Below are 224,155 nucleotides of genomic sequence, written 5' to 3'. Positions count from 1 at the left end.
CCTCAGAGTTCAAAGCAGTCCATTGTGAAAATGTGGGAAAAATACAAAATCACAGCCACACTGCCTAGGTTAGGCTGCACCTCTAAAGTTAGTAGCTGAAGAATGGCACTTGTAAGAGAGGGTACCGTGATGCGAACTGTGACTGAGTGAGTAACAGAAGTCAGTGGCTGCAACTGCAGATGAAATTCATGGTTTCACAATCTCTAAGGCCTTGAACAAAAAGGGTATTAATGGAAGAGTGGGAAGGAAGAAGCCCTAGCTGAAAAAAGAACACAACTCGCCCATAAAGGCTTTGTAAAGCATCACTGAGAAGATGCTGTAAAAATGTGGAAGAAAGTCATGAGATAGAATGTGGAACGTCTTGGCTTCAACACTAAACTGTACGTGTGGTGTAAATCTCATACTGCGCATCAGCCAGGTAACACCTCCCTACTGTAAAGTATGGTGGAGGTAGCATCATGCTATGGGGATGTATTTCAGCAGCAGAGACTGGAAATCTGGTCAGAACTGATGGGAAGATGAATACTGCTAACTACGGAGGTCCTCAATATTTGAGGGTGGAGCTCAGGATGATGGCACCGAACTGCAACTCCTCTGCTTGCATCATTGGAAACAGCTCTATTTCTATCTTTAATATCTCTATTTTTCCTTTTCAGGGTTTTTTTGAAGACCCTAACCTGGAGTTACATGCTGACTTTGGTTCTTTGCAGGAATGAGACCCACTCTCAGGGCCTCATGACCGGCCATTTTTCGATATGCCAAGGACGCAGCCTAAAAGACTAGCGCGCCTTCAGGATGCCGGATTTTCATGGCTCGGGAGGCGAGCAGGTTTGAGGTCAGTGAATCAGTAGTCTTTAGAGTACTGCAGGTCTGTGTCTTTACTGAAGCTTTGCTGCACACTTGAGTGCTTGGTGGAGGGTGCAGATGGGGGAGGGAGGGTTGCCGCTTTGCTGCTGTTTATTTGTGTGGGGGGAGCTGGGTGGTTCTAACATTTAACTGTCATTCATTGCTTGGGGCACTCCTCTGTTTTCATGGATGTTTGTGAAGAAAAAGAATTTCAGGATGTATATTGTTTACATTTCTCTGACATTAAATTGAACCTATTGAATAAAACCCTGCTGGCCTCTGCCAGAAGGCTCAAACTGAGGAGGAAGTGCATTTTTCAGAAGGACTGCCAGAGCAACCATAGAGTGGCTTCAAATGAAGAAATCTGATGTGCTTTGAGTGGCCCAGTCAGAGTGCTGACCTCAACCCAATCGATCATCTCTGCCCAGCCCCACTCCCCATCAAAACTTGAGCAATTTAGCAAAGAAGAATAAGCAAATCTTCTCCATCATAGTGTGCAAAGCTAATAGAGACTTATCCAAAAATACAACTGGCTGCAATAGCTGTGAGAAGTGGTTCGACTAAGTACTGAGCAAAGTGGGATGAATAATTTTGAAATGCTGACATTTCAGTTTTTAAAGTTTTACTTTTTCATGCTTTACAATTTTTCCTTTTTTGTGGCCCTACTGTGAAAAAAGAAGCATGTGATTCACATATAAAAATTCTCAGTTAAATTGATCAAAGTTGTAATACTCATTTATGTGAACATATGATTGGGGGCTGATTACGTTTTCAAGGTATGGTATGTAAGGCAGGAGCTAGGCTGCTACTGAAGTCAAACATCCAGTTTTAATTGGTGATCTAGCAAAGGTCAAAAGAATGCGGAGGTGTTAGCAGGGGGATTTGTTAGCCATAAAGGTAAAATGGAAAAGCAAAGAGTTGACAAATTTTGATGGAAACTTATGAGATCATGGCTGGTTTAGATAAAGAGTGGGAAGTTGCTCCCGAGCAGATGTTTCAGAACCAAATGGTGCAGATTTAAAATTGTGGGCAGTGGATATAAGGAGATAACGTATAAACATAGACATAACCTGGAGATCACGGTCAGGACACAGAATCAAACAGGAATTTCAAAAAAACGTAATGATATGCACCTGAGAGAAAATATTTTTAAAGATGCTTAAAAAACATGGAAATGGGATGAACGGGTTATTCATCAAAGTCTCGACAGGCTAACAACAGCTAATCAGGACACAGCATTTTTTGCGTGTTCTAAGTTTCCAGCATCTGCGGAATCTCTTGTGTTTATACTCTGAGCAATCTGTGGGCAAAACATCCAAAATTAACAAAAAAAAAATCCAGGGACAGAATCTGGCTACAAGGATGATGCTGATAATTCAATCACAGGGGATCAGATTGTACGATTTATCCCTCTGTTTCTACAGGTGCAATCACTGATGTTCCACGATATTTATCGCCGTGACAGATCTCAGTACTTTAATCTCCACAGTAAACAGCAGTTCTCGGCTCCGATTGATTGGGGCTGCGGCCTAAAAGAGTGACAAGCAATCGTCAGTGAGTGTACATTTCAAAGAGGGATGCCTCTCTAGCACAGAAAGGGGCTGCTGCGGGCCCCCTGCAGACAGTGCGGACAATCCCCCCTCTCCCTTTCCCACCCCACATCAGACTGCCACTCGCCTGCGCCATTCCCCAACTTCGCGAAGATTCCTCCCAACCACCACTGATTCAATTCCCATCGCTCGTCGCCCGGCAGCACCCGCCGTGACGTCGTGCCCGGGGCGGGCCCTAGAGACGGGCCATCCAATCACGAAGAGGAGGAGGGAGAGGTGGGTCGGTTTCCAGTGGGAGGTCTGTTGGTGAGTGTTGCCCGGAGAGGGGCTGGCTTCTGCTATCATAGGTTAATACAGCGCAGTGGAACAATAGCGATCTGTTTCTTAGTTTAAAAAACATCTGAGCAACGCACAAAATACTGGAGGAATGCAGCGGGTTAGCTAACATCTATGGAGGTAAACGCACAGTCGACGTTAGAGGTCGAGAACCTTTGTCTGGATCGGGATGACAGGCTGAGTTCCTCCAGCGACTGTGGTGGGTGTTGCTCCAGATTTCATGATCCACAGAATGGACAATATCCTCAGAATGGACTGCCTAGCCCCTTTTTTCCCCTTTTCTCATATAGTGTAGTGGGTTTTTTTTCCGCATCTGCAGATTTTCTCGTGTTTGCATTTTTTTCCTCTCTTTTAAAAAACTTAAACTTTTTTTCTCTCTCTATGAATTGATGAGGAGAATTAGCTGTCTACTTTTTTTATCATATAATATATATTAGCTTAATACTACGTATGATTTTGATAATGTCTATTTCACTTTCAGTTTGTATTATATATTTAAGATAATTCTCTTGTTTGTATATATGCTCTTTTCAAATCAATAAAAAGATGAATAAAAAAAGAAGAAAAGATGAGGAGTCAGAGCAAGAAGGTGGGGGAGGGGAGGAAGAAGTACAATGTTGTAGGTGATAGGTGAAATCAGGAGAGGGGGAGGGTTGAAGCAAAAAGCTCGGAAATTGATTGGTCAAAGAGAGCTAGAGAAAGGGGAATCTGATAGGAGAGAACAGAATGCCATGGAAGAAAAGGAAGTGGGAAGAGCACCAGAGGGAGGAGATAAGGAGATGGGGAATTGGTGAAGAGAGTGGGGGGTGATTACTGGAAGTTTGAGAAATCGAAGTTCATGCCATCAGGTTGGAGGCTACTCAGACGGAATATAGGGTGTTGCTCCTCCGACCAGAGCGTGGCTTCATCGTGACAATAGAGGAGGCAATGGCTGGACATGTTGGAATGGGAAATGGATGTAGAATTGAAACGGATTGCCGCTGGGAAATCCTGCTGTTTTTGGCGAACGGAGTGTAGGTGCTCGTCAAAGTGGTCTTCCAATCTACGTCGGATCTCATAGATGTACAGGAGGCCACACGGGGAGCATCGAAGACAGTAGGTAACCCAAACAGACTCACAGGCGAAATGTCACATCACCTGGAAGGTCTGTTTAGGGCCCTGAATGGTAGTGAGGGAGGAGGTGTAGGGGCAGGTATTACATCTGAGTAGCCTGCAACCTGATGGCAAGAACATCATTTTCTCAAATTTCTAGTATTTGCCCCCACCTCCATCATTACCCCATTCCTGTTTCTCTCTCTCACCTTATCTCCTTACCTGCCCAACACCTCCCTCTGGTACTCCTCCCCCTTCCCTTTCTTCCATGGTCTTCTACCCTCTCCTATCAGATTCTCCCCTATCTAGCCTTTTTATCTCTTTCACCAATCAATTTCCCAGCTCTTTGCTTCACCCCTCCCTTTCTCCTGATTTCACTTATCACCTACCACCTTGTACTTCTTCCTCCTATCCCCCCCACCTTCTTGCTCTGACTTCTCATTTTTTTCCAGTGCTGATTAGAGGTCTTGGCTCAAAACATTGACTGTTTACTCTTTTCCTTCTGAGTTCGTCCAGCATTTTGTGTGTGCTGCTCATCGAGTCCTTTTACAGTATGGGAAACCCAGTCAATATGTGGAATGTTAAAATCACCTTCTATAACAACATTATGTTTCTCGCATCTGTCTGCAATCTCTCTGCAAATTTGTTTCTCTAATTCTCTCAGACTGTTAAGTGATCTGTAAGATAACCCCTTAATGAGGTCATACCTTTCTTATTACTCATTTCTGCCCATAATGCCTCACTAGGTGAGTTCTTCAGTCTGTCCTGACTGAACACTGCTGTGACATTTTACTTGACCAGTAATGCCACCCCTCCTCCTTCAATTCCTCCCGCTGAAACAATGGAAACCCAGAATACTGGGGACCAGTTGTGCCCCTCCTGCAACCAAGTCTCACTAATGACTACAATATCATAAATCCAGGTGTTGATCCACATCCTGAGCGTATCCACCTTTCCTACGAAATGTCTTACATTGAAATATAATTCCAGCATCTGCAGAATTCCTGTTGTTTGCGTTTAAATTCACTACTGCGAAGCCTCTTCTGGTGATGCCTACACCAAAGAAGTTTAGATCCTCTCTTCGACGGGAGTTCAGTGAAACCATCTCTCACTGCTCCCCATCTGTAATTTCTTCGGCTCTTCAACTTTTCGACCACACTTTGACTCAAACTCGCTATCACAGCCATGTATCCTTTCTTGGAACGTGCCTCTCGTATCCCCTTTTGCCTATCACCTGTCCAGCTCTCGGCTCTATCCCTCCCCCTCCTGTCTTCTCCTATCATTTTGCATCTCCCCCTCCCCCTCCAGCTTTCAAATCCCTTACTCACTCTTCCTTCAGTTAGTCCTGACGAAGGGTCTCGGCCTGAAACGTCGACTGCGCCTCTTCCTATAGATGCTGCTTGGCCTGCTGCGTTCACCAGCAACTTTGATGTATGTTGCTTGAATTTCCAGCATCTGCAGAATTCCTGTTGTTTCTGTTCTGGCACTCTAGTTCCTAGCCCCCTGCAACTCCAGTTTCAATCGTTGTCCAAATCATTCATATAAATTGTTGTCACGGTCCGGTCCGTGATGTCCGCATTCCGGTTCACGGTCCGGTCAGTGAACTCAGGACTCCAGGTCTTCCAGCTGTCCCTCATTTGGTTGAGCTAATCATAGCCACCAGATTCCCATCTTTGAGCTTGGAATAGAGGTAGCCTTGGGATTGAGTGTGGGCTGCTGGTTTGTCTTGTCAGTCCCCCTTGGAGCAACTTGTCAGTTCCCAGTCTGTCTCTGAGCTCCAAGAACCCAAGATCCCGCAGCCAAGCTCCAAGAATCCTAGCCTCGACGATCCTGCAGCCAAGCTCCAAGAACCCTAGCCTCAACCATCCCGCAGCCAATCTCCAAGAACCCTAGCCTCGACGATCCTGCAGCCAAGCTCCAAGAATCCTAGCCTCGACAATCCGGCAGCCAAGCTCCAAGAACCCTAGCCTCAAGGATCCCAAGCCAAGCTCAGGACCCAAGACACCAGCCTGAAGCCAAGCTCAGGACCCAAGACCCCAGACCCCAGACCCCAGACCCCAGCCTGAAGCCAAGCTCAAGACCCAAGACCCCAGCCTGAAGCCAAGCTCAAGACCCAAGACCCCATCCTCAAGCCAAGCTCAAGACCCAAGACCCCAGCCTCAAGCCAAGCTCAGACCTCTAGACTCGGGCCATGTCCTGTCTTGATGCCACGTCATGTCCTTGACTGGTTCTGGGGTCCGAGCCCGAGGCAAGACCCAGGTTCTGGGTCCTTGTCCAGTCTCGGGCTCGGTGTCCAAGCCTTGTCTCCTAGTCCATGATTCTAGTCCTGGTCCTGCTTTCCCTAGCCCAAGTCTGTTGTCTTGTCCCTGCTTCTGGCCTCTATCCTGTCACATCCTCACTCCAGTCAAGTCCTGTTCCTTGTACCTCATTATCTGTGTCTCGCATTTGGGTCCATTCCCAGCACTCCATTGTGACAATTGTAGGAAGTTGAAACTAGCACAATACCTGTAGAACAGCGTTTATTAAAATTTAGCCAGTTAATATTATATTAACTGCAGCATCGTGAAATTTAATTTTTGGAAAGCAAACTTGATGTAACACTTAATCAAATGACTTCTGGAATCTGAAGTGTGATAAGTCCACCAGTTCCACATTACCTAAAGCACATATTATTTCTTCAAAACACTCCAATAAATTGACCAAATGTAATTTCATTTTCATAAAACTATGTTGACTTTATCTGATTATCTTGTTTTTTTTTCTAAGGGCCTTGATATAATATCTTCAATAATACCTTCTAACATTTTCCCTATGCCAGATGTTAAATTAACTGACCTGTAGTTCCTTGCATTGTCTTCCTCCCTTTCTGAGTAAAACAATTACATTTATTTTATTCCAATCAAACGGAATATTTCCTGAATCAAGGGAATTTTGGGAAATTAAAACCAATGAACCATCTACTCACTAGATGTTTCTTTTAGAGGTCCAGAAAGAAGTTCATCAGGACCTGGGTACCAATTGGCTGGCAGCTTCAAGAATTTGCTCAGTACTACTTCTCTAGTGCTTGTACTTTTCCAGAATCCCTCCCTTCCTTCCAAAAAAAAAGGGGAATTGCTGGGCAGCTTGGCTCAAAGGGCTGGAAAAGCCTATTCCACTCTATCTCAATAAATAGATAAATAAAATAAATGTCCAATGTCTGCTACTTCTGGGATATCACTTGTATCCTGTAGGACTAATGTAAAACACACATTTAATTCATCTGCTTTCTCATTGTTTTCTAGTTGTTATTAGTCTCCTGATTCATCATTTACCAAACAACCTTAACTTTATACACACACACACACACACACACACACACACACACACACACACACACACCCCCACACATATATATATTAAAGTGGAAAAGCCTTGCACAGGGACGATCCCAGTCTCTCGGCCTCAGAAGTCAGGATCCAGTGGCATGAAGAATCGTTACGTCTGGCAACTTCCTTGGATGCATTGAATGGCTGCGTCTTCTCAAGTGCTCTACCGCTCCCTACACACTCCACAATGTGCTGCTGCAACGCCTTCTCGGCCGTTGAACCAGCGGGGTTTCCTCCGCCTGATCCACTGAAGCAGTCTTCGCATGCTGGGATGAGCAAGTTTGTATCTCACCAAGGGTTTGAGACCCGTCGGCTACCCTCACCTGGTTTAGCCGGCTTGTGGAAGCCATTGCCTGGGGTGTGGCCGCTGTCCCATGCAAACAGCTACGAGAAGCCACAGGTGAGAGCTGGGCATTGGTGGGGACCAATAGATGACAAGCCACTCCAATTATATTATATTATGTCAAATTATCATGGAGCCGTCTTTTTTATTCTGTTACAACTTTAAGCAAGTCCACAGGGAGTTTGGCCTCATCACGTAGGACATCAGTAGAGTAGCTCCTTAGCAGCTCGCCAGCTAGTTTAAATAACGTTAGCTATGCTAATGATGGAATGACACCTGTTAAACTCAGCTCAACATGTCTTTTACAGTCATTTAACCCACCATGGGCAATAGAAAAGTCACAGTTGCAGTCTGGGGTGAAGTACGTTTTATATTTTCTGTTTTTGGAACACTTTACCATGGCACTGCAGGACACTAAACTGAACTGATGACAATGAAAGAGAGAGAGAGAGATCTACTGTAAAACCCGCCCCCAGAGAAAACTGATAGGTCTACTTACCACAAAGAGAGCCCAATCAGGATGCTCTCTCTGTCACTCTCTCGCTACATCTGTCAATTGCTCTCTCTGTCTCTCTCCCTCTCGCTTGCTCGCTCTCAAAAAAATTGATTTCTGGATTATTGTATATAATTTGCAGGTGTCAGGGAGCCGCTATCAATATGCAGGAGACTTCCAGAACTTCCGGGAGAAGTGGGATGTCTGCATTTGTGTCATCAGCAAATTTGCTAAGCCATCCCTCCACTTCCTCATCCAGGTCATTTATTAAAATCACGAACGGGTCCCAGAACAGATCCCTGATCACAGGGTAACAACCTCAATTTGACATGCAGAGTTGGTTCTCAGCTAAATGAGTATTACCCAGGAGACACACAAGAGAAGTAATGACAGCACTGGGTAACAATCCCCGCCGAGTGCTTACCAGCTTGTTCTTCTATGTTTGCCTCCCAACCTATCTTATTTTTGCATGCTGGCACTTGACAACCGAGGATACATGGACAGAGAGGCTCCAGAGGTTTGTGCCTAATTGAGAGATTGCCCAGCCATCATAGCGATCTCAGGGAGTTGTGAGTCCGGGACTGTGGAATGAGGGGGTCTGGACGAAACTCTTCACTGTGACCCGAGGCGCAGGACCTTGATCCCAGCTGGCGGGGGAGGCGCCAACCTCATGCCCCGAGGGAAAGGAGCAGTCGATGAGCTATTAACCGAGCCTGACGGAGCGTCGTCTCGGCCGGGCTCGGCTCTCGGCTGTTCAGGTCTGTTTACCCGGCAGGCCCGGCGGCGCCTCAGTGAGCGGGCTCGGCACCAGTATGACTTCGGCTCTGGAGAACTACATTAACCGTATCCTTATTCAGGGCCGGCCTGGTCTGCTCCGTCCCGGCGGGGAGGAGAGAAAGCAGGCAGCTTTACATGGTCGGACTCAGACTGACGTTCTGCATTCAGGATCTTGCACATCAGGGTCACAGTGAGAAGGTTGGGGTCAGGATTATGTACATTGGGGTGATGTTGACGGGCTGGAGTCAGGATTCTGTACCCTCAAGTCACAGTGAGGGGGTCGAGAGTTTGTGCCATCTCTTGAACACAGGTCAGGACCCTTCTTAATGGGGTAGCAGGATTTGAGAATGGGAAATGAATACATTGCGGGCTGTGGTAGTTTGAAGAGACGCATGTGTGAGATGTTGCACTTTGGGAGGACCAACCAGTGCAGGTCTTACACAGTGAACGGGAGGGTACTGAGGAATGCGGTAGGGCAAAGTGATCTGGGAATACAGGCAACACACATAAAAGTTGCTGGTGAACGCAGCAGGCCAGGCGGCATCGCTAGGAAGAGGTACAGTCGACGTTTCGGGCCGAGACTGTACCTCTTTCTAGAGATGCTGCCTGGCCTGCTGCGTTCACCAGCAACTTTTATGTGTGTTGCGTAAATTTCCAACATCTGCAGATTTCCTCGTGTTTGGGAATACAGGTCCATAATTCATTGAACGTGGCGTCATGGGTAGATAGGGTTTTTTTAAAAAAGGCTTTTGGCACATTGGCCTTCAGAAATCAAAGTATTGACTACAGGAGTTGGGATATTATGTTGAAATTATATAAGATGTCGGTGAGGCCTAATTTGGTCCATTGTGTGCAGTTTTGGTCACCTACCTACAGGACGGATGTAAACAATGTTGAAAGAGTACAGCTAAAATTTAAAAGCATGTTGCTGGGTCTGGAGGATCTGAGTTACAAAGAAAAATTGTATAGGTTAGGACTTTATTTCTTGGAATGTAGGTTGAGAGGGCATTTGATAGAGGTATACAGAATTATTAAGTGTATAGATAGGGTAAATGCAAGCAGGCTTTTTCCACTGAGGTTGGGCAGGATTATAAATAGAGGTCATGGGTTAAGGGTGAAAGGTGAAAAGTTTAAGGGGAACATGATGGGAAATTTCTTTGCTCAGAGGGTTGTAAGAGTGGAACGAGCTGCCAGCACAAGTGGTGCATTCACACTCAATTTCAACGTTTAAGAAAAGTTTGGATATGTACATGGAAGGTAGGGGCATGGAGGACTATGGTTCCGGTGCAGATCGATGGGGGTAGAGAGATTAAATGGTTCAGCATGGACTAGATGGGCTAAAGGATCTGTTTCTGTGCTCTACTTTCCTATGAGTATGTTAACAAGATAAGTTATGACTACAGCTGTGTACGTTCTGAAAAGTCTTGATGCACTTGCATATGAATGCAAAGATATTTAATTGTGTGAGGAAGTTGTGAATTCCAGCTATTGGGGATAGGTCAGTGGAGAAATATGTAGATTTTGTTAGAGGTTCATAAAACCTATTTTCCCTTTCTGGTGCAAAGTATAAACTGATTATTGAGGTAAAGTGTGAAATTGAGGTTAGTGAAAAAGCTTGATGTTGGCAAAAGCATGGCAGTGTGTCTATGCTAACTGTTAATATTTGGTTTAATGTTGATTGTGCAGAAGAGACAAATGGATTTACCTTAACTTGAGTTTTTAGGTACAGTTGCAGTGGTCACAGCAGATGGAAGAATGATTGTGGTAAGTTAACCTTCATGTTGGAATTCTTACAAATGAAGTACATATTTATACTTACGTTTTCTGAGAGAACTTGCTGTCAGAATGAACGCAATTTTCCTCGTTTGTATACGGGATTTGGTAATGGCAGTTTAGGTCAATGCTGCCAAATATAAATAAAAACATTTTTAATCACACTGCTAAATAAAGTGCAAGTATTATTGATAGTTTGGAGTGTTCTCAGTAGAATTAAAAGATTTGAGGGAATGAAATATATTCAGGATTGAGGCTTTTAATAAGGCAAAGGACAACTTCTACAGTCAATAATCCAGAAAATACCAAAAAAAATTACCCTCACAGCAAATGTTCTGGAAGTAAGACTCAGATTCTGGACAAAAGTTAATAATTACTTAAAGAAGAAGGGAATCCAGTAGGTCTTACATTGCTGCCATAGGTATGCAAGGGAAATTTGCACTATAAATTCTGTGAGCATGGAAGAAGAGGCCCTGAGTTGTCCTTGGTAAGGTGAGATGCAAGCCATCTAATTCATACTACTCAGAAATACATTCGTTCTGATGTAAGCGTAAAGGACTCCCCACCCCGCATCCCCCACCCCCCATCCCCCACCCCCACCCCCCATCCCCAACCACCCACCCCCCATCCCCAACCACCCATCCCCCATCCCCAACCACCCATCCCCCAATCCCCATCCCCCAAACCCCATCCCCACCCTCCACCCCCACCCTCCACCCCCATCCCCCACCCCCCATCCCCCACCACCCAATCCCCCGTCCCCCACCCCCCAATCCCCCGTCCCCCACCCCCCAATCCCCCGTCCCCCAATCCCCCACCCCCCAATCCCCCACCCCCCAATCCCCCGTCCCCCAATCCCCCGTCCCCCAATCCCCCGTCCCCCAATCCCCCAATCCCCCGTCCCCCAATCCCCCAATCCCCCAATCCCCCAATCCCCCGTCCCCCAATCCCCCGTCCCCCAATCCCCCAATCCCCCGTCCCCCAATCCCCCCGTCCCCCAATCCCCCGTCCCCCAATCCCCCGTCCCCATCCCCCAATCCCCCGTCCCCATCCCCCAATCCCCCGTCCCCCAATCCCCCGTCCCCCAATCCCCCGTCCCCCAATCCCCCAATCCCCCGTCCCCCACTCCCCCACTCCCCCGTCCCCCCGTCCCCCACTCCCCCATCCCCCGTCCCCCACTCCCCAGTCCCCCGTCCCCCACTCCCCAGTCCCCCGTCCCCCAGTCCCCCGTCCCCCACTCCCCCACTCCCCCACTCCCCCGTCCCCCCGTCCCCCACCCCCAATCCCCCAGTCCCCCACCCCCAATCCCCCAATCACCCACCCCCAATCCCCCAATCACCCACCCCCAATCCCCAATCCCCCATCCCCCAATCCCCAATCCCCCATCCCCCACCCCCAATCCCCCACCCCCAATCCCCAATCCCCAATCCCCAATCATTTAATCGAGTTTTGTGCAGTTAAAAAATCTGTTTTATTGGTGCTGGCTGATTAAAAATCAAATTTAGTTGCCAGAATCTATTATGTTCCCCTTTAGTTTTATTTCTTCCTTAACATTCTGGAAATTGTAGATATAAATTGATTTGCTATTGAGCTAAGTATGCTTTACATTGGATAGTTAATTATTCCTGAACTTAAGATAATTATATTAATTTGTACTGTGAAAGTAGTTTTTGTGACTGCTTAAATCACAAGGTTCTCAGAAAGCTGCTCTATCACCAGTCTCCACCCTCTCCCAGTCTTGACACCTAATGATTTCTCTGGCTAAACACCAGTTGGTCCAGTCTCTTAAAATAGTTACCTAATGATTGTTGGTGGTGTCACAGTGGCCCAGTATTCAATTCCCTTTGATCAGTGGCTGGTTTTCAGGTGTCTGTCATTTGATGTAATTGGTCCCCAAAATACAGAATGGATTGGACCCTTTCAGTAAGCTCCATCACTGTACATAGATATCTGTGCCTTTTGTTTTCAAGCCTGTGTCTCGGAAAATCTTTGCTTCCTATTTTTCCACTTTGGCTTTTGCTGATGTCCTTGCTTGGAATGTATTTGCAAAAGTGTTGAACTATTTCGTAGCTTAATGCAAGGTGTGATGCCACAAACCTTCCACCCTCTCATTCCCCACCTCCTTCCCTTTATTCCATGGTCCACTCTCCTCATCTATCAGATTTCATCTTGTTTAGTCCTTTGTCTCTTGCACTTATCATCTCCTAGCTGCTCAGATCACTCCTACTCTCCACCCATCCACCTACCTTCCTCATCTCGCCTGGATTCACCTATAACCTGCCTCCCCAATGCTTTTATTTTGGCACCTGCCCACTTTTTTTCCCAGCACGATGAAGAGTCTTGGTGCAAAATGTCATCAGTTTACTTCCCCCGCTATAGATGCTACCTGACCTGCTGAGTTCCTCCAGTAGTTGGTGCGTATTTGTTCAGATTTCCAGAAGTTACAGATTTTCATGTGATTGCATTGGGGTCAGGGTTGTCTTCAAGGTTGTTGGGAAATGCAAATAAAACCATACCAACTAACAGAAGTTTAACTGTAGCACATGCATGTTGAGAAATTTGAACTGCTTTCACTTGTTTCATTTTAAAGGCAGGGTACACTAAAAGGATTTGATCAGACCATCAACCTAATCCTAGACGAAAGTCACGAGCGAGTATTTAGTTCACAACAAGGTGTGGAACAAGTAGTACTCAGCTTATACATAGTGAGAGAAGACAATGTGTAAGTATTTGGGGATTTACTTAACTTTCTACCGAAGAAAGATTTGAGAGCACAAGAAAATAGGAGTATGAATAGGCCATGTAGCCTTACATACCCTCTCACCACTCAACATAATACTGCTGATCTTTGTTGGCCTTAGTTTCTCTTCTGTGCCAGTTCCTCATAGGCCTCTGGTCCCCAGTCTTTAAAAACTATCTGTTTCCACCTTAAAATACCTCCAATAATCTAGCCCCTACAATTCTCTGGGTGGAGAATTCCAGAGATTCACCATTCGTTGTGAAAAGAAATTTCTGGCATTGGAGAGGGTCCAGAGACCCTCTTCAGCCACCTCTTTCAGAACTGTGGGGTGTATACCTTCTGGTCCAGGTGATGTATCTACCTTCAGACCGTTCAATTTCTCAAGAACTTTCTTTCTAGTTATAGTAACTTAACACACTTCATGACCCCTGTCACCTGGAACTTCCACTATATTGTTAGTGTCTTTCACCGTTAAGAGTGATGCAAAATACTTATTCAGTTCATCTGCCATTTTGTTGTCCCCCATTACTACCTCTCCACATCGTTTTCCAGTGGTCTGATATCCACTCTCGTCTCTCTTTTACATTTTATGTATCTGAAGAATCTTCTGGTATCCTCTTTAATATTATTGGCCAGCTAACTTTAGTATTCCGTCTTTACCTTAGTAACTTCTTAGTTTCCTTCTATTGGTTTTTAAAAGCTTCCGAATCCCCTCATTTCCACTAATTTATGATGTATTATATGCCCTCACTTTGGCTTTGACTTCTCGTTAGCCACAGTTGTGTCACTTTACTCTAGAATACTTTTTCTTCTTTGGGATGTATATATCCCGTGCCTTCCGAATTGCTTCCAGAAATTCCAGCCATTCTGCTCTGCCGTCATTCCTGTCAGTGTTCTTTTCCAATCCATTCTGGCCAACTCCTCTGTAATTCCCTTTTCTCCATTGTAATACTGAAACATCTGTCTTTAGCTTCTCCTTTTCATATTTCAGGGTGAATTTGATCATATTCACTTGTCCCCTAAGGGTTCTTTTACCGTAAGCTCTCTAATTGATTCTGGTTCATTGTACAATACCCAATCCCAAATAGCTGATTCTCTAGTGGGCTCAACTACGAGCTGCTCTAAAAAGTCATCTCGTAGGCACTCTAGAAATTCCTCTTCCTGTAATCCAGCACCAACCTGATTTTCCCAATCTACCTGCATATTGAAATCCCCCTTTTCTACCTCCTGTTGTAATTTGTAGACCATATCCTTACTACTTTTTGGAGGTCTTTATACAATTCCCATCAATCTTTTTACCCATGCAGTTCCTTAGCTCTATCCACAAGGATTCAACACCTTCCGACCCTATGTCACCTCTTTCTAATGATTTGATTTCACTTTTTACCAACAGAGTAACGCTGCCTCCTCTGCCTTCCTGCCTGTCCTTTCGATACAGTGTATATTCTTGGACATTAAGCTCCCAGCTGTAATTTTCTTTCAGCCATGATTCAGTGATGCCTACAACATCATCCCTGCCAATCTGCAACTGTGTTGCAAGTTCATCTACCTTGTTCTGTATACCGCGTGCATTCAAATACAATATCTTCAGTCCTGTATTCACCCTTTTCGATTTTGTCCGCCTTTTATGTTGTAACTCATCCTGTTGACTACAGTTTTGCCCCATCAACAGCCTCTCCTCACTTCACATTGCCTCTGTTTGTAAACCAGCTATCTCATCTTCAGCAGCACTAATATCTGCCTTTTGTACGATGCTTGTTGCATTGATAGGCAGCTCAGGACACTAGTTGCACCACGCTCAACCTTTTGATTCCTGACTGTGTCTGAGGTCTTCATTCCACAACCTCTCCACTAACTGTTCTGGCAGTCTGGTTCCCATTCCCCTGAAACTCTAGTTTAACCCCCACCGTGCAGTATTAACAAACCTTCCCACTAGAATTAGTCCCCCTCCAGTTCAGGTGCAAACTGTCCTTTCTGTACCAGTCCTAGCTGTCCTGGGAGTCAATGATCCAAGAATCTTTTACCCTCCCTCCTACGCCAACTCCCAAGCCATGTATCCTGAGATCACAAAGCCTTTTGTTTCTTTACTGTTTTTGAGATACTCTCACTGTTCATTTGCTGCTAACTTTGAAAATTCTCAAACACCCAGCAGATGGGAGAGCTTCCACGAACAGAGAAGCAGTTAAAAGTTGTAGGTTGAACTTTATCAGATTTTTCAGTTTCCTCTTTCAAATATCTGATATTTATGAATGATTCCTGATGTGTGCTGCTTTGATTTAAATTCTGTCAGTCAAATTGATTTCAAATTAGCCGCAGTTTAATACTAGCAGTGCAGTGAATTGCTTTAGGAAATCAGTAAATTGTTAATGATTATTTTCTCTGTAATATTTTGGCAGATTTGTGACTAAAATGGACCAAATTTGCCCTTGTAAGCTTAAGTCTGGTGGTGAAACTATTTGTTTTGCAACTTTGAATTTGTGGTGGGAAATTTGATAGTCCAGAGAAAATCTTTTTTGAGATAAATCCTCTTATTCACTTAGCAATTTATATTTACTTGGCAATCAGAAAATCTCCCAAAACCCTGTAGGTATCAGGACAAGAAAGTGGTTTACTAGGTAAGGACAACAAGAGCTATGATGCTCACATAGGTCATAAACTCCACTACTCTTTAGTGGGTTGAATAGCCCATTTCTGATTGTACTTTAAGAAACCGAGAAAGGAAGGTAAAATTAAAGCTGTCATTTAGGTTGAAGGGCTTGTCTGTGAACTGGACTTCCATACGTGCCCGGTATGAATGATAAGAGTGCATCAGCTCTGAAGTTTTACACTTTTGTGTCCCATTAAATATCTTCTGCTCCATTTGTGGTAGAGTTTGTGGGTCCCATAATTACATTGTCTAGCTTAGAATCTACAGGAGTAGAAGTGGAAGGAAATAATTTCTGACCTTGAGGTGCCACAGAAGAGGGACAGATACTCTTATCTGCAGCCATGAATGATTGTGAATCCCAAAAGCTATGTTACTTGCATATCTGTTTAGAGCTTGGCAGGGGAGAGAACCAACCATCTTAAGTCATGCAGAAACCAGAGCAAATGTGGTTTTGCTGAAGGAATATGAGCAGATAAAGTTAGAAAACAGAACTGTATAAAAAAAAAAGCAACATACATCAAAGTTGCTGGTGAACGCAGCAGGCCAAGCAGCATCTATAGGAAGAGGCAGGGTCTCGGCCTGAAACGTCGACTGCGCCTCTTCCTATAGATGCTGCTTGGCCTGCTGCGTTCACCAGCAACTTTGATGTATGTTGCTTGAATTTCCAGCATCTGCAGAATTCCTGTTGTTTGTGTATTAAAAAAAATATGGATTGCTGTGTAAGTTGTGTGAAAATGGGTCAATACAATCAGCTGAATTCAAGTCACAAAGTTTGGAGTGGGTGACATAGGTTTCTGTTGAAGGCATAGGGATGTCACAGTTAGTGCCAAGGACCCAAGTTCATTGCTGACCTGCTGTGTGAAGTTTACATGTTCCACAACCATGTAGCTGTGCTCCCATTCCCTAAATGTGTCGCTGCAGGAATCAATGCTGTATCCATGCAGAAACACAAAGGTCTCAGCAAATGATTTTGACAAGAGGATCACTTGTAACACAAACAGAATGCTGATACTAAAAAGTTGGATGCGTGACTTGAAAGTATATAGAGAGTGTTGTTACGAGAATACACATAAAATTAAGATGTTTGCTGGCCTGGGCTAGCATCAGTGGCATCAGCAGTTGGTCTGCCACCTGCCCTCAGGGGAAGGAGAGATAAGGAACAATGGAGCAGCGTCTGGAGATGTGTAATGAAGGGATGTGGGAGAGAGAGCTGTCTGGAGCGGCTCCCCCCTTTGAACCCTGAACTGTTTGAAGTGATGGACAGGCGATACCCCAGCAGGGGGATAAAAAGGGACAGGTTCGCTAAGACAGGGACACACGCCACCCGAGGTAACGAGACCCTGGAAGCGGTGCGCCTCTCACGAGTGGGTGAGAAGTATCAGACAACGACAAGGGTGGAAAGGTACGATCAGCGGGAACCCGGTGTGTGTCCGCCCTTGCCTGGGTGCGGGGTTCACTGCAGAGGATCGACCGCATCTGGAGGAGGGGTCACAGTCGGTGACCCTAGGTGACATCACCAAGGACCCGCCCAAAAGCTGTTTGTGAACCATCTCGCTGGTCTGTGAGCCATCTCGCTGGTCTGTGAGTGAAGCAGTGTTCTGAATGATCAGTTGTTCCTATTCTATCTCTCTCTCCCCCCACGTTGTCCCTCGCCATGGCAACGATTACTGCGAACTGAACTGGACTGAACTTTGAGTCATTTTGAAATTTGGTCATTTACCCCCTAGACAATGATAGAGCTTGATTGATGCTGTTATCTTAATTCTGTGCACATGTGTGGTTATCATTGTTGAACTGTTGCATTTATTATCCTTTCGATTACTGTGTTGCTTGTTTCTTTAATAAAACTTTCTTAGTTCTAGTACTCCAGACTCCAACTGAGTGATCCATTTCTGCTGGTTTGGCAACCCAGTTACGGGGTACGTAACAGTGTATATAGACTCAAGTCACACAGGTGGACTAATGGTGTGAAATGAGAGAAGGAATAATATGGAAAAATGTGAAGTCAATCACTTTAGTTGAAAAAAGTGGAAAAGCAAATAAAGTTCTAAACTGCACACAGAACCAAATGACAGTCGTTCTCCCTTGAAAGCACAAGGGAAAATAAACAAATGCAGGAAAATGTGGCATTTTAATTCGCCAATGGTAGAAAGTAAGCTTGTAATGGAAAAATTGAGAATGTGGCAGCAACAAGACATGAATTTGTTTATAATTTTAAAGGAAATGCATCATATTTAAATATTCATGAAATTAAGATTCTATACTTTAAATATACCCAGAGAATTTTATAAATATTTTATTTATTCAGACAAGAGTGAATAATAAACTGAGTCTCCAGTTCACATTGTACCAATTGTATATATTTAATTTGCTTTGTGAATCCACCAACATGAACACTCAATGCAAGTATAAGTATAGTTTTAATCACTTGTAAAGATTTTTTTTGTTAACATAAACCTCATTTCAACATTATTGCAAAAGGTTAAGGAGGATGTTGTATTGGGTATTTACACAATTCAGTGTCACCATTTTCAGGACATTGGAAATACCAGGGGTGATATTGGTATGGATGGGTTAAAGGAGAGAAGGGAGACACACTTGCTGGTGGTTGTGCTTGATCAACTTTTACAAATTAACACTTTTATAATGGGGGTCATCACTTCTGAGGTAGATAGGTCCGCTGCAGCCAGTGGCATTTTGAAAGCACCAGTTTACTAGACGCAGGTATTCCAGTAGATGGCACCATCTCAATAATGCTGCCTCTATGTTGGACTCAGTGGATGGATGTAAACAAAAACAATGAATTTAAAAACTGTCAATAAAATGGAAATGCTACTTACATGGAATTAAATGTTTTTCAATAGGATCCATTTATATAAGAACCGGTGAATTTTATTAAACTTGTTTAATTTTGATAACTGAGCCAATTCTGTGAGCAATTTTTTTCCACCAAAATATATTGCATGAGGTTCAGAAATAATGGAATGAGGTTTTTTGAATGGAATAATCAAACCATCACATGAGTATAGAAAATGTTAATTAAAATTCTTAGGTCCATTTGATGATACTTATTTTACTTGACTGATTAGAGGCTGCATTTAAAGACAAAGTTATAAGCAGATGGGTTTAAAAATAACTGGCTTGTTTGTAGTATTATTGTGATCATACATTCTCAAAATATTAAACTTCCTATACTAGATAAATTCTTGTATGATATAACAAAACATTCATATTTACTTTGAAAACTTGTACAGTGCAATGCCTTTGCACCATGTACGAAAGCAAGTTCTTAAAATCTTGGCACTATTTCACAAGGTAAACTAGTGTAGAATAAATACAGTGTGACAATGGAATAAACACCAAGCATATGGCAATTTTACCAAGGTATTATTTACAAACTCCGTTTTGGAACAGTTTGTGATTAAAATGCACTTTGATGAGATGTTTCTTATTCAGATAATGAATGTTAATAGTTATAAGAAACAGTTCTGTCAGTATTGGCATTACATTATCTGCAACAATAAAAATAAGTCCTGTAGAGTAGTTTACATAAAAATATTCCTGAGCAAAAATTTGCAGAAGTATAAAATTTAATATTTTAATCAATTAACTAATGTACTGATATTACTAACAAACTTACTGGATGAATACATACAATATGTAATTCTGACCTGCTTTATACAGGATCTTAATATTAAATATATGGTGCAATTCAAATCTGGTGATTGTCCTTTAAAACTTTCCGGTACTGTGCTATGCTTGTAGTTAGAGGATCCTGAATTTGGTCTGATTTTGTCAGGGAGGAACTAGTAGATCCCATGGGTGAGATATGTGAACACACATCATCCAAGTCGGCATAGGCTGGAACACAGATTTTAGACATTAGTTTAACTGAAACTGCTTTCTAAATATGCCACCTATATTCTCAAAGCAACTTTTGATTAAGTGGTATGAATGCATTTCATGTTGCCTCGCCTTTCCATTTTAGCACACGTTGTTCTACATGCTCTGTTACATCCATTCTTTAAAAATTCTAAAACATTGTTTCTGTACCTTGACCCTTAAAATTAAAAGTTTTGATCCTGCCCATAGCCCCAGCACACTTTCATGAACACAAAGTATTTTGGTTATTCGTCTGGTATTTTTGAAAATACGCAGTTTGGTTTGTGAAATTCCATGTTCAATCAGAGAAGGAGAAACAGGCATTAAGAAAGGCAAATCAATGAAGGTTATTTCCAAACACAATTTATAAACAGGTTACCTGATGGTAAAGGAAAAATGGGGAGAGAGCAGAAAGGGAGTATGGAGCTAAAAGGCTGCTTTTATACAGTAATTACAGAAATTTATAATTGATATAAATTATGCAACAAAAACATTTTTCTGAAACTAGAATTTCCATAGTTACACCTACTAATTCAAATACTTTAATTCAATATTAAGAGCTTAGAATTACCAGCAGGTTGTGTTTAAAATTAGTCCAGTAATTAAATATCATATGTTCTACATTCCTTTTTATTACCTTGAGCAAGTTCTCTGTTAATACCTTTCCTCAATTCATCCCGCATCTGAAATAATAAATAGATGAATGCAATTTATTTTGCTTTTTGGAAACTGAAAATAATGAATTAGACAAAAAACGAAAAGTGGAAATATTCTTGTGGGTTTATAAGGAATGAAGTAAAATCAGTAATGTTTCTTTCTTAAGATGTGTTAAGTTATTTTTAAGTTTCTTCCTGATGATCTTTTTTTCCTTTCTGGCACAGCTGTGGTTGCTCACCTTCAAACTTGGCGGAGATTTCACAAAACTACAAAACAAAAATAATGAAAATTATTTGTAAAAGATATGCAACAGAATGGATTGAGATTTGACAGAGAAAAAAATAAAAATGCACCAATATCAAGTCTTGAGCTAATTCACATTGTGAATGTGATCAAGCACTTTGTCATGGGCTGCAAAATTATGTGGGACTGAGTTTTTACCTATTTTTATTATAACATTAAATCAAGGAAGTACAATGTTCCTTCAGTTTCTATGAGAGATAGTGTCCTACTATTCAGCACATCACATGGGAAGAATGTAATGAAGTGGGCAGTTTAGTCTGAAGAACGTTTGAAAAGCATTCTGAAGTTTGCACTTTCAAGATTTGGTCCAATACTTCCTTTCCATTAAATTTATTCTCCTCTCTTTTACAATGCCATTTTCTTGCTTCCGGAGTTGCTATTGGTAATTCACTATGAAAGAGGAGATGCTTGGGACGATAAACAAATTTAATTTTCTCAGTGAATACTACCCCTTTGGTACCCGAATCCTCTTGTCTGGAGAGCTCGTGAAACAGCTGTAAACTAAGCCCAAATCAGTTCTATTTGCTAAAGGACAGTGGATTCTGTATTGAAATACAAAATGTAATTATATTGAATGCTTCTTCAGAAAGACGTTGATAATACAGGTTAATGCGTTTTCGATTGACGATGATAATGATGACAGGGCTTAGTGTTATCTGCAACTGTAACGTGTAGTCTAGCAGGGACGTAGCCTGTCTGTATCAGATGTAAAAAAACGTACAACTAAAATGCAGTGATGGATGTGGTACTGCCTAATGCTTAATCATATCAGAAGATTTCAACAATTCTAATCACATTTATAATGTTGTTAACAATATTTGCATCGGAGGAGTTAAAGGCAATTTATAGTAGCAACACATTGCTACAATGAGCACTAATGTCAAGCACGGTCCATTGTCCATGCTAATTTCTCGACACACTATGCATTGTCAAAAAGACCGATAGTTAAAGGTGAGAGTTTGATTGATTGATTGAGAAACATTACTTTATGGGTCTGACGGTAGGATCAACAATGACTATCATGGGTGTCTACAAGAGTATTTGAAAGCAATAACAGCACTAGACAAAGGGTAAATTTATGAAAAGGAGATTTTTGAGTATGCTGGTAGTTGTGTGTACTGAAAGCTCTTTGAAGGTGTAAAGTACTAATAAGGGATTAATACATAAAATTAAAACATGGAATTTTGTTGAATGTACTGTAGTGGATATGGAATGGCAGGCAGAAAACAAAGAACAAGAATAAATAAGTTACTCTCTTGAGAGACTGGCGGTGTACAGCATGGTTCAGTGTTTGGACACATATTACTGGGCTGGCTCATGGTCCTCATCTTCCTCTTCCTGAAGTCGATAATCAGCTCCTTGGTCTTGCTGAGATTGAGTGAGAGATTGCAGTTGTGACACCACTCAACACTCAGTTAACTAAAATATTATACAAATTTTATTTCTTTTCTTGGAATTCGTTGAATGTGATTGGCTATTCAGCAGCAGGTTTTACTTCTGACTCTTAATGTGAAAGTCTGTGCCGTGTAAATAGATCGTTTATTGTTGTTTTGAATTACAGAAAAAAATAGGGTATCTAACACTGCAGAGAAAAGTTCTTACCAAGTTACTGGTATAAATGTTACCATTAGTGACAAATGTAGAATCTATTGCAATAAAAATTGAATCATATAAAGTATATTTTGGTAACGACTGACCTCAGAAAGGTATGACTCTACTTTTCTGCTGGGAAGCAGTTCATCCTCTTCTCGATTTAAGTTACTTCCTATATCTCTATGGGAAATTCTCAAGCCACTGCCATTACCCAATCTACTTTGCAGATGGCTCCCATTCTGAGCCCATGTGGTTAAACTTTCAATTCTAAAGCTATTATCAATCAATGATTTCGAACAAGTGTTCTTTAAGCAGCTCAGTTGTGCCTTCTGCTAACCTTTCATTGGATCTGCAGAAAGAAAATAAAAACAACAGTGATTAGTCTATAAACTTCTAATAAACTACTTAACTCAAAGGCTCCATGTGTAAGTTGGCTTTGACAAAAATGTACAATAATTGATTTAATATTGTTTAAAATCTCTGAATTTGTCTCATATTAATAGCTGAAAGTCAGTACAGTGGATTCTGATTTAATGGGGCAGCCACTTATTTTGGATAATTCTTAAAGAATTGAGAAATTAGCCAGGATTCCCTTTGTTTATTTTGGACACTTCCACTTAATTGGGACAGGAGATTGTTGCCAAACAATTTCTAAGTAGCTCCACTCACATGCACTTAAGTGGTTGTTAAATACTACTACACCTTGCTTAGAGTGAACAGTTGAGTGTTTGTGTTCAAAAAGTAGTGATTTTTGTTGCCTGGAATAAGGCAATTCAGAATTGCTTTACTTACTGCAGTTTCATGCTTTCTGGCTTGGGATGCCAGAAATGGCCAGGAGTGAAAATGAAACAATGTCACGACTTCAACAAGTTAGGAACCACGAGGAATTTGAACATTCATCTTGAACGTTACAATAGAAATGGAGGTCTGGAAGATGCAATCTCCGAAAGCATTACATGTAGGCAGTCCATTATCTGCACTAGGTGTCTTTGCTGATTTTTGTTCATTTACAATCAAAAGAACATGGCAGCATACACTGGATGCATTCCGCCACCGATAACTAAAAGGAACTAATACACAGTTTTATAGTATTGGTAGTGTTCTAATCTATTTTGTATTTTATTTAAATCCATAAATTGTTACTCATTTAAATGATAGTTTGTCTTTTTTCAAATAACTTTTTAACAATTTCCATGCATCTTTGGATAATTGGGGCAGCCACTTAATTAGGCCAAAATGTGTCCCAATTAACCAGAATCCACTGTATTTGTAATCATTATGGAAATAATGAACATGTATGGACGGTCAGTAGACTTCCTCATTTCTGTGCTGTAAAGTTCAACAAGGGAACTTGTTACTACTTGGAACAGACTGCACTAGTTTTTCTTGTGTTAGTTTGGAATGAATTTCAAACTTTAATTTTATCTTCCTTAAACACTGTAGGGAATATTGGAGACACAGTTGAACTAGGTCATCCAAATGTGCTGTGCTGTATTAAATTTTGTAAAAATATTACAAGAACAATTCCAAAAACACTTCGGCTCTTTGTAAACTCGCAGCATGCAAGGTGCCTGTACACGTTTATAACCGTAGATTAGTTAAATGTTTGTTAATAGCAGTTATATTCTTACACCTCAGATTTGTTAAGTTTTTATTAATAGGCTCAGGATTTGTTCTTGGTTTCAGGCACTTGGTAGCATCAGAACAAAGGACCAAAGAATTAATCTGTCTCTGCGTGTCTCTCAATGCTTCAGATTAAATCCCTATTTAAGGAAGTAGCCCAAGAAATAGTGGATGCATTAGTGATAATTTTTCAAAACTTGTTAGATTCTGGACTAGTTGCTGAGGATTGGAGGGTGGCTAATGTAACCCCACTTTTTAAAAAAGGAGGGAGAGAGAAACCGCGGAATTATAGACCGGTTAGCCTAACGTCAGTGGTGGGGAAACTGCTGGAGTCAGTTATCAAGGATGTGATAACAGCACATTTGGAAAGCGGTGAAATCATCGGACAAAGTCAGCACGGATTTGTGAAAGGAAAATCATGTCTGACGAATCTCATAGAATTTTTTGAGGATGTAACTAGTAGAGTGGATAGGGGAGAACCAGTGGATGTGGTATATTTGGATTTTCAAAAGGCTTTTGACAAGGTCCCATACAGGAGATTAGTGTGCAAACTTAAAGCACACTGTATTGGGGGTAAGGTATTGATGTGGATAGAGAATTGGTTAACAGACAGGAAGCAAAGAGTGGGAATAAACGGGACCTTTTCAGAATGGCAGGCAGTGACTAGTGGGGTACCGCAAGGCTCAGTGCTGGGACCCCAGTTGTTTACAATATATATTAATGACTTGGATGAGGGAATTAAATACAGCATCTCCAAGTTTGCGGAAAACACGAAGCTGGGCAGCAGTGTTAGCTGTGAGGAGGATGCTAAGAGGATGCAGGGTGACTTGGATAGGTTGGGTGAGTGGGCAAATTCATGGCAGATGCAATTTAATGTGGATAAATGTGAAGTTATCCACTTTGGTGGCAAAAATAGGAAAACAGATTATTATCTGAATGGTGGCCGATTAGGAAAAGGAGAGGTGCAACGAGACCTGGGTGTCATTATACACCAGTCATTGAAAGTGGGCATGCAGGTACAGCAGGCGGTGAAAAATGCGAATGGTATGCTGGCATTTATAGCAAGAGGATTCGAATACAGGAGCAGGGAGGTATTACTGCAGTTGTACAAGGCCTTGGTGAGACCACACCTGGAGTATTGTGTGCAGTTTTGGTCCCCTAATCTGAGGAAAGACATCCTTGCCATAGAGGGAGTACAAAGAAGGTTCACCAGATTGATTCCTGGGATGGCAGGACTTTCATATGCAGAAAGACTGGATGAACTGGGCTTGTACTCGTTGGAATTTAGAAGATTGAGGGGGGATCTGATTGAATCGTATAAAATCCTAAAGGGACTGGACAGGCTAGATGCAGGAAGATTGTTCCCGATGTTGGGGAAGTCCAGAACGAGGGGTCACGGTTTGAGGATAAAGGGGAAGCCTTTTAGGACTGAGATTAGGAAAAACTTCTCCACACAGAGAGTGGTGAATCTGTGGAATTCTCTGCCACAGGAAACAGTTGAGGCCAGTTCATTGGCTATATTTAAGAGGGAGTTAGATATGGCCTTTGTGGCTAGGGGGATCAGGGGGTCTGGAGGGAAGGCTGGTGCAAGGTTCTGAGTTGGATGATCAGCCATGGTCATAATAAATGGCGGTGCAGGCTCGAAGGGCCGAATGGCCTACTCCTGCACCTATTTTCTATGTTTCTATTTAAGGCCAATTTATACTTCTGCATCGAATCTACACCATAGGTACGGCGCAGCCGCGTACCCTACGACGTAGCCTGACACGCACCTCCCCAAAAATGTAACTACGTGTTGCGGCGACACAGACCGCAACAACTGTGATTGGTCCGCTTGGTAGCATTGCATTTCCTTCTACGCATTTCCGATTGCTTCTTCTTGACAAGTTGTCATATCTGCCTGCCGACATCCAAAAATATTTGAAACGCATTTCCTCGTCCATATCTCTCAGTGGCCGGACAAGCACAGAAAATTCACCCTCCTGCCTCAATCCATTCAATGGTTGTACACACCATCTCCTCCGACATCTTCTCTCTTTTCTGCCTTGCAGTAATTTCAATAAAAGTAACACTTGTTCAACATTTATTAGCTCCAAGTCCAACGTGATGCGCTCAGTTTCATTTGCCATTGGTTGAAATACACAAAGAAACTCAACGCTGTGGCATAGAAACCCCACCGCCAACTAGCGTTTTGGCGGTGAGTTGCAGAGCGACGCAGACACACCAACGCACAAACATAAATGCTTACAACGACGTGGGTTACGGCGTAGAGCCTATTCAGAAGTATAAATCAGCCATTATTGAGGCACCTATCGCTCAGTTCTTGGGCCTTCCCCCTAGACCGAGGATCGTGTAGGATGGACACAAGGTGATTTGACCAGTCAGAGTTTGGAGCTCCCCCAACAACGGCGACAATCAAATGGCAGCTGAGAATTGTAAGCCATGAAATCTTTGAAACTTACTACCTAGTATTTAGAGGTTTATTTGTGCTTTCTGTTTTATGATAGTAAATTAGGCTTAAGTTATTTTGGTATGCTTATACCCTTATTACTACATTTCCTGGATATTCAAATTGGTTTGGGTCTTTTTTTTCCCAAAAATACTTTATTCAGAAATATTACAAAATAAAGTTATTTACATAATAAAAAGCATTCATTGACTCAGTCCATATTCAAATGAAAGATGTTTACAATAAATCATTTGTTGACTCTCAAACCTTAGTCAAGAATTAAGACTTATTTACAATAAAATTATTAACAATAAACAATTGACCAACGCAACCTACTACACAAACCTAGCGTTGAGAGTGTAGAACCCAAAGTGTAAAATTTCACTTGTGACCTTGCAGCTTTTCAGCTGAAATCACTTTCAGTTAACAATTAAAGTTCTAGAATTCATTTATATTCACAAATAAAAGAAATATAGGAAGGTCTATTCTACTACCGGGAAGATGTGGAAACGATATGGGTAGAGCTGCGTAACACTGAGGGGCAGAAGACGCTGGTGGGAGTTGTGTACAGGGCACCTAACAGTAGTAGTGAGGTTGGAGATGGTATTAAACAGGAAATTAGAAATGTGTGCAATAAAGGAACAGCAGTTATAATGGGTGACTTCAATCTACATGTAGATTGGGTGAACTAAATTGGTAAAGGTGCTGAGGAAGAGGATTTCTTGGAATGTATGCGGGATGGTTTTTTGAACCACACATGTCGAGGAACCAACTAGAGAGCAGGCTATTCTGGACTGGGTTTTGAGCAATGAGGAAGGGTTAATTAGCAATCTTGTTGTGAGAGGCCCCTTGGGTAAGAGTCACCATAATATGGTGGAATTTTTCATTAAGATGGAGAGTGACATAGTGAATTCAGAAACAAAGGTTCTGAACTTAAAGAGGGGTAACTTTGAAGGTATGAGACGTGAATTAGCTAAGATAGACTGGCAAATGACACTTAAAGGATTGACGGTGGATATGCAATGGCAAGCATTTAAAGATTGCATGGATGAACTACAACAATTGTTCATCCCAGTTTGGCAAAATAATAAATCAAGGAAGGTAGTGCACCCGTGGCTGACAAGAGAAATTAAGGATAGTATCAATTCCAAAGAAGAAGCATACAAATTAGCCAGAGAAAGTGGCTCACCTGAGGACTGGGAGAAATTCGGAGTTCAGCAGAGGAGGACAAAGGGCTTAATTAGGAAGGGGAAAAAAGATTATGGGAGAAAACTGGCAGGGAACATAAAAACAGACTGTAAAAGCTTTTATAGATATGTAAAAAGGAAAAGACTGGTAAACACAAATGTAGGTCTCCTACAGACAGAAAAAGGTGAATTGATTATGGGGAGCAAGGACATGGCAGACCAATTGAATAATTACTTTGGTTCTGTCTTCACTAAGGAGGACATAATTAATCTTCCAGAAATAGTAGGGGACAGAGGGTCCAGTGAGATGGAGGAACTGAGCGAAATAATTGTTAGGAGGGAAGTGGTGTTAGGTAAATTGAAGGGATTGAAGGCAGATAAATCCCCAGGGCCAGATGGTCTGCATCCTAGAGTGCCTAAGGAAGTAGCCCAAGAAATAGTGGATGCATCATTAGTGATAATTTTTCAAAACTCGTTAGATTCTGGACTAGTTGCTGAGGATTGGAGGGTGGCTAATGTAACCCCACTTTTTAAAAAAGGAGTGAGAGAGAAACCGGGGAATTATAGACCAGTTAGCCTAACGTCGGTGGTGGGGAAACTGCTGGAGTCAGTTATCAAAGATGTGATAACAGCACATTTGGAAAGCGGTGAAATCATCGGACAAAGTCAGCATGGACTTGTGAAAGGAAAATCATGTCTGACGAATCTCATAGAATTTTTTGAGGATGTAACCAGTAGAGTGGATAGGGGAGAACCAGTGGATGTGGTATATTTGGATTTTCAAAAGGCTTTTGACAAGGTCCCACACAGGAGATTAGTGTGCAAACTTAAAGCACATGGTATTGGGGGTAAGGTATTGATGTGGATGGAGAATTGGTTAGCAGACAGGAAGCAAAGAGTGGGAATAAACGGGACCTTTTCAGAATGGCAGGCGGTGACCAGTGGGGTACCGCAAGGCTCAGTGCTGGGACCCCAGTTGTTTACAATATATATTAATGACTTGGATGAGGGAATTAAATGCAGCATCTCCAAGTTTGCGGATGACACGAAGCTGGGTGGCAGTGTTAGCTGTGAGGAGGATGCAGAGTGACTTGGATAGGTTGGGTGAGTGGGCAAATTCATGGCAGATGCAATTTAATGTGGATAAATGTGAAGTTATCCACTTTGGTGGCAAAAATAGGAAAACAGATTATTATCTGAATGGTGGCCGATTAGGAAAAGGGGAGGTGCAACGAGACCTGGGTATCATTATACACCAGTCATTGAAAGTGGGCATGCAGGTACAGCAGGCGGTGAAAAATGAGAATGGTATGCTGGCATTTATAGCGAGAGAATTCGAGTACAGGAGCAGGGAGGTACTACTGCAGTTGTACAAGGCCTTGGTGAGACCACACCTGGAGTATTGTGTGCAGTTTTGGTCCCCTAATCTGAGGAAAGACATCCTTGCCATAGAGGGAGTACAAAGAAGGTTCACCAGATTGATTCCTGGGATGGCAGGACTTTCATATGAAGAAAGACTGGATGAACTGGGCTTGTACTCGTTGGAATTTAGAAGATTGAGGGGGGATCTGATTGAAACGTATAAAATCCTAAAGGGATTGGACAGGCTAGATGCAGGAAGATTGTTCCCGATGTTGGGGAAGTCCAGAACAAGGGGTCACAGTTTGAGGATAAAGGGGAAGCCTTTTAGGACTGAGATTAGGAAAAACTTCACACAGAGAGTGGTGAATCTGTGGAATTCTCTGCCACAGGAAACAGTTGAGGCCAGTTCATTGGCTATATTTAAGAGGGAGTTAGATATGGCCCTTGTGGCTAGGGGGATCAGGGGGTCTGGAGGGAAGGCTGGTGCAAGGTTCTGAGTTGGATGATCAGCCATGGTCATAATAAATGGCGGTGCAGGCTCGAAGGGCCGAATGGCCTACTCCTGCACCTATTTTCTATGTTTCTACTACAGTTCGCAATTACAGAATATGTTAATTGCATAAACACTGCTGCAGAACATCTCAGGGTACTTTTTTAAAATCAAAGAATGCCTGCTTCCCCTCTTTGAGGGTGAACGAGCAGTCTTTGGGGTATTGCAAGTCTGTGTCTTTGCTGTTGCTTTGCTGCAGGTTTAAGTGCTCGGTGGTGGGTGCCAATGCTTTTTTTCTGCTGGTCGGGGGATGGGGGATCGTTGCTTTGCTGCTGCTTACACGCGGGAGGGAGGGGAGCTGGGGGGGGAGGACTTTGGGGTTCTAACATTTAACTGTCATTCATTCTTTGGGGGTGCTGGTCAGGGGACATGGGATCGTTGCTTTGCTGCTGCTTACACGCAGGAGGGAGGGGAGCTGGGGGGGGAGGACTTTGGGGTTCTAACATTTAACTGTCATTCATTCTTTGGGGGCACTCCTCTGTTTTCATGGATGGTTGTGAAGAAAAAGCATTTCAGGATGTATATTGTATACATTTCTCTGATATTAAATATACATTTGAAACCTTTGTTTCCTTTTATCATCTTGTTAATTTTCATAACCCTTTTGTATAGCAGCATCTGCTAATAATCATGATCAAAGTTATCCAATTAATTCAATACCATTTGTGGATGTTATGTGATCAAACCAGAAGGAGTATATCAAACCACAATAAGCAACTAGTAACCATGGCTACTCAAGTATATTTTTGATATTTAGCAAAGACTGGAATACTAGATAATAGGGCATTGTGCATATTAACACAGAGGGGGATTTCATTATCCAGTTAGCTATACAAACCGTAGTTTTACTTGGATTTCTGTTTAAAAACAAAAAAACATATAATCCATGTTTTCAATCCCTGAATAATTTGCTCAAGATAGTTCAACATCATATATTGAATATTTACCTATTTGAACCATTGAGGTCTCGGGAAAACAATCTTTCAAAAATCTTACCCATGAAGCTGTGCTGCAATGGATTCACATGGGTCAGATTGCTGTGAATGCAACTCTTTGTTTCTTTCAATTTCAAAGGATGGACAAGCAATCAAGTTGCAAAAGACAACAAACTGCAAGTACAAAAAAAGAAAAAAATAAATAATAAACCTTTCCCAGGGTGTTACATAGGAAATAAATAAATAAGCAATAAATACCAAAAACATGACACTAAGAGTCCCTGAGAGTTATTCCTTAGGTTGTGGGAATAGTTTAGTGATTTTGAGGTTGAGTGAAGTTGTTCCAGTGGTTGAGGGGTAATAACTGTTGCTGAACCTGGTGGTGTGACTCCTGAGGCTCACTTACCTTCTTCCTGATGGCAACAGTGAGAAGAGAGCATGACCTGGGTGGTAGGGACCCCCGATGATGAATGATACTTTCCTGCAATAGCGCTCTGTGTAGAATGTGCTCAATGGGAGAGCTTTACCTATGTTGGACAGGGCTATATCCAGTAATTTTTATGGATTTTCCATTCAAGGGTATTAGTATTTCCATACCAGGCTGTGATGCAGCCTGTCAATATACTCTCCATTACACATCTATGGAAGTTTGTCAACGTTTTCCATGTCATACTGAATCTTTGCAAACTTCTAAGGAAGTAGGGGTGCTACTGTGCTTTTTCGTAATTGCAGTTATGTGCTGGGCCCAGGACAGATACTTTGAAATGATAACATAGAGGAATTCAAAGTTGATGACTATCTCCACCTCTGATCCCCCGATGAGGACTTGCTCAAGGACCTCCAGTTTCCTCTTCCTGAAGTCCATAATTAGCTCCATGATCAAGACCATAAGATATAGGAGCAGAATTAGGCCCATTGAGTCTGCTCCACCATTTTATCATGGCTGATCCAATTTTCCTCTCAGCCCCGATCTCCTGCCTTCTCCCTATATCCCTTCATGCCCTGACCAATTAAGCTTACTAACATTGAGCAAGAGATTATTGTTTTGGCACCACTCATGCAGCTAACCAAAATATTACAGAAATTTTATATCTTTTCTTGGAATTTGTTTAATGTGATTGATTATTGAGCAGTAGGCTCTAGTTCTGACCATTAGTGCGAAAATCTGTGCCTTGGAATAACTTTGTGTCATAGAAAGAAATAGGGTATCTAACACTGCAGGGAAAAAATCTTACCAAGTTATAGGTATAAATGTTCCCATTAGTGACAAATGTAGAACTAGTGTATAAAATTTGAATTATATCAGGATAGTGTGTTCAGGAAGGAAACAACATTTGAACATATAAAGTATATTTTGGTAACTACTGACCTTAGAGGGATGTGACTCTACTTTTCTGTAAGGAGGCAGTTCATCCACTCCTGGATTTAAGTTACTTCCTCTATCTTTGTGGGAAATTTCCAAGTCACTGCCATTACCCAATCTACTTTGCAGATGGCTCCCATTCTGAGTGCATGTTGTGGTTAAACTTTTATTTTCATTGCTATCACTAATCAACGATTTTGAATGAAAACGTTCTTTAACCAGCTCACCTGTGGCTTCTGCCAAACTTTCATTTGATCTGCAGAAAGAAAATAAAGGAAACAGTGACTAATATATACATTTCTAATAAGCTACTTAACTCAAAGGCTCCATGTGTACGTTGGCTTTGACATAAGCTGTTCATTAATAAATATAAAATCTCTCATTTTGACAGCTAGATAGAAGTCAGTACAGTAGATTCCGGCTAATTGGGGCAGCCACTTATTTTGGACAATTCTTAAAGAACAAAAACAAGTCAAGAAATTAGCAGGATTCCCTTCGTTTATTTGGGACACTACTTAATTGGTACCAGAAATTGCTGCCAAACTGTTTCTAATTTGCGTCATCCAGGTGCACCCGCATGGCCGTTAAGACACTACACTGTGCTTAAGAGTGAACTGTTGTGCGTTTGTATTAAAAAGCAGTGATTTTTGTCACAGAAATATGTAGTAGGACAATTCAGAACTGTTTTGCTCACTGCAGTTTCATGTATTCCAGTTTAGAGATGCTAGGATCGGCCAGGAATGAAAATGAAACGATTTCACTACTTCAAGTTAGAAAATTCAGAGATTTTAATCAATATTAAATTAATTACAAAGAATTTGAAGGTATCAACATTCATCTTGAAAGTTACAATAAAAATGAAGATTTGGAAGATGCAATCACCAAAAGTATTTTATGAAGGTAGTCCATTTCTAGACTGGGTGTTTTTGATTTAGTTCAGTCAATCCAAAGAACATGGCAGTGTACACTGAATGAATTCCTCCGTCGATAACTATTAGAAACTAATACAGTTTTGTAGTACTCTAGTAGTATTGGTAGTGTTGTAGTTTGTTCTGTATTTCATTTCAATACATATCCAGACCTGCCTCTCGGTTTTTTTGCACTACCTTACTTTCCATTTTTCTATTTTCTAGTTATGATTTATAATTAAAAATTTTAATATTTACTATTTTTAATATTTAAAATTTGTAATCCAGGGAGCGGGAAGCGCAGAATCAAATATCGCTGTGATGATTGTACGTTCTAGTATCAATTGTTTGGCGACAATAAAGTATAAAGTTTAAATTATTACTCAGTTAAGTGGTAGTTTGTCTTCTTTTATACCTTTTTAACTATTTCCATGTATCTTTAGATAATTGGGACAGCCACTTAATGAGGCCAAAATGTACTTGTCCCAATGTGTCCCAATTGACCAGAAGCCGCTGTATTTGTAATAATCACGGAAATAATGAGCATGCATGGATGGTGAGTATACCTCATCATTGCTATGCTGAGGCACTTAATTAAAGTTAAATAAGAAAATTTGTTGACATTTAGAACAGCCTGCACTAGTTTTTCTTTCCGTGTTGGATACGAATGAGTTTCAAACTTTAATTCTGATCTTCCTTAAACACTGCAGGGAATATTGAAGATACAGCTGAACTAGGTCATCCAACCTACTTTTTAAGACTTTAGAGTCCAAAATGTAAAAATTCACTCATGACCTGGCAGCTTTTAGTCTGAAATCACTTTCAGTAAACATTAAAGTTCTAGAATTCATTTATAGTCACAAATAAAAGAAACATAGGAAGGTCTATTCTACTAGTTTGCAATTACAGAATATGTTAATTGCATAAACACTGCTGCAGAGCATCTCAGGATATATATTTTTTTAAATCAAAGAATGCCTACTTCCCCTCTTTCTGACTTCATTTCTTTTTATCATCTTGCTGATAAATGCTTAGCTTTCATAGGCTTTTTGTTCAGCAGCTGCTGTTAATAATCATGATCAAAGTTATCCAATTAATTCAAGCAACACACATAAAAGTTGCTGGTGAATGCAGCAGGGCAGGCAGCATCTCTAGGAAGAGGTACAGTCGACGTTTCGGGCCAAGACCCTTCGTCAGGACTAACTGAAAGAAGAGCTAGTAAGAGATCTGAAAGGGGGAGGGGGAGGTCTGAAATGATAGGAGAAGACAGGAGGGGAGGGATGGAGCCAAGAACTGGACAGGTGATTGGCAAAAGGGATATGAGAGGCCTAGGGAGAAAGAAAAGGGGGAGGGGGGGAAAGCCCAGAGGATGGGCAAGGGATATAGTGAGAGGGACAGAGGAAGAAAAAGGAGGGAGAGAGAGTGAAAGTGAAAAATAAATAAATAATGGATGGGGTATGAGGGGGAGGTGGGGCATTAGGGAAACTTGAGAAGTCAATGTTCATGCCATCAGGTTGGAGGCTACCCAGACGGAATATAAGGTGTTGTTCCTCCAACCTGAGTGTGGGTTCATCTTTAGTCATTGTCATACTTTATTGATCCCGGGGGAAATTGGTTTTCGTTACAGCTGCACCATAAATAATAAATAGTAATAGAACCATAAATAGTTAAATAGTAATATGTATATTATGCTAGTGAATTATGAAATAAGTCCAGGACCAGCCTATTGGCTCAAGGCGTCTGACCCTCCAAGGGAGGAGTTGTAAAGTTTGATGGCCATAGGCAGGAATGACTTCCTATGATGCTCTGTGCTGCATCTCGGTGGAATGAGTCTCTGGCTGAATGTAGTCCTGTGCCCAACCAGTACATTCTGTAGTGGATGGGAGACATTGACCAAGATGGCATGCAACTTAGACAGCATCCTCTTTTCAGACACCACCGTGAGAGAGTCCAGTTCCAACCCCACAACATCACTGGCCTTACGAATGAGTTTGTTGATTCTGTTGGTGTATGCTATGAACCATTGAGGTCTAGGGAAAACAATCTTTCAAAATTCTTACCCATTAAGCTGTGCTGCAGTGGATTTACATGGTTTAGATTGTAGTGAATGCAACTCTTTGTTTTTTTCAATTTCCTTCTCTGCAGGTCCTTTAAGTTTCAGAGTCCCTTGTTGTGAAGTTCTGAACTTATTCAGCTCCCATTCTAGGTCTCGGTGTTTCTCTGTTCCAGTTCATATCTAGATGAAAGCTCATTTGAAGCTTTAATTTCCTCCAAAGTTTCACTGGAGACTTGATGGATCTTAACAGAGGAGTGAACAATTAAATATTACATCATAACAAAGTTTCTGGAAATGATTGGTTATTTAACATTAAAATATAAGACACTGAGTGCTAAAGTTATCAGTAATTAGATTCTGAGGCTACTTTACACCAGTGGATCACTTGTTTGTGGCAAAAATATACATTTGTATTTAGGTAGCTCTAGTGACATCAAATATTGCTTTGCAGTCCTTCTGTCTTATTTTACTATGTGTTTTGCACAGGAGGTATTGTTTGTGAATTGCACTCATGCTTTTTATAGTTTAAGCTTCAACAGTGTTCATGTTTACCATGAATAGTATTAACTCTCAGATCTAGAAATTATTCTTTCACTGGACCTTTGAGTTAAATACCGTGCAAAATAAACAATAATTTAAGACACATAAATCAAGAAACATCTTTTCCATAATGTTTTATATCGGAAAAGCAGCACTAATCTGACAACTTGCATTTTGACCAACACCATTGCAGGTGGGTGGCAAATTTGAGTCCATGGAATGTCAAACACAAGACAATTATTTTTCCATGCTACTGAGCTCAATAAACTAACGTAACCAACACTGAATTCGAAGTTAAGGGTGATATGTTTGGCATAGACTTCCGCCTTTGACGTTTAAAAGAGAAAGAAAAAGTAAAGCAAGCTGTCATAAAAATGTCTCCAATGTTAATAGTCAAAGATATTAAATGTCAAAGGTATGAAATTCCATATCTGGAAAAGCTAATACTTGGTACTAAAGTAATTTAACACTATTAATACTTATTGCATAGAACACAGTACAGGCCCTTTGGCCCATGATGTTGTCTTGGCCTTTTAACTTACTCTAAGATCAAAGTGGGGTTTTAAACAATGGTACTACTTCTACCATCACCCTGGCATTCTCTGTGTAAAAAATTTTCTTCTGACTCCCCGCCCGCAACACTTTCCTCCAATTACCTTAAAACTACTCCCATTCATATTAGCCATTTCTGCCCTTGGCTATTCACTTGATCTATGCCTCTTAATATTCTGTACACCTCCATCAAGTTACCTCTCAAACTCCACTCCAAAAACAAAAGCCCTAGTTTGCTCAACTTACCCTCATAAGACTTGTTCTCTAAATCAAGTCCGTAAATCAACTCTGCACCCTCTCTAAAGTTTCCATATCCTTCTTATAATGAGGTGACTAGAACTGAACGTTGTTCAATACACTTAATGAAAAAGCATTTGTGATGTATATACCATGGAACAATTCATGCAGAAGCAATTATGCTCACTAGAGTTTGCTGCCCAACTTATTAGCCTCAGCATTTACAAATTCCAGTCTATAAATATATTTAAGTGTTTATAGTAACACTAAAATTCAATTTTCATATGTCACGAAGATTTTCCAATCAGCTGTATTATAATTATCCATTGCAGATTTTCATATTTTTTTTAATAATTGGACGAGTTAAACATTAGATACTAGGAACCTGTTCATTTCCCATGAGTTATTTATGTTCAGACTTAAATTGTAAGGTATCTTACTTTCAAAAATGTATTAACTTCTTCCATTTTCTGTATTACTTTCTTCCGAGCTTGTTTCTTCATTTTCTTCTTGTAGCTCTTCAAGTAACTGCTTTGAGTTTCAGCCTGAGTTTTCATGTGCAATATTTCCTCCTCTAGCTGCTGTTACCTTTGCTCTAGATGATCATGACTCTTTTGTAGAAAATGCATTGCCTTGATTTGTTCTTCATTTGTTGATTCCAGATGCTTGCATTTTGCAGATCCTCCTTCAAGTTGGTGGGACAATTCATGAATCTTCGTAAAACAGACAGATAAATTAAAATATTAAAGTTCAAAACAGCTTTAGTAATTGTAATAAACTACACTGATTTACATTTCTGGATTATCAGCATATAAATTGCATCCTGATTCTTTTTTGTATTCGAAATGTAAGCTATTTTACTGACAAATTGAGATTTTATTTGGTAATACTTAACAAGCGTACATTTTTGGAAAGGGAAAGCTTGTTTCTCCACACCCCTCCCCTCCCCCGGGTAATCTTCCTTCTCACTGGGAATAGAAACAGGCATCATTTATGTGAAAAAGCATCTTAATGTCTAAATTTCTAGGCACACCAAACCACAAGGATGGTTAATAATTCAAAGGTACGCTTGCAACAAAATAATATTGATATTATGGTACAGTGAAAAAGAAAGGCAGAATAGAAGTTTGGAGAGCATATTTCAACACTGGAAAAAATGAATAATGATAATAATGTGTGTGGGGAAGAAAACACTGTAAGAACAGAAAGTTTCAGGTTAATCAAACATTTTAAAAAATCAAAAATCTTAAAAATAGTGGCAAGAGATTATTGATGTTACATCTATACTTTGGGTTTCCAAATTACAGAAATCATTCAATAGCAGTAGAAAAGTTGCAGTACACATCACTACCATGCTTGCAAAAATACAGAAGCAATGTAGAATAACAAGTGTGGTTTTGTTCATGAAAACAGATTAGAACTCTTTGTTCCTCTGGGAAATTAATGGTTGCATCAAATAGATGGCCTGTCATTTCCATTAACAGTTTAAAAAACAACCACTTCTTTTAGAACCAGAACGAGCAAGATTTTGAAAGCAGTATTGATGTCCTCAGCTTGTTGTTTTATTCTGACAGTAAAATGCGCCACATGCTTGTAGGGCTTTGTCAATCCACATTTGATTTTATTGGTAAAAAGGACAATTTGGAGTGATTCATATTTATGTTCAATTTCATGTGAAAAACGGCACTGCTTCCTCCTGGCCTGGGACTCACTGGAGGAATTGTGGGCAATAAAGTGCTGGTCTTCCCAGTGAGGAAACATAAGAAGGGCATGGGAAAATAATAAGGTCATTTGACCTATTCCATCACGGCTGATTTGTTATCCCTCTGAGCCCCATTCTCACGCCTTCTTCCCGTAACTTTTGACGTTGTGATTAATCAAGATCGCATCAACCTCTGCCTTAAGTTGCATAGCAGTCTTTGGCAACGAATTCTACAGATTCACCATCCTTTGGCTGAAGAATTTTTTCCTTATCTCTGTTCGAAATGGATGCCCATCAATTCTGGGCTGTAACCTCTGCTCTTAGTCTCCCCAAATACAGGAAACATCCTCTCCACGTCCACTCTATCTAGGCCTTTCAATATTCAATGAGATCCTCCCTAATTTTTATAAACAACAAGTACAGTCCCAGATCCATCAAATGCTCCTTATATGTTAACCCTTTCTTTGTTTGGATCATTCTCATGAACCTCCTGTGGACCCTCTCCAATGCCAGCGTATCATTTCTTCAATAAGGGGCCAAAAACTGCTCACAATACTCCCAAGTGCGGTCTCACCAATGCCTTATAAAGCATCAGCATTACATCCTTACTTTTGTATTCTCGTCCTCTTAAAATGAATGTGAACGTTGCATTTCCCTTCCTTACCACCAACTAAACTTGCAAGTTAACTCTTTGGGAATCTTATGTGGGAACTCCCAAGTCCATTTGCACACCTCTGATTTTTTAGTTTTCTCCCCATTTAAAAAATAGTCCATACCTTTACTGCTTGTGTCAAAGCGCATGATCATGCACTTCCATACGCTATGTTTTATCTGTTGCTATTTTGTCATATCCACCAAGTCCTTCTGCAAACACCCTTCTTCTTCAACACTGCTTGCCCTTCCATCTATCCTTGTATCATCTGTAAACTTCACCACATAGCCATCAATTCCTTCATCCAAGTCATTGACAGTTATCATGTAAAGAAGTGGTCCCGACACTGACCCCTGTAGCCACCACTAGCCACAGTCAGGCAACTAGAATAGGCCTGCTTTATTCCCACTCTTTGCTGCCAATCAGCCAATCTTCTATCCATGTTAGTACCTTTCCTGTAATACCATGGCTTTAACTTGTTAAAATAGCCTCACGTACAGCACGTTGTCAAAGACCTTCTGAAAATCTGCATAAACATCCACCAACTCCTTTGTCTATCATGCCTATTATTTCTTCAAGGAATTCCAACAGATTTGTCAGAAAAGATTTCCCTTTAGAAAATCATGCATTGGCCTACTTTATTGTATGCCTCCAAGTACACCAAAACTTCTTCCTTAATAATAAACTCCAACATCTTTCTAACCACTGAAGTTAGGCTAAATGGCCTATAATTTTATCTTTCTTCTGCCTCCCTCCCTTCTTAAAGAGTAGAGTGACATTTGCAATTTCCTGTCCTCAGGAACCATTCCAGAATTTAGTGATCCTGGAAAGATTACTGTGATGCCTCCACAAACCACAAACTCCTCAGCCAGCTCTTTCAAAACCCTGGGGTGTAGTCCAGCTGGTCAAAGCGACTTATCTACATTCAGATCTTTCAGCTACCCAAGCACCTTCTCCTTGGTAATCACAACTACACTCACTTCTGCCCTCCTGACAAGTTTCACATTTCTGGTATTCTTCTCAGTTATTTATTAAGCCCGTCTACAAGTTCTTTGTCTCTCATTACCACCTCTCCAGTATCATTTTCAAGAATCGTTGGTCTCTGGCATAATTCCGGAGAACTGAAAAATTGCAAATGTCACTCCACTGTTTAAGAAAGGAGGAATGCAGAAGAAAGGAGGAATGCAGAAGAAAGGAAATTATAGACTGGTTAGCCTGATCTCAGTGGTTGGAAGATGCTGGCGTCAATTGTTAAGGATGAGGTTATGGAGTACTTGGTGACATAGAACAAGTTAGGACAAAGTCAGCATGGTTTCCTTAAGGGAAAATCTTGCCCAATGAACCTGTTGGAATTCTTTGAGGATATTACAAGGATGGATAAAGGGGATTCAGTTGATGTTGTATGTTTGGATCTTCAGAAGGCCTTTAACAAGGTGCCACACTTGAGGTTGCTTACCAAGTTAAGAGCCCATGGTATTATAGTAAAGTTACTGGCATGGTTAGAACATTGACCTATCGGTAGGAGGCAGCAAGTGGGAATAAAAGGATCCTCTTTTGGTTGGCTGCCAGTTGACGAGTGGTGTTCTACAGGGGTTGATGTTGAGACTGCTTCTTTTTATGCTGTAAATCAATGATTTAGATGATTGAATAGATGGCTTTGTTGCCAAGTTTGCAGATTAAATGAAGATTGGTGGAGAGGCAGGTAGTATTGAGGAAACAGGAAGGCTGCAGAAGGACTCAAGACAGATTAGGAGAATGGGCAAGAAAGTGGCAAATGAAATACAATGTTGGAAAATACACGGTCATGCACTTTGGTAGCAGAAATAAATGTGCAGACTAGTTTCTAAATGGGGAGAAAATCCAAAAATTTGAGATGAAAAGGGACTTGGGAGTCCTTGTGCAGAACAGCCTAAAGGTTAACTTGCAGATTGAGTTAGTGGTGAGGAAGGCATATGCCATGTTAGTATCCATTTCAAGGGGTCTAGAATACAAGAGCAAGGATGTGATGCTGAGGCCTCACCTTGAGGTACTGTGAATAGTTTTGGGCTCCTCATCTAAGAAAAGATGTGCTGGCATTGGACAGCGTTCACAGGAGGTTCACAAGGATGATTCCGGGATTATCATATGAGGAATGTTAAATGGCTCTGGGCCTGTACTCACTGGAATTTAAAGGATGAGGGGGAAAATCTCATTAAAGCCTTTTTAGATGTGGAAAGGATGTTTCCCATGGTGGGGGAGCCTAGGACAAGAGGGCACAGCCTCAGGACAGAGGAGCGTCCATTTAAAACAGAGATGTGGAGAAATTTCTTTAGTCAGAGGGTGGTGAATTTGTGGAGTTTGTTACCACAGGCAGCTGTGGAGGTCAGGTCATCGGGTGTATTTAAGGCAGAGATTGATAGGTTCTTGATTGGCCATGACATCAAAGGTTACAGAGAGAAGGCAGGGGAGTGGAGCTGATCAGGGAAAAAAATGATCAGATATGATTGAATGGTGGAGAAGACTTGATGGGCCAAATGGCTTAATTCTGCTCCTACGTCTAATGGTCTTTCCAGTGGTCTGATACCCACCCTCACCTCTCTCTGTATTTCAGATAAAAACTTTTGTATCAACTTTTGTATCATCGAACTTACCTTCACATTCCATCTTTTCTCTCCTTATGGCTTTCTTTAGTTGCCTTCTATTGGTTTTTAAAGCTTCCCAATCCTCTACATTCCCACTAATTTTTGCTGTATTATATGCCCTCTCTTTCACTTTTATGCTGTCTTTGACTTTGTCAGCCATGCTTTCCTTTACTGCCCCTTTAGAATACTTCTTCATCTTTGGAATGTATCTTTCCTGCACCATCCTAATCTCCCCCAGAAACACCACGCATTGTTGTTCTGCCAACATCCCTGCTAGTGCTCCCTTCCAATCAACTTTGGCCAGCTTCTCTCTCATGCCTCTGTAATTCCCTTTACTCCACTGATAAATCCAACTTTAGCTTCTCCTTCTCAAACTGCAGGGTGAAGTCTATCATAATATGGTCACTAGCCCCCACGGGTTCTTTTACCTTAAGCTCATTAATCAAACCTGGGTTATTACATAATATTCAATCCCAAATTGCTGTTCTCCTAGTGGGCTCAACCAAAAGCACCTCTAAAAAGCCATCTCCTGGGCATTTTACCAAACCCCTCTCTTGGAATTGAGCACTGACCTACCTGCCTATTGAAATACACCCCTTTTGACATGTCTTTTCTATCTCCTGTCATAATTTGTAGCCCACATCTTGGCTACTGTTTGGAGGCCTGTATACAACTCCTATTAGGGTCTTTTTACCCTTGCTATTTCTTAACTCTTCCCACAAGCATTCTTTTGATCCTATGTCACCTCTTTCTAAGGATTTGATTTCATTTTTTACCAACAGAGCCACCCCACCTTCTCTGCCTACTTACCCACCTTGTCCTTTCAATACAACGTGTATCCTTGAATGTTATCCTCCCAATTATGATCTTGTTTCAGACACGACTCAGATGCCCACAATGATCTTGCCGATCTCCAGCCTTATTCCGTATACTGAGTGCGTTCAAATATAACACCTTCAATCCTGTATTCATCACCCTTTTTGATTTTAGCCAACTGTTCACACTTCAACTCACCCCACTAACTGCAATTTTACCCTATTATCTGTCTTTCCTTCCTCACAGTCTCATTACACACTGTATCTAGTTGTATGCCAACTGCCCCTTACTCAGCTTTGTCACCCCGTTTCCCATCCCGCTGCCAAAGCCAAATTAGTTTAATCCATTCCCAACAGCTTTAGCAAACCTGTTTGCAAGGATATTGGTCTCTGTTGGGTTCAGGGGTAACCCATCTTCTTTGTTCAGGTCATACCTTCCCCAGAAGAGACACAAGGATCCAGAAATCTGAGACCCTGTCCCTGCACCAATTCATCACCAGATTATCCTATTTTTACTTTCACTGGCACATGGCACAGGCTGCAATTCAGAGGTAACTACCCTGGAGGTCGTGCTTTTCGGCTTTCTGCCCAAGTCCCTTTATTCTCTCTTTAAAACTCCCTCCCTTTTCGTATCTATGTCATTGGTACCAATATGTAACATGGATTCTGGCTGTTCACCATTCCCTTTAGAATGCACTAAACCCAATCTGAGACATCCCTGACTGACCCTTGCACCTGGGAGGCAACAAACCATCTTTAATGTCCACAGAATCTGCTTTCTGCTCCTCCAATTATGGAATCTCTTATGATTACTGCATTTCTCTTCATCCCCCTTGTTTTGAGCCACAGAGACAGACTCAGTGCCAGAGACCTGGTTGCTACAGCTTTCTCCAGGTAAGTTCCGCTGCCTACCCCAACAGCATCGAAAGTGGTATATTTGTTATTGATGGGAACAGCCACGGGGGATCTCTGCATTGGCTGCTGATTCCATTTCCCTCTCCTGTCACTCACCCAGGTACCTGCCTCCTGCAACTTAGGGGTAACTACCTCCCTGTAGCTTCTATTTATTACCTAATTTTCTGCTAAGAATCTTAAGATCATCCAACTGCAGTTCCAGTTGTTAGTGTCTCTATGATGCTGGAGCTCAGTGCACATCATGCAGATGTGGTTATCATGGAGACAGGTGGTCTCCCAGACTTCCTACAGCTCACACAAAGAACATACCACTACCTCTGGACCCATTCTCAGTGCACTAGTTATGTACTAACAGGAAAACATACTTACTATAAAATTACTTAGAACCTGCACCTATGCTTGTCCAAGCCTGTTGAGCGAAGCCTGAACACCAACACTGGCCCACCCACTGCTGCACTGCTTACATCTCTCGTCTTTTCATTGGCCCAGCTCTGTTTGCAGTCTCAAGGAGCGTTAAGCATCCAAGCTCCTTTGAAACCGCACACTGTATCACCAACAAATGACCGCCCGCGCTGACTGCAGCCCGTCAAAAAGCCGAACTATTTTTAAACCTTGCGCTGCGTCACCAATGAAATGACCTCTCATGTTGATTGCCGCCCGCTGATGGATAAGCAAAAGTGTGACTGCGCTATGACTCAAAGCTACAGTGATTTACAGAATTGAAGTGATGCATTATGTCTAGGAAAGACATCATCAATACACCCGACATGCAAACCAATCTCACCTTCCTCTTTAGTGTGCTAACAGCGTCTGCTGTTTCATTTTGCTCATGGTCCGGTTCTTCATTTCCGTTGATATGGGAGTTGATCAGTCTAACTTCATTTTGTTTCAGCTTCTTTTTGGTAGTCTTCAAGAGTGTTCTCATTCTGTATAGTAAATATAATCAAGCACTGAAATCTGCCTGTAGTTGCAAGCTTAATCTGATTTTACATTCTCTTAACATATCCTTCACTAGTATGATCTCTGCCTTCAAGGCAGAAATAATCTGCCAAAAGAAAAAAATTAATTAGATTTCATGGATATAAAAATGGATGCAGAGAACAATCACAAAGAAGTACAACAGGAAGTAAGTAGGAAGAAAAAGACAGCTGTTAAGAGACATTTTCACTTCCATACCAAAATAATATTTTTTTTAATTTTAGGTGATTTTTACCATTTAATTAATGGTACCATCGATGAAGAAAAACTCACTTAAAAGATTTGGTTTAGCATCTAAAAGCCAATTAATATCTTGAAAACAACTTAGTTGGGAAAGCATTTTTAGTACTTTTGAAAGCTCTTAACCAACTTTGATATACATTAAGTCTAACTGTCTTTTAATATATGGATCTCAAAATTTTGGAAGTTCATTTCCGCAAAGTCCGTTTTCCATGGAAACTTAAAAGGCTGATCATAGATTCGTATATTAAACTAGCTAATTGTTATTTACTTTTGTCAGGGCATTAATGGAGATAAGTTTACGTTTAACTAATGACGGATACAAGATATCAGGAGAATTGGGGATGGAGTGGAGGTGGATAGAAGGAATATCAACATCTGTAGAAAGTTTGGCAGGGGGCAAATCTGGAGTTTGATATAGAAAGGATGATTACAATGTAAATTGATTCAGTGGGTGATTCCTGTTCTTTGTTTGTCGCAAAGTTGTGTATCCTTTGCTTCCAAACACAGCCAGAAGTGAAGATTAAAAGGATGTTGATGTTGTCCAATAGACGAAAATACTGAATGAACAGATTGCATACATAAGTCAGCAGTTGTGACACAGAAACAACAGTTGAAAATCCTCCATAGAAAGCTGGGGAATTAATTGAGCTCATTAATTTAAAAATTCATCAAAATCTGCAGATGCTGGAAATATTCAACAGGACAGGATGCATCATTTGGAAGAGAAACAGGTAACATTTCAGGTTGAAGACCCTGGTTAGATCTGGGATGGAGACAGAAATCCATTAAGTTGCAGGGGGCATGAGGTAGGCTTAATAAGGTTCATAACTTTATATTTATGAGCTAATTTACTTAATGTTATTCATTTATGGCTAATACTTTCCATAATATTCCTGTTTAATAAATGAATCTCCCTTTTGATCTTTCTCACAATTTTGTTTTGCTCTCCTTGACCTTTTAATTGGAAAATATTGAATGATGCTGCAGGGCTTCAGACTTCAGTTATGATGTGAAAGGATTTGAAAATGTATACCTATTGTGGCTGCTGGGCATTGCCAGTCTGCCTAGGATCAATAATGGTCTAAGATGATCAGCGTCAAAATGGTAACCAAGAGATTTGCGATGTTGGATGCCATGAAAGTGGACAGGGATTTCATACTGGTTGTAGTGGGTTGAGTAGTGGCATTGAGTGAGTGATTTGGACTTCAGGGTCTGGTAATTATGGACTGAGTGAGTAGGTCCATGGTTATAGGGGAAAGGATGTTAGCCAGATATCAAGAGTTGGAGTAAAGTTTTGGCTATTTATGAGATCAAACCAGGATAAAAAGTTAGGGTCGGAAATCACTTCCAGTGTAGTGTCAGCTAAGAATGCAAATCTGTCTGAAAGAGATCATCAAAAATAAATTAATCCTAGAGAAAAAAAAGAATAGCATGCTAAATGTTAGCCAAGTACAGTAATCAGTGCAAAGACTGAATGGACCTGGTTGAACTAACGGTTAATTAAGTGTTGCAATGGCTAGTCTGAGGTTTATTGATCCACACTGGATTTCAGTGTGCTGCAAAATATTATGATGTGATATAATATAAAGGCCCCTATCTTTTGCCTTTGGAACAATGTATCAGTTTCTACATGAATTCTTTTTTCCCCAGATGACTTCCATTACTTTGTACTAACTCACTCTGCAAACCATCTATTCTGAATCTTTGTCTAAATTACACTAGTTCAATTGCTTTACCTTTAGTATTTTCTAACGTCTTCACCCCTGGTTGGGGTTCAATTCTTGCTGCTGTCTCTAAGGTGTAGTTCTTCCCGTGACAGCATGGATTTCCTCCCCATTCCAAAACATTTAAGTTAAGGTCAGTAAGTTGTGGGCATGCTACGTTGGTGCTTTAAGATTCAAGATTGTTTTATATCACTTTCAGTACACAAGTGTAAAGGAGAATGAAATAATTATTACTTTGGATCTGATGCAGCAGAAATAAAAACAGTAAGGTAACGGACACAATAATAATTAAAATACAATAAATATAAATACATAAGATAGCTTATATACATAGATTGATTGTACATCTAAAGTGATGCTAGGTACAGGAGTGTCTGTACATAAGGTGACTAGCAGAAAATGATAAAGTAGTGGGTGGTTGGGTGGTGTGGAGGTGTTGATCGGCCTTACTGCTGAGGGAAAGTAACAGTTTTTGAGTTTGCTGGTCCTGGTGTGGATGCTATGTAGCCTCTTCCCTGATGCAAGAGAGGAAAACAGTTCGTGAGCAAGGTGAGTGGGGATCTTCATGATGATACTTGCAGGCTGCCCAGCACACCCTCAGACTGTGTTGACTGTTAATGCAAAAGGTGCATTTCACTGTATGTTTCGATATACATGACACATAGACATAGCTAGGGTGCCTAAGACTTTTGCACAATACTATATTTGTCGAAGTGGGGCAGTGAGCGAGTTTGTAAACCTAGCGGGAGCACAGGATATGGGGAATGGCAAGGGTGGAGCATGGCCGGAAGGATGTAGGATAGGTGGCAGAGAAGGAGTGCCAGTGATTGGGGGGGATGGGGATGGGGTGGCGCGGGTGCCCACACACCCAGTCCTGAGACACTAGACAAGGTAATTTGATTCCAAAACAATTGGCTTATTGATCATTACAGAACATCTCTCTGGTGCTTCCTGCTCCCTCCACTCTACCTTCGCCTTTTCACAAACATAATTCCCCTTTTCATGACTCCTTCCCACAACAGAGACCTTTATCAGAATCAGTGGGTGGTGGAGTGGAGATACGTGTCTACTAAAGGTGCACCTTCCCTCTGCTAGTCCGCAGGTTACTCTTTTGGAAAGGTGTAGCGTCTGCTTAGCTGCATCCACCCCCACCCCTCCCCAATCAGGGTCAAGTGAAGCCATGACAGCAAGTGTGGATGGTTGTATAAGCAGCTGGTGCATATCACAAGTTCTGGTTATACGACCACTGATGCCAGCCAGACAATCTCTGAAGAGTATTGACAAAGTCTGGGGTCATCCATCTTGTAAAGACACCGCCCAGAAGAAGACAATGACAAAGTTCTTCTGTAGAAAAGTTCGGCAAGAATGATCGTGGTTATGAGACCATGTTCCTCTCTGTCACAATAACACAGCACGTAATAATGATGATGATCAGAGTCAGGATCATCATAACTCACATGTCATGAAATCTGTTTTTTTTTAAAACGGCAGTAGTACAATGCAATACATAAAATATACTGCAGTGTTGTGCTAATGTCTTAGGTATATACATGTCTAAGACTTTTGCACAGTACTGTACATGTAACAAATTAAGCCAATCTTTAACCTTTATTTTTGTAAACTGAATTACACTGTTACCTGGATGTTATTTAGATGGTGTCCTATGGTCTATTTAATTTCTTATTTCTTATATCCATGTCCAACACCGACTTGTTCCTTGTGGACTGGATCCTTGGAGACATAATTGATTGAAATGATTTTTGGGAAGATTCAAGTAGCTGGTTAAATATCATCCACTTTGGAAATCAAGCTGAGGAACTTGAGTAGAGATACGGGAAAAAATAACCATTTCTTGAAAGCATGAGAATATATGATAGAAACCAATAATACTGGAATGCGATGTTATGTGCAAGCTTAATAGCCTAGATGAGAGAGATTTAGTACAAAAGTTAATATCCTACTGGTATAATTCTCTTTGGAGTTCATTGTTCGTTTGTATTTCTTGTTTCAGTCTAGTTTTTACTGACTGGTTAATCTTTACAAGCTTCTTTTCTCTTTTCTTTTCAAGTTCAACCTTTTTGTTTAAAATAAGTATTTTTTAGACTCAAGAACTAATATAAAGATACACACGAACAGTCAATTAGACAATAAAGATATGTAAATGGTATAAATACCACAAATACTATAAATAGTGATGGGGACCCCCAGATTCCCCGGATTACTGCCGGGCGAGGCCCTGCTAGTAGACGCCCCTGACGACCTGGAAAGGGAGTCCTGGTTCCCGGCTGGAGCGCCGGTGAGACCTGAATTGCAGAGGCCCTCAGCTGTACAGGCACGGCGGATGGGGTTGATGGTAAGGAACATAACGGAGCGGGAGATCACCTTTAAGCGCGGGATGCCCCTCGCGCACTTGTTCCCGGTGACGGTGATGTCCAGCGCCCCTGTGAAGCCCACTGGAGGAGAACCATTGGGAAACGGGGGGCGGCTGACCGAGGAGGCCTTTAATTTTGAAAACTCCCCTGTACCGCCGGCGTATAAGAGCAGGCTGGTGGAGAAGATGCTGAAGTTAGGGGATGTCTTTTCTCAGGGCGAGTTTGATGTAGGATGTTCCAAGAGCACTCGGCACACTATCCGGGTGACAAATGACACCCCGTTTAGAGAAAGGTCGCGGCGGTTGGCCCCAGCAGCTGTGGAAGATGTGCGGCAGTTGAAGGATGCAGGGATTATCGCGGAGTCCTGAAGCCCCTATGCGTCCCCCATGGTGGCGGCAAGGAAGAAAAATGGGAAGGTACGCATGTGCGTGGACTACAGGACCCTGAACCGCCGCACTGTTCCCGACCAATATACGGTCCCGAGGGTGGAAGACGCATTGGCCTGTTGGAGTGGGGCGCAGTGGTTTAGCGTATTGGATTTGCAGAGTGGGTATTACCAGATTCCGATGAGTGAGACCGATAAAGAGAAGATGGCCTTTATCTGCCCCCTGGGATTCTTCCAGTTTGAACGAATGCCCTAAGGCATATCAGGGGCTCCAGCCACCTTCCAGCTGCTCATGAAGCGGACAGTGGGGGACATGAACCTGCTGGAGGTATTGGTGTACCTGGACGACCTGATAGTGTTTAGATCTACGTTGGAGGAACATGAGGAGCGGCTGCTGAAGGTGCTGAGTCGGCTGAAGGAGGAAGGGTTAAAACTTTCCCTGGATAAATGTCAGTTCTGTAAGACGTCGGTCAGTTATGTCGGGCACATAATCTCGCAAAATGGAGGGGCCACAGATCCGGGTAAGATAGCCGCAGTAACCACCCGGCCGAGACCCCAGAAGGTGAATGCCTTACGCTCGTTTCTGGGGTTTTGCGGATATTACCAGTGATTCGTGAAAGGATATGCGAAAATGAGTCATCCATTGAACCAGCTGTTGTGTGGTTATCCACCTGTGGGGAGGAGGAGGAAGGGAGACCGAGGGCCGGAGGTAGAAGGATACTTGAACCCGGGGGAGCCTTTTGGATCGAGGTGGGATGCTCAATGTGAGGAGGCGTTCCAATCTCTAAAAAGGGCGCTGACTCAGGCGCAGTGTTGGTTTTTGCTGATCCCCGGAAGCCGTATGTTCTACACACCGATGCCAGTCACGAGGGTCTGGGGGCTGTCCTGTACCAGGAACAGGGCAATGGATTGAGGCCGGTGGCGTTTGCCAGCCGGAGCTTGTCGCCATCTGAGAGAAACTATCCCACTCACAAGCTGGAGTTCTTGGCATTGAAATGGGCGGTGGTGGACAAGTTGAGTGACTTACCTATACGGGGCCCAGTTTGAGGTGAGAACTGACAACAACCCCCTCACTTATATCCTGACCTCGGCGAAGCTGGACACTACTGGGCACCGGTGGTTAGCAGCCTTGTCTGCCTATGAGTTCAGCCTGAAGTACCGCCCGGGGAGTCGGAACATCGATGCAGATGCCCTGTCTTGGCAGGCGCACGAGTCGGGCACGGCTGAGGAGTGGAAGAGTGTCCCTGCCCCAGGAGTAAAGGCCATGTGTCAAGTTGGGAGCGACAGGGAAGTAGAAGCACAGATGGGAACGGATTGGGCAGTAGATCAATTGGGGGTTGACGATGACGCGCTACCCACTGTTTACTGTAATTTGACTGCTCTGAGGAACAGGCAGCTGCCGGAGTTGAGCCCCCAGGAAGTGGAGGCGGCTCAGGGTGATGACCCGAGCATTGGCACTATCTGGTACGCGGTTAGCCAGGGTGATATGGGGCAGGTGGAGAAGGCGAAACATGCCTCTGTTCCTCTACTACTGAAGGAGTGGCCCCGGTTGAAGCTGAAGAACCACGTCCCGTACCGGGTCACGTCGCCTCCGGACCACCGGAGCTGGTCATGCCTGAGAAGTATCGGAAGACTGTGCTCCAGGCACTACATGATGATTCCGGGCACTTAGGGGTAGAGAAGACCTATAGACTACTCAAGAACCGGTTTTACTGGCCCCGGATGAGGGGGGAGGTGGAAGAATACTGTAAGACCTGTAGTCGTTACATCAGGAGGAAGACCTTGCCTGCGCAGGCGGCTCCTTTGTCCCATATTTGCAGAGTGTGGGACCCATGGACCTGGTGTGTATGGATTTCCTGTCTATTGAACCAGACACCAGCAACACCGCGAATGTCTTAGTCCTCACGGATCACTACACTAGATATGCACAGGCTTTTCCTACTAAGGACCAGAAAGCGACTACAGTGGCGAAGGTGTTATGGGAGAAGTACTTTGTTCATTATGGCCTTCCCCGGCGGATCCACAGTGATCAGGGACGGGACTTCGAGAGCAGGCTTATCCATGAATTACTGGGTATGCTTGGGGTTGAGAAATCCAGAACCACCCCCTATCACCCGCAGGGTGATCCTCAGCCCGAGAGGTTTAACCGGACCCTGCTGGACATGCTCGGCACCTTGGAGATTGGACAGAAGAGTAAGTGGAGTCAGCACAGCGCCCATTTGGTTCACTGTTACAATTGCACGCGCAATGATGCTACAGGGTACTCGCCCTACTATCTGATGTTTGGACGGGAAGCGAGGTTGCCCATTGATCTGTGTTTTGGGACTGAAGCAGGTGAAATACCTTCGAAGCCATGTCTGAAGTACGTGTCCGATATGAGGAGAGAGTTGAAAAGGGCGTACGAGTTAGCTGAGGCGGCAGCCACCAAGCAGAACCAGCAGAATAAAAGGTATGATCAGAAAGTAAAGTTCGTTCAGCTATTGCCGGGAGACCGAGTCCTTATCTGGAATTTAGGACTACCTGGTAAGCACAAGTTGACGGACTGTTGGGCAGCCACCCCCTATGTGGTGGAGAGTCAGATGCCGAATCTCCCTGTTTACTGGGTGAGACCCGAGGACGGGAAGGGACCTGTCAAAGTACTCCATCGGAACCACCTGTTGCCTCTGGGTCGCAAGGTAAAGGTAGACCCAGAGCCCGAATGGGAGTTTACGGCTAGTACGAGGACTCTGCAAGGGCGCGGGGCAAGAGAAGAGCCCGCTGCGAAGGGGACGGGGCTGGTCCCCACCTCGAAAAGGGATACGTCATCGGAAGACGATGATTCGGACGTGTGGTACCTGTTTCCGTTCGATGATTCCCTGGTGCCGAGAGAAGAGACTCCTGGCCCTTCCATCACTGAGTTAGGGGAACTGAGGGAGGGTGTTGCAGAGCCGCCTGTATTACAGCCGGAATTGGGGGAGGAGAGAGTGGAGCCAGAACCTGAGGCAGAGGGCTCACAGGGGCTGAGGGGGCCCGGTGAGGGGGGAGGGTCCGACAGATAGGCCTGGGGGGGTCACCTGGTGTGTCTGAACAGAGAGAGTCAGCAGAGGAAGTACAGAGGCCTCAGAGGAGTAGGCATCCCCCGGAGAGACTAACTGAAACAGCACTGGGAGAACAGGGTGTGATCTCTACTGCCCTGGAAAGTTATGTCACTGCTTTATGCACCTGGGTTGGGTTTTGTGTTCTACAAGGAGCACTGGTGAACTCTGTTAACGTCATGAGGGCATAACTTTTATTGGTGGGGGGAGAGTGTACGGGGTCTTTCTTTTTTTGTTAAAATTAAAATGGCTTCTTATGTTATACTGGGGAATGCAGAGAAAGGTTCTAACTAGACAGTTGCTTGGGTTATTATAGATAGCAGGGTGCTATTAACCAATGGGTGGTCATGTATTGTTTTGTTTTCGGATGATAATGCTGTATCATATGACTGTGGACGGGGTTTTTGGCGGGGAGTTGGAGGAGAGACGAGGACGGCGGACGTGCGGAGAGGCTCCGGTCAATCACTCCGGGTGATCCCGAGCCGTGAGTCGACAGGATCCGGGTGGTCGTCTGGATTCGATTGAGCTCCAACGGTTGTGTGCGAAGAACTTGGACTTTGATAAGTGTTGGTCCCTTTTTTTTCCCACATTACTTCCCTTTCTGTATTTGAATTTATATTAATGTCATAGAATTAGCAATATCTATAAAGTGTACTTGTTAAAATTTACTGGGTGTGCTGGCTGATGATTGATGTTTGGGCTTGATTCAGGCGGCAACCGACCCTGTGGGGAGCGTTGAGGCAGGTGCTGGGTGGGATTTCCCCTAGACATATATGAGTCAATATAACGGAACGTTACATTTGTTTTGTGACTGTAAGGAAGACGAATTTCAGGGTTGTATACTGCATACATACTTTGATAATAAATGTACTTTCAATCTTCAAAACAAAAAAAAAATTAGGATGTATCCAAAGTAATTAAATGACACAGGCATCTACTGAAAACTATACTGGATCATTTGTTTTACTTTTTTATTACATAGTCTGATGGCTCTTTTTTTACTTTTTCCAACTGAGCGTGTTGAAGGGAAAGTTTAGATCGAGGTTTTAGTTCTTCCTCCAACTGAGATGTGAATCTTTCGCATTTTGTTGCTAATCAAAAATATAAAAGTTGTTTAATACTACATTGGTTTCTATCTACAGCTGTATCTTTGGTTTAATAAATGTAATTGATGCCACACATTGTCTGCGATTAAATAGTTATCAAAATGGATATTGTTAAAGCAGCTGTATTCTAAAATTTAAATGCAAGTTGAAACTCTAGTCCAGCACCCTGAGGACCTAATTAGTGCCAGATCATAGAAACTGCCCAAGATCATACTTTTTTGAGCAGGAGAACTATACAGAACACTCCATGCGTTATGCAAGGGTTCTGTTCTTAAGAACTATCAGTAACCTGAAGTTTCAGGCAGCTCAAAATGCTGTTGTCCGAGATCATTGTCAGCCATGAGTTCAAAAGTTGCACTGGTAAGTTAAATACGGACAGATAGTACATATCTGGGTTAATTTTAAGAATCTTCAATTAAAAAATCTTAATTAAATCTTTGTTAGAATTAGTTAATAAATGGGGATTCGAATCACAGATGCAAAATATATTACATTTGTCAACAAAATGCAGGACCAGAGTGATTCAAAAAATATTTCAATGGGCACGTTTCTCTTTGTAGAAATAATTTTACAGTATATTTTTGGAGCATAAGAATATAATATTTAATATTTCAACCTATTTGTCAGTTGTAGTATTTATTATGTTATTTCAATAAAGAGAAAATAACATGCACAGCTGTTTTGGTTTTCAGAATAAAAGCACCACATGCATTCAGCTTAATTAGCTAAAACATCAAACCTCTTGACTGAGATATCTTCCAAGTTAACCCTTAACCCTTGCAAATTTGTTATTAAGTCTTCCAGACGAGCATGAACCTGTATAAGTAACATCATAATAACTATTATGATTTTCTGCATGATGATTTCAATGTGAGGAATGACATAAAAACCATCTCATGGGATAACAAGGGTCTAAATTAAGGAATGCATACTCAACATCGCCTGAGGGGCAAACTTCTGGTACTGAAAGAAAAACTGAAGAAAAGAAATTTTCAGGCAAGAAATAAGCAAGAAAAACTGTATGTTCAGACACATTAAATATTATGTATCTCTCAAATTGTTATTTTTGAGAAAAAGCACTTCCATGAATTTCTGGTGATAAACTTACTGGATATCAAGCTCAAGTTTAATGATCATTCAACCATATACGAGTATAGCCAAACGAAACAGCATTCCTCTGGGAGCAAGGTGCAAACATTACCAACAGCACACATGGTCACAATTTCAGAAAACCAGACAGTAACTGTCACAAAGAAAAAAAATATAAAGACCAAGTCCCTGAGTGGCATCACTATAGATTGTCCTAATCCAGCTTGTTCTTCCACTGAGTGAACACTGAAAAGCAGCACTGACAGGAGGGGCTATCACCCAACCCAGTTCGGATTTCGGTGCACCCAATAGAAGCCCCTGCTCTCTCCCACACAACCTCGAGTCTCTTCTCCTAGGCGGCTGTAATAGGCAACCCTGCAGCATAAGCCCAGTTCTTGTCACTACTGAGGTAAAGCAGCTCCTCTGCTGTCAGTCTCTCCAGTAAACCGGAATTGCAGTATTCTTGGAGGCACCTGTTAGTCTTGCGAGACCATGGATCTGCGCCTGGAAAGCCTTCACTCTCCAGGGCGCAGGCCTGGGCAAGATTGTATGGAAGACCAGCAGTTGCCCATGCTGCAAGTCTCCCCTCTCCACGACACCAATGTTGTCCAAGGGAAGGGCATTAGGACCCATACAGCTTGGCACCAGTATCGTCGCAGAGCAATGTGTGATTAAGTGCCTTGCTCAAGGACACAACACGTTCCCTCAGCTGGAGCTCGAACTCACAACCTTCAGGTAGCTAGTCCAATGCCTTAACCACTTGGCCACGTGCCACCTAAGACAATCATTCAGTCCGTTTTTTTGGATCGCACCATCTCAGCACAACGATATGCAACAAGTCCAGGCGACAACTCAACAACAGTACGCAGTAGGTCTGGCTGAATATCTGATGTTGACAGGAAGGCATACAGGAGCAAGACAGATCAGCTGGTTAAGTGCTGTTTCAGCAACAGCCTTGCACTTAATGTCATTAAGACCAAAGAACTAACTGTGGACTTAAAGGATAAGATGAAGGGACATACACTAGTCCACATCGAGGGATCAGAAGTGGAAAGGGTAAGCAATTGCAAATTCCTGGGTGTTGATATCTTTTATTTATTTATTGATTTGTTGGTTTCTGTATTTATTGATTGAGATACAGTGTGGAATAGGCCCTTCGGGTCCTTCAAACCACGCCCAGCAATCCCCCAATTTAATTGCTAATCATAGGACAATTTGCAATGACCAATTAACATACCAGCAGAACAGATAATTGTTTGGATGGTGAGCAGGACCCGGTGCATCTGGAGAAAAGCCACACAGTCACGAGAAGAATGTACAAATTCCTTACAGGCAATGGCAGGAATTGTATCAGGGCTGCTTGTACTGTAAAATGTTGTGCTAACCACTACGTTATTGAGCTGCCCCTGAGGACCTATCCTGGGTCGAACATATTGATGCAGTTACAAAGAAGGCACAGCAGCGGCTGTATTTCATTTGGAGTTTGAGGGCATTTGACATGGCAACAAAGATGCTGACGAATTTCTACAGATGTACCTTTTCTACTTTTTCTCTTTTTGCACTACTTATTTTAAACTTCATATATTCTTATTGTAATTCAGTTTTTATTATTATATATTGCAATGTACTGCTGCCACAAAACAACAAATTTCAGGACATATGGCAGTAATACGAAACTGATTCTGATTTGTGCACTGTCTTGGCAAAATGATGAGCAACAAATTCAGGTGACAACTCAAAAACAGTTTGCAATAATCCGGCTCAATCGCTATCCAGCAAATCGCTGACGGGATAGGCCTCTGCTGTACTTAATGTTCTTAGCATCCAGTAGTGATTGCGATTATAAGAAAGATGTAGAAAACGAACAAATGCACCTCTGATTGGACCCAGAGTGGCTATTGTGTCCCAGTGCCCCACTATTTTACAGGAAGGATATTTCATATGTTTATCAAGGTGTTGTTACTTTTTTATATTTCTGTATCATTATATATTGTCAACAATCAAGCAATTATGATGGTCAGGGTCCGAAAGAGTGACTAGACTGGTTTCCGACACCGTGTCCATTCCACAAAATCTTCCTTTTGTAATATTATCTACCCTTACTTGAACAACCTTCCCCTGCTCCCAAAAAACTGTTTATGACTTCCAGTAGAATGTTTATATTCTTATACAAGCTCCACAAAAACAAATTAAAATAGAGACCTGATTTAGTTCTGAAAGGCTGAAAAATGAAATTGATTTTCAACCCTATGAGAACACATGCATTAGATAACCAAGTATAGACTTAAATATTTCTCCAAAAATTGAAGTCCAAATTCTAAATTCTGTGTTAATAATAATAGTTAATTTGATCCCAATAGGTCTACAAACAACGCCATACAACATGCATAACCTGCTTTAGAATCAACTATTTTCAGAATTTATCATCGGAAAAATGTCACTGGTAAAAGATTTCCAGCATTCAGATGAGATAAAAATATACAATTAATGGATAAAAAAATGATAAAGCATTCTACATTTGAAATTCTATATTTGGCAATGTAGGTGGGCTTTCAGCTCTTCTCTGCTGCCCAGTCAAATCGAGAGAGGAGGCTACACACAGGCCACGGTGAAAGATTTAAATAGTATCATTCACAGCCTTTCAGCTTTTCCTGGCGGTCCAATCAAATCTGATAGTGGGGGAGTCTAGGACCAGAGGTCACAGCTTCAGAATAGAGATACGTCCATTTAGAATGGAAATGAGGAGGAATTCCTTTAGCCAGAGGCTGATGAATATATGGAATTTGTTGCCACAGGTGGCTGCGGAGGCCAAGTCACTGGGTATATTTAAGGTGGAGGTTGACAGGTTCTTGATTTGTCAGGACATGGAAGTTTATGGGCGAAGGCAGGAGAATGAAATTGAGAGTGAAAATGGATCAGTTAGGGTGAAATGGTGGAGCAGACTTGATGGGCCGAATGACCTACTTCTGCTCCAATCTCTTATAGTCTTAAGTATACTATAATCAATTGCTTTGCTTCTCGAAATGTGTGTGAAGACCTTTTAAATTGTGATTAAGATGGCTTCACCTACTTAGTATTCTCGGGATTGAATTTTAATCAAGATTTAAATTTTCCTAATGTATCTTCTCAACAGTGTACATTTTCTCATCTGCAACACTGCTATAACAGCTTAGATGTGTCACTGTAGCCATCTGTCCAACAGCCTTCCACAATCAATTCTCTATAACAATATTCTACAACAATAACCCATATATTAGCCATCAGGAAACATGCTTGATGTTGACTTGATAAAGCAATTTCCCAGGTTATAGTTTAAACTTATGCATTCTAATTTACATGAGTTTTAGCAGGGCTAACCAAGTACATTTCTGAAATGGACTACCTTGTATCTCCTTTTCTCAAAAATACTTGGCCTTCTTCCAAAGGTGAGCAGATTCAATATCATACATCATTATAAGTAGTTAGCATTAACTGGGATGAAATAGTACTGCAAGAATGGGAAATTTCACGACGAGGCTTAAAGAGAGTCGTAATTTAAATTTAACAAGGTGTTGGAGTTGTATGGGGTTGGCATTTTACAGAATTGACTGGCATTTTATTTTGACTGGCACCATTTCAATGGATAGTAGATGGCATTACAAGCTGTGGCTCTAAGAGGCAAACTGAGTCTTGCCTATGATACTTAAGTGAAGCTGATATTATGAGATCATAAACTTAAAATGAATACGGTATCTTAGAAGGAAATGCTGGTTTTCTTAATCTGAACACTGACAGAATGGAACTACACATTCATAACCTGCAACTCCTTAGAATTCAGGAATCCTAAAGCTGAAAATCTATCTCATTGAGTAAACAGTCATTTGCGTGACATTTCCAGAGGCAACTCAATAACATTACGGAAAAGAAGTTCATTTTTAAGAATGAGTAGTTTGGAAAATCTGCAGTTTTCAGTAGTAGAAAGTATGAGCTGGGATACTTCATAGATGATTGTGCTTTTCTTGCATCCCAATACTGTAAATTTAGAAAGAAAAACTGGTAGAAACTTAAATAGGAAATAATAGTTCTATGTTGAGGAAATGTACACTTTTGGATAATAACTTACTGTGATTTTGGAAATTTGCAAGAACCAAAAAAGCATTAAAAAGTTGAACATAAAACAAGGAATATACCCTCCTATTTCTGAATTATACAGTCCGTCCTTTGGGGAAGTCTTCATTGTGTTAGATCTGTGGGATGATGACACACAGTGGCCACTTTACTAAGTACACCCATTTGTAAATGCAAATATCTGATCAATCATATGGCAGCAACTCAATGCATAAAAACATGCATTGGTCAAGAGGTTCGGTTGTTGCTTATACCAACTGTGGGTGAAAACTCCTTGCTAATGAGAGAGGTCAAAGGAAAATGGCGAGACTGGATCTAGTTGAGGAACGACCATGTATTACAACAGCGGTGTGCAGAACAGCATCTCTGAATGCACAACATGTCAGACCTTGAAGTGGTTGCCTACAGCAGCAGAAGACCACCAACATACACTCAGTGGTATGAGGTACTGTGGTACAGATGGTACCTAATAAAGTGGCCACTGAGTTTAAGAGAACGTTCAATCAGTTGGTTTCCTCTCAGACCTGCCTGAGGATTAGTCTCAAAACACAAAATTCTTTAGCCCTCACTAATTTCTCAATGCTTTCATTATGGTTTCCGATTTTATAGAACCTTCACTTAGGAAGGCCAATACTATAGATAAAATACTTTTATAATGGATATCAGAGAATGCTCATGACACATGCACTCAAAGGATAACAGAGGATGCAGAAAGGAAATACAAGTACAGCCAAGGTCCATTTCACTGCATGCTGCATGTACAATAGTCAACAAAACTCAGATGATGTGCAACCTGAGCTTTTCAGAAACAGACTAAAATTATAGTGTAACAAAGCTTAGATGTTTTCCATACCCAATAGCTGTATCTAAATGCTTCCACTGTGACATCAATACAACATTACATAGTTGCAAAAGACTATTCTTGAAAAATGCATTCAAAATAAACTGAAATGGTATTGAGTTTACACTTACTGACTGGGACTCTTTAATTTCCATCTCTAATAACTCAGATGTGTTTGCTCTTTTGCAGCAGCTTTTAATTGTGCATTCTCTATTTCTAACCTGGAACAATAATAGGGCATGATAGAAGCTCACAGAAATTAAGTTAATGATAATAAATTGATATATTCACCAAGTTTAAAGAAGCATAAATGTGGGTAAATTCAAGGTTCAAGAGTATTACACCCTTATTTTTCATTTAGCATGATTCACCCACATCCAGTCTAAATTATCAAAAGGCCAAGTAATTTTAATTTAAATTATATTCACCACAAATCATTTGCTTCATTTTTAGGGCTAATTTTAAAACTTCTGCACTATAAGCTGGCCCAAACAATAAATGATAACAATCCACATTAAATAAATGAAAATTTCTGCAACTAGTTCTCATGTACAAAGTGTCAAAGAGTTACTTTCATAATGGCACTTGAAAGGCACATTTTAAAGCTTTACGTTTACTAAGAAATTAGTTAAAAGTATTCCTTGCTTTAAAGGAAAATTGTACAGTTACTTAATGTCAATCTACTAGAGTTTGCATAAAACAGATTAAAATGATTCCTTTTTTATGATATGAAACACTTTCAGGAGGCTATTAATAAATATTCATGGATTAATGCTGCATGATATATCTTTTCAAACTGTGCTCTAAAACAGTACCTTGACAGGTGAGTTCATGAAAGATTTTACAACCGCTAGCATTCTGAAATTTAATGCACATTTGCAACAGATTACCTACTATGCTCAAAGTGGAAACACTTGACAAAGCCATTTATTAGATTATAACAGTGCAATGACAAGCAGAACCTTTCATTAATCTTTGCTGATGTTAATTACAATGTTCTATGTATTATTACCTACCTCTGAATCTGATCTTTGAGATGATTTTTAGTCTCATTTCTTTGTGAGGAGGTTGAAAAGGCTTCTTGAATTTTCTGGGAAGCTGCAATCTCATATTCTTTCTCTTTCAAAGCATTCTCCAATTGCTGAATTTTCCTTTTTGATTGCATGTTTTTGTTTTTGTTCTCCTGTAACTATAAGGAAAATATGTTCTATTTAATGCTCATAATCTAAATAAGTTTTTTAAACAAGAAAAATACTGTTTAAAAACTATATTTATAGAAAAGCCATCCCATCACTCGGCATGCTTGGAGAAGCCCTGAGGTATTTCACCTAGAAAATGCTGCAACCAAGTTTTGTCTCAATTGTTATTCTAATGATAATTCAGAATTTACAAGTGGCAGTATTAGGCAAATTATTATTTTGGTGCTAAATTCAATCTTTTTTTTTTAGAAGAAATTATTCTTTACACTTTGTGCTGTAATCCATCAGTAATTCAGTTGTTTGTGATATACAGAAATGACCTGGTTGAAAACTGGAGAATGGTCAAATAATAATGAATTATTACAATCTTGTAGTTTTAATCAGGGAATGTATCCAGTGGGAGTAACATTGAAGATGAGAAAATTCAAGATTTACAATTATTTGATTTCATTCCCAGTACACAAATGTAAAGAAGAATGAAATAATTGTTACTTGGCTCTGATGCAGCATAAATAGAAAACAAACACAATAATAATAATAAAAACACAATCAATATAAATATATAAGGTAGCTTATATACATAGATTGGCTACAAAGTGATGCTAGGCACAATTTTTCTGTCTGTACACAAAATGTATTGTTTTTGAGTCTAGTGGTCCTGGTCCCCAAATATTACAATTGAAATAAGATGATAACACCTGTCAGAGATTGAACATTTCCAAGTGCCAATGGACATTTGAGCTTAAGAATGAAACAAACAAAAAAATCAAACCCCTACTTAAAAAAATACATCTGGAAATCAAAAACATTGATTAGTCAATCTTAGGTTTTAAAAAGAGAAGTGCTGGTTGAAATAACAGCAATCCATATGAGTTAAAGTGTCAAAGGATCTGGATGACTAAATACTTCAGATAAAATACTTTTTATCATAAAGGGACTTTATAATAAAGTAAAGAAAGGCAGAAGATGCAGAATCAGGAGAGCATCAGATATAGATTGTGTGTATCATGAACACAGTCACTGCAGAGACACTGAAGCTGCTGGATGTAGAAGTGTCTCACTCAACAAAAGCAAGCAACAGGCATCATATTTCAGAATGTCTAGAGGAAGAGGCCTCCTGGCCCAATATTATACATTTTTATATGCCAAAGACTAAGGTAACAGCAGACAATTCTATAGTTACAATCTATCCACAATGCTTCTTTTATAGTTTTCACACCTTCCAGACACACAAAATGAATGTTAATCAGCATTGTCTGATTTGCAATGGGCTCCAGTCTACAGCTCCAGGAAAACGATCGTTCAGGACTGCATTTTAAATTCAATCTACAATCCATATTCATATCTAAAGATTGGTTGCTGGTGAAGTTGTTATTTACTGTATATCCTGACTCCAGAATACACCCTAACAGATTGCCAGTTACACGTATTAGGAAAAGATGAACAATATGCTGCTGGATCTCACTTCTTGAGGCTTCTAAGAAATAAAATCAATTAGGTAATTGAAAAAAACTTATTTATTCAGATAGAGATGAGAACATGCATCTCAAACTAACTAAGACAAATACAAGAATGCAGAGACATACAAGGATAGAATAGGAGGATAGGAGTGAATTTGTGCTATGCAAAAGCAGCACTTGTTTCTGCACTATACAGTGTTAAGTATAATAATAATTAGTTACAAATGATCCTTCTTTGCTACGTTGGGCATTTTTATGTATTTGCTGTTCTTAAGAGCATATCAATTCCTCTATTACAGAAATAATATTTTTATATTTAATTTTATATCACCCCTTCACAGTGTTCATACTCACCTTAATTTTCAATCTATACAATTGCTGCTGTAAATGATTTTTCTCACCCTCTATTTCATTGCGAGAACGTGTGACCACTTCCAAAGAGGCCTCTGACATAGCAAGTTTTTTCAGCGAATCAGCGAGATCCTGTTGAAGCTGTCTGAACAAAACCTAAAAGAGAATATCTCAATATTATTATGCACTCATGTTTTACCTTTAATATTAAAAACCATTTCAACAATGCATCACAGAGATTTCATCAGATAAAATTGAATACTGAAATAATATTGTCCAAATGTTCAGGTAAAATCTGAGTTATGAAGAGCTTTAAAGGAAAGGAAGAGGAGAAAGTTAGAGATGATGGAAGAAAATGTAAGAAGTAAATGGTAGTACTCTCACTGCTGAGTCATAAAAGCTCATGCTCAGGTTTGGTATTAACACAAACGACCAGTGCCACCTGCATCCCAAGATGGTGATTCTGGCCGGTGAACTGGATCACATGGCACCATTTGAAAAACAGCAATTATCATCTCCATGGTCTAAAAATATAAAAAATCATTAAATGTCAATTGTATAGTTTATTAGCTACTGTTTATATAAAAAATGTGAAAACTGGCCCTTGCTTGCATATGACAATTATTTGCTGCACAGTCCTTCCTTAGCACCCTTAGCTATTAAATGTTTTGGGACATGAAGGTAGTCCTAAATCATTTTTACTTTACATTTTTAGTTTCAGTTACTCAAACCGTTACGGAACAAAGGTTCCATATTGTGAGAGAAAATCATTTTGCCGATCTTTTTTCTTCTATCACTTAATGAACATGACAGCATAGTAATCCATCAAAAGACAAAACACTTTCAAAAGTAGATTGATGACTATTCTATCTAAAGTTTACTGGAGAAAGCTTTTAGTTCCAATCTAATCAAACAGGGAAGCAGAAAGGAAAGCTGAATTACAGAAATAAGATTTAATTACCTCTTGAAATATTAACATTACCTCTTTTACACCTATTTCATTTTCATATTTGCTTTGTTCCATGTTCTTGTTCAACAACTCCTCATTTCTTTTCTCCAACAAACTGATCCTCTGCTCACTATCTTTTTGCAGTTTAGCAAGTGTATTATTGAATTTGTCGTGAACATCAGTAACCACCTTTTCCTTCATTATAACTTTGTTTTGTGCATCTTTGAGCTGTTGACGTAACAGTGTAATTTCACTATGAGCTTGGGCTAGTCTCTCTTGTAAAGATACCAGAGAAACTTCATATTTGCTTAACTGTCCTTTTTCCACTTTATTTGTTTGTTCTGGATCAGTTACATGCTCCTGAAACTGCTTCAGCTCTTTCTGAACACTTTCAAGCATACTGTTTTTCTCAGCAAGAGAAAGTTTAGCATGATGAAGTTTCTTGTCTAAATCATTGGCTTTTCTTTCCTCTTTAGTTAATTTATGTGACATTTCCTTACTGATTGCACGAAGATTAGATATTTCATTATTTCTTTTTTCATCTAAATGAACCCATTCATCACATTCCCTTTGAAGAATTTGTCTAAATTCACAGTTGGCCTTCTGACTACGTTCCAATTCTTGAATTGTTGCATTCAAACGTGAAAGAATAGATTCCTTCTCATTCTGTTGATCTGTTCTTTGTGTCTCAAGTTTGGAAGTCAGCAATAAAACTTCACTTTTCATGGCATTCAGCTGACTATTATCCTGTAAGTTTGTTTGAGTTAGGTTATTTTGACTACTTCTTAAACCCTTCTTTGTATCTTCAAGCTCTACTTTTAAAGTCTCAATCTGTTCCATATACTTTTCCCGTTCCTCTTGATGGTGTTCACACAAATATTTCAATTCACGCTTGAGCACAGTAACTTCCTGCTGTAGTGTACAATTGTGTTCCATCAGTGCTTCTTCATTGTGGTGATTGTCGCATTGAGCAAGAGGCTTCAAAACAAAGATTTGTTCAATGAGAAAAATAAACAATAAACCAAGAGATAATACCTATTACACATAGAAATAAGCACATTTTTATTACTAAGCATCAAAGAATCATTGACCAATTTAGTCCATCCACAGATCTGCTCCATGATCTCAATTAGTATTCTTTTGCAAATGACCTCTAAAATGGTCTAACAATTAAAAATGCATACCCACAGATTTATTATTACTTTATAGGATCTGTATGTTCAATGCCAGGATAACTTGGAGCTTGAGAGGTTTTGACATAGAAATGATGAATTATTCTAGATATTCTATAAATATTATAGTGGTTGAACTGAACTACAGAGAGACATAAACAGAGCAACAGGCCCTTCTGCCCAGTTTGCATTGACCTTAAATGCTAATTTTTCTCTAATCCTACATTAATATAATTTTTCTTCCCTTCGTATTCCCATAACCTTACCCCAGATTCTACCACTCACTTATACAGGGGGCAATTTATAGTGAATGCTTAACCTTCTCCTCCAAAAGGGTTGGGTTTGGAGGCTTGCGTGCCTCAATGACTCAGAAATCTATGTTAGTTGGAGTCAGGGTTTTATACTTTGACTCTTGGGAGGGTCACCCATGCCAAACAGGTCAAAGGGTCCACTGGTCCTCCTGGTTCGGGGGTATAGCCTAGGGCTAAGAACTCCGACTGGTAAAGCAAAATTGTTACGGAACAGCAATCAAGAATCTTTCTACATCTGTATGCAATGGTATTCCTGAGCCTCTACCTGGAACTTTAGTAGTGAAAACCAAAAGGAAGCTACTGAAGAATGCCCTGGGTTCTCTCGCAGATGCAGATCCATGTTCATAAAAGTACATTGCACAATGTTCAGCAAAGTATGTTAACTATTCTCAAGTTTTGTGCTCGCTGTTTACATACCTCTATTTCCTGTACAGTCGTATTATTTTCTTCAGCAATCTTTTGCTGATTGTGCAGATGCCTGTTCAGAATCTCTTCACATTTTGCTTTCTCCTGGTTTAATTGGATTTGCAACTCTTTGTTTTCTTCACTCAGCTGAAGATATTTAAGAGTAACATTTTATTTTTAAAAATCTAGATTAACTTCACACTTACAAATAAGTACAAGATCTACTCATTCATTTTATTAACAGTCTTAGAACAGACCTTCACACCTTGATAACTCCGTAATTATGGATAAAAAGATGGCTCAAGGTTGTCTTCTATCTGTAATGTCCAAATGAGTACTTTCAACTCACCAGAGTAAGTATAAGAAGCACTGATGGGCCATGGGTATTCTTGCCAACTTATTCTTCATAGAAGTCCATTCATGGCAGTGATTAGGTACAGGGAAATAAGAATAACTTCATCATCCAAATTGGAGTGCTTTCTCTTGTTTTATTTTAAAACAAGAAAAGTGGGTTGATGCTAGCTCACAAGGGGCTCGACTTGTAGATTTTGGAACACATATTTAACTGTGAGGGTGTAACTTAGCTGATTCTCCTGACTTTTTAAACAAAGTTCTTTCATGTGAATTAAATTACCCTGGTGAGGTCCAGACTTATTCCACTTTTTTAAATGCAATTGAGAAACTAGAGCTGAGTTGCCTCCATGAATGATGAATACTGTTTAAAGTACTCCCATTATGCTGGCAGTCATGCACTTCCAGAGTTTTGAGCCAGCAGTGGTGCGTGTTGGATGGCATATTTCCAAATCAGCATAAGTAGAAGGGGAACTTCAAGTTGGCCACATTTCCTATGTTCCTGTTGAAATGTCAACAGGTGGTTGAAATGCTGAGGTGTTGTCAAAAAGATTGTATAGGCTACAATCAGTCTGTCTGTGGAGAGAAAGGTTTAAATTGGTGGATAGAATTCTTCTGTTTTGGATGGGATCAAGTTTCACCTGTTGTTGGCATTTCAAACATTTATATTAGAGATGCTGGAAAATAAATAAATACATCAGATGCTGAATATTCTCAGCCAAAGCTGTGTATCTCAATTTCCTATTTCTATTTTGCACTTGTGGCTTGTAAATAACGGAAAGCCTCTTAGTATCCAAAGATGTTTCATACTCTTCAATACCCAGCCTTTTGTATCTGTAATTATCATGGACATTGTGAGCACGTGGCCAAGTGGTTAAGGCATTGGACTAGCTACCTGAAGGTCATGAGTTCAAGCCCCAGCCGAGGGAACGTGTTGTGTCCTTGAGCAAGGCACTTAATCACAAATTGCTCTGCGACGACACTGGTGCCAAGCTGTATGGGTCCTAATGCCCTTCCCTTGGACAACATTGGTGTCGTCGAGAGGGGAGACTTGCAGCATGGGCATCTGCTGGTCTTCCATACAACCTTGCCCAGGCCTGCACCCTGGAGAGTGAAGACTTTCCAGGCACAGATCCATGGTCTCGCAAGACTAACGGATGCCTTTATCTATCTATCTATCTATCATGGACAACAAAGATTTTGCTTTCTGAATACTTTTGGGAGTTCTTATGAAATAGTATCAGTGAGAAGATAATATAGGCATTATTGTTTCATTTTTTAAACACTCTCTTGCACCCTTCTATATTTAAATTGACTTAATATACTTGACAATTATTAAAATAGATAGTGATTATTAATTGTGTCAACCTTTTTCACATTGATCATCACTGTGCCCCTTTCTATCTCCAGGTTTCTTAACATTTGTTCAAACTTATGTTTTGCTTGGATTTCTTCACAATACTGGGATTCCTTTCTCTGAAGATGTTCACAGCTTTTTTCTAACAACATTTCTGCAGTTATCCATTTCTCCTTTTCTTGTTTCATTCTGAAACATTATTTTGAACAAAAAAACATCTGATAAGGTATTTTTCATGCTGTGATGTAGAATATTTATATGCATTGTAACTCCTGCAAATACCATCACAAATTTTGTGTTTATCTTTAATATGAGTATCAGCAGATACATTTCAAATGTAAGTATAGATGTACAAATGTCAAAACTGAAAAACTGCAAAAATCAAGATGCAGAGCTGATAGCTTTAGAGGCATGAGCATGTTACGAAATTTGAAAGTAAGGAAGAGATCTTTATCCTCAGGCCTGGAGCTACAGAAGTCAGTGGGCATTCTTGTAGGAGAGAAGTGAACTGAGGTACAAGAGACTACAAATAAACAAAAACTGCAAAAGGAATTTAACAGATCAAACAGCATCTGTGGAAGTAGGTGTCAATGTTTTAGATTGAAACCCTGCAAGAGGACAGAGTGAGGAGGGGAAATAGCCAGTATAAAGACGAGCGGGGAGAGAGGGGTAATAGAACCGATTCAAGTTACGATACATAAAAGCTTTAGGTAAAGACATGCTGTGCAGGTAGAACAGAGAAGCATTGTAATAGCATGTACTGAGGGTAACTAATGAATGAGGGCTTCAGTCAAAGATGAAAGGAGACACAAAATCTTACAATTGATGTAAACAGGTAGTATGATCTTGTAGAATATCTCAATTCTGAAACATAAATTTAAGGTAGCAAACAATTTTGCTTGGTTTCAAGAGGATAACAAAGAATGACAAGTAATATTTAGTCAAGGAATGGAGTTTATAGTGGGGACCAAAATCAATGTCAGACTTGCATACTGATTATTTTCATGCATAATACCAACCCACCTATTTTGAGTACTGATGTATCTACATGATATACTTATTGTATTGATGAATACTTTTGAAAAATAATTTCACATTTAATACAGATGCATCAAAAACACAAGATTATACTTAAAATTGAGTAAGCAAGAACTTACTTGTAGTATTTAACTTCAAGATCCTTCTCCATTATTTTATACTCCAGTTTCAATTTCTTAACTCTAGCTTCCATCAATATTTGACCGAGTTCTTTACGCTCATTCGCTAGATATTTCACTTTCTTTGCGAGAAAGGCATTATCTTTCCTTTCTCGTTCCAATTCTCTTTCATATTCCTGAACCATATTTTGGATTTTCAGTAAACTTACTGAGTCTGTTATGGGACAAACTCTGTTAGAAAACTGAATCAATTTTGCTTATTAAAATCTATCATTAAAATTTAGCAATTTATTGCACACTGGTTTGGATAGTTTACTGAATTAAAATGTAATTTGGTTTCATTACATGAACAACATTTATGATTCAATATTTTTCTGCAGTCTTCCTTTTCCATACAATATTACTGAAATTATAATATTACTTAAAAATTTAATTTAAAAGATATTTTCATTCAGGCTTCTTGTAAAGCCCTTATGAATAGAGAAAAGAAAAATAAAGCAGAACTAACATCTAAAACAAGAGGAATTCTGCAGAGGCTGGAAATTCAAGCAACACACATCAAAGTTGCTGGTGAACGCAGCAGGCCAGGCAGCATCTCTAGGAAGAGGTACAGTCGACGTTTCGGACCGAGACCCTTCGTCAGGACAAACTGAAGGAAGAGTGAGTAGGAGATTTGAAAGTGGGAGGGGGAGGGGGAAGATCCAAAATGATAGGAGAAGACAGGAGGGGGAGGGATGGAGCCAAGAGCTGGACAGGTGATTGGCAAAGGGGATATGAGAGGATCATGGGACAGGAGGCCCAGGGAGAAGGCAAAAGGCGGGGGGGGGCGGGGGGTACCCAGAGGATGGGCAAGGGGTATAGTCAGAGGGACAGATGGAGAAAAAGAAGAGTGAGTGAGAGAAAGAATGTGTGTCTAAAAATAAATAACGGATGGGGTACGAGGGGGAGGTGGGGCATTAGCAGAAGTTAGAGAAGTCAATGTTCATGCCATCAGGTTGGAGGCTACCCAGATGGAATATAAGGTGTTGTTCCTCCAACCCGAATGTGGCTTCATCTTTACAGTAGAGGAGGCCGTGGATAGACATGTCAGAATGGGAATGGGATGTGGAATTAAAATGTGTGCCCACTGTGAGATCCTGCTTTCTCTGGCGGTCAGAGCGTAGGTGTTCAGCAAAACGGTCTCCCAGTCTGCGTTGGGTCTCGTCAATATATAGAAGGCCACATCGAGAGCACCGGACGCAGTATATCACCCCAGCCGACTCACAGGTGAAGTGTCGCTTCACCTGGAAGGACTGTCTGGGGCCCTGAATGGTGGTAAGGGAGGAAGTGTAAGGGCATGTGTGGCACTTGTTCCGCTTACAAGTATAAGTGCCAGGAGGGAGATCAGTGGGGAGGGATGAAAGGACAAGGGAGTCGCATACGGAGCGATCCCTGCGGGAAGCGGGGGGTGGGGGGGGAGAGAAAGATGTGTTTAGTGGTGGGAACCCGTTGGGAGGTGGCGGAAGTTACAGAGAATTATATGTTGGACCCGGAGGCTGGTGGGGTGGTAGGTGAGGACCAGGGGAACCCTATTCCTAGTGGGGTGGTGGGAGGATGGAGTGAGAGCAGATGTGCGTAAAATGGGAGAGATGCGTTTGAGAGCAGAGTTAATGGTGGAGGAAGGGATGTCCCTTTCTTTAAAAAAGGAGGACATCTCCCTCGTCCTGGAATGAAAAGCCTCATCCTGAGAGCAGATGCGGCTAACATCCACTAACTTTACATACAATGGTAAAACAAACACTACATATTGCCACTTGAAAGCAAGACAGAAAATAGAAGACACACACCATTCTGATTTACTATCCTTACCTATCGTCTCCACATCAATTTGGAATAATTGCGCCTTAATTGTGTGCATGAGATCAGAAGATTCTGAGTCGCTTTCACTACTATCAAACAACTGTGTGAGATTACTCAGGTCATCAGAAATATTCATTGCTTTCCTGTTCTACAAACAGGAAAATCAAAATTAATTAAATCACTAACCTAACAATAAAATCCCTGAACAAATATGATAAAAGCATGAAAGATTTAAAACACCTCTGAATAGAGAAACTGACTAAAACACTACATGTTCATAATCTTTCTGACTGGAAGATATTAGAGAAGCGAGCAAAGGAGGTACAGTAAAAGAAAAGTTGAATAAAATTTATTTGTGTGGTATCTGAAAAGCAATGGACAATACATTATAACTTGAATCAATCCATTCAATGACATGGGAAATGACTTTCATAAGCTTTAGCTACCTCCTGATTTACAAGCATAGTTTGATAATTCATCCACTAGGTGATTAAATGCTAAAGAGATTATGCTAATGCAAGCCTAAATAAATGGATGATGGGACAAATAAAGCAACTATCATTTCTAACATTGTCATATTAATACCTCAATCTACCTGTAGATTGTTTACATCTAAAATTAGTTCTGATGAAAAATATCACTTCAAGTTCACTCTTAAGACCAAAGCTCATTAATCAAGAAATGGAAAAACTTAATGGAGGAATTAATATTTTAACAAGGTCTTATTAATTACTATTACCCAATACAAGTTGTTAAACATGACAGCGTGGTTTTGGACATCACAGCCAATTGGGTAATTGTTTATGATGCACCCAAGTTCTTGTGCACTCATGTCAGTGAACATTTTAGTATCGAACAATGGTGCCATCTATCACACAAGAATTTAAACCAAGACCTCAAATAATAGTTCAGATGGACATAAAATATCCTAGGGCAATATTCACAGAGAGGTATTCTGGTCCAAAGAAGTCTTGCACTCAAGAAATATGAACTCATGACTCTGATGTGGCCACCGTGGAGGGACTTGTGTCTTGAGAGTAGCAAGAGAAAGGTAGAATACAAATGAACACCAACTCATACACATTGTTGAATTATTATTCCGTGGCACATTTATTATTCCATGTGTGTCTCAACCAACTAAGTTCATCTGTACAGTTATACATAATTAGTGTATTTAGAATTGTTAAATATGCAAATCTACTCATTCAAAAACAGCTTCCAAGGATTTACCTGATCCTATCTCTAGGCCCTTTCCAATGTATAAGTCTCCAAGAATTCTATTTACTTCAGTGATCTCTTGTGCTCACCCTCATTTCCATTGCCCTACCACTGGCAGTACTGCAGACCCATTTAACTTGAAGTCTTAAGATGACACTATAATTTAAAAAGATGCTGCAGCTCCAAGAATTGTTAACTACTAAGATGACTTACATCAGCGAACAATTTAAAGAGGTCTTTCGTAGATAGCAGTCCAGCTCCAAGCTTTCCATATAGCAGCAACCTCGGCATACAGCAGATGAGATTGGTCCAAGGGCCTGTTTAATTTCTGCATTACTTTATGACTAAGGTCGATTGGGATTTTCAGTTTCTTTTAATTTCCACTGCTGAGGACCAATTTCTTTACACTAAGAAATGCCCAGGTTTCAATTTTCAATTAATGCTGAAGTTTTGAAGGTGGATTTTGAGAGACAAGGGACCCTAGAATTCTGATGTCCTAGAACACCATAAAAATATTAAATTTTGTCTAGCAGAAGCTACTAATTAGGGAGTGCTCAATCCAGAGCATCTTGCTTGACGGTGGTTTGGTGGGAAGAAGTGAGAAGGCCATGAGACTACATACAGCAGGATAAACTGCTGCAGGGTAAAAGGTAAAGGAGGGTTCCTTCCATTGCTGTCTTTGCGATCACAGGGTATCCCTTTTCTGGCAGTCCCAGACTGGAAATCCAGATCCTGTACATTATTATTCCTCAGTCCTTGAGCCATCTTGATTTTCAGTCTGCATGATTATGCAACCTTTCACAGATGTGGGCGTTGGATGTTTTAATTACAATTCCACAAAATAAAAACATGTGTATAAAGCTATTTTAGTGCTTCGAGTAAAGGGACAACTGTGACAATCAGGGGGCCTCCAAAACAGTCCAAAAATATTTTAAAATACTGCACCAAATAGTTGTTTCACCAAAGCCTTTTGTGTTTTTGAACAAACTTTTTCTTCCCATAGATGAATTTTTATGAAAACAAAATATTAAATATAAATGCAACTTCAGGAGTGAGAGTATGAGATTCAATAGTCAGAAATGTACAGCACAGAAGCAGGCCCTTCAGCCCAATACAATTACAATGCCAATCTATGCTAACCCATTCATGTACATTAACCGTATCTATTAACTCCTTTCCTATCTAACTAACTGTCCAAATGCCTATTAAACGTTGTAATTGTGCCTGTCTCTATCACTTCTTCTGGTATTTTAACCATCATGCTCTGTGTGAAAAAACATGCCAATCAGAACTTCTTTAAACATCTTCTTTCTCATCTTAAACCTGTAATTCTAATTTTAGACTCTTTTGCCCTCGAGGGAAAAAACCTAACCTATCCATGCTCGTCAATTATAAATGTCTAGAAGGTCACCCCTCAGTCTCTGATGGGCCAGTGAGAATAATCGCAACCCAGCCTCTTTTTCTTGAAACTCAAGCCTCCCCTTCTAGATAATCTAATAGGAAATCTCTTCTGCATATGCTCCAATGCTACTGGATCTTTCCTGTAATCTGGCAACCAAATACAGCATACAGCATAATTAATGTTTTCTACAGCTGAAACACAACAACCCAACTCTAACAGTCAATGTCTTATCTTATGAAAGCAAGTATGACAAATGTCTTCTTTACTTCTTTATCCACCTATTACCATTTTTAACAGATTATGTATGCAAGCAAAGTTCCTCTGCATATCAACAATCCCAAGGTCCCTACAACTTTTTTGTATATGATTTGTATATGTATTTGACACTCCAAAGTGGAGTACCTCACATTTGTCTGGATTAAATCTCATTTGCCACCACTTCACCTGACTTCCAATTTACCTATGTTCCTGTACATCCTTTCACAACCTTTTTTGCTATCTGCTACTCCACCAACTTCAGTGTCATCAACAAAACTACTGATACATTCTCATCCAAACAGTTTTGAGATATATGACAAATAATGGCCACAAGCACTCATCCCTGTGGTGACTTCCATTAAGAAAACACCTCTTGACCATTAACCTTACCACCATTAACAAGCAAATTTTTAATCTAGTTTTCCAAAATAATTTGGATCTCATGTACCCTAATCTTCTGGACCAGCATACTGTGTTGGACTTTGTCAAAAAACATGCAATCCCTACTTATTACCCAGCGAAGGCAATTTTCTCAATTACATCCTCAAAAACATTCCAGCAGATATGTGAGATAGGATTTCCCCTCCACTAATCACTCTAATTATTCACTGCCTTTCCAAGTAAACATGAATCCTGTCTCCACGAGTTTAGTCCAATAATTTTGTTCTCTAATGTTGATGCAAGGTTCAGTAGGCTATGTGTTTTCTGGCTCAACTTCACTGTTTTTTGAATAAAGGAATTATATTAGCTATCATCCAGTTTTAAGGTACCTCATCCATGGCCAAGATGGAAAAGAATCTCCATTATAGTCTCAGCAATCTCATCCCTTGCTTCTTACATTACCCTTGGATAGATTCTAACAGGCCCTAGGGATCTGTCCTCCTTAATGTGTGGTATTATCTCTAACATTTCCTGATACATGTACACCGATTTTCTGAAACATCCCGTTTATCTGTCCATCTCGCACATCCTTCTCCCTGGTGGATACTGATGAGGAGTATTAACTCAGAATCCTGCTTACATCTCCTGATTCCCTTTCAACCTTGAAGAATCCTGCCCTTTCCCTTCCTTCTAATATATTTATAAAATGTTTTGGTTTTCTCCTTAATCTGCCCACCAAGGCCATCTTATACCCTTTTTTCTCTTTACTAACTTCTTTCTTAAGTTACCTCATATATCTCCATCACCCTCAAAGGACTGACTCAATACTGAATGTCTTTACCTGACGAATACTTCCTTTTTAAAAAAAAAATCAAAACCTTTAATGGCCTTTGTTAACCAAGGTTCCCTGATCCTATACCTTTGCTTCTTTCTCTTATGCTGACCCCAGACTGCCTTATGTTTAAGCTTCCCATATATTGGAAGTTGTTTGCCGCACCCTCCCCACCCCTGCTCCCGGTCCGAGCAGCTGTTCCAAATCTACTTTCACCAAGTCCTGCCTTATACTAATGTAATCAGCCCAACCCCAATTTAAGACTTAATCCTAGAACCAACCTTAGCTTTTACCATCCTCCCCTTTTTACCCCATCCCTAATTTTTATTTATTTATTTGATTTAGTTCTCTCTCTCTCTTTTTCCCACTCACAATAACCCCTTGTCTGTTCTCCATCTTCCTCTGGTGCTCCCCTCCCCCTTTCTTTCTTCCAAGGCCTTCCATCCTATGATACTCCCCCTTCTCCAGCCTTGTATTCCTTTTGCTAATCAACTTCCCAGCTCTTGGCTTTATCCATCCCTCTCCTGTCTTCTCCTATCATTTCGGGTCTCCTCCTCCCCCTTTCAAATCTCTTACTATCTCTTTTTTCCGTTAGTCCTGATGAAGGGTCTCGACCCGAAACGTCCACTGTACTTCTTCCTGTAGATGCTGCCTGGCCTGCTGCGTTCCACCAGCATTTTGTGTGTGTTGCTTAGCTTTTACCATGACTATTTTGGAACTTTGTGAACTATGGTTACAACATCCCCTCCCCCCTTGTACAATCCATATGTCTGTATTTCGGAACACTGAGCTGGTAGTCCTGTCCTTCCATCAGTCATGTTTACTGAGATTGCACCAATCTCATAACCGAGGTGCTGAGCAATGCTGGCAGCAGATTTGTCCTACCCAAGAGGCTACTTTTGAATGAAAGTAAATGCATTTAAACCTATCAGTTTTTTAAAGCTTCTTCACCTATCTGTCTACTCTTTCCAATGGACTTGCCTATTCTATTTTATAGATTGCAACACCACCCCCCCACCCACCTCATTTGTTGAAATCAGCCCCCACCCCCAATGAGAAATACTATTTTCAGTTTGCTGGCTACAGTATAAATACATAAGAATTACTTGTTTCACAAGCAATTAGAATTAAGTTTCCTCAACTTTAAATTAAGTACATACTTCAATTTTTAAAAAATTACCATTTCATTTGAAGAGGCTTTGCGAGCTCTGAAATATAGAAACAGAAACAATAATGGATATTATATTGGTAGTGATTAAAAAAAACATTTTGCTAATTTCAAGCCAGTTTATTCCAAAATGCATCAGGAACATCCAGATGGCGGCACTCTCCCCTGAATCAGGAGATTATGAGTTAAAAAATTTCTTTCTAAAGTCTTGAATGTGAAACCCCATATTCTTTCTTTCTTTTTTCCAATATTTTTATTGATTTCTATATAGAAGAATACTGAGTCCAAGAGAATACATATTATAAAACAAAAGAAAAAATAATACCAGATACAGAATATTGAATCAAAACCCCATATTCTAAAATTATTAAACTTTGGCTCCTCTGTGAGATTCATTCAATTTCAAGAAAATGAGCGAAATTAATTTCTTTCAGAAATGCCAATCATGAGAAGCTTTATATATTTTCATTACTTGAAATGTGCAACTTCTTTACAAGTTTAACCTATGGCATTGAAATAATATACAGCTGGATTAATAACTCTATAACGCAACTCTAGTTCTATCAAGCAACAAATCATATACATTACTGCAATACATTAATACAACAGAACACACCTGTATTAAAGAATTGCTCAAGGACATAATGAAAATCTTGTTTAAATGTTTAACCATATAATTGAGTACGTCAAGTATTTGATCAGAGAGAAAGAGTCCCAGAGAAGCACTGGAGACAAAGTTTGGCCACATTAAACAGAAATAATGAGTGCTCAAAAAGACCAAATGGATGCAGCTAATGAATTAGAGCTAAAAGTGCAGGCACTTAGGGAACAGCATTAAATGGTAAACTCAAATCATTTTTCTTTCATTTAATATAATGAAAGTTTAGTTATGGGTTTTAATCAATAATTATTTGTTCCAAGAATCAGACTGCTTCATCAATTCAAAATATTATTTGGCATATCAATAAATATCAAAAATGAGCAGAACATACAAACTTATTAGTCTTAAGTGTCTGTCTTTAATGTATATGACTATGATCGGAGCTTACAGCCAACAGCAAGCCACTCACACTCATTGCTCATATATATACAACTGTATTAGTGTTGACCCAATCTTAAACGATAAGTTTTCAAAAAATCCATCAGGACTGGAGATAAAAAGCTGAGGAGTAGATTTGAAAGATGGGGAGGGGAAGGGAGAGAGAAACACCAATGATAGGTGAAATTTGGAGGGGGAGGGATGAAGCAAAAAGCATAAGTGCATGAAATGGAAGAGCTGTGGTTGAGGGCGGCATTGATGGTGGAAGAAGGGGAGCCCCTTTCTTTGAAAAAGGAGGACATCTCCTTCGTTCCACAATGAAAAGCCTCATCCTGAGAGCAGATGCGGCAGAGATAGAGGAATTAAGAGAAGTGGATGACGTTTTTACAAGTAGTAGGGTTGGACGAGGTATAGTCCAGGTAGCTGTAAGAGATCCCTCCCCTTCCAAGTTTCACCTATCGCCTGGTGTATCTTTCTGCCCTCCCCCACCTTTCAAATCTACTCCTCAGCTTTTTTCCTCCAGTCCTGTAGAAGGGTTTTGGCCCGAAAGGTCGACTTCACTTTTTTCGCTCGATGCTACCCGGCCTACTGAGATCCTACAGCATTTTGTGTGTGTTGCTCGGATTTCTACCTTCTGCAGATTTTCTCATGTTCGCCATCATTCATTTTTGTACAAAAGTTCTAATAAACATAAAGGGATTAAATTCTCCAAAATATAAGCTCCAGCAATGAATGTTCAATTTTGAGTATTTACGTTTAAAATATAAATAATTAAGTACTTACTTCTCTTCATCTACGGATATCTCACTTGCAGAACTATCTTCAAAGGCAGATAACACATTCATGAAAGATAAAAGATCTTCTTTGATTGGCCTCTCTTGATTATGTTGATTTTCATATTCCTCCTCATTTGAGCCCAAGTTATTCCTTTAAATGAAAATATTTATCTCACAAACATACTCAAGTGACGTGCCCTGTAGATGTTCTTGGATTAACAGGGACAGAACAGGAAGCACAGTTTGCAATATATATTTTCAATACATCGAGAATAATTTAACATTGTCCCAGCAGTCTGAATTTTATGGGGTGGTGCACCATGTATATGAACATCAGTCTTCATCTGAAAAGTTACATTTGAAACAATAAAGTGCTATAACTGCAGTTTGATCCAAAACAGAAATGTAAGTTATTAATAACTATGCAAACTCTGAAGTTTATTAAATGGATTCTTCATTTATAGTATAAAATGTCCATTTCCCAATTAAAAATTGATTTCTGCTAATCATGGACATTATGCACAAATAGAAATGTTTCATTTACTATAAATATGCAATATTTCAGTTCTCTGATACAATCATATATAATCTGCAGAAAGTGCACGAAGTGAAGGATGCTCGATAAATATGAAAATATTCCAGGTGGGGACTGTAAGATGAAGCCTGGAAGTCTGGATCCAGCCACATTAGTAGGTGGTGCAAAGAACTGAGAGCAGACATTAGGACATTTCGAAGAAGTGATAAGTATACATTTGAAATCTTCTATTAATGACTATTATATTACTAAGAAATATAGGTAAGTGTTATGGCAGGATAATCTTGCAGAAAATATTCCTTCCACCTCTCTACCTTTCAGAAATTCATGAAGGATATATTTTAACAGCGTAGAAGACAGAATTCGGAGTAACCAAATAAAAGCAGAGAAAACAATTATAAATAACTCAATAGGAAGCATACATATCTGATTAATTGAGAAATAAAAACTGACACATACTAAAGAAACTCTACATTTAAAGTATTTTCTAGCTGTGAGGAAAGTTATTAGAATAACCTTAATGCACATGATGATATATTCAGAGAGCTAGATACAAAATTACGACTGTTGCCTGATCATTTTCAGGAATATGCTTAGCAGAAATATGTCAAATTATAGTGCTGACTAGTAAAATGTATGAGTTTGGGACACATTCTGGCCCTGTGTATGAACTTTCTTCTAAATATAGATAAAGGTAATCTGAGAAAACTTGAAGGTGACAATTGTGTTTGGAAAAAATCTCTAGGAATATCAAACTTATTTTGCCAAGAACAAATATAAAAGTATAAACATTAATTTGTTTGGTATTGTTCCAGAATGTATAGATTTTCCCTCTCTCTTTTTAGAATTCTGTATTTTTCCTCATTCTGACCTTTTGGAACAAGCTTTTAAAGGCTGGGCCTCCTCCTCTTCGAAGAACATGCCCTATTCAACAGAACAGATTTCATAATTATGTTTTATATAATCAAATACAAATACTCAATTCATGAAAGGGCTAGAGAAAAAAATAACCTATTATAATTGAGTTAAAGAATTAAGGAAAAAATTTAAGGGAATCTGTGATCAAATGCTAGACAAACAAATTTGTTTTGTGAAGTTGGCCCTCCAAAATAGTATATATGCAAAACAAAAACAAACAATTAATCTAAAGCTTTTTAAACAGTGATATATGTTTGGAAACAAAAGGCAATACTATTTTTAAAGCAACACACACAAAATGCTGGAGGAACTCAGCAGGCCAGGCAGCATCTGTGGAAAAAAGTATAGTCGATGTTTTGGGCCGAAACCCTATGGTATGACTGATAAATTCCTTCTAATTTTTTTTTACGACTGTGCGGACCAACCATTGCTCTGAGCCTGAAAACTGGGCAGCACTTTATACTAATGTTATATAAGTAAATTCCAGCTGTATGGCAACAAAGGATATGTGTGCAAGAGCATTTCAGTTACTGCGCGGACCTGCACCCACACATCTTAGACGGAACATGATCATAACAATTCTAAGCTTCAACAGTTTCATGATTTTGAACAATATAGTTATCTGTTCTGTTTAATTACAAATTGTCATTGTTCATGTGTGACAAAACTAAGCTTGCAGAGGAGATTTACGAGGATGTTGCCTGGATTGGGGAGCATGCCTTATGAGAATAGGTAGAGTGAACTCGGCCTTTTCTCCTGGGAGAGACGGAAGATGAGAGGTGACCTGATAGAGGTGTATAAGATGATGAGAGGCATTGATCGTGTGGATAGTCAAGAGGCTTTTTCCCAGTGCTAAAATGACTAGCACTAGAGGGCACAGTTTTAAGGTGCTTGGAAATAGGTACAGAGGAAATGTCAGGGATAAGTTTTTTTTATGCAGAGAGTGGTGAGTGCGTGGAATGGGCTGCCGGCAACGGTGGTGGAGGTGAATACAATAGGGTCTCTTAAGAGACTTTTGAATAGGTACATGGAGCTTAGAAAAATAGAGGGCTATGGGTAAGCCTAGTAATTTCTAAGGTAGGGACATGTTCGGCACAATTTTGTGGGCCGAAGGGCCTGTACTGAGCTGTAGGTTTTCTATGTTTCTATGACCACCCCACCAAGTTCAAGCAGCATTCCTTTAATGAATATTGATATATGACACAGGTATCTACTTTAATAAAACTATTTCAGTGAAATACCATCATTGTTAGTCACTTAAGTTCAAAAATGAGATAACACAACAAATATCAATGGCAAATTACTACCTTGGAAGAACATGGCACATTATCTTCTTCATCTGAGGACAACCAGGCATCTACAGCACTCTTTGACTCCCTAAAAGCAAAAAATTCAAAGGAAAATCTTACATGGACAAGAAAACGACATAAAACCAGTAAGAAATTAATCTACTTAAGAAATGTTTAAATTGCTACAGCAGTAGTTCCAACTTACCCACTGAAAGGTTCTGTCAGAGAAATATCATCTATCACTGGAGAGCAAAGCAAATGATATACAGGTGAATTAGATTCATCCAAATTTATTTTAAGCTTTAGTTCATTCTCCAAATATTATGTTTATTGTTAAATAGAGAGAAAAAGGACAGAATCCATTTGAGTATTACTGATTGCAGTTTTGTCCAGATGAAATTATTTTTCTACATTCATACACCAGTTCCCATAGAAGGATCCATTATGAACATCAGACTCTCCATAAAGATATTATCTATATGCTAAACTTTGCTGGCCAGTGATGCAGTGGCAGCAGTACTGGACTTTGATGAAAATAGTCCTGGGTTTGAATTCAGCCAGACCCTTGCACAATTTCCATCGGAGCTGGGTTGAGCGTCAAGCTAGCAACTCGGCCTTGTAACAGACAAATGCTAAGGAAACAGCAGAAAAAATGTCCCCTGATGTGCCATAGATGCGTAAATGAACAATGCTCAATATCAGATATGTTATTGCATAAATTTTAATTATACCTATGCTTCTATATCTATATTCAAATCAATATTGCAACTTGCAAAATATGTTTAAAAATATGGATTGAGGATGAGTACTCATTCTTCAATACTAGAAGCAAAGAGCTGACATTAAGCATAAGAAACAAAATAAGAATGCACAAGATGTGGCAGGCCTAAAAGGAAATTAGAGGAAAAATTCTTTGTACATGGAGGAAGACACTTTTAAAGGTCGATAATGTTGCACACGTTGATATAATTCTCCATTTGATCAATATTATATATAAAGATCTTACATGAAATTACCACAGAAAAATATACCTATGACTCAGATGAATGAATCTCTCGGGAAGTCACAAGGGAAAAGTGGATTCAAGAAATCAGAAATAACAGCAAAAAAATGGAGCATATATCTGCTGGCAAGTCAGCATTCATCAAGGAATAGAACCAGAATTAACATTTTAGATGAATTGCTTGTCATCAGAATGCAGCCAGTGTTACAAAGATTCACAACAGGTATTTTCTAATACAGTAGAACACAGAAAATCTACAGCACAATGCAGGCCCTTTGACCCACAAAGCTGTGCCGAACATGTCCTTACCTTAGAAATTACCTCGGGTTACCCATAGCCCTCTATATTTTTAAGCTTCATGTACCTATCCAGGAGCTTCTTAAAACACCTTATCGTATCCGCCTCCACCACCGTCACCGGCAGCCCATTCCACACACCCACCACTCTGCATAAAAAAAACTGATCCCTGATATCTCGTCTGTACCTTTTTCCAAGCACCTTAAAACTGTGCCCTCTGGTGCTAGTCATTTCAGCACTGGGAAAAAGCCTCTGACTATCCACATGATCAATGCCTCTCATCATCTTATACACCTCTATCAGGTCACCTCTCATCTTCCGTCTCTCCCAGGAGAAAAGGCGGAGTTCACTCAACCTATTCTCATAAGGCATGCTCCCCAATCCAGGCAACATCCTCGTAAATCTCCTTTGCACCCTTTCTATGGTTTTCACATCCTTCCTGTAGTGAGGCAACCAGAACTGAGCACCATACTCCAAGTGGGTCTGACCAGGATCCTATATAGCTGCAACATTACCTCTCTGCTCCTAAACACAATCCCACGACTGATGAAGGCCAATGCACAGTATGCCTTCTTAACCACAAAGACAACCTGTGCAGCAGCTTTGAGTGTCCTATGGACTCGGACCCCAAGATCCCTCTGATCCTCCATACTGCCAAGAGTCTTACCATTAATACTATATTCTGCCATCATATTTGACCTACTAAAATGAACCACTTCCTTGGTTGAACTCCATCTGCCACTTCTCAGCTCAGCCCTGTTTTGCATCCTATCAATGTCCCGTTGTAACCGCTGACAGCCCTCCACACAATCTACAACAGCTGCAACCTTTGTGTCATCAGCAAATTTACTAATCCATCCCTCCACTTCCTTGTCCAGGTCATTTATAAAAATCATGAAGAGTAGGGGGTCCCAGAACAGATCCCTGAGGCACACCACTGGTCACTGACCTCCATGCAGAATGTGACCCGTCTACAACCAGTCTTTGCCATCTGTGGACAAGCTAGTTCTGGATCCAGAAAGCAATGTCCTCTTGGATCCCATGCCTCCTTACTTTCTCAATAAGCTTTGCATGGGGTACCTTATCAAATGCCTTGCTGAAATTCATATACACTACATCTACTGCTCTACCTTCATTAATGCCTTTAGTCACATCTTCAAAAAAATCAGTCGGGCTTATAAGGCACAACCTGCCTTTGATAAAGCCATGCTGACTATTCCTAATTATATTATGCCTCTCCAAATGTTCATAAATCCTGTCTCTCAGGATCTTGTCCATCAATTTACCAACAACTGAAGTAAGACTCACCGGTCTACAATTTCCTGGGCTATCTCTACTCCCTTTCTTGAATAAGGGAACAACATCCGCAACCCTCCAATCCCCCGGAACCTCTCCCATCTCCATTGATGATGCAAAGATCATTGCCAGAGGCTCAGCAATCTCCTCCCTCGCCTCCCACAGTAGCCTGGGGCACATCTCGTCTGGTCCCGGTGACTTATCCAACCTGAGGCATTCCAAAAGCTCCAGCTCATCCTCCTTCTTAATATCTACATGCTCAAGCTTTTCAGTCTGCTGTAATTCATCCCTACAATCGTCAAGATCCTTTTCAATAGTGAATACTGAAGCAAAGTATTCATTAAATACATTTGCTATCTCCTCTCATTCCATACACACTCTTCCACTGTCACACTTGATTGGTCCTATTCTCTCACGTCTTATCCTCTTGCTCTTCATATATTTGTAGAATGCCTTGGGGTTTTCCTTAATCCTGTCCACCAAGGCCTTCTCATGGCCCCTTCTGGTTCTCCTAATTTCATTCTTAAACTCTTTCCTGCTAGCCTTGTAATCATCTAGATCTCTATCATTACGTAGTTTTTTGAACCTTTGGTAAGCTTTTCTTTTCTTCTTGACTAGATTTACAACAGCCTTTGTACACCACAGTTCCTATACCCTACCATTCTTTCCCTGTCTCATTGGACCATACCTATGTAGAACTCCATGCAAATATCCCCTGAACATTTGCCAGATCTCTTCTATACATTTCCCTGAGAACATCTGTTCCCAAATTATGCTTCCAAGTTCCTGCCTGATAGTCTCATATTTCTCCTTACTCTAATTAAACGCTTTTAGAAACATAGAAACATAGAAAATAGGTGCAGGAGTAGGCCATTTGGTCCTTCGAGCCTGCACCGCCATTCAGTATGATCATGGCTGATCATCCAACTCAGAACCCTGTACCAACCTTCCCTCCATACCCACTGATCCCTTTAGCCACAAGGGCCATATCTAACTCCCTCTTAAATATAGCCAATGAACTGGCCTCAACTGTTTCCTGTGCACATTACACACTAAGTGCACACTAACTACACACTAAGCAAATCAGTACGCGATTTTTTTCCCAATTATTTTCTCAATAACTTACTGTTTTCCTTGTATCGCTGTGAAGAATTTAGCAAGTTGGTCAAATTAAACTTCTGGATTGTCTGTAAATAGACATTATTAATGGTTATAAACAGTTACATATTTAAAATTTGGCCAAAGGCACAAATAGCAATATAATATCAACTCAATTTGCTTTCAATTCAATTTCCTGCTTCCTTCAGTCTTATATAAAGACATTTATACAATATATTTCACTTAAATATATGATACTTGAAGTTTAAGAATAAATAATGAATTATTCTGCTAACATCTTAACCATCATTGCTGCTAGCTCCCTGCTCCAGTCACCTGGATTTCATTCTGACCTTTGATGCTGTCAATGTGGAATGGGTACATCCTCTCTGTGTGACTGCTTTTTCCCACAATGCTCTGGGTCCTCCTATAACCTGGAGATGTGCTACTAGGTTAAGTAACTACTAATAATTCTCCTTTGGGTTACGTAAGTGATAAAACAATAAAAAGAGTAGGTAGCATATGAGAGACAGTAGTGAGAAGGAGATGGGAAATAAGAGAGGGAGTGGAATCAATGTAACAAATAATCCACCTCAATATACTGAGATAAAATACAAATCGCAATGTAAAATACATCACAGCAGCTACAGGGACCATCCAATGCACATAAACAAATTGCAAGCTCCATGACAAGGTACATTGTGTAATCACAAGCTAATCTTTAGCATATGAGAAGTCTAGTCAAGAGTCTGATAACGGATAGAGCTTAAGAACATAAGAAATAGGAGCAGGAGTAGGCCATCTGTCCCATGGAGCCTGCTCCGCCATTCAATAAGATCATGGCTGATCTAACCATGGACCTACCTTCACTTACCTGCCTTTTTCCCATAACCTTTAATTCTCCTACTAGGCAAATATCTATAGAATATACTTATGAGTCTAATGGTGTATACTTTCAAGCTTTTCTACCTTCTGCCCAGTGGGAGAGGGGAGAAAAAAGAAAGACTGGTGCGGGAGAGCTCCTCGATTATAGCAGCTTTCCTGACGCAAGCGGGAAGTCAACGGAGGGGAGATTGGTTTACGTGGTGGACTGGACTATGTTAACAGTCATCAATGACCATACAGAATTTTGTTAGCCCTCTGAGGAACTACCAGCATAGGCGTGCTTTCTTGGCTATAGCATCAACTTGTTAATAACATAATAAGCTTCTGTATTTATGTACTGGCACCAGCATCCTTAGGACAACTAATGAAGAGCTCTTAAAACACGTAGCTAATGTTATGAAAGCAAATGCCAATTTGGCCACATTAATACCGATGAAGGCATAAATGCTGGCCAGGACACTAAGACCTGCTCATTTTAAAAATAATCATATGGGGCTTTTTAGATCTAACGAAGCAGGTTTTCAGATTAATATACCCTTCTGAGGACGCAAAACTTCGGTTTTCAAAACTCAAATACTTCCAAAGATAATGTGACCTATCGTTGGATTTTTGCTTGAAATTAACCTAAGGTTCATACAATGCATTTTGGACCATGACTCTACCAATAAATAAAAGACATTTCCTTCCAGCTAGTTTCAAATTAACCTCTTTCCCTCTGGAGGTCCTTCCTTCACATCCATATAATCATCAGATCATTCATAATCCACTTTACTTCCTAAAGATCCACAAGCTACATGACTTTGATTGCCTCATCATTAATTTCGCCTGTTCTTATCTGTTTCCTTCCATGAACCGCTGGCAACCTTTGCCACTTTAACAGTTTCTAGTTTACTGGTCCTAAACAACTTGCTTTCAATCTGTGATTGTTGCTCAATGCCCTTTCATTTTAATGCCACACCAAAATGGGGCTATTTTCTTCAGGCCACAGACTTTGCCCAGGACAACTTCTCCAAAACAGAGGTTGCAGTTACACTTGGCTTTGCAGGGCAGGCCATATACTTAAATAACTATTTTCGGACTCCCAATGCAGGCACTAAATTCTCAACTCAGTTGAATTATTATGTGGACAGGGAAAGGTTTCAAGCTCTTTAATGCAAAAGTTCAAAGCATTTGATACAAGGTGCATTTCTTTGCCTGCCTGAAGTTTAATTAACTTGAATTGTTTGACTTGTGACATACTTTCAACTTTAGTTTATCTTTTCAGCACTTCTGATTTAGTACACAGCTGCACAAAGTAGTTTTGTAAGCTAAATCCTCATTTTCTAAAAAGTGATAAATCATTGCAACTGGTTTCCAGGAAGTCAGCTTGATGGCTTTTAATCTTCTAGTCAGTAACAGCCATGTTCAACAACGAATTGCATTTTTAATGATCTGTCATGAAAAACACAATTTACTGTGGAATATGGCTAGCCAAGGATTTCCAACATAGCCAAGTGCAACTGGAGCCTCTTCTTTGGAGAAGTTGGTCTTGGCAAAGCCTGTGACCTCAGTAAAGTAGCAAAAGGTCTGAATTTTAAGTGGCAAGCCCTTATTTTTAAAAAGTGACCTCTTGTTTCTAGATATGCCCACAAAGAACACATTCATCATGTCTGGACTACACTCCTTTATCTTTTGGAATGGCAAGGTCTACAATGCCACTGAATTTGAATTTCCTTGTGAAAGTAATTTATTCGCTCCAACTTTTTCTAATTTTGCTTCTTAATAAAAATGATTTATAATTCAAAATAAAGCCCTAGAATGCAACATTCCAATTATTTAAACAGTTACAGAAAATGGTTACAGTGGGATACAGAATTCCAGCATAAAGATGATCGTGTGGATCGTCAGAGGCTTTTCCCCAGGGCTGAAATGGTTGCCACAAGCGGACACAGGTTGAAGGTGCTGGGGAGTAGGTACAGAGAAGACGTCAGCTTTAAGTTTTTTTTACGCAGAGAGTGGTGAGTGCGTGGAATGGGCTGCTGGCAACGGTGGTGGAGGTGAATACGATAGGGTCTCTTAAGAGACTTTTGGATAGGTACATGGAGCTTAGAAAAATAGAGGGCTATGAGTAAGCCTAGTAATTTCTAAGGTAGGGACATGTTCGGTACAATTTTGTGGGCCGAAGGGCCTGTACTGAGCTGTAGGTTTTCTATGTTTCTATGACCACCCCACCAAGTTCAAGCAGCATTCCTTTAATGAATATTGATATATGATACAGGTATCTACTTTAATAAAAACTATTTCAGTGAAATACCATCATTGTTAGTCACTTAAATTCAAAAATGAGATAACACAACAAATTATATCAATAGCAAATTACTACCTTGGAAGAACATGGCACATTATCTTCTTCATCTGAGGACAACCAGGAATTTACAGCACTCTTTGACTCCCTAAAAGGAAAACATTTAAAGAAAAATCTTACATGGACAAGAAAATGACATAAAACCAATAAGAAATTAATCTACTTAAGAAATGTTTAAATTGCAACAGCAGTAGTTCCAGCTTACCCACTGAAAGGTTCTGTCAGAGAATTATCACCTATCACTGGAGAGCAAAGCAAATGACATACAGGTGAATTAATTCATCCAAATTCATTTTAAGCTTTAGTTCATTCTCCAAATATTACAAGTTTATTGTTAAACAGAGAGAAAAAAGGACAGAATCCATTTGAGTATTACTGATTGCAGTTCTGTCCAGATGAAATTATTTTTTCTACATTCATACACCATGTTCCCATAGAAGGATCCATTATGAACATCAGACTCTCCATAAAGATATTATCTGTATGCTAAACTTTGCTGGCCAGTGATGCAGTGGCAGCAGTACTGGACTTTGATGAAAATGGTCCTGGGTTTGACTTCAGCCAGACCCTTGCACAATTTCCATCTGAGCTGGGTTGAGCGTCAAGCTAGCAACTCGGCCTTGTAACAGACAAATGCTAAGGAAACAGCAGAAAAAATGTCCCCTGATGTGCCATAGATGCGTAAATGAACAACAATGCTCAATATCAGATATGTTATTGCATAAATTTTAATTATATCTATGCTTCTATATCTATATTCAAATCAATATTGCAACTTGCAAAATATGTTTAAAAATATGGCTTGAGGATGAGTACTCATTCTTCAATACTAGAAGCAAAGAGCTGACATTAAGCATAAGAAACAAAATAAGAATGCACAAGGATCTGGCAGGCCTAAAAGGAAATTAGAGGAAAAATTCTTTGTACATGGAGGAAGACACTTTTAAAGGTCGATAATGTTGCATACGTTGATATAATTCCCCATTTGATCAATATTATATACAAAGATCTTACATGAAATTACCACAGAAAAATAAACGTATGACTCAGACGAATGAATCTCTCGGGAATTCACAAGGGAAAAGTGGATTCAAGAAATCAGAAATAACAGCAAAAAAATGGAGCATTAATCTGCTGGCAAGTCAGCATTCATCAAGGAATAGAACCAGGATTAACATTTTAGATGAATTGCTTGTCATCGGAATGGAGCCAATGTTACACAGATTCTCAACAGGTACTTTCTAATACAGTAGAACATAGAAAATCTACAGCACAATGGCAAAGTTGTTTCCCATGATGGGGGAGTCTAGTTCGAGGGGGCATGACTTAAAGATTCAAGGGCGCCCATTCAGAACAGAAATGTGAATAAATTTTTTTAGCCAGAGGGTGGTGAATCTATGGAATTCGTTGCCACAGGCAGCAGTGGAGGCCAAGTCATTGGGTGTATTTAAGGCAGAGATTGATAGGTATCTGAGTAGCCAGGGCATCAAAGGTTATGGTGAGAAGGCATGGGAGTGGGACTAAATGGGAGAATGGATCAACTCATGATAAAATGGCGGAGCAGACTCGATGGGCCAAAAGGCCGACTTCTGCTCCTTTGTCTTATGGTATTTTGCCTGTACTGTACTTCAATAAATTTCGCTTGCTTTTCATTTGTCATTTCTTTTTTCTATATTATCCAAGGGTGTGGAGATCATTAAGTGGGTTAGAAGAGTTTATTTAATCCTAACCTAACCACCTAAGATTGGGCAGAATCACTAATCCAGCACTTACACAGGTCCCAATCATTCTGGATTTGCGGTGGTCAACCAGTATAAGATTACATTAGACAAGTGGGTCAGCTCTCCTTTAGCAAAGAAATCATGAGAGATTTAATGGAAATAGAGGTCGCAATGTTTTAAAATACAGCAAGCTGAGAGAAGTTGGCTCTACTAGTACACGGTTCAAGAACAAGAATCAGACTTAAATGAATTAGCAAAAGATGTAATGAAAGGCTATGAGAATAAATTTTGTATTTGTTGCTGAGTGGTTATGACTACAAATTGCAGTTATTAAGGATATTGGAAACAAGAATGAAAATGCTAAATGTGTAAAAAAAAATCAGCATTTCATTTCATTTTGTAACACCAATGGAATATAAATATATATCTAATGCAAAGAACAGAGAACTGTTTTCCATACTTATGTTTATATAAACTTAGGACATTACCAGCTGTTTCAGGTGGAATAGCAGATGTTTCTTCATATAACTGCCAGTAAGTTCAGCATAAGTCCTAAGCACACTGGAAAGATTTGCCAATGTTTCTATGACTGCTCTGTAACATTGGATCTCTCAGAGTTCAATGGTGGACAGTAAAATTTTATTAATTTCTGATAGCATCGGAACATATTGGACATTTCTTATTGTCAGAAGCATTCGTAACACTTAGGTAGGCTTACCTGCCTAACAACCATTGGTGGCAGAGTTTGTGAAGATATTCACTCTAGTCCTTCCCACTACCGGCACCTTTCTGTGCTATCACTTACAATTAAAAGGTGCTACCAGAGATATGGAAAAGTCTGGCACTTTGCAGCAGGTGATTAACAGAGGGGGTGAAAGAAGTGTGTTATAAATACTGGACCAATGAGAAGCATATTGAAATATATTTTTAGATTTACATCTAATAAAATAAATTTATATGCAAGTTTCAGGTCATAGGCACAAGATAGATGGAAAAATAGCTCAATAAAATGTAGAAATATTCTGTTGTTCAACAAGATGGCAAATGGTACTACATTCCCATCTCCACCTCTAAATAGACATAAGAGTCAGAGAAAACAGAATAAAATATAATTTTGGTAGTCGAAATTAATTTAGTCACAGTTCAAATCTTCTGAAAGTTATACAATCCATGACATACAGCAATTATTTATACAAAATCCAATTCTTTATGTTCACAAAGTTAGTACTGTGCAAAAGGGAACAAAAGGTAGATGTCACATTTAATACTACCTTTTACAGAACGTCTTGTTCTTGACTTCAGTTTAGGACTCTCCTGATATTCTGTATCGACTGGAGTGGCCATAAGGAATAGATGAAAAAAAAATCAGGAACAAGGGAAAATAGAACTCTAAACATAGCTCTAAACAAATGACAAACAGGAAAACATCATCTAAAAAAGGTTTTTTTTCTAGATTGTGCGATTATTGAAATAAGACACTTGAGTTGCCTGGGTCTTTATTCGACGTTACTTAACAAGATGGAAATGTGGGTCCAAAGCAGGTATTACAATTACTGAGAGTGGAGAGCTTCTTCATTTTTCACAATGAACAGCTTTCTGGAAACTAATGAATAAATATTTGTCGCTAGAGCCATGATAAATATATCTTTCCAGAGTAACTTAAACAAAATCATGCTGAAGCAATAGTGTCCAGGACAGTGCTTGAAATTATTGTTCTATTTCTTTCAACCAGATTCTTTTCATTGTCAGTGGTTAGGATAAAAGTATGCAATTAGCCATGAAACTTAATCATAACACACAGCTCTTGATTTACTAATGTTGATATTGGTTGCTGAATTAAAAACAGTGCACATTCAAAGCATTAAAAAACCGCAAAACACGAAGATCAGCTTCTACAAAAGTCCATTTGAAGCAAGATCCAATACCAATGAAAGAACTTTCCACTTGGCTTAAGCAATTTCCTGATGGGAATTTGAGACAGAATAACAGGGATTTTCTTAACACAGATATCACTACCACCTCATGGTAGAGGAAACAGACCAGCTAAGTCTCCCATTCTTTACCATACATTGACCCAAAGTGGCACGGCTGGGACAATTTTGGAGACAACATTCACCATATGACAAGGATGCTCAGTGAAAGGGACAATTGTAGGAGCATCTGTAGATCTTTCCACTTCAAAATTCAGAGCTCTGGCAAGTCAATCAACTCAATGTATGGGTCTGCAAAATTGTCTAACCAGACTACGAGCATTATTTTTGCTTTGTATGTCTTTTGATTCAGGATTTCAAATGTACTCTCCAGGAGAACTGGCGATGTGCAGTCTTTTGCAGGGGAGAATTGCTGTTAGTAGTCTCTAACAACTCTAATTATCTCACTATATTAAAGGTAAGGCAATAAGGAACTCAAGTATATTCTTGCAGCTTTAATGTTTATGCACTCGAGTTATCGACTCATGGCAAATGACAACTTCTTTGTTTCGAGAGAAGGAATACAGATCCAAATCCTAGTAATAAAAATATCAGTGTGAAAATAAACTCCGAACCTATTCAACCTTTCCTTATAACTCCGATCCTCCAGTCCTAGTGACTTCCCTGTAAGTTTTTTTCTCTATACTCTTTCAGCCTTATTTACATCTTTCCTGTAGGTAGATGACCAAAACTGCACACAATTTTCCAAATTAGGCCTCAACAACGACTTCTACAACTTCAACATAACATCCCATCTCCTGTGCTCATACTTTGATTTACGAAGGCCAATGTACAGTCCTGACGAAGGGCTTCAGCCCGAAACGTTGAATGATTGTTTCCACGGATGCTGCCTGAACTGCTGAGTTCCTTCAGCATGTTGTATTGCTTTGACCCCAGCATCTGCAGAGTATTTTATATTGTACTGAAAGCTTTCTTTATGACCCTATCTGCATGTGACATCACTTCAATGAATTAGGTACCTGTATTCCTCAGTGGTCTACCGTGCACTGTGTAACATCTACTCTGGTTGGTCCAACTGAAGTGCAACACTTTGCACTTGTCTGCATTAAGTTCCACCTGCCATTTTTCGTTCATTTTTCTAGGTGGTCTGGATTCCGTTGCAGGCTCTGATAGTCTTCCTCACTGTCCACTACACCCTCAACTTTGGTGTTAACCACCTTACGATCCTTATCACTGATATAGTTGACAAACAACAATGGACCCAACTCCAATCCATGCGGCACTCCAGAGAGGTAACCATCTACTACCATTTTTAGCTTCTCCCACAGCGCCAACTTCTAAACCAACTCACTACCTCATCTTGAATTTCAAGCGACTGGATCTTCTTGACCAACCTCCCATGCGGGACCTTGTCAAATGCCTTGCTAAAGTCCATGTAGTCAACACCCACTGTCTTCCCTTCATCAACTTTCCTGGTAACTTCCTCAAAAAACTCTAACATTGATTAGACATGACCTACCTGCATGAAGCCATGTTCACTATCCATAATGAGTCCATGTCTATCCAAATACTCATATTTGGTCCCTTTGAATACCTTCCAATAACTTTCCCACTACTGACGTCAAGCTCACCAGCATATAATTTTCTGCTTAATTTTTAGAGTCTTCCTTAAACAGCGCAACAACATTATCTATCCTCCAATCCCTCACCTGTCACTAAAGATAATTTAAGTATCTCTGCTAGGGTACCTGCAATTTCTGCAATTGCCTCCCACAGGGACTGAGGAAATACCATGTCAGGTTCAGGGGATTTATCAACCCTAATTTGTCTCAAGACAGCTAATACCTCCTCCTCTGTAATCTGTATAGGGTCCATGAAGTTGATGCTGCTTTGCCTCTCTTCTAAAGACTTCGCATCCATCTCCTGAGTAAATACAGATGCAGAACAATCATTTAAGATCTCCTCCATCTATTTTGGCTCTGCACATGGATTACCATTCTGATCTTCCAGAAGAATTTTGTCTGTTGCAATCCTTTTGCTCTTAATGTATCTGTAGAAGCTCTTAGAATTCTCCTTCACCTTGTCTGCTAGGGCAACCTCCTGTCCTATTTTAGCCCTCCTGATTTCTTTCTTAAGTGCTCTCTTACATTTCTTATTCTCCATAAGTACCTCATTTGTTCCTACCCGACTATACCTGCTATGCACCTCCTTTTTTTCTTAAGCGAAGCCTCTGTTAAAAACAAACAAACGTGTTATGTTTACCTTTTATTCTGACAGGCACATGCAAGACTTTCACTCTCAAAATTTCACTTTTCAAGGCTCCCCACTTGCCAAGTACACCTTTGCCAGAAAACAACCTGTCCCAATCAACATTTGTCAGATCCTATCTGATACCATCAAAATTGGAATCACAACCCACAGACCAGACTTATCTTTTTTCCATATTTGCTTTGAAACTAATGCCATTATGGTCATTAGATACAAAGTCTACCCCTACACAAACTTCTGTTACCTGCCCTCTCTCATTCCCTAATAGCAGATTAAGTATCACATATTTTCTTGTTGGGACTTCTATGTACTGATGAAGGAAATTTTCCTGAACACGTCGGACAAACTCTACCCCATCTAGTCCTTTTACAGTATGGGGGTCCCAGTCAATATGTAGAAAGTTAAAATCATCTACTATAACAACCTCACGTTTCTTGCAACAGTCTGTGATCTGTCTACACATTTGCTCCTCTAAATCCCTCGGGCTGTTGGGTGGTCTGTAATATAGCTCCATTAATGTGGTCATACCTTTCTTACTCTCATTTCCACTCAAAACACCTCACTCGCGAAACTCTCCAGTCTGTCCTGACTGAGCACTGCCATGACATTTTCCTTAACTAGAAACACAACTCCTCCTCCTTTAATCCCCCCAACCCCTGTAACTCTAGTTGAGCACTCCCCCACACTCACGTAGCACCAGCAAACCTTCCCACAAGGATATTAGTCCCCTCCAGTTTAGGTGCACACCGTTCCTTCTGTACAGGTCCCATCTTCCCTAGAAGAGAGCCCAATGATTCAAAAATCTGATGCCCTCTCTCCTACACCAACTCATTACCCATGTATTAAAACTGTATAATTTTCTTATTTCTGACCTCACTGGCATGGGTAGCAATCCTGGAGGTTCTTCCCTTTAACGTAGCACCTAATTCCCTGAACTCACTTTGTAGAATTTCATTATACGTCCTGTCTGTATCATTGGTACCTCCGTGGGCATGACCACTCTCTTCCTTAAGAATGCTGAGGACTTGATCTGAGATGTTCTGAACTCTGGCACCCAGAAGGCAACATACCTTTTGGGAATCTCGTTCTCATCCACAGAACCTCCTTTCTGTTGCCCTAACTAATGAATCCCCTATCACCACAGCTCGCCTTTATACTCCCTTCCCACCTGAGCCTCAAAGAGCTGGACTCAGTGCGAGAGACCTGACCACTGTGACTTTCCTTTGATAGGTAATTCAGCCCATCAGTATCAAAAGTGGTATATCTGTTGTAGAGGGGAATGACCACAGGGGTACTCTGCACTGGCTGCTTAACCTCTTTCTCTTTCCTGACTGTCACGCCGTTTCCAGTATCCTGCACCATGGGTGTAACTACTTCTCTATTTGTCCTATCTATCAGCCCCGCAGCCTCCCAAATGAACTGGAGTTCATTCAGTTCCAGTTACAATTCCTTAACTCAGATTGTTAGAAGCTGCAGCTGGATACACTTCTCGCAATTGTTGTTGTCAAGGACACTGGAGGTCTCTCTGCCTTCCCACATCCTGCAAGAGCAATCAAATATCCTGTCTTTTAGCATTAAATCATTCAAATAAACATCAGCCATTACTTTTACACCATTTGATTTATACAGTATCCTTTTTCACAAAAGTTCTTAAAACTAAATTTAAAACCACAGTGCCTATTTTCTTAGTACTTTACAAGACCAGAGGTATCCTTTTACACAATATTGAAATATGTTCAAAACAATATAATATACATATATATTTATTGACATTTTCCCTCAAACTTACTCTCTTTATTCATGGCTGGTTCTCCAAATCCCAAGTTTACTTCAGCAGAGTGGTCTGATCTACTGGGCATCTCTTTCATCGCTCCTGATTTAAAGCGTGATGACCGATGTCTCTTTTTTGTATGATGTTCAGTGATTAGATGAGAACAACTGGAGAAATCAGAAGAAAAAATATTATACATTTTGAATTCTGCCTAAACGAGAAGAAATATTTTTCAATAAATTTTTACTTTATCCAACATAAAAATATTGTTTTACAAAAAAATCTAAAGTACAGAGAAACTATTGCAAATATTCAAGTTTCATTCTTAGATTAATGAACAGCTAAAACAGCACAGTGGATAAGTTATTCAACCAGTAATATATAACTAGCTTCTATTCAAAAACATTACTCTCCATCAATATACTGATCCGTCTCACTTTTAAAATTAGTTATTGAATCTGTTTCAATTATCCTTCCAGGTAGTGCATTCAGATCACAAAAAATCACTGGTTTAAAAATTATATTTTTCTTATGTTCTTTTGCTAAGTGTTTTAAGTCTAAGTCCTCTCTCTTTACCAGCCCTTTTTCCTTTTGAGACAGTCCCTTCCTCGACATTTTGTCAAAACAATCAGGAGTTTGAAAACAAAATCAACAGCAGCAATAGGTGTCTTCTCATCACAATAGTTAACCCTAGTATGTCAGTCAAATAAGATTAAACATAGTAACCATATCTGGATCAAAGGGAGAAAAAGAGCAGAGCCAGGTACTGTACATCTGAAAAGGAAGTTCAAATCTCGGAAAATTCCAGCACAAGACAACAAGCATGCCAATAACACAAGCTAAATGCTACAGAGCTAAGAAGTTCTACAACCACATGGCCAAACAAGACTTTATGGTCCTGGCACAACCAGGTAATGAATGGTGAAGGACAATTAAACAAAAGGAAGAGAAATTTATAAACATGAGAAAGTCTGAAGATGCTGGAAATTCCCCAAAGCAACACACACAAGATGGCAGAGGATCTCAGCAGGTCAGGTAGCACCTATGGAAATAAATAAACTGTCGATGTTTCAGGCCGAGGCACTTCCATAGATGCTGCCTAACCTGCTGAGTTCCTCCAGCATTTTGTGTGTGCTACTTTGGAAGAGAAAATTCCACGAACATATTCATCTTTAATAAGGTTCAGTCCAGCAAACAACTGCAAAAACTACCTTCAGCCAGATGTAACAAATGATCCTCTTAACTTTCTCTCCTGAGCTCACTAAACCAGATCCAGCCAGTCAACTGGATTCACTCCAAGAAACGGTTCAACAAACTGAATACAAGAAAAATATATGGGATCCCTACAACTGTGGAGTAGAAAATTCTATTTCTTTGTTCGTTCACTCATTCAGTGATACAACATGGAGTAGGCCTTTCCGGCCCTTCCAGCAATGCTGCCCCAGCAACCCCACGCCCTGATTAACCTTAATCTAAACATGGAGCAAATAAGAATGATCAATTAACCTTTCCAATACATCTTTAGACTGGGAGGAAACTAGAGCACCTGGAAAAATTCACACAATCCATGGGAGAACTCAGAGTGTAATAGCGTTGCACTAACACCTATGCAAAATTTATCTCAGAACCAAGTAAGGTCTTTGGTTAAGTTGGTCCATGATGGTTACAACATTGTCATCTAACAATGTAGAGACATAGAAACACAGAAAATAGGTGCAGGAGTAGGCCATTCGGCCCTTCGAGCCTGCACCGCTATTCAGTATGATCATGGCTGATCATCCAACACAGAACCCTGTACCAGCCTTCACCCCATACCCCCGATCCCTTTAGCCACAATGGCCATATCTAACTCCCTCTTAAATATAGCCAATAAACTGGCCTCAACTGTTTCCTGTGGCAGAGAATTCCACAGATTCACCACTCTCTGAGTGAAGAAGTTTTTCCTAATCTCGGTCCTAAAAGGCTTCCCCTTTATCCTCAAACTATGATCCCTCGTTCTGGACTTTTTATATGTTTCAATAAGATCCCCCTGAATCTTCTAAATTCCAACGAGTATAAGCCTAGTCGATCCAGCCTTTCATCATATGAAAGTCCTGCCATCCCAGGAATCAATCTGGTGAACCTTCTTTGTACTCCCTCTATGGCAAGGATGTCTTTCCTCAGATTAGCGGACCAAAACTGCACACAATACTCCAGGTGTGGTCTCATCAAGGCCTTGTACAACTGCAGCAGTACCTCCCTGCTATAGTCTCAAATTACTTGGGGATGTGCTACCACAACAAATCAGTGCACACTCAATCATGAGCAAGATGTTGAATGATGACGTTAATAGCACTATCACCAACTACCAGCCAATAAACTGCTCCATGAGGTCTAGCATGAGCTTCTGCAAGATGATTTGGCTCCAGACTTCAATGTAATATTGGTTCAACCAGAGGAAAATCTAGCCGTCATCAATTTAGGATTTAAATGACCTTGATAACAAAGTGAGTGGGCAGTCTGGTGGATGGAGTATAATGGTAAATGGGAGATCATCCAGTTTGGAAGCAAAAATAGAAGAACAAGCTATTATTTATATCGTGAAAGACTGCAGCAAGCAATCTTGGGAGTTCTTGTACATAAATCAGAAAAGGTTGGTTTGCAGGCGTAACAGGTTATTAAAGACACAAATGGAATGTTGGCCATTGCTAGAGGGATTGAATTTAAGAACAAGGAGATTATGCTGCAACTGTACAGGGTACGTGACACTGCACCTGGTGCACTGCATGATGTTCCAGTCTCCTTACTTGAGACGCAACACTGGCCTTGGAGGCGTTGCAGAGGAGGTCCCCCAGTAGATTGATCCTGGAGATGAGGCAGTCAGTTTGGGACTATGCACGCTGGAATTCAGAAGAATGAGAGGAGATCTTATAGAAACATGTAAAATTAAGAAAGAGATAAATATGAGAGAGGCAGAAAAGTTGTCTCCACTGGTGAGCCTCAAAATTTTTGGCTTTTCCCAGAGATTAATGAATCTGTGGAATTCTCTGCCAGGAGAAGCAACAGATGCTCTATCATTAAGTATATTTAAGACACAGTTAGATATGATTTTTGCATAGTAGGGGAATTAAAAGTTATGAGGTAAAGGCCAGATAAATCCTGATTTTATTGAACAGTGGAGCAGCCTTGACTGGTCAGATGGCTAATTCTTGTTTAATGATTGAATCTGATTGGAGGATGTGTAAATACTAATGGCGATGTAAAAGCTACTTCAGTTTTAAATGAAGATCGAATAATTCTGATCAAGCCACTGTAACAGATCATAATTCTGAGGAAGATGATAAACAATCTGAACATCTAAAAATATTGCAAGAGATCTGCAAACATTCAAAACTTTGAGAAGAATTCCAGTTATTTTGGCCATGAACTGATGAAACTGTATGCCATCCATAATTTTCTCAAGAAAGGGCAGCTTAGTTTTAGGCAGTCAGACTTTTGAAAAATGACACAGAACTACAATAATAGTCCTCATAATCTAAAAAGGAACGGTTCTACTGCATGCGTTGCACCTTCAAGCTCTGCTCCTTCACCATCAATGACTGCTGTTGAAGATTGCCCTCCTGAGGCATAAAAGTATTACAGCACCATAGAGACATTAAATTGCTGTATTACTGTAATGATTAATGTACTATTCCTCTAAGTTGGTGATCGGTTAAAATTTAAAATTACACTCTGCACCGTAAAATTAAGTACAATACACTTTATTTATATCGTACCATTTCATGCTCCACTGCTGCATTACAATAAATGGATAGCAATTCATTACAGAGCACTGTATCTTCAGTATTACTTTATTACTTCAGATTATGTTAAGAATCAATTCTTGACAAATGGTATTTTTAGACACCCGTTCGTCCTCCCCCTCCACTGTATCGACTAGCAGATTTATCACAGTGTTTATCAAAAACAAGAAGAACTGAGCATTTGATTTAGTGATCCGGTTCTTTCACTATAAAAGATGATACTTTAATATGTTAACATTCAAAATATTAGCAATGGCACAAGGAGAATAGTTGCAGTATTCAATAATGTTCAGATAGATCTCACACTAAAGGAGAGCTCATCCTGAAGAAAAAGTGTTCAACCTATGCATGCACTACCTATGCAAAGCCACTCCAACTGGAGTTTTTTAACTGCAGGAGACATTGTTTGCACATGCACAAATTCTTAAGCATATAAAAAAAGCGGCATCACATATAACTTCTGAAAAATAAAAGTACTGCACAAACCTGCCCCTGGTGTAACCCATTGCCATACCACAACAAAAGTTCACAACGAGATCCTGGAAAATCTGGCATACTACATGCATCTTGGAAACCATCACTTTATGAAGACAGATACTGATTATGAAATTCACCATGGTCTTAATGTGGCACCGAAGCTTTTGGCTGAAAAGAATGCTGAAAGAGTAAGATTACAAACCCAGCAGTGATCTGAGCCTTTCAATTTCTGTCTGCAACACAGACCGACAGCAGGCACCTCAAAGTACATGGAATGGGGTGGAGCTACAATGGCACTTGACAGTGAGCTCATCTGTGGAAACAGCTTAATTCCCATCTATAATGTCTCTCTTTTTCCCTTTCATGGTGGATGGGGTTCTGCTGCAGACCTAACCTACAGCTACACTCAAACTTCTGTTTCTGTAGCAATGGAACCTGTTCCCACAGCTTGCCAAATGGGTATTTTTCAATATCCCAAGGATGCAGCCTAGAAGACGGGCATGCTTTTGGGATTATAAAGCTTTGTGGCCCCAGGGATGAGCCAAATCTAAGCCGGTGCCACCGACTGAAGTGTTGCGGGAGAAAGCGGAATGTCAGGAACAGCAGATCAGCTGTTGGGAACCCTGAACTTGGATGCTAATCCCTCTCTCTCATTGGTGAGGGACGAGCTGTTGCTGAATCTTGAGTGATGGAACTTGGAAAATAGCGATGCGGCAGACTATAACACCATAACTCAGCCAGCTGTTTGTTTTTGTTGGTCTTCCCTCTCCTTTCTGACCATTTACGTGAAACAGTCAGTGAAAGAGAGAGGGGGGAGAGAGGGGAGAGAGGGGGGGGGGAGAGGGGGGGAGAGAGGGGGGGGAGAGAGGGGGGGAGAGAGGGGGGGGAGAGGGGGGGGGAGGGGGGAGAGGGGGGGGGAGAGAGGGGGGGAGAGAGAGGGGGGGAGAGAGAGGGGGGGAGAGAGAGGGGGGGAGAGGGGGGGAGAGAGGGGGGAGAGAGGGGGGAGAGAGGGGGGGAGAGAGAGGGGGAGAGAGGGGGGGAGAGGGGGGAGAGAGGGGGGAGAGAGGGGGGAGAGAGGGGGGAGAGAGAGGGGGAGAGAGGGGGGAGAGAGAGGGGGAGAGAGGGGGAGAGAGAGGGGGGAGAGAGGGGGAGAGAGAGGGGGGGAGAGAGGGGGAGAGAGAGGGGGAGAGAGGGGGAGAGGGGGGGAGAGGGGGGAGAGAGGGGGGGAGAGGGGGGGAGAGAGGGGGGGAGAGGGGGGGGGGGGGGGGGAGAGGGGGGGAGAGGGGGGAGAGAGGGGGGGAGGAGAGGGGGGGAGAGAGGGGGGGAGAGAGGGGGGAGAGAGGGGGGGAGAGGGGGGGGGAGAGGGGGGGAGAGGGGGGGAGGGGGGGGAGAGGGGGGAGAGGGGGGGAGAGGGGGGGGAGAGGGGGGGGGAGAGAGGGGGAGAGAGGGGGGAGAGAGGGGGGGAGAGAGGGGGAGAGAGGGGGGAGAGAGGGGGGGAGAGGGGGGGAGAGAGGGGGGGAGAGGGGGGGAGAGAGGGGGGAGAGGGGGGGGGGGAGAGGGGGGGGAGAGGGGGGGAGAGAGGGGGAGAGAGGGGGGAGAGGGGGGGAGAGAGGGGGAGAGAGGGGGGAGAGAGGGGGGAGAGAGGGGGGAGAGAGGGGGGGGAGAGGGGGGGGGGAGAGGGGGGGGAGAGAGGGGGGGAGGGAGGGGGAGAGAGGGGGGGAGAGAGGGGGGAGAGAGGGGGGAGAGAGGGGGGAGAGGGGGGGGAGGGGGAGAGGGGGGGAGAGAGGGGGGAGAGAGGGGGGGAGAGAGAGGGGGGAGAGAGAGGGGGAGAGGGAGGGAGGGGGAGAGAGAGGGGGAGAGAGAGGGGGGAGAGAGAGGGGGAGAGAGAGGGGGAGAGAGAGGGGGAGAGAGAGGGGGGAGAGAGAGGGGGAGAGAGAGGGGGAGAGAGAGGGGGAGAGAGGGGGGAGGGGAGGGGGGAGAGGGAGGGGGAGAGGGAGGGGGGAGAGGGAGGGGGAGAGGGAGGGGGGAGGGAGAGGGGGGAGAGGGAGGGGGGAGAGGGAGGGGGAGAGGGAGGGGGAGAGGGGGGGGGGGGAGGGAGAGGGAGGGGAGGGGGGGGGAGAGGGAGGGGGGAGAGGGGGGGGGGGGAGGGGGGAGAGAGAGAGGGGGAGAGAGAGGGGGAGAGAGAGGGGGAGAGAGGAGAGAGAGGGGGAGAGAGAGAGGGGGGAGAGAGAGGGGGAGAGAGGGGGAGAGAGAGGGGGGAGAGAGAGGGGGGAGAGAGAGGGGGAGAGAGAGGGGGGAGGGGGGAGTGGAGAGAGTGACAGAGAGAGTGTGAGAGGGAGTGAGAGGGGGAGTGAGAGGGGGAGTGAGAGGGAGAGTGAGAGGGAGAGTGAGAGGGAGAGTGAGAGGGAGGGAGAGAGGAGAGGGGGAGGGGAAACGGCAGAGAGAGGGGGTGAGAGAGAAGGGTGAGAGAGGGGGTGGGAGAGTGAGCGAGAGATCAAGAGTGAGTGAGAGAGAGTGAGAGAGAGAGAGAGAGAGAGAGAGAGAGAGAGAGAGAGAGAGAGAGAGAGAGAGAGAGAGACAGACACTGTCGTATATCAAATTATTGGGTTAATGATTAGATTTTTTGATGTACTGCAGATCACGGTCTTACTTGGAAGCTTTGCTAATGCTGCCTCGGTGGTGGAGGGTGCAGATGCTTTTCTGCTGAAGTAAGTGGGGGAGCGGGAGGGGGAGGGTCGATGCTTTGCTGCTACTTGTGCATGGAGGGGAGTCTGGGGCTCAGGGGTTCTAACATTTTTACTGTCACTCATTCTTTGAGGCACTATTCAGTTTTTGTGGATGTCTGTAAAGAACAAGAACTTCTGGTTGTACATTGTATACATTCTCTGATAGTAAATGGAACCACTGAAGAACTGAAAAAGTGCCACCAAAGCAGCTTCCTCAAAATCCTTCAAAAGCTCTTCTAGGACAACAGTCTCAGAATTGAAGCTCTCAGAACACTTGAGTGACATCAAGTAGCAGGCCACACCTGGGAGAAAATACCTGATACTCTGTCTCTCTCCCAGGCTGGTAATAAGAATGCTAAATCCATTGATTCAGGCTACACAGAAACCTAGTGTATTCTGCATGAAACACCAGCCAGCTCACCCTGCTAAGCCCCTCCTACTCAAACTATGGCAGGATCAGGGAGTACCACATTGGTCCCATGAGGAACTACCTCCTCATTTTCAACCCTCAATCCTATCGGCCACTTTTCCAACATGAAGACATGAAAACAGAGAGACCAAAATCCTTACGCATGTTGTCCATTCCTAAGTGCATAATCGTCAGCTGTCCATCCATTATCATCTTTTAAAGAAGCATCTGTACCATGACGTAGAAGCAGCTTAACTAAGTTAGTTTGTCCATTGCTTGCAGCAATCATCAGGGTAGTTCTAGAGGAAACATGATGAAGATCAAAAATCATTGCCCTGTTATAAATTTGGGTTACAAACAATTAAATAAAATATTCATTTGTTCTGTGTTAACATATGCAGCTGACTCACACATTTTGTTCACAGAATCTATAAAAATTTTAATGAATAATGTCCTTAAAAACATAATCCACAATTTACAAAGATAATTTATTTGATGAGCTTGTGCATTCTAATCCTTTGCCAGCCATCACAATGAACTTAAGCTACACTTTGCCACACAATTGTTGTCTATTCGAACTGACAATATAGTTTTTTATATATATATATGCCCATACTGATCAATAGGCTCCATCCTTTAACATAAAGGCTGTATTTGACTTGAGTAAGCAAGGAAAAAACAACTCATCTATTTGTTGCACTTGATAATAGGATATGAATTCTAATGGTAAGGTTGGGCAAAACTAAGTAAATCTAATTGGACAGCAAAAGGCACTCACTAAAAGGCATTAGATTATAATTTTGCACAGTGAAACCGATTTCCCCCGGGATCGATAAAGTATGACTATGACTATGAACTAGAATCAGCTGCCAAACTGCAGAATGCTCAGTATAAATGCTTCTACTTTCTTTGCATACATCAATTGTATTCTAATATCGTATTGAGACATTCTACGTAAGGTGATCCAAAGGGCAAACATAACAATGCTCTGATAGGCCTCAATAAGCCCCAACTTTTTAAAAAAGTGCAATTTATTGATATCCTCCTTCAATAAGCAACTGAAAGCATAAATGTATGAAGTTCAAAGCTTTTAACTAAATGAAATTTAGCTTGTTATTGTAGAAGTAGCTGAAGAAGCTGGAATCTCCACAATTTCCATCAATGCAGGCACACGCACAACAGGACTATGTGCTAAGTCCCCTGCTCTACTTGTTTTACACCTATGACTGTGTGGGCTAAGCACAGCTCCAATAACATATTCAAATCTCCTGATGATTCCACAGTTGTGGGTCGAATCAAAAGTTGGTAATGAATCAGTATACAGAAGGGAGATTGAAAATTTGGTTGAGTGGTGACATAGCAACAACCTTTCACTTAATGTCAACAAGACCAAGGAACTGATAGTATACGTCAGGAGAAATAAACCAGTGGTCCACGAGCCACTGTGCATTGGGGGGAATCAGAGGTGGAGAACATCAGCAACTTTAAGTTCCTCGGTGTTACCATTTCAGAGGAGCTGTCCTGGGTTCAACATGCAAGTGCAATTCTGAAAAGGCACGGCAGTGCCTCTACTCCCATAGGGGACTAAGACATCTACAACTCTGACTAACTTTCTATAAATGTGTAGTGGAGAGTATATTGTTTGGCTGCATCACAGCCTGGTACAGAAACACCAATGCCTTTGAACAGAAGATCCTACAAAAGGGTAGCGAATTTGGATCCTACAAAAGGGTAGCGAATTTGGCCCAGTACATCATGGGTAAAACCCTCCCCACCACTGAGCACAACTAAATGAAGTGCTGTCGTAGGAAAGCAGCATCCATCGTCAGAGATACTCACCACCCAGGCCATGCTCTTTTCTTACCGCTGCCATCAATTAGAAGGTATAAGAGCCCCAAGATTTGTACCAACAGGTTCAAGAACAGTTACTACCGCTCAACCATCAGGCTCTTAAGCAAAAGGAATACTACATTCACTTGCCTAACCACTGAGATGTTCCCATAACCAATGATCTCACTTTAAGGACTCTTTATCCCATTAGTTCATGTTCTCATTAATTATTGCTATTTATTTATATTTGCATTTGCACATTTTATTTTCTTCTGCACTCTGATTGATCCTGTTATAGTTACTATTCTATAGGTCTGCTGAGTATGCCCACAGGAAAAGGAATCTTATGGTTGTGTATGGTGACATACAGTAGAGGTACTTTGACAATAAAATTTACTTTGAACTTTGGATATCCACAATTTGTGATTGTACTTCCAATATTAAAGACTACATATTCAGAAAAATTAACCACTCTTTGTTATTAGTATTAAAATGCACATCTTGAAATTAAACAGCAACAGCAAGGACAACTTGGCTGAACAAACCAGATTCAACTTGATCAATGGGTGATTTCTAGTTGTTCTCAATGAATACTATTACACACCTTAAAACAAAATCAAGACCAATACAGTAGAACAATCAGATTGAATTTAAGTAATGGAATGCATGCCAGTGATTTCAATCAACCTTTTCTGTATGTAGATTCCTGTTGTTGATAACCAGAAAGGATAGCATTACAACAGCAGTATCACCTTATATTCATCACCTTAGCTGATGGTATGAATATCGATTTCTCCTTCAGGTGAACAAAATTTCCCCCCGCTTCTAATCCCCACTCCGACCATTTCCTTCTTCTCATCTGCCTGTTACTTCTTCCTGAGTCCCATCCTCCTTTCCCTTCTCCTATTGTCCACTCTCCTCTATCAGATTCTTTTTCTCCAGCCCTTGACCTTTCACCTATCACCTTCCAGCTAGCCTCTTTCCCCTCCCCCCACCTTATAATTCTGGCATCTTCCCCCTTCCCTCTCAGTACTGAAGAAGGGTCTCAGCCTGAAATGTCAACTGTTTACTCTTTTCCATAGATGCTGCCTAATTTGTTGAGTTCCCCCAGCATTTTGTGTGTGTTGCTTTGGATTTCCAGCATCTGCAGATTTTCTCATGTTAGCAATAACCTGCGCTCATTTGGTACTATTTCAAGAATAAAATAATAAACAAAAAGAAATCACATACCCTAAATTTCTTAATTCAACAATTCAAGATTTAAAGTGTGCAAACGTACCTCCCAGTTTTGTCCTTTGCATTCACATCAGCACCCTTTTTAAGAAGACATTTTGCCATTTTTTGGTGGTTCCTAGTAGCTGCTAACAGCAGAGGGGTATATCCGTTCTTTTGGAAACAAACAATCCATTATTCATCTAATTATCACAAAATAATTTACAATTGTACAGCATACAAATATGTAACATCGTTTTCATGTTACTGGAAACGGGTCTCAATTGATAATCCCACAAAGTTCAATGTTCTTTCAAGTGGAGCCTACAGAGAAGTTTGGGGATCATCAAATTGCATCCTTGAAATTTAACAGCCCTTCAAAATTTTAACAAATCAGATCTAATGATCTCATATTGGTCAATGAGATCACTATTCATAATTGCGTATACCAGAGAGAAAAAAAAATCAGACAAACTTTTGAATGCTCCCAGTACAGGTGCACATTCCTTTATCCCAAATTCTGAAATCCAAAAAGCTCCGAAAACCGAAGTTTTCTTTTGCCAACAGCTGACGTCACTCAGGTGTGACGTGGCAGCACTAGCAGAGGCCACCAGACGTCAGTTGTGGCTCAGCGCTCGTACTGGTTACACGTGCATTTGCTGTTCGCTGATATTTTGTGTTCACTGTTGACTTTCTGTTTAATTTCACTGTGAAAATGTCAAAAAGAGCTGCAGATACCCCTATGGGTAACAATCAGAAAAAGAGAAGGAATTTTCTCTATCAATTACGCAGAAAGTGGAGTTATTGCAGAAGCTTGAATGTGGTGTGTCTGTGAGGCATCTTACTGAAGAAAATAGTGTCAGAAAATAGAACTACCACTGTATATGATTTAAGTAAACAGAAAGACAAGTTACTGAAGTTTTATAGTGACAGTGACAGTAACGTTCTACATTTATTGCAGCAGTCATTTACCATCTGTTTGATTCGGTTCATTTGAAGCTGTATATTTTTATGTTTTATTGAATGTTTTTCTTGGAAATAAAATTTCTTCTTGTCATTATTCCCTAAACAATACAGTGTAACAATTATTTACATAGCATTTACATTGTATTAGGTATTATAAGTAATCTAGAGATGATTTAAAGTATATGGGAGGATGTGCATAGGTTTGGTGCGCCGCTGGGTCCTACACCTCACTGAGACAGGTTAAATAAGGGACTTGAGCATACGTGTTTTTTGGTATCGGGGGTGGGGGTGAGGGTGTGAAATCCAAAAAATTCTGAATTCCGAAATGCAACTGGCCCCAAGGATTTCTGATAAGGGATTGTGGACCTGTAGAAGAATAAATAAAAAACATCAATATTTTGCTGGTTCCAAAACAAGCGTCCAAAACAGTCCAAATGTGTCTTATCAAAACATGTGAGACATTTTGTGCTTCAGCTTCTTCACTTTTCATTCCAAATACTATCCAAATACTTGCTGTATCAGTTAAGTCACTTGACTTGCAGGCCAATGTTCTGGACAAATGGCCATAGACAGGAGTGCAAATCACAACATGGCACCAGTTAAATTTAACATCAAATAATTGAATATAAAGTTATGCGATTAAGGCTACTCTCTGACTCAACTATGAAATTATGAGATAGTTATAAAAAAGAAACAAGTTCAATTTGGCCTACACGTGACTTCAAACCCAGTAATGTGATTGATTTGAACTCTCATCTCATTTTAGGGACAATTAAAGACAAGAAATGCCAGCTTTGGCAGCAATGTCATTTGAATAAATAAATGTACAATTATAACTTGCAGACTTTTTGCTGCATTTTCTGATGGAGACTGATGTGAGAGTACGGAGGAACATCTGGAAAACTTCTGAAATGCCCGCTTCGCTGCCGCTGCTACTGTGTGGTAACTGGAATCTCTGGAGCAGAAGGCCCCGAATCCTCGGCTTTGCTTGTTTCAGCGGCCGGGGCTAGGTCGAAGGCGCTCGGGAGGCTGTATCGGAGGGGCTGGTCGGAGGCTCAAAGTTTTCAGACGGACAGACTCAGTGTCGGCTGTGGTCGGCTGCTTCCAAGGCATCGGCAAGTTGACAGTGCCTGGAGTTTTATGGCAGGGAGTTTCTCCCTTTTGCCGCCTGCTATCGGGGACTTGGGAGTCAATCGACTCGGGGACTTTGAGACTTTTTTTTTTACCATGCCCATGATTTGCTCTTCATCAAATTATGGTATTGCTTTGCACTGCTGTAACTATACGTTATAATTATGTGGTTCTGTCAGTGTTGGTCTTTGGTTTGTCCTGTTTTCTGTGATATCACTCTGGAGAAACACTGTATCATTTCTTAATGCATGTATGCATTTCTAGATGAACACTGAGTGTTCTCATGATCTAAACCACCACAGAAGATGCCACTGTATATTAAGTTGCTCTTCTCCATTATAAATAAAGATTCTGTTCTTCTGATTCAAACGTAGAACCCCACACTTTGAACCATTTGCATAATCCCTCCATATCTCTTCAGTGAATATTTGTATCTTCTTCAGAGTTGGCTTTCTCATCGAGTCTTCAACTATCAGACAGGTTGGATTCATTATTGTCTGAATGTCAACCATTTCATTGTATTCTGTTCACATACTTTTACACAATGGGCAAATTAACTTGGATAGTAGCTTAACAGCATCTAACGATGGTGTCAAAGTAAGAAAGAAGTAGGTCAATCCTGGAATTACTGCTTTAGCAGAATGAAATCATAATCAAGGAACAGAATCTAAAATCTAGAACTTTAGCTGGCAGAAGGTGCAAGAGGAAAGCTCTAGTTGCTATAATATCATTAAAGCTGTTACAAAATGAAAGGAAACTATGAGATTACTGAATTTGAATAGGGAGAATAAAAGAATTGAAACTGAGCATGCAACTCTCTGAAAGTAATTTAGAAAGATAAATCATTGCTTAGTGAAACTTCCCTGATTTGCCATTTATCATTTAAAGCAGGATTGGTATTAAAAAGTTCATTCATTAAATTAATGTAGCAACTTATAACCAAAATAAATTGGGACTTAAGGCACAACAAATGGTAACTGCAAAATTAATGTTAATGGAAATCGATTATTGTTGCTCTTTTTTTTGAAAATTCATCATCCATTTCAAATGTGACTGTCATTTAGTGAAGTGATAACTGATAATCAATATAATACATCATGATCAAAAACATTCCAGGTAAAATCTAATCTCCGGTAGTAACAGCCCACTTAACTTGTTCCTAAATGTTAAAACAAGATATATATAACCATTTTAAACTTGCTTTGATTTGAATCTGAATACAGTAAGTAGTTTGGGTTCTTTCGGGACAAAGTACATGCACATTTACATTGGTAAACATTCTAATCTGCTATAAAACATGCTCTACAAGTATGACTCAGAAAAGAGTGTTAATTTTGCACTTTTCAGACTGTGAAAACTTAACTACTATGAAGAATTAATGCAAGTACCTTATCTCGGGCATCTAAGTGTGCCCCATACTCCAGCAAATGCGTTGCCAAAGTGATGTTAGGGATCAGAACAGCAAGATGCAGAGCAGTATATACATTAATGTCCACCAGATTAGGATCAGCATCATGGCTTAGTAAGATAACTACACAACGCTCCTGTTCACACTGCACTGCCTGTGAACAAGGTAACAAGAGGTTATGTTTGAAGTTCATTGTTGTTAACTGCTAGCAAGTCTGGATTACAGATACACTTGCTTTGCTATCATTCTACTACCCAACAGATACACAGAATGAGACCAGGAATCCATATTAGACTCAGATACTAGAAGCTCCTCAACACTATCTCTGTGGGACTACCACTGGAGTGAATAGAACAGAGTCACAGGAACTGAGAGAACGGTACAGAGGCTGTGGGTGGAAGTACATTCAAGATCACTATGGGAACCTGCAGGCTTGTAGTGAATACTTGTCACTAATCTTTCCTTTGAGATGGAGAAATTTTTATATCAAACTGGATACAGGTTTCCCCCGCCATCCGAAGGTACAGCGTTCCTATCAAACGATTCGTAAGCCGGAATGTCATAAAGCAAAGAAGCAATTACCATTTATTTACATGGGAAAATTTTGTGAGCATTCGCAGACCCAAAAATAACCTACCAAATCATGCCAAATAACACATAAAACCAAAAGTAACAGTAACATATAGTAAAAGTAGGAATAATATGATAAATACACAGCTTATATAAAGTAGAAATACTTTTCCACAATCATTGCCTGAACTGTTCTCCGTAGCGAAAATCTCACGCAAGCGCCATTGGCAAAAACACGGCGCAAGCGCTCTCTCCAGTAACCTTTAAGCTATGAAGCTGCCAAATTATACCAAATAACACGTAAAAATACACAGCCGATATAAAGTAGAAATAATGTATGTACAGTGTAGTATCACTTACCGGAATTGGGAAAGCACGGAGCACACTGATGGTGGTGTGTTAGACTGAGTCATTGGAGTTTGGGTGGTGCAGTGGCCCCCACCCTCCGGGCAGCGAACCGATACTGATCCACGAAGCATACAGTGGTAGCCGGGAGGCACACAGCACATCTTTAAGAAAAAAGCCGAAATAAACATGCTAATTAATTAGGTGCCGCCCAGCACGTAAACGTCGGCCCAGATCAGTGCCGATTGCCGGTTGCATCGCCTCTGATCTGGGCTGACAATTACGTCCTGGGCAGTACCTAATTAATTAGCATGTTTATTTTGGCTTTTTTCTTAAAGATGTGCTGTGTCTCTCCCGGCTACTGCTGCATTCTCCGCGAATCGGTATCTGTTTGCGGCCTGGGTGTTGGAGTGGTGGGACACTGGGGTTTCATCTCGTCGTCTGGTTCCATTAGAGCAGGCAGCTCATCTTCTCCTATAACTGCCTGCCTTGATGTTGAAGGTCGAGGTTCGTCGTCTGCTGTGGCTGATGTGGAAGGCTTGCTTGACTGCTGAGCCTCGCACATTTTTCTATCATTCAGTTCTTTGTAAGGACTCAAACCATCCTGCAAATATCCCCTAAACCGACGCACCCTTTCAAAACTAAAGTCGTACTTGATCAGTACTCATTCGGTCTCGATTGTTAACCTTTCCTCTTCCAATTGCATCAGCTCTTCATCTATCAGTTCTTGGTCATGGGATGTGAAAACCTCTTCAACATCATCTTCGTCAGCTTTCACAAGCCAAACTCAGTTAGTCCTTACTTCATTCACCATGATCAAAAAGCTTAATTATGTCTAGTTTTATGCTAAGTGTAATACCCTTACGAGCTCTTTCAGGCTTTTCTGATACCTTAGAACTCATCTTGCTAACAGCTCCTCACAGGCATGTGTTAAAGCAATGCCGGCGAGAATGCAGTTTCGAATCCGGGGGAGAGCGGCTGCTCGGGGCGCGCTCTGCTTTTTATCGCGCGCTGATTTTTTCGTGCGCTGCTTTTTTCGTAACAGTGAAAACACCTTCTGTTAGCAAAAATAGGGTACTAATGTAGTTCTTTCGTAACAGCGAGGTTTCGTAAAGCGAACGTTTGAAAAGCAGGGGACACCTGTCTAGGTACTAAATTAAATATGTGCACTTTGGTCCAACTGTCATGACCATAATCAATTATGATTAATATTAAATTAAAACAGGCGGAGAATTAGGAAAGACCTCGTGATGGAGTACAGATATGAGGAAAAAGTGAGAAAGCACTGGAATATGAAATAATTCATATGGGAGAGAGAAAACTAAAGGGACAAGAAAACTGAAGGATGTTTGAAAAAGTAGGGGAAATGGATTATTGACTGTAATTCAAGTCACTACACTCTAGGAAGGATGAAGGTTTCAGGAAAGGTGCAAAAGGAAATTAAACAAATAGACTGGCCCCATCAAAATCAAGATCTCTTACCTTCATCAAAGGAGAGCGGTTTTCGTTGTCACAAATGTTCAGATTTGATTTATTTTCAACAAGCAAAGCAACTACATCAGCATGTCCATTTGCACATGCAAGGTGCAGTGGTGCTCTGGAAAGAAAATTAATAAGTAAATGTGCTAGTTATCATGTAAAAACTCACACTGCTATAGCTGATAAAGGCAAAGTAGCATTTGCAATGCAAAATCTAACAAGAAAAAATCCAAATAACTGTTCTGGATGTCAATAAATTATTAGAGACCTCCATCATCAATACATAAATACCATCATGCATTTACAATGTAAACAGCATTATAAAAAGTGGTTTCAAGAGATTACAGTGAAGTGCTGTACTGAGATAATAAAAGATAGAGGGGCGTTTTGGAGCACCTTGAATCGTTGATCATATCAACTGACTGGGGAAAGAAACTTTAAAGATGACATTAAGTTTGTCTTTCAATAGCCCGATAGTGCTTTCCAGAAAGGAGTGTTTGGAAAAGGCAGTTTGCTGGGTGGGTAGTGACTGCAATGATTTTTCCCGCCTTCTTCTTTGTCCTGGACACACACAAGTCCTGCAGTGATGGCAAACCACAAGCAATAACCTTTTTCTGCTGTCTTGACAGATTGCTGTCAGATATAGCACCAAAATAGACAGCAATGGCTGATGTGAGGATGCTCTTTACGATGGCAGTGTAGAATTCCAACAGTATGTTCTGAGAAAGATGGAATTTTACCAACTGTACATTTTCTGCTGAGCCTTTTTCTTAATGAATAGGATAAGATTCTCCCACATGTAATTCTGCAAAATAATGAAGTCCAGGAATCTGAATGTTGAAAGGATGCTCACTGTGGAGTTATTGATGATGAGTGGTGGAGAGGAGACATTTCTTCTCAGTTTGTATGGATCTCCACTGTTTTAAATGCATTCAGCTTCAAGTTCAGGACACTAGTCTGTTTACTTCCTGATGGTATTTGATTTGTCACTAAGTCTGGATAAAATTTAATTATTTAAAAGAAGAGAGGACCAGAAGGTTGTTCGTGTGGTATCAACAGAGAGACTAGGTCAAGTCAACTACAGGTCTGTTAGCCTGATAGCAGATAGGACAAATAAGTGGAAAAAGTCCAAGTGACTGTATGAATCAGTACTTAGTGACTTACGGATTAATAAAAGGCAATCATCATAGAGTTGGTTCCTTAAAGTTGTTATAACTCAGGGGGAGGGGGAATGGCAGTGGGATAAGCTCCCATTACCTATGCCTCAAAACAGTTTCTACTAAGAGGCAAAAGGCGGATTACTGGTGCCTTAACACCAGTCGCTTTGGGCAGATGAGACTTGCCAGCTCTTCCAGAAGAAAAACTCTGATCTCAAACCTTTGTTGCCTTATGGCTATACCCACTTATGGGGAAGGCTTCAAGAGTAAGCCTTGAGGAAAAGATCGGAGCTGGAGTCCCTAAGGCAGTCCCAGCTTGAGTTCAACACAGATGGGCAACTCCTGCGATGCTGCCAAACTGTACCAGTCTCTGCCATTCCTTTCAATTCATCAGATGTGCAGAGAAGGGGAAGCCTGCTGCATGGGGAACAGCTTGCTCTCGATATCGTACTGCTCTCACTTACATATCACATAGACAGCTGGGACAGAACATCTATGCTTGATAACAGATAGGGTCATCATAGGCTTATTAATAAAAGGTTACAAATGAACATCCTGAGGAATTAAAAAGGATTGTCAACAAACAGTTGATGCGGTGCAATGGATTTTACCAAACTGCACACAACAGATTCATCAAGGAAGTAAACCCCTACACGATCAGAGGGGAAGAGAGAAATTGGATTAAAAATGAGTCATTAGTAGAAAGCAAATGATAACAGTCATTTGGAATTTTAAAAATATGTTTGCAGTAAGGTTTTATAGAGCTCAGTAAAAGGTCGCTGCTTTCTGCAGTATTAATAAATTATATGGAATTAAAAATAAGAGCCACAAGTAAGTGATATCAAAACTAGCACCGTGGTTGCTGGACAGGAAGGAAATTCTAGACCCAAGCAAACAGCAATGGATTGGATTAAGTGGGAACAATAGTGGTATCTGTAACTCAATCTGAAATAGGATCTAACAGAATTGAGAAGGACAGATGAATGTTGATATGGATGTCCACAAACCTCTAACACAGGGGTTCCCAACCTGGCATCCAGAGAAGCTTTGGTTAATGGTAAGGGTCCATGGCATTAAAAAAAAGGTTGAGAACCTCTGCTCTAATGGCAGACAGACAAATAAATAACATGGCATATTAGACATGTGCCTCCATCAGCTTAGACACAGAATAGAGGGGCAGGAGTTCCTGTTAAAATATTAACAGACATTAGTTGTACCATAGCTTGTGTAATGTGTATAGTTACGATCAACAATACAGAAAGGATGTGATAGCATTATAACGGATAAAAAGGGATTCCCGAAGATGCTAAGTATAATCTGCTGGAGGAACTTAGAAGGTCAAGCAGCTTCTGTGGGAGGAAGGGAATTGTCCATGTTCCTGATGCAGGGTTTTGACCTGAAATGGTGACAAATCTTTTATCACACAGATGCTGCATGACCCACTGAGTTCTTCTTGCAAACTGTCTGTTGCTCTTGATTCCAGCATTTGCAATCTTTTGTGTCTCCATTTTACCAGGATACTCTTAAAGTTGGGGAAATACAAGTTTTGAGGAAAGGCTTTTGGAACAAGAAGCACCAGTTGGACCAAATATTGATAATAAAACCCTTGGAGAACAGTCATTATATTTTGAGATTTATTTTAACTGGAGATGGCAAGAAAAAATCTAAAGTTGACCATCTAACAGGATGGCTGAGGACCTGAGTATAAAAGTTTGAGGTGATGTGGCAGAGCCAGCACATATTTGTTGAAGTCAAGGAGACAAGTCTTGATTCAGTCTCTGGACTGAAACATTGACATTCCTCCTTCTCCAACAGATGCTGCTTAACTCACATAGTTTTTCCAGAAGTTTGTTTTTATGTTAAAGACAAATCAAGTTTGACTAGTCTGACCATATTTGTTTCTTCAGAAGGCATCTAGTAAAATCCCAAACAAAATTGATGCCCATGAAGTCAACTTTGCTGGAAACTGTCTTTACAACAGAAAGCAAGGAAGAGCTGCTGCTTTTTCAGAATGGGTGGTAGCTAGCTGTAGTGTCCCCCCGCACCACCCGCCCCCACAAGGATCAATGCCAGACTAAAACCTTAGTGATATAAATTGAGTATTAAACTGCAAGGAGTGAAGGATGAATTTAGCAAAACTTCATTCGACTCAAAAGATTATAAGTGTAACCCTAGTATTAAAAGTGCAGGTGGGAAGGTGGGACCTTATGCAAGAAATAGTTTGCACCTGAACTGGAGAGGGACTAATATTCCCTAGCGGGCAGGTTCACTGCTGTTGCATGGGGAAATCGCGGGGTTTAAACTAGAGTTGCAAGGGATGGTAACCAGAATGCCACAACAGATAGTAGACGTAGTGGAGACAGATGGTGTTAAGACCTCAGACAAAGTCAGGAATCAAAAGGTTGAGCAGGGAGCCACTAATGATCTGAGCTGTGAGTATTTCAACGTAAGAGATATTGTAGGGAAAGGCAGATGAGCTCAGGCCATGGATCAACACCTATAATCATGTATTGTAGCCATTAGAGATGTTTGGCTGCAGGAGGGGCAGGACTGTCAGCTCAATATTCCGGGGTTCTGTTGTTTTAGACGTGGCAGAGGGATGGATTAAAGGCAGAGGGGTGGCGTTACTAGTCAGGAAAATGTCACAGTAGTGCCCAGTTGTATCTCAGCTAGGGATAGGGAGGTCCTAGTTAAGAAAACAAAGGAGGTCCATAGCAGACATACGCAGAGAGAAACAAATGAGGTGTTGATGAAATATAAAAAATGCAAGAGAACAACTAAGAAAGAAGTCAGGCAGCCTAAAATATGGCATGAGGTTGCCCTGGCAGGCAAGGTGAAGGAGAATCTCAAGGGAATTTATAGATATATTAAGAGGCAAAAGCATTACATGAGACTAAACTGGTCCACTTAAAGATCAGAATGGTAATCCAAGAGATGTGGGAGATCTTGAATGAATTTTTCGCATTTGTATTTACTCAGGAGATGGGCATAGAGTCTCTGGAAGTGAGGCAAAGCAGCATGAACTTCATGGATCTATACAGATTACTGAGGAGTTTTTTGCAGTATTGAGGCAAATTAGGGTGGACAAATCCCCAAGGCCTGAGTGACAGGTGAGGTACTGGAGGATTGGAGGATAGATTAGAATAGATTCAACTTTATTGTCATTGTGCCGAGTACAGATACAAAGCCAATGAAAAGCAGTTAGCATCTGGCCAGAAATGCAAAGAATAGCATTATTTACAAAATAACTGCAAATAAAATGTAAGTGCTAAAAGGACACAAATATAAAAGTACTGAGACAGTACAATATGGGTGCAATACTGCTTAGCGCTGTGATGTGAGGTTCAGCAGGGTCACAGCCTCAGGGAAGAAGCTCTTCCTGTGCCTGCCGGTGCGGAAGCGGAGGCTCCTGTGGCGCCTACCGGATGGGAAAAGAGTAAAAAGTCCATGGTTAGGGTGAGATGCATCCTTGATAATGCTTTTCGCCCTGCCCAGGCAGCGTTTATGGTAGATGTTCTCAGTGGTGGATAATTGGGTGCCGATAATCCGCTGGGCAGTTTTCATCACACGCTGGAGTGCTTTGCGGTCCGATACGGGACAGTTGCCATACCACACTGAGATGCAGTTGGTGAGTACGTTCTCAATGGTACAGCGGTAAAAGTTCGTCAGTATCCTGGGACAGAGGTAAGCTTTCTTGATGCTCCGCAGGAAATAAAGTCGCTGTTGCACCTTTTTGATCAGGATGGAGGAGTTCAGGGACCAGGTGAGATCCTCGGAAATGTGGACACCAAGGAATTTGAAGCTTGATACACGCTCCACTACAGCTCCGTTGATATAGGTGGGGACGTGAGTATTGCTCCTAGCATGCCTGAAGTCCACAATGATCTCCTTGGTCTTCTGGGAGTTAAGGGCCAGGTTGTTATCGGCACACCACGCAGTCAGGTGCTGGACCTCATCCCTGTAGGCCGTCTCCTTATCCCCTCTGATCAGGCCAACCACCATGGTGTCATATGTGAACTTGATTCTGGAGTTATAACCGTGTACAGGAACGCAGTCATAGGTGAAAAGGGAGTACAGAAGAGGTCTGAGCACACAGCCTTGAGGCAAACCAGTGTTCAGGGTGAGAGTGGAGGAGCAGAGGGTGTCTAACTTAACTGACTGGGGTCTGTTAGTCAGAAAGTCCAAGGTCCAATTGCAGAGGGATGAGCTGATACCAAGCTGATGAAGTTTGGCGATCAGCTTGGAGGGGATCATAGTATTGACTGCCGAACTGAAGTCAACGAACAGCATTCTGACGTTAAGAGTTGGGGTTGTCCAGCTGGGTCAGGGCAGAGTGAAGTGCCGTAGAGATGGCGTCCTCTGTTCACCTGTTGGTGCAATAGGCAAATTGATGGGGGTCCAGGGTAGTGGGCAGACAGGATTTCAGATGTGACAGAACCAGTTGCTCAAAGCACTTTGCAATGATGGGGGTGAGAGCAACTGGGAGACTGGAAGCCTGTGACTAGTGGAGTACCACAGGGATTGGTGCTAACTGTGTCCCACTGTTTAAGAAAGGCTCTAAGAATAAGCCAGGAAATTTTAGACCAGTGAGCCTGACATCAGTAGTGGGAAAGTTATTGGAAGATATTCTAAAGGACAGGATATATAAGTATTGGATAGACATGGACTGATTAGGATAGTCAACATGGCTTCATGTATGGTAGTTCACGTCTAACAAATCTTCGAGTTTTTCGAGGAAGTTAGCAATAAAGTTGATGAAGGCAAGACAGTGGACGTTGCAAGGCTTTTGACAAGGTCCCACATGGAAGATTGCTTAAGAGTTGCTTGGCATTCAAGATGAGATTGTAAATTGTATTAGACATTGGTTTTGTGGGAGATTGGAAGCCTCTGACTAGTGGAGTACCACAGGGATTGGTGCTGGGTGAATCACTGTTTGTCATCTCCATCAATGATAAGGATGATATGTGGTTAGCTGGATAGCAACTTTGCAGATGATACTAAGATTGAGGGTATCGTGCACAGTGAGGAAGGCTATCAGAGCTTGCAGCAGAACCTGCACCAGCGAGGAAAATGGCAGATGGAATTTTTGCAGACAAGTCCGAGGTGTTGCATTTTGGTAGGACCAACCTGGGTAGGTCTTACACAGTGAACTGTAGGGCACTGAGGAGCGTTGTAGAACAAAGTGATCTGGGAATTCAGGTCCATAATTCATTGCAAGTGGGGTCACAGGTAGATAGGGTTGTTAAAAAACAAGGCTTTTGGCATATCGGCCTTCTTTACTCAAAGTACTGAGTACAGGATATGGGATGTTATGTAAAAGTTATATAATATGTTGGTGAGGCCTAATTTGGAGTATTGTGTGCAGTTCTGCTCACCTACCTACAGGAAAATGCAAATAAATGCAGGCTTTTTCCACTGAGGTTGTGTGGGACTACAACCAGAGGTCGTGGGTTATCGGTGAAATATGAAAAGTTTAAGGGGAACAGAAGGCTAAACTTTTTCACTCAGAGGGCCACAAGAGTGGCCAGTGTAAGTGGTGGATACGAGCTTGATTTCAATGTTTAAAAGAAGTTTGGATAGGTACATGGATGGTAGGGGCATGGAAGGATATAGTCCCAGCGCAGGTTGACGGGAGTAGGCAGTTCAAATGGTTTGGCACAGACATGATGAGCTGAAGGCTTGTTTCTGTGCTGTACTTGTCTATGGCTCTATGACTCTGCAATAACAGACCAGGAATACACACTTGGGCTGAGAGACTGCACAACAAAGCAGTGGACAAAACTTAACAGATGAAAATGAAGTTATTTTTTTTGCAGAAATAAGAAAAAGAAAATAGACTAAATGGCCAGACTTGCTCAAAGGCTAGTTTAAAAACCTATGTAATTAAGGATTCATATATAGCAGCACTGAATATTAGGGCAGATAAACTAAGCTTAATCTACGCAACACACATCAAAGTTGCTGGTGAACACAGCAGGCCAGGCAGCATCTCTAGGAAGAGGTACAGTTGATGTTTCAGGCCAAGACCCTTCGTCAGGACTAACTGAAGGAAGAGTTAGTAAGAGATTTGAAAGTGGGAGGGGGAGGGGGAGATCCAAAATGATAGGAGAAGACAGGAGGGGGGAGGGATGGAGCCAAGAGCTGGACAGGTGATTAGCAAAGGAGATATGAGCGACTCATGGGACAGGAGGCCCGGGAAGAAAGACAAGTGGGGGGGGGGACCCAGAGGATGGGCAAGGCGTATAGTCAGAGGGACAGAGGGAGAAAAAGGAGAGTGAGAGAAAGAATGTGTGTATAAAAATAAATAACCAATGGGGTACGAGGGGGATGTGGGGCATTAGCGCAAGTTAGAGAAGTCAATGTTCATGCCATCAGGTTAGAGGCTACCCAGACGGAATATAAGGTGTTGTTCCTCCAACCTGAGTGTGGCTTCATCTTTACAGTAGAGGAGGCCGTGGATAGACATGTCAGAATGGGAATGGGATGTGGAGTTAAAGTGTGTGGCCACTGGGAGATCCTGCTTTCTCTGGCGGACAGAGCGTAGATGTTCAGCAAAGCGGTCTCCCAGTCTGCGTCGGGTCTCGCCAATATATAGAAGGCCACATCGGAAGCACCGGACGCAGTAAATCACCCCAGCCGACTCACAGGTGAAGTGTCGCCTCACCTGGAAGGACTGTCTGGGGCCCTGAATGGTGGTGAAGGAGGAAGAGTAAGGGCATGTGTAGCACTTGTTCCACTTACACGGATAAGTGCCAGGAGGGAGATCAGTGGGGAGGGATGGGGGGGACGAATGGACAAGGGAGTTGCGTAGGGAGCGATCCCTGCGGAATGCGGGGGGGGGGGAGGGAAAGATGTGCTTAGTGGTTGGATACAGTATATCACCCCATCCGACTCACAGGTGAAGTGTGCAGTATATCACCCCAGCCGACTATTTATTTTTATTTTCATACACACATTCTTTCTCTCACTCTTTTTCTCCCTCTGACTATACTCCTTGTCCATCCTCTGGGTTCCCCCCTCCCCTTGTCTTTCTCCCCGGGCCTCCTGTCCCATAATCCTCTCATATCCCCTTTGCCAATCACCTGTCCAGCTCTTGGCTCCATCCCTCCCCCTCCTGTCTTCTCCTATCATTTTGGATCTCCCCCTCCCCCTCCCACTTTCAAATCTCTTACTAACTCTTCCTTCAGTTAGTCCTGACGAAGGGTCTTGGCCTGAAACGTCGACTGTACCTCTTCCTAGAGATGCTGCCTGGCCTGCTGCGTTCACCAGCAACTTTGATGTGCGTTGCTTGAATTTCCAGCATCTTCAGAATTCCTGTTGTTTAAGCTTAATCTACAGTGCCTTGAAAAATTATTCAGCGCCACAACTATTTTCACATTTAACTGTCTCATTTTCTAAATTTAAAATATATGGAATTAGGATTTTTTAAGTTAATCTACATTCTCCATGTCAAATCAAAAGGAAAAAAACCAGCACCTGTCAACACCTTATTAAAAATTAAAATCCAAAATCGTGAGGCTGAAAAAGTATTCATTCCTTTTGCAATTACTCTGCTAACTTTTATCAGGCGCAATGCCATATATTATATCTTACCAACTCCCCAAATTTGTTGATCAAGAAAATTGGAGGATCACCTATTTTCAATGAATTTATTAGAATAAATGCCTTCTCTCTGTAAGGTCCAACTGGCATCGTTGGTTTTCAACAAACCAAACCAACATGAAGATAAAACAGCATTCAAATCAGGGAAATGATTAATAGAGAGACACAAATCTGGGATAATCTGAAAGTCACTGAACATACCTCAGAGTTCAAAGCAGTCCATTGTGAAAATGTGGGAAAAATACAAAATCACAGCCACACTGCCTAGGTTAGGCTGCACCTCTAAAGTTAGTAGCTGAAGAATGGCACTTGTAAGAGAGGGTACCGTGATGCGAACTGTGACTGAGTGAGTAACAGAAGTCGGTGGCTGCAACTGGAGATGAAATTCATGGTTTCACAATCTCTAAGGCCTTGAACAAAAAGGGTATTAATGGAAGAGTGGCAAGGAAGAAGTCCTAGCTAAAAAAAGAACACATCTCACCCATAAAGGCTTTGTAAAGCATCACTGAGAAGATGCTGTAAAAATGTGGAAGGAAGTCATGAGATAGAATGTGGAACGTCTTGGCTTCAACACTAAACTGTACCTGTAAATCTCATACTGCGCATCAGCCAGGTAACACCTCCCTACTGTAAAGTATGGTGGAGGTAGCATCATGCTATGGGGATGTATTTCAGCAGCAGACACTGGAAATCTGGTCAGGACTGACGGGAAGATGAATACTGCTAACTACGGAGGTCCTCAATATTTGAGGGCGGAGCTCAGGATGATGGCACCTGTTACGTACCCCGTAACTGGGTTGCCAAACCAGCAGAAATGGATCACTCAGTTGGAGTCTGGAGTACTAGAACTAAGAAAGTTTTATTAAAGAAATAAGCAACACGGTCATCGAAAGGATAATAAATGCAACAGTTCAGCAATGATAACCACTCATGTGCACAGAATTAAGATAACAGCATCAATCAAGCTCTATCGTTGTCTAGGGGTAAATGACCAAATTTAAAGTGACTCAAAGTTCAGTCCAGTTAGTAGTTCAGTTCGCAGTAATCGTTGCCATGGTGATGGACAACGTGGGGGAAGAGAGAGATAGAACAGGAACAACTGATCATTCAGAACGGCTTCACTCACAGACCGGCGAGATTGCTCACAAGCAACTTTTGGGCGGGTCCTTGGTGATGTCATCTGAGGTCACCGACTGTGACCCCTCCTCCAGATGTGGTCGATCCTCTGCAGTGAACCCGGCACCCAGGCAAGGGCGGACACACACCGGGTTCCCGCTGATCGTACCTTTCCACCCTGGTCGTTGTCTGATACTTCTCACCCACTCGTGAGAGGCGCACCACTTCCAGGGTCTCGTTACCTCGGGTGGCGTGTGTGTCTGCCTTAGCGAACCTGTCCCTTTTTATCCCCCTGCTGGGGCATCGCCTGTCCACCACTTGACACAGTTCAGGGTTCAAAGGGGGAGCCGCTCCAGACAGCTCTCTCTCCCCCGTTCCTTCATTACACATCTCCAGACGCTGCTCCATTGTTCCTTATCTCTCCTTCCCCTGAGGGCAGGTGGCAGACCACTTGCTGATGTCACTGATGCTAACCCAGGCCAGCAAACATCTTAATTTTATGTGTATTCTCGTAACACTTCCCCCCCTTTAAGGATTTTTACCGGGAGGTAAAAATTACAAACATGAATACATTATTTGATACATACACAATATACATCTTTATCAGCTATTTGGCTAACACAGCGAGTTTGAAGCTGTCAACACCTTGACAGACAGTCATCACATTTTCTGTTCCTCTTACACGTGTTATTAATAATCCCTTAGACCAGGCTCCAACTCAGCAAACTTCATAGTGGCCAAAAACACTGATGAATTGCGATCAATGTAACCTCTCATTTGGTTTTGTCCCGGACCACAATAACAAGGGTCGTCCCATTCCGACTCAGTTTTCTCTCGCAAGGGCTTAGTAGGAGGGGGACGGGTATTGACCGCAGAGTTATTGCAAAACTTCCTGCAGTACCCCACCATCTCCAAGAGCCTTCTGAGGGCCCTCTTGTCTGTCGGGGTTGGGAGGTCAGCGATAGCCTGCACTGTAGCTTGCATCGCTGCCAGCTGCCCCTGTGTCACCACAATTCCCGGGTAAGTGACCCTCGTGTGGCCGAATTCATTTTTTTCAAGGTTCACTATCAAGCTGGCTTCAGACAGCCGTATTAAATTGCCAATACACACCTCTGTGTTCATCAGCCCTTTAGTCACTGAATTACTCAATATATATGAGTGTTCTTTACAAGGCTGCCCTATTGTAACAGACATCACCCAACGTCCCAGTTCTTTGCATTTCCTCGGGACAATCAAACCCATGGGCGCGAGTCGTTTAATTACTTCTTCTAAAGATTCGCTTTGTTCGGGGATTAAGGGAGAGACCTTATCAGTAGACCTGGCCAAAACAATAGCCTTCTCCCATCTGATCGATCCCATACTAATCTTTTCAAAATGTTTTTTTCCTCTTATCAGGGGGCCCCTAGCTTCATTGATTTCCACGCTAACACCGACTAGGTTTGTTAGCATATCAAAAGCCGGTGACCGTCTCAGTTCGCGTCGGTCATGATCAATAACATTTTTCCCCCTGGGCAGCCGGTAAATCTCTTTCATGATTCCACCAACTGTTTCCTCCAGCACCGCAAGATGTCCACCGGGGGGTACCTCGTGGGCCATGTTAAAAACCTCATCCCCATAACTCTTTTGCACCACCCCCCACTCCTCATCTGCGGATACTGTCCTTGATTTCCCTTTCTTCCTTAGCACTTCCTCATCCGCACAATAGCCTACTAGTTCCCTTGTTAAAGCTGTGTCAGAGAGAGCTGTCTCGGCAAAAACCATCAGCCCCTCGTCTCGCTCCTGCGTCTGCACAAATTCTTTCCTGGCTACTGCTACGTCTGTCCCAGCTCCCTCACTACCTCTTATCTCACTACACCCTGTCTCATACAAGGTTGGCAGAAATGTTTCAGCTAAATTTACCACCACAGCTAAATTCGCTATCGCGGGCCGGTGATGAACCTGTGAGTCCATGGGCGGGGCCTCAATGCTGGCAGGCTGACCTGTCAATCTCACGACTGGGAACACGATTCCTCCGGTGATGTCATTACCGAGCAAGACTTCCACGTCTTTCATCGGTAATTCTGACCTCACCCCGATCGTGACTAGTCCAGAGACCAGGTTGCTCTGTAAGTGTATCTGGTGCAAAGGGACTGACTCTGTCCCTTCCCCAACACCTTTGACCTCTACCTCCCCAGTCTGGGTCTCTGAGCTAAACTCTAATACACTCTTCAGTATTAGTGACTGACACGCTCCCGTGTCTCTCCAGATCCGCACTGGAACTGGTTTTAACCTCTTCTTCACTGACACCAATCCGGCCGAGATAAACCTCTCGCGCCCTTCCTGGACTTTTTTCAGACCTGTCCTTCCCTAGCGGTTCGCTTAACAGCTCGATACAGCCATTCCAAATTTCCGCTTTTCCTTTCCCTGTCTCCTTCCTTGGGGCAAAGCACCTGGACGCAAAGTGTCCGACTTTCCCACAATTATAACAGACGACCCCAGGAGACTTCCTACCAGACTGCTCCCGGTCTACCTTATCCTTTTCACTAGTCCCCGGCTTACTTTCTGACTTTTCCGGCGGACTCTCCTCTCCGTCCTGACTACCTTTCTGGTAGCCTTTACTCGGGGCAAACTTCATTTTATGCGTCAACGTATACTCATCCGCTAACTTAGCAGTTGCGGCTAACGTGGCTGCCTCTTTCTCATCGAGGTAGGGTCTCATACCCTCGGGGACACAACCTTTAAACTGCTCAATCAGGATCAGTTGTAGCAGTCTGTCATAATCCCCCTCTACCCCCTTTGAGGCGCACCAACGCTCACAATATGTCTGCATCTCACGGGCAAACTCCAAATACGCGCGGTCCCACCGCTTCCTCGCATTCCGGAACCTCTGCCGGTATGCCTCTGGGACCAACTCATAAATCCTGAGGATGGCCTCTTTCACCACCTCATACTTCTGGGCATCTTCCGCGGATAAAGCTGAGTAAGCTTCTTGGGCCTTCCCTTTCAGTACACTCTGAAGTAAAACAACCCACTTATCCCTCGGCCAGTCCTGACTTATAGCCACTTTTTCGAAGTGGAGGAAGTACCGATCCACGTCGGTATCGTCAAATGGGGGAACCAGCCTAACCTCCTGGGTCGCCCGGAACCCTCCACCTTGGTTCGGCACGAGCCCCTGCTCGGCCCTTATCTTTAACTTCTCCAGCTCAAATTCCCTTTCCCTCTGTTTCTCTCTCTCTTCTCGCTCCCATTGCCTCTCTTTCTCCTCTCTCTCTAACTGTCTGTCCCTCTCTTTCTCTTCCCTCTCCTACTGTCTTTCTCTCTCTTGCCTTTCTAACTCTCTCTCCTTCTCTTCGTGTTCTAACTGCCGTACCCGGAACTCGTGCTCGAGTCTCAGTTTTTCAAGCTGTACCTGTACCGCGTCTCCAGCAGGTTTTTCAATAGACACCACCCCCAGCTCACCTTGGGGAAACACACCTTTAGATACATAGTGCTCTACAATAGCTCTGTGTATCTCCTCTCTCCTCATTGTCGACTTCACCTTAGCAAGATTCAACCGTTTGGCCACAGCTACCAATTCCGATTTCCTGGCATCCTCTAATGCCTCCAAGGTCGGTGCCTTTATAAATTCCTCAGCCTCCATTTCTGCTGTTTGTCTTTTCTTTCTTTCGGGAATTTTAACCCAATCAATTTACTCCGTCCCAAATTTAGCGTTCAAAATCGCGGACGAGAACCCCACTTATGTTACGTACCCCGTAACTGGGTTGCCAAACCAGCAGAAATGGATCACTCAGTTGGAGTCTGGAGTACTAGAACTAAGAAAGTTTTATTAAAGAAATAAGCAACACAGTCATCGAAAGGATAATAAATGCAACAGTTCAGCAATGATAACCACTCATGTGCACAGAATTAAGATAACAGCATCAATCAAGCTCTATTGTTGTCTAGGGGTAAATGACCAAATTTAAAGTGACTCAAAGGTCAGTCCAGTTAGTAGTTCAGTTCGCAGTAATCGTTGCCATGGCGATGGACAACGTGGGGGAAGAGAGAGATAGAACAGGAACAACTGATCATTCAGAACGGCTTCACTCACAGACCGGCGAGATTGCTCACAAGCAACTTTTGGGCGGGTCCTTGGTGATGTCATCGGAGGTCACCGACTGTGACCCCTCCTCCAGATGTGGTCGATCCTCTGCAGTGAACCCGGCACCCAGGCAAGGGCGGACACACACCGGGTTCCCGCTGATCGTACCTTTCCACCCTGGTCGTTGTCTGGTACTTCTCACCCACTCGTGAGAGGCGCACCACTTCCAGGGTCTTGTTACCTCGGGTGGCGTGTGTGTCTGCCTTAGCAAACCTGTCCCTTTTTATCCCCCTGCTGGGGCATCGCCTGTCCACCACTTGAAACAGTTCAGGGTTCAAAGGGGGAGCCGCTCCAGACAGCTCTCTCTCCCCCGTTCCTTCATTACACATCTCCAGACGCTGCTCCATTGTTCCTTATCTCTCCTTCCCCTGAGGGCAGGTGGCAGACCACTTGCTGATGTCACTGATGCTAACCCAGGCCAGCAAACATCTTAATTTTATGTGTATTCTCGTAACACACCGAACTGCAACTCCTCTGCTTGCATCTTTGGAAACAGCTCTATTTCTATCTTTAATATCTCTATTTTTCCTTCTCAGGGTTTTTTTGAAGACCCTAACCTGGAATTACACGCTGACTTTGCTTCTTTGCAGGAATGAGACCCACTCTCAGGGCCTCATGACCGGCCATTTTTCGATATGCCAAGGACGCAGCCTAAAAGACTAGCGCGCCTTCAGGACGCCGGATTTTCATGGCTTGGGAGGCGAGCAGGTTTGAGGTCAGTGAATCAGTAGTCTTTGGAGTACTGCAGGTCTGTGTCTTTACTGAAGCTTTGCTGCACACTTGAGTGCTTGGTGGAGGGTGCAGATGGGGGAGGGAGGGTTGCCGCTTTGCTGCTGTTTATTCGTGTGCGGGGAGCTGGCTGGTTCTAACATTTAACTGTCATTCATTCCTTGGGGCACTCCTCTGTTTTCATGGATGTTTGTGAAGAAAAAGCATTTCAGGATGTATATTGTATACATTTCTCTGACATTAAATTGAACCTATTGAATAAAACCCTGCTAGCCTCTGCCAGAAGGCTCAAACTGAGGAGGAAGTGCATTTTTCAGAAGGACTGCCAGAGCAACCATAGAGTGGCTTCAAATGAAGAAATCTGATGTGCTTTGAGTGGCCCAGTCAGAGTGCTGACCTCAACCCAATCGATCATCTCTGCCCAGCCCCACTCTCCATCAAAACTTGAGCAATTTAGCAAAGAAGAATGAGCAAATCTTCTCCATCACAGTGTACAAAGCTAATAGAGACTTATCCAAAAATACTACTAGCTGCAATAGCTGTGAGAAGTGGTTCGACTAAGTACTGAGCAAAGTGGGATGAATAATTTTGAAATGCTGACATTTCAGTTTTTAAATTTTTACTTTTTCATGCTTTACAATTTTTCCTTTTTTGTGGCCCTACTGTGAAAAAAGAAGCACATATAAAAATTCTCAGTTAAATTGATCAAAGTTGTAATACTCATTTATGTGAACATATGATTGGGGGCTGATTACGTTTTCAAGGTATGGTAATGTAAGGCAGGAGCTAGGCTGCTACTGAAGTCAAACATCCAGGTTTAATTGGTGATCTAGCAAAGGTCAAAAGAATGCGGAGGTGTTAGCAGAGGGATTTTTTAGCCATAAAGGTAAACTGGAAAAGCAAAGAGTTGACAAATTTTGATGGAAACTTATGAGATCATGGCTGGTTTAGATAAAGAGTGGGAAGTTGCTCCCTAGCAGATGTTTCAGAACCAAATGGTGCAGATTTAAAATTGTGGGCAGTGGATATAAGGAGATAACGTATAAACATAGACATAACCTGGAGATCACGGTCAGGACACAGAATCAAGCAGGAATTTCAAAAAAACGTAATGATATGCACCTGAGAGAAAATATTTTTAAAGATGCTTAAAAAACATGGAAATGGGATGAACGGGTTATTCATCAAAGTCTCGACAGGCTAAATGGCTGCTTTTCATGCTCAAAATTCTCTGAATACAGGGCTTCAAATCAATACCTCATTTATAAACAGGTAATGCTTGAGATTTTTCTTGAAGTATTTAACGTGGGGATTTCAAGAGGCAATAATATCCCAACAAAACTACAGAGCACATAGCAAGTTTACTGAATTATAACATCCCAAATTAAAGATAATACAATCTATCCTTTGTTCCCAGTCATCCAAAGAAAGTTTTTAAAAAAATCAAGTTCACAATATTCAAAAATGTCAAACTAACGATAAAGCAGAACTCAGAGCAATTCACCCACACAGTGCTGGTGCAACTCAGCAGATCACGTAACATCAGCTAATCAGGACACAGCATTTTTTGCGTGTTCTAAGTTTCCAGCATCTGCGGAATCTCTTGTGTTTATACTCTGAGCAATCTGTGGGCCGTTAGCTTCAAACTCCGGCTTAGGAACACTGTAGTAGATGTGACGTTGAAGTCCAACAAAAGAAACAGTATACTAAACAATAAACATCACAATAATAGATTAAAGCCGCGCTTCTTTACCTATTTTGTTTATCCAGTTGATTAACATCCTTTTTCTTAATGAGCTGCCGAAGTCTATTCAAATCCCCAGCAGAAGCAGCTTTGTGTAGTTTTCCCAAATCTTTCTCTTTCAATTCATAACCTACACGTATTTCACTTGAAGTGTCACAAGTTTTGAAAGACGGTTTTTCCTTCCTCTTTGCAATTTGTAGTATTCTCATTTTGCACGACTAATGCGAGACAAGTCCTTGCCAAAAGCGGGTGCAAAATTCAGCTGCGTTTTCCGGCTCGATGGAGTAAAACGTTATTTCCTACTGCGAAAATATTGGATAAGCTAAAATCCAAGAAAGCAAATATGCAGGAATAGCAAAACGTCCAAAATTAACAAAAAAAAATCCAGGGACAGAATCCGGCCACCAGGATGATGCTGATAATTCAATCACGGGGGATCAGATTGTACGATTTATCCCTCTGTTTCTACAGGTGCAATCACTGATGTTCCACGATATTTATCGCCGTGACAGATCTCAGTACTTTAATCTCCACAGTAAACAGCAGTTCTCGGCTCCGATTGATTGGGGCTGCGGCCTAAAAGAGTGACAAGCAATCGTCAGTGAGTGTACATTTCAAAGAGGGATGCCTCTCTAGCACAGAAAGGGGCTGCTGCGGGCCCCCTGCAGACAGTGCGGACAATCCCCCCTCTCCCTTTCCCACCCCACATCAGACTGCCACTCGCCTGCGCCATTCCCCAACTTCGCGAAGATTCCTCCCAACCACCACTGATTCAATTCCCATCGCTCGTCGCCCGGCAGCACCCGCCGTGACGTCGTGCCCGGGGCGGGCCCTAGAGACGGGCCATCCAATCACGAAGAGGAGGAGGGAGAGGTGGGTCGGTTTCCAGCGGGAGGTCTGTTGGTGAGTGTTGCCCGGAGAGGGGCTGGCTTCTGCTATCATAGGTTAATACAGCGCAGTGGAACAATAGCGATCTGTTTCTTAGTTTAAAAAACATCTGAGCAACGCACAAAATACTGGAGGAATGCAGCGGGTTAGCTAACATCTATGGAGGTAAACGCACAGTCGACGTTAGAGGTCGAGAACCTTTGTCTGGATCGGGATGACAGGCTGAGTTCCTCCAGCGACTGTGGTGGGTGTTGCTCCAGATTTCATGATCCACAGAATGGACAATATCCTCAGAATGGACTGCCTAGCCCCTTTTTTCCCCTTTTCTCATATAGTGTAGTGGGTTTTTTTCCGCATCTGCAGATTTTCTCGTGTTTGCATTTTTTTCCTCTCTTTTAAAAAATTTAAACTTTTTTTCTCTCTCTATGAATTGATGAGGAGAATTAGCTGTCTACTTTTTTTTTATCATATAATATATATTAGCTTAATACTACGTATGATTTTGATAATGTCTATTTCACTTTCAGTTTGTATTATATATTTAAGATAATTCTCTTGTTTGTATATATGCTCTTTTCAAATCAATAAAAAGATTAATAAAGAAAAGAAAAGATGAGTCAGAGCAAGAAGGTGGGGGAGGGGAGGAAGAAGTACAATGTTGTAGGTGATAGTTGAAATCAGGAGAGGGGGAAGGTTGAAGCAAAAAGCTGGGAAATTGATTGGTCAAAGAGAGCTAGAGAAAGGGGAATCTGATAGGAGAGAACAGAATGCCATGGAAGAAAAGGAAGCGGGAAGAGCACCAGAGGGAGGAGATAAGGAGATGGGGAATTGGTGAAGAGAGTGGGGGGTGATTACTGGAAGTCTGAGAAATCGAAGTTCATGCCATCAGGTTGGAGGCTACTCAGATGGAATATAAGGTGTTGCTCCTCCAACCAGAGTGTGGCCTCATCGTGACAATAGAGGAGGCAATGGATGGACATATTGGAATGGGAAATGGATGTAGAATTGAAATGGATTGCCACTGGGAAATCCCGCTGTTTTTGGCGAACGGAGTGTAGGTGCTTGTCAAAGTGGTCTTCCAATCTATGTCGGATCTCATAGATGTACAGGAGGCCACACGGGGAGCACCGAATACAGTAGGTAACCCCAACAGACTCACAGGCGAAATGTCACATCACGTGGGTAGGAAGAGTGAGGGGGTCCTGCGTAGTGAGTTCAGGGAGTTAGGTGCGAAGCTGAAGGGCAGGACCTCCAGGGTAACAATCTCAGGATTGCTACCTGTGCCGCATACGAGTGAGGCGAGGAACAGAAGGATTATACAGATCAATACGTGGCTGAGAGGATGTTGCAGGAGGGAGGGCTTCAGGTTTTTAGATAATTGGGCTTTGTTCCAGGGAAGGTGGGATCTGTTCCGACGGGACCGTTTACACCTGAATTGGAGGGGTACTAACATTCTTGCAGGAAAGTTTGCTAGTGGTGCTTGGGGGGGGGTTTAAACTAAATTTGCAGGGGGCAGGGATCCAGAATGTGAGAGAGGATAGCGAGATGAAGTATAAAGGACAGGTGGGGATTACACGGTTCCGGAATATTAAGTGTGAAGTAGAGAAAGGTGAGGCGGAATGAGTGATAAGGAGGATACATGTGCAGAGGGATGGTCTGACGGAGCATGGAGTTAAATGTGCAGAAAGAGTAAGTAAATTTAAGAAGGACAACAAAATTCAAGGGGCGTATAGCCCGGTGAGAGTCCGGGGAGCTGGGTTATGCACAATAGGCAGCGATTTAAACAGAGAGAGGAGAAATGGTTTAAAAATTCTATATCCGAATGCATGAAGTGTCAGAAATAAGGCGGATGAGCTTGAAGCTCAGGTGCGAATGGGTAACTATGATGTTGTTGGGATAACGGAGACATGGCTGCAGGGGGATCAGACCTGGGAATTGAGTGTACAAGGGTATACGTGCTATCGAAGGGACAGAAAGGTGGGCAGAGGGGGTGGGGTAGCCCTGTTGGTGAGGAATGAGATTCAGTCCCTTGCAAGGGGGGACATAGAATCAGGAGAAGTAGAGTCAATGTGGATAGAACTGAGGAACAGTATGGGCAAAAAGACCCTAATAGGTGTTATCTACCAGCCCCCAAACAGTGGCATGAACATTGGGTGCAAGTTGAATAAGGAGTTAACAATGGCATGTGGCAAAGCAAATGTCGCAGTAGTTATGGGGGATTTCAACATGCAGGTGAACTGGGAAAATCAGGTTAGTACTGGACCCCAGGATAGGGAGTTTGTAGAGTGCCTACGGGATGCATTTTTGGAGCAACTTGTACGAGAGCCGACCAGGGATAAGGCTATTCTGGATTTAGTGTTGTGCAATGAACAGGATTTGATAGGTGAGCTTGAAGTAAAGGAGCCATTAGGAGGTAGTGACCATAATATGATAAGTTTTTATCTGCAAGTTGAGAGGGATAAGGGCAGATCAGAAGTGTCAGTATTGCAGTTGAACAAAGGAGACTATGGAGCCATGAGGGAGGAGCTGGCCAAAGTTGACTGGTCGGATATCCTAGTAGAAAAGTCAGTGGAACAGCAATGGCAGGTATTCTTGGGAATAATGCACAAGGTGCAAAATCAGTTCATCCCCCGGAGAAGGAAGGATTCAAAGGGGGGAAAGTGGCCACAGTGGTTGACAAAGGAAGTCAGAGATTGCATAGCATTAAAAAAGAAGTATAACAGAGCTAAGGTGAGTGGGAAGACGGATGATTGGGAAATTTTTAAGGAGCAACAGAACTTAACTAAAAAGGCTATACGGGGAGTAAAAATGAGGTATGAACGCAAGCTAGCTAGGAATATAAAGGAGGATAGCAAAAGTTTTTTTAAGTATGTGAAGAGAAGGAAGATAGTTAAGAACAATGTCGGGCCCTTGAAGAATGAATTGGGAGAAATTGTTATGGGAAACAGAGAAATGGCAGATGAATTTAATAAGTACTTTGGATCTGTCTTCACTAGGGAAGACACAAGCAATCTCCCAGATGTATGGATGGGCCAAGGACATAGGGTAACAGAGGAACTGAAACAGATTGACATTAGGAAGGAAACGGTGATGAGTAGACTGATGGGACTGACGGCTAACAAATCCCCAGGTCCAGATGGTCTGCATCCTAGGGTACTAAAGGAGGTGGCTCTGGAAATTGTGGATGCATTGGTGATCATTTTCCAATGTTCCTTAGATTCAGGATCAGTTCCTGAGGATTGGCGAATGGCTGATGTTATCCCACTTTTTAAGAAAGGAGGGAGGGAGAAAACAGAACTATCACCCTGTTAGCCTAACATCAGTAGTGGGGAAGATGCTAGAGTCCATTATTAAAGATGAAATAGTGGCATATCTTGATAGCAGTGATAGGATTGGGCCGAGCCAGCATGGATTTACGAAGGGCAAATCATGCTTGACTAATCTATTGGAGTTTTTCGAGGATGTAGCCAGGAAGATAGACGCGGGAGATCCAATGGATGTGGTGTACCTTGACTTTCAGGAGGCATTTGATAAGGTACCACATAGGAGATTGGTGGGTAAAATCAGAGCTCATGGCATTGGGGGGAGGATATTGACATGGATAGAAAACTGGTTGGCAGATAGAAAACAAAGGGTAGCAGTGAATGGGTGTTTCTCGGAATGGCAGGTGGTGACTAATGGGGTGCCACAGGGCTCGGTATTGGGACCACAGCTGTTTACGATTTATGTCAATGATTTAGAGGAAGGCATTGTGAATAACATCAGCAAGTTTGCTGATGATACTAAGCTGGGTGGCAGTGTGACATGTGATGAGGATGTTAGGAGAATTCAAGGTGACGGATAGGCTGGGTGAGTGGGCAGAAACTTGGCAGATGGTGTTTAATGTGAATAAGTGTGAGGTTATTCACTTTGGGAGCAAGAACAGGAAGGCAGATTATTATCTGAACGGTGTGGAGTTAGGTAAGGAAGAAATACAAAGAGATCTAGGAGTACTTATTCATCAGTCTCTGAAGGTGAATGAGCAAGTGCAGCAGGCAGTGAAGAAGGCTAATGGAATGTTGGCCTTTATTACAAAGGGAATTCAGTACAAAAGCAAGGAAATCCTTTTGCATTTGTACAGGGCCCTGGTGAGACCACACCTGGAGTATTGTGTGCAGTTTTGGTCTCCAGGGTTAAGGAAGGACATCCTGGCTGTGGAGGAGGTGCAGCATAGGTTCACTAGGTCAATTCCTGGGATGTCTGGACTGTCTTACGCAGAGAGGTTAGAGAGTCTGGGCTTGTACACGCTGGAATTAAGGAGATTGAGGGGGGATCTGATTCAGACATATAAGATTATTAAGGGATTAGACAAGATAGAGGCAGGAAATATGTTCCAGATGCTGGGAGAGTCTCAGTACCAGAGGGCATGGTTTAAGAATAAAGGGTAGGTCATTTAGGACAGAGTTGAGGAGGAACTTCTTCTCCCAGAGAGTTGTGGAGGTGTGGAATGCGCTGCCTCAGAAGGCAGTGGAGGCCATTTCTCTGGATGCTTTCAAGAAGGAGCTAGATAGGTATCTTATGGATAGGGGAATCAAGGGCTATGGGGACAAGGCAGGAACCGGGTATTGATAGTAGATGATCACCCATGATCTCAGAATGGCGGTGCAGGCTCAAAGGGCCGAATGGTCTACTTCTGTACCTATTGTCTATTGTCTATTGTCACTTGGAAGGTCTGTTTGGGGCCCTGAATAGTAGTGAGGGAGGAGGTGTAGGGGCAGGTATTACATCTGAGCAGCTGCAACTTGATGGCAAGAACATCATTTTCTCAAACTTCTAGTATTTGCCCCCACCTTCATCATTACCCCATTCCTGTTTCTCTCTCTCACCTTATCTCCTTACCTGCCCAACACCTCCCTCTGGTACTCCTCCCCCTTCCCTTTCTTCCATGGTCTTCTACCCTCTCCTATCAGATTCTCCCCTATCTAGCCTTTTTATCTCTTTCACCAATCAATTTCCCAGCTCTTTGCTTCACCACTCCCTTTCTCCTGATTTCACTTATCACCTACCACCTTGTACTTCTTCCTCCTATCCCCCCCACCTTCTTGCTCTGACTTCTCATTTTTTTCCACTGCTGATTAGAGGTCTTGGCTCAAAACATTGACTGTTTACTCTTTTCCATATAAGACTGTTTTCTCTTTTCCCTCTGAGTTCGTCCAGCATTTTGTGTGTGCTGCTCATCTAGTCCTTTTACAGTATGGGAGTCCCAGTCAATATGTGGAATGTTAAAATCACCTTCTATAACAACTTTATGTTTCTCACATCTGTCTGCAATCTCTCTACAAATTTGTTTCTCTAATTCTCTCAGACTGTTGAGTGATCTGTAAGATAACCCCTTAATGTGGTCATACCTTTCTTATTACTCAGTTCTGCCCATAATGCCTCACTAGGTGAGTTCTCCAGTCTGTCCTGACTGAACACTGCTGTGACATTTTACTTGACCAGTAATGCCACCCCTCATCCTTCAATCCCTCCCGCTAAAACAATGGAAACCCAGAATACTGGGCGGCCAGTTCTGCCCCTCCTGCAACCAAGTCTCACTAATGACTACAATATCATAATTCCAGGTGTTGATCCACATCCTGAGTGTATCCACCTTTCCTACGAAACGTCTTACATTGAAATATACGCAGCTCAGAACATTAGTTGAATCATGCTCAATCGTTTGATTCCTTACGTTGTCTTAGGTCTTAACACCATCTGTCTCCACAACCTCTCCATTATCTGTTCTGGCACACTAGTTCCTATCCCCCTGCAACTCCAGTTTCAATCTTTGTCGAAATCATTCATATAAATTGTTGTCACGGTCCGGTCCGTGAAGTCCACATTCCGGTTCACGGTCCGGTCTGTGGACTCAGGACTTCAGGTCTTCCAGCTGTCCCTCATTTGGTTGAGTTAATCATCGGCACCAGGTTCCCATCTTTGAGCTTGGAATAGAAGTAGGCTTGGGGTTGAGTGTGGGCTGCTGGTTTGTCTTGTCAGTCCCCCTTGGAGCAACCTGTCAGTTCCCAGTTTGTCTCTGAGCTCCAAGAACCCAAGATCCCGCAGCCAAGCTCCAAGAATCCTAGCCTCGACGATCCCTCAGCCAATCTCCAAGAACCCTAGCCTCGACGATCCCGCAGCCAAGCTCCAAGAACCCTAGCCACGACGATCCCGCAGCCAAGCTCCAAGAACCCTAGCCTCGACAATCCCACAGCCAAGCTTCGAGACCCCAAGTCTCGAGGATCCCAAGCCAAGCTCCAAAACCCCAAGCCTCGAGGATCCCAAGCCAAGCTCCAAGAACCCTAGCCTCAAGGATCCCAAGCCAAGCTCAGGACCCAAGAACCCAGCCTGAAGCCAAGCTCAAGACTCAAGACCCCAGCCTGAAGCCAAGCTCAAGACCCAAGACTCCAGCCTGAAACCAAGCTCAAGACTCAAGACCCCAGCCTGAAGCCAAGCTTAAGACCCAAGACCCCAGCCTCAAGCCAAGCTCAGGCCTCTAGACTCCAGCCACGTCCTGTCTTGAAGCCACGTCATGTCCTTGACTGGTTCTGGGGTCCGAGCCTGAGGCAAGACCCAGGTTCTGGGTCCTTGTCCAGTCTCGGGCTCGGAGTCCAAGCCTTGTCTCCTAGTCCAGATTCTAGCCCTGGTCCTGCTTTCCCTAGCCCAAGTCTGTGTTCCTGTCCCTGCTCCTTGCCTCTATCCTGTCATATAAGGGATATTAACATCTGGTCCTACGTAACATACACTATGCCCGTGCCTCTGAAAGTGCACTGTAAATTGAATTCAACTTTTGCCAGATGTCTCTGTAAAACTCCAAAAGCACTCACTGCAGCCATGGCAACACAAACATAGACAGGTATTGACACCTGTTTCATGAATGTTGACTTTGAAATGTTAGTGTAAGATGTGAACACCTAGAGGAAAGCCCTGCATGGAGATGACTAAGAAGCTGAGGATAGAAAGAAAGCACTGGGGAGTGACAGAAATGTTAATATCTACTGTGATATCCCAAAGAATTGGTTCCATTGCTGTAAAGCACTTCTACCAACTAGTGCTAAGACAGCTTATCTACTGATGTCTACTATACGCCTACGGACTCTCACAGCTACCTGGACTATTCCTCTTCTCACCCTGTCTCTTCCAAAAATGCCATCTCCTTCTTGCAATTCCTCCGTCTCCGCCGCATCTGCTCTCAGGATGAGGCTTTTCTTTCCAGGACGAAGGAGATGTCCTTTTTTAAAGAAAGGGGCTTCCCTTCCTCCACCATCAACTCTGTTCTCAAACGCATCTCTCCCATTTCATGCACATCTGCTCTCACCCCATCCTTCCGCCATCCCACTAGGAATAGGGTAACCCTTGTCCTCACCTACCACCCCAACAGCCTCCAGGACCAACATATAATTCTCCGTAACTTCTGCCACCTCCAACAGGATCCCAGTACTAAGCACATCTTTCCCTCCTCCCCCCCGGCTTTCCACAGGGATCGCTCACTCCGCGACTCCCTTGTCCATTCGTTCCCCCCCATCCCTTCCCACCGATCTCCCTCCTGGCATTTATCCTTGTAAGCAGAACAAGTGCTACATATGCCCTTACACTTCCTCCCTTACCACCATTCAGGGCCCCAGATAGTCCTTCCAGGTGAGGCGACACTTCATCTGTGAGTCAGCTGGGGTGATATACTGCATCCGGTGTTCCCGATGTGGCCTTCTATATATTGGCGAGACCTGACGCAGACTGGGAGATCGTTTTGCTGAACACCTACGCTCTGTACGCCAGAGAAAGCAGGATCTCCCAGTGGCCACATATTTTAATTCCACATCCCATTGCCATTCTGATATGTCTATCCACGGCCTCCTCTACTGTCAAGATGAAGCCACACTCAGGTTGGAGGAACAACACCTTATATTCCGTCTGGGTAGCTTCCAACCTGATGGCATGAACACTGACTTCTCTAACTTCCGTTAATGCCCCGCCTCCCCCTCGTACCCCATCCGTTATTTATTTATTATTATATATACATTTTTTCTCTCTCTTTTTCTCCCTCTGTCTCTCACTATACCCCTTGCCCATCCTCTGGGATTCCCCCTCCCCCTTTCTTTCTTCCTAGGCCTCCCATCCCATGATCCTTTTATATCCCTTTTGCCAATCAATTTTCCAGCTCTTGGCTTCATCCCTCTCCCTCCTGTCTTCTCCTATTATCCAAGTATGTATGCAGTATTCGTCCCTGAGATTCGTCTTCTCCACAGACAGTTACAAAGCAAAGAACCATGGAACCAACCTGTTCAAAGAGCTACATCCAACATCAAACTCCACCCTCCCACACATGCAAAAAAATCACACCAATAGCAACAAAAGAAAACAAGCGAAAATTAGAAGGCATATTTCAGTACAGTTCAACTCAATGTTCATTATTTGCAGGCCACCCCAATTCAACAGTCATCCAAAAGTAGTAACAAAAATGAGTGACCAGATTAGAATTAGAAACTAGAACACATCATAATCATGAATCAGAATCCAAATCTACAATCTGCGTCAATTAAACGGTGCTCTTGCACCATCCGTTGGAAGCATTGAGAGAGAGATCACTTGAACTTTCAGTGGAAGATATAATCTATTGTAACTCTGAACATGTAACATCTGGCACCTGCAACCATTTCAATCTGAATGGCTGCCAGGGAGGCATTAGCAATTGCAGTGGTTGAGTGGTAGTGGGAGGAATTAGGCTGCCATTTATTGACTACAGCTCAATTCGTACCGTCAGTTCTAATCTCATCAACAAGCTTCAAGCTCCTCTGTACCTCCCTCTGCAATTGTATCCTTGACTTCCTCACCAGGAAACTGTGTGATCAGAAGTAACGTCTTTTCCTTACTGACAATCAACACTGGCACATGCCAAGATTATGTGCTTAACCACTGTTTTACTCTCTCTACACCCATGACTCTGTGGCTAGGTGCAGCTCAAATGCTATCTATAAATTTGTCGAAGACACAACTACTGTTGGCAGAATTTCAGATGGTGACGAGGAAGCATACAAGAGTGAGATGAGTCAGCAGGTTGCGGGTGTCACAGCAGCAACCTTGTACTCAACATCAGTACGACCAAGGAATTGATTGAGGACTTCAGGAATGGGATGATGAGGGATCATCTACTATTCTTCATGGAGGGATCAGCAGTGGAAAAGATGAACAATTTCAAGTTCCTGTGTGTCAACATGTCTGAGGATCTATCCTGGGCCCAAAACATATTGATGCAATTACAAAGAATGCACAAGAGCAGCTATATTTCATCAGCAGTTTGAGGAGAATTGGTATGTCACGAAAGACACCAGCAAATTTCTACAGATGTACTGTGGGGAGCATTCTAACTGGTTGCATCACCATCTGGTATGGAGGGGCCAGTGCATAGAGTCAGAAAAAGCTGCTGAAAGTTGTAAACTCAGCCAGCTCGATCATGGACACTAGCCTCCCTGGCAACCAGGATACATTCAGAAGGTGAGGCCTCAAAAAGGCAGCATCCATCACTAAGGACACCCATCACCCACAGCATGTCCTCTTATCATTACCACCACCAAGGGGGAGGTACAGGAACCTAAAGTCACATGCTTAATGGATCAGGAATAGCTTCTTCCCCTCCATCATCAGATTTCTGAATAGACAGCGAACCCATGATCATTACCTCAGTTTTTCCTCCTCTTTTTGCACAATCTATTTAATTTAATCTTTATATATATTTCTTATTATAATTTATAGTTTTCATTTTTATCTATTGCAATGTACTGTTACTGCAAAACAACAAGTGTAATGACATCGGCCAGTAATATTAAACCCGATTCTTATTTTGATTTTGCTATCATAAAAAGCATTGGATTTATATCTATATATCTGTATCTATATCTATATATATCTCTGTGTGTGTATCTGTGTTTTATATATATATATATATGTATAAATAAAATCTATTATCTATATATAATCTATATATTCTTCCCAGAGTCCTGTGGCCTCTGCTCGTCTATGCAGTTCCGATCTCCACAGTCAAAACCTTAGAGAGGAGGGTTAGCAACCACCTTAGCAGATGGCTGGGGCTGCCAAAGAGCCTGAGCAGCATCGCACTCAATGGACACCACAACAAACTGCAACTGCCCTTCAAATCCTTGGAGGAAGAATTCAAGGTAACAAGAGCCAGAGAAGTGCTCCGGTATAGGGACTCAAGTGACCGGAAGGTGGCTTGAGCAGGGATCCAAGTAAGTACTGGCAGGAAGTGGAGGGCAGAGGAAGCTGTTCAGGAGGCAGAGGTGAGGCTGCATCACAGGAGGCTGGTGGGAGTGATCACACGAGGCCGAGCTGGGCTAGGATCCTTTCCGACTCCCCAAATGGACACCAGAGGGAAGGAAAGGCGTCGTCTAGTTCAGGAGGAGGTGAGAGCAGTAGTGGAGGAGATGAGAGCCTGCAAGGTGGTGGGAATGAAGCAACAGGGAGCTTGGACAAGATGGGAGAATGCGCTTGAGAGGAAAGTGACCTGGGCTGATCTTTGAAAAGCCGAACCACACCGCATCCAGTTTCTCATCCAGGCAGTGTACGATGTGCTTCCAAGCCCATCAAACCTGCACACATGGGGCAAGGCAGAGTCATCTGCGTGCCCACTGTGCTCCAAGCGAGGAACCCTGGAGCACATCCTCAGCGGCTGTGCAAGGGCACTTGGTGAGGGACGGTACAGGTGGAGGCATGATCAGGTCCTGAAGACCATCGCTGAAGCCGTCAGCGCAGGAGTTGAGTGGGCGAAGCAGTCCTGACCCTCCAAGCAGACTATTGCCTTTGTCAGAGCTGGGGAGTAGCCAATACCTCCCAAAAGAACATCTGCAGGCATTCTGACCTCTGCAAGGGACTGGCAGCTGTTGGTGGACCTCGAAGGGCAGCTGACGTTCCCCAACCATATCGCAGCCAGCACCCTGCGACCAGACATTGTCCTAGTGTCTGAGTCGACTAAGCAGGTGGTGCTGTTGGAGCTGACAGTACCATAGGAAAATAGCTTGGAAGAGGCCTTTGAAAGGAAGCTCTCCATGTACGCAGGACTGGTCAGCAACTGTCAGCAGGCTGGATGGAGAGCGAGGTGTCTCCCAGTGGAGGTTGGTTGTAGGGGATTCGTAGCCCATTCTTTAGTTAGAGCCTTCAGCATTTTGGGCATCGAGGGAGAGAGGAAGAGGAGAGCCATCCACAGTACCACCGATGCGGCAGAGAGGGCCTCAAGATGGCTGTGGCTCAAAAGAGGGGAGCCATGGAGTCATAAGTAGCTAGCCATCTGGACACAAGCTGGGGTCTGATCAGCCCTGGCTGGGTCACCTGGAGGAGGTTGTATGATGTTGAAAGACCCAAAACACCCGATGATTCCAGGAATATATATAAGTTATTTAACTGGTTCCACTTTTAACTTCAAAACTTCTTGCAAAGTATAGTTTACTTCCTATTGCTTGCTGTAGCTGGATAATACATTTCAGTGAAATATACACGGACATCCCTCTTAACACCAACATCATACCTGCACCATTAAAAAAATAATTTTATCTCATTGTATTCCATCTGCCATATTCTGCTCCATTAACTTATCCCCTTCAATGCATCCCGCTAGTTTGCTGTCATCAAAAAACTCAGGGTTTATTTTGCTTGATCTCATTATCCAGATCACTGTTATAGCTTGTGAATCCCCGCCACACCATCATTTTACCGGGAGCCTCCCAACTTGAAAGTGGAACATTTATTTCCACTTTGTTTTCTATCTATGAACCAATCCTTAACCTGTAGCAGCGTAATTACCCTTAATATTTTGCATTCTAACTTAATTTAATAAATATCAACTCTCTATAAGTTGCCAGTGACCAGAAACACAGACAGACTACCCACCTGAATATTTTGGTCACAAATGCAAGTGGCCTAAAGTGTGTAACTTGATTTTTGCTTCAAAGTCTAGGCGGATAAGAAGTCTGGCTGTTGAAGGAGGACATAGTACCCCAACATTGAGATTATCATATAGAAATAATCTGGGAGAGCCTTTAATGTATTGAGGCCTCCAAGGATACAAATGAAAACTCAAAAAGATTTTTCCCAGTATGTTTTATAACTTTATCACCTTGGCAACAACTGGCTCACTGTCCTCCTCCTATCTTTGATTATTTGTTGTCTGACATCATAATGATATAACAAGAACAAAACTTAACCCTTACAGAAAATACTCTTAACATTGAGATGATCAGATACAAATTATTTTTAATATATTTATTTTTATTGAAGGAATGACACAATACAGAATATATAATAGATTACATTTTCCTCCATTTTGCTTTAGTATCGTACCCCCAAAACAAACCTCCCCCCCACCCGCCCTCCCCGAACATATCACGGCAGCTAATATATCTACAACACAACAATTCACAAATACAAGTACGGACATTTCACAATCGTACCCCCACACTACTTCAATATGACAGCTCATACACATCTGCAACCTGTCAGATGATCCAAAATACACTCATATTTACAATTCATCAACCACCCTGTGAGGTAAATTATAAGTGTGTTAAATGGGAGGCAACTTCCTAAGTACAATCAAATGCCCTCAACTAGTAGGTAATTCCTTAAGACTCCCAAAATATGATAAGAAAGGTCCCCATTTCGAATAGAACTTTTTCACAGACCCCCTCAAAGTGAATTTAATCTTATCTAATTTCAGAAAAATAATTACATCTTCTAACCAAGCAGCAGCAGTTGGGGGAGTGGCAGATTTCCAAACCAGCAAAATTCTCCTACGGGCCAATAGCGATGTAAATGCAATGATATCCGACTGGCTTGCATTTAAACCCAAATCATCATCTGCCACACCAAATACAGCTATAAGCGGGCAAGGTCTCAGTGTCACCCCCAAAACCTCACTGATAATTTTAAAAACCAGTGCCCAATAGTCATCAAGCCGAGGGCATGACCAAAATGCATGTATTAAACCAGCCGGAGAGAAGGAACACCTGTCACAGCCAGCGTCTGTCCCAGGGTATATGTCTGCCAGTCTGGCTTTACTTAAATGTACCCTGTGTAAAACTTTGAATTGTATGAGCCCCAGTCTAGCACATGATGATGAGAAATGAACCCTATTCAATACTTTTGCCCAATATTCTTCCGCAAGGTCCATACCGAGGTCGTCCTCCCACCTACTCTTAGTTTTGTTTAGATCTTGAACTCCCAAAGACATCAGCTGAGAGTATAGTTCAGAAATCAGCCCCTTATTGTTAAAGCTAAGAGTGAATTTTTCCCATAACATAGCAGGTGGTAGAACAGGAAAAGAGGGAAATTTTTCCTTGACAAAGTGGCGAATCTGCAGGTATTTAAAAAAAATGATTATGCGGAAGGCCATACTTACCGCGCAGGTTATCAAAACTATCAAATATGTTATCAGTATACAAATCCTTAATGCGCATAAGACCGTTCAAACCCCATTGCCTAAAAGCTGAATCGAATGTGGAGGGAGGAAATAAATGGTTTTTATGAATGGGGCCCAAAACTGAATCTGATATGAACTTATAGTGGCAGCGAAATTGATTAAAAATTTTGAGGGTAGAGAGCACGACCGGGTTAGATGTGAATTGAGAGGATTTCAATGGTAAGGAAGAATACACCAAAGCTGGGAGAGACGAGGAGTGGCAAGACCGTGACTCAAGCAGGCACCTGATTATATCTGGCCGGTGAAGCCAAAATAATACTTTTTGAATGTTCGATGCCCAGTAATAATGAATAAAGCTGGGAAGACCCATTCCACCTATGTCACGACCTCTTTGAAGAATGCGCTTATTAACTCTTGGGACCTTATTTTCCCAAATAAAGGAGGTTATAGCTTGATCAACTGATTTAAAAAATAACTTAGATAAGAAAACTGGCAAACACTGAAACAAATAGAGAAATCTAGGAAGTATAGTCATTTTCACTGACTGAATTCTCCCAGCTATAGTAAGGGGTAAACTGCGCCATCTCTCGAAATCAGCCTTCATTTGGCTAACCTGAGGCCTGTAGTTAGCTTCAAACAGAGATGTAAAAGAGCGAGTAATATGTATTCCTAGGTATACAAAACCATCTTGAGATAAAGGAAAGGGCAAGGATTCCTGTCGGATCTGTAGGGCCAAGTTATTAATGGGAAAGCATTTGCTTTTTTGAAAGTTCAGTTTATAGCCAGAGAAGGCTCCAAATTGACCTAATAATGACACAATAGCAGGACTACTACCTATAGGGTCGCTAACATAAAGTAAGAGGTCATCAGCATATAGGGAAACACGGTGTTCCATGTCCCCTCTTCTAACACCTTGAAATAATGTAGTTGACTTAATTGCAATAGAAAGAGGCTCAATTGCAATTACAAAAAGAAGAGGGGACAGTGGGCAGCCTTGGCGAGTGCCACGTTTTAATGGGAAATAGCCAGATCGAAAATAATTTGTCTGTATACACGCTGAAGGCGAGTGGTATAATAGCTTAACCCAAGCTATAAATATTCTGCCAAATCCAAATTTCTCCAAAACACTAAATAAGTATACCCATTCCACTCTATCAAATGCCTTCTCCGCGTTCAAGGCGATAACAACCTCTGGACTTGGAGAATCACTCAGTGAATAAACCACATCAGCCAGTCGACGGATATTAAAAAAAGAATAGCGATTTTTAATAAAACCTGTTTGATCATCTGAAATTATCTTGGGAAGGGGATGTTCTAAACGACATGCAAGCACTTTAGCCAAAATTTTCACCTCTCCATTCAAAAGTGAAATGGGGCGATATGATCCACATTGAGTCGGGTCCTTGTCCTTTTTAAGAAGTAGTGAAATAGCTGCCTGTGAAAGAGAAGGGGGTAAGGAGCCATTCTCCAAAGATTCCTGAAACACTTCTAGAAGGACCGGTGTGAGCTTATCCTTAAATTTCTTATAAAATTCTATTGGATAACCATCAGGACCTGGGGACTTACCACTCTGCATAGCCATAATGGCATTATTAATCTCTTCCTGCCCAAGAGCCCGATCTAGGTTCTCCTCTTCCTCTGGTTCAAGAGTTGGTATTTCCAAATTATCTAAAAAACGTTCCATATTTGTTTTATCTGAGGGGAACTCTGAGGCATACAGAGAGGAATAAAAAATTGCAAAGATGTTATTAATCTCTTTTGGATTGCTTGTCAAGTTCTGGTGCATGTCTCTTACCTGAGGAATAAGTCGTGATGCAGCTTGACGTTTCAGCTGATGAGCCATAAGCCGGCTCGCCTTGTCACCATATTCATAATAGAGGCCACGTATCTTAAGAATTAATTGTTCTGATAGGTTTGTAGATAGAAGATTAAACTTCGCTTGCAAATCAACCCGGCTTTTATATAAATCCACAGTGGGTGCCTCAGAGTATTTTCTATCCAGGTCCCAAATAGATTTCAATAACATTTGCATTTCCTTCCTACGCTCTTTATTGGCATGTGAAGTATAAGATATTATTTGACCCCTCAAGTAAGCTTTTAAAGTTTCCCAAAGTAAAGAGTACGATACCGACTCAGTTTTGTTAGTCTCGAAGAATGTGTCAATGTTAGCCGATATATAACTACAAAATTTCTCATTAGAAAGCAAAAGGGGGTTAAGTCTCCACAGAGGCCATTCTCTAACGTTTAAAGGAAAACATAGGTCCAGTTTCACGGGCGAGTAATCAGATATAACTATAGCAGTGTATTCAATTTGTCTAATCATAGGTATCAAGGAATTATCTATAAAGAAATAGTCTAGCCTGGAATAGGACTGGTGAACATGAGAGAAGAAAGAGAATTGCCTAACTGATGGATTCAAAAATCTCCAAGGATCCAGATACAAATTATTTAACAGAGCCCTTAATGTATCGAGTCCTCCTAGGATACAAATGAAAACTCAAACAGATTTTTCCCAGTATGCTTTATAACTTTATCACCTTAGCCATAACTGGCTCATTGGCATCCTTCTATGACTATTTGTTGTCTGTCATCATTATGATAACACGAACAAAATTTAGCACTTTTGCAATTTTATATGTCCTTGCATTTCACTTTATTATCCCAATATCAAGCATTGTGATGCATCCAATGTGATAGTGTAGTGTAGTGGGTAGTGCTTGTCACTCTCACTTTCAGCTTCCACCGCTGGCTTGCAAAAAGGAGAGCTCTCCCTGCCAGTACATAGATTCTCCAACAGCAAGTTGGAGACACATGGAAACTGAACTCCTTTCAGACTCAGGCTGAACTACAGAGGACGGGGAGGAGGTCAGGCTCCTGCACACATAGCACGCAGGCCTACTGCTCTGTGGACATGCCCTGGTGCTCGTGGAACAGATCTCCAGCTATGGGTAAATAGCCGCACTGCCTTGTGGGCAGCCTCGGGAGAGATGAAGGCTACAGGAGTAAACCCAGACAACAAATCTGGAGTGGAGCCCCTAAGGCAGGTGGATGTCATTGAACATCCTTCTGGCAGCACCTGCAGCCAAGCTAGTGCCAAACATATTGCTTCATAAGCTTTCCTTTGGACTACACTGGTGGGGCCGAGAGGGGGATCTTGATGACTGGGCATCTCAGGATCTCCATACCTCTGCCCAGGTTTGTGAGGATGATCATCAACACCCATTGTCCTTCGAGACAGATGGATGCCAACCACCAATATCAAGCACTCTAACTATCAACAACCTGTAGCATCCCATTGATTGGAAACTCAACCAGAGTAACTATTTAAATATCGTGGTTACATGAAATTTTTCCCAGTACAGTTTATAACTTTATCAAATTGCATTCAAGGGGACATTGCTTCTGTGGATCCAGAACTGGCTTGCCCACAGAAGGCAAAGAGTGGTTGTAGACGGGTCATATTCTGCATGGAGGCCGGTGACCAGTGGTGTGCCTCAGAGATCTGTTCTTGGACCCCTACTCTTTGTGATTTTTATAAATGACCTGGATGAGGAAGTAGACGGATGGATTAGTAAATTTGCTGATGACACAAAGGTTGGGGGTGTTGTGGATAGTGTGGAGGGCTGTCAGAGGTTACAGCAGGACATTGATAGGATGCAAAACTGGGCTGAGAAGTGGCAGATGGAGTTCAACCCAGGTAAGTGTGAGGTGATTCATTTTGATAGGGCAAATATATTGGCAGAATATAGCGTTAATGGCAAGACTCTTGGCAGTGTGGAGGATCAGAGGCATCTTGGGGTCCGAGTCCAAAGGACACTCAAAGCTGCTATGCAGGTTGACTCTGTGGTTAAGAAGGCATACGGTGCATTGGCCTTCATCAATTTTGGGATTGAGTTTAAGAGCCGAGAGGTAATGTTACAGCTATATAGAACTCTGCTCAGACCCCACTTGGAGTACTGTGCTCAATTCTGGTCGCCTCACTACAGGAAGGACGTGGAAGCAATAGAAAGGGTGCTTAGGAGATTTACAAAGATGTTGCCTGGATTGGGGAGCATGCCTTATGAGGATAGGTTGAGTGAACTCGGCCTTTTCTCCTTGGAGCAACGGAGGATGAGAGGTGACTTGATAGAGGTGTACAAGGTAATGAGAGGCATTGATCATGTGGATAGTCAGAGGCTTTTCCCCAGGGTTGAAATGGGTAGCACGAGAGGGCATAGTTTTAAGGTGCTTGGGAGTAGGTTCGGAGGAGATGTCAGGGGTAAGTTTTTTTACGCAGAGAGTGGTGAGTGTGTGGAATGGGCTGCTGGCGGCGGCGGTGGAGGCGGAATTGACAGGATCTTTTAAGAGAGTACTGGATGGATAGATGGAGCTTAGAAAAATAGAGGGCTATGGGTAAGCCTAGGTAGTTCTAAGGTAAGCACATGTTTGGCACAGCTTTGTGGGCCGAAGGGCCTGTATCGTGCTGTAGGTTTTCTATGTTTCTTCTATGTTTATCACAATGGCAACAACTGGCTCAATGAAATGAATGACTTGCCTCCTGCTTCAAAGCCTTTTCTCTATTTGAAATGCATAGTTCAGTATTATAATTCAAACCAAGCTTTGCCTCACATAATTTATCTTGACTTATTTCAAGTTCTCTTTGGAAAGAATGGAGAAACATATGCCTGAAGAAAGGTGACAAAGTGTAAAAGATAATTCAATTGACATAGAGAAATACAGTTGGAATATTGATATTGATCTTGCCAAAAGGGAAGATCTGATGGCATGAGGGAAGAAGTATATAAAAATATTTCTAAGTCTGGTTAATTCAGCTTTGAGGAAAGATTGGATTGTTTTAGCACTCTGAGAAGACTAGAAATCTAGGTGGATAGAAAGCCTCTTGTACTGAAGTCATCATATAAAAATGACCTGGAAGGAGCTTTATTGCGTTGCATCCTCCAAAGCCACAAATATGATCTGCAAAGTTATTTTCCCTTCAAATCATTTTTTAGGTAATAACCATGGGTACTAATGAGCTCATCGTCCTCCTGTGACTCAAGTATCATTAATTTGTTGATGATTAGCAGTATTATGACATCATGATGCACAATTTACATTTGGTTTGATGACGTTAATTGCTGAAATTTACACTCATGGCTGCTTTATAAAGTACTTCAGAGAGCAGTCACAATAGTGGAATTCAGTGTGGTCCGTAAGACCATAAGACATCGGAGCAAAATTAGGCCATTTAGCCCATTGAGCCTTTTGCTGCCATTCCATCATGGCTGATCCTGTATTCCACTCAACCCCATACACCTGCCTTCTTGCCATATAGAAACATAGAAAATAGGTGCAGGAGTAGGCCATTCGGCCCTTCGAGCCTGCACCGCTATTCAGTATGATCATGGCTGATCATCCAACTCAGAACCCTGTACCAGCCTTCCCCCCATACCCCCTGATCCCTTTAGCCACAAGGGCCATATCTAACTCCTTCTTAAATATAGCCAATGAACTGGCCTCAACTGTTTCCTGTGGCAGAGAATTCCACAGATTCACCACTCTCTGTGTGAAGAAGTTTTTCCTAATCTCGGTCCTAAAAGGCTTCCCCTTTATCCTCAAACTGCGACCCCTCGTTCTGGACTTCCCCAACATCGGGAACAATCTTCCTGCATCTAGCCTGTCCAATTCCTTTAGGATTTTATATGTTTCAATAAGATCCCCCCTCAATCTTCTAAATTCCGACGAGTATAAGCCTAGTTCATCCAGTCTTTCATCATATGAAAGTCCTGCCATCCTAGGAATCAATCCGGTGAACCTTCTTTGTACTCCCTCTATGGCAAGCACGTCTTCCGTCAGATTAGGGGACCAAAACTGCACACAATACTCCAGGTGTGGTCTCACCAAGGCCTTGTCCAACTGCAGTAGTACCTCCCTGCTCCTGTACTCGAATCCTCTTGCTATGAATGCCAGCATACCATTTGCCTTTTTCACCGCCTGCTGTACCCGCATGCCCACTTTCAATGACTGGTGTATAATGACACCCAGGTCTCGTTGCACCTCCCCTTTTCCTAATCGACCACCATTCAGATAATAATCTGTTTTCCTGTTTTTGCCACCAAAGTGGATAACCTCACATTTATCCACGTTAAATTGCATCTGCCATGAATTTGCCCACTCACCTAACCTATCCAAGTCACCCTGCATCCTCTTAGCATCCTCCTCACAGCTAACACTGCCGCCCAGCTTCGTGTCATCCGCGAACTTGGAGATGCTGCATTTAATTCCCTCGTCTAAGTCATTAATATATATTGTAAACAACTGGGGTCTCAGCTCTGAGCCTTGCAGTACCCCACTAGTCACTGCCCGCCATTCTGAAAAGGTCCTGTTTATTCCAACTCTTTGCTTCCTGTCTGCCAACCAATTCTCTATCCACATCAATACCATACCCCTAATACCGTGTGCTTTAAGTTTGCACACTAATCTCCTGTGTGGGACCTTGTCAAAAGCCTTTTGAAAATCCAAATATACCACATCCACTGGTTCTCCCCTATCCACTTTACTAGTTACATCCTCAAAAAATTCTATGAGATTCGTCAGACATGATTTTCCTTTCACAAATCTATGCTGACTTTGTCTGATGATTTCAGCGCTTTCCAAATGTGCTGTTATCACATCTTTGATAACTGACTCTAGCATTTTCCCCACCACCGATGTCAGGCTAACCGGTCTATAATTCCCCGGTTTCTCTCTCCCTCCTTTTTTAAAAAGCGGGGTCACATTAGCCACCCTCCAATCCTCAGGAACTAGTCCAGAATCTAAAGAGTTTTGAAAAATTATCACTAATGCATCCACTATTTCTTGGGCTACTTCCTTAAGCACTTTGGGATGCAGACCATCTGGCCCTGGGGATTTATCTGCCTTTAATCCCTTCAATTTACCTAACACCACTTCCTTACTAACATGTATTTCCCTCAGTTCCTCCATCTCACTAGACCCTCTGTCCCCTACTATTTCCGGAAGATTATTTATGTCCTCCTTAGTGAAGACAGAACCAAAGTAATTATTCAATTGGTCTGCTATGTCCTTGTTCCCCATAATCAATTCACCTGTTTCTGCCTGTAAGGGACCTACATTTGTCTTAACCAATCTTTTTCTTTTCACATATCTATAAAAGCTTTTACAGTCAGTTTTTATGTTCCCTGCTAGTTTTCTCTCATAATCTCTTTTCCCTTTCCTAATTAAGCCCTTTGTCCTCCTCCACTGGACTCTGAATTTCTCCCAATCCTCAGGTGAGCCGCTTTTTCTGGCTAATTTGTATGTTTCTTCTTTGGAATTGATACTATCCCTAAGTTCCCTTGTCAGCCATGGGTGCACTACCTTCCCTAATTTATTCTTTTGCCAAACTGGAATGAACAATTGTTGTAGTTCATCCAAGCGATCTTTAAATGCTTGCCATTGCATATCCACCGACAACCCTTTAAGTATCATTTGCCAATCTATCTTAGCTAATTCATGTCTCATACCTTCAAAGTTACCCTTCTTTAAGTTCATAACCTTTGTTTCTGAATTAACTATGTCACTCTCCATCTTAATGAAGAATTCCACCATATTATGGTCACTCTTACCCAAGGGGCCTCTCATGATAAGATTGCTAATTCACCCTTCCTCATTGCTCAATACCCAATCTAGAATGGCTTGCTCTCTAGTTGGTTCCTCAACATGTTGGTTCAAAAAACCATCCCGCATACATTCCAAGAAATGCTCTTCCTCAGCACCCTTACCAATTTGGTTCACCCAATCTATATGTAGATTGAAGTCACCCATTATAACTGCTGTTCCTTTATTGCACGCATTTCTAATTTCCTGTTTAATACCATCCCCAACCTCAGTACTACTGTTAGGTGGCCTGTACACAACTTCCATCAGCGTTTTCTGCCCCTTATTGTTATGCAGCTCTACCCATATCGATTCCACATCCTCCCGGCTAATGTCCTTCCTTTCTATTGCGTTAATCTCCTCTCTAACCAGCAATGCTACCCCACTTCCTTTCCTTTCATGTCTATCCCTCCTGAATATTGAATATACCTGAATGTTGAGCTCCCATCCTTGGTCACCCTGGGGCCATGTCTTTGTGATCCCAACTATATCATATTCATTAATAACAATCTGCACTTTTAATTCATCCACCTTATTACGAATGCACCTTGCTTTGGCACGCAAAGCCTTCAGGCTGGCTTTTACAACATTCTTGGCTCTTATACAATTATGTTGAAAAGTGGCCCTTTTTGATTTTTGCCCTGGGTTTGCCGGCCTGCCACTTTTACTTTTCACCTTATTACTTTTTACTTCCACCCTCATTTTACACCCCTCTGTCTCTCTGCACTTGTTCCCATCCCTCTGTTGTGAACTAACCTCCTCTCTCCTAGTCTCTTTAATTTGATTCCCACCCCCCAACCATTCTAGTTTAAAGTCACCTGAGTAGCCCTCGCAAATCTCCCCGCCAGGATATTGGTCCCCCTAGGATTCAAGTGTAACCCGTCCTTTTTGTACAGGTCACACCTGCGCCAAAAGAGGTCCCAATGATCCAAAAACTTGCATCCCTGCCCCCTGCTCCAATCCCTCAGCCACACATTTATCCTCCACCTCATTGCATTCCTCCTCTCACTGTAGAGTAGCACAGGCAGTAATCCCGAGATTACTACCTTTGCAGTACTTTTTCTCAACTCCCTTCCTAACTCCCTATATTCTCCTTTCAGGACCCCTTCCCTTTTCCTACCTATGTCATTGGTACCTATATGTACCACGACCTCTGGCTCCTCACCCTCCCACTTCAGGATATCTTGGACGTGATCAGAAAGATCCTGGACCCTGGCACCAGGGAGGGAAACTACCAACCGGGTCTCTGGACTGTGTCCACAGAATCGCCTATCTGTCCCCCTTACTATCGAGTCCCCTATTACTACTGCCCTCCTCTTCCTTTCCCTATCCTTCTGAGCTACAGGGCCGGACTCTGTGCCGGAGGCACGGCCACTGTAACTTCCCCCAGGTAAGCTATCCCCCCCAACAGTACTCAAACAGGAGTACCTATTGTCAAGGGGCACAGCCACCGGGTACTCTCTAGTACCTGACTCTTCCCCTTCCTCCTCCTAACTGTGACCCACGGGTCTGCCTCCCATGGCCCCGGTGTGACCACCTGCCTGTAACTCCTCACTCTCCCTGACCAGACAAAGGTCATCGAGCTGCAGCCCCAGTTCCCTAACGCGGTCCCTCAGGAGCTGCATCTGAGCACACCTGGCGCAGATGTGAACGTCCGGGAAGCTTGGAGACTCCACGACTTCCCACATCCGGCACCGAGAACAACAAACTGCCCTCACACTCATACTGCCCCCTCCTCAAATAACAGCAAAAAATGAATACCAAACCCTCTTCGCCTCGCCCATTTCCGCCTAAGCCCATTGAGCCGAAGCCCTTAAGCCTTCACTCTGCTCCCGGCTTACTACGCCGCCCACAAGTTCTGCTGCCCGCTATATAAGGCTCTGTTCCTTTTAAATCTTCCGTGCTTCACTGTCCAACGTCACACGCCTGCGCAGTCCCACCTCTCTGAACGCCGATGGAAAAAAAACCGAAAAATTCAAAAATGGCTTCCTCTGCACTCCCGCTCCAATTCTCAGAATTCCTTCTCTGATGCCCTTTGATATTCTTTGATGCCCTGAGTGATCAGGAAACTATGTTCTGCAGCTGTAGCACATCCACTTCAAAGTTCAAAGGGTTGTGCGTTCAGAGATGCTTTGCTGCACACCACTGTTGTTTCTGTTGTCCTTATCACTTTCGCAACACCTGGCTCATTGGGCTCCTTCTTTCTTTCTTTTCAAATCTTTTTATTGCATTATAATCAGTTAAATGAACATACCAATAATAACAATACCAAGAGAACAGGATACAATAATAGGAATCATATATACAAACATAACTTACAAATATCATATCCAGACAGGTCCTTCCAATCTCTTGATAATTGAAACCGAAAAAAAGTTCAAAAGATTTGTTCAAGAAAAATAAAACCAAAACAAAACAAAAACCCCTAAACTAAACAGAAAACAAAACAAAGAAAAAAAAGACTGGGCTGCAATAATTTATCAATTATAATTATTCTGTCCTTAACCCCGTTCCTCCTTCCATAAACAATTAAATATTAGGAAAAAGGATTCAAAATAAAAATCAACTTAAGTCGTATGTATGGAAATATTGAGTAAAGGACTCCCAGGTTTCCTCGAATATAATCGAGGAATTAACCGTGCTACTCCTGATTTTTTTCAAGATTCAAGATTCAAAAAATTTTATTGTCGTTCTAACCGTACATCAGCTCTGCAGGGCAGAATGAGACAGCATTTCCCAGGAGCAGTGCAATCATAACATAACAAATGCAATACTAAATAATAAACATGAGAATAAATAATAAAACACAACAGCCACATGTCAGTTAAAATCAAGTTATAAGTGTCCAGTGCAAGTTAAAAGTGTCCAAAGCAGAGTCAGGTAGAGCAGCTATTCAGTAGTCTGACTGCCTGTAGGAGGAAGCTGTTTAGTAGCATTGTGGTTTTAGTTTTGATGCTCCTGTAACATTTGCCTGATGGCAGAAGGACAAACAGTTCATGGAGAGGGTGTGAGAGGTCTTTAATGATGTACCGTGTCTTCTGGAGGCATCAACTCTGAAAGAGGTCTTGGACAGAAGGTAGGGAGACCCCAATAACCTTCTCTGCTCCCCTAACCACCCTCTGCAAGGCTTTTTTGTCGACAGCACTGCAGCTGGAGTACCAGGTTGTGATGCAAAAGGTCAGCACACTCTCAACCACGCCTCTGTAGAATGTAGTTAAGATGTTAGTGGGGAGTGATGCTTGTTTAAGCTTCCTCAGAAAGTGCAATCTCTGCTGGGCCCATTTCACAATCCCAGTGGTGTTCCTGGACCAGGTGAAATTGTCCGAGATCTGCACCCCAAGGAACTTGATGTTTTCCACTCTCTCCACTGTGGAGCCACTGATGCTGAGGGGTGTGTGCTCAGGTTGAGACCATCTGAAATCGACTATCATCTCCTTGGTTTTGGTGACATTAAGCGTCAAGTTGTTATCCCTGCACCAGCTCTCTAGGTGTTTGACCTCCTCCCTGTACATTGTTTCATCATTTTTGCTGATGAGCCTCACCACTGTGGTATCGTCTGCAAATTTAATGATCAGATTCTCCTGAATCTGGCTGCACAGTCATGTGTTAGCAGTGTAAACAGCAATGGGCTAAGCACACAGCCTTGTGGGGATCCAGTGCTCAGTGTGATGGAGTCAGAGATGTTCCTGCCAACACGGACTGACTGTGGTCTCTCTGTCAAGAAATCCAGAATCCAGCGACACATGGCAGTGCTAAGGCCAAGCAGTGACAGTTTCCCCACTTGTCTCTGTGGGATGATGATATTGAACGCTGAACTGAAATCAATGTACAGGATTCTGGCATAAGTGTCTTTGTTGTCCAAGTGAGAGAGAACTGTGTGCAGTGTGGTGAATATTGTGTCCTCCGTAGAGCGATTTGGACGATAAGCAAACTGTAGAGGATCCAGCGATGAGGAAAGGCTGGCTGTGATATGAGGCTTGACAAGCCGTTCAAAACATTTCATCACTATGGGGGTCAGGGCAATGGGACGGTAATCATTCAGACAGGCTACAACTGACTTTTTTGCTACAGGGATGATTGTGGAGGTTTTGAAGCATCTGGGGACAATAGCTTGACTAAGGGAGATGTTGAAAATGTCTGTCAGGACATCTGCTAATACATCAGCACATTCCTTGCGCACACGTCAGGGATGTTGTCGGGACCTCCCACTTTTCGCGGGTTGATCCTGGCAAGGGTTTTCTAGGTTTAAACAAGCTATAGTTTGAGAAAACCATTGAAGTGTAATAGAGCAGGGGTCCCCAACCTTTTTCACACTGCGGACCGGTTTCATATTGACAATATTCTTACGGACCGGCCGACCGGTGGTGGTGGGGGCGGAGGGTGGTGGGTGGTAGGGTTGCCAACGAATAAGAGTAGCAGTCAAATACGTTGGGTTTACTCCCGAGAAAGACTACAATGGCCATGACCTTGCGCGGGCACCAGTGCGCATGCGTGATTTGCGCTTGCGTGTACGTGCCCACTTTTCCTACAAATCGTTTTTGGCGATTCCGTTCGAGGGGGGGTGTTAATCACGAACGCAATATAGGTGATAACTGTTAATTTCGTTTCTAAAAGGGTTTATCTAACGAATTTAATATTAAACACACAGCGCATATTTTCCTCGCATGAATATAGCGATAAGTCAATTATCAGGGGAGCTTGAAGTAAGTGTTGAACGAACTTCCAGTAGAAGTGGTAGAGGCAGGTTTGGTATTATCATTTAAAGAAAAATTGGATAGCTATACGGACAGGAAAGAAATGGAGGGTTATGGGCTGAGTGCAGGTCGGTGGGACTAGGTGAAAGTAGCGTTCGGCACGGACTAGAAGGGCCGAGATGGCCTGTTTCCGTGCTGTAATTGTTATATGGTTATATAAGTCAATAGCATCATAACATTTTAAGTAACGTTTGGATATTAAACACACAGCACATATTTTCCCCGTATGAACATATAAAATCATTGCAACACACCAATATCGCAGATCAGTGGGAGCCCTGGGCTTGTTTTCCTGCAACAAGACGGTCCTATCGAGGGGTGATGGGAGACAGCGATACTCGAAGGAGGTTCCTTATGTCCAGTCTATTCTGCAATTTAGTTTTCGTTGCATTCATTGCAGAGATATGTTGGAAATGGAAGCAACATTTTCAGTGCTTTCGTGGCTATCTCAGGATATTTAGCCTTGACTTTGATCCAGAATGCCGGCAGAGATGTTATGTCAAACATACTTTTCAGCCCGCCATCATTTGCAAGCTCGAGGAGTTGATCTCCTTCCGGCGCTGACATGGATGACGCGTACGTAATGAGCTTGCGTGCGTTCAAGCTCAACAGTGGGTGTGACAGGGAATGAGGAGAGGTGCAGCTGACTCATATTGTCAAATCATATCGTTTCCTCGCGGCCCGGCACCAGTCCACGGCCCGGTGGCTAGGGGGATCAAAATCTTTCCATTTAAATAAAATGGATCTTCTGGCCATCAGCATAACAAATGCTGTCAAACAGCAGGCTGAAGATGATAAATAATTAGAATCAATGATTGGTAATCCAAAAATTGCGGTAATAGGATGAAGTTGTAAATCAATAGGTAAAACTGCTGAAACAATATCAAAGATGTCTTTCCAGTATTTTTTCAAAAGAGGGCAGGACCAAAACATATGGGTTAAAGAAGCAACTTCAGAGTTACATCTGTCACACATAGGGTTTATATGGGAATAAAAATGGGCTAGTTTATCTTTTGACATATATGTTTTATGAACCACTTTAAGTTGTATTAAAGTATGTCTGGCACACATTGAAGAAGTATTAACTAATTTAAGAATCTTTTCCCATTCTTCTATGGATATCTTTACTTGAAGTTCTCGTTCCCATTCATTCTTTATTTTATCAGATACCCCTGAAGGAATTTTCATGATCAAGTCGTAGATAGTTGTTATTACACTCTTTTGTAAGGGATTTAAACTTACATTTTTTTCCGTAATATCAATTTGATGTGACATCAGAAAGGTAGGCAAAGTAACATTTAAAAAATTTCTAATCTGTAGATACCCAAAAAAGTGCAATCTGGGTAAATTGTATTTATTAGATAACTGTTCAAAAGACTTAAAACAGTTATCCATAAATAAATCACAAAAACCGTTTATTCCTTTCATTTTCCAAAAAAAGAAAGGCTTGATCAATTCTGGATGGTTGAAAAAAAATTAAATAAAATAAGGCCAGAAAGGGTAATTTTATTCAAATAAAAAAATTTACAAAATTGGAACCATATTCATGTTGTATATTTAATTATTGAGTTAGTAATTTGTTTGTTCAATTTAGTAAATGCAAAGGGGAGCGAAGCCCCTGAAATAGACGCCGATGAAAATCCTTGCCCAGACTCACGTTCAAGATTCAACCACCTTGGACTTTGGGTTTTATCTAACTCTTGGGTCCAAAAGGTTAAATTTCGGATATTAATTGCCCAATAGTAAAATCTAAAGTTCGACATCACCAAACCACCATCCTTTTTGGATTTCTGTAAATATTTCTTACTCAACCTGGGATTTTTACTCTGCCATATATATGAAGAAATTTTAGAATCAATAATATCAAAAAAGGATTTAGGAATAAAAGTTGGAACTACCTGAAATAAATAAAGAAACTTAGGTAGAACTATCATCTTAATAGCATTGATTCAACCAACTAATGATAAGGACATCAGAGACCATTTAGTTAATAATTGTTTAATATGATCAATTAAAGGTAAAAAATTAGCCTTGAATAGGTCTTGATGTTTCTTAGTAATTTTAAATACATAAAGTATTCTGTAGCCAATCTAAATGGAAAATTTCTGTAAATTAAAGTTTGCGTATTTATTGGGAATAACTCACTCTTATCAAAATTTAATTTATAACCAGAAAAGCTACTAAATTGAGCAAGTTATGATATTACTGAAGGAAGGGATTTCTCTGGATTAGAAATATATAATAACAAGTCATCTGCATATAGTGATGCCTTATGTGTTTCATTGCCCTGAATAATGCCAAATATATCTGGTGAGTTTTGAAAAGCAATTGCCAAGGGTTCTAAAGTAATGTCAAATAGTAAAGAGCTTAAAGGACAGCCCTGCCTAGTACCACAAAAAAGCCTAAAAAAGGGAGATCTCTGACCATTTGTAACTACAGAGGCTAAAGGTGTATGATATATCAATTTAATTCAGGATATAAACTTTGGACTAAAATTAAATTTCTCAAGTGTATTAAACAAATATTTTCATTCAATTCTGTCAAATGCCTTCTCAGCATCCAATGAAATAATACATTCTGGAATTTTAGGTGAGGAAGTATATATAATATTCAATAATTTCCTAACATACTTTATACTTTATTGTCGCCAAACAATTGATACTAGCATGTACAATCATCACAGCGATATTTGATTCTATGCTTCCTGCTCCCTGGATTACAAATCCTTTAGTAAATATTAAAAATTTAAATTATAAATCATAATTAGAAAAATGGAAAGTAAGGTAGTGCAAAAAAACCAAGAGGCAGGTGCAGATATTTGGAGGGTACGGCCCAGATCTGGGTCAGGATCCGTTCAGCAGTCTTATCACAGATGGAAAGAAGTTGTTCCCAAATCTGGCCATGTGAGTCTTCAAGCTCCTGAGCCTTCTCCCGGAGGGGAGAGGGACGAAAAGTGTGTTGGCTGGGTGGGTCGTGTCCTTGATTATCCTGACAGCACTGCTCCGACAGCGTGCAGTGTAAAGTGAGTCCAAGGACGGAAGATTGGTTTGTGTGATGTGCTGCGGTGTGTTCATGATCTTACATGCATTAAAGTATGAGTAACGATTTTTAATAAATCCTGTCTGATCTTCTGAAACAAATTTGGGCAGCACGTTTTCCAATCTAATTGCCATTATTTTAGAAAGAATTTTAAAATCTACATTCAACAAAGAAATTGGTCTGTATGAAGCACATACAGTAAAGTCATTATCTTTTTTAAGAATTAAGGAAATGGATACTTCATAAAAGGATTGTGGTAATTTACCTAACAATAAGGCATCTTTAAAAATTCTACTTAAGCAAGGAGAGCGTGAGTCGCAAAAACATTTAAAAAATTCTGCTGTATATCCATCCATACCAGGAGCTTTACCGGAGTTCATTAAAGAAATTGCTTTCTGTAGTTCTTCCTCTGTAATCAGTGTATCTAATAGTAAACATTCATCAGATGATAGTTTGGGGATATTCAATTTCCCTAAGAATTCATGCATCGTTGTAGCATCATCAGGGAATGCTGACTGATATAAAGAGGTGTAGAATTCTTGAAAAGTTTTATTAATCCCATCATAGCCAACCATAAAATTGCTATCCTGTTTACAAACTTTAATAATCTGACGTTTAACCGAAACAGCTTTCAATTGATTGGCCAATAATTTCCCCGATTTGTCACCATGTATATAAAATTGGAATTTAGTTTTAAGTAACTGCCTTTCATTAGGGGATGTTAATAACAAACTATGTTGCATCTGAAGTTCAACTCTCTTTTCATAAAGTTCCAAATTGGGAGTAACTGAATATTCTTTATTAATTTCTTTAATCTTATCAACCAATATACAGATTTCATTTTGGTTCGCTTTTTTAATCCAGCAGAGTATGAAATAATTTGTCCACAAATATATGCTTTAAAAGTTTCCCATAATATCCTTCTGGAAATTCCTTCAGTAAAGTTAGTTGAAAAGAAAAAAAAAGATCTGTTCTTTAATGAAACTAACAAACTTTAAGTCTTGGAGTAAGATCAAGTTGAACTGCCATTGTCTAGTTCTAAAACTTACATCAGCTAATTGATAATTTCAAAGGTGCATGATCAGAAATAGCAATAGCATCATAGTCATAAGCAGTGACAGATGGTACTAATCGGGAGTCAATAAAAAAGTAATCAATTCTCGAATAATTATGATATACATGTGAGAAAAAAGAGAACTCTTTATCATTAGCGCTTAAGAGTCGCCAAATGTCTGATATTCCAGAGTCCACTAAAACAAAATTAATAAGAAATGCAAACAACAGGAATTCTGCAGATGCTGGAAATTCAAGCAACACACATCAAAGTTGCTGGTGAATGCAGCAGGCCAGGCAGCATCTCTAGGAAGCGGTACAGTTGACATTACAGGCTGAGACCCTTCGTCAGGACTAACTGAAGGAAGAGCTAGTAAGAGATTTGAAAGTGGGAGGAGGAGGGGGAGATCCAAAATGATAGGAGGAGGGGGAAGGATGGAGCAAGAGCTGGACAGGTGATTGACAAAGGGGATATGAGAGGATCATGGGACAGGAGGCCCGGGGAGAAAGACGGGGGGGGGAACCCAGAGGATGGGCAAGGGGTATAGTCAGAGGGACAGAGGGAGAAAAAGGAGAGTCAGAGAAAGAATGTGTGTATAAAAATAAATAACGGATAGGGTACGAGGGGGAGGTGGGGCATTAGCGGAAGTTAGAGAAATCAATGTTCATGCCATCAGGTTGGAGGCTACCCAGACGGAATATAAGGTGTCGTTCCTCCAACCTGAGTGTGGCTTCATCTTGACAGCAGAGGAGGCCGTGGATAGACATGTCAGAATGGGAATGGGATGTGGAATTAAAATGTGTGGCCACTGGGAGATCCTGCTTTCTCTGGCAGACAGAGCGTAGGTGTTCAGCAAAGCGGTCTCCCAGTCTGCGTCGGGTCTCGCCAATATATAGAAGGCCACATCGGGAGCACCGGACGCAGTATATCACCCCAGCCGACTCACAGGTGAAGTGTCGCCTCAGCTGGAAGGACTGTCTGGGGCCCTGAATGGTGGTAAGGGAGGAAGTGTAAGGGCATGTGAAACACTTGTTCCGCTTACAAGGATAAGTGCCAGGAGGGAGATCAGTGGGGAGGGATGGGCGGGACGAATGGACAAGGGAGTCGCGTAGGGAGCGATCCCTGCGGAAAGCAGAGAGAATGGGGGAGGGAAAGATTTGCTTAGTGGTGGGATCCCATTGGAGGTGGTGGAAGTTATGGAGAGTAATATGTTGGACCTGGAGGCTGGTGGGGTGGTAAGTGAGGACCAGGGGAACCCTATTCTTAGTGGGGTGGTGGGAGGATGGAGTGAGAGCAGATGTGTGTGAAATGGGGGAGATGCGTTTGAGAGCAGAGTTGATGGTGGAGGAAGGGAAGCCCCTTTCTTTAAAAAAGGAGGACATCTCCCTCGTCCTGGAATGAAACGCATCATCCTGAGAACAGATCCGGTGGAGATGGAGGAATTGCGAGAAGGGGATGGCATTTTTGCAAGAGACAGGGTGAGAAGAGGAATAGTCCAGATAGTTGTAAGAGTCAGTAGGCTTATAGTAGACATCAGTGGATAAGCTGTCTCCAGAGATAGAGACAGAAAGATCTAGAAAGGGGAGGGAGGTGTCGGAAATGGACCAGGTAAACTAATGGTGGAAGAAGGGAAGCCCCTTTCTTTAAAAAAGGAGGACATCTCCCTCCTTTAATAAGAAATGCAGATTTATTTGGTAGGATTTGTTTAACTGAAGACCTATCCATCAAAGGATTCAAACAACAATTAAAGTCTCCACCCATTATCAACTTATATTCATTTAAATTAGGGAATAATGCAAATAATTTTCTTAAAAAATTCAGGATAATTGACATTTGGAGCATAAATATTAACCATAACAACTTTTTGATTACAAAGTAAACTGGTAATTCACAAAAATCTACCGGTTGGGTCTGAAATAGTCTCATAATGAACAAATGGAATCGACAGTCAATAAATATAGAAACACCTTTCACCTTTGCGGATGAATTAGAATGAAACTTCATGTCCCTCCAAAACCTAAAAAAAGTTGTTTGTCCTCCTTCTTCACATGAGTGTTCTGTGCAAAAGTAATCTGAGCTTTCAGTCTATGAAATATTAAAAAAATTTTTTTTCATTTAATTGGATGGTTCAAACCATTAGTATTCCAAGAAACAAAATTAATAGTCTTATCCATTTTCAGTGAGTAAATCATATAGTGTGTAAAAGGTTAATCCTACTGCAGGGAAATCATGTTCCCAAAAAAAGGAAAATAGGTCAAAAGAGGAACCAGAAGTGAGGCAGTCAGACATATTTGTAGTTTCAGGTCAGCCCAGAGAAAACAGAAAGGAAAAAAAAAGACACTCCTCCCCCACCCTACAAGACCCGGAAACTAGCCAATAGACAGCTAGAAAGCAAACTACCCCAAACTCTACCCCATTCTCTTTAGTGACGAAGTTCCAAAATTTAAAAAAAAGGATTCATTCCACTCACATTTTGAGCATCCACCATTTTACTAAGCGTTTTTAAAGAATCACGAAAAGCCAATTTCAGAAAAAAGCAAAAAACTATTAATAGATTATTTATGTTTTACAAATTTAAAAAAGGACAATCAGTCCTTTAGAACTCAAGTCAAACATAGTTATTTTAAATAGTCGCAAGGGGGAAAAAAACAATAAAAATGGCTTTATCATAAAGATATAACGTATACCCTGAATTCAAAACTGAATATATCTTTTACTAAAGCTAGGAGAAAAAAAACTTCAAACAATAGAAGTCCAGATTTATAAATTAAATTTTTTAAAAAACTTAAACCGAGTGTACGTTAATACATACGAATAAACAAAGTTAATCTTTAATCTGTAGGGGACTGCCATGTTTTAAATTTACACCAGCCTCAAGTAGACTAAACAAAGTAAAACAAGTACGTAGAGCACACTGAAACAGACGCTCGGTCATTTTAAACTTTTTAAAAAGTATTTCAGAAAGCCATCTTAAAAGACAAGAAATAATTATCTTAAAAATAGACAATAGACAATAGGTGCAGGAGTAGGCCATTCGGCCCTTCGAGCCAGCCCCACCATTCACTGTGATCATGGCTGATCATCCACTATCAGCATCCAGTTCCTGCCTTATCCCCATAACCTTTGCTTCCGCTATCTTTAAGAGCTCTATCCATCTCTTTTTTTGAAAGCATCCAGAGACTTGGCCTCCACAGCCTTCTGGGGTAGAGCATTCCATATATCCACCACTCTCTGGGTGAAAAAGTTTTTCCTCAATTCCGTTCTAAATGGCCTACCCCTAATTCTTAAACTGTGGCCTCTGGTTCTGGACTCACCCATCAGCGGGAATATGCTTCCTGCCTGCAGCATGTCCAATCCCTTAATAATCTTATATGTTTCAATAAGATCCCCTCTCAGCCTTCTAAATTCCAGAGTATACAAGCCCAGTCACTCCAATCTTTCAACATATGACAGTCCCGCCATCCCGGGAATTAACCTTGTGAACCTCAATAGCAAGAATGTCCTTCCTCAAATTTGGAGACCAAAACTGCATACAGTACTCCAGGTGTGGTCTCACCAGGGCCCTGTACAGCCGCAGAAGGTCCTCTTTGCTCTCATGCTCAATTCCCCTTGTTATGAAGGCCAGCATGCCATTTAGCTTTCTTCACTGCCTGCTGTACTTGCATGCTTGCTTTCAGTGACTGATGTGCAAGAACATCTAGATCTCGTTGTGCTTCCCCTTTTCCTAACTTGACTCCATTTAGATAATAATCTGCCTTCCCGTTCTTACCACCAAAGTGGATAACCATACATTTATCCACATTAAACTGCATCTGCCATGCATCTGCCCACTCACCCAGCCTGTCCAAGTCACCCTGCATTCTCATAACATCTTCCTCACATTTCACACTGCCTCCCAGCTTTGTGTCATTGGCAAATTTGCTAATGTTACTTTTAATTCCCTCATCTAAATCATTAATATATATTGTAAACAGCTGCGGTCCCAGCACTGAACCCTGCGGTACCCCACTGGTCACTGCCTGCCATTCCGATAGGGACCCGTTAATTGCTACACTTTGTTTTCTGTCAGCCAGCCAATTTTCAATCCATGTCAGTACTCTGTCCCCAATACCATGTGCCCTAATTTTGCCCACTAATCTCTTACGTGGGACTTTATCAAAGGCTTTCTGAAAGTCCAGGTACACTACATCCACTGGCTCTCCCTTGTCCACTTTCATAGTTAAATCCTCAAAAAATTCCAGAAGATTAGTCAAGCATGATTTCCCCTTCGTAAATCCATGCTGACTCGGACCAATCTTGTTACTACTATCCAGATGTGTCGTAATTTCATCTTTTATAATTGACTCCAGCATCTTTCCCACCACCGACGTCAGGCTAACCAGTCTATAGTTCCCTGTTTTTTCTCTTCCTCCCTTCTTGAAGAGAGGGACAACATTAACCACCCTCCAATCCACAGGAACTGATCCTGAATCTATAGAACATTGGAAAATGATTACCAATGCATCCACGATTTCTAACGCCACCTCTTTAAGTACCCTGGGATGCAGACCATCAGGTCCCGGGGACTTATCAGCCTTCAGACTCAACAGTCTATCCAACACCATTTCCTGCCCAATATAAATTTCCTTCAATTCATCCATTACCCTAGGTCTTTTGGCCACTATTACATCTGGGAGATTGTTTGTGTCTTCCCTAGTGGCAAAATATGGCAAATATTTAAAATTCGAAACAGGATACACATTTTACCGAAACGTAAGTAGAAGAAAAAATATAAGGTGTACCATTAAACTGTAGACTGTAACAAATTATCATTTTAGTTTAAACTATCGAAGGTAGTTTTTAATCTTCGAAACCTTTAGACTGTAACAAACTATCGACTTTATTCACTAGGCAAATAAAATCTATCATTAAACTATGGAAGACTGTCATTTTGATTTAAGCTGTTGAAGACAATTTTTAATCCACATAACTATTAGACTATATCGAAACTGTCAAACTTGCATTTAGATCGTCGGAAAACTTTTGAGACTGTTTGACTGAAGTGAACCATTTGAGGGATCCATCAGTTAAGATTATTCTGAGGCGAGCAGGAAATAATAACGCAGGCAACACACATCAAAGTTGCTGGTGAACGCAGCAGGCCAGGCAGCATCTCTAGGAAGAGGTACAGTCGACGTTTCGGGCCAAGACCCTTCCTCAGGACTAACTGAGAGAAGAGCTAGTAAGAGATTTGAAAGTGGGAGGAGGAGGGGGAGATCCAAAGTGATAAGAGAAGACAGGAGGGGGAGGGATGGAGCCAAGAGCTGGACAGTTGATTGGCAAAGGGGATATGAGAGGATCATGGGACAGGAGACCCAGGGAGAAAGAAAAGGGGGAGGGGGGGGAAAGCCCAGAGGATGGGCAAGGGGTATAGTGAGCGGGTAAGAGGGAGAAAAAGGAGAGAGAGAACAAAAGAATGTGTGTATATAAATAAATAATGGATAGGGTACGAGGGGGAGGTGGGGCATTAACGGAAGTTAGAGAAGTCAATGTTCATGACATCAGGTTGGTGGCTACCCAGACGGAATATAAGGTGTTGTTCTTCCAATTTGAGTGTGGCTTCATCTTTACAGTGGAGGAGGCTGCGGATAGACATATCAGCCTCCAACCTGATGGCATGAACATGGACTTCTCAAAAGTCTGTAATATTTCTGCCTCTGTCACCACCCCAGGAAGCTCATTCCAGGCACCCACCACTCCCTGTAAAAAAAATGCCCTCTCACATTTCCTTTGAAATTATCCCTTCTCACCTTAATGCATACCCTCTGGTACTAGACATTTCAATCCTTTGAAAAAGATATTGTTTGTCTGCTCTATTCCTCTAATCTTATAAACCTCTATCAGATCTCCCGTCAGCTTTCACCACTCCAGAGAAAACTACCCAAATTTGTCCAACCTCTTGTTATAGCACAAGCCTTCTAATCCAGGCCACATCCTGGTATACCTTTATTACACTCTCTCCTAAGCCTTGACATTCTTCCCATAATTGGGTGACCAAAACTATACACAATACTCCAGATGTGGCCTAACTAGAGTTTTAAAAAGCTGCAAAATAACTTCCCAACTTTTGAACTCAATGCCTTGACTAATAAAGGCAAGTATGTAATTTATGCCTTCTTAACCATTCTATCAACCGATGTAGCCATTTCAGGGAGCTATGAACTTGGACCCCAAGATACCCCTGCTTATCAACACTGTTAAGGACCTTGCCCTTAACAGTGCACTGTCTGTTTACATTTGACCTACCAAAATGCAACACTAAATGGGTTGAAGGCTTTGTTTCTGTGCTGTAATTTTCTATGACGCTATAACTCCACGACTTCATATTTGGCCAGGTTAAACTCCATCTGTCATTTCTCTGCCCATATCTGCAACTGATATATATCCTGCTGTATTCTTTGCCAGCCTTCTATGCTTACCACAAAACCACCCATCTTCGTATCATCTGCAAAGTTACTAATCTTCCCAACTACTCTCGGAAAGTTCGGATATGACCCAAGTGCGGAAAGAGAGACATTGAAGCAGGTCAACATTTCACTGACTTTAATGAGAACTGTTGTAGAATTTAAAGTAAAAGAAAACCAATAAATGCTCGGCCAACGAGACTGTTAAATAAAACTTTCAAACTGAAAGTTAAATGTCAACATTGTGGCTGGAAGCAATAATTAAATGCTAAGTGAATGTTGCTCCTTTACAGCGTCTGTTGAAACAGTCAAGGACAAGGGTAAGCAGGTAGTGTAACATTGCTGTACTTTGGGTCAAGTCTCGACAGGACTACAATGAGAAGAAGGGAGTTAAATACCACCATAATGAAGCAGTAATTAGCTGGAATGTGCATACTCTTGAGTGCAATTGCTGACCCTTTTGCACAGCCCACCTGCAGGGGCACGTAGACCCCGCAGCAAAGTCTGTGGTTGTAAGATCTAAATTTTCATCCAGGTAATTTATATACTTCAGAAATGGCAAATGTTTCAGTACAGATCCCCATGGAAGACTTCTAATCATAGTTATTGGATCTGGTTATTTTTCATGCTCAGCTTCATTTAGGAGTCCAAAAATGAGTTGAAAATTTATTGCTTTATGATCATTTATTGAAAGTTTAAACAAAGAACCAAGCACAGAGCACATGAAACTAAAAAACAAAGAACTAAGACTAAGACAAAGTCAGATGTTGACTTTGCAGAAACAAACACTTTTCATACTGAGGAAAGGCCAAATTCCTGAGATAAGGAAGGGCCAATTAGAAAACGCACAGGTATAGCATATTTAACACTTAGTCAATGAAAAATGAAAGATGATAAACCCGTTATGTAACTGTTATATCACTTTGCCATCAGTAGGTGGAGCCTAATACCAGATATTGAAAAAATACAAATTATATTTTAGTAAAACTACAAATTCAGTATTGCTAAAAGCTCATTAATTCAATTATTAAAAACATAAAGAACAGCCGATTCGAATACAGTCATCCAGCTAGAATAAGTCCCTTTGATTATTACCCTCTGTCTTTCATGGGCAAGCCAGTTCTGAATCCACCAAACAATTCATTATGGATACCATGCATGTTAATCTTCAGGATGAGCCTCCTATGAAGGACCTCGTCAGCTACCTTACTAAAATCCATGTAGACAACATCCGCAGCTCTACATTCATCAGTCACCCTCATCACCTCATCAAAAAACTTAATTAAGTTAGTAAGACCCGACTTGCCCCACACAAACCCATATTGGCTCTCACTAATTTGGCCATGCTTTTCTAAATGCTCATAAATCATATCCCTAAGAATTCTTTCTAGTACCTTCCCTACTACAGACAAGAGATTCACCAGTCTATAGTTTCCAGGATTATCCTTGGTTCCCTTCTTGAATAATGGAATAACATTAGCTACTTGCCAATCCACCTGGACATCACCTGTGGATAGAGAGGAGATGAAGATATTGGCCAACGCCCCAGCGATTTCTTCTCTTGCCTCTCTCAATATCCTGGGTTATATCCCATCAGGCCCTGAGAACTTATCCATCTTGATGCTCTTTAAGAGAACTAACACTACTTCCTTCTTTACCTCGAAATACTCCAGCATATCAATACGCTCAACACTGATCTCTCTATCCTCCATGTCCTTCTCCTTGGTAAATACTTAAGTAAAGTACTCACTAAGATCCTCACCCACATCCTCTGCATAAAAACAAATGCCCCTCCCGGCCTTATTTGTTCCTACCCTCTCCCTAGTTATCCTCTTACTCTTGATTTACTGTATGTATGGAATACCTTGGGATTTTCTTTACTCTTATTTGCTAAGGACATTTCATGGCCCCTCCTAGCTTTCCTAATTCCATTTTTGAGTTCATTTCTGGCTTCCTTATAATTCTCAAAGGTTCTATTTGATTCCAGTGTCCTAAACCCACAATGAGAATCGGTCTAATATCACTGCATATATTGCGACATTTGTTAACTTTGTGGCAGCAGTACAATACAATACATGATATTATAAGAAAATAACCTGTGAATTACAGTAAGTATCTGAGTATCAAATAGTTACATTAAATAAGTAGTGCAAAAATAGAAATAAAGAAGTAGTGAGGTAGTGTTTATGGTTTCAGTGCCCATTCGGAAATCAGATGTCAGAGGGAAAGAAGCTCTTCCTGAGTCACCAAGTGTGTGCCTTCGGGCTTCTGTACTCCCTTCCCAATGCTAACAGTGAGAATGGGGCATGTCCTGGGTGGTAGGGGTCCTTAATGATGGACGGCACCATTCTGAGTCATTGCTCCTTGAAAAAGTCTTGGATACTACTATGGATACCTATGATGGAGCTGAGTAATTTTACAACTCTCTGGAGCTTACTTCAGTTTCATGCAGTAACATTCTCCCCGCCCTTCCCCATTCCAGACGTTGATGCAGCCAGTCAGAATGCTCTCCACAGTACATCTGTAGAGGTTTTTGAGTGTTTTAGGTGACATTCCAAATCTCCTTAAACTCCCAATAAAATATAGCCACTGTCTTGCCTTCTTTATAGCTGCATCTGTAGGCCGGGACCAGGTTAGGTCCTCCGAGATATTAACACACCTGAACTTGAAATTGCTCACTCCCTCCACTTCTGCTCCCCCTGAAAGGATTGGTGTGTGCTTTACATATTTTTCCTTCTTCTTCTTGACTAAATTCGTTATTTCTCTTGACATCCAACATTCTCTCACCTTGCTGTCCTTGTCCTTCCTTCTGACCAGAACATACCAGGCCCGTAATCTGTCCAGTTGGTCTTTAAACACCCTTCCATGCCAGATGTGGACTTGCCCAAAAACAAATGTTCCCAGTTATCTCTCCCCCTGGTTCCTGCCTAATGCTCTTGTAATTTACTCTCCCACAAGGTACATACTTATCCTTATCTATAGCTATTTTAAAACTCATGGGGATGTAGCCACAATTCCCTATCCGCTCACCTACTGAAAAGTTGGTCACCTGGCCCAATTCATTACCCAACTCCAGGTCTAGTACAGCTCCTCCTCTTGTTGGACTATCTACATTTGATGTAAGAAACTCTCCTGGATGCACCCAACAAGTTCTTCTCTGTCTAAACCTCTTGCAGTTAGAAGGTCTCAATTTATATATGGGAAGTTGAAGTCCCCCATAACAAAGACCTTTCCTTAATCTGCCTGCATCCCTGTTCCTCAATGTCTTGGTGGCTTTTGGGTAGTCTGTAGTACAATACCATCAGAGTGATTGCATCTGTTCTACTTTTGAATTCTGCCCAGAGAGTCTCAGTGGAATGCAGGTCTGATATTGTCCCTGATTAGAAGTGGAACTTCCACACCTCTTTTACCTCTCTTTCAGTCTTTTCTATAACATTGAAGCCCTTGAACATTAAGCACCCATTCCTGTCCCACTCTCAATCAAGTCTCTCTAATGGCCTCCACATCATAGTTCCATGTACTAATCTATGCTCTAAGTTTATTGTATTTACACATAATACACCAGCATTAAACTATCTGTCCCATGTGATTTACTTTTCTTGCATTATACTTTATTACCCCTAATATTAAGTACTCTAAGTATTTTTACTGTCAACAACCTGTACCATGCCTTAGACCAGAAGCTCATCCAGAATAACTATTCAAATATTGTGACTACATGAGGTGATCAGAGGCTGAATATCCTGCAATGAATAACTTGCCTTCTGCTTCAAAACCCTTTCACTAGTTGCAAGACATAATTCAGTCGTGTTATTCAAGACAAGCTTTGCCTCAACTAATTAATTTTGACATATCTTGATTTACGTTTGGAGAGCATACAGAAATTTATACCTGAAGGAAGATGACAAGGTAGAAAAAAATAATTCAATTGACATCTCGACAGCTCAGCATCATTGACAGTTAGTGCTGAACTGAAGTCTCTGCTGAGGTTGCGGCTGATAGTTGTTTTTAAAGTTCAAAGGTTCATTTAATGTCAGAGAAATTTATACAATATACATCCTGAAATGCTTTTTCTTCGCAACCATCTACAAAAACAGAGGAGTGCCCCAAGGAATGAATGTCAGTTAAATGTTAGAACCCCGAAGTCTCCCCCCTCCCGCGCGTAAGCAGCAGCGAACAACAATCCCCCTCTCCCCACCGGCAAAAATAAATCGCACCCACACTACCAGCACTCAAGCGTGAGCAAAGCGATACCAAAGACACAGACTTGCAGTTACCCCAAAGACTATATTGTTCACCCGATAATTTGACATGCTACAGGGTCTCTCTCTCCTAATAAGGGCAAAAGAGGTGACTCCATTCCATTTTCCAGTGAGTGGGGAGACATAACAAACAACTCGCTGGTTTACGATGTTAAAAGTCTGTTACGTCGCTTTCTTCAAGCTCTGTGCCCGGAGATGGCAAGGATCCCGGGTCCCCAGGCACACAGCAGATGTTCTGACTCTCTCAACGACACACGGATCTCCTGTGGCGACACCGACCCTTGATTTGCCTGTCTCCAGTTACTCGAGATCCTAGGTTTCTGAAACCGTTCCAAAATCTTAGGCCGAGACATTGGCATGCCGAATAGCGGCCGATTGTGGAACCCCGGGAGTGGGTTCCATTCCTGCAAAGAATGGTACTCAGCATGCAACTCCAGGTCAGGGTCTTCAAAAGAACCCTGAAAGGGAAATTTGTTGATAATTGGCAATATTATGACTCATGAGGCACAATGCTTTATGTTTGAAACGTATATGCTAACTGCTGAAATACGCTGCTTCTATTTTTGAGTAACATCACTGGGCAACCTATAATTTTCCTGCAGCACATTGCATCACTGTTAAATAAAGCATTGACAATCATTAGTGGTGCACCTCAAGGATGTAGGCTTAACCCACTGCTCTCTTTCTACACTCATGACTGTGTGGCTAGGCACATCTCATACTTTAACCGATGATACCACTGTTGTTGGTAGAATCTCAGAAGGCGATGAGGAGTGAGACAGACTGGAAGGTTGAGTGATGTTACAGCAACAACCTTTCACTCAACATCAGAAAGACCGAGGAATTGATTGTGGACTTCAGAAAGGGGATGTTGGGAGAATGCACACAGTGAAAAGGGTGAGCAGCTACAAATTCCTGGGTGTCAACATCTGAGAGGCTTGAGCCCAACACATTGATGTGAACATGAAAAAGCATGCCAGTGGCTGTATTTCAGATATGACACCTCCTTCAAAGATCAGTGTCTTAGCCCCAAACTAACATTCCCTTGATTTAATTTCAAATTGACATTCTATGTCACGTCAAGCACTTATTTCAGTTGTGCACAGTAATTATTTACACTCCCTGTTTAGACTTCATGCAGTCTTCTGACACCATGTTATATTTGTTCTTAATGAAGAAAAACTTTGCGTGGGTATACGTGAGGGCATTTTATTACTGAACTGCTGCTTAACCCTGTCCGCACTCAGCCTGTCACCATGGTAGCTTCCATTTCTAGATGAACCCCTCGCATCGCCCATTGGGAACTGAAGTTCTTTATTATGTGCACATTATACCACATGAATCATTTGACTGAGTGAGATAACCAGGAAGGGCCAGGACCTATGGTTCAGTCTAGGGCCCATATAAGGAACATTGCCAAATAGGAGATGTAAGAAGCAGTCAGATATGCTGTAAAAAGGGAAACACATTGATGAGAAATCATCTAAGCTAAAGATGCCTTCACACATGTTAATTGAGCTATGGACCATTCAGAGATATTAGCAGGAATGGAGACAAATAAAACTACAGATGTCTAAATCTGAAACAAAAACAGAACTGCTGGAGGAATTCAACCCCTCAAAGCAGCATTTGTAGAAAGAGAAATCAGTTGAAGGTTTGGATCAGCAATTGTTCCTAAGAACTTGAGGGGAGAATGGAGGGTTTCAAAGAGAAGCAGGAAGTAGGAGTGTGATGTAAAATAAATGCCAATATGGAGATAGGATTAGAGAGATCAGGGGATAAAGAGCATGAATACTGACTGTTAGCAAGCCGCTTCAAAAATAACGGGGAAAGGGACATGACATGTTAATGGGAAAAGATGAGAGAGCATTGTGCTCTAGGAGGTGTTCAGACCTCAGAAGAAGATACACATTTAATCATAAACAAGAGAAAATCTGCAGATGCTGGAAATCCAAGCAACACACACAAAATGCTGGAGGAACTCAGCAGGCCAGGCAGCATCTATGGAAACGTGTACAGTCGACATTTTGGTCTGAAACACTTTAACAACACTGTTGGGCACATTTAATCATAGCTATTTTATCTATACTTTACTTTTCTGGCAGTGGTTTGTTTAGAGGTTAGTCTATATCTTTTTCACTTTGCATTGCTAGTTGATCATTAAGTAAATTTAGTTGTATATAATAATCTTACTTGCGCCTGTTGTGCCATTGGCGTTTAGGGTAGCAATGAAGGTCCTCCATCTCTGGTGGTGTTCTGTGTTTCCTTCATCATGTCAGTAGCTTCCTCTCGGTTTTCACTACTGTCAGTCAACAAGCCCTGGCTGGAAACTCAGGAATACTGTTACATTCAGATGTAGAAGGATTTTTTCTTGCTGAACGGCGAAGAACTAGCTATTGAGAGAGTGGATCTAGCGGAGGATAAAGTATTGGACAGGTCCATTGCAGGTGGTGCAGAGAGAATCCCAGAGTTGTGGCAACAACAAGGACAGGGACATCATGGCAGAAGGCATGGCGTGTAGAACGTGGCGGGAGAAGCAGCTACTCTACCCTTTCACCTGCTTTACATGGGTAACCCTACCAAGAGCCAAAGCATAAAGTGTTGGCTCCAGCCAGCATAGCTCTCCAGGTCATTGAGGCACACAAGCCTCCAAACCACAACATGTTTGTGGTCCTCTTGGAGGATAAAATAATCAGATGGTATAATATTCCTGGGATCCCAGGTGATAGAGACTGTAGATAGCAGTTTGCTTGATCTGAATTAACTACAGAGTCTAGAGTATTTTAATTCCTTGTAGCAAAGGAAAAAGGACCCATGTTGCTGAGAGAAACAGCAATGAAGCTGTATAGACGAGGGAAATGTTGAGATTATAATAAGGTTTTATTTTCATTTAAAATTTTCAGCATTCACAATATTTTCGCTTCTTTCTAAAGTTTGTGAATCTACTTTGCCACCTGGTGGACAGGAAGAAAAGAGCCAAACAAAGCTGGGGTTTTGGTGTGAATTCTAATTAAATTTATTTGCATCTATAAACATATTTACATCAATGAATGAATATGAATGTCACCTACCTTTAATTCACTTCAAGATACTGAACTATACCATCAGTCATTGGTAGAATTATACTGCAAATCACAGGTGGGTAAAACCAAAAACAACATTTAGTTAGATTCCTGCAGATGTGATATTTTAAAGAAGTTAAACAACAGGCAAACATGAAGAAAATAATGAGCAAACAAATTCATAATCAACAATTTATAATTCTTTGCTAAGGCATCTAAGGGCATCGACTTTTTTGCATTGCATCTTTAATATAAAATACTCTATAAGAACATTAACAAACAAAGCTTGAGGAGAATATTTTGGCAGATTAGACAGAGAATGAAGGAACAGCAGCAGATATTGGAGAAATTAAAAACAAGAATGTGCTGTTGAATTCTGAAGTTTTTGTTGTGTATTTAATATTTCTATCTATATATAGCTCCGATCTCTGAATATATCTATACATTTCATTTAAATAATAAATGACAGGTTATATGTAAATACATGTTAATTGCATACGTCATCACACTACCACGTGATACGTGTGCACCTTGCTTAAAGTAAACGCGAAGCTACATCTGCATTCTTCGGACTCCAGTGTTTTGAAGTTACCAAGCATAACAGTTTTAAATTCAAGATTCTTTTGGAAGTCAGGAAGGAAGCACAAGATTGCTTCACCATTGTTTTATTAAGTGTTAATAGAACAAAGAAATTTGAACAAGGACAGTGATAGAGGTCTACTAAGTGAAGGGAGATAGAAGCAGAAAGAAGACGGCGCGACTGTATAGTCAGCTCTTTTTATACAGATAGATAAGAAACATTTCATTCAGATTTGCAGATAAGAATCAGCCAATCAGAACACCTTTATTCAAATAATGCAGCACCAGAGAAGCTTCCAGACCTTTTCAGAATCATAGAATGTAACCACTAAAGGACACACTGAACAACTGCATATACATACTGTGACCACGAGGAAACATACTAAACAGCAGACAATTAATTGATAAACTGCAAAGCAAGGAATGGTTAAACAGTTGGACCCAACAGTGCAAAAGTAATGAATTGGGAAAGAGTAGATATTTCAGAGATTGTAGGATTGTAGGACAAAGCAGTAAGTGAGGACAGAAGGGAGTTCTAAACAAAGATGAGAACTTTTAGAACTGAATGATTGATTAACTTGAAGCCAATGAAAATTCACAAGTATAGGACAGAGGGTGGATGGAACAGGGTGAACTGAACATGGACAGTAAGTTTTGGAATGAGCTCAAATTTACTTGTTTGTCAATTCAGGCAGACATATATAATGGCATTATTCTGAGTTACTGGGGAGTTAATTCCAGCTTTCTGGTTAATATTCATCCCTTGACCAACATCACAAAATGTGGAATTGAACACTTCTGATCAAGATAGCGCTGAGGTGCGGTCTCAGACTGAGGTGCAGTCTCTCTTGAGGTCGCAGCTCAGACTTATTTGTTTTTTCAGGTTTGTAGGGATGGTTTTGGAACAGAGAGAGGAGTTTGAAGTCAGGTTAGGATTTAAAGGCAAGCATGTGGGGAAGTTCGAGGTCAGGCTACGCTTTGCATTCAAAGGCCAGTGATGTAGACATGTGATGTGATGAAAGATATCCATTGTCAGATGCCAGGCTGGCAGACCAGCATGGCTGAGGGCTAGTGTCCCCAAGGTTAGTGAGTTATAAGTGGGTTCTGAGATTGAAGCTCTAAGCAGGGAGGAGGCATGAAGGCCAGTGACCCAACAGGCATGGGAATTAGCAAGACCGGAGTTCAAATCCTAGTGTTCAGATCCCACCAGGTCTAGTGTTAGGGGTTCCTCATTGACAAGTCTTGGGCAGTATCAATGATTGAAGCTTGAAGGTAGACTACAAGTCTAGATCAAAGCCTGAAGATTGATAGCAAGTCCAGAAGTTGAGGCCTGATGACCAGAGTCCCGAGTCTATGACTCTCTGAGTCTGCTGGGGAAGTCGAAGGCCCAGTGACTGTAAATTTGCGAGTCCACTGGAGACTGGAAGCCAAAGGCAGCCTGTCCTGGGGCTAGTGAACTGTGTATTGGTGTGGGTGGTTGAATGAGTGGTTGAGAGGGAGGAAAGGGGCTTGTTCTGCATTTACTGCTTTGTTGCTTGTTGTACTTTGTTTTGTTGAGTTCTGCATTGTTCTGCCAAGCATGGTGGGCATGTTATGTTGGTGCTAGAATGTGTAGCAAGACCTGTAGGCTGCCCCCTCTACATCTTGAGTGTGTTGGTTGTTAATGAAAACTAGGCATTTCACTGTATGTTTTGATGAACAAAATCTGAATCAAAACATATTATAATTGCAAACAACAGGAATCCTGCAGATGCTGGAAATTCAAGCAACACACATAAAAGTTGCTGGTGAACGCAGCAGGCCAGGCAGCATCTCTAGGAAGAGGTACAGTCGACGTTTCAGGCCGAGACTGTACCTCTTCCTAGAGATGCTGCCTGGCCTGCTGCATTCACCAGCAACTTTTATATTATAATTGCTCTATTTTTCACAAACAAGAGAAAATCTGCAGATGCTGGAAATCTGAGCAATACACACAAAATGCTGGAGGAACTCAGCAGGCCAGACTGCATCTATGAAACAAATTACAGTTGACATTTCAGGCTGAGACCCTTTGGCAGGACTGGAGAAAAAAGATGTGGAGTAGATTTAGAAGCTGGGAGGATGGGAGAGAGAAACACAAGGTGATAGGTGAAACCAGGCGGGGGAGGGATGAAGTTAAGAGCAGGGAAGGTGATTGGTGAAAGAGATACATGGGCCAGAGAAAAGGGAGTCTGATAGCAGAGGAGAGAAGGCTATGGAAGAAAGAAAAATTAGGAGGAGCACCAGAGGGAGGCAATGGGCAGGCAAGGAGATAAGATGAGAGAGGGAAAAGGGGATGGGGAATGGTGAAGGGTGAAGGGGAGAGGCATTACCAGAAGTTCGAGAAATTGATGTTCATGCTATCAGGTTGGAGGCTACCCTGACAGAATATTAAGTGTTGTTCCTCCAACCTGAGTGTGGCCTTATCATGACAGTAGAGGAGGCCATGGATTGACATGTCAGAATGGGAATGGGAAGTGGAATCTAAATGGGTGGCCACTGGGAGATCCCACATTTTCTGGCGGATGGAGTGTATGTGCTCGGTGAAGTGGTCTCCCAATCTCCCTCGGGTCTCATTGGTATACCGGAGGCCACACCTGGAACACCGGACACAGTATATGACCCCAACAGACTCACAGGTGAAGTGTCACCTCACTTGGAAGGACTCTTTAGGGCCCTGAATGGTAGTGAGGGAGGAGGTGTAGGGACAGGTGTGGCACTTGTTCCACTTGCAAGGATAAGTGCCAGACAGAGATCAGTGGGGAGGGACGAATGGACAAGGGAGTCATGTAGGAGCGATCCTGGCAGAAAGTAGAAAGGTTGGGGGGGGGGGGGGGAGGGAAAAATGTGTTTGGTGGTGGGATCCTGGTGGAGATGGCAGAAGTTCCAGAGAGTTATGTGCTGGATGTGGAGGCTGGTGGAAGGATGGAGTAAGACCAGACGTGTGTGAAATGAAAGATATGTGGTTGAGGGCAGAGTTGCTGGTGGAGGAAGGGATGCCCCTTTCTTTGAAAAAGGAGGGCATCTCCTTCATTCTGGAATGAAAAGCCTCAACCTGAGAGCAGATGTGGCAGAGATGGAGGAATTGAGAGAAGGGGATGGCATTTTTACAAGTAACAGGGTGGGAAGAGGTACAGCCCAGGTAACTATGAAAGTCCATATGTTTATAATAGACATCAGTAGATAAGCTGTCTCCAGAAATAGTGACAGTGAGATTGAGAAAGGGGAGAGAAGTGTCAGAAATGGACCAAGTAAATTTGAGGGTAGGGTGGAAGTTGGAGGCAAAGTTGATGAAGTCAACGAGCTTCGCATGGGTGCAGGAAGTAGCACCAATGCAGTTGTCAATCTAGCGTAGGAAAAGTGCGTGACAGTCACCAGTGTAGGCTTGGAACATAGACTGTTCCACGTAGCCGACAAATTTTTATAGATGCACCGTAGAAAGCATTCTTCTAGGATGCATCACAACCTAGTATGGAAGTTGTCCTGTCCAAGACCAAAAGAAGCTGCAGAAGATCGTGAACACGGCGCAGCACATTACACAAACCAATCTTCTGTCTGTGGACTCACTTTACACCGCACACTGTCAGAGCAATGCTGCCAGGATAATCAAGGACACGACCCACCCAGCCAACACACTTTTCGTCTCTCTTCCCTCCGGGAGAAGGCTCAGGAGCTTGAAGACTCGTAGGGCCAGATTTGGGAACAGCTTCTTTCCAACTGTGATAAGACTGCTGAACGGATCCTGACCCGGATCTGGGCCATACCCTCCAAATATCCGGACCTGCCTCTCGGTTTTTTTGCACTACCTTACTTCCCATTTTTCTGTTTTCTATTTATGACTTATAATTTAAATTTCTAATATTTTTAATATTTAATATTTGTAATCCAGGGAGTGGGAAGCGCAGAATCAAATATCGCTGTGATGATTGTACATTCTAGTACCAATTGTTTGGCGACAATAAAGTATAAAGGATAAACATGAGCAAATTTCTGCAGATGTACCATGGAGAGCATTCTGACTGGTTGCATCAGTATCTGGTATGGAGGTCCCAGTGCACAGGATTGAAAGAGGCTGCAGAGGGTTGTTGATTCAGCCATCACATCATCAAGGACATCTTCAAAAGGCAGTGCCTCAAGAAGGTAGCATTCATCAATAAAAACCCTCAACACCTGGACATGCCCTCTTCTCATTTCTACCATCAAGGAGAATGTACGGGTGCCTGAAGACGCATACTCAAGCTTCCTCCCCTTCACCATCAGATTTCTGAACAGTCCAAGAACCCATGAACGCTATCTCACTGCTTCTCTTTTGCACTATTCATTTATTTTATTTCTTATTGTAACTTATAGTAGTTTTTAATGTCCTGCACTCTACTGCTGCCTCAGAACAGCATATCTCTGGGCATATATCAGTGATAATAAACCTGATTTTGATACTGTTCCACAGAGCACTCTGTGCTGAAGTGTAGAAATCTCAACAAACTGTTCCTCCCAGAGGTCAGAGAATAGTTTAACCCTAAGAGTGTTCAGGAAACTATTAAGAACCTTATTAAAATCATTGCTTCCTCCTTATAGCAGTTGTTCTGCTTTGTCTAAGCCATAATTTATGACCGGAATTTATTTTAGGTGTGTCAGAACACCTACATTATGTTTCTAGTTCAATTTTGCTGTTTATTTATGAGAAAGAAGATAATCACCCCAATCTTCATGTTTGTTATTTCAGGAATGTCAAAACTCCCTTTAAGGACTAAGATGGAAAGGGTAATAATTGGAGTTCACGGTTATTAAGTTCCTTCCTTGAAGTAATCAAACTGCTGTGGGTTGTCTCCTACCTTATGTTGTGTTGTTCTGAGATTGTATACTGCCTAGCAACTGAAAGCAGAGGATAAGGTTTCTTTTGGCATGAAATCCTCTGAATTTATTTACTTGACTCTTATTATTACCCTGACTTGTTCGTCACAACCAACACTGAGCTTTACAGTACATTATCACACTTCAGTAAACCAGAGGAACAGAACAACATTTGCGGCACTGTAATGAATGTTCTAGTGAGCTTCTGTGTGAATTAGAACACATGGAAGCAAGAGGTCCTGTTGATTCGTGTTATTAACTTGAGCTCCTAAAATAAAAAAAAACGTTTGTTGCCGGAATACATTCAGGCCAAGATCAACAGGTGAATATCTGTGTCAAGCCTATTACTGAGAAGAGATTGTGGCACAGGCAGCATAAACTTGAGTATCCCTGCTCTAATACTGGGAATTTTTCTGCTGAACCTGAGTCAGATTAACATGACTAAGTGCAGAGGACCTATAGAAGTGAATGGGAGAAGTGGCTGGTGGGGAAAATGTAAAGATTATTATTTGATTTAGTTAAACAATTTTCAATGTTTTTAATGTATTTTCAATGTTTTAAAATGTATTTTAAATCTAGTAATTTAACTTCAAATACATTTTTCAGATTGTTTTAAATATATCTCAAATAATTTAGAAAGTTTGGGCTTATCTCACTTGCTATCAGTTTTAAAAAATATTTTATTTAGAGATATAGCGAGGTAACAAGCGCTTCTAGCCCAACGAGTTTGTGCTGTCCAATTATGACCAATTAACCCACTAACCTGCATGTCTTTCAAATGTGGAAGGAATCCAGAACACCCGGAGGAAACCCACGCAGTCACGGAGAGAACGTATAAACTCCATACAGACAGCGGCTGGCATTGAATCCCGGTCACTGGTGCTGTGATAACATCATGCTAACCACTATGCTACTTTGCCACCCCTTGCTTCACATGAGTGGGAGAGCCCTGCACTGCTACATGTTGTAGCAATGAGCTGGGAGATATCTCCCAGCAGAAGATTGCATCCAGAACCAAGCTTACCTAAATACTGATTTCAGGGCAGTGGAAAAAAAAATACCTATTTCATTTTATAACTACAGTATCTGACTTGAGCTTGTATGTATTCATTAGTTTCTTTATTGTCATGTTTATGCACCTTGTTTCGAAGACATGCCCTCTCATGAACAGAATGTTGCAACCCACGCATGCATACACTCACTTTTTCTTCAGGTGTCAGCTGAAATAATATGTCCCAAAAGCTGTTAGTTCCCTGGTGAGCTTTTGGGCATGAATTGGAAGCAAAGTTCCAGGAAAAAAGGAGGACAATAGAGCATTCCATGAAGGAAATACAGTATCCTTAAGTTGGCAGCAATATTTTTGAAATGGAAAAAAGCTTGTGGAAACGACTGAAAAGAGGGCCATGGCCTGTGTTAGAGAATGTATACTAGGGCAGACATTGCTCTACTATTTGTGCAGTATAATAAAAAATGAATAGGGAATATTGGATTAAATTACACTTGAATCAGGCAGAACCATGATTAAATATTCATCAGCTGTAATTTGTCTTGCATTTCTTGGCCTCCTCATGACATAATATTTAACTCCTTCATTTGAATCTCTACCTTGCCTCACTTCTCCACTTGTTTCTTTCTTTCTTTTTCAATCTTTTTATTAGTTTCAACATCATACATATTACAAAAAATAAGTGCAGAGCAATAATTAATAATAATTAGTAATTAATAATAATTATTATAAAAGTATACAGTCAGGTAACACATAGTTAGTAAACCTCCCAAAATCACACAGATTAACAATAAAATATATAGAGTATAAATAAAATACAAAAATATCATAAAAAGAAGAAAAAGAAAAAAATATATCCCCTAAAAAAAACTGAATCTACCCAAACTAAAAGAAAACTAAGGAAAAGAAAAAGAAAAGAAAGGACTGTTATAATACCTCAGATAGAACCAATAGTGTCGCCACGTCCACTCCTCTCCTCATATATTGAAATCACAAAATAGATTTGACAAGGATCAAATTACATCATGTGGAAATATTGAATAAATGGTCTCCAAGTCTCATCAAATTTGATAGATGGGTCACAAATGACACTTCTAATTTTTTCTAGATTTCTTTCAAGATTTTAAAAATATGTTCTGCTTCTTTGATGCTTGCTTTCTCTCTTCATTAGAGAATCAAGTATGATTCTGAAATCATTGGTTTCAGAATTATTTTTCTTCCAAGATTTTAAAAAGATGTTCTGCTTCTTTGTTGCTTGCTTTCTCTCTTCTTCGTTAGAGAATCAAGTATGATTCTGAATTCACTGGTTTCAGAATTATTTTCTGTTGTTACTATTATAATTCAGTTTTTCTGCACTCATTGCATTATATGAACATGTCTGATTTGTCCATTTTGGTTTGGTCTGCCAGATGCACTGTAAATAAAGAAATGAGTTTCATCATTCATGAGTCTCTTTAAAAAAGTTCTTTATTGCCGTTTCCATGTTTAATATAAATAACCATTGTAGGGATAAAAACAATGCCCTGATAAATGTACAATTTCCAGCCTCTTTCTGTTCCTTTGTCTTATTTTCAGTATCATTTTAATTCCATTTAAGAGGTATGATTGATGATTCTCTACAATTGCTATTTATACATCAGTGTTTTCTGGGTCGCCAAGCACAGTGATGCTGGCCACTTTATTTTAAGTTGATCATATTATGCAGATTACACGTCTTTAAATTGTTCAGTTATGATTGTAGCACAACTTGTGATTAGACATCCCTCAATTTTGATTCAGAAGGTGCAAACGTAAGGTTTGCTTGTGTTTCTAACCTGAGTTGAATGCAATACTGAAGAAGCACTACTGAAGATGCTATTTGTCATATGGCATATTAAACCAATGTTCTTTCAATTTGGTTTATTAATTCAGATAAATGTTGAAGATTTCATGGCACCATTAGTGGATTAAAACACCTGAGAGAGGGCTTTGACTGAAGTTTGAGTTCAATATAGCTGTCAAAGCCCTGTTAGATGCTGATCCATATCCCATTCTGAACACTGGGCATAGTTCCAGCGACCATAAGTCGTGCAGGCATTTATGTTAAGTGCAACTTCTTACACAAATAATTGACAAGTATCAGATGCCATTTTCAAATTGAAAAGTCATTAAAGGAGGCAGAAGGTGGTTTCTATGCAATAAAATTTTGTACCCACATCCCATTTCCCTTTCAGCCATCTATTATTTCAAAACTTGTTATCATATATTTTTTCCTTTCTATTTTATATCAGATGCCTATTCCCTTGGGCAAAAATCCCATTAAAATCTTCAGTTAAGTTGCTGAAAAAGATTGATATGACTCATGCTATAGATATTGCTAAAGAAGTAGTTCTTAAAACTTCTAAAACATGAATTATATGGAATTCAATGCAAATCACCCTTTACAAAGACATATAATTGTTCTTCATTTTAAGTGAAGATTTTTTTGCATCTTTAGTTTTCATATAAATAAAAAAATTATGTATACATTTGTATGCATAAAATGTATACAACAAATCCAATAAGTTGAATTTAAAGCAAGGGTTATGAAAGAAAACAAATTGGGCAATGAATTAAATTATTATGTGATGTACATGGTATAAAATATTGACTGTGGTGCATTACAAGTCAAATAATAAATTCTTATCTTTGTTGCTCAGTTGATATTATTGCTGGGATTCTAGTCTAGCCTGGCAGAAATGCAGAGGTTTTGCAACACCATTCTGAATGTTTTGTCTCATTTTCTCAAATAGAAAACATTAGCAAGTGTGGTCTGTTACCAGCAAGTGACATTTTTTTTTACCAATTTTTCTTGTTGACTACTGCCCAACTGAGGTCCAATGTCCAAGGATCAAAGTAAATTTATTATTGAAGTACATATACATCACCATATACTACCCGGAGATTCATTTTCTTGTGGGCCTTTTGCAGTAAATACAAAGAAACACAATAGAATCAATGAAAAACTGTATACAACAGGACGGACAAACAACCAATGTGCAAAAGACAATGAACTGTGTAATACAAAAAACAACAAACAAAATAATAATGATGAAAAAGCAATAAATATCGAGAATGTGAGGTGAAGAGTGCTTAGAAGTGAATCCATAGATTATGGGCACAGTACAGTGTTGGGGTGAGTGAACTGAGTACTATTATCCCCTCTGGTTCAAGAGCCTGATGGGCGAGGGTTAATGATTGTTCCTGAACCTAGTTGTGTGGGTTCGGAGGCTCCTGTACCTTCTTCCTGATGGCAGCAGCAAGAAGATAGCATGATCTGGGTGGTGGGGGTCCTTGATAATGAATGCTGCTTTTCTGCGACAGTGCCTCTTGTAGATGTGCTCAGTGGATGAGAGGGCTTTATCCATGATGGACTGGGCCTTATCCATTATTTTTTGTAGAATCTTCTGTTCGAAGGCAGTAGTGTTTCCAGACCAGGCCGTGATGCAAACAGTCAGTATACTCTTGTCCGCACATCTGTAAAAGTTTGTCAAAGTTTTAGATAACATGCTAAATCCTTGCAAACTTCTAAGAAAGTAGAGGTGAAGCCGTGCCTTCTTTGTAATGGCACTTACATACTGGACACAAAACAGATCCTCTGAAATGATAGCACCAAGGAATTTAAATTTGTGGACACTGTCCATCTCTGATCCCCTCATGCGGACAGGCTCATGTATCTCTGGTTTCTTCTTTCTGTAGTCGATAGTTAGCTCTTTGGTTTTGCTGACATTGACTGAGAGTTTGTTGCTGTGGGACCAGTCAGCCAGATTTTCAATCTCCCTCCTATAAGCTGATCTGTCACCACCTTTGACCTTTGTACTGGCCATAAAAAATTAAAGTTAGACAATAAGTTTGTAATGTTACCTATATGCTAGTTACAATGTCTTTATTGCCATTAACTTTCACTATTTACATTTAGGACTCAAGTTTTTTTTTGCAAACATGCTGTAATATCTTACTGTTATAGCCATGGGTGGCAATGAGGATAAGCTCCCACTCCCTATTAAATGCTCCCAAAGGCGTGTGCCTCAAATAGACTCTGATAACCAAGGCCAGCTCCCAGCCTTCATGTGTGGCTCAGCTATTAAGCCCAGCGGAACCATTTCTACTGACAGGAAAAGGGACAAAGTCAAGTTACTGGTGCCTTAAAACCAGTTGCTTCGGGAAGATAGGGCTCCTCAGCCATGTTTGGCAACTCATTTAGGAGAAGGAAAACTCTGAGCTGAAACCTCCACTTGCCTGAGGGAATAGCCATGCACAGGAAAGGCTTTGGGAGGACACCCCATGGAAAAAATCAGAGCTGCAATCTGACATTGAGTTCGATGCTGACTGTGGTGCTGCCGGTCCGATTCTGTATCGGTCTCTGCCGTTCCTTTGGATTCATCAGCTGCGTGGAGAAGGTGAGCCTGCCACATGGGCAGCAGCTTGCTCTCCATATTGTACTGCCCTGGCTTATGTGACACGTAGACAGCTGGTTTAAAACATGCATAAATGTAACAGCTTTGTACATAAATGTAATTGAGCATCTTCACACTATTGCTTACAATGGCAGGAATATTTATCCTTTTAATTTGAATGAAATACAAAAAAAACTTATCATAAAATAACTTACTTCATCATTCATCTAAATTTTCACATTCCTGTTATTTTGTTATACAAAGCATTAATACGCTATAAATCAGCACAGATAGGTAATGCAGTACCTAGCCTTTTATTAATCCAGAATGTGCGTCAGGGCAACTACGGACTATTGTAAGAGACTGAGTTTGAACGTAAAGCTATGGTTTTGTATTTCAGCAAAACTGATTGCAGTTCTTGATTGGTGAAATACATAATTCTTGATCGGTGAAGTAGCTAATTGGTCCTGATGAAGGGTCTCGGCCTGAAACGTCGACTGCACCTCTTCCTAGAGATGCTGCCTGGCCTGCTGCGTTCACCAGCAACTTTGATATGTGTTGCTTGAATTTCCAGCATCTGCAGAATTCCTGTTGTTAGCTAATTGGATTGTGTAGTTCCATGAAGATCATATGTCTAGGCCTGAAGTACAGTACATGGCCATCATACAATGTCTATTTGATGTTGGTTTTGGCTCATGCCTACTTGAATATGGACAGAATAGACCACATGTAGCTATTGGGTCTGAAGAGCAAGGGCAACCACATATCTATACTATTTAAAGAGACCGAGTTTTGAGCTCAGCAAAGTCAGCGGAAATGTACAGTATCTTGGAGCCCTCCTGGTTGAGGAGTTTTTTATATTTCTCTATCAAAAATTGTGATGGAGTACTGATTCTGCTGGTACTCCAGAGTGACTGGGAACAGAACCGGTTGTTTGGCTAATCTGATTTCTGAGCAGTGCTGGTTGAGAGTCAAACTCCGCTGAAAAAGCATTCAGATGACGAAGCAGCTTAGGCTCAAATGCAGGACCATCAGAATGGCAGTGCTAAGCGGGAAGTTCTAATTGTGCCAGATTCGTGCCCAGAATTGACAACGTCCATCAATATAAATTCTCATATTGAAATTGAGCTGCATTATCACTGTTCATTTCCCCATTGGTGACAACCTGGAAATCACTTGATCATAAACCTCTTCAACTAGGCATTTGTTACTTTTGCTACAAATTAGAGGCTTCAGTTACTGCACAAATGAATTGAGTCTCAATACTATTCACCATCCACAAATCTCTAAGTTGCAAGAAGAGTATTGTATTTTGTACAATTGAGAAAAACGTGATCTTTATTCGATTATTTTCATTCGAGTTAATAACACATTTCTCAACATTTACTCAAGAGTGAGATTGAGTTTGCTGTAATAAAGAATGAAGAAAGGACCAATGTTTCACTATCCTATTATTGGACGACATTGGGGTATCAAAATACACTCCAATATGGTGCCAAATCAGCTTTAGAATTCATATGTATTCCATTGAATTGTTTTAGGGAGTATCTGTGCAGTGATTATATTAATGAACTCTTAATTCAGAGAATTAAGAATTCATTAACCTAACAATCCAGAAACATGAATTCTAAGGACGGGCCTTCAACCTAAAACACTGACTGTTCCTCCACCTACAGTTGCTCCCTGATTTGCTGCATTTTCTCCTTTTATTTTGGATTTCTGGCATCTCCAATTTTTACACAGATGTGAAGTCAAATCCCATTAAAGCAGCTGGCGTACATAAATTCGGTTAATTAGAGTTCAACTAATGTTCGTAGTGGGAATCATGGAACTGCTATGTTGATGTTAAATCCTATTCAATTTACTTGTGTCTCTCATGTAAGAAAATTCATGAGCCCGACTTGCTTGGGACTTCAGGCACAGAGTAATATGATTTGTATTATTCATTTATGCATATTTTGTTCCCTGTCTTGTAATATCTGTGCTTACATTGTGATTCTTGGAAAGCAGTGTCATGAGTTTTGAAAGCTTCTCAAAAGGGTAGAAATTTCATAGAAAATCAGTCTGCTTTAGGAGTTAAACTCAAGAGGTAAATTGTACTAAGGGTGTTGCAATGTAAATAAACCTTTAGATGTGCTGGAGAAAATCTGCAGATGATGGAAATCTGTGCAACACATACAAAATGCTGGAGGAACTCAATAGACCAGGCAGCATCTATGGAAAAAAGTACAGTCGATGTTTCAGGCTGAAACTTGACTGTACTTTTTTCTATAGATGCTGCCTGGCCTGCTGAGTTCCTCCAGCATTTTGTGTGTGTTCCTTAGATGTGCTGTAGTTTAAAGATCATAAGACCATAAGACACAGAAGCTGAATTAAGCCATTCGGCCCATTGAGTCTGCTCTGCCATTTCATCATGGCTGATCCATTTCCCTCTCAGCCCCATTCTCCTGCCTTCTCCCTGTAACCTTTCACACCCTGACTAATCAAGAACCTATCAACCTCTGCATTAGATATACCAATGACCTGGCCTCCACAGCTGCCTGTGGCAATGAATCCCACAGACTCACAACACTTTAGCTAAAGAAATTCCTCCTCACCTCCGTTCTAAATAGACGTCCCCCTATTCTGAGGCAGTGCTTCCTGGTCCTAGACTCCCCCACTATAGGGAACATCCTTTCCACAGCTACGTAATTGAATCCTTTTAACATTCGACAGGTTTCAATGAGATCTCCCGTCATTCTCCTAAAGCACTTATGAAGGCTTACTGGTTTGTTTCTTTAACTACTTTATGAAATGGCCTACCAAGACATTCAAATGCATTAAATGACTAGCATGTTGAAACAATATCTAATCAAACTGTAGAAGTAGCTATCATATTGGTTGGATAAGCAGAGGGAAAGTTTGGAAGTAAACTACATAAAAAATTCCTAATTTGTAAATATCTAAAAAACGTGCATTAGGTAAGTCATCTTTGTCCACTAACTGAGTGAAAGACATTAAACAATCTCCCATAGACAGGTCTAAAAAAGTTATTATTCCTTTTGTTTTTCAAATTAAAAAGGTCTGATCAGAAATTGATGGTTTAAACAAATAATTAAGACGAATTTTACGAGAAAGAACAAAGTTTTTAAACTCAAAAATTCTACGAAACTGGGGGAATTGGAATTTCGAGAGTCACTTTCAGATAATCAATGGGATAAAATTTTTTATTTGGTAAATACTTAATCTATTTGTGCCCATCACTCCTTGATACAGTTCAAGGTAGTACATCGGGCACATATGTCAAAGGATAAATTAACCTGTATTTTCCCCAATATTAATCCTATTTGTGACAGATGTAATATTGAGGTGGCTACTTTAACTCATATGTTTTGGTCTTGTATCAAGATAGATAATTTTTGAAAAGATGTCTTTAAAACTTTATCAAAAGTCTTGAATTTGGACCTACAACTGAACTTATTTACAGCAATTTTTGGGATCATTCCAACGGAAGCAGGACATATTCCTGTTTCCGTTCAACAGATGATAGCTTTTACAACTTTATTGGCTAGGAGAGCCATTTTGCTTAAATGGAAGGATTCTAATCCACCTACTTTTTTTTATTGGCTTTCCTCCATTATGTCCTGTTTAAGTTTGGAGAAAATAAGAAGTCAGACATTTGATACATCCTTTAAATTTGAAGAAACCTGGCGACCTTTTATTCAATATTTTCACTTAGTTTGATTTATTGCTCTTCCAGTTACTTTCTCGAAACTTTGGATGTGATCAGAAAGTTTCTCTTTCTTCTTGCTTTTACTTTCTCTATGGGCTGCCCAGTCCCTTTTTGTTTCTTTTTCTTTTTTTTTTACCTTTTGTTTTTGTTTATAGAGAATAGTGGGGTTCTTTTTTTATATATATAAAAAATTATAAAAGTTTCTTTTTTTTCTTTTTATGAAATGATAAGAGAATTGGTTATCTTTTATTATATGTTAGTTGATTAATACTATGTATGATCTTGATAATGTTTATTTTACCTTTTATATGTATTGTTATCGATATAGACATTTGAGATAATTCTCCTCTTGTTTGTACTTTCTTAAAAAATTAATAAAAAGATTGATAAGGAAAGAAAGAAACTGTAGAAGTACAGTAACAAGAAGTGCTACAGTAATTCAGGAAGGTAGCTTACCACTACCTTCTCAAGGACAATAGGGAAGAGCAGTAAATGCTGGTGTTACCAGCAATATCTGCATCTTCTCATATACTAAACTGGAATGCTGAAGTAACTTGGGTATACATGGGCTGATACTTCATATTATAAGGTTCCATGTTTTAGACGTACAAATGCTGCCCTGATTTCATGTACTAAATAGTATGTCGTACCATACATCCAGAATTCAGTTTGACTGGCTCAGTATTTCTAAGGACAAATTAATCTCATGACTGAGACACAAGAGATTCCAGATGTTGGAATTTGAAGCAACGATCTGCTGGAGGAACTCCCCGCATCAATCAGCATCTGTGAGAAGCAAAGATCCATTGACAGTTTGGGTCAAAGCCCCGTGTCACCATTCAAACTCATGACTGATTGAGAATGAAATCAAAAAGTACCCTTCAGAGTAAACTAAATATTTCTGGAACTATTATTTCCTTGCATACAGCTGAATTAACTTAAATTGAAGTAGCATTTCCCTCTGGAAATAGATAAATCATTGTTGGCAGATTTTGTGAGATTATCATTTTAGTTTTGTAACAATTACCTCTGTGTGATCAATTATTAGTGCCATTCATCAACAAATTCTAATTCATAGTGATTAATAGCAGTATTACACTGATTAAATTGGCAACTGCCCTAAAGTAATACAGTAAGTAGCAAGAAATTAATATCCTTAACTAATTACAACTAATTACAACCTGATCAATCTTTATAGACTTACCATTATGGCAAAGATACTTTTGCTTTCAACTTCGAAGGGAAAAGGTTTGATTTTTGCATTATTTAGCCACATTGGATTGCACATATTTATAACATTATTCAATATCAGCACCAATGTCCTTATAGCATGAAAAGCAGCATTCGTGATGTTCCAGGTGTCTGATGCTTCTAAGATTCTCCAGTAAATCTTGTATTCCGGAATAAACTTAAGTCAACAAAGGATGCGCAACAGTTGAACCAGGGCTTGAATACTATCACCTCTTATAAAGTTAAATCAAGCGACATAGACGACAGCAGGGCTTCACTTCCAGACGAAATCAATACATTCTATGCTTGCTTTGACTCTCAAAATATAGAGAAACCATCATGAACTCCCACATCCTCCAAAGATCCTATGATTTGAGTCTCTGAGCAGCCTTTGGGAGGGTGACCCCATGGAAGGCATTTGGCCCAGACTGGGTACCTGGCCAAGTACTAACAACCTATGCTGATCAACTAGCTGATCTCCAACCTCTCGCTTTGGCAGTCTGGAGTACCCACCTGCTTCAAGCAGGCTTTTATTATACCGGTGCTCAAGAAGGGCATGGTGATCTGCCTCAATGACTATCGCCCAGCAGTATCAAAATACTTCACAGTGATGAAGTATTTTGAGAGGCTGGTGATGAAACTTATCAACCCCTGCCTAAGAAATGACTTAGATCCACTCCAATTTGCCTCTTGGAGCAACAGATTAACAGCAGTGCCATCTCATTGGCTCTTCACTAAACCCTGGAACATCTGGATAGCAAAGATGCCAACATCAGCATGCTCTCTACTGATTACAGTTCAGCATTCAATACCATCATTCCCTCAAAACTAATCAATAAACCCCAAGACCTTGGCCTCAATACCTCCTTGTGCAGTTGGATTCTCGATATCCTCACTTGCAGACCTCTGTCAGTTTGGATTGGCAGGAACATCTCCTCCACAATCTCCATTAGCACAGGTGCACCACAAGACTGTGTAGTTAGCCCTCACTCTACTTGCTTTACTTATGACTGAGCACAGCTTCAATGCCAAATTTAAGACTGCGGAGAACACCACGGTCGTAGGCCAAATCAAATGTGGTGATGATTCAGCATATAGGAGGAGGATTAACAATCTGGCTGAGTGCTGCCATAGCAACAACCTTTTACTCAGTGTCAGCAAGACCAAGGAGCTGATTATTGACATCAGAAGCAGGAAACAGTGGTCCATGAGCCTGTCCTCATCAAAGGATCAGAGGTGGAGGGGGTCAGCAACTTTAAATTCCTCTGTGTTATTATTTTGGAGGACTAGTCCTGGGCCCAGCATGTAAGTGCAATCTTGAAGAAAACATGGCAGCACCTCTACTTTTTTAGGAATTTACAGCAATTCGGCATGATATCTAAAACTTTTACAAACTTCTATAGATGCCTAGCGGAGAGTATTTTGACTGACTGTGTCACACCCTGGTATGGAAACACTAATGTCATTGAATGGAAAATTCTACAAAAGGTAGTGGAGATGGCCCAGTCCATCACAGGTAAAGTCCTCCCCATCGTTAAGCACATCTACATGGAGCGTTGTTGCAGAAAATTAGCATCCATCATCAGGGACCCTGTCCACCCAGACCATGTTCTTTTCTCGCTGCTTCCACCAGGAAGGTGGTACAGGAGCCTCAGGACTCACACCACCAGGTTCAGGCACAGATATTACCCTTCCACCATCAGGCTCTTGAACCAAAGGGGATGACTTCACTCAACTTTACTTGCACCATCATTGAAATGCTCCAACAACCTATGGGCTCACTTTCAAGGACTCTTCACCTCATGGTCTCAATATTTATTGCTTATTTATTTATACTACTATTTCTTTCTTTTTGTATTTGCACAGTTTATTGTCTTCTGCATATTGGTTGAACACCTGTTGGAACGGTCTTTCATTGATTCTGTTACAGTTATTATTCTATAGATTTATTGAGTATTCCCACAAGAAAATGGATCTCAGGATTGTATATGTACTTTAATAATAAATTTACTTTGGGGATGGAGGACCACCCAGTCTAATAAGGCAAACATCATCATGGGAAGGGAGTGAGTGGGGGTGGGTTTGCTGGACACTCACTCCATCTGAAGTTCGGCCAAGGCCAAGCCTGTAGTGCCATACAAAGTAGGATGCTTTAGCCTACATGGCAGCAAAGCTGATTTGCTGGGGTTTTTGAAGAGGGAGGGCAGTGCAAGTCGGGGGTGATGAAGCCTGGGATCAGAAGGACACTCCATCAAATATTATGAATGACTGGCATAATGTCTGCTTATATAGGGGTATATTTCTGAAGCTGCGAAACATTTAATAACAAGCTTATACTAAACTTTGTGATTACTAGAAGTAACACATAAGGTGGAGATTGTACCATTCCCTTTCCTCAGGCTGTCTTCCTACTGTTTCTAAAAATTGCAAAAGTTAAATTTTCATGATTTTTTGGAGTGGTTACTGCTCATATTCTATCAGTATAAGTTAATGCAATACTTCTGGGCCCATCTTATGATTTGGAGTAATTTTGATATTTACGTAGGAATAAACAAAATTGCAATTACAGAGTTAATGTTTTGACAGGAGTATGTTAATTAAAAACCTGTATCTGACCACAATATTGCTGGACTTTCAGGAAGAAAATCTGTTTGTATTGCTGTCATGGAATATTAAGGGTTAAAAATAATGTCAGTTAAGATGTAGCCAATTTGTAACAGCAGATATTAGTCTTTCTACCAGCAATTGCATTGCAAACCAATCTGTTTCTATTTCTCTTCAGACTATATACTTCTTAGAAATACTGACAACATGCTTGTTTTGTTAGATGGTGCCCATTATGAGTGAGTGACTAATGGAATGAAATGGAAATTAACAGCATTTGCAATAACTCATGTCTTCATCTGATGCTGAAAATGGGAGAATTTTTAAACAGATTGTAGGATGGAACAATCATTTCCAGCAGCATTTATATAACTAAAATTCCATCAGGGAAAAATTAACCATGTGGTGCAGTGGCCTTAATAAAACAGTATCAAATGCATCCCACGTACTTACTTCAAACATTGTAATGCATACCCTGTTTTCTATAAATAAATAGCATCAAATTAGACAGGAACACTTTATTAGCTTCAACAGCTTAAGCAATTAGATTAGAGAACATAACAGTGGCATTCGCAGTACCAATAACAACATAGCTCATTAAAAATGATTTTTGGCATAGAATCTCCTGGATAACAAATTTAATCTTTGGCAACATATCAATTTAGCTTTGCTCTATTTCACAGAAGTACTATTTCCAGTATTTCCTTTTCTGGCTCTGTATCTCTGTGAGTATAAACTCTAATACTTTTTAATTCAATAGTGCAACCCTAATGATGATTTGAGGATTATGCATTCCTTCCTTTGGGATATTGTAGGTCATGATAAGTTGAAATATGACCCCTTTGAACTTTGCAAATATGATTAGTATCTATAATTCAATATATTATATCTTAAATTAATTCTATTTCACAGCATTGAGTTTTGAGCAAATTTTAATGATGACCTGTTTCTGCTGAATAAGGTACTGGATAAATAGTATCGTTGTTGAGCAGCATCACCACAAACAACCAGTAAAAGAGATTGCAAAAAGTCAGGAAATGCTGGAAATACTCAGAAAAGGCCAGAGAATATGTAAGTAGAGAAACAGAGTCAATGTTTCCAGTCAACGGCCCTTAATCAGAATTGGAAAAAGTGAGAAAGCAAGTGTGTGGTCCAATGGCCTTAATAAAAGAATATTGAGGCTACAGAGAGGGTGAACTGCGAAGAAACACCCCTCTGATAGGGTGGAGAACAAGATAGTCCAGGGAAAAGACATGCTGCATGACATTAGCAATTAGAAGCAGAACATTTTAAGATGATTGGAGGAATGTATATGGGGGATGTCAGAAGTAAGTTCTGAAATAGTGAAGTGGTTTTAAAAGAAATAAAGAACTAATAAAATAGGTTATTGCTTTGATATTTGATGCTAATATTTCAACATAACTGGAAACTTCATATTCATATTGTTCAAAACAATATATTCATATGGTAACTCAGCCTGAAGAAAAGTACTGGTTGATAACAATTTAAATTGCACAAACATCCTTGCCCAGAGTTTTTAAGTCTGCTACCACTTGTTTAGCTAATACTTAAAAGATTATATGTTTTTGTTCACTGCAATGAATGTGTTTTATCTGCCATATTTACACTAAAATTGAATTCTGAGAAAGGTTGACTTGGAATATACTTTGCTGTGAAATTTTACATTGATAGGCAATTACTTTTTTGGAAGCTTTAAATCTAATTAGATCACTTTCTTTTTATATAAATTATATGTAATGAGCAGATGTTTTGGAAAAATGGTGGTTGAGCTGACAGGCATATCACTGTAATATAATGGGAGACAGATGACACATATTGTTCATAATAGAAACTGTTCTACATAATTCAAAAACACTGTCATTGAGATGTGTTCACGTTAAGAGACGGTCTCTGACATAATGACGTCAGTGTAAGGCAGCTGCTTTTGGTTTGTTCGTAATGGAAGTAAATGGCTGTGGCTTCTGTTAAGCACATAAAACAATTCTTGCATGTTTTATTTACAAATTCTTACACTGGTGACCTCGGACAATTCCAGAATTACTCGATGGCATGTCAACCAACACAGTCACTTTGCAGCTGCTGGAGTTGTAGGAGCAGCACGCATGGTTTGGATTAGTGGAAGCCCTATTTGTGCTGCGGGAAATTACCATGGACAACATAAAATTTTACTATGTTGTAGCATCGCTAGGTAGTTCCACTGCAGCCAGAGTGTGAGTTTACTAGAAGACCCACCTGCACTCCGAAAACTCACCAATTTCAGACTTTAGGACTGTCTGAGTCCGAGTTCGCCAAATATTTGCTCTCCTTGCCTGGCCTGGGTGACACAAGCCTTTAGAACTAATGGACCACATGCTATCTCTCCTGGGTAACCACTATCCTTGTATTATTTATAAAGTACTTTTTATGTACCAAATGCCTAATCAAGTTCACACAGCCCTCGCTAATGCACCTGTGCAGGGCTATGGGGAATTTGCTAAAATGGCCGACAGTCTACATTCAGCTAGGCAGATGTGCATCATTCCTCCTTCTTTCCCTGTCAGCAGAACCTCCAGCAGGTTCACACAAGTGGCTCCGGATCAGACAACAACCGGTCTATGTTTTCACCACTCACCTTTCGGCACGAACACCAAGAAACGCCGACCACAATGCAGCTTCGACAGTGCCAGCACGTCAGAACATCAGAGGTCTGTGAACTCCATGGGTTCCAGCTGCCAGGGTCATCTATTGTTTATTACGGAAGCCCATTCTGTGTGACACGGGCGCTCAGGTGAGTGTAAGGCAGAAAGTAACGGGCCCTCGCTAGAGGCCGCCAATGGCAGCAGGATCCGGACTTAAGGGACACGACGCGCAGTGCTCTGTTTCAGTGGACGATACTGCACATGGGACTTTATCTTGGCTAAAGTTGTTAGACCTCTGCTTGGCACAGACTTCCTGTGCACCAAAGGACAACTAGTAGATCTTAGGAACTGCCGGCTTGTGGTTGCAAAGGACTTTTGGTCATTACCCAGTATCCCCTGTAAGTTCTCCACAACAACTCTGACAGCACCTGTATCACCATATGTAAACTTACTCACCTGCTGAGTGTCAGAGAATGTACATATTCTATTATTAAATAATATTAATATTTATGTTCTCATATATTCTCAGATGTTTAATGAGACCATTTGGTCCATTAGCATACACCAGCTCTCAAAGCATTCTTGGCAGCTCCCCACTAATTCCCCACAAATTTCTATATATACTTTTTTTGACAGCCTCTGATTCATCTGCCGCCCACTTTCACAAGAGATATTTATAAACCGGCACATTTCTGTAAGACCCTGGGGGAGACTGGAGCACCTGGAAGATACCCAACCGTTCACTGTGAGAACATGAAAACTCCTCCAAGACGGCACTGGAGGTAAGGATCGAACCTGCATTTCTGCAGTCACTCGTGAATGATTTGTTTCAGATAGGGTTCATGGGTGGCTGGTTTCCTTGCACCTGATTGTAAAGTCCAGGCTTTTCAAAGGGGTCAGCTGTTTTTTCAGAAGTCATTTTGTTGAAACATTTTACTATTGCCTCAGCCACTCACTGAGCAACATGGAAGATTATCATATCTCAACACAGACAGGACTGATGCAACAGAAGCAGTGCATCAGATTTTTAAACTACTTTTAAGGATTTAGGTGTTATTTAAAAAATAGTAAGACCCTGAAAGACGGATAATTTTGCATTGACAGTTTGGCAATATGCAGCTGCAAATCCAAGAGTTAGGAGATTTTGATCACTGTAAAAGCAACAGGGAGAGCTGTAGAATAACCTTGCAGTAAATTTCGCCGACTGCACAGCTTAGTTATTGTTCAGTCACAATGCAAAGATGGATGGTCTCAGACTTGAGTTCATCTAAATTGTTAGGATTTTTTTTTTGCAAAGGAAGATGATGGAAATGTCATTGTGGATGCATTCTTTCATGCACAATCTTCAAGCCAAACCTGACGTTTCCTTAGTTTCAATCTACAGTGGGAAGTACCTGTCATTACGGCGTAAGTATGATTGAAAATGTTTTGTGCTTCATTGTCATTTCGTTCCCAGAGTTCTATATAACTATTGCTAATATTCATTCTGATGAGATAAGATGGTGGTGCAAATAGATGCAGCGGCCTCTTGTGGGCTAACCAAAGGTGTTATCGTCTTTTTCAAGCATCTTTTTTTTTACAATTGCAGGACAATGCTGGACATTAAGAACTTCCGATGCTGCAGGTCTGCACTTCCATAGAGCTGCTCATTGGCTGAGGAGCTGGACTTGGTGCGGACCATGTTGTTGCCTGGCACAGGAAGGCAGCGGAGTCAGTGCGCGATGGCGGTATGCAGTCTAACTGCGAGTGATTGTCTTGGATGTTTCTCTTGTGGTCGCAAGACCCTGTTGGACATTGGTAATGTAAAATGCTGCAAGCCCAATTCTTTAGTTTATTCACAAGACAGATGGCGGGGGAGCTGCATGGTCTCCATTGTCGTGAGGAATAGGCCTCATGCCGTGGGCTTGCATATTATAGCAGTCCAGGAGAGGAGATGCCAGAGCTGGTATAGTGCAGTGCCCATGCTGGGGTGGGGACTGGCCCCTTCTGTTGGTGCTGCCCTCCTGTGTTCAATCGATGGAATGACAAGCTGTATTGCATGTGTGTGTACGCTCCTCTGCAGTCTACTAAAAATTGCTTGTTCTTGCTGATAGCACCCATGCGTTATCAATTTACAGGACGTGTCACTCAGGGACTTAGGCTATAATATATTTTTTAGTGTGACTGTATGTTTTACTGCTATTGTATATGTGCTATATATGCCTTGTGTTGTGTATGACTGTTGCTACTGTGTTTTACACTTTGGCTCCAGAGGAATACCGTCTCGTTTGGCTGTATTCATGGGTATTCATGTATGGTTGAATGACAATTAAACTGGAACTTGAACATTAAATATGGTTAGACCCAATGCTTTCATGCCATGCCATAGCTTTGCCTAAAATACGTACTCACTCCCATCAGGGAGGAGGTTATGTAGCATCTGTGCTAGGACCATCAGACTCAAAAACAGATACTTTCCCCAAGCAGTCCCCAAGAGTGATCAATGCTTCCACTCATTAACGCACCCCTCCACTCCTCCCCCACCACCACCACTACTTAACCATTTCTTGTCAGAGTCACCGTACATACAGACACTCCTGTCACTCCTGTGCATAGTGTCACTTTATGGACATACAATCAATCTTATGTATTTATATTTATTGTGTTTTTATTACTGTGTTCTTCATCTTATTGTGTTTTTTTTTACTGTATTGGATCTAGAGTAATAATTATTTCATTCCCCTTGACCCTTGTGTACAGGAAATGAAATTAAACAATCTTGAATCCTGAAAGGATAGTGAAGTCTGTACAAAACCATAAGACCATAATACATAGGAACAGAATTAGGCCATGTGGCCCATTGAGTCTGCTGGGTCATTTCATCATGGCTGATCTATTTTTCCTCTCTTGACTTCTTCCTGTATCCCTTCATGCCCTAACCAATCAAAAATCCACCAACCTCTGCCTTAAGTATACAGACAGACTTGGCCTCCACATCTGCCTGTGGCAACCAATTCCACAGATTCACCACCCTCTGGCTAAAGAAATTTCTCCTCATTTCCATTCTAAAAGGATGCCCCTCTATTCTGAGGCTGTGTCCTCTGGTCCTAGACTCTCCCACCATAGGAAACTCCCTCTCCACATTATCAAGGATTTTCACCATTTGATAGGTTTCAATGAGGTCACCCCTCATTCTTCTGAATTCCAGTGAATGCAGCCCCACAGCCATCAAACATTCTTTATATGACAAGACATTCAAACCTGGATTCATTTTTGTGAACCATCTTTGAATCCTCTCCAGTTTCAGCACATCTTTTTTAGGACAAGGGGCTCACAATACTCTAAGTGAAGTGTCACCAGTGCTTTATTGAGTCTCAATATTACATCCTTGCTTTTATATTCTATTCCTCTTGAAATGAATGCTAATAGTGCATTTGCCTTTTTCACCCCAGATTCAACCGACGGATTAACTTTTAGGGAATCTTGCACAAACACTCCGAAGTCCCTTTGCGCCTCAAATTTTTGTATTTTCTCTCTACTTAGAAAATAGTCATCCCTTTCATTTCTTCTAACAAAGTGCGTGACCGTATACTTCCTGACACTATATTCCACCAAAGTCCTTCTGTAGTCTCTCTACTTCCTCAAAGCTACCTGTCCTGTCCCTCCACCTATATTTGTATCATCTGCAAACTTGGCAACAAAGCCATCAATTCCATAATCCGAATCATTAATATATAACATAAAAAAAATTGGTCCCCACACAGACCCCTGTGGAACATCACTAGTCACCGGCAGCCAACCAGAAAAGGCTCCCTTTATTCCCACTCTTTGCCTTCTGCCAATCTGCTACTGCTTTATCCATGCTAAGATCTTCCCAGTAAACCATGTTAAGCTTGTTAAGCAGCCTCATATGTGGCACCTTGTTAAGGGCCCTCTGAAAATCCAAGTACATGATGTCAGCTGATTCTCCTTTGTCTATCCTGCTTGTTGTTTCTTCAAAGAATTCAAACAGATTTGTCAGGTATGATTTTCTCTTGAGGAAACCATGCTGACTACGGCCTATTTTATATGTGCCTCCAAGTACACCAAAACCACACCCTTAACACTCAACTCCAACATCTTCCCAACCACTGAGGTCAGACTAACTGGCCTATAATTTCCTTTCTTCTGCCTCTCTCCCTTCTTGAAGAGTGGAGTGACATTTGCAATCTTCTGGTCTTCTGCAACCATTCCAGAATCTAGTGATTCTTGAAAGATCATTACTGATCCCTCCAAAATCTCTTCAGCCACTTCTTTCAGAACCCTGAGGTGTATACCATCTGGCTCATGTGACTTACCTAACTTCAGGCATTTCAGTTTCTCGAGAATCTTCTCCCTACAGACTTCATGACCTATGACACCTGGAACTTCAAGCATACTGCTCGTGTCTTCCACAGTGAAGATTGATGCAAAATATTTATTCCATTTGTCTGCCATTTCCATGTTCCCCATTACTACCTCTCCAGCATCATCTTCCAGAGGTCCAATATCCACTCTCGCTTCTCTTTTACACTTTATGTATCTGAAGAAACTTTTGATATTCTCATTAATATTATTGGCTAGCTTACTTTCACATTCTATCTTTACATCTTTCTAATGTTTTGATTTCATTTTTTTTTACCAACAGAGCAATGCCATCTCCCCTGCCTTCCTTCCTGTCCTTTCAATACAATGTGTATCTTTAGACATTAAGGTCTCAGCTATAATCTTCTTTCAGCCATGATTCATTGATGCCTCCAACATCATACATGCCAATCTGTAACTGTACTACAAGTCCATATACCTTATTCTGTATACTGTGTGCATTCAAATATGACTCCTTCAGTCCTGTATTGACCTTTCTCGATTTTGTCCACCTTTTACATTGCAACTCATCCTATTGACTGCAATTTTGTCCCATCATCAGCCTCTCCTTGCTAGGAGTTTCACTATACATTGCCTCTGTTTGTAAACCAACTACCTCATCTTCAGCACTCTCACTTTAGTTCCCATCCCCCTGCCAAATTAGCTTAAACCCACCTGGACAACTCTAGCCAACCTGCCCACAAAGATATAGATAGATAGATTTTTCGTTGATCCCAAGGGAAATTACAGTGTCATAATAGCATTACAAGTGCATAGATATGCAAATATTCAAATAATAGAAGAGAAGTAAGAAAGAATAAAAAATAAGTTACCTCAAACAGTCGAACAAAAGGGGGTCATCACTTGCCTAGCTATAGGTTGACTCATTATAAAGCCTAATGGCTGAGGATAAAAATGACTTCATATAGTGTTCTTTGGAGCAGCACACTTGTCTTAATCTATAATTAAAAGTGCTCCTCTGTTCAGCCCAGCCAAGGTGGTATGCAGAGGGTGAGAAACATTGTCCAGAATTGCCAGGATATTCCTCAGGGTCCTTTGTTCTACCACAGCTTCCAATGTGTCCAGTATGACTCCCATAACAGAGCCAGCCTTTCTAATCAGTTTATTGAGCCTGTTGGCATCACCAGTGTTGATGCCATTGCCCAGCACACCACCACATAGCAGATTGTACTGGTGACGACAGACTGGTAGAACATGTGAAGGAGAAGGCCTGCATACTTCAAAGGACCTCAGGCTCCTCAGGAAGTAGAGGTGACTCTGGCCTTTCTTGTACACAGTCTCTGTGTTGGTGTTCCACTCAAGTCTGTCATCCGGGTGCACCCCAGGTACTTGTAGGTCCTCACCACATCCACGTCCTCACTATCAATTGTAGCAGGAAACAGTGCAGGCTTAATCCTCTTAGAGTCTATCACCATCTCCTTTGCCTTACTGATGTTGAGCTGCAGATGATTCAGATTGCACCATTTGACAAAGTCCTCCACCAGGGCCTGTATTCATCCTCCTGTTCGCCCTTTATACACTCAACTATTGCTGAGTCATCAGGGAATTTCTGCAGATGATGTGACTCAGTGTTATGTCTGAAGTCTGAGATATATAGGGGAAATGGGAAGGGAGCTACTATAGTCTCCTGTGGGACACCAGTGCTGCTTATAGCCATGCCTGACATGTAGCTCTGAAGCTGCACAAACTCTGGTTTGCCAGTCAGGTAGTCCATTATCCAGGACACAATGCAAATGTCAATTTGCATTGGACAGAGTTTCTCCCCCAGCAATGAGGGCTGTATGACATTGAAGGCACTTGAGAACTCAGAAGACATGATCTTCACTGTTCTGCCCTGCTTATCCAAATGGAAGTAGGCTCAGTTCAGAAGGTAGATGACACCAGTGACAACTCCAATGTGCTCCTGGTAGGCAAACTGCAGAGGATCAAGGACTTATCTGACCAGGGGCTGGAGGTGAACCAGGACCAGCCTCTCTAGGGTCTTCGTGATGTGTGAGGTTCGGGCCACTGGACACTAGTCATTCAAGGCTTTTGGTTGGCCCTTCTTGGGTACTGGGACCACACACGATGCTTTCCACACAGTCGGGACCCTTTCCAGGCTGAGACTCAGATTGAAAACGCGCTGGAGAACTCCACACAGCTGCTCAGCCCACTCCTTCAGGGCCTTGGGGTTCACACTGTCCGGTCCCAATGCTTTGCCGTGTTTGAGTTTGGACAGAGCCCTTCTCACCTGCTCCGTAGTGAAGGTGAGTCCATGATGACTGGGAGTTGGTGGAAAGTGGGGACGGGGAGGTGAAGATCGGGACAATAGTAGTTGGGATGTGGAGTGTGAATGGTAGGTGCTGGGCAAGGAGGGGATGTAGACAGTGGGAGACTGTGCTGATCATTCTCGTGTTGAACTGGAGAGAAGAGGAGGGAGGAGGGGAGGCATTGGGTGCTTCGGCACCTGGTGTGCTGAGGGGAGTGGGAACAGGAGGACAATTGTCAAACCTTTTGAAGAATTAGTTTAACTCATTAGTCCATTCATGGCTGCATTCCAGGCTCTACAGCCAGGCTGATTGAAGCCAGTGATGTTCTTTATGCCTCTCCACGCCTCCCATATACTACTCTGACCAATCTTCTTCTCTATCTCTCTCCCGTATTCCTCTTTAGCCACCTTGATCTTCTCCTTTAGCTCCCTCTGCATGTGTTTCAATTCCTCCCTGTCTTCTGATCTAAGGGCTCTCTTTTTGTGGTTGAGAAGAGCCTTTAGTTCACTGTTAACCCATGGTTTGTTGTTAGGGAAGCAGCGAACAGTCCTTGATGGTATTACAGAATCCACACAGAAGTTGATGTAACCAGTGATGAAATTAGTAAGTTCATTAATGTCCTCCCCATATAGTTCACAAAGCACATGCCAGCCAGTAACCTCAAAGTAGTCCTCCAAGGCCTTGATCACCTCTGGAGACCATTTCCTTACTATCATGGTGGTAGCTAGCTGTTGCTGTACTTTGGGCTTATACAAGGGCATAAGATGAACCAGGTTATGATCTGATCTTCCAAGTTGGGGGGGAGCTGTCTACATCTTTAATATTTGCATACAAGCAATCTAGGGTTTTATTTTCTTTTGTATGACACTTGACAAACTGATCGAAGGTGAGAAGGGTTGTCGAGAGGGAAACATGGTCGAAGTCTCCGGACATGCATTGGGCTGTTTGGTCTGCAGTCTCGTAATGGTCAGTTCAGGTATAAACCATTTCTTTTGTACAGGTCATACCTTCCCAAGATGAGATCCCAATGATCCGTAAATCTAAACCCTGCCCCCTGCACCAGTTCCTCAGCCCACATTCACCTGCCAAATCATTCTATTCTTACCCTCACTGGCACATGGTACAGGAGGCAGCAATCAAGAGATTACTACCCTGGACGTCCTGTTTCTCAGCTTTCTACCTAGCTTCCTAAAATCTCTCTTCAGGACTTCCTTACCTTCTCTACCTATGTTATTGGTCCCAATATGCACCAAGACTTCTAGTTGCTCACCCTCATCCTTGAAAATGCCATGGATCTGCTCCAAGACATCCCTGATCCTGGCACCAGGGAGGCAACATACAGTACCATTTCGATGTCTCTATCACACCCACAGAAACTTGTCTCTGTTCCCCTGGCGAAGGAATCTCCTACCAGCACTGCAGTCCTCTTCCCCTCTCTGCTCTTCTGAGCCACAGCACCAGACTCAGTGCCAGAGACCTAGTCACTGTGGCTCCCCCCACCCCCAGAAGATCATCTCCCTCAATAGTATCTAAATTTGTATGCTTATTATTGAGGTGAATGGCCCCAGGTGTACTCTGTACAGGGTATGTATTTCCCCTCCTTCTCCTGACAGTCACCCTGTTACCCGTCTCCTGCAGTCTAGGGGTAACTACCACCCTGTAGCTCCTATCTATCAGCTCCTCAGTCTCCAAATACGTTCTTTCAGGACCTGCAGCTCACTGCACCTGGTGCATATGTGTTTATCTGGGAGAATGGAGGTCTCCCAGACTTCCCATATCCCTCACAGAGACCAAAACACTGCTCCTGGAGCTGTTCTCACTTATCTTCTATGCCTCAACAAATAAGGACAAAGAGAGAGAGGGAGTAATTTACAAGACAATCTACCTCACCCAAGCCTGATCTCACCTAACTCTGTTGGGTCAAAGCCTCTCTAAACTCTGGCCACTCCAAAAAAATGGCCATCCCGCTTGTAATTGAATTATTCTTACTGACCCTTTCTAATGAATCCCTCTTGCTGATTGGTCACTCCTCAACTTTGAGAAGCTGTGGTGAAACTCTGCCTTTGAAATCTCGATCGCTCTCCTGATTAAAAGGTAGCTCTTTTCACGCAGCTCTGACGTGGATTGATCAAATCAGAGAAAACTGGCACGAAGATCTGCATTTAAATCTTGAGTACGGACCTGACTGAAAGGTAGCGCTTGTTACACACTGCCTCTTGCTAAGTGGTCGCTCCTCAACTCAGAGAAACTGTCACGAAACTCTGCCTTTGAATTCTTGATTGCCCTCCTGATTAAAATGTAGCTATTCTTACGCAGCCCTGGCATGGACTGACCAACTCAAGGTATATCAAAGGTTCATTAAACTTCCAGCAAGAACAGTTTGGAATTATCGCCTTACCCTCTAAAGGAACACTTCGTGCATTATATGACCCCAAAATGTGGCATTTATAAAATGATGCCAAAGAATAAGTCTCACAATATAGGTTTCCATCAGAAATGTCATCAAATTATATTAAAGGTATTCCATCAGACCACTTCATATGTACCTTTTCAGAGTGTGTTAATAATCAAATCTGTGATTAAAATATGCTTTATTAAAAAATCTGTTAGATATTAAAGAATAAGACTAACTATTATTTGGTCATTTATATGACAGATTTAATAAATATAAAAATAATTTGATATCCGATAGAGGATAATGTTAAAGATTTAACTGCACAAAGGAATATGATTATAGCTTTATAACTCACTCTTGCATTAGATATAGATTAAGTAATTCGAATTACTTCTGCAAGCAAACTTTAACTGAAGAAGTTGAATGGAAGTTACAAGCACAACCCATTTGAAAAGCGAATATCAATAATGTGGTCAATTAATTCAGAATTGTTGACAATAGATATTAGATTGAGTTTGAATGAGGTGCCGAGGCTATGAGTGCATAAGGTAGACTTATACTTTGAGTATAGAAAAACTCCTGATCTGTATCCCAAAGGGAGAGAAGTTGATACTCCTGGGTAAAATCAACACCAAGTTCAGGTGGGACTCAACACTCTGGCAAGTAGTGATCAAAAAGGAAAGAGTAGAGAAAACTAACTCCAGTGAGGTTCAGTCCTTACTTTCACAAAATGCTTGGAGCATAGTCTCATCATTATGGGGAAATGTGTAAGATATCAAGGCAAAATTTCCTGGCACAAGCACTGTCACCTATTAACAAGAGACTACAAAGGCGTTCTCTTCACCCTTTCAGTATAGACCAGTACCTAATCTGCTTTGTTATCTCCATCATCTTCACCCTAAGACATCAGAATCAATTGAAATGACGCCACAAAAGAGATTTCTTCACTGAAAAGGAAGAGGACTGGACAGATGAGAATAATGAGATTGAGGAGCTAATTAACTGCAAAGGTAAGGTGTGCCAGGATCAGAAGCTCTGCCTTCATTCAAGCGAATTGAAACAGCCTGACAGCCACCTAAAGGCAGAGATCCAGCAGAAAACCTAGTACCTAAAGAACAGATGGTGGATGGGGACAACACAGCAATTCATTGACATGTATGTATTCTTCAGTGATTTAAAAGCCAGCTATGGTAGAAACCCACAAGGCTCCATCCCACTGAGAGCCAAGGGTGAACTCATCAGGGGCAGAGAGGCATCAATGATCATTGGTGAAACACAATGAATACATAACCCATGATGTAATGCCCCCAGAGTCTGTAGCAATGTATTCAGACCAGCCTTGGTACCTTCCCAAGCATGAGAAGGCCTCAAAAACAAGCCCCAGGGAATAGACAGCATCTATGTGAAATCCTTCAACTTATTATCTGAATGGTGGCCGATTAGGAAAAGGGGAGGTGCAACGAGACCTGGGTGTCATTATACACCAGTCATTGAAAGTGGGCATGCAGGTACAGCAGGCGGTGAAAAAGGCGAACGGTATGCTGGCATTTATAGCGAGAGGATTCGAGTACAGGAGCAGGGAGGTACTACTGCAGTTGTACAAGGCCTTGGTGAGACCACACCTGGAGTATTGTGTGCAGTTTTGGTCCCCTAATCTGAGGAAAGACATCTTTGCCATAGAGGGAGTACAAAGAAGGTTCACCAGATTGATTCCTGGGATGGCAGGTCTTTCATATGAAGAAAGACTGGATGAACTGGGCTTGTACTCGTTGGAATTTAGAAGATTGAGGGGGGATCTGATTGAAACGTATAAGATCCTAAAGGGATTAGACAGGCTAGATGCGGGAAGATTGTTCCCGATGTTGGGGAGGTCTAGAACGAGGGGTCACAGTTTGAGGATAGAGGGGAAGCCTTTTAGGACCGAGGTTAGGAAAAACTTCTTCACACAGAGAGTGGTGAATCTGTGGAATTCTCTGCCACAGCAAACTGTTGAGGCCAGTTCATTAGCTATGTTTAAAAGGAAGTTAGATATGGCCCTTGTGGCTACAGGGGTCAGGGGGTATGGAGGGAAGGCTGGGTTCTGAGTTGGATGATCAGCCATGATCATAATAAATGGCGGTGCAGGCTCGAAGGGCCAAATGGCCTACTCCTGCACCTATTTTCTATGTTTCTATGTTTCTATGTTTCAACCCTGAAGAACTCCAGTTGCAAATTTACAACCTCTATGTCCATATCTGGGAGGAGAAGGATGTACCCCAGACATAATGCGATTGTGGTCATCTTCAAGAAAGGACATGTGATATCTACAGGTGGACCTTCAGCGATCTGACACAGTGAAAGTCATCAGTAGGAATCTCCTGGGTCACCTCCTTCTCGTGGTGGTTGAGAGCTGCTCCTTGAATCACCGTGTGAATTTCAAAGAGCTAGAGACAAAGAGGAGTTAACCATAGGATAGCTCAAGAAATTAGGGAGCAGAAACAGCCACCATACGTAACCTTCTTTGACTTCACTGAAGCCTGTGATTCCAGAGAGGGACTGTGAAGTAACCTCTTCAAATCTGACTACCACATTTTGCCTCCATCTTTTCTCCCCAACGATGGCCTGCAAATCATGAGAGTATCCAAAGAACCAATCCAAGTGAAGACCATCATTAAGCAAATAAGTCATTGCCCAAACACATTTTCAAATTGATCTTACCACAATGTTACACCTCAATATTTGCATCTCCTAAATATTTCCTGAAGGTGTGGAACTAATTTTCAGAAATAATATTGTATGTGGACAATTCTTACATCTGAGCAAACTTGGAACCAAGCTCCAAATGTCGCCATCTTATTTACTAAAGCATGTGATAGAAAGGGTTTCATGCTCAAAAGACCAATGTCCTCTACCAAACTGTCAACACTGCATCACAATCTGACAGTAAAGATTCACAATATAGCTTTTGTAAACATGGGCAATTCCTGATATTTCAGAAAATAACTCACAACAAAGGAAGACTTTGATGATGGAATTTGGCACTACTTTCAACCTATTGATAAAGCTGCAGAAGATGTTGCCCGGGGCAGAAGATTTTAGTTATGGGGAAAACTCACTGTCAAATTATTGTCAATGACTTCAGTTGGGCTTGTTCAAAGAAATCTTGCCCAATTATCATCAACATAACACCTGCAGCACCAGGGGTCCCAACACACTTGACCACCACTATACGACCATCTGGAAGGCCTATTGTTTGATCCCTAGAGCACATTTTGAGAAATCTGATCATTTGGCTTTCCTCCTACCTGCGTAAAGACAGAGGCTAAAGGGCAAAGCTCCAGAAGTAAGGACAACAAAGTGGTGTCACTGGAGCCAGAGGAATGGCTACAGGTTTGCTTTGAGTCAGTCGGTGGACTGGGCCATGTTCAAGGACTCAGAGGATCTGAATGAATACAAAATGGTTGTCACAAACTTTATAAAAACAGTTGTAGATGAGAGTGTTGCCACAAAATCATTCAGAGTCTTCCCCAACCAGAAGACCTGGATCAACCATGAGATGTGCAATCTGCTAAAAGCATTCAGGTCCACTGACCAAATAAAACACAAAAGGTCCAGGTATGATCTCTGGAAAACCACCTTACATGCAAAGTGCTCATTCTGAACCGAACTTGAACCACTGACGGATGCTTGATCGCTGTGGCAGAGCTGGAATCCTATCATTTCCTACAAATTGAAACCGAGTGACATAGCTGACAACAAGGCTTTGCTCCCAGGTGAACTCAATGCCTTTTATGCTTATGCTGTTTGTCAAAACACAGAGGTATTTTCACAAACTCCCATAGCCCCCGATGACTCTATGATTTCAGTCTCTAGGGCTGATGTGAGAGCAACCTTCAGTATAGTGAACCCACAGAAGGCATCCAGACCAAATGGGGTACCTGGCCAAGTGCTAAAGATCTGTTCAGATCAATTGGCTGGAGTGTTCACTGATATCTCTAATCTCTCACTTCAGCAGTCTGAGGTACCCATCTGTTTTAAGCAGGCTTCAGTTATACTGGTGCCCAAGAAGAACGTGGTAACCTGTATCAATAATTATTGTTCAATAGCATTTACATCCACTGTGATGAAGTGCTTTGAGAGGTTGGTGATGGAACATATCAACTCCAGCCTGAGAAGTAGTCTTGGTCTGCTCCATTTTACCTATCATCACAACAGTGAACAGCAGAAGCCATCTCATTGGCTCTTCACTCAAACCTGGATTAGATTAGATTAGATTAGATTATGAGGACACTCAGTCCTCGTTTATTGTCATTTAGAAATGCATGCATTAAAAATGATACAATGTTCCTCCAAAATGATATCACAAGAAACACAGGACAAACCAAGACTAAAACTGACAAAACCACATAATTATAACATATAGTTACAACAGTGCAAAGCAATACTGTAATTTGATAAAGAGCAGACCATGGGCACGGTAAAAAACGTCTCAAAGTTCCGATAACCTCATCATCTCACGCAGACGGTAGAAGGGAGAAACTCTCCCTGCCATGAACCTCCAAGTGCTGCAAACTTGCCGATTCAGCACCATTGGAAGCACCCGACCGCAGTGGACTCTGAGTCCGTCCGAAAACTTTGAGCCTCCGATCAGCCCTTTGACACCGAGCACGGAGCACCATCCTCTGCCGAGTGCTTCGACCCCACCCCGGCTGCTGAGGACTCGGGCCTTTCCCCTCTGGAGATTTCAGACCACACAGTAGCAGCAGCAGCGAAGCAGGCATTTCAGAAGTTTCACCAGATGTTCCTCCGTGAGCTCACATCCGTCTCCATCAAATCAGGATTGTGCACAGCACCCTACTTGACAAATAACAGACATCATCACTGGAGTGGCCGCTGCGAGCTGCATCGCGCCACCATCTTCTCCTCTCCTCCTGTGGATGGAACATCTGGATGCGAAGATACATATATCAGGATGCTCTTCATTAACTATAGCTCATCATTCAATACTGTCATCCTCTCACAACTAATCCATAAGCTTAAAGACCTTGGCCTCTATACCTCCTTGTGCAACTGGGAGATTGCAGCTTGTCCTCCACAATCACCATCAACACAGGTGCTTAGCCCACTGCTCTATTAAGTACAGCTCCAATGCTATACTTAAATTTGCTGATGATCCCACTGTTCTTGGCTGAATCAAAGGTGGCGATGAACTAGCATACAAGAGGGTGATTGAAAATATGGCTGAATGGTGCTACAACAACAGCTCTCACTTCATGTCAGCAAGACCAAGGAGCTGATTATGGGGATCAGAGGTGGAAAGTACAAACAACTTAAAATTCCTCCATGTTATCATTTCAGAGGATTTGTCCTGGGTCTAGCATGCAAGTGGCGGTAAGAAGAAAGCAAGGCAGTGCCTCTACTTCCTTAGAAGTTTACGAGGATTCAGCATGTCATCTAAAACTTTAACAAACTTCTATAGATATGCGATGGACAGTACATTGACTGGTTGCATCACAGCTTGGTATGGAAACACCATTCCCCTTGAATGGAAAAGCCTACAGAAGTAGTGGATGCAGCCCAGTCCATCACGGGTATAGCCCTCCCCACCACTGAGGACACCTACATGGAGCACCATTGCAGGAAAGCAGTGTCCATCATCAGAGTCCCCACCACCCAGGCCATACTCTCTTTTCACTGCTGCCATCAGGAAGGTGGTACAGGAGCCTTAGGACCCACACCACCAGGTTCAGGAACATTTTCTATTGCTTAACCATCTGGCTCTTGAACCAAAGGCGATACCTTCACTCAACTTCACTCACCTGTCACTGAACTGTCCATAATGTTATGGATTCTCTTTCAAGGACTTTTCACTTCATGTGCTCAATATTTATTGCCAATTCATTTATCATTATTATTAATAATAATCCTGCTATTAAACATATCTTTAATAGAGTTCCTGGTGGCCAAATATTTTAATTCTGATTCCCATTCCCATTCTGATGTGACGGTCCATGGCCTCCTCTTTTGCCAAGATAAGGCCACCCTCAGGGTGGAGGAGCAACACCTTATATCCTGTCTGGGTACCATCCAACCTAGTGGCATGAATCTTGATTTCTCCTTCCGGTAAACAAATTCCGCCGCCTCCCGTCCTCTGTTCTCCACTCTGACCTTTTACTTCTTCTTGCCTACCTATATCCTCTCATCCTTCCCTTTCTCCTCTAATCCACTCTCTTCTCTTATCAGTTTCTTTCTTCTCCAGCCTTTGACTTTTCCCACCCACCTGGCTTCACAATTACCTTCCAGTGAGCCTCTTTCCCCTCCCCCAACCTTTTTATTCTGGCCCTTCCCCTCTTTTTCTCAGTCCTGAAGAAGGATCTTAGTCCAAACGTTGACTGTTTATTCTTTTCCATAGATGCTGCCTGGCCTGCTGAGTTCTTCCAGATTTTGTGTGTGTTACTAATTATTCCTTAGTTTTTGTTTCTTTTTGTATTTGAACGGTTTGTTGTCTTTTGCACATTTGTTGTCTGTCGCATTGGGTGTGAGTGTGGTCTTTCACTGATTCTATTGTGCTTCTTGTATTTACTGTGAATGCCTGCAAGAAGGTGGATCTCAGGGCTGTAAATGGTGACATATATGCACTTGGATAATAAATTACCTTTGAACTCTGAACTTTGACTGGGAGGCTTGATTTGTTTTCCTCAGTGCAGGAGAGGCTGAAAAGAGAACCTTATCGAGGTGTAGAAAGAAATGAAGGGTATAGATACGGCAGGCAGGAAGAAATGCTTTACCATAGCCGAGGTGTTCAAAATTAGAGGGTTTAAGCTTATTGTGGAAGATAAGACACTTAAGTGGGGGGGGGGGTCTGAGGAAGAGCTTTTTCCACCAAAAGGATGTTGTGGTAAAAAGGATGTGTAGATGGATCCTTAATTGTCAACTTGGACCTGATTGCCCAAAGGGCTTATTTCTGTGCAGTGTGACTATATGACTTATCGATTCATTGTCCCTGCACATAGTTCATTGGATTAAGAATAATGATATCTAGGATCAAGATCTTAAACTTGGTACACAACACATGATCTACTGCGCAGTACAGGCCTCTGCCCTACTATATGCTTCCGATACCAACGTTGCAAGACATTGGGAAAAATGCCACCAATGGTGTCGCTACAAAATCCTGTATTTTCATTGAACCCCAATCAGTATCATCTCCCAGGCCAATATCCAGCATCATGGCATCCTTAATTACTCCCAGGTAATCACAAGTCTGATAACACACTCCCAAAATAGATACTCTGTTCTATCATAGGAAGAGATTGCCAGGTGGACAGAAGAAAGAAGAAGGATGTCACTCGAAGTTTCTCTGAAGAAATGCAATATCCCCATTAGCTGCTGAGAGTCTCTCGGGCATTATTGTCAATGCGGAGAAGGAACATTCTGAATGCCATTGTAAACCTCAAGGTGGGAGCACACCTCAAAAGCATACCAAATAAACAGCAGGAGATGAGCCGCTCACAGACTAGTGATCTACTTACCCCTCAGATACCTCTTCTCCGATCAATGTAAGAGTCTGTAGTTCCCAAACTGGCTTAGTGTGTTCTCACAGGGCAAATGAGGCCAAAGTGGAAGTGATCCCGAGGAAGTGCCTAAGGAGAGTCCAAATGTTGGCTTAACCCATTCGACAATGTTGCTAAGCTTTGATATTAAATGAAAGCTCACTGTCTAACATAGTTTCAGTAAATGAGACAAGAATGTAAAGGAAACATTTATTTAATGTCCATTGTATCCAACATTAGATTCTACTTTCCATTGTATGGGCAAGAAACATCTACTAAGATTATGAAATTATGACTTATGACCAGAGAGAATGTTAGGAAGTAGCAGTAATCCACACCACCCTCTGAACTTGTTCTGTCATAGATTTTCTACCTCAAATCCATTTTATTACCTTATTCTTAATCAACAAACACATATACATTAATTCCGACCTTGGAAATGTTTGCTATCTGAGCATCCACAGTTCTCTCAGGTGGGGAATCCCAAAGATTTACAGCACTCTGAGGACAGAAATTTCTTTTGATCAGCACCTAAGGTGACTGACCCTTACCCTGAGATTATTCCCCTAGCTCCGAATTCTCCAGTCTGAAAGAACAGCCTCTCTGCATTTACCCTGTCAATGCTAATCCAAATACTGCATATCTAAGTGTGACCTCCACCTCATTCTTCTAAATGACAAAGTATTTTGACTGAAGCTACTCCATCTCCTCTCATAGGACAGCATATGACATAATAATGGAAGTTTAAAGAAAAGTAGCAAACAAAAAAGTAACAAATGTTTAAGCAAAGGTGCAGAATAATTAAAACAGGTAAAAATTAGGATATTGTCCATATTGCTCAAAAATTGGTTACAGTCTATGTTGGAAACTTGAGCTGATTTCATGCACTTCTTGACACCTTTCAAATTTTATCTGAGGTTTAACACAAAGGTACAATGATTTACAGATTTTCCTCTACTGTAGCTGAGAAAATAGGAACGTCTTATTAGAACAGTTAATTCTGATCATTGTTTGGTTATGTTTGAAAATGGTTTGTATTTTGTGCTATTCTGGTAATTATCATAATACAATTTTGATTACCATGCAACTTTAATTCTCAATTGAGATTCTTGTTTGTAATTGTTTTGATTAGAGTGGGGCCTACCTGTCATGCATACAAATGTTCCTAGTTCAGTCCTGTAAACTGATTATTTCTTAATGAAGGTTTGGAGCTGAATCATTAAATTTTTATTGAGAGACATTGCAGGCATTCTTCTATTCTATGAAGATGGAATCTAAGATTGATTTACATTGCATAAAATTATGAATGTATGTGTAATAAATTATAATATTATCAAACAGTTCTGGGCTTCAGCCTAACAAAAGAAGAAAGAACTAACATTTCTTTCCATATTATTGTCTTCAGTGAATACCATTTCCTCGACATGAAGAATGAGAAACAGATGAAAGTATAATTTGACTGTGATGTGCAGTGGATCCAGGCATCATGATGTGTGATGACATTTAACATCAGGCAGCAGAAGAAGTGAACAGGATATAAGTGTTCTTGGACCTTTTAATCTTATGGAGGAGGTAGTAATTATCACAAAGGTTGACATCACTAAAGCTGCAACCACTGGGGAGGTTGAAATAATTGATGATTCCACCTGCGTTACAAATTTTCCTCATCCCCTTAAGTCTCAACAGAAGTTGAATAAAAAATAGCCTCATACATTTTCCTCTGTCCACCTCTTCACCCAATCCTTGTTCGAATTGCAGTTTCATTTTAGATTGCTGAGAATTGAAGCCTTCCTTTTCACTATCAGTGGAGGATGACAGTGAAGGTGAAGAGATTCTGTTATCTGATCCTAGAACTCAGATGCTGACTGCAGACATAATTTATTTATTTTTAACATATTTAGAGATATAGCATGGAACAGGCCCTTCTGGTCCAATGAGCCACATTGCCCAGCCTCCTACCTTTTTAACCCTAGTCTAGTCACAGAACAATTTAAGATGACCTATTAACCTCTTCACGGGTGCATCTTTGGACTGTGGGAGGAAACTGGAGCACCTGGAGGAAACCCATGCAGTCATGGGGAGAATATATGAACTCCTTACAGGCGGCACTGGAATTGAACTCTGAACTCCAATGCCTTGAGCTAACCGCTATGCTACCATTACGCCCAGGATAGAGGAGCTGTATTTGTGCAATGAGACAAAAGGCAGATCTACTGGAGACAGGGAGAGGAAATTATATTCTGCATGCCAACTTGCTCAGGGCCAGGTGGAGGGCAATTTGGCTGCAGAGAGTGCAGGGACTTCAGTGAGCCAGGCTACACAAGAAAGCTGATGGATGGATATCAGTACAACAGCAGAAAAATTTCCATAGAGCCAGTGCTCAAGTTCAAGTGAGCACTGAGGCATTAAGCACTACATTTTATCTGATCCTGGTCTTGCTAGCAATGCCCAAGAAAGAATAAGCTCTTTTTCCATCCCTAATGAAAACCCTAAATAATTTTAATTTTAACTTTGACCTCTGTTGCCATTCTTGGTATTCTATATGATGCTCCATACTCTTTGTGGACAGCTTTGCATAGTTTCATTCTCACTCAGATGTAACAAAACATCTTCAGTTTGTTTCTCTGTCCTCATCACCACCCTTCAATGAACCCTTCTTTATTTATGTTCTACCTCAGTGCAACACCACTTATGAGTAAAGGTCGTTACCCTGTCATCTCTCAACTGCATTTCAAACTTTGTGTTGCCAGTCTAGTGTGAAATATCTGATCTTAGATAAGGAACATTACACTCAAGTTCAACATTAGACCACAAAAACCATTTTTTCCCCACTTTGAATAACTTCATTCCAATTGGTGCTGAATTCCTCTGTCACTACTTAAAGTTGAGCTAGAATGTTTTCAACATCGAAGTTCTTCTCAACCTCAAAAACTCTGTTTCTGATCAATTAAAAGGCATAAAAAAAGTTACATTGGAGAAGTTAATGTGTTTGAAAGCCCAAGTAACCAATGGGACACAATCAGCTGCATTCTAAGGTATAGATAGTTATGGAGATAGTGGAAAGACTGGCTGTCATCTTCAAAATTTCCAGAAATGCTAGCAAGATTCCCACAGATAAAAAAGTGAAGGAAATAACTCTACTATATTAGAAAAGGAGGGAGTGAGAAAACAGGGAACTGCAGACTTACTAGTCCAATGTCAATGAAGCGGTACCTATTGGAATCTATGAAGAGGTAGCTGGACATGTTGATAATAGCAACAAGATTGAACAGAATCAATATGGATTTATGAATGGAAAATCATACTTGACAAATTGTTCGGCATTTTTTTTCCAGAGACATAAATGGCCTTGGATATTGCTCGTTTTTTCCTTCAGTTTTTTAAAAATATACCCTTTTGGGGTCTCTTTCACTTAAAGGATTGCCCAGACACTGTCTTGGGATCAATATAATTAACCTTACACACCACTGCAAAAAGTGTGCTGCTATGTTATCAGCATGCTGCATGAAAATGTACAGCAGACTGTGACAGCTCATCAGTCTTATTTAAGTGAGGCCAAAGCCCAATATGAAATGTGCTTCACAGCTCATTCTCCCAGTATAGGGATTGTCTCCTTTCCCCATGTTTGCCAAATTGTTGAATTCAACCACATCTTTAAAGTAACACTTGTTTGATTTCAAAAATAATAACAGCACAGGGAACTATTTAGCACTAAGTATATAGAGGACAGAAAGCAAAAAATGATTAATTGGATTATTCACAATGGCTCTCTTATTAGCTCATCTCTCATTAGGAATTGTCAGAAAGGATAATAAATCAAATTGAAATAATCAGATCACCTCATTCCTAATCATAAGACATCTATTAACACAATATTGGATTGTGACAGACAATTATATTGCAGATTTGCAATATGATAAACAATTAAAGAGAAATGCTATTAATTATCACTGATATAAAAAAGTGCAAATTTGAATTCTGGCTAAGAAACTGTATGCTAGAATGTGTGCCATATGTTGAATCACACAACTGACTGCTTTTGGAAAGGCTACAGGTGCGAGCAGGTTAGCATGCAGGAATAAAAGCTGAATGGTTCACCATCTCTAATACTCAGATAAGTAGCATTCATTGACCAGGAAGGTTTGGTGTACTGAAAGGGATGCAAATGAGGGGTGTGGTTGTTTGATTTAATAGGCAGTGTTGGGAAGCAGGTGGTGGTGGTGGTAGTGGCAACCATCAATTGCATATGTTCTTTGAAGGATCTTCGAGGTGGAGCAGACTTGGGTATAATGTCTGCCCTGGAAAAACCTACTTTGCAAAGGAGTGCCAGAAAGAGATACACCTGCTTTTCATGTATATGTCTGGTTCAAGAATAGGAATTCAACAATGATATTTTGTCCTTAACTAATATGGCAGGGAAGATAAGTATGCTTATTATGTCAGCACTTGCCAACCTTAAAATTGGAGGTTTTGGAAGCCAAATTACTTAGAAACCTGTTTCTGTTGTATTTTAAATTAAGTTATTTTATGATATTTTCACATCACCTGATCATCATTATGTGATACTTTATTCCTTAGTCACTGCTAATTAGGTAGGTGTGCTGGAAACAGGCCTATATTACCATGCAGTTTAGCTTGTTGTTTGAATAACATAGAGGCAGCATCACATTTTGTGTCACTAATCTTGAGAAAGGAAGATAAAAGGAATGTCATATGTATAATAGATCAGATGAACTCCTGATGACCAAGTCAGATGATGCATGGATGTAACAAGCAGCAAAAAATAACTAAAGTTGTTATTGTTGCAATGTGGATTAATGAGGCCATTAGCGAGGCGACACTTCACAGCAATTATTAAGTAGAATCTGCATAACCATTAATCAAGTCTTGATTTATGCTAGGAATATTATTGTGTGGTTGTCAGCCTGTAAGCAGTGGAGCAGTGGCCCTGTTTCTTCACTAGATATGCACATTAATTCGACATGTGCAAGTGAATTTCTGAAATAAAAGCAAAAAATTTGGAAACATAGCAGATCAAGCAGCATCTAAGGGAAGAGAAAGTTAACATTTCATATCTGAGACCTTTCATCAGAAGTGCTACATTCCATCTGTTGCTCTTGGCTATTTCAAATGTCATTTTAGAACTCAGTAAGAAGGAGAGCTTTAGTTTCACTAAAACTGAATTTAAATGTAATGAAATCAGTCTGAACCCTATAAAATCTTAAACATTTTTATTTACCATATATAAAGATACAAATTCTCACCTTTTAATTACAAATATTTCAGGAATGTTGACTAATGTAGTCAACTGAGTTTTACCTCAAGGTGACCTGACCATGGCTTCCAGTCCCTCTTACACAGTGGTCCCCAACCTCCGGGCCGCGGACCGATACATTGTCGTGAAGAATGCAGTGGTGCAGCGGTAGCCGGAACGCACCCAGCACATCTTTAAGAAAAAAGCTGAAATAAACAAGCTAATTAATTAGGTGCCGCCCGGCACGTAAATGTCGGCCCAGATCAGAGGAGATTTCCGAGCGTTGCTCAGAGTAGGAGTAACTGGTTGAGGCCAGCTGGTTTAATGGGTGAACAAGGACTGTGAATGAGAGCTGGGTTTATATAGGCTGCAGGTGATGAGTTGGAAACGAGTGGCAGGTGACTTATGTTATTCGGGTGGAGTCTTAGAGGTGCCGCCTGTGAAGGCCTGACAGGAGCCCCCTACTACAGCCAGACCCTGTCAGGTCAAGATAATTGGATGGGTCTGTTGGAACTTCTCCATGAATGGGGGATCGAAGATGAAACTGGGTGGCACCCAAGATCACTCCTCTGGGCTGTACCTTGCCCAGTCCATAAGACCATAAGATATATGAGCATAATTAGGCCATTTGGCCCACTGAGTCTGCTCAGCCATTTCACCATGACTGATGCAATTCCTTCTCCACCCTATTCTCCTGCCTTCTCCCTGTTTCCCTTCACGTACTGACTAATCATGAACCTATTAACCTCTGCCTTTATTATACCCAGTGACTTGGCCTCCACAGCTGCCATAGCAGATTTACAACCCTCTGGCTAAAGACATTCCTCCTCATCTCTGTTCTGAATAGACATCCCTCTGTTTTGAAGCTGTATCTTCTAGTCTTAGACCCCCTCACCATAGGAAACATCTTCTCCACATATACTCTGTTGCAGCCTTTCAACATTTGATAAGTTTCAATGAGATCCCTCTCATCCTTCTGAATTCCAGTGAGTACAGTCAACCAGCTATTGGACACCTGGTCCACAGTGATGTAACTCCATCAACCAGCGAACCGTGTACACTGGACCACATCCACCATCGTAGGTTCTGGAGGTGTAGGCTCAGGTTGGTTGAGTAGTCCATGGACAACGGGTTTGAGGCAGGACACGTGGAAGGTAGGTGTGATCCTGAGGGATGAAGGCAGATGGAAATGATAAGTGATTGGATTGATGGGATGGGTGATCTTGAAGGGACCAATGAATAGAGGTGAGAGCTTGTGGGAGTTGATGCACAGGGACAGATCTCTGGTGGATAACCAGACACGATCCCCAGGCCAGAGTAGTCCAGCTGAGTTCCATCGATGGTTGGCTTGGCGGCAGTTGGCAGGCGGGTTTGCCCTCTTTGTCCTCTTCCAAGCATTCTGGCAGTGGCGAACCAGGGCCCTCCTGGCATTCTGGACAGGACCTCCACCGATGGCTGAACAACGGCGAACAATGGGGATTGGTAGGCATGAAGCGCTTGGAAAGTTGATGTACCTGTGATAGAGGATGTGTGTAGATTGTGGGACAGTTCGGCCCAGAGCAGAAACTTTCGAAGAACCAGATTAAGGTGACGCACACGGAAAAAAGCTTGATGTAAATGATCAAGTATTCTCATTTCAGCCTGCTTCAGCTGAGAACCGGAACTACATCTAAGGTCGGAACAGTTAGTAATGACATTTCAATTTGATTAAACAATCTTTCACTGCTTAAAACTGATGGAAGTATATCAGACTGCGGTCAGAGAACGGTCCTTTTAGAGACGCCAGTGTAAGAGTGAGGAGTGGCGTGCCACACAGTCTCTCGTTCCGCGCCTTGTAAGGCATGAAAATGCCCGACGCTGGCCTCTCAGGCCTGAGTCGACGCCATCATCATCATCACCATCAGTGTATCGGTTGTCGCACTGGGATAATGGTGCACTTAAAAAATTGAGGTTTCCAACTCCCAATACCTGCTGGCAAACATACAGTCTCTGGTAAACAAACTGGAAGATCTAAGAGTTAGAGTGCTGTACCAGAGGGACATTAAAAGCTGTTGCCTGTTTTGTTTTACAGAATCTTGGTTAACTCCTTCCATTCTGGATGCAGTCATTGAGACTGACGCCAAGGTAGGACTGCTGAAAAATTCTAAAGCCAAAGGCAAGGAGGAGGGGCGGGGTCTGTTTGCTTCATGATCAATTCCTTGTGGTGTACAAACTTGGCAGTTCCGTCCCAGTCACCAGACCTAAAACACCTCACAATCAAGTGCCGGCCATTTTATCTGCTGTGGGAGATTTCTGTGATCATTTTGGTAGTGGTGTACATTCCACCTCAGGCCAATGTCAACAGGCTCAAGATGAACTGAGCAATGTGATCAGCGGGCATGAAATAGCACATCCTGATGCCTTCCTCCATCATTCTGGGGGAATTTAATCAGGCTAGCTTGAAAAAGTCACTAAGTAATTATTATCAGCAAATCACTTGTGGTACTAGAGGAACAACACACTGGACCACTGTTACACTGAGATGAAGAGTGCTAACCAAGCTATTCCATGCCCATGCTTTGGAAAATCTGATCATCTGGCTCTGCTTCTACCTTCTGAGTACAGGTAGAGACTGAATTCTGCAGCACCAGTAGTGAGGACCAAGAAAGTATGGACAAGGGAAGCACTGGAGTGCTTGCTGGACTGCTTTGAATTGGTGGACTGGACTGTATTCAGGGATACATCTTCAAGTCTGAATGAGTACACCGTAATTGTCACCGGCTTCATTAAAACCTGTGTGGATGAGTGTGTGCCTATGAAAACTTACTGTACATTCCCAAACAAAAGCCATGGATGAACCAGGAGGTTCATAGTTTGCTGAGGGCTGTATCTTGTTGCTCTTAACTCTGGTGACCCAGGCCTGTACAAGAAACCAGGTATGACTTGCGGAGGGCTATTTCAAGAACAAAGAAACAATTTTGAGTGAGGTTGGAGGGGACATCAGATGTATGTCAACCCTGGTAGGGTTTGCAGGCCATTACTTCCTACAAAGCAAAACCCAACATCACAAGTGGCAGTGATGCTTCGCTACCAGAGAAAGGGAAAATAAAACTACAGCTATGTGTATCCCTGCAGCACTCAATGACCCTGTGATCTCTGTCTTGAAGGCTGATATCAGGCTGTCTTTCAGGCCTTGCAAGATGGCAGATCCCTATGGAGTACCTGGTAAGACTCTGAAAACTTGTGCCAACCAACTAGTGGGGGTATTCAAAGACATTTTCAGTCTCTCATTGCTATAGTCAGAAGTTCCCACCTGCTTCAAAGGGGCAACAATTTTATTAGTGCCCAAAAAGAGCAGTGTGAGCTGCCGTAAATACTATCAGCCGGTAGCGCTCACATCTATGGTGATGAAATGCTTTGAAAGGTTGGTCATGGCTAGAATCAACTCCTGCCTCAGCAAAGACCTGAACCCACTGCAACTTGCTTAACAGCACAATAACTCTACAGCAGACCCAATTTCAATAGCTCTCCATGCAGCCTTTGATCACCTGGACAATACAAGTATCTGTGTCAGGATGCTGTTTATTGACTACAGCTCAGTGTTTAACGCCATCATTCCTACAGTCCTGATGGAAATGCTACAGAACCTGGGCTCCTGCAAATGGATCCTCAACTTCCTAACTGGAAGACCACAATCTGGGCAGATTGGTAATAACATCTCCACTTCTATGACAATCAAAACACAGGAACATCTCAAGGATGTGTGCTTAGCCCACTACTCTACCCTCTCTACACCCATGAGTGTGTAGCTAGGCATAGCTCAAATGTCATCTATAAATTTGCTGATGATACAACCATTGTTGGCAGAATCTCAGATGGAGACGAGAGAGTGTATATGAGCGAGATATACCAGCTAGATGAGTGGTGGCGCAGCAACAACCTTGCACTCAATGTCATTAAGATCAAAGAACTGATTGTGGACTTCAGGAAGGGTAGGGTGATGGAACATAAACCAATCCTCAAAGAGGGATCAGAAGTGGAGAGAGTGTGCAATTTCAAGTTTCTGGGTGTCAACATCTCTAAGGACATAACCTGGTCCCAACGTATCGATGCAGCTACAAAGCAACTATATTTCATTTGGAAACTTGAAAACTTCCATATATGTACTGTGGAGAGCATTCTGGCCAGTTACATCACCGCCTGGTATATGTGTGGGGTAGGTGGGGGGAGGGTAGGTGGTGGGCTACTGCACAGGATTGAAGTAAGCCACAGAGAGATGTAAAATAAGTCAATTCTATCATAGGTACCAGCCTCTGTAATATCCAAGACATCTTCAAGGAGCGAGCGGCACCTTAGAAAGGTGGCGCCCATTATTAAGGACGCCCATCACCCAAGACATGCCCTCATCTCATTGTTATAGTCTGGAAGGAGGTACAGAAGCCTGAAGGCACTCAGCTACTCAGGAACAGCTTCTTCCCCTCTGACATCTGATTTCTAAATGGACATTTAACCCAAGAACATTACCTCACTTTCTAAAATTATTTCTGTTTTTGTGCTATTTTTAATTCAATTATTTAATATACATATATATACTTATTGTAATTAATATACCTATACTTACCATGTATTGCGTTGTACTGCTGCAAATTTTATGACATCTACCCTTGATATAAAATCTGATTCTGATACTTTCACGTGGAAAAGGTTTGAAACAGTGAAGCTTTGCAGAAGCTTCTCTACTCTCTGACTGGCTCTTTCTGACTGACCGCTGGTCTGTGGATGATAGCCAAAGGATAAACTCACTGAAGTGTGGAGAAGAAAGCAGAAGACTCACCAGTAGCAGGAGATGAATTGTGGGACCTGGCCCAGCACAATGTGTTGAGGGAGACTGTGGAGGTGAACTATGTTTTGGGGAACTAGGTACGTCACTGCAGTGGCTGATACGAGTTTGGGGAGAGCGATGAAACAGGTTGCTTTGGAGAACCGGTCCACCACTGTAATGATCACTGTGGCACCATCGGAAGGTGGCAAACCCAAGCGATGTGGGACCATGGGTGTCGAGGGACGGGTAGGGTCTGCAGGAGCCCAGAGGACTGCTGGTTGGAGGAATTAGACTGGGCACCTAGAGAGTAGGCAGTGATGAACTGATATACGTCTGTGGCCATGGTAGGCCATCAAATCCAGAGTCCATTATGTGCCTGTATGGCCGGAGAAGGGTGGGGAGTGAACGCACTGGAGTGCCTCAGGGCACACTGTTGCCAGCATGTACATTACATGCATTTGTCAGGTGTGTTGACCAGAGCAGGCACATGCTACAGAGCCTGGCATACCTAGTTCTCTAGACATGCAGTTTGAGGGAGCACAGTTGGGTAAATTCAATGACAGTGCACACTTCCTCTGGGTCCATAGTTATGCCTTGGGGTGAAAGGGCGTAACCCAGGAAGGAAATGACCAGGGTATGGAACAGGCATTTCTTTATTGTAGTACAGTTGGCTTACAAGCAGATGCTGGAAGACTGAATGGGCGTGACAGATATGGCCTTGAGGGTCGTTGGACAAGAAGAGTATGTTTTCGAGGTAGATGAACACATATTTGTGTAGCATGTCTCAGAGGATCCTAAAAATGAAGACCTGGAATGCAGCCGGACTGTTGGAACGTCCAAAAAGGCATCACCAAGTATTCGTAGTGGCCAATGGATGTTATGAACACTGTCTCCCACTTATCCCCTTGGCGAATGTAGATCTGATTGTACACACTCCATTGATCCAGTTTGGTGAAGATCTGGGTTCCGCAGAGCGTTTTGAATGCACCATCCATCAAGTGGGGAGGGTGGCGGTTTTTACTGGTGATTTAGTGGAGTCCATGGTAGTCAATGCAGGGACAGAAACCCCATCTTTCTTTTTGACTGAGAAGAATCCGGTGCTGGCTGGGGACTGGGATAAATGAGTGAAGCTGTGCTGTAGCGCTTTGATGATATTGTGTTTCATGCCTTGGATTTCAGGAGGGGAGAGGGAGAACAGATGACCTTAGAGGGAAGTTGTGCCTAGGTGGAGGATGGTCATGTAGTGATGAGGTCTGTGGGGTGGTAGGGTGCTAGCTTCCTTTTACTGAAAATAATAGCTAAGTTGCAGTATTCCAGTGGGAGTTTGGTGAGGTTTCCTCCATCTCCATGGATCCAGAGGTGAACTGAGGTTGCAGACTGGTAGTCCGGCAGGTGGGTCCCAACTCAGCAGTGAATTGGATGACCAGGTGAAGTGAGGATTGTAGGTGGAGGACAAGGAGTAACCCAGGATGAGAGGAGTGCTGGGGGTGTTGATCTGGAGGAAGTGGTTGGACTGGCGGTGCTCTCTGTGTGTGTGTGTGTGTGTGTGTGTGTGTGTGTGTGTGTGTGTCTGTTCTGACTGTCCCAGACCCTCAGGAATGTCCATCAATGGCTGGGATGCAGGAAGGGTGAGAGGTTCAGTAGGCAGTCCAAGCTGCACACGCTGAGTCTGGTCCAGAAAGTTGCCTTCTGTACTGGAATCCACCAGAGCTTCCTGTAAGCATAGAGCCATCAGGGTGTAGAGGTGGACAGAGAGAGAGTGAATCGGCCTATAATGCAGGAATGAGGGGCCAGGAAAAAACTTGCCAGATAGGAAGAATATTGTCTCTACCTGGAGGCGCCTGTTTCCTAGCTGTAATGGTTTTCAGGCTGCTCTGCAGTAGGCACACAAGTTGTCTCTCGACAGAAGCTCAAACTCTTGTGGGGGGTGGTGGTGGTTAAGGGAGTTCTACCTAGCTACATGGGTTCTTCAGGCATTGATGAAGAGGGTCCTGCAGCCTGAAATGGTTCTGGAAACAGAATTTGGGGTCTGGGTAAGGATCTGGATGGTCATTTCATAAGACGCTTGTCAATACAGAGAGCCAGAATGATGATGCTTTCAAGGTCGGTGGCCATCTCTTGGGTTAAAACTTGTCTTTTAAGCACCCTGAGAGGCTTTGATGGTAATGAGCCGGAACTGAGTGTGAGCCTTAGTGCAGGTGAAGTACCTGATCCAATACCTCCCTTCCACTACCCAGATGGTTGAAAACTGAATGCATCTTAGTGGTGAAATCCTCATACCTGTTGCAAATAGGGGTGTTATTGTCCCAGTTAGTGGTGGCCCAGGATCGTGCCCTCATGTCAATGGATAACTTCCTTTAGACAAGCAAACTCTACTGAATCAATCACTTGTTCACCCATCCTGCTAGAAAATGTAGAGTAGGCTTGACCCAAATGCAGAGCAGTGGAGATTATTTAGCAGTAAACAGTACTTTACTAATAAACTACAAAATAACAAGCCATGAGGGGACAGATACTAAACACAACAGGCAACAAATTAACTGAAGGGCAGAAGCAACTGGTTGAGACTGATGGGTGAAGTAGGACTGTGGATGAGAGTTGGGTTTTAATAGGCTGCAGGTGATGAGTTGAAAATGTAGTAGGTGATTCCTGTTAGCTGAGACTGGGAGGCACCTGCCGTGCAGGTCTGACAGAATATAGTTAGGTGTAGTACCTAGTATATTCTTCCAAACCATGTATTCCACAGTATAATAGAAGAAATGTGATTAAATGTTTCTCAGTTTGTATAAATGACAACCTCTTTTCATTTTAAGTTGTAATCGAGGATTACAAAATGCAAGCAGTGACATCGTGAGGTACAGTTTCAAAAGAAAATATAAACAATACTTTTGTCCCCACTGATGCTCAGTTGCTCATGTAGTTTGTTTTTCCAAAATACAATTTTCTTCCACATGCTACTTAAAGAAAAAAAATCCTGCGGATTGTCCACTAATGTTGAGCCTTACATATAGTACATTTATTATGAAATGGCCCTGAGTACTTAATGTTTAAATTCAAAGTGGAGACGGGCTAGACCAGGTGAATGGTCAGAAGCAGGTCTCACATCCCTCTGTAAAATACCAAAGGTGTTGAATCCACATTGCTTTCACATTTTTTCACCTAATTCTTGTTTGCTCACTTTACTCCCTTTACTTCTCTTTTTTTATAAAGCATTCTGGAATATCTTGCCATGTTAAAGTTACTGTTTGAGGTCAAATTGTTGATTTGTAGTCACGTCAACATCTAAATAATTGGTACTGATTATATTAGGACATCTTTGACAGGAAATCTTAGAGAGGGTCAAGGTATAAACTTAACTTGTTCACATTATATAATTAGATTGTGTATCTTGCCATTATGATTTTGTTTATTGAATTCTAATTAATTAATACATTTTCCATGCAATTTTGGAACTGAATGTATATTCCTGAATAACCAAGCGCTTAGTTTAATGTTGGCTATCAGGAACACATTTGAAAATCACTTAAGGTACAAGAACAAAATGCACACATAAAACGAGCAGCCTGCCTTTCATTATGCAGTTCATAATTTATAATAGGAAAGCAATATATCAAGGGACCAGTATTAGCACAGTTGCCGCATGTGATTCTGGCACATGCATTTGCATGTAATGTCCTCCAGATATAAATGCCCAAACTTTGCCACACAAAAGCTTTTCTAAATTGTCTGATCAATTCTCAGGGGAGACTTTAAAAAGAGCAAGTGCCAGGTCTGAGTATTTTTTCACGAAACACTTGTTTTCTTCAAATTCTAAATGATCTAAGAAAATTTTTAAGTCTTTACCATTTTAACAGCAGTATTAAATGGTTTAAAATATATGAGTTAACACCAGTGTTTAAATAATAACAGGGGGAATATCTCAGTCAATAAGGCATGAAATTTTAAAAATTGCTTGAAGTTAGTTTCTCGGTCATTTGAAGCAGCGAATCAGATCCACCTGCCAGAATAAGTGTTAGCTTTGAATAATTAAATTTCTTCTGAGTCAAGGTAAAGTAATTGTTAAACACCATTTGAACTTCCAGTTTGAAATAAGACTTCTGATGAATGGCCATTGATCTGAAACATTACCCTTTCTCCCTCCAGTGATGTTGCCTGATCTGTTGAGTATTTCCTGCAGATTCTGCCTGTAAATCAAAATTCTAGTGCTGACGGTATTTTGCTTTTGAACCTTCCAGTCTATTTTAAGTCTCTGAGCCAATACATTTTAACTTATTTATCTCTTTCTCCCTTAGTTTTCAGCCTTCTTCTTCATCTTCTCTATCTTCCCTCTTCTTTGCACTCACCCAACAACACTACTCACTTCTTTTCTTCCAAGTCTTCTCCCTTCCTTTATTTTATATACCTATTTTATTTATTTTAATTTAATTTTATTGAGGTACAGTGTGGAATAGGACCTTCCAGCCTTTTGAGCCGTGCCACCCAGCACCCACAATTTAAGCAACACACACACAAAATGATGTAAGAACTCAGCAGGCCAGGCAGCATCTATGGAAAAGAGTACAGTTGAAATTTCAGGTCCCAGTCCTGCCAAAGGGTCTCGGCCCAAAACATCAACTGTACTCTTTTCCATAGATGCTGCCTGGCCTGCTGAGTTCCTCTAGCATTTTGTGTGTGTTGCTTGAATTATCAGCATCTGCAGATTTTCTTTTGTTTGTAATTGGACCCACAATCTAATCCTCACCTAATCATGGGACAATTTGCAATGACCAATTAACCTACCAACCAGTAGGTCTTCGGACTGTGGGAGGAAACCAGAGCACCCAGAGGAAATCCACACAGTCACGGGGAGAGTGTATAAGCTCTTTACAGGCAGTGGCGGGAATTGAACCCAGGTCACTGATACTGCAAAGCGTTGTGCTAACCACTACGCTAATGTGCTGCCTTCTCATTTGTCTCTTTTCCCCTCTCCATCTCTGAGCTCATCTGCATCAGGTAGGATTTCGCATTGTGCATTTGTATTAAGATTGCTGGTAGGGCATAAATATAATGGCAAGAAGCTTATTTTGACAGAGTTATATAGTATATTCCAAAAAAAGCAGGAGCCTTGCTCTAACCCGTTCACATTGACCAAGATGTCCCATTGGTGGTGTATAGCCCATATCCCTCCAAACCAGGGGTTCCTAATCTTTTTTGTGCCATGGGCCAATACTATTAAGCAAAGGATCTGTGGACTCCAGGTTGGGAACCCCTGCTTTAAACCCTTTCTATTCATTTTCCTGTCCATGTCTTTTAAACAGCGATATTGTATCCACCTCTTCTGCTTCCCTGGAGGCTCATTC

General features: G+C 41.5%; 1 protein-coding gene and 3 long non-coding RNA genes across 8 annotated transcripts; 3 read left to right on the top strand and 1 right to left on the bottom strand.

Moving 5' to 3' along the window:
* The first annotated feature begins 8,732 nt into the window (after positions 1–8,732).
* LOC134351544 (uncharacterized) lies at positions 8,733–36,966 on the top strand. Of its 2 annotated transcripts, none has more exons than XR_010019172.1 (5): positions 8,733–8,868; positions 10,526–10,566; positions 13,166–13,297; positions 33,218–33,330; positions 36,839–36,966. It is a non-coding gene; the product is annotated as an uncharacterized LOC134351544 (long non-coding RNA). The 2 variants fall into 2 exon arrangements; XR_010019171.1 differs by having other exon boundaries at positions 36,822–36,960.
* On the bottom strand, positions 16,554–127,139 carry LOC134351543 (ankyrin repeat domain-containing protein 26-like). 4 transcript variants are annotated; one of them, XM_063057826.1, is made up of 31 exons: positions 126,577–127,139; positions 110,103–110,217; positions 107,686–107,859; positions 104,268–104,374; positions 101,320–101,457; positions 93,783–93,931; positions 89,066–89,125; positions 86,279–86,315; positions 86,092–86,161; positions 82,873–82,933; positions 79,356–79,392; positions 79,169–79,238; positions 77,815–77,867; positions 76,416–76,559; positions 74,606–74,633; positions 69,344–69,482; positions 67,496–67,709; positions 66,350–66,527; positions 64,643–64,777; positions 62,776–63,720; positions 61,797–61,949; positions 59,800–59,972; positions 43,649–43,790; positions 36,600–36,872; positions 34,835–35,072; positions 31,873–32,122; positions 30,565–30,677; positions 22,502–22,746; positions 20,740–20,767; positions 20,482–20,527; positions 16,554–19,823 (listed from the first exon to the last, which is right to left on the bottom strand). In XM_063057826.1, exons 1-24 carry the CDS (start codon positions 126,774–126,776, stop codon positions 36,744–36,746), a joined length of 3,651 nt encoding a protein of 1,216 aa, XP_062913896.1. In that variant the 5' UTR covers positions 126,777–127,139; the 3' UTR covers positions 16,554–19,823; positions 20,482–20,527; positions 20,740–20,767; positions 22,502–22,746; positions 30,565–30,677; positions 31,873–32,122; positions 34,835–35,072; positions 36,600–36,743. The 4 variants fall into 4 exon arrangements, with proteins under 4 accessions (XP_062913896.1, XP_062913895.1, XP_062913898.1 ...); XM_063057825.1 differs by having other exon boundaries at positions 32,094–32,122; XM_063057828.1 differs by lacking the exons at positions 67,496–67,709; positions 69,344–69,482; positions 74,606–74,633 and having other exon boundaries at positions 32,094–32,122.
* On the top strand, positions 89,213–107,649 carry LOC134351546 (uncharacterized). Its single transcript, XR_010019174.1, has 4 exons — positions 89,213–89,335; positions 90,078–90,182; positions 100,661–100,731; positions 106,010–107,649. It is a non-coding gene; the product is annotated as an uncharacterized LOC134351546 (long non-coding RNA).
* A 10,347-nt stretch (positions 127,140–137,486) lies between the features above and the next one.
* LOC134351545 (uncharacterized) lies at positions 137,487–194,508 on the top strand. The gene is made up of 3 exons (XR_010019173.1): positions 137,487–137,645; positions 192,839–192,984; positions 193,791–194,508. It is a non-coding gene; the product is annotated as an uncharacterized LOC134351545 (long non-coding RNA).
* The last annotated feature ends 29,647 nt before the right edge of the window (positions 194,509–224,155 follow it).

This window comes from Mobula hypostoma, chromosome 9, assembly GCF_963921235.1.
Source record: "Mobula hypostoma chromosome 9, sMobHyp1.1, whole genome shotgun sequence".
Taxonomy (NCBI): domain Eukaryota; kingdom Metazoa; phylum Chordata; class Chondrichthyes; order Myliobatiformes; family Myliobatidae; genus Mobula; species Mobula hypostoma.
The sequence above is the reverse complement of the archived record's forward strand: the minus strand, read 5'-3'. Positions and strand labels throughout refer to the sequence as shown.

Coding starts and splice junctions, on each gene's coding strand:
- LOC134351543 (XM_063057826.1), bottom strand. CDS start 126,776: ATGAGAATACTACAAATTGCAAAGAGGAAGGAAAAACCGTCTTTCAAA. Junction 89,126..93,782: donor ACCAGCCATGAATAAAGAGA/GTAAGTTTGAGG, acceptor TGGCCACTCCAG/TCGATACAGAATATCAGGAG. Junction 63,721..64,642: donor CGACTGTACAGGAAATAGAG/GTATGTAAACAG, acceptor TTTGTTTTGAAG/CCTCTTGCTCAATGCGACAA.